The 288,358-nt window shown below is 40.2% G+C and overlaps 14 protein-coding genes, 1 long non-coding RNA gene and 2 other non-coding genes across 27 annotated transcripts; 9 read left to right on the top strand and 8 right to left on the bottom strand.

Moving 5' to 3' along the window:
- Positions 1–86,131: 86,131 nt before the first annotated feature.
- irf2 (interferon regulatory factor 2) lies at positions 86,132–96,268 on the bottom strand. Of its 2 annotated transcripts, none has more exons than XM_040119913.1 (9): positions 95,233–96,268; positions 93,574–93,666; positions 93,385–93,484; positions 92,588–92,764; positions 92,348–92,394; positions 90,996–91,131; positions 90,095–90,247; positions 88,708–88,745; positions 86,132–87,938 (listed from the first exon to the last, which is right to left on the bottom strand). In XM_040119913.1, the coding sequence occupies exons 2-9, from the start codon at positions 93,658–93,660 to the stop codon at positions 87,669–87,671; spliced, it is 1,008 nt and encodes a 335-aa protein (XP_039975847.1). In that variant the 5' UTR covers positions 93,661–93,666; positions 95,233–96,268; the 3' UTR covers positions 86,132–87,668. The 2 variants fall into 2 exon arrangements, with proteins under 2 accessions (XP_039975847.1, XP_039975848.1); XM_040119914.1 differs by lacking the exon at positions 95,233–96,268 and adding an exon at positions 95,115–95,143.
- Positions 96,269–98,165: 1,897 nt separating this feature from the next.
- On the bottom strand, positions 98,166–104,698 carry LOC120785392 (caspase-3-like). Of its 4 annotated transcripts, none has more exons than XM_040120085.1 (7): positions 104,595–104,698; positions 102,850–102,961; positions 102,130–102,299; positions 100,961–101,089; positions 100,349–100,524; positions 99,925–100,045; positions 98,166–99,766 (listed from the first exon to the last, which is right to left on the bottom strand). In XM_040120085.1, the coding sequence occupies exons 2-7, from the start codon at positions 102,936–102,938 to the stop codon at positions 99,528–99,530; spliced, it is 924 nt and encodes a 307-aa protein (XP_039976019.1). In that variant the 5' UTR covers positions 102,939–102,961; positions 104,595–104,698; the 3' UTR covers positions 98,166–99,527. The 4 variants fall into 4 exon arrangements, with proteins under 4 accessions (XP_039976019.1, XP_039976021.1, XP_039976022.1 ...); XM_040120087.1 differs by having other exon boundaries at positions 102,850–102,942; positions 104,595–104,670; XM_040120088.1 differs by lacking the exon at positions 104,595–104,698 and adding an exon at positions 103,152–104,584 and having other exon boundaries at positions 102,850–102,942.
- Positions 104,699–104,922: 224 nt separating this feature from the next.
- On the bottom strand, positions 104,923–110,431 carry cenpu (centromere protein U). The gene is made up of 14 exons (XM_040120039.1): positions 110,128–110,431; positions 109,566–109,620; positions 109,325–109,412; positions 108,705–108,939; positions 108,495–108,602; positions 108,232–108,316; positions 108,005–108,085; positions 107,825–107,885; positions 107,216–107,342; positions 107,007–107,085; positions 106,460–106,507; positions 105,913–105,974; positions 105,490–105,646; positions 104,923–105,268 (listed from the first exon to the last, which is right to left on the bottom strand). Exons 1-14 carry the CDS (start codon positions 110,130–110,132, stop codon positions 105,149–105,151), a joined length of 1,311 nt encoding a protein of 436 aa, XP_039975973.1. The 5' UTR covers positions 110,133–110,431; the 3' UTR covers positions 104,923–105,148.
- A 234-nt stretch (positions 110,432–110,665) lies between these two features.
- On the bottom strand, positions 110,666–131,169 carry LOC120785184 (long-chain-fatty-acid--CoA ligase 1-like). 3 transcript variants are annotated; one of them, XM_040119656.1, is made up of 21 exons: positions 131,073–131,169; positions 122,018–122,441; positions 120,707–120,821; positions 120,195–120,259; positions 118,856–118,957; positions 118,500–118,599; positions 118,200–118,375; positions 117,640–117,672; positions 117,478–117,529; positions 117,249–117,322; positions 116,244–116,321; positions 115,973–116,107; positions 115,589–115,723; positions 114,725–114,820; positions 114,393–114,465; positions 114,179–114,267; positions 113,976–114,092; positions 113,650–113,793; positions 113,391–113,495; positions 112,121–112,192; positions 110,666–111,969 (listed from the first exon to the last, which is right to left on the bottom strand). In XM_040119656.1, exons 2-21 carry the CDS (start codon positions 122,210–122,212, stop codon positions 111,829–111,831), a joined length of 2,097 nt encoding a protein of 698 aa, XP_039975590.1. In that variant the 5' UTR covers positions 122,213–122,441; positions 131,073–131,169; the 3' UTR covers positions 110,666–111,828. The 3 variants fall into 3 exon arrangements, with proteins under 3 accessions (XP_039975590.1, XP_039975589.1, XP_039975591.1); XM_040119655.1 differs by having other exon boundaries at positions 131,088–131,162; XM_040119657.1 differs by lacking the exon at positions 131,073–131,169 and adding an exon at positions 130,693–130,764.
- A 796-nt stretch (positions 131,170–131,965) lies between these two features.
- On the bottom strand, positions 131,966–145,879 carry st3gal5 (ST3 beta-galactoside alpha-2,3-sialyltransferase 5). Its single transcript, XM_040119962.1, has 8 exons — positions 145,741–145,879; positions 144,178–144,294; positions 140,290–140,410; positions 137,672–137,881; positions 136,244–136,380; positions 135,780–135,966; positions 134,590–134,748; positions 131,966–133,113 (listed from the first exon to the last, which is right to left on the bottom strand). The coding sequence occupies exons 1-8, from the start codon at positions 145,746–145,748 to the stop codon at positions 132,856–132,858; spliced, it is 1,197 nt and encodes a 398-aa protein (XP_039975896.1). The 5' UTR covers positions 145,749–145,879; the 3' UTR covers positions 131,966–132,855.
- Positions 145,880–146,085: 206 nt separating this feature from the next.
- Positions 146,086–176,000, bottom strand: polr1a (RNA polymerase I subunit A). Its single transcript, XM_040119961.1, has 37 exons — positions 175,614–176,000; positions 175,006–175,114; positions 174,679–174,774; positions 174,286–174,435; positions 173,836–173,946; positions 173,561–173,646; positions 173,121–173,209; positions 172,767–172,844; positions 172,091–172,208; positions 171,663–171,804; positions 171,344–171,505; positions 170,918–171,040; positions 170,533–170,760; positions 170,293–170,400; positions 169,977–170,123; positions 167,319–167,510; positions 166,906–167,055; positions 166,455–166,638; positions 166,228–166,310; positions 164,527–164,685; positions 163,827–163,925; positions 163,501–163,653; positions 163,205–163,287; positions 162,418–162,583; positions 159,815–159,938; positions 158,888–158,988; positions 158,545–158,744; positions 157,226–157,393; positions 155,245–155,380; positions 153,547–153,701; positions 153,320–153,449; positions 153,080–153,187; positions 151,029–151,307; positions 149,613–149,813; positions 148,320–148,437; positions 147,995–148,159; positions 146,086–146,574 (listed from the first exon to the last, which is right to left on the bottom strand). Exons 1-37 carry the CDS (start codon positions 175,688–175,690, stop codon positions 146,474–146,476), a joined length of 5,079 nt encoding a protein of 1,692 aa, XP_039975895.1. The 5' UTR covers positions 175,691–176,000; the 3' UTR covers positions 146,086–146,473.
- Positions 161,181–161,320, bottom strand: LOC120785851. The gene has a single exon (XR_005706645.1). It is a non-coding gene; the product is annotated as a small nucleolar RNA SNORA5 (small nucleolar RNA).
- On the bottom strand, positions 165,886–166,025 carry LOC120785850. The gene has a single exon (XR_005706644.1). It is a non-coding gene; the product is annotated as a small nucleolar RNA SNORA5 (small nucleolar RNA).
- Positions 175,758–188,935, top strand: ptcd3 (pentatricopeptide repeat domain 3). The gene is made up of 23 exons (XM_040119963.1): positions 175,758–176,122; positions 176,512–176,564; positions 177,473–177,521; positions 177,680–177,725; positions 177,829–177,897; positions 178,756–178,860; positions 179,327–179,450; positions 179,572–179,675; positions 179,875–180,036; positions 180,199–180,259; positions 180,916–180,998; positions 181,916–182,060; positions 182,248–182,315; positions 182,391–182,499; positions 184,486–184,514; positions 184,941–185,047; positions 185,387–185,465; positions 186,040–186,130; positions 186,382–186,467; positions 186,606–186,751; positions 186,890–186,931; positions 187,462–187,620; positions 188,765–188,935. The coding sequence occupies exons 1-23, from the start codon at positions 175,995–175,997 to the stop codon at positions 188,808–188,810; spliced, it is 2,091 nt and encodes a 696-aa protein (XP_039975897.1). The 5' UTR covers positions 175,758–175,994; the 3' UTR covers positions 188,811–188,935.
- Positions 188,936–196,864: 7,929 nt separating this feature from the next.
- On the top strand, positions 196,865–209,970 carry LOC120785420 (plastin-3-like). The gene is made up of 16 exons (XM_040120136.1): positions 196,865–196,976; positions 200,919–200,987; positions 202,486–202,637; positions 202,872–203,001; positions 203,162–203,294; positions 203,571–203,652; positions 203,975–204,140; positions 204,390–204,529; positions 204,848–204,943; positions 205,470–205,656; positions 205,798–205,876; positions 206,010–206,130; positions 206,519–206,652; positions 207,003–207,126; positions 207,325–207,449; positions 207,747–209,970. The coding sequence occupies exons 2-16, from the start codon at positions 200,927–200,929 to the stop codon at positions 207,877–207,879; spliced, it is 1,863 nt and encodes a 620-aa protein (XP_039976070.1). The 5' UTR covers positions 196,865–196,976; positions 200,919–200,926; the 3' UTR covers positions 207,880–209,970.
- A 9,892-nt stretch (positions 209,971–219,862) lies between these two features.
- LOC120785435 (cyclic nucleotide-gated cation channel-like) lies at positions 219,863–226,777 on the top strand. The gene is made up of 10 exons (XM_040120154.1): positions 219,863–219,951; positions 221,053–221,163; positions 221,373–221,564; positions 221,669–221,779; positions 223,219–223,325; positions 223,487–223,974; positions 224,076–224,354; positions 224,963–225,061; positions 225,988–226,365; positions 226,469–226,777. Exons 1-10 carry the CDS (start codon positions 219,863–219,865, stop codon positions 226,652–226,654), a joined length of 2,040 nt encoding a protein of 679 aa, XP_039976088.1. The 3' UTR covers positions 226,655–226,777.
- Positions 226,778–228,076: 1,299 nt separating this feature from the next.
- LOC120785610 (calnexin-like) lies at positions 228,077–232,267 on the top strand. Its single transcript, XM_040120457.1, has 6 exons — positions 228,077–228,153; positions 228,553–228,626; positions 229,416–229,535; positions 229,695–229,797; positions 229,936–230,036; positions 231,977–232,267. Exons 2-5 carry the CDS (start codon positions 228,555–228,557, stop codon positions 230,007–230,009), a joined length of 369 nt encoding a protein of 122 aa, XP_039976391.1. The 5' UTR covers positions 228,077–228,153; positions 228,553–228,554; the 3' UTR covers positions 230,010–230,036; positions 231,977–232,267.
- A 1,314-nt stretch (positions 232,268–233,581) lies between these two features.
- LOC120785497 (fibrinogen-like protein 1) lies at positions 233,582–237,829 on the top strand. The gene is made up of 7 exons (XM_040120264.1): positions 233,582–233,686; positions 235,296–235,464; positions 235,667–235,808; positions 235,891–235,988; positions 236,601–236,689; positions 237,290–237,477; positions 237,612–237,829. The coding sequence occupies exons 1-7, from the start codon at positions 233,621–233,623 to the stop codon at positions 237,808–237,810; spliced, it is 951 nt and encodes a 316-aa protein (XP_039976198.1). The 5' UTR covers positions 233,582–233,620; the 3' UTR covers positions 237,811–237,829.
- Positions 237,830–239,960: 2,131 nt separating this feature from the next.
- Positions 239,961–260,744, top strand: snx25 (sorting nexin 25). 5 transcript variants are annotated; one of them, XM_040120305.1, is made up of 22 exons: positions 239,961–240,173; positions 240,442–241,181; positions 242,008–242,092; positions 246,181–246,397; positions 246,835–247,007; positions 249,153–249,339; positions 249,779–249,849; positions 251,411–251,601; positions 251,934–252,065; positions 252,414–252,563; positions 252,809–252,934; positions 253,081–253,245; positions 253,649–253,780; positions 254,561–254,701; positions 256,104–256,217; positions 257,372–257,449; positions 258,120–258,203; positions 258,314–258,431; positions 258,683–258,749; positions 259,224–259,405; positions 259,580–259,680; positions 259,802–260,744. In XM_040120305.1, exons 2-22 carry the CDS (start codon positions 240,831–240,833, stop codon positions 259,865–259,867), a joined length of 2,931 nt encoding a protein of 976 aa, XP_039976239.1. In that variant the 5' UTR covers positions 239,961–240,173; positions 240,442–240,830; the 3' UTR covers positions 259,868–260,744. The 5 variants fall into 5 exon arrangements, with proteins under 5 accessions (XP_039976239.1, XP_039976242.1, XP_039976240.1 ...); XM_040120308.1 differs by lacking the exon at positions 240,442–241,181; XM_040120306.1 differs by having other exon boundaries at positions 239,961–241,181; positions 259,609–259,680.
- Positions 260,745–262,303: 1,559 nt separating this feature from the next.
- LOC120785365 (centrosome and spindle pole associated protein 1-like) lies at positions 262,304–279,845 on the top strand. Its single transcript, XM_040120041.1, is given in 30 exon segments — positions 262,304–262,422; positions 263,312–263,438; positions 264,190–264,262; positions 264,495–264,598; positions 265,552–265,617; positions 266,176–266,501; positions 266,631–266,731; positions 267,020–267,116; positions 267,490–267,547; positions 268,003–268,280; positions 268,541–268,659; positions 268,810–268,951; positions 269,340–269,451; positions 270,994–271,141; positions 271,262–271,438; positions 271,953–272,065; positions 272,361–272,510; positions 272,674–272,817; positions 273,695–273,808; positions 274,079–274,145; positions 274,427–274,553; positions 275,244–275,383; positions 275,474–275,602; positions 275,926–275,966; positions 276,128–276,188; positions 278,032–278,141; positions 278,331–278,418; positions 278,421–278,461; positions 278,464–278,479; positions 279,530–279,845. Coding segments are annotated over 29 exon segments (3,420 nt in total). The 5' UTR covers positions 262,304–262,422; positions 263,312–263,333; the 3' UTR covers positions 279,703–279,845.
- Positions 279,846–282,466: 2,621 nt separating this feature from the next.
- On the top strand, positions 282,467–286,450 carry LOC120785752 (homeodomain-interacting protein kinase 1-like). Its single transcript, XM_040120630.1, has 7 exons — positions 282,467–282,493; positions 284,338–284,465; positions 285,065–285,255; positions 285,379–285,570; positions 285,745–285,926; positions 286,081–286,204; positions 286,334–286,450. Exons 2-7 carry the CDS (start codon positions 284,417–284,419, stop codon positions 286,448–286,450), a joined length of 855 nt encoding a protein of 284 aa, XP_039976564.1. The 5' UTR covers positions 282,467–282,493; positions 284,338–284,416.
- Positions 286,451–286,609: 159 nt separating this feature from the next.
- On the top strand, positions 286,610–287,065 carry LOC120785367. Its single transcript, XR_005706596.1, has 3 exons — positions 286,610–286,653; positions 286,763–286,935; positions 287,049–287,065. It is a non-coding gene; the product is annotated as an uncharacterized LOC120785367 (long non-coding RNA).
- The last annotated feature ends 1,293 nt before the right edge of the window (positions 287,066–288,358 follow it).

Genomic DNA, 288,358 nt, shown 5'->3' with positions numbered 1-288,358 from the left:
AACAATTTACTGATTATACAAAATTGATTAATTTGCACAGGGATCACTTTCATTGACACTGTCGAGACCTTGTAGTTGTAATTTGAATTCCTGGTACTGTAATGCAACCTGCCTTCCACATTCTTGTTCTTTACTATTTCAGGACTACCATGGTTTCCTAGAGGAGCTTGGCGCACTTATCAGTACATCCTGCAGATATCACACCCCTCTCTTTCTCTTTCTCCCAGGAGACTAAAATCTTCCTTTAAAAGAATTTAATGCTATCTCTTCCCATCTCTCCCAGGCTGTATCTTCACCTACTCATAAAGCTGAGGACAGACTTACCGCTGTCCTCTCTAGACCTGGTTCCACTTCTCCCTCAGGTTATCATAAGTGTTCAAAGGCCTAAATAGTGTAGGTTAGATAGGTTTTTTGCAGTCTCAGAAAAGCACATCACCTCACTGAAGGGGTGATTTTAGTACTAGAATGGAGAGATTTGGCTGTTTAAAAGTGAGGATACTGGCAAATTCCTGAACAATGGACCATTCATTATGTTACTGATCTATTCTGCATCGATCAGGAAATCGATAAGGAACTCAAAAGGACTGATAAAACACTGAGTAAAAGATAAAACCGAGTTTGTCTTGACATGTTTAGTACCACAACTGTTTTTCTGTTTGATGCTGAATGATAATGATTGTTGGAAGTTCTTATTTTGAGCCTATAGTCTGTTTGTTTGCATTTTTTTTTAGCCTGCATAATGGAAAGTCCTGCTGCTTTGACTGCTAGCAGCTCCTGTTCACACTGTACCGACAGTCCCCTGGATTACCTTTGCTACTGAAAAAAAGGTCTATGACGAACGCGATCCAAGTGATAAAGGGGACCTAGGGTCTAAGGAGCTGACCGTGACCCACAATGTCTCGTGTCCAGCGGCAGATCTTTGTTGCCTTTTATTCTCCATCTCTTTCTCCCCTCATTTCCTGTCGAGTGACAGGTAAGTAAGGCGAGGATTGGACGAATATTAATGCAAAAATTCAACTTAGTTTCTGTTTAGGGCCCATTATTTCTCCATATCTGAATCATGTGTTTTTTATTTGTTTACACTCCTAGAAGAATCCTCAGTATTCATTCAGTGTAGTTACATTACAGGATAATTGGGCTGAAAAGGATAGAAGAGGACAGCCTTTGACACCTGTTTCAACCATCATGTGGGTATGTATGTCATTGGCAGCTGTAGCAGAATAATGAGATTATGTTGCTAAATTTGACTGATTCGGTGGATTATATTGCTGATCCCAAATACAGTAATAAAACACAAATTGGACCTAGAGGGTTTCAGCAGCGTACCAATGAAATGCTTAAAGCTTAGAAAGAAATGAGTGTAGGATGAAGGGGGATAAATGTGAGGGGACAAGGGGCCAGATTTTTGCTATCAGCCCACAGCTAAAAAGTCTTATCCGTGTCTCTTCATGTGGGCTATTTTTACCTTCCCCCTTAATCCCTCGCTCTGTGAAAGAGGTGTGTGTGTGCGTGGGGGGGGGTCTGTGACAGACTGAAGGACTTTAGTCATACACAGACACACACGCAAGGGCATGTGCACAAACGCACAAAGAAACAGCATTGATGCAATCACACACTGCTCCATTTGCAGTCCATTTTGTGTCTACGTGTCTGAATATGTGTGTATGTTTCCCTCTATAAGTGTCCAAGTGTCCTCACTTTATATTTATGTATGCACCCGCACTTTTATTTTTGTGCGCGTGTGTCTTTGATCAAGGCGAGCAGAGTTAGCACTAAGCCTGCTCCTGTCTGTCACAGAGGCTAATCATGGGCTTAATGGAGCAAGTGGGGATATGGGTTTGATTTCATATATAGAAAGAGTCACACACACATTTACCAATCACGCAGGCACACACACACACAAATCCCAACAGCCGCATATTACATTATGGATTACAAGTTCACTTGCTTTGGATACAGCAAGACACAAGGAAAATAATAAAGTCACTTCTTTAATCTGCATAGTGCATATCAGTAATCTGTAGACTCATTCCTGGAAGCTTAGAGATGTAATTGGCCACAATGACAGCAGAGCGCTTACTTTATGTGAAATGTATAAAACTTGCAGAATATATGTTTGCAGAGTTTGATGTTGTGGGTTGAGTCATAGGGTGAAAAACTTAAAGTGCAAGGGCAGCAGTGGGGTAGGAGTGCAGTGTAACAGAAAACTAAAAGCTGAAACATAAAAGGATTTCTGCAAGCTTAGAACTGTGCCTGTGAATCTACAGTATGTGCTCTGATTAAAGGCAACTGAGTTGAGCAGATAAAACTTTGATGGAACTCTGCACACAGAGATCCCTGCATGTTATTTGGACTAGCCTGCTGTTAGACAGCATCCCTAGTGTATTCCTAAAACAAGTTACAAAGTCAAAATGTTCAACAAGCTAAAGTGATTCCATCTTACTATAAATGGCGGAATCTCTGTCCGTCTCTCTGTCTGTCCTTTGATGTTCTGAAAAACTACTCATCCGATCGATTTCAGACTTCCTCTGTGTATTGTTGAGGACCCAAGGAAGTGTAGTGTCAATTGTGAAGTTTCTTGGATGAGCGGTTCTCGAGAAACCTAAAAAGAGAAACATTAAACAAGAGTTCTTTAGAGCTGGGGCGACGCAATTGGTCAGACAACGGTGTGTCGCAAAGATGGTTGCGTCAGTCAAAGCACTGATTCCCCCGAAACAGGCTGCAGCTATAAAACCTCGCACTGGATCATCTACAGTGCGGGAGACCCGAGCTCTGCGAACTGGTGCAAAAGCGAAATATTGGAGCGTTTCGATTGAGATGCAGTGACAGCAAGACAGCGCCGTTCTGTTTCCTTTTTTCCCCACCCAAGCACGATATATAAGGCTTATTAACAGGCAGGACAAGTCATTTATGCACCGCTGCTGTAATGACAACGTAATGTTACACCAGGCATCATCCAATGTTATTTTGCCATTGTAATTTTGGGTTTCCTTTAACGGCCATCTATGAGTGAGAAGATAGCTTGAACTGATGTTAAATCATTTCAGATATATTCCTTACTGATTCAGTACATTTGCCAGTGATTTTCTTAACTGCTCATTACTCCAATGGGTATGACATATAAATCCATTTCATACCCATTATAAGTTTCGAGACAAGTTCTTCAATCAAAATATTGATTCTCCAGTTCAGGGAGAGGGTTACGACGACACACAGTGATTGAATTAATCTACATTCGCTTGCCAATGTATTACGAACACCTAGATATAAAACTGTTCCTACTGTTTTGCCAACCTCAATTCACATGAATGGGATGGACAAGGTATTAGGAACACCGCTCAGTATAACCCAGTACAGTGGAACGGCACCACAAATTAAAGCCTCCAAAATCACCATTAAAATATATCAACACCTCTTTCAAGCAGATTCACTGAAAACTGAACGTGATAATCCTCATGAAGGGAGGATTTACTGCAGGCCTGTTGTATTAGACTGCATCAGTTTTATCTAGGTGTACCTAATAAACCTGTAGGTGAACGCATGTGCCACAGCAGACCTTTTGAATTTGTGGTCCAGTATTTTCGGATCAGGCATCTGACAAATAGGGTCTAATATTATTATGATTATTATCATAACACAGCAGTCATGTGGAAATTACATGATGATGATGATTAATGATTGAATAAAATATCTAACTGTTAATGAGATAACAAGCACATGAGGGATAGCACAGTGTGAAATTATTATAATATTAACTATTGGAAGGATTAGTAAATTTGGTATAAATTTTAATGGTCTCAAGAAGATTAATTATCCACTCTTTTTGTTCCGCTGACTTTTAACTTAGAGCTACCAATATTCAATCAGTTTCCAGCACTTATTAAAGGCCCACTACATGGGATCTACATCGCATGTGATTTAGCTGAATTTTATCAGTCATTAGTATATTGTCTAATTCTAATGGAATAAGGCCCAAGTCTGTTTCTTCCAACTTACACATGTAGCAACATCATTTCTCATTCGGCTCTGATGGCATGTGTACATAGGAGGTGTTTCAGCTGTGTCTGTCTTTATGCTTCCAGTCTATTTTCTTTCATCTCCTGTGCGTAACTGCACTCATTGTGAGTTGGGTTCTGACCACTGCCAAAATGTGGGTGACCTACACTCAGTACTGTGCCTGAACGCAACCTGTGTAGACGCAGAAGGAGCGCTGAAGCTGCTGCTGCTGCTGCTCTGCTAAACGTGCTGCTTTCACGACGCACCCTGTGTAGAGAGTGTACCTGAGTGCGGCGAAACAAATTTTCTCATCAACCTCACTACTCTCTGAATGCCAGCAGAGCAAGCTATCATGCTAATGTCTAAGGGTCCTACACCAACATGCTGTTCAATTACTCCTACGCTAGCTGTGCAACATGCTAATGGTGTTATTGATGAGCTCTACGTGAGGGTGTGCTACTCAGCCGGCGAAGATTGGCGGCTCTTGATTGGCCACCCAGGGTCTTATACACCAGCACGTTAAGGCGCGGCAACTTCATCTGCGTAAAAAGGCAATTCAGAGTGCCTAGCATAAGACACAAAAGCTGCTGTAGGTAAATGAAAATTGCTGTGGGAGTTCTGTCATTTTGCTTATCATTGCTCGTGCAAACTGCAAAGTTTTTTATGTACTGTAAACAAGTATAAAACATATCTTTCCTTGTGTGCTACATTTTTTTTTTCAGAGAAGTGCAACCAGCGGTAAAAACAGCAAATGTAAAACATAACTAACCTAAATTATTATTGTGTTAGAACAGTTATTGATGGCATAAAAAATACTGTGTATTTACAGCGCAGGGAAATTTCACAGATTATCACTTTACAGATGAATATTAGCATGTTTCCTATATTTGTTTGAGTGAAATTAAGATGAGCGGAGAGTGAGACAGTGATGGAGATGAAAAGTGGTCAGGGAAAATAATGTGTGCAGGCCCGGGACATTATATTGGGAGCAGGCGAAAGAAGTCAACAGAACAGCGCAAAGGTGATGATGATTTCATGCATCATAATAAAATATGTAGATTGAGGGTTTGTGTAATTGTAAGGACACTGTGTCCTCAGAGCAGTCAGAGTTACCTTGACCTATTTTGAGTGGGTGGGCGGTGGCATTGATTAGAATGGGGAACAGAACAAAATAACCTTCTCCCTCTTTCTATTTTATTCTGACTTTGTCTTTTTTTCTCTTTCCCTCCTTCCTACTCTACTTCCATTCTCTCTCTGTCTCTGTCTCTACACTTATTTTATAGTGTGAAATCTTTTGGAAGAAGACTCAGTAACCATGATTCTCATTTGAATTTTGATGAAGCAATCTGCATACCATAATAACATCAATTCACCTTTTTCCACGTAGTTACAGGCTTGGGTGGGAGAAGCTGCCAGGCAACCAAGAAAGCAAAGGCGCACATTTGCAGAAATGTTGAACTACTGCTTTGCTGTACTTAACTGTTCAAAACTGTTTTCAAAACTGTCTTTAAATGATTTTTAACTAAACTAAACTAAAGCCACAGTAATGTTTACTAAAACTTTATCTATTGCTTAGATTAAGAATTCTATAACAGCAGGAATAAAACCAGGTTGTCAAAACTAATGCAAAATGTGTACTCTCATATTTCTTCACGTACCAATGTGCTGTTTCTGTATCAAACTGCCACACACATTTCTACTCCAGATAATCTTTTCATACTAGACAAAAATATTTCTTTATTTTGTGTATTTTAAATGAACATAAGACATAATGCTCATTTCACTGGATTTGGAAGCAGATTAAGGTTGTGATAGACACATACTACTGTATGCATGCACAATTTTCCGCACATAATTAAATTAAAACTGATATACATACACTGATATAAGTGAGCTAAATTTGATCAATTAAGGTTACAAAGAGAAGACGCACAACAAAGAGGGAATCGTTCTCCTTCAAGATCCTTTCAGTACATCATAGATGGCTGTTAGCTTTCAACTGTTTGATATAATTAAATTTATAGATGTGTGCATCTGTAAAGGCATGAATTCTAAAAGCATGATTTGTTTTGTATCATGAGCATATTTTGTGCATAATAATGCAGTAATAAATTACACCTATTCATTTGATGGTTGCTTTTCACAGGACATTGCTAATGAAAGAGGACACATCATGTTTTGTGATTCATTATGATGATAAGTATTTATGTCCAAAACAGATTCAACCGGTCTGTGCTGAAAGCCAATTTCTGACTAAATGGTAGAGAGTCATTATGTTTGAACAATTTCACGATGGTTGAGGTGTGGAACACTGAACAATGTGTATATAGAGCTTTATAGATCTAATGAAAAGATCTAATGTCTGTCTGATTTTCAGTCCTGACTCCACACACAGATTTGTACATCTGGAACCTAGTCTCTAAAGTACAGACTGGAGGGATATGAAGTCCCAACCTTTGTCATCTAACAGCAAAGCTGTACTATTTTATATTTATTCAAACAGGGAGAATGGGAGCAGGACCGACAGATATAAGAAAGTATGGTGGGATCCGATCCTCGGTTGCCCAGGCTACAAGAGGCTTAAAAGGAGGGAAATTACATTGTCAACTTTTGACTATACTCGGACTTTGCCGATGTTGATTCATTTCAGATCTGAACTGCCAGACCAACATGACTGAGGTATGACTGCTGTCATACTGTAGCTCTACATCTATTTTACTTGAAAAACATTGGTTTAAATAAATTAAGCTGCCAGTAGGATTTTTTGAAAGCCACTGCAAGAAAAATAAGATTCTAACCAATTAGATGGCCAGGGTTTGCATGGCTTCATGAAAGGATATTGGAATCAACATTTTTACAATTAAAGCTGGCCATCATTTTCTGTGATAGAAGTGAAACACTGCGGACCAGTAGTGGTTACTTGCAGTACAAGAGAAACTCATAAGTTTATCTAGCATTAGGAAGCAAACAACTATCTGTAGAGTAACAGAAATGGATGAATCATATTTATAATTTATGAGTGAGACTAAACCTTTATTGTCTTCAATCACACTTAGAGCTGAGTGGCTGCTCACTCCCACTGATCAGAACAATTCCTCATAGTACCCATGTCCTGGCCTAGATAGTGATAGCAGCTACACCAGAACATTTTGTTATATTCCATAAAATTGTCCATTCTGTAGAGAGGCTAATTAGGCATGATTAGTGCACAATCAGCTAGTTCCAAAACTGACTTGAGTTTAACAAGAGAAAACAAGATTAGTGATTGTTCTTCCTACTTAAAACTATGTAAAATCAGTTTGCTAAATTGGATTTTTATAGGCTTAAAAGCTTACCTTGCCAAAAGGATTTAAGGGCCTTAGTTTATAGAAGAGCAATGTAGCAATGCACCTCGTACTGACAGGTTTACCCAAACGGTGAAGGGAAAATAATGGATTGGCAGCAGTGGGTTCTGACTAGAACCTTAATCCAGCACTACAGACCAATCGGCCACACTTCCTTACAAGCTAGCTGTTCAACTGCTGTAATGCCACCCCTATCAAATTCTCAAGAAAAATTGAAACAGTATTTAAAAATAGAAGAGAACAGGCAGAATAACTGAGGGGGTTTCATTGACACCAAAGTGTTGTCAAAGGCTAGTGTAAAAAATTACAGTTTCAAAAGTAGTGCAATCAGTGCCATACCCAAACACCCAAGGACAATTATTTGTTTGACAGGTGTGGAATTTGAACCCACGCCTCTGTTCCACCAATTAGGTACTTCCTAAGCATTCATTCATTCTATTTGCACCAATGCACCCCACACGCATAGCTTCTGCATTAGTCTACCCAATGACTGCAATTTGTCTCCATCTGCTTCGACAACCTCCACCTGAATTAGCATCCAGTTGTCATAAAATCTGATTGTTTTCTTTATTCATGTGTTTATCCTCTTCAACTGTCGTGTAGCTTAGTCTGGAAATTGTGATTTCAGGGACAGTCTTTGTCATATTTGCTCAGATTTATTCCACAGTATCACATGAGAAGAGTCTCATCATCAAGTATTTCATTCTGAAATAAATGTTAAAATCTGATTTAAGTGTGTGAATTCACCATCTTTGTGCATACATATAGTGGTCATACAGTATATGGAAAGAGAATATGCAGAATAACTAAAGGAGATTCATTGAAACGGAAGTGTGGTCAAAGGCTGCTAAAGCACCTAATGTATGTTAAAGCTGCTAAATGAATAACAGTGTCAACTACAGCTGCAAAACTACATCTCATTTAAGGCACTTGTTGCAGTGGGTGCCTTTTGTCTGAAAGCATGATCATGGAAGGTTAAAGTGGGGATGGCATGGAGACTTGCAAGTTGACATGGTTTACACTTAAAAGAGGATGGTTTCTATAGATGGTTTCTATTTCTAAGTAGAAAATAAATTGAATGTGGTTCAACGTTTTCTGCAATGCTTCGTGATGTTATTGGGCAATGCACTGCATTGGACAATCATGCTGAAGACACAGGAAGAATAATCTTGTTTACCATGAAGCATTGTTGGAGTCTGTTGTTTACCCAGAAACTGTGAACACGGAGGAGAAACTCATGATGTGATGACCTTACTGGATTTCTACAAACCGTGATTTGCTGCCCTGGGTTTTTTAGGTGTAAATGTGGCTTTATTGTAATAGATGGGTGTTTATCTTAATGAGTCTCAATGTGACTATGGATGGGTAAGATATAGAAGATATAGAGAAGAGAGAGAATTTGCCATTAGCAGAGGATGGTTTTGATCCATCGATTTCTGGTTTATGGGCCCTGCACAGTCTCTCAACTGTTTCTCATCTTAGACGTATAAGCTAAATCAAGTGGATTTGCAAAATGGCGGACCAGACTGGAAAACTCTTTTGCTATTTAAATCTACTGGAAAGCAATGCCTTGTTCCTCTATGGGTTAACGTTGGCTATATGCTGCTGTTCTATTTCTCTCCATCACTTCCATGTTCCCATGATTTAAAATCCCTCCATTCACTATTCTGATGTCCCTATATCTGACCAATGATCTTTCTGCCCACGTTCCTCGGGCCAATCAATCACTGGATGCCGTTCATAAAATATTCCATCAACAACCCACTGGTTCTACTCCACCACCATTACTTTGAAGGGTCCAACGTCAACAAATTTTAATACATAGAACATCCCCTAAAGGGACCGTATGCTAGTGACAGCACCAAAAGGTTTTATTGAACGGTAAAGGACAAACACCTGACGGGCAGCAGTGGGATTGAAATGTATACCCTCTGTGAGACTAGAGCCTTAATCCAGCACCTTACACCACACCACTACCAGACAGGTTGTGGACCTCAACTGTTGGGTTAGGGTTCTGTCAAATATTCACCTGTGGAAAACAGTGCACCCATAATGAAGAGAGTCTTTAAATAAAGTGCATGTAAAGAAATAAAATGGGCAGAATAGAGTTTTATTGAAACCAAAGTGTAATGAAAGGGTGCTCGCTATAGAACTAAAGTAGTAAAGGGAGCAGACATCTCAGTTACGTCATTTCTGGCAATGATGGTCATTTGTTCAACCCTCAACAATATGACTATGGGAGGATTAGGTGGAGACGGTTGAAAGGGCTTCAGGTCTACAAGCTTTTCCATTAGCAGAGGATGGTTTTGATCCATCAACTTCTGGGTTATGGGCCCAGCACGCTTCCTCTGCGCCACTCTGCTCTCAGTTGCATCTGTGATGCCATGCAAGAGCACTCTCTGATTTCAAATTACTGTCTCATCTGTAATCACCTTGGATGTATGAGCTAAATCAAGTGGAGTTGCGAAAAGGAGGACCAGATTGGCAAACTTTCTTCCTCTGTAAATCTACTAGACAGCAATGCGCCAAAGTGGAACTGTGTCGATCTAAGGCTTTCTTTGTCATAATAATCCTGGGTTTGTGTCTAAATATTCCAAATACCAGGAGATGAATACAAAAGTGGTGGAATTTGAACCCTCAACTTCACAGAGAGTGGTGCGCAAAATCTGCACCTTAGACCACTCAGTCACGCTACCACAGTTTCTGTAGAGTCATTTGCTATGACCAGTGGTGTTTCGAAGAGCAATAGCTGCTCCAAAATGACCCTGCATTGTGTAGAAAATAAACAATGTGGTTGAACTTTTTCTGCAATGCTTCGTGATGTTATTGGGCAATGCACTGCATTGGATAATCATGCTGAAGACACAGGAAGAAGAATCTTGTTTACCGTGAAGCAATGTTGCACTTTTCTGTTTACCCATACACTGTAAACACAGAGGAGAAGCTCGTCATTGACGTGATGACCTCAATGGAGTTGTAGAACCTGTGATTTGCGGTATGAATGTGGCCTTATTGTGATGGATGGGTGTTTATCTTAATAATTCCCAATGTGACTATGGATGGGTAAAATATAGAAGATATAGAGAAGAGACAGAATTTGCCATTAGCAGAGGATGGTTTTGATCCATCGACCTCTGGGTTATGGGCCCAGCACGCTTCCTCTGCGCCACTCTGCTCTCAGTTGCTGCTATGATACCATGCAAGAGCACTCTCTGATTTCAAATTACCGCCCCCTCTGTAATCACCTTGGATATATGAGCTAAATCAAGTGGAGCTGCGAAAAGGAGGACTGTGCATTGTGTAGAAAATAAACTGATGTGGTTCAACGTTTTCTGCAATGCTTCATGATGTTATTGGGCAATGCACTGCATTGGACAATCATGCTGAAGACACAGGAAGAAGAATCTTGTTTAACGGGAAGCATTGTTGCACACAGGTCATTGACATGATGACTTCAATGGAGTTATACAAGCTGTGATTTGCAGTCCTGGGGTATTTGGATGGGTGTTTATTTTAATAGTTGCCAATGTGACTATGAATGGGGAAGATATAGACAGAATTTGCCATTAGCAGAGGATGGTTTTGATCCATCGACCTCTGGGTTATGGGCCCAGCACGCTTCCTCTGCGCCACTCTGCTCTCAGTTGCTGCTACGATGCCATGCAAGAGCACTCTCTGATTTCAAATTACCGTCTCATCTGTAATCACCTTGGATGTATGAGCTAAATCAAGTGGAGTTGCGAAAAGGAGGACCAGATTGGCAAACTTTCTTCCTCTGTAAATCTACTAGACAGCAATGCGCCAAAGTGGAACTGTGTCTTCCTAAAGGCTTTCTTTGTCATAATAATCCTGGGTTTGTGTCTAAATATTCCAAATACCAGGAGATGAATACAAAAGTGGTGGAATTTGAACCCTCAACTTCATAGAGACTGGTGCGCAAAATCTGCACCTTAGACCACTCAGTCACGCTACCTCAGTTTCTGTAGAGTCATTTGCTATGACCAGTGGTGTTTCCAAGAGCAATAGCTGCTCCAAAATGACCCTACATTGTGTAGACAATAAACTGAATGTGGTTGAACTTTTTCTGCAATGCTTTGTAATGTTATTGGGCAATGCACTGCATTGGATAATCATGCTGAAGACACAGGAAGAACAATCTCGTTTACCGTGAAGCATTGTTGCACACTGAGGTCAGTGACATGATGATCTCAATGGAGTTATACAACCTGTGATTTGTGGCCCCAGGGTTTTTGGATGGGTGTTTATCTTAATAACTCCCAATGTGACTATGGATGGAGAAGATATAGAAGATGTAGAGAATAGACAGAATTTGCCATTAGCAGAGGATGGTTTTGATCCATCGACCTCTGGGGTATGGGCCCAGCACTCTCCCTCTGCACCACTCTGCTCTCAGTTACTGCTATGATGATGCTTTAAATCAGGATTTCATTGCAGTTTACAACACTCAAAGGTCAGTAAGACATACTGCAAGTACCAAGGTAGTATCTGTTTATGCGAAAGCAAGTAGCTCGAAGACACACAAGAGTTGAATGGCTGAACAGTGTCTATTGGCAGTGGTGGGATTTGAACTTTTGAGAATAGAGCCTTAATCCAGTGCTTTAGATCACTCGGCCACACTACCAGACATGGCAGGCTGTACTGCTACGATCACACCACGATCAAATTCTCAAGGTAAATCAAATTATTTAAAAATTTGGACAACAGAATAGGCAGATTAACTGACAGACTTTCATTGAAACAAAAGTGCAGTCAAAGGCTAGTGCAAATAAAAGCTGCCTGCTATGTGAGTACATTGTAAACTACAGCACCAAAGAGAGAAGACATCTCACTTGGGAAACAAAGGCTTGATTCAGAGTGACATTTGCTCTGTGTGAATGCGGCAGTGCTTCTGATTCATTTGAATGGCGGAAGTGCGTTTACACAGTGGCGGCTGGCTGCATGTGGGGCTCCTCCAAAATGACCCTGCATCATGTGGAAAACATCTTGGATGTTGTTCAACGTTTTCTGCAACGTAACGTGATGTCGTTGGGCAATGCGCTGCATTGGACAATCACACTGAAGTCACAGGAAGAAGAAGCTTGTTTAACATGAAGCATCGTTGCAGTCTGCTGTTCACCCAGAAACTGCAAATATGGAAGAGAAACTCACCACTGCTGTGATGACCTTTCTGGAATTGCACAATCCCAATGTAACTATGGAAAGGTAAGATATAGAAGAGATAGAGAACAGACAGTATTTTCCATTAGCAGAGGATGGTTTCGACCCATCGACCTCTAGGTTATGGGCCCAGTTATGGGACTTCCTCTGCGCCACTCTGCTCTAAGTTACTGCTATGATTCCATGCAAGAGCACTCTCTAATTTCAAATTATTTTCTCATCTGTAATCACCTTGGATGTATGAGCTAAATCAAGTGGAGTTGCGAAAAGGAGGACCAGATTGGCAAACTCTCTTCCTCTGTAGAGCCTAGTGCGTAAAATCTGAACCTAAGACCACTCAGTTACGCTACCCAGCTCCTGTGGAGTTATTTGCTATGACCACTGGTGTTTCCAAGAGCATTAACCAAAATACAATCAAATTCTAAACACTAAATGCCACATCAACAAGGAGCAGTGATAACAGCAACAGTTTCATAGTTGTCGCTGCTTGGACGAGCAGTAAAAGTCATGAATATGCAAACATTCACCTCTAGCCACCACTGATATAAATCTACAGTGAAAGTTCAATAGGGAAGATCTCTTCCCTCATGTTCTTCCGATTTAAAATCCCTCCGTTCACAATGCTTAAGTCAACATGTCTGACAAGTGATCTTTCTGCCAGCGTTCCTCAAGCCAATAAATAAATCAAATAAAAAGCCAATAAATCACTGGATACCATTCTTTAAGTATCATGGCAATTTCGGACTATTGTGCGACCCACCTCCTCACCATCACAACCATAACCTTCATGATGTCCAGGGACACTTGTTCAAAGGTTTCCATCTGCAACCCACTGACTTTGCTCCACCTCTACCAGCCTCTAGACTCTGGGGGATCCTATCCTGTCTCCCACCTTATTGAAATCTAATTCATGATCACTGAAACATTTAGCTGTTGTGTTTTTGGTCAGACAGTTTGGAGGGTGCAACATCAACAACTCTTAATACATAGTACATCCCCTAAAGGCACCGTTTGCTAGTGACAGGACCAAAAGGTTTTATTGAACAGTCAAGGACAAACACCTGACGGGCAGCAGTGGGATTGAAACACCTACTCTCTGAGAGCCTATAATAATGAAGCGAGTCTTTAAATAAAGTGCATGTAAAGAAGTAAAATAGACAGAATAGAGTTTTATTGAAACCAAAGTGTAATCAAAGGCTCTTTGCTAAAGAACTAAAGGAGGAAAGGAAGCAAAATTCTCAGTTACAACACTTCCAGCAATGGGTGTCATTTGTCTGAAAACTTGGCAGTGTGGGTATGGATTCATAAGGTGGAGACAGCATGGCTTGCTGCTTGACAATATTTACCCATAACAGAGGATGGTTTTGATCCATTGACCTCTGGGTCATGGGCCCAGGATGCTTCCACTGCGCTCCATAAACCCCTACTGTAACAGGGAACTGGGGTTAAACAAGTTAAGGCAACAATGAAACATGATTGTCATAGTCAGACCTACTTGGTCTAAAATAGATTATATGTGTTCAAGTTAAATCTAAGACTGTCTGTTTGTAAATCTTTACGTCTTTAATCTGACTGTTTTCTGGTAGGAGTTGACCGAGACACACCAACCTGAATGAGGTTGCCACCCTGTAAGATGGTAATAACAAATAAAAAATTAATCACTGCTCCATAAATATTTACAGCCAGATTCATTACATGTCCTTGTTATCCTGTTCCTTCCCGTGTAGTAATACCAATATCAGAATGTTAAACCATAATTTGATTGGGTTTTTTTTTTGGTTTTTTTGTGAACTCAAAATTACTGAACGTGTCAAGTTGTAATCTGAGGCATTTGTTGGCCTTAATAAGAAGGCAAGTAAGACAGCCTCCCAGCATGAGCCGGGTTCTGTTCAAAGCTTCTACCTGTTAAAAGGGAGCTTTCCCTTGCCGCTGTCACCAAGTGCTTGCTCATGGGGAGTACGGTCTAGATCTGCTCAATATAAATATATAATATAAGTGCCTGAAGTAACTTCTGTTATGATTTGGCGCTATATAAATAAAATGAATTGAATTGAATTGAATTGAATTGAATTGAATTGAATTGAATTGAATTGAACTGAATTGAACTGAATTGAATTTCTGGTTCATCACAGAATTTGCCAGATGCAATTTTGCCAATGTCAATGGTAGAGCTAAAAACTTCAAAAATAAATCATCATTTCCCTACTGGGTCGCTGTTAATTTCCACCCTCTACTTATCATCTAATGAAGTGCGATGGCCTCCTCACAACAATATTTGAATCTGTTTCAAAAAAATGCCAGCATTGGTGGTCAAATTACTATTCAAGTCTAAAGAGCATTTTCTTACAAATACTCTGAAATCTAGAAAAAAAAAAATCACTCTTCTTACAAGTCAAGACATATTTTAGCTGTCAAATGGACGAATCTACAATATGTATGAATTTTGGTTGAATTAGGGCCATGACTCCACCAAGAGACTGTAAATTACAGGCAAATGCAGGTCTCCTCAATCTTATTTTCCCGGTTGAGACAGTCAATTTTTTTGAGAATTTACCATCCCGCAGGATTATAGAGTTGTTCAATTCTGCAGTCTGACTGGTTCTTTTTCTGCCAACGTCTAATGCACAAAAATAACGAAAAAGGATAAAAACAGATGCAAAGAAAAAGAAAAAGTTAAATGTTTACTGTTAGAAAAATTCTTACCCTTTATGCTCATGACTGTGTAATCACCTCGTCTTGACCTTTGTTATTATTACTTGTGTGAGAATCTGTACAACTCGCTCATGACAACAGAGGCTGAGCCCAGGGGAGGAGGTGAATACCAGAGAGAAACAGGGCACTCTTGTTCCTCTCCTCAAGGCCATCTCCCTTTTTATTTATTCCTGTATGATAAGCAAAGAACTATCTTCACCATGTATACTGTTATATGTCAGCGAGAATACAAGCCTCTGCCCATCTGGCACATAAAAAGGATGGGAGAAGACCTAGAAAGCAGACAACTCATTGCTGCTGTACCGTCTTGTGCTGCTCTATGACTTGTCTCCTTGCTGCAAGAATAAAACACTTGCTTTGACTTCGGAGAATCCGTGTGTTATTTGGAAAGTTTCCTAACATTTACACATAACTGTATAAACATTTTTACATGATCATGGTGACTGACGTAAGACATTACTAAAAAGGGAAGACATTCTCTCTTTTTGTTTCTCCCCCTTCCTCCATTATTTCTGTCAATCCCTAAATTCTCAAGTTATTGATTCTCTGCCTTCCTCCCTCCCTTTCTCCCTCTGTTCATCCCCTGAATACACACATTATTAATTAGACAGAGACCCAGGTGGTGACAGAGGAGACATTGCTGGGCCCCAGAAACCAGCTTGCTCCCAGAGCTTGGAGCCAAACTGCGTGGCTCGAACCCGCTGCAAAGACCCCAGGCAGAAAAATCTCATCTCCTCAGATTGTTTTATTTTAATTTCCTCTTAATTTAATTGAAGTACATCTTCAATTCAGTCTTGGCTTCCCAGTGTGGTGGGGCTGGGTACATGTATGGGTGGGTGTCTGCACCAGGGATGTTTACAGAGAGAACTGAGCTGGAAAACCTTTTCTGTATCATTTCACTTTCTGTTTGATTTTGACAGAAACTTTTTTTTTTTATCTCTGTGAGGAAAGTTGGGGAAAGAGAATTCAGTACATACTGTGCAATTGAACAGTGTCATTTACTCCCTGAGTCCTGGGCTTCTTAAACATTTCACCACCTGCATCTCAGGTGGGGGTGGAAAATACACCAATTGGCCAAAAAATTACCAGTATATATATAAATATATACACCATACAGCCACAAAATTAACATTGATAACTGGTTTCAGTGTTTTGGCTGATTGGTGAAAGCTTTCTGACAATTTCTAAAACTCATCACAACTCAAACTACAGAATGAACTCCACTGTTTACCCAAATTACAGATGTAAACAAGCCCTCCACACCCTCAAAACACATGTCAAATTCATATTAAAGTATCACAGACAGTCCCTGTCTCTAAAAACTGTAGTGCGTTTCGGGATCTGTGTGGGTGTGTGAAGTTCAAGTTATCAGGCAGAGTGTGGTCTCGTCTGCTCTCACTAAAGAATAGAGGTTTAAAAACCGAGGACACACACAAGCACCTGCAAAAATGTGCCTGTTCCTCATCAATATCTTTGTATTCGTTTGAAAGGTTTAGACAGAAACAGTAACACTGACTAGAGACACACATACACACACACACAGCGATAATGACTTTCACTGTACATTTGCATCTACAGTATGTGCCAATAATGTGTGAAAATCTGCAGTTGTGAATAAATATTACTACTAATCATAAAATGATTAATTGGTCTGGATGAATAAAGAATATTAACTGAGAACCTCTCTTTCATGATGAAAACAAAACAAAAACTAAATAAAAAGTAACCTCTGAAACAAAAACTACGATGAAATGTATTACATTTTTCATCAACAAATAAAAATTACACAATAATTTTAAAGACGGTGAAATGGACATGTTTTAATGTAAAGGTCAGACACAGCCCATAGCACATAGCTCCTGATTAGATTAAAACAGACAGAGCTTGGAAATGACACCTGGATTTAGTGAGGTGAGTCAGTCTGTACCACTGCAGAGCAGAGTGACATGGACACCTTGCGAGAGGCACCTGTAACCATGGTGACTGTACACAAAGATTGGGACTGCTGCATCCTCAAAATGCACTGAAGACATACATTAAAAATGTAAGACCAACATGTCTTTAGTTTTTGTTGACTAAAATGAGACTTAAACTGACTAAAACGAATAGACATTTTCATCAAAAGACCTAGGATTAAAACTAAATCAGAACCAGCTGCCAAAATTAACCTTGTGTTCAGGTCACAGCCACATGGGTTCTGAATTTGTAAATCATGTACAGTTTAATATCTAGTAACATGTAATGTACAAATGAAATGCAAATTGTGCTGCAGATTAAGAAGGTTTGGAAGGTTGTGTCAAGGTCACAGGCCAAAGAAAGATATACTAATACTGCACCTCTACTTTTGATTTTTTGAGGAGACATTATATGAACATACATATACAAACAATATCAGCACTGGGCTGATTTAGGCTGATTTTGGTTCCGGTGTTTTACAGCAAACCTGATAATGACCCACTGGATCGTCTGGCTGTAATCTAAGCCGAACCAAAAAGCACTGATGTCATGCGCTCATGCTGTGACACATTTTCTATACACGGAACCAAAACTATTCGGCAAGAATAATTATAAAAAGTTCTACAATCCTATCTGCTACTTGAACTCACCGGTTGAAATGTCGCCCTGCACTTCAGCATGCTACTTCAATAGTACATCAAAAACTCATATGCTAATTATGTGCCTTCAAGAGAAATGTGAGGGTGTGTTCCGTCTGTTGTTTCCTTTGTAAGATGTGAAGCAAAACCCTCATGAGTGCACTACATAAGAACTACTGTCACCATTGAAAATACGTGCTGGCAAATAATGAGGTCATATTTCTTAATACACATTTCCTTATTAATACTGGCGGGACTTTCATGATCAGTCTGACAAGCTCCCTCCATGGCTGATGCTGGGAGAGCAATTCATATCATGAGGTTCCTTCCATCAGGTGGAAGAGGGCTTTTTTGTTGCCGTTGTTGTAGAGTCCTGTGGTGTTAAAAAAAAAAGAGGTTAAAACAGTCCACTGAGGGAAACATAAAACAAAGGAGAGTATAGAGGAGAATCACAGCAACAAACTGCCCCACATTGTTATTCAACAGCCCCCTGTAAGACGTTTCATTTTGTCTTTTCTTTCTTCCCTTTTGCCTACTCCCATTTTTTTGGTTCGTGTCAGTGAATGACGTGTATCTGCCCAGTTCTTTAAGGGTTTTTTTTAAGGTTTGAAGTGCTATATAGAATTGAAGTTAAGCTTAGGTTTAAATGAAGGGAAGAGTGGATATTGAAGGTTGATTACTGTCATTTGTAGTTGGTTCTACTTAAAACGGACTAATAATTGTCACCAGTCAGAGCCTTGATCTGTTCAGGTGTGACTCATTGCCTGCGGCAAGGCTTGGACTTCCATTGTTCTCAGAACCAATTAAAAAGCAGCTTGCAAAGACACTGCTGCCTTGACTGACATAATCCATCGTGGCACACAACACGTATATTGTACTTTCTACTAACATCACTTACCGTACCAGAGCTGAGAACAGATGATTGTGTGTCCCCGGCAGACATTATCCCCCACTGATGCTATTTACCTTCTTTACACCCACAAAATAACAGTGTAAGTGACACCAGTAAACATAACAACTACCTGCAACAGATGTGTTTGATGCTGTTTTGATAATGAAAATGATGGATTATATTCATTAGTGCAGGATGTTGTTTCTGCAAGAAGATTTAATGGATTTTAAAAGCAATGGGAGCCAATTACTGCAAACTTCAAAGTGGTCTGAAGTAATAATCCTTAAGATTTTCATGAAACTCATCACCCCCACTTTTTATGCTATTTATAGTCTACAGTATTCTGCAATAGCTACTCACTGTATTTTTTTAATTCAATAATTATCATTATTCAGTAATTATCTCTCTATATAGTAGGGTTTGTTTTTTTTCTTTTTTTTTTGGTTAAAGTAGGGGCAGATGTAATCCAGTCTTATTTTGTATTATTTTATCTCACTGATATTGCTGTTTACTGTTGACTCTCTTAACATCATGAGCTGTGTTAAGTTACTGCTAATACAAACCCAATCTCCTGCTACTGCTGCTTAACGTTCATCCGGTGAAACATGGAATGGCTTTTATTGTGAAGCAGCCACAGGAAGGGCTGACCACGATTGTTTGTCAAAAATGCATCTACAAAACAGATGCATTTTTCTGCATTTTTTGACAGCACATCAGTTTTAAATATTTGCAGGGTGTAATGCTACGTTAGTTTGTGTGGTTGCACTGGAAACACATACACCAGATACACCAGTTCTGTCTGCTGTTGTACTGATGACAAAGTAGCTGCTAAATGGGTTTCCTGTAGTAATTTGCAGCACACTATGTCACACTACAAAGTGACATCTGGTACCATAAAAAGTTATCGAAGAGGAAAAGTGAAACTACAAGCAAGATCGCTGGTGGACAGTTAGCAAATTCATTAGTTTGTCAGCTAAGCTTGATCAGGACAGTAAGCTCGCACAGTTAACTCAAAGGACAGGTTTTGTACCATTGACTCTTGCCTTATAACTGTCTCCATACATTGCTCTTTAGTCGATCACTCTTTACTCCGACAAAGGTGGTTTTGTTAAAGTGAATGGTGCAACACACCTAATAAGCTACAATAGCTTCATCCATTTTGGACTCTACGGCTCGCATCCCCCAAAAGGTCAGCACTGTAAAGACGGCTTGCTATTGGTCTGCGGCGTGCATTCGCAAGTCAAAGTTCACCAGAGCTGAAGTCTATGCGGAGTATTCATGCAGATTTATTTTGCCTCCTCAAGGAGAAACTCTCATCCTTCACTGGAATAAATTGAAATTTTGCCATTTCTAATCCTGGTGTATCCAGGCCTTTTGCACCGCACTTGCCGTTACCACGATAACCTCGGGGGTCGCCAAATCAACACGGACTGAAATTGTCAGTATTATAACTTTCAAGTGTGGAGTTACAAGTGTGAATGTTTTAAAGCTGGGTTGTTGAGAATGGATGAATGAATGATGCAATTAGCAAAAGTTGCACAGCAAAGGAAGCATACTGTAAATATATATACCGTGTATATACACCATTCAGCCGCCACATTAACACTGGTTTTAACGATGGGTAACTGGTTTTAACATTGTGGCTGGTTGGTGTATTGTACAGTATGTCAGTGTGCATTCTAACCTGCTGCCTCTGAGTTGTCATTGCTTAGAGAAATTCCCTCATATTTAGTATTCATGGAGATGTGCCCCTAACGCAGACCTTACTAAACCAGTGGCAGAGTGTCTGGTGTGTGTTTGTGAATGTGTGTGTATGATGGGTCGCCATGGCAACCACGTGGAGGAATGGTTCAGTTTGCCACCTGACTGTGTTGAGGCACGCCATCTGGTACCATAGTACAGTACACAAGTATGTGTGAAGGTCTCGCAAAGAGAAGAGAATGCGTGTGCAGTTTGGCTACATAATATATGGATATGAGCAAGAGAATAAGCAGTGTGCATTTACCAGTACGCAGCAGCTGTGTATCCCACATATGGCTCCTGGGATATTACCAGTGTGTCTTAGGGGAGACAGAGAGAGTGAGAGGGTAATTAGGTGTTATCCACTGACCTTGCAGAGTGGCACCAGGAGGCAAAGCAACATTGGTATTTAGGCACTCAACAGTGCCACGGGGCCAGTCATTTATTGTGTGTGCGTGTGTGTGTGTCTGTGTGTGTGTGTGTGCTCACCCATCTGTTGTGTCCACCCCGGAGACAACAGCGACAGCCAGCTCCCATTCTCACACGCACAAACGCACACACAGACACGTAGAGAAGGAAAAGGAGGGAGGGGACGGTACAAAGAAAACAAACTCACAGATTGTGTTTATGATGAAACTGTGATAATTAAACATCTTTAAAGGAACTCAAAGACGTGAGGGCAGTAAATATAAATGCAGCGACCTTGGAGCTAGTACAGAGTGTTTTGCTCCAGAACATTTCTGCAGGGCAGGTGTAGTAATGTTTCATCTTTACTACATTCATTTATTCATTAATTCAATTAACATAAGCACTGTCTAAGAAGACATTCACACATAGACATACACTGTATTTTACACTGCGTATCATCTCGTCTGTCAGATGTTTTAGGAAGGTAGTTGATTGCTTCACAGCACAGCCAGCACATCATTTCTGATAAGCGGTGACCTGTTTGGGGAGGCAGGCCAGGCAGGATGCCTGGAGGGGAGATATGTATCAGCTGGGCCACATGGTGCTTAAGACAGGATCTCCAATTTCGTCATTTCACAACAGCTCATCTGCAGGCAGTACACTACACATGCGTGTCTGTATACACAAACACATGGGTGGTCATTATATGAACCAGTACGTCCACACTGTAAGCAGCCACAACCAGCATGAACATTTAAGAAACTGAGAAAAAAATGCCTAATTTTGGTGAAATGGTGGGTGGAGATAGGAGGGCTAGCACCCCTTTACTGTAAGCTTCTAACTTGAAAGGGGAAAGAAATGCACTTAAAGCCTCCAAACACTGCCACTGTCTGGCGTAAGCAGAGGTTACACGAAACTAATTCACTTAACAAATGAATGACATTCACAAACACACACAGAGACACAGCCAAATACACCAGACAAAATGTAGCAGTGTGTTCAGTGCCACAGAGTCCGCCCTTAAAAGCCAAGGGAATGCATATGTCAACTAAGATAAGGACTTAAAATAGTCCCAGTGAAGCGAGATGAATTTAGAAGATGCATACATGCTCACACACACACAAACATCCTTCTTTTAATGCATTTGTGGGGACCCATCATTGACATAATGCATTTCCTAGCCAATTACCCTAACCCATCACAACTGAATGCATATCCCCAGTCCTTACCCTAACCCTAACCTAAACCTAATTCTAGCATTGGTCCCCATAAAGCTGGCGGACCCCAAAAGTATGGTGGGCTCCCGGCTTTTGTTAAGTATTTCAGTGAAATTAGAAATTCAGCTTTCATTAGTTTCGTTAGGACTCTCATTGACGTAACACATTCCCTAGCCTCTCACCGTAACCTTACCCATCACAATTAAATGCCTAACCCAAACCCTGACCCCAACCTGATTCTAACCCTAACCCCTAAAAGCAAGTCTTAACCCTTAAACAGGCCTTTGAAGTTGTGAGGATCCGCAAAAATGTCCTCACAGCGATGGTTTCAAACCAAAATTTGTCCAGACAACCATAGAAAGACATGTACACACACACACACACACACACACACACACACACACACACACAAACACACACACAAACACACAGACAAATAAACAAGAGAACACATTTAGTTCACAGCTGTAACTGAGTGGGACTTCTCTTGTTTATAAAATATTTACAATATTATTTTTGTCGATCCCACTGCTGCTAATCTCTAATTATTATCTTGACAAAGCTCTAGTTCAGGCAAAGCTACCTTTTAATAAGGGATGACATCATTATCTTCAGTGTCATCTTTCATTCGTTCAGTAGCCGAGATGAGAAAAAACTCACCACCTGTTCTCTCCATCCCGTTTTTCTTTCTTTATGTGTGGAATGAAAACGTATAGCTTTTATCTACTCAGTAATACACATGCTTTGTTTTCTTCACACTAAGGTTAGATTGTGTGCCCGTTTTCTTCTTAATTGCTTCTCATCAATCAGTTAATTACCCCAGTGCACTGCATGGGGTTGATATCTGTTTGGTTTTGTTGTCAGTGTGTTGTAACTGTTAGCCTGTCCCCTTGTAATGTGTACAAAGAATTTGAGGAATTTTCAGTCCTTGTATCATTGCCCATACTGTGGGAACTGCTTGTTACTGATTTCAACACATTGCAAAACAGATCTTTAGGCTCACAGATGCTTAAAGGAGCTCTCTACTCATTGTACACCCGCAAGTTAGTGTGATGGTTAGTGCTCCTCAGCCGGTGATAGGCTCAACATATTATATATAGGCTCAAAATATTTGACAAAAAACCTATGTTATAAACTTTTGGAATGTGAGGCTAACAGAGGCTAATAAAAGATGCTATCAAGTTGCATTTTTGGAAATACAGGATACAGTCTTTTTGGAGCTTGACCCTAAAAAAGCCCTGATATCCTAACTAGCTCCTGCTTTGATTTCAACCATTCTTTGTTTTTAGGCTCACAAATCCCCCAACTGTATGAAATGCAATGCTAACCTGCTGTATTGCCACTCAAACGGTGTAAATTGGAAAGTGTTGAATGTGGCTACTTAAGGCTAGTGTAGCATTATGTTAAGAAGACAGTGATCCTTGATATTGTTGATAACAACCATTGTCAATTCTCATCCCCTCAACACAAACCGTTTATATTTCCTGAGGGCCCCTAGTCTTTATTATAATTTTTATCAGATCAAATTAAGTTGCCAAAACAAAAACCTCAGGTGACTGGGCAGAAAACAGGAAGTGATGCTGTTGCCGTGACACTGATTACTGCTGGTGAACTCACTGCTGTGAGAGCTGGTGAGCCGTCATCTCATCTACATCAGAATCAATACACACCGTATGATAAAACATTCTGCTGTGTATTTGTAGTATAAACTCCAGCACTTGGGAGCTTGTTTGTGCGCCTGCGTGCACTTGCATATAAGAAACAAATCTGTGTGTTAGGACAGATCATGTATGCCATCATCAGGAGTTGGGGCAGCAGTGCAATGGGAAGCGGGTGGATGGGGAGTGGGGACTTACAGTATCAGCAGAGATGTATTACACATTGCAGGCAACAATTCTGACCTTTTCTACTCCAAGAGAGGCTATTAATGCCGAAAGATTTATCCCTTTATCCATAGGTATACAGTCGTTACAGTATTAATCACCTTGCTAATACATGTAGCACTTTGCAAAACATAGTTCCAAAGCAATTTACAGGGGATTAATTCAACACAAAGAGCAACAAAATAACACAAGAAATATAAACAGAAGCCGATATGAATTAAAAGGAAATCTAATACTTTGTTTTAACTCATGGCTATAAACAGTAGTTTAAAGTAATGAAAAAATTGCTAAGACCCATCAGGCAGTAAGTTCCAAACAACCTTTAAGCAAGGCTTTTAAACTCTAACAGCTGTAATTGAGCTAACAGAATGTATGTCAAGGCATTAAAAATGCATGCAAAACATATTAAGCAAGTAAAGATATGATAGTGTGTTGGTGATAGAGAGACTTTTTCTCTTTCTCCCTTTCTATAACTTGAATGTGTCCATCGACAGCCTGAATCCTTGAGCATGAGACACTGAATCTCAAACTGCTCCCTCCTGGAAAGAGAGTGTGTATAGATGTACCAACTAAATGCCAAAGTACCTGAAAAAAAGATACAATAGATTTGAGAGAAAACGATGTCCCACTCTCCAAAATGTCCCTCAATCAATCATCTAAAAAAATTTCCTTCAGCACCTTCAGGAAAATCACTGGCTTATTCGGCAACAGCCCTAGCTAATTTCACGATTCCCCTGGTGAGGAGGTGACCATTATTGGAATTATTCCCAGTGGCCATGATCATAAATCCCAGTTTTCACATGTGGCCTTATGAGAGGCTGTGTGATTTGAATGGAGCATTATTATCACAGCAGGTGAGCTTTTACTGTGAAAAGTCATGCTTGTGAACTCAACCTATAAATTGGCTGTCAAAATGTCACTGATGATCATTAAAGTCTATTTGTTGGCTTGAATCCCAGTCAGAGAACTGAGTTTGCAAGACAGGGTGTGTATTAATAAAAATTTGAGAGATTATATGACAATGTGTGTGTGTGTGTGTGTGTGTGTGTGTGTGTGTGTGTGTGTGTGTGTGTGTGTGTGTGTGTGTGTGTGTGTGTGTGTGTTCATCACCGTCAACTCTTCATGCACAAATAACTGCCAGTATTCCCTCGCCTCCATCACCTCAAGCAGCAGTGGAAATGGAACCTGTCGCCTGAGTTTCCCCATTGATTTACAATTTGCACCCGGTGCCAAAGATACAGACTGTAGGGAAGGCCAAGAAGAGATACACTCATCAGCAATTATCTGCTGGGAGAAAGAATTAGAAAGAAGCCATTGACATGCATTGACACAGCATGGACACTGTTAAAAAGCAAAAAAAACACTCAAGGCAATGCAGAATTATTTGACATAAAACACAGAATCATTAGAGAGATAATTAGAATATAACAGGTACAGTAAAAAGACAGAAGATTTCACGACTAATTACAATGTCTGTTTTTAATAAAATCCCTCCTTCCTTGCTCTGAATTTACCTCTTCTGTAAAAGAGAAATAATACAAGTTTGAATATTTAACCTGATTTCTGAGATTAACTTTGAAGAGGCCAATGTGATTTTAATGTTGTATTGCTCAATTACTGTATTTGTTAATATCTGCTAGGGTGTATCTGCTTGGCTTCAATGCTATTAGATTTGAAAAACATAGGTGTTTTTTCCAGTGCCACCGATATATTTCTGAAAATGCATCTCACGGTTTGGGTGTTTCATAAGAGGTCTGTTAGCGTTAAGCTAATTTTGTGTTGTAAAGGAATAATTCGACGTTTGGGGACATACGCTTTTTTTCACTCTGTCTCTGAGAGTGAGATGAGAAGATTGACATCAACCCCACACCTACCTGTGCTTTCAGGATGGAGCTGGACTCAGGAAGTGGTTAGCCTAGTCTAGCATAAGGACAGGAACCAACACCTCTAAAGCTCACTAATTAACATGTTTTTTCTGATTGGAGGAGTTACATGATGGAACTATTTTTTGACCAACAACATGTCTATCTGCCCAGTACTTATGACTACAGAGTGGGTAGCAGAAGTCTCAGCACACGCACAATGGTAATAAACCTGAAAACCTCACTGTGATTTAAAGACTCTCGGATGCTGCACCCAAAGCACCCAAGTGTTACTTGCCAAGAATTAGTTACACAAATTTTCCTCCCCTAAAACCCCAAATTGTGCTTACTTTCAACATAAACTGCTAACAAAGGTCATTTATTATGATCAAAAGCTCCAGAAGAGCTACTAAATGGAGTTTGTCTTGAGATTTCAAATGAAGCAGCAGTTGAATAAGAATTCAGCTTTTAAACCAACATGGACACAAGGTCCTTAAAGTTCTGAGAAAAAACAGAAATTTAAATTTTTTTTATGTGCTCTATCGGCTGATGAAGATCATGTAATGTGATTGAAAGCTCCAGAAAAGCTACTTAATGTACCTTGTTGTCACATTGTTATTTCAACTGCAAATTGTTTGTTTTACATTTTCTGTTTGTGCTTAGTTAGTGTGCTTTATAAGTGAGTGTCAGTGTCGTTTTTAATTATGAAGACAACTAAGCTAGCTGTTTCCCCCTGCTTCCAGTCTTTTTGCTAAGCTAACCTAAACACATCACCCCTTCAGCTCTGTTCTCAAAGGCCCTGCACGCCCATGGCAAACGCACACACGGGATTTTAAGATTTTTAGGAAGGAGGACGGAGCAGGTTTTTCTTACAGCACATGTGCTGACATGTTACAGAGCACAGGTGTAATAGCGTTCATCATGGCTGCATCCCACTCAGCCGTGCCAATTCCAGGGTCACTCTCTCATTCATGCTGGCTCACTGGTATGGCTTAACACAAACTGAATGGACCCTAATTCATGTTATTACTTACATCTGTGCTCGTCCTGCTACGACAAGTCAAAATTTCCGCTGTGGAAAAGGCCTGATTAGTGTGACACCTGAATTCTTCGATAGCGAAAAAAATTATAAACTTGTAGTTTCAGTAAACATTTCAAAATGGATCATTCAAATTCACATCCTGGCCAGTTTGTATTGTGCTTTGCTTCAGGGCACTTGGGCAGTAGCTGAAGGGTCAGCAAGCGTGTACTGATTTTCTTGATTGATTTTAGGCATTTGAGCCTAATTACTCTCCTAAAAACAAATTAGTAGCCTTACACTGAATGGGCGACAATGCTCTATATTTAGATTTACTTTTTTTTTTAACTTGCAGTGACCTGAACACAGTGTAAGCTTGTAGGCAGCTCCTATGGTTGCTCATGCCCATGGATTTGACACTATTGCTCTCCTGTGGTCGCTTTGTGTAACTGCGGCTGGTGAAGCGACAGGTATTTGATCTCAGGTATTTGCATCCCTGTGAGCTTGTATACTGCTGCATAGAACAAAGCCTGTGGATCATCCCCATTTCAGCGGGCTCAGGCAAGCGGGCTGAAGCGACTAGCGACACAACCAATCACGCTGGTTTCATTTTTAATCCAAATGGGGGATTTGACACATCCTCCCTCGATTTGGTTCACAATCTTTTCTCTCTTTTTGCAATTCTTTCCTCTCCCCTCACTCACACTCTCACTCAGTCTTCCCCTATTTTCTCCCTCACTCTGAGAAAGTCTGGTTGCACACAAACCAAGGAAGCCCCTGTCGATGCCAGTACTGCTCAGCAGAATTCCAGCTTACACACACACACACACACACACACACACACACACACACACACACACACACACAGGCCTGGAATGGTATTGTCTGATCAAATGCCTCTGAGGGAGAGAGAGGGCAAATGTGGGAAATCACTTTCAGCTTCTCTGTATGATCATAAAATTGTCTTTTTCGATCAAATGCACCACGACAGAGGAAGAAAGAGAGGGATGGAGAGAGAAGAGGAGATTGAGTGACAGAGAAAAAAAAAGAAATGTAGGAAAGGAAAGGGAAGAGGAGATGAAGGTAAGGAGAAATGGATGACTTGAGGGAGAAAGGAGGCTTTTCATTGATAGTCAAGGTAGAGTGCTGAGAAGTGTGAAAAAGACAGAGAGAGACAAGAAAGGAGGGAGAGGGTATAAGGAGGGGACATGAGATAGAAAAGGGTAGAATGCAAGGCAAGGACAGAGAGAAGGAAGAAACAGGGAAGGAAATAGGAGTCAGAGAACAGAAGTGTGAGTGAGGGAATGGAATGAAGTGAATACAGTGAAGATGAGACAGAAGAACGGAGGAAGTAGAGGGAAGAAAAGAGAATATCATGTGGTAGTTTAAGTGGTAGAGTTAGCCATTAAGTGCAGGGTCAGTGGTAAAAAATCTTCCTGGATCCCAATGACCTTATGGAAAACCTGATAACGTGTGGGGTTTTTTTTAGGGAGCTGATCCAAAGCGGGGGCCCCCGGGGCCAGACCAGATGTGATCCAAAAGAACCCAACAGAGAGAGATCAACAATGGCAGCCGGGTAATACTTGCTTTATTATATTCCTGCAGTAAAGAGCAGGCATATAATAAAAAATGCCCTGATAACAAATGTAAAGTCAAAGAATTCTTGCATAAAAAATGAATTTATAGAAATGAATGAAAGTTCTATTTTGACTTCCTGCACCAACAATAAAACATTCTGTTGCTAACTGGGAGATACACAGAATATTGTAATCTTCTAACCAATTAAATATCTAGGAATCAAATTCTAAGAAGTAATAGTGATTTAATAGCATAATGTTAATTTATTTAACACAGGTTATTAATTTCCTAACATATTTTCTCCTGATGATGAATTACCCTGGAATCAGATACAATATTGAGTACACTGGGGGCCACTTCGGTATCGGACATGCTGACACATAGATCCAAAGCCCGTGGCAGTAAAATGAGACTCAACCCACAGGATGAGAGTATTGTTTCCAACCATAATTGGTGGCTCGATGTCCTGGAACAGACCATTGAACCCAAAATTGCTCAAAAATGTGTGGGGAAAAATTTTGAGCCACTTTGGACGAATGTGCGTGCCATGATGTAACGTGATATCAACCATATCGTCACTAGTAGATACAATAGGCTGTCAGCCACACTGAAAGATTCATTTGGCCCCATCTAAGAAGATTTTCGTATTCGTAGCCTAAACCTCTCTTCATTTTTTTTCCACTAGGCTTGTCTGTATGAATGTTCAAAGCTGGAACATGTGATCATTAACATAATGAACCCCGCTATCTGTTCTGCAAGTTTTATAGGTGGAGTTTTTATTCTCAGACTCGTAAGTGCCACTCAACAACAAATCTGTTTGTCAAGTGGTTCTTGCATGAGGCCCATTGTCAGGCCCGGAGATATGAGGTTTCTACAGAAATTATGCGGTAAATTTCCTAAGGAGGTATTGTGTACTTGGTTAAAATGTATTTTGATATGTTGGCAACGCTGTTTTTGTTTGAATTACCGTGCCAATAAAGCACCTTTGAATTTGAATTTGAAAATGTGCTCAGCATGACATTTGTTTTACAGTTTTCACTGAGTTCACCGTATGACAGGGTTTGTTTATCAGCAGATCCATGAACTTCGCACATAAGCTGTAAATGCTGTGGATTTAGTCCACACAAAAAGAACTGCACAAAAGATAAAACCTGTGGACTTCTGATTCTTCCATTCATTGCATTTGTTCTTTTCAGATTCTTACTTAAGTGACTGTGTATTGTGCTCTCCTGACATTGGGCCCTTTACTTTACACTTTACTGCCTCCAAATTGCAATTCAGAACTATTTGCATCACTCTGATATTTAACCAATGTGGAGCATTCTCTAAGGATTTTGGTTTGTTGACATAAGGAAGCTGTTTTAAGGGCCAACATTGTTGCATTAGGTTGTAGCAGTTACGGATCTTTACTACGCACTCGCTTGATAACACGGTTAACAAGTGCTGTCCTTGTGAGGAAAAATGTATACACACACATACACACACACTCATACAGTATGTGCATGCATGTGCACTTTCTGTATGTGTGTGTGTGTGTGTGTGTGTGTGTGTGTGTGTGTGTGTGTGTGTGTGTGTGTGTGTACATACATACATACCACTGACAAGTGGTTTTTGGCTGTGATTCCATGTTCTTGTTTTATTTTCATTTTATAATTTTTCCTGGCATAGTTTGTGATGGAGGGGAGAAAATGCCGAAAGCTATTGTGTGGATTTGTAGTCCAGTGTTAAAGTGTTTTATTCTTTGACAAAATACAGTTAGGTTGTTAAAAGAAATGCGTCTTTTTTTCTATGCCTTATTTGTTTTGAAAATTTCACGATAGTTAATGTCGCAGTTAAGAGATTGAGCTGGATCAGGTGGAAGGATGTACAAAATGCATTTATTTAAAGTACAGAAATCAGTGTACAGAAATAAGTGTATCACGTAGAATGGATGCAGTAGCTTTATACTTAATAGTGTGAGACTTAAGTTAAAGTTAGGTTAAATTATCAGAACAGCACTGCATGTATTTTGCAAAACAAAACTCATGTTGCTTTAACAGATGATAGTGGAATATACGGAGCATAAAAAAAGTTTTAAATTAACATAAAAAAGGTGGTTCAAAAAATAAGAATTCAGTATATTGAATGTAAATAATTGTGAGTAAACATAACTTCAGTATGTGCAACCGATGTACAAATTTTTTACATGCAAATCCAACAGGCTTTTTTTTCTAGTGCAGAAGGGATCTCCCCTTTACTCCGATGTTGAGTATCTGTGCCTTTTCTATGAATTTATGTTCTTCCTTCCTCTGTATTTTCCTGAAAAGCTTGTGTGAAAGGGCAAAAGGGACATTTGTACCCCTCTTCATCTTAAAATGTAAATAAATTGTACTTCCAGCTTTGATCGTCAGACTTTCTTCTTCTATCTGTCCTTATTGCCACATAACAGGAAGTAGGCAATTCTGTCAAAGAAACTGTAATTTCTCTCTCTTGCTTGGAATCCATTCTCCTTCTGCAAGTTATACACAATATTAAAACCAGTTACTGATATTAATGTTGTTGCCTAATAGTGTACGTGTATATACACATGCTGTACTGTAACTGAACAGTAGAAACATCAGTATCTAGCACTTATTGCTCCACTGAACTTTATATCTGCATCAATATTTTATATTACAAATGGTAATAGAACTACTGTACATGTTGTGTGGAAGAGGCCACTTGTTCTGATAAACCCACAGTACACTAGCCGCCCAGCACTAAACAGGAGACAGACAAAGTAGGCGGCTCTCGGCTGAAAGGGAGCATTTAGTAGCTTAAGATGCCGATATTTCCTTCAGGAGTTGGAAGAGACCAAAACAAAGACAGCAATTTTGGGCTTAAGGTGTGTTGCAGACCAAACACATCTGAGGCAAATTGGACCCCCTGGAATGCTTTTGCAGTCCATGTTTAATTGCCCCAGACAACTAATGTTCAGACTGTGGCTAGCTGGCAATTTATGGTAGCAATTGAATGTCTAGAGTGTGAGCAATGATGGTTACCTTTATCTGCAAAGTGGTATTGTGTTGTAACCAGAGTAATATTTAGTGACACAGTGCGGGCAGTCACTTCATTTTAAAATCACAAAACTATGAATGTATGATATGATGAGATGTGTCACCAAATCTGAACAAAATTTGTGATTGCATGTAAACATTTTAGGAAGGATGTGTTTCTCTCTCTGTCCTGTGTCCATCCTGCAGTGTGCATTAACACAGAGGAGCCATGGCTCTACACAGTGGGGGAGACCTGACTCAGGCAGAGAGGCTCCATGTATTTATCGATATAATTACCACTGTCTCTTCCTCTCTGACTTTCTCTATGAGTGTCTCTGCTCATCACTATTTATCATGCAACCCACTTCCCTCTGTATTCTCCTCCCGTCTACAATCTGAACTTCCTTTATCCCTACACTCTCTTCTTTGACCCCTGCCATCATTTCTTCACTTTTCCCTCTATGCTTCAGTCTTCATTCTTCATTTTCCTCCTCTCCCTCTCCATCCACATGCATTCATATATCATCGATGCTCGTTACTAACCTTACTTCTTCTCTCTCCTTTAGTTTTGTTCTTTCTCGTCTCTGTCCTCTCTCTTCCTGTCCCTTTCTACAAGTATTTCTGCCCCTGGTGCTGCAGAGTCTGGATCTGTGACTGCAAAACACCTGCTGCCCCCATGATCCTGCTCAACACCCACTGCTACAATTATCATTATTATTGATGATGATTATTATTAATATTATTATTATTAATTAGTCTTATTATTATTATACATCTTAATGTACAGCCTGTATTGTTGTACCTTCTCTCTCTTTCTGTTATGATTTGGCGCTATATAAATAAAATTGAATTGAATTGAATTAATTTGAATTGAATTGAATTGAATTGAATTGAACTGACCTGAACTGAATTGGATTGAATTACTCTAAGTTACTAGTTGCAAGCTGCAATCAGACAGTAGGATCTGCCCCTTGTGACTCCATCTGTCTGTCTGTCTCTCTGTCTGTCTGTCTGTGTGCCTTTTAAAAAGCCCATCACCCACAGTTCAGTCTCTCTGCTTTTGTCTCCCTTTCTTCTTCTCCGTTATATCTCACTCTTTCTGCCCGCTAGCTGTCTGTAAAATGGGAAAGGTATAAAATCTAATTCACCCTGCTGAAACACGTATTAAAGTTCCCAGTAGAAGGGCTTGAATACAGTCCACAGACTGTTAGGTTAGTGAAGGGCTGGGTTAGTGTTTTAGCTGGGGTGTGTTCCGTGCTGGAGGCAACACAGAGAAACACACTTGCGAGAAAGTTTCCCTGTTCATTGTCACCTTCAGCACTTTATATCATACCAAAAATGTTTAAGTTTCTGCTTTGTTCTCTCATATCAAATAAGAGAATATATTGCTGTGGCATCATTCCATTAGTATATTAATTGATTACTTGATCTTTCAAGTCTTTTATTGAGCAAAAATGCCAACCATTCACTGCGTCAAGCTTCTTAAATGTGAAAACCTGCTGTTCCTCTCTGATATCGTCATAAAGTGAATATCTTTGGATTTTGGACTGATGTTTCAGATAAAACAATTTGAAAAGGTCACCTTGGGTTCAGGGAACTTGTAAAAACCATTTGTCGCAATTTTCAGTTGATTTTCAGTTGATTCAATTGATAATTTTAGTGAAATAAATAAATAAATAAATAATAAATGAAATAATCATTCTGTGATAGAATCTTTGCTTTTTACCTATTGACATTTTTTGCAGTGACACAAAGTGTCCATGTATATCACGAGTATGAAGATACATGGTTTTTACTGAATGTCAACAAAAGTATTAGAGATTAAGTTAAGCTATGCACAGTACAACTTCATCAGTTCAAATTGCTGTACAAATCTTGTTGAAACGTAGCAGAAAAACATCCTGACAACATGAAGTACAAGTAATGGACATGCCAAGAAATGAAACGTTTCCCATGCAAAAAACGCCCCCAAAAAGCTAAGGTAGCCGGAGATATGATTATAAGATTATGATATTCTTATTTAAGCAGCCATCACTATCATGTGCATTCCGAGAGGATCATTTCATACTGAATGACCTTCAACTCTCTATGTGGAATGGATTACATCCTTCTTCTCAGGCCTCCAATGGGAAGTCAGCACTAGCAGAAACATTTTGACAGGATTAACTTACACGCAAAAGCTTTGTACACTGACCCCCAATGCACTTTAAGACAAGAACAAGCAGGGTTCACTGAGAAGCCTCAGCAGTGGAGGAACATCTTTGTTGTCTCTGTCTGAGCTCACGCTGTATGTACAGTATGTGTTAAGCTGATACGAACACTGTCTGAGTGCTTTGCACCAATCTTTTTTTTTTCTAAACTTGTGAAAATAAGAGAAAACTCTGTATTTCCCACAGGCGATGCTGAGTTAATTGCAGAAGTTGCCAGATAGCTGGTTATCAGGGACTTAGCATATTGCTGGCTGGCTGTCTGTGACTCTGATCATGTTGTTAGAAGTCTGTTCAGTGTTGATTAAGAATAATTGTGTTAATCTCTCATAGCGGGTCGGCTAATAGATTTGCCCCAATATGACAGGTTGGGACTAGAGCCCACTCAATATGTCTGGTCATGATACAGCAGAGGAAACTTTCAAAAAATGTCTCCAAATCCTTGGCCATTTAACAGACTGAATGTCCAAGAGGCATATAGTGACTTAAGTACAATTGATAGTGGTGCTTTTTGTGATCAGATTAGATTAAACTGTAATGATCCTGGGCAAATTGGGTTGCAGCAGCAGAAGATGAAAACAAATATGGCAAACGGGAAAGCATCAAACATAATGCATTTCAGCACTACGGTGTACTATGCAATAAATAAATAAAGGCAAGGGAAAATGTTGGAAAACAGTAGATTTGCAGAGAGCAAAGTACCAACCCCTGACAGGACAAGGACGTGTTTGATCACTGTGAAGTTTAACTTGAATTTTTAGCAAATACGTATAACATTTCCAAAAAAGCATGTCTTTCTGTGGAGAATACATATCCTGCTTGAGTGGCATTACCAGGAAACTGCAGTGATTTTACACATCAAAGTATGTTTACAGGTGCTTGGGAATACTGATGTGAAAATGTGTAGTGTGTAGTCGGATAAATTGCCTCTAAGTGACATTACTTGAGTCAGTCCGTCCGTAAGGTCTGAAAACTACAAGTTTAAAATGAAAAAAATCTGGGGGTGTCGAGTTAGAAAGACGTGATCTTACCAGACCTCTGCAGATGCTCCTCATCTCTGCTTGAGTTTAGCGGCTCAAGGCTCCGTTAGCCGCTACCAGCATAACGCAATTTTAATGAGGCCCTGTGCTGCTGCATTTTACTTTGTAAATCAACACATGATGATTATGATGCTGATGATGGTCCAAGTTTAGTCATGGATCAGGAAGATCACAGTACTTGCCTGATCTCATCGTAATTTTATTCAAGGTTGCTAGCTTAAGATAAGAGTCTGTCAGGTTGGAGTGAATTTCTGAAATGTTGAGCATTTGCGATTCAATATCTCTGCAGGCGAAACAAGTATAAACAATTAAAGATGATGAATATATGGAGGACATAAGCTTGGACTGACAAGAAATCTCTGGAAAGTGGAGTGCAGATAAATAGCACCAATCACTGAAACACAACAGGAATTCTGTACATGGCCGTACCTGCAATAAATGTGAGCTGCACTGATGACTGATCTTTGAAGGGAAGCTGTGCAATCTGGAAAATGCCATTCTTTTCACTAACGTCAATTATGGACAAATAGAGAAGTCATTTTACTCCATGTAAGCAGGTTTCAATGTTCTCATTCTCATATACTGCCTGTGTAAAATTGTAGCTATTAAAGGAGGAGTAAGCAAATCTGGAGAAATTGTTGATGTTTGAACCCAGTAGCCAAACAAAGACACCCCTCCCCTCAGTGCTCCTTCAGAAGCTCCACCCCCCCAAATTCATGGGTGCTCATTGCCAAGGTAACAACCCTAACAACTGGGCAGGCTGACCAAAAGAGAAATATGGTGGAATCCTGAGCGTCTGCTGCCTGAGGGTGAATTAGTGTCAATAAGGGAAAGCAATTTTCATCGCTGACAAAATACAGGCAGCGTGTGTTTTTTGTAGTACTGCAGAAAATGTGACAATAAGCCTGTCAATATTTAAATAGGAGTTGAAGTCTGAGCCGAGGAAGAGCTTAGCCTTTGTATCAGGGACATTATCGCTGTAACAGTAACTTTGTTACTGTTAGTGACGCTATTTAGATTTTATTCTTACTATGGTGGAATTCCACGGAACATTACGAGTAACACAAGTAACACTACAAAGGAGAAGATGTTAAATTCCAAGGGAAATAATGTGAGGTCTGCCGTAGCAAGTAAAATATTTTTGTTCCCAGTTCGCAAGGTAATTTCTCCAGTGTTATTGATGTCGTTTTACTATCGTGGTGCATCTGTTCCTAGTGGGTGAGGACGTGGAGCAGGGAGAGTAATTGGCAGAAACAGAGGAAGAGACAGAGGCCGGAGTGCAACTGGGTCCAGGAGGCTGTCCTGTGCACGAGCACAAACACCCCCTGGTGCTGATTTGCTGGACTAGTGATTTGTGGCTCGGTCCTATCCACTTTGTTTGTTTCCCATTTACAGAGCCAGGGCTGTGTACAAAGTAGCGGACTGTGAGGAGATATTTGATGAATTTGACAAATAGTGTCTTTGATTAGGATCCCTTACTGTATCTTTAACAAGCTGACAGGTTCCTTTCATCTCAGGCTGTTATCACCATTATCTCCTGGCGTTCAATTGATCTGTTCTGTGGATATATCTGTATGAACCTGGTGTCTCTCAGACCTTTGGGTGCGTAACACCTCATGAAGGCAGCTTGAATTGCTTGGCCAATCTAATTTGATTAAATAACTTCCAGAAAATACGTGAGGATGGTCTTTACCAAAGCTAAATCACATTTGCTTCATTTAGCTGAATGTACGTGTATTTCTACATATATCCAGCTATACTGTACATTTTGAGACAATACACACAGCAAAGATTACATGTTGAGTGTAATACAACAGTACCTAAGTCCATCAAAGAGGGAAATTGTGACAAGCCCAATTGAACCCCAACTGAAGCCGAGGATGGCAAACACTAAATATCGGGTTCTAAACATCATGCAGTTCATTTCCAGCCAGCTCATAGCAGTCAGCAGGGTTGTCATACATTCACAGTACCGTCGTTTCCAAGTGCAGATACCATTGGAATCATTAGATGACAGACATTGGCAATAATTCAAATTTATTATCATTGCACTAACGCTGGGGTTTACAGTAGCTTCCAAAAGGCATTGGCAGTGAACATACTGACGAATGATTTCAGGCAATTTCAGCCATGTTATTAGTAACACAATGTCTCACTGTCTTTGTCTGAAATTGTGTGGGGGTTTTTTCTAAGATAAACATAGATATTTATCTTTTTTGCGCACATTAATCTGTAGCACGGTGATCACTTCATTCAACTCCAGTGGGTTCAAAGTGGAACAGAAAAAAATCTGCCCAAGTATGAGAGAAACCATGTGAACACAACCCCCTGTGACAACCAATTTACTTAATGTGCCTTTGAAAAACATTGATGCTCAAGACTTTGGTCTTTAGTTAGACACTTCAGCAAACTAAATCTTGGCTCAGTTGTTTTTCACATTGTAGTGGCTACATTTAGCTTTCCACTTCTTCCCATCACATATAAAATTATGTTCATCACAGCTGTCATTAATAAAGAATAAAGTTTTATTTTGTTGCATGATGATAGGGAATTGATCATTTTGCAGGCCAAGAATGTTGAAATGTAATTTAGTAGACATCAAGGTTGTTTTTTTTTCATCTAATATTATACGGATGTGTTTTAAATGTGTTTTTTCATTCAGCATAAGCTGCAAATTTCCTTTGTACTAATTGGAAGTACAGTCCACCAATACTAGATACAATACAATACAAGAAAAAGGTCTAATCATGCAATAATGATAACCCCTTCCCAACGTAAAATAGAATTACTTATGAAGAAATAATACATAATACAGTTTTTTCTCAGAATATTTAATTCAGGTGTCATTTACTGTTGCTGTTATCTCATGGTTTTGACAGGTTTTGAGGGTTGTGATAAGCCTGCTGTGCAAAAATCACAGTGAAAACTTGTATCAAATATTAATAGTTTTAACCTTCCCAATGCAACTATCTGTTGGAAGTTTCAGGTGTCAATACCAGCAAGTCCATGATTACTCCTATTTGTTCTACTAATCAACCAGGTCATATATTACTTAATCATGGTCTCAGCATTAAAAATATCTATGTCCAAATCCCCAAATTCATTACTGTTTCAAAATATTAATTTTGTATGACCCATCTGTAGTACCAAGACAAAAGAAAGCAGAACATTTCTAGGCAGGGGATTTCTGCTGAGGGATTCTGCCAGTAACCTCTCCTCCTTTCTTCCTTTTCTCGCCCCTTGTTTCCCTTCCTCTATTCTCTGTGGTCGAATCACAGGAGAAAAGCTAAGGCTGAGAAAATTCTGGTTAAGGGTCTCTGCCGGCCGCGTTTCCCATCGCTCTCCCTCTATGTCGCTCTCTTCTCAGCAGTCCTGCAGAATATGGAGCCAACTCTGACTAACCGGATTTTGGGAGAAAGCAGCAAGCGGCTCAGAGAGGGGTGAAGGAGAGGGAGATGGACGGAGAGACAAGGAGACAAAGTATACGTAAGGAGGGAGGGAGGAGAGAGGCAGGGGGGGTGCATGGATGGATAGATGAATAATAGAAGGATGACTTGTGAGTCCTTGTTTTTCTTGTCTAAGCTAGTGTATTTACTCATTACACTGTTATTGAAGAGGGAAAGCTCTCCCACCTTGCTATCTTGTTGTCAATTAACTTTCAGTTGGCGAGTTTTTTATCTGGGCTGCTAGCAAGATGGTAACAGTTATTCAAGAAACATTTTATCTTCAACTCCTGTCTCATAACTGTCACTAAAAGCCATGCCTCTTTTGTGGATCAGAACTCTAGCACAAGAATCACGATTCATGATTCAATTTGGAATCAGATTTATTTCACACCAGCCAGTAAATCCACTGATTATAGCGATTTCTACTGAAATTAATTGATTTTGCTGCAAAATTTACCTGTGTTAAATGTTGATTTAATTAAGCCTTATCTATTGAAAGGAAAATGAATGAGTCCATTGCTCAAAATGTTGAGAGATTCCTTTAAATTACTGATTTCCTACATTTACAAAAATGCTTACTGGCTGGCCACCAAAAAGCATTGAGCTACCTTGTGTTCCACTAGTGTCTGTAACTAATTAGGTTTTCATTCATTAGTCTTTCTGAAAAGCTGAAAAACATGGCCATAAGTGTATATCTGCTACAAAACAACTAATTCTGTATTAGCACTCAACAGAAACACTGAACGTCCCCATTAGTTTCAACCACTGTTGTAAAAGCGTCAGGCTGTATGGCTGTTTGCTTGTCCGTCTTTCTGTTTACATTCAAACGCGTGAGCAACTTGTATGCTCATGAGCTTATCTCTGTTGTCCTAGAAATGTGTCACTATATTTCCCAAACAACCAATACAGAGCTTTATTTACTTTGGCTTTAATATTCAAATACAGTATTTCCCACACTAGCAGCTGCCCAGGGGGAGCTTGACCTTAGCTGGTGACAGCTGAGGATATTAATCATTCATATTCCCTGCCCTGGTTTTCCAAGCAGGTCTGGGAATTTGAACCGGCAACTTTCCAATTATAAGGTTTCTTCTCTAACCCGTGGAGGACTACACCAGCTTTTTTTTGGAGTGTGTCCCATTGGTCAACTTACCCTGCAGAGAATAACAGAATATTGTCCAGAAGATAGCTCCATCCAGTTCACATCCTCACACTAACACAAAACATTGTGTATAAACATTGTGTTTGAACCACTTATGTCACCAGCAAGACCTGCTGGTGAAACCTTTACAATTCCAATGGGAAAACTGGGTCATAGAAGTTATGTTATGTGTAAAACGCTGTATTTAAGATGACACTTTATTTAAACTCGGAAGGGAAATATGAAAGTCCTCCCATACCAGTAGTTGAACCCAGACCACCTGGGAGAAAACCAGGAACCCTAAGCAATAGACCATATGGGAAAGACATCTAAAAGAGTTTGTCTAGATCCTCCAAAGTAACCTATATCTATTATCTGTTATTAGCTGTTTGGGAGCTTTTGATCAGATCTCACAATCTTCATCAGCGCATGGAGTTTCCTTTGTCCTAAGCACTTTTTAATGATTTCTGTCCATGTTGGCATAAAAACTTCCATCCAAAGCAAAAATCCGTTGTTGAGCAAAGAATCTCATAAGGTCCACTGAGTAGCTGTTTCGGAGCTTTTGGTCAAATCACATGGTTTTCATCATTTGGTTACCATAAAGGGAAAATGATGGTCATGGTTAGATAAACAACATTGACTGAAATCTGTCTCAACCTCTATCAGCGTGTCTGCGCAGAAAGCATTTCACTTTCATCTGTCTCACGCACATATGACTGAACAGATACGCTCCTACTTTAAGCAATCTAGCAGTCCACACAGTCCGTGTAAGAGCTTGCATTCTGTTCACAGTATCCACTCAATAAAGTGACCATAAAAGCGTATTTGTGCGCACAGTGATTGTGTGTTGGGCTCTGGGTGCATCCTACGTAGACACAGACGGGGCACCAGAGCTACCGCTGCTTTCCTGATGTGCTGCTCAAGCCACGCCTTCTGCGTAGACACGCGTATGACTTTCAGCTGCTGTATAACAACATCGCGCCAATTCAGCCTTAGCTGTTACAGAAGACATTAAAATGATAAGCAGAGATTACTTGTCATGAAAATGAAAACATTGCCTGATTTCTGACACTAGTTATGGTCAGCTTTTTTCTGCAACAGCCATTCAATGTATTTACTTTAAGTATCTCTCTCTTTAGTAGTTTTTATTGATAGTGGAGGAGTCCGCCATTCCCAATGCATGCATGAAAACCAGCACAATCTCAACCTCACCATTTACTGTTCACTAAAGCATACTAATGGAACATCCTACTGCTGCTACTTCACATTAAAGCTGGCAAATCACAAGGTGGCTTTTATTGTGAAGTAGCCACATAATGTGTTTGTCACCGAGGTTAGAACAAACCGCTACCGTTCATCAGAAATGCAGCTTCAAACCAAGACGATGGCCATTTTAAGCATCTTTTTGTCAGCTGATCGTTTTTAAAAGCATTTTTGCAAGTAATGGAACAGTGAGCAGTTAAATCAAGAGCTGCAGGTGAGAGGCTGCACACTTCCAACTCCTCGCTGAGGAAACTTTACCGTGTCCAGCTGTTGTGAGGAAAACTACTCACGTGTGCGGCGTGATATCAAATCACTTTTTCAATTATTTTTGACCAACTTCTTCAATAACCGTATTTTTTTTGTTGCACTGTAAACAAATAAACCAGCAACTCATCTGTTGTATTTCCGACAATGTAGCTGCTCAAATGTTTTCTGTAGTAGTAAAGTGCACTTGCTGTTACCATGGTAACCACTGCTGTCGACAGATCTACCAGGATTTTAAAGAGATAAGCAGCGCTGTTGTTTCTGTTTGATTCCCATCAATCGAAAAGTGCACCACCATTTCCTCTGTTCACGGTGGATTGGACTGCGTTTTGTGTCCTACGCTTTGGCTCATAAAATTGGCTTTGCTGCTGAACGTGCAGGTAGAGCAGCAAATAAAAAAGGTTGCAGGAGAGACTGGGCATCATTTGGTAATTGGCATTCTTTGAATGTGGATAGAAGCCGGGGCATTCACAAATAATTGAGTGGACACAAGTGATTTCCCCGTGTTTTGTGTCCTCCATTGAATGACTTTTAAAAACCCGCAGCAAATGTCACAGATGTACTTAGATACTTATTTGGCCCAGGAAACGAACGGGAATTGCCAAGACCACATTAAGAAGTTCTTCCATAGCTGCCGTCTTTCAGTAACTTTAATTAGAGCTGCAACTAATTATATGAGTGTGTGTATGTGCATGTGTCTGTGTGTTTCTACAGTGATTATTATAATTGGACATTAAGCAAAAAAAATAAAAGAGAAGTGATGCAGATGTTTTCCACAGTATAATGGTCCCCCTGCTCCCCATTTACAACAATCACAGGAGCACTCATGCACACACGCGACCATACACACACACTCACAGTAACATAATTTTGTAAATTAAATGTCCCATTATCTGTCTCCTTGTGTTAAATTCTGTCTGATTGCAGCATGTCACATAAGCAAACACATGCATACGAAAACACACATGTATGCCCACGGAGTAATTGCTCACACACTCGTTCATTAACAATATGTTCGCTCATAAGTCTGCACGCACAGTTTCACACAATTCACACAACGTAGACAGTGTTTGCTCAAGTGCACAGTGTAATGAACCCATTGCATAAAGTGCTTGATGATGTTAAGGAAATCAGCTGAGACCATCCCTGTTGTACAACTAGACATGACAATAAATATGATTGGTTATACGCAGCTGTTCTTATGTGCATGTGTTCATTTTGAATGTGTGTTCTCACACTTTTGGCACTGTTTTAAGGTGGATGCAGCACTTTTTCAAACTTCTGTGAGTTAAGACATTGTGTTTATTAACTGCATTTATTTACTGGCTTGCTTTAGTATCCCTGGGTCAAACTGGACTGTGAGCAGTGAAGACTCCAATTATTTCTACCCAGTGTTTTTATACAACCACATAGCTTTACACAATGTCTGTATTTTTCTGAGCATAAAGCCTTTTTTCAGCCATTAACGCTGCTATATGGCAGACACAAATTAGGAAGCATTAAGTGAAAATAAACAGAAAGAGCAAGCTTACCACTGACGCCAAAGCTTAGTCCTGAAGTATAATTAATTTATCTCTTCTTAGTTTCTTTCTTTTTTGCATTTTGTTGCACAAGAAAATATGAAACAATGAAACAATATCACGCCATTAATTAAACATGGAAGCTCAGAAATCTGCGATTGATTGCCAATGGAAACAACTTTGTTTCTCTACACATTTGCTGGTTTCATTATCTCTACACTGCTCGGAACAGTTGAGAATAGCATACATGAGCCCAGATTAAACCTCCTATCTACTAAGATTTTTCTTGATATGTGCTTTCCACAGTCACACTTGCACTTTAAAGAAATCCTTAAAGATTTCAGCATCACTCGCTTCCGTGATTACAAGGTAACTCTGGTGGAAAGCTGAGGGAGTGTTTTTGTTATGAGTGGCACTTGCACCTGCATTCATTCAGCTTGAATAAATCTGGTTCTGCTCGAGCTGTTTACCTTGGTGGACAGCTGGCTCAGTGCTTAGTTCTCCTTTAGACTGACAAATGATATTCATACAGAGTTTTAGCCAGGATAGATTTGGCTTTATGTCAGTGTCAAGCCGTATGAAGGCAGCTCTGGTCAACCACCTCTGCAGGAGATGAAAGGACATGTTGCTCGCAGTTTGAACACACTGTTATTGGGCTTTCCAGGAAGAATTGGTGCAGTTATTCAAGTAAAAAATGAAATAATCACATAAGAAAAATTGAGATGAAAATAACAATTGCTTTCTACAGAGAGAAAACTACGGTGGGAAATCCATAAAATAAAATATCTATATATTTTATTCAAGCACATGCAACTCAGAGTTGATACTTTTGTTGAAAGCAGAAAACAAAACTTAAATATCAGGCTTTCTTTCCTACTTCAGGCAGCCATTGGTCACCATTCATTGCACTGTGATATGAAAGTCAATTAGCATTCTCATGAAATCTTGCTTGAGTTGTGTAATCCATCACAGGGAACCTCAAGCCTGATTTTTTTGTCCTGGTTACATTATCATTGTGTAGTGTTGCAGTTGCAGTGCAGATTGATTTGAATGTCTATTGTATGGAAATGAATGGGAACAACTGGATACCTAGAGCAGTAGGAAAAGTACAGCGCAAGCAGCATGGGTTGCAAAATGATAAACTATGATAAATATGTATTGTAGTAATTTGGCTAAATCAGGCAAAACCACTGGCATGGTATTTTAATAATATATGTGAGAATAGAGTACTTGCAGTTGAATGAATAAACTTGTTTCCTGTGGTCCATTGCAAAAAGTTGTTTTGGCAGGATGAAAATCTATATCTGTAGGAGTTTGGAGAGCTGTTTTGGAATTTTCTGTGAGGAGCTGACATTTCTGAATATGAGGGAAACAAGGATCTTTACATGACTATGTGTATAAATGCAGTGGCAAGGAGAGGGAAGTGTGAAGGCGTTCACCTCTTTGCGGCTGCATTCTGAGTTTATGATGGTTCAGCTCTTTTTTACTTGCAGACTGTCATGTGTCATATTAATTGTGTCATTCTGCTAACAGTTTTTAATACTTTAAGCTACAACCTGCTCTGTTTAGTTATCTAATGAGCTTACGATGGGTGAATAGGATGCAGTCTGTCGTGGTCAAGCTGGTAGGACTGGCTGTAGATTCAAAACACAGAACATCACTGTGGCTGGGCAGTTGCTGCAGTGACAACCGCTCGCTGTCTGAAAGCACCTTAAGAGTCTACAGCCATGCTTGCAGCTCTGTGAGGCTGCAAATAGGCACAGTGGTGATAATGCTGACCTCAGCATGTTAACATGGTTACGCTAACAATGCGAACATTTTAGCTCACTTTAAGCAGGTACGCAATCATAGTTTAGTTTGTTAGTATGCCAACATTTCCTATGTCAGTAGGATTCAACCTCTGGGAACCATGAATGTCTGTATAAAATTTCATGACAATCCACCCAATAGCTGTTGTGATATCTCAGGCTAGTCCAGAGTGATGGATGGTCTGACCAACCAACAAAACGTCAGTCCAACAGACCGGCATAATCATCCCCAGAGCCAAGCCATTAGCATGGCTTAAGACATTGTGTAGCTCTCTGAGATGTGTGTTGCCCTAAACAGTAAACATTTATTAGCATGGTCTTAGTTGGTTGAACACTTTTAGGGCAATCCTCCTGATGGCTTCAGACACCTCTTCAGTGACCTTGCTCTTATCCACTTGGCATAAGTGGGAACTGATAGGGATGGGAATCAAGAACAAATTGTTGAAACCACCTCCAAGCTTATCAGTTCCTTTTATCAATGCCGGCATGTTTTTCTGACAGTTGCACATTGTAAAACAATGATGACAATCTCATGCGTCTACACTGCTAGAAACGTGCAACAAGAAGAAGATGGAAGATGAAAGATGACAACAGTGCTTGTTGTAATGTCTGTAAAATGGTAATTTCAGGTAAGGGTGGAAACACTGGCAATATGCTGAAAGGTAGATTAAGACCCGCCCAGGTACATAAAATCACCTGGTTTCAGTTTAGGTAAATCTTACATTAGAGTGCCTTATTTCACTCTTTTCAAACTAACTAATTTTTGGCCACACACCTGTCTTTTTCCCAACTGATGTAGCCAAATACCCACCCCTACCCTGCCGCTGATTGGCTTACCCTGATATTCTTACCCTAACCCTAACCAATCATCACTCTTCATGCCTAAACCTAATCAACAAAACCAACGAATGCATAGAGTACTTACCAATCAGAGGCAGGGTAGGGGTTGGTCTTCGCCGACCTTGGGTGGAAAAAAAAACACGTCTGAGTTGTGTAAGCTACAGTAGCTTCTTTGTGCACAGCCGCCTAGCCAGCGTCTACCAATTGCCTTCCAAAAAATCGGTAAATTGCAGCATTTACTGACAGTCTACATGTGAGGTATTTAGGGGGGATCTGTAAATTGTAGCTACAGAAAATAACCTGGGTTACACTCTCCCCCTCTGATTTGCAGGAGTCTCAGTATGTACATCTTTCACACGCCGCGCCACCCACCACCACATGTAAATTCTCAACCTGTGGGAAACACTATGTCCGTTACCAAAGGTAAATTTCCTATGTTATAATAACATTAGCACAACGCCGGTAGGTTTAGCAGATTTTTTCTATGACTACGAGAAACTAAATGAGAAGGAATGCTGTACAAATATTCTCTCATGTTATCCACACCTTATGCACATGTATTCCTTTTTACTATTATGTTTTTTACACTGTGTTCAGACTCTGAGATAATAAAACTGTTGCATTGACAATGAAAACCTTTTTTTCCACACGGAAAATTTATAAGGAATCGTTAAGGGAAACGAAAAAGAATCAGACAGATAAACAGAATCAATAATGGCACTGGTATCAATCAAATCTTATCAATTCCCATCCCGAGGAACTGAATATTTTAATGAGGAATCATGACCATATATGTAACCAGCTTTCAAACTATTTGTGGGCACGTGAGAGATTTGAAGTACGTGTAGAATTTTAGTGTTTCAAAAAGCTGTCCTGGTGGGTTTGGGCAGTCGAATACCTCATTGGGAAACTAGTGTTTGATGTTTCCTTTAGTTGAATAATTTTTTAGACCACCTTCTTACCTCTCACACACAATTTCCTTTTAGCCTTGCTCCATCATTCTCTCATTTGTTTCTGTCCCTTTATCCACCTTTCCTTATATTTTCTCTGCTGATACCTTTGCCAGTCCTTTATAATGAGCATAGAGTTTCCATGGTAACCACTGGCCCCAGGTACGATTGATTTTCTAGAGTCTGCAGACATCAGCTCCACTCTGTGTATTTGCACAGTCCCTCTTTCAAGTCAAGTTTTGGCGAGTGTATTTATAGAGTGCCTTTAACTAACAGGTGTGCCCAAATCTGCTCATCAGATAACAAAAGACACACAGGAAATCAAAGGAAGGACAATTATCTAGGTGACCTCTGACCAAAATTTCAGAAGAGAAATCAGTGGAGAATTGTGTCCGTATTATCCTGTGAGTAAAGAGTAGAGGCATATGGAAAGAAAGAAAGTCAACAATGTACTAAAACACAAAGTGGTACTTTTAAATTCAGGTGTTTATATTGAGCTCATGACAGGGGAGTATGGTGACGTTTCACCTCAGTCATGAAAGAAAAATGAGGTGCAGGAGAGTTTTTTTAGCCATGCTAGGAAATGTGTGCTTTAGGGATGGCAATATCTGTCAGTCTACAACTTTGGTCCTGCCAAAAATATCTCAACAACTACTGGATTGATTGCCATGAAAAGTGGTGCATTTCCTCCCCACTGGGTGAATTGTAATAGCTTTGGTGATCCCTTGACTCTTCATCATCAGGTCAAAATTTTAATCTGTCCAATACTTTGGTTTATGGCCAAATACGTGACAAACAACGACATTCCTGTCAGCCTCAGTTGCACGTCGTGTTAATTAGCAAATGTTAGTTTGCTGTAACTGCTAAACAACAGCCTCGTCTCATTGTGAGCACGTTACCATACTGACGACAGCTGCTAGCATGGCTATAGACTCTTAGTCTTGTTTTAATTTGTCTCTCACAAGTCGCCCAACCTTACGGAATTCCCCATTTAAGAAGGGCGAGAACTGGCAGAGCCTGTGGCTGATGGGGAGTTGTCTGCGAATTAAAGTCATTGATTTTTTACTTTCATACCTGTGGGCTGCTGCTGCGCAACTACTTTAAAAAAATTCTTTTAAGGTTCAGGTCCAAAAAGTGACTGTAAATGAAGTGCATAAGAATTGTAAGGGGGAAACCAAGTCCTTTACACATACACCTGCTAAAACTTACCTTCATCTACGGCTGATTAGACCTCTGCTCGAGGCTACGAATGGTATGTGATGTCATCAGGTTCTACGCAATAATGTCAATTAGGCAAGTTGCCCTGCCCTAATAGGTGCAGGGAAATGTCAATCAAGCACAGTTTCTACACGTCCTGTAGTGTTGAGGAGAGGTCTAATCAGGTAACATGACTGAAAAAATACGGCGTCGATGTACAGTGGGGGTGCTTCAAGTGACTTTGGATTGCTGTCCTGGATTCATCAGTTATTTGTGTATTATTTCTCTTTCCTCACCAAGGGAGGCTCACTCTCTACAGCTATGGCTAAGTCGGAAATGCCTTTATACTTGCCATGCCTGCAGCTCATAGAGGTCTGGTTGTTTCTCTAACAATAAGTTTCTCCATGTCTGTTGTGACATTTACAAGCCCACAGAGGAAGGCATTGCTCTCAACTGAGAAGAGAGGAATCTAGGTACAGTAGCTGAGATTTGCCAATCCAGGGTACACGTCTGAAAAAAAAATGCTGCTTTCCTGGAATGTTAGCCATCATCAAAGCTGGGAAATAGGACAGTGGCACATCTCCGCCAGTGTGTGGGTTTACATAGAAACTAATTGGGCTGGTTGTTTTGACATGCGTCAAATATCAAATTCTGTGTCAAGAAAAGTGTGTTTTGGCACAGAATGTGATTTGTTGAGCTTTACCAATGAAGTTTTGTTTGTGGGAAACAAGTTTGAAAACTAGATTTTCCCTGCAACTTGCCAAATTAAACTCCAGTAGACCTGGCTGCAGACTAAATTTGTTTCTCAGTGAAGAAAGCTATCCTCCCTGGCTGGTTGATGGACTTGTAGCTCAGTTGCACACCATCTGTGCTCCAATTATCAAATGGCTTGCTTAAGCATCCATGTGGAGTTTTGGTACCCTGGAGCCAGGTTTTTTGCCTGTTGCTTTACTAATTGATGTCATTTGGTTTGGTTTGGTTCCATCACTGAAGTCGCCATTGACTTTTTTTACTTTCCACCCCAGTCAAAGCACTCACACCACACTTTCTGACAGGAAAAATTAATTTTATTGTTTTTGCAAGACTAGAATGATGGTTACACTTAAAAAATGGCGCTGGTAAAGGTTGTGTTAGTTTAGTGTTTAGGGCACTGTGAGGCATGCCTCCCTAGGGGGGCACATTAGAATTGAAGGAGGGAAGTGGAGGGAGAGACATGAGGCAAAGATACTGCGGTACAACACAGTCAGCAGCAGTGGCAGCAGCACTGGCTGTGACACACAGATCATGGAGGCACCTGCCTGCAACTCATCAAGTTTTCTTCAGTGCCAAAGTAATCCAGCGTTAGTTGTCTGTACATCCATGGGTACAGTCGAAACAGGAATCGCTAATAGCTAATTTGGCATAGTTTTAATGGTGCCAATAATTTGAATAGGCTATAAAATAGGGCTCAATGTGTAGCCCACATCTAACTATCAGTTAGTAATGGCTACACCACACATCCTGTTTACACCCCCCAAAGGCCCCAAATTTTGGGAGGTGTAGGTGATCTCCAAAACGTAGAGCATTATTACCCCCCAGATAGAAGATAAAAACATATTGATAGGTGTTAAAAAAAACCCATTAATATTAACATTTTTCATGTTGCACTATTAATACTTTTTGATATTTCTAAGACTCAGTGTCTCACCAACATTCCTGAGAAACTGACACTCTCCACTATCTAAATTGCGGGGGGTCGGGGGCCCAAAGAGGTAGACTTTAAACACTCCTGTTTTAGGGTAACTGATTAGGATATATAAGATTTCTATATCACATTTCTAATGAGAGAAAAATGGTTCTATGTCCCTGTAAAATATTTATAACATCCATTATTTCAAGCATATAAACTGAACCGATATACTGACAGTGAACATATCATTTTACTAAACAGCTTGCAGACTGTCTCAACAGCTTCTGAATATTTTCTTTCTCCTCTATGCATTCATCCTGCTCTCTCACTCTCTTTTTCTCTCTCTCTCTCTCGCTCTCTGTCTTCCCTTTTCTTGCTCTTTCTGTTTCTCTGTCTCTCTCTGTCTTGTTCTCGCTCTCCAGAGCCTAGAAAATATTTTCTCTGTAGTGAGGAGGCAGAAAGCGAGTATGATTACTGATTTTCTGCTTGGTGGCATCTTATTGGAAACCAAGCAGTTGTAATTAAGATGCGGATAATGGCTTCAAATGTTGATCTATCCCCAACATGCTCTCTCTCTCTCTCTCTTACATATGCACAAACAATCCAATGCAGGACAGAAAAACACTGATCTGTGCAGCAGTTATGGCAAAAAAATATTTAAATGATGCCTGTTTCATTGTGAAACATCTTTTCATAGCAGCACAGTATTCCTTAATCATTTTATGTCACATGTTACTTCCATCCTTTATTCATTTCCTCATTCTACACTTAAAACACGTAGGGGAACTGCAGCTGGGGGGAACTGCAGAGGCTGATAATTCTCTATGTGTTCATCACCATTAACAACACATTTCACATAGTCATTCTTTTCATTTTTAAAATGAAAATATTGATATTGAAGCTTAAAGACTAATTTTAGTGAGTTTCTCACTTGCTAGAAAAGTATTATGAGATTTAAAATGAAATGATTTGCATTTGCATCCAACTGTTTAACGTAAGTTTACACTATTCTCATCAGGTATCACTTTACTCCACTATTTAGCATTTATAGGCATAATATAAATATTTTTAAACACACTATAATGTAGTTGGAAGCAAATATAAACATTTATTAATGTATTTGTCAAATACATTAATAAATGCACCAGTACAAGTCTGATGTATGAACGGATATTGAATGATGATATAGTAAAAACAGTTTTAGTTATAATTGTAGACAAAAAGTAATAAAAAACCTTGTACACTACTAATAAATGCTAAATAGGGGGGTTAGAGACAGTGTTACCCATTGTCATTTTGTTATACAATATATTTCCCATGGAACTCTGAGGCAGTGCACCTGTTAACTTTCACACTAGACTTTACAAAGTAACTACAAAGATCTTTAACTCTTGCCTAACACTTTGTGGAGTGTTTTCAATTATTTCTTTTCCATCCATTGCTGTGATGTTGTAACTGGATCAATAACAACTTTTTAACCAACATTTAGTATCTTGCAATATATATAAAGCTTTCTGGAGTCCAAAAGGAGTATAAATTAGATCTGACTTCTGGGTTGGTAATTCACCTTCTCACCTGTTGCCCCTGTAACAGCACACCAAAGCCAAGTCACTTATCTCTTCCTCCTATGAGCTCCTCTTGCTAATATTGCAGCCCTACATGCCCAGGCCTAAAGAATACACTGTAGATGAAGTACCTGGTCAAAGCCCATAGGAACAATCTGCCATTTCATGTTCATAAAAGACTTTTTTTAAGAGGGTTTTGTAAGTGGACTCATGAAACGGTATACTTCAGGTCTTCCATTTCTTCAGCACCTGCTAAAAGAGAAACACATTTTCCACATAATGTGAATTTCGGATCTCCTCTTGCCGTTTATGCCCAGCCTCTACTGAAACCTTTTCTGCAGGGAGAAAAAAAATGAATTGACCAGTAATACATCTTTATCCCCCTGGTGAGAATTGCCTTTGGTCCTCCAACCCCTCACCAAAGATCCGTGGAGACTCTATTAATCAGATTTCTCCACAGCTGCTCTCAGTCAAGATAGAACTGCTTCTGGCGATGACATCAGAGAAGAGTTTGAGAGAGCTGTGTACCCACCCACTCCAGCTGGTTGTGGTAAAGTGGGATTTGGGTGCCACTAAACCCAGACAATCCAATCATTTACTCCTGTGAGCAGCAATGCTTCTTTTAGGTCCAAGATGATTCAGCCGGATGAATCCAAATGCTCCAGGCAGTGACCCATCCAATGTCTCAGTGTCCGTTGTGTGTGTGTTGGCATGCTATACAGAACAAACAGCATTCACAGCAGTTTGCGTGTCTGCCACAGGGACAAACCAAATCAAAAACAGGCTCAGTCCCTGGTTTCGTGATGGTATTTCACAGGTTTGTGTGTCAGCAGACGGAGACTCCTCCACTAGCCACAAAGGCTATTAACATCAGCAGCCTTGCTCAGTTTTGTAAAAAAAACAGTGACATGTGAAATGTCATACCCAGTCATCATTTCATCATTTTATCTCCCTGTTGTGACATAAGAAGTGTCTTACTCTGCTGTGTCACAAGAGAGACCAATCATGGGTTAGTAATGCTTAAACGTTTAACTCTGACGTTGTGTCAGACCCTCTACTTTTAGCATTACCCCAAACTGTTATACTTGCCTGTCCAGTATCTCTAGGAATTGCCTTCATATTTGATGAATCTGCATCTTGCAATTTATATCCCAGTACCAGTGCAGGAAGCAGTGTGCCCTTTATGTAATGAGGCAGAAAAGAAAGGTGTGGAGATCAAGATTGTGGATGGTAGCCCAAGACTCATCTGACCTTAATAATATTAATAATGTTTGCATCCCATCACAGGCTGATGATCTTCCGTAACAATCTTCCCCTCTAACCTTAAAGCATGCCATAGCTGTCATGTGCAAACACTGTAAAAAGAAAACATTTTAAAGGAATACACCAGCAATTTTGCATTGAAATTCCACAACACTGTAAAAATTACAAGAAACAGAATAGAAAAAGAATGGTCAAAATGGAAGCAGCAGAAGCCGAGATATCCTGACTTTTCATCCCTAATGTGAGTCAAACTCCAAAAAAACTGGATCCTACATTTCCCATGATGCAATTCAATAGCAAATTCAGTAAGATCCTCCCTACCTGATTAATGCCCACTTCTTTCCAACCTTACAAATAGTTTGTAACACAGGCTTTCTGTTATAAATATGTATGCGTAGAGGGTTATTTTCTTAGACTGGCAAGCTCAACCCAAAGCTACAATAGACATTATGCAACTATTTTCACAGAGTGAATAGGACTCCTCATTACAATTAAATGTGTGCTTGTGTAAATTCTGTGGAGTGTCTGTGAAACAAAGTTAGCACTGCATGTCAAAAAATATTGGAATTTAACGTAATTCGGGATTTTACAAATTTGTCCATGATCAATGTTCTGTCTGGTGATGGGGTTGCTTATATACTCACTGACAGTCAGGTCAGTGGTGAGTCAGCATGCTCACAAGGTTACATAGCACCAGGCAGTGGACACGTCAAAATTACAGGCCAAGACCTGTGTGAAACAGAACAACCGAATAATAATCACATCTGAACTTTAGAAGAGTTAGTTTTTACCTTCCTGTCAATTTTAAAAAGTAGCTCTCCACTCTCAGTTGCTTTCCTATCCAATTCTTGGGGCAACATAGCCCAGTGCTGCTCCACTAGCTGCTGAGAGACAACCTTTGTTACGCCACATTACATTAATAAGAAGGGCTTATTGCACTCACAGGATTTAGCATTTACCTTAATGTGAAATGTATTATGCTAACAAGATTATTACACTGTTAGCAGAGTTTCTTACATTAGCAGTTTTAACACAACTCTGCCCTTTATTCCCTCCTGCTAAAGCTACAGTTATTGAATTTACAAAAGAGCAAACACACCCTCACCCACACACAAACACATGTAGGATATGCTAAATAGTGAATGGGGCTCGATATTGTCGCAGAGGTACAAAAGACATTTCCTCTGACCTGAGTGTCTGCTGTGTCAGCACTGTTCTTGTGAGTGTATGTGTGTATGGCAACTGACTTTAAATTAAGGCCTTAGTGGAAATGTACAGTCCTGGTTGAAATTACTGGCACCCCTGAATTTTAAGTACAGAATTTAGAATATCATCAGAAATAAATGCAAGTTGACCAATTTTGTATGATAAGAATATTTGATAATATCAAAGGTCACTGAACAGCAACCAAAAAAATGCTTATAGTGAAATAAAAAAATGCAGACATAAAATGTTCGCTTGAAAAAATGATTGGCACCTTTTGGATGAATTTAAATTAGTTCCTCAAACAAAATAAAAAACAAAAGACTCACCTGTACTTAATTTTCAGTCTTCACATGACCTGAATTAACCAATAATGATGGTTTTACTGCATAAAAAGGGGCTGATTTTCTCCAGTTTCTTTTTCACAATGGCGAAGACGAGAGAGCATCAGAAATGCTATCATCGAAAAAAACAGAACAAAGCTCACTGTTTCCCCTTGTTTTTGGTCCCTATCCCAAGCTAAGCTAATTGACCACTGGCTCTAGCTTTGTATTTCGTACACAGAAATGAGACTAGTATCAATCTTCTTATCTAATTCTCAGCGAAAAACAGAACACACATACTTCCCAAAAATGTTGAACTATTTAGTTATGGAAAAAAGAGAGGATTTACTGTAGGGATTGCATTGTTTTGCACAGGTGGAACCTAATTAAACTGGTTACTCAGAGTAGTTGGCATCAGATACTCACACATAAATCTTTGTGTGTGAGGGGCAGTTCCTGAAGCCCCACTCAGGTAGATCCTCTTCAGCCAGTACTGGTTGGGATGTAGTATAGCTGATGTTATTAGGTCTGGGTCTAGTACTTCCAGAAGAATGTGTTTACAGCCTTTCAGTCTTGTACGGAATGAAAAATTACACACAGATTCGAAAACTGCCCTGGCTCAATCATCCATCACCGTGAGCATCCAAGTGGTTTTATCAGCATTTCTACATTGTCATTATCTGACTGTGTTAGAGCTGAGTGGTTTCCTATCGCTGCTGCATTACATTACACTCTGCTAACTGTCAATCACCTGACAGGCCAGGATTAAAGCTGATATTGTGTATGTCATGGTAGAGCGTTTACTGATAAGACTGCAGTATTTGTTTAAATTTAAATTTTCATAGTTTAGAGCACGATCACTAGCTGATAGAATTGTTATATATTATCTTATCATACACCTATAGAAACCTGTGACCTCATTGTTGGATTTTATTGAATTTACTGCTCTCAAGACTAGAGGGTAAGGAGGAACAACAAATGTCAGGGTTTCTACAGGGAGTACCAGATAAAGAGGAAAGAAATAGTTACAGAGTTTGACAGTGGAAACTATCAAAAAGAAAGGAACAATCTGTCTGAAGTGAAGAGGACGAAAAAGTAGATTTGAACCATGTTCAAGGGTTCAGATGGTCTTTCCACAAATCTGTGCTATGGGAACATGAGGGTGAGAATCAGATGAGACATATTAAATAGAATGACAGGGGCGTTGGCATCTCTCCTGCCGAGAGCTTAGAGGGAGAAAGAGAGAAACACTTGGACATTCCCTTTCACAAAGGCTAGAGTGAGGGGAAAAGGGATGCTAAGAGAGATGATTTGCAACTCTTCTTGTTTTTGGAGAATAGAGGAAGGTACAAAGGCACTCACAGCTTCACCAAGGAACTGGTGTTGGATTTTCTTTCCATAGAAAGTATCTGTATCCATCATGTCCAACCTGCTCCGTGCAACAGCAAAATAGGCGCTGAAATACTTGTAATTAAACATTCACTGAGCCCCTATTCTAAACTAGTATACTAGCGTAAAGGTGCTTGTTGTGGTAAAGCCTGGCTTTCTCACACTGAGAATGCTGCACAGTGAATGTGCTAGTCATGGGCTTTTTTTATCTAACATGTATCCCACAAATGAATGTAGTTAGTGATCTGCTCCGTGGTTTTATAGGTGACCCACTGCAACTTATGCTAGAGCAGAAATAAACACACTGTTAAACACTCCTTACACTTGTGGTTTTTACTTTTGGAAAGGCTTTAAAAAAAAAAAGGCACCACCATCCAAACTGTTTAAATGCAGAGTATAACTCCTACTACAGCTCCATGCTCACTGTTTAAGTATGTGAATAAAACCCAAAGCTTTGACTGGCCCTCTGTGGCTAGTTACGGTTTCTAAGCTATTTAGCGGATGGGTCTAGCACACGGTCAATTAAGAAACAGTATAACGATCTGCTGTCTGAAACTTTTGCAATATTTGGCAATGGTTGAAAGTCTTATTGGTCCACATACTTTTAGAAGAGAAAATGTCCGTACTGCTTTTTTAGCAGCATGTCGAAGACGTTTGCATAATAACCAGAGAAATGTAATGTACCTATCATGGTTTTTCTTCCAGATAAGCATCTAATCTAAGCTAATGGCTGTTAGAATATCCCATTTTTGTACTACCAGGTTAATCTTGTGATTTCAGTAAAACAAAGACAGTGAGTAGAGGATGAAAGCACACAGAGCTGGATGCTGCTCCTCAGAGTTATAAATTGGGCGCTGCAGTGTCCCATGTTTTGGTTTGTCTCCTACATATTGTTCAGTGGTTTTGCCCTGTCCGGTTTTGTAGTAGTGAGCCACAGTGGGAATCTCTTTTTTCCCCTGTCTGATTGTTCTGTGGTTTTAATCCCCCAAAGTTATGTAGACTACCACAGTTCTGCGCTGTGCTTCAGTGATTCCCCACACATGGATGAACCGCTGATTGTGCTTCAACTTTCAGATAGCTCAAACCTAATCTAAGCACAGACGTGATGAAGGGGAAAGAGCAGGAGGGAAAGTTTTTAAAGTGCTCGGTAAGGGGTGAGCGTGACTGGGTGTCTCCATATGTGCCCTCAGACAGTCACCAGCCATTTTCTCTGTCAAACAGGCTGGTGACCTGTCCCGAGTGTACCCTGCCTCTCACTCGGTGTCAGCTGGGTTTGGCTCCAGGCCCCCCATGACCCTATAAAGGATAAGGTATAGTTAATGGATGAATGGATGTTCAGAAAAACACTTTAAGAGAGGGATATGCGCATCCCTAGTCAAAAAATCTTGTTTTTACTGGATTGCAAGTTATTTCTGGGCACTGTTGACAAGAGCAGATAAATTGCCCATATTCACAATACATTCTGTATTCAATCACAGTTTCTGCTGCTGTGGCTCATTGACACACAGGCAAAAACAAACACGTCCACAAAGGTGTGGTAGGGGTATGCTAAAAACAAACTCCCTCGTACAATGTTCTGCTCAACCACATCTGAGGGCAAAATGGTTGATAGCTGTTCTAATTCAAACATAGGGATAATGGCGCCCACTTTCTGACGATCTTTTCTTCCAGGTGGTTCACGATGGTTCACTTGTTTGTACACAGGGGAAGCGAAGGAAATAGCTCCGTCAAGAATAAAAAAAGAGAGCTTGATCAGAGAAGTTCATTTCCTACCTACTTTCCCACCTTCACACACCTAATTTCTGCATGAAGTGGGTGTGATTGTTGGATAGTCAGTTTAGGAAAGTTCAAAAAATTATGATTTTGATGTCAGAAAGGTGTGGGGAACGGAGTTTTCATATGCTGTTAGACCATCCACTAAGTGCTTCTAGTCCTATATAGACACACAAATATATGGTGAATATGGGATCATTTAATAGTCATATGTTTGGATTTGTTTCTGTCTATGGCTATTGAGGCAGTCAAATAGATTTATGGTGGAAGTGGATACATAATGTGAAAGTAAGAGGAGCATTGTGACAGTTTGAAGACTGAATATTTGAGCACTGATTTCAAAGACTGCTCTGGTGCGGTGGGGAGAATAGATGATAGCCATTGGAATCTATTGTAACTGCCGTGAAGCCCAGCTCACTACAGCTGCTGTCGTCAACGCCAAAGTAAAATACATGCTTTTCAAAGCCACGATTCAAGCTACGGGGGATGATGATGAATTTATACTCAAAAGATAGATTTTCAATCCAGTATATCTCAATATATCCACTGCAAAAGTGCCTATGAATACCAAAAATAATTACCACCGTCTCATCATTTATATTTGCGGCTAAAAGGTATCATAAACCACAAGAGAAAGCATCATCCACCTTTGACTTTCAATTGCATTTTAACAATATCACACATTGAATATGGCTTTGTCTTGCAATAGAATCTTTTCCCGTTTTTTGCACTGTAGGCATTACAACCCAACCTAAATCAAAAGTGTGTGCTGTTTTTAAAATTAAGCCAAAGTCAGTGACAGTTTAACACTTGCGGTGCACGGTGCCTTAAGCTGCAAATCTCAAGAGCAAAGCTTTAGCCCTGCCTTATCAATGCGGAGCACTGTATTACACACCAGTAGGCTCTCCCTAAGCCAGTTTCTTGTTCTTACTGCTCGGCTCACACACTACAATCAAACTTGGCTAGTTAATAGACTCCTGGTGTTTTCCCCAGGCAGCCTTATTCTTACAGCAGAGCCCCCCACACACACACACACACACACACACACACAGACAGGCCCACGGAGTCAACGTTGGAGGCCCCCCTTTCCCAAAGAAATATGTTTCAGTGAAGTTTCCTGTGAAGAGTGTTCCCTGTGGCGAGCGCAGAGGGAGGGAGTAATTACCTGGACCTCTTCAAACACTGATGCTGGGAACACACAAGACACACTAATGCACATGGACACATTCAAATACGCAAACAGGCAAGCAGACACTTTACTCCTCTACCCGGTGCTTCATGAAAGATTTATGGTTGTTGTATGTGGTCAAATAAAGGTGAACATGCGTTTTAGGACATGTTACCCATGCCGCTCTCCTCGAGGTAAATTCACAGAGACGTTTATATCTTTGGAGAAGCATAATTACCAGCCTAAGTCTTCATTCTGCAAAAGGAAAATTATTATCATCCCTCCCAACAACCCTGTTGTGCAGCGCTTGGTGTTTCCTTATTGGGAGTGATCACACATCAAATAACAATGCTGTACATATTCTACATTCACATGAAAATCTATTCCACACAGGTGGTGTTTATTCTCTAAAACTGTAAACAGTCTTATCTCTACATTACTATAGAACTTCAAATTCAACCTCATTCAATGAAGAATTCACTTCAACTTACTTCTTATCAGCCACTCTGTAACCTGTACTAGTCTAACCTTTCTGACCTCTGATCGTACTTTACTAATCAATAAAGTAGAGATCTTGGAACCATTCTTGGGCTCGATGCTGGATGTACCCAGTTAGTTTATCCTCCAAGCACTGAAAGCAGCTCTGGAGGGTATTTATTTTATCTTAAAGACGTAATTTATTTTATTCCAGTGAAGTAAATAAGGTTTTCCTCCTCTGACCATGACTTTGATGACTTGAATCTTAAGTTGTTGACTGTTAGCTTTCCTGCTATGAATTTGTAAGTGAAAGTCTGCTTATTTATTCACTTTTTATGTGTTTCTGTTTGACGATGAAAATGGAATTAACCAAATTCTCACAATAGATGTCCAGTATCAAAGCAGAAGAACCATTGGACTACAAATCAATTGTGTTTGTGTGTGTGTGTGTGTGTGTGTGTGTGTGTGTGTGTGTGTGTGTGTGTGTGTGTGTGTGTGTGTGTGTGTGTGTGTGTGTGTGTGTGTGTGTGTCTCTGTGTGCCACATGTGTGTGAGTAGCTTCTTCACTCCAAATCTACACCAATGTAGAGTGCAATGACTAAAAAGAGTCTAAAATCTTCAGTTATTCTACCGGACAGTACGTTGGCCAGTTTACATCCTCCTTTCTTCTCCACATACTCATACACACACACACGCATGCACGCACACTTGCTGTGCACAAGCCAACTGTGGCTTTGGGACAGAAAACTAAGGAGTCATGATGCTCCTTCACTTGGTTGATTTGCAATAGCAAAAGGAGACGAGTGTTCCACTGCCAATAAATCCGCTCTTTAAATCTAATGGAGATATTATTGCTTCCAGCACAAATTGTGTTTCCAATTTCACCTTGTTTTGCTCTCAGAACAGACCGTTGGTTTGGATCATGTTTGTGCTATATGGATGCATTCATTTCCTTGTAGTTGAGTGTTTTGTGAATTATAACTCTACTTAAAATATTGTATATACTACGTTACATTGTACAATAAATTAGATTCTACATGGCAACGTTTCTAGAGGAAAACGACATGGTCCCCATTCTAAGGCACATATAGAGCCTTGCCCCAGGAGCGATCCACTGATGAATGGTTAGACTAAAACACTATAAGAATAAAAAATGGCGAGCCCACAATCTAGATTATGAGCACTGACTATAATGCATTACTTCTGGCTTTTATTTAAACATAAGAAGGGTTTTCTTACTATTTTGCATTTACTTAAAGCCCTGATGTGTGTAATTTACACAGTATCTCTTTGAAATTATTCTGGTGCCATCATTTTTTTCTTGTTTGTTAGTGGAAAACCAGACATCTCCAGTGAAAATTTGCACAGTTTATGTGTTGCTTTTAGTCCATTCATCTTTGGTGTCTCCGGGCCAGATCCATGGGGGGAGGAGGTGGCACTATGCACTGCTTCCTTTTTTGATACAACCACAGGGAGTCACCAAAGTCAGAAATTTACAAATTTTACGCATTGAAGCTTTTAAGGTGTTGCATGTTTCATATTCACATGTAAGTCTTGCAAAGCCAGCCCATGTCTTGCAAGTGCAGTTTGAGCGACAAAGTAAAGCTGGATTTATACTTGACACCTAGCCAATTGTGTAGCTCCTACGCTATGCCATAATTCCCTCCTTAACCCCTTAAAACACAATAATAAATACCACTTAAGTCTAGAAAACATCGACTGGGAGTTGATTAAGCCCAGTCAGCTGCAAACTGGGCCAAACAGAAAACTAAGGGGAGTTTTTTTAGGTGGTGACTTGACTCACCACAGGGCAAAACTACAAACATCATAACAACAAAACTGGGCACTAAAATGTATCTAGCTTACCTTTTGTGCAAATACCAGTTTACGTGGAAAATGCATGACATAACCGTGTCCTAAATTGTTATTTTATGCCATGATTTCAGAGCAAAATGAGCAACTGAAATTCTATGTACCTCATGAGTCTTCGACTGGCTTTATCTGCAGTATGAGGATGTAGCAATTCAAAGGGGTTATTCATCACCTCTGAGAACAATATTTTAATCTTCATTCAGTGAAGGTCATCACAAATCAAAAGCACAAAACTTCAACCTCTCTGTGTTACTTGATTCTCATGTTTTGTGTAAACTAAATACATTTTGTCCAGAGCCTCAAAGGAAGAGAGACATTCTGCCACTGAAAGTGCAGCTTCTCCTGTGAAACGCCTCTTTTACCAAACTGCTCAACAACTCTGACAGGTTCAGCTATGAGTCATTACAATTACTAAGCATCTGCCTAGGATCTCCAGCAGGATTTCTCACTTGTGAGATAAAGATGTCTATGTCTGAAATTGTTTATCAATTTGCATGCTAAAGTGTCTTCTAGGAGACATATCATCATCTAGATAAAGAGAAAGAAAGTCCCTGCACACAGCCTTCGCCTCTGTAATCCTTTGCCTTGTGTCAGATGAGCGATGGTCTCCCTCTCTTCTTTCTCTGTCAATATTTGACATGCTGTAAACAAAGAGTTAGAATTAGATTGTTTACAAATGTTGAGACGGAGCGTGTTTTGGAGCAGATGTGACTTGTATCACTGAGGTATTAGCCAGTAGCACAGAAGTGTGCCAAGTGTCTGGCGGCTGGTGTGTGTAGTGTGTGTATGTACTCAATAGTAGGGCCATATTCTAAACGGTGGTAGTTCTGGATCTACAGGAAGAAATAGAAGCACTAACACATTACAGTCATTACATTAAATTAATTTACCAGAAGCTTTTTTTCCAATGTAACTTACAGTAAGTGTATTCAACTTCGGTACAAACAAGGGTAAGAGTTTGTTGGAAATTGTAATTGCTAGCCAACAAGTGTTCTGTGCTACAGTACAGGTCAAAAATAGCATATGTTCAGCCTGTGGTGAAAGCTTAGCAGTAACTCTACTGTCCTCACTTTGGTAGGGAATTCATTCCAGCATTGTGGGGACAGAACAGGGAAAAGGCGGCTGACCTCAGGGTTCTCAAAGTGATGGAGGCAGTTAGTCACCCAGAGGCTGAGAATCACGATGGTTTTACAAAACGTGGTAATGCTGACAAACGAAGAACAGCTGCAAACTTATCACTTCTTGGCACAGTTCAACCTTTTTCATTGAAAAATACGGCCTCCATATGATCAGTGTTAAAAGCGACCTAATTTTACCCTTGTTTGGCCCAGCAACAGTGACAACCCACTGAAAGCTGTGTGTCATGAAGCAAAGTTTGCCCCAATTGATTTTCTATAGGAAGTGAGCTATTCACTTCAGTGTGTCAACACCTATTATTCTCTATGTAAAATCCCACACAGCAGCAGCAGGTTGACAAACTTTAACTGACCATAATAGCAGCATTTCCAAATTGACACATCATGGCTACTCTGCCTTGAATGTTTCCTCCGTCTGTGTTGGATCTGTACAACAGACATCATCAAATAACATGGCTGGGGAAGAAAAAGCAGAGGAAAAAATGGGCATGGTTAAGTGGCAACAACAAGCACTTAGAAGACAAAATCAGACCAAAAGACAGAAAAATGATCAGCACTATGACTATTTTATTTAATCATTGATTAATCAATAATTTATCAGTTAAGAGTTAAAAATTAATGGCATTGATATCATGCTTTTAATCAAAAATCTGTACAAATTGCCTCTCAATGGCTACCATGCAAGCTGCTTGGCTGATCACTGAGAGCAGTTTGGGGTTCTTTGTTCTTTGTCTTTGACAGGACGGGCTGCCAACTCTGTGATTAATGGACGACTCGCTCTACCTCCTAAACCAAAGCCACTCAGTTTAGTCCAAGGTGACATCTTGAAATGACTTGGCATTTCTACTGATTAAATTAATGAAAAGAATAAGTTGATGATTAAGTTTGTTGGTGATTAATTTTTCGTCAATCAACCAACCCCTACAGCATAGGCTGTGGGACTGTCACCTTTTCATCCAACTTGAGTTTGCCAAACTGATAAATACAGAATATATTAACTTTGATAGATTACTAAAATCATGTCTCAAGTCTCTTTAAGTTTATTTTTCATACTGTGGTAGTCACCCATCTCGGATATCAGTTCTAGGTTAGATCTTCCTTTGTAATTCCATAAACCACACCTTCAGTTGTTTGAGGATCTGTTAGCGCACATATTTGAACCCAGTCCCTTAGACTCAATATTACTGTATAATGACTCAAACTAGTAATGGTGCCGAAAGGTAGTTGCGTGGAAAACCCTTCCATTATTTAGGCTAGCTGCAGGATAATAGAAGGAGTAGTGGCACTATTCTTTGTTGCAACCTCATTTCATGAATTTGATTGGATACAGTACAATCAGAAATGTATTAAATTGAAATCCAGCCTATTGAAATTGGCAGGCAACATAATGTAATGGGCTAAACTGCTGCAGAATCCTTGCTGAGGTTGAAGGAGCAGATAAAAATTTCTTTGTTGTGCTTATCACCTCAATGAGTTCTTTGAAGCAAATCTACCAGGTACCTTGGCTAAGTATTTCGCCGTCACATACGGTGATATTCATATCAGTGATAAGAGCTTATTAATGGAAGGGCACACAAGGCAAAGCATTCTGGGAGAGGGAGGAGAAAAAAGCAAATTGGAGAAACTGAGGAAGATGGAGGATCATTGGGTAGACAGACTTTTCCTAAATGATCAAATCAGTGTGGTTTTGTCACACACAGAATGCGTGTGTGTGTGTGTGTGTGTGTGTGTGTGTGTGTGTGTGTGTGTGTGTGTGTGTGTGTGTGTGTGTGTGTGTTGCGGAGTGTCCATGTTGCCAAGGTGACAACATCAGTGATCACATCAATTACTCACAGACTGGGCGGAGGAACACACCTGCATCCCGTGACTCACTGAGCTGTTTACCCATCAGTCCAACCTGACACAGGACTCCTCATCAGTGTCTGCTGGGAACTGGGCTTTTGGACTGTTTTGGGGACTTCCTGTGTGAATTTCTTTCTGAAACAGTGACTAGAGAATAAACTTTGAAAGCAGTATCATTAATGAATTAGTCAGTCAATGACTCTCCTGTGAGATGCTATGACTCACTGCTTCTTGTCTTACATCTCTGTAGGCTTCTGAACCTGTGAAGATTTCATTTTCATGAAAGGTTGAAGTTTCTTTTCCTTATTTCCCACATGAACTGACGCCTGTCTTACAAAACACAAACAAAGTATTCTAATGAATAATTAATTATAATGAATAAACATGAGTGAGTGAGAAACATCAGAACAGTGAAAGCTAAAACTGTTGAGAGGACTGCTGGAGGTAAAAGGCGGATAGTGCGATTGCTTATGTAGATCATTTTATGGCTGTGCTGATACTAAAGTAATATAATCTACCTGCTATTTGTTAAAAGTGCTTTTTATAGCAAGAGTGAGTAAATAGGGAATTCCGGTTCCACCCTTCTATGGAGCAGACATACTGGAGGTCCTGATACCTCCTGTTTCTTCTCACTTATTGTACACACTTCTACGACCATATTTGATTTATTTTAATGTGATACTGTTTAAAATTCACTGTCCACCGAACGTTGCTCAGACACAGAGCTCTGGTAGCCATAAAGAAATAAACTAGCCACAGTGGAACTTCTTGGTGAGGAACTTCAGCTCTCCAATGAGGCTATCCTGACAGACTTCAGGGCAGAGATGTCCCCCCTTTGCAAGGAGTTGAAGCAAGAAATAAAAATTGAAAGTTTTCAAGACCCTATAGCATGAGGTGGGAAAGGAGATATACAGATTCCACCAGGACCATGCCCAGTTTAAAGCTGAGCAAGCTGCCATGGCACACAGTCTCACAGACGTTCTCAACCGTATGCAACAACTGGAGCACATCGACTAATGTAAAAAGAGGTTTGTATCTACCCTGACCTACCAGCGGAGATAAACAAGTTCCGGGCTACTTTCAACATGGTGGAGGTGAAGCTTCGGGAAGCCAAGATTGACTACAGCCTCTACTATCCCACAGTCCTAGCTGTCAATCTAAACAGCGTTCAGCACTCGTCAGACTCCCCATAAGATTTCTACCCGGCTAAGATTCTGTCGTCAACTCACCAGTTATGCACCAGCGGCATGCCTACTCAAGAACGCCTAAACAAAACCTCAACAGTACCAAAGGAGGAAAGTCAGCTGGCAGACTTCCAAGGGGTGAAACAGCTGAGAGACTCTGGCAGAGCATGTCGCTTAGGCAACCCACGACGACTCCGGGGGGAATCGTCCATAGTCCGCCGTAGAAGGTTATCGACTGCAACACCAACTGCTTTGGGTTCCAGCCAAGAGACTCTCCAGAACATCAGCAGATTGAGTACGTAAGCCATCCTTTTGTTCCTTATTACTGGGTTGATGTTGCAATAAGATTGTTAGTCTTAAATTTTATTCGCAGACTGTTACTGTCACTGTTAGTGTCCATTAGTAGTATAGCCCTACAATACATAGCCTAAACATATTCTCTCCCACCATTGCCCAACTTATCACATTGCCTATTTTACCAGCTACTTGTACTGGGGTGAAACCCTTAGCTTGTTCCCTTTTCCCGTCCTACCGGGGAGCACTCTGTGAAAATAGCATAAAGGTTTGAGTCTTTCCAAAACATACAATTTTAAAAAAATCTTAAAATAGTCAAGGCATAGAGTCTCTTTAAAATGACCACCCACCAACACATCAACGTGATGGAGTCCAGGGTCCAGAAGGAAGCCTCTCCTCTAGTGTGATCAGGCCGGGCCAGGCCGTGTCCAGGAGTTAGGCGTAGCTAAGAGCCTATGTGTAGAGAGGCCAAGTGCAAAATAGTCACAGTTTTTAAAGATGGCTCCTAATGTCTCTAATATGTGCATTAAATAAACAGCCAAAGGACACAACTGGGATATTTCCCTCAAAATGCCGTGGGACGATTAATTCATAATTTAAATTGAATTTCAGCAGCTGTGTAGATTCCCTTTGGTGCCGTATTGAAGAAGACTAGCAAAATTACTTCTGGAACCACATAGAATTAAGGAGATGTACTTAGCTGGGAGGAGAGGTGAAGTGTTCCTCACCCCTCAGTGGATCCCACAGCGCCTCCTCTTCGTCTCCCTCTCTGTCAGACCACCCTCATGACAGTCTGCTGCCAAGCCCCTGTTACTGGGGTTAATTGCTCAGTCACGCTGGTCTCTCTTCGTCGTGCGTGCCCCTGCAGCGCTCTGCCACCGTATTCTGGTCACCGGGGGCTGCTTGGCTCATTTACACTGGTCTCCCTCTCCAGCTCCTCACAAACCCAAATGGCTGCTTGCCGGCTCTGTCTGTATAGTTTTCCCCCCGGCCCAGTCCTACACGCCTCTCTAAGAAGAGAACTAAACCCAGGAAAGAGCACACATCTCCCAGACAGTGCGCCAATTAACTCTCTGCTGTCCCTAGTGGACATTCTTACAGGCAATATGGGGAAAAAAGCAGACCCACAAACCACACACACACACACACACACACACACAAGGGTGATAAAGTTACACCATTGGTCGTTGCTCTTTCGAAATTAACTGGGCAAGGCAGTGTTGCCAACTTAACAGCTTTGTCAATACATTTATCAACGTTTCACACCCTTTTAGCAACTTTTCCTCACAAAAGCAACTAGCGACAAATCTAGTGACTTTTTGGACAAATCTTAGCTACTTTTCATAGAAGAGAGTTGCCAGTTTTGAGTGAGGTCAGGTTTTCTCTCCGCAGGAACACCTCTCTAGACATCTCATTCAGTTGACCCCACAGCAGCTGACCCAGATGTAAATGAGCTTCAAACTTTCTCTCTGAGTGATCATTTCTCAATTAAATATAGCTGAAATCAAAGCAAAGCCGTTGTATTTAACTTATGTGTATAATGATTTTGTCAGACGATGTTGTGGTTATAAAAAAAAGGATTTTAAAAAATAAAGAGCAGCAACTTGGAAATGGCTTGGAAGTGACTGCTGGTTAACATGTCATCTTAATGGGCTGCATTTCAGTCACAATTTCATACTTGTTCCATTCTCGGATAACAGAAAAAGAAAAACATGTAAATAACAGCAGCTTTATTGGGAATTCGGCTGCATTAAATTACTGTATATTTGAGCACAAAGAGTAAGAGAAAGCAAATAGATAAAGGGTGGTCCACCCACATACTAGGTTTTGACCTAGTCTTGTTTCCTCTACGGAGGTGGTGCCCCCAAACAAGTGCATTTCTGACCATGCCCTGCATCTACTATGATTAGCGTGTCCGTACAAATCAACAGCTGTTTCCTAGCAAATTATTAATTGATTGCTGACAGATTATTGCGTTTGTTAAATTCATTTCAGACCAGATAGAACAATATGTTTCTATAAATGATAATGGGGATGTATCAAAAGGAACACTCTGGGGGGCTCTTAAAGCTTATATTTGTGGGCAAGTACTTTCTTATACTAAATCTGCCAGCTGCTCCCGTCTTAAAAGCCTGTCTGAGATTTCAGATGAAATATTAGAAATTGATCATTAGCATTCAATAACACCTTCTCCAGACCTCTTCAGTAAGACGATCTCTCTCCAATCAGAGTTTGATTTCCTTTCCACTGATAAATCGGCTAGCGACTACTTGGGTCAAGCTGCTGTATCGGCCTGCTCTTGCTCCTGTATAGACCAACTCCTTTAGATCTCCGTATTTCCCCCTGCACCGGGTGACAAGGCAAGGCTGCCCCCTTTCCCCGCTTTTATTTTTTCTTGTTATTGAGCCTATTGCTATTGCTCTGCATTCTCTGAAGGACTATGGGAGGATTTATATAGAAGGGGTGGAAAAGATAGGCAAAAGAGATTTCTATAGATAAAAAACCCCTATGGATCCATCCCCAACATAATGTCTACTTTGAAAGAATATGGTGAGATTTCTGGTTATAAGTTAAAGTTGTCAGAGAGTGATCTGTTCCCAATCCGCAAGGCTAGCCCAAAGCCTTTCATACTAACATTTACCATTTAAAATAAAAACAAATTCATTGAAAATGTGGTTATAGCAGTAATGAGGGGTATAGCCAGCTTGATTAAAGCAAACTTTAATACACTATTTGAGCACACTATTTATGAACTTAAGAAGTGGTACCATCTCCCCATCACTTTGGCAGGCAGGATCAATACTGTAAAAATTGATATTGGTCCAAAATTTTTGCTTCTATTTCAAACTATCCCTATACTAAAATGAAAATCCTTCTTTACATCCATTAACAAAATATTTTTTATTGTCTTTTGGAACAAGAAAATATTTAAAATGATCTTATTTGCAGCAGTCAGGACCAGTTGGGGGAAACGGGATTACCTCATTTCCAGTTGTGCTATTTGGGGTGTACATACATGCTCTCTGTCCTTTAGGTCTCAATCTGATAAGCAAGCCCAAAATTCCAATTTGAGTTCCAGTGGAATATCTGATATCCCTGACTGCTCTCGTTTTCTACAATATCTCTATCATTACACTATGTTAAGAACATCCAATCGTAACACCTTCTTTGAATATATGGTTTACTACTGGATGGCAAAATGGCTCTCTTCTTGCCCCTGTTAGTCCCAGCGACCTCTTCTCTCCGTCAGTCGTAGATTACTTTTTTGGTATTTGAAAACAAATTGGCATTGGCAACATGAAGGTCCTTTTTATAGATAAAATATTTCCTACCTTTGAACCACTACAAAATAAATTTAATTTACCCCAGTCCTACTTTTTCATATTCCTCCAGTTTTGTAGTTATATTAAAGCTAATACACCTTCCTTTTCCAGTTTGCCTAAGGTACCACTAAAGGAATCTTTTTTTTTTAAGCCTTCAAAATTGGTTGCAAAATCTTTTATTTATAATTTCTTGTTTAATTTACAAAACGCAACTCTGGAGATTCTAAGGTCTGTATGGGAGGGGAATATAAGGGTGGCTTTGAGGGCGGAGCGGCGTAGAAGAGCCCTGGAAGGGATGCATACAGCCTGAGCATACAGCCGGCATGGGGACAATCAAATTCCCTCAAATGTTCCCAGATGTAGCCTGGAAACATTACAGTTATTGTCTGTGCACTAAAGAAATCATCACAGATAGGAAAAAACGTTGTCTCCCTCTGTGCACCCACATTAATAATAATAACAGGTTCTTCTAAGGATGATGATATCTAGTAATGCTGCTGTAGCTGTCTGTCTTTCCTTTTCACACTTTGTGAAAGCGGGGTTATGAAATAAACCAGTTCGCAGATGTGTTATCTGACAGTGTTTGAAGACTTGAGTTTATCACTGTTCTGGACTGCTACGCTTGAAGGCGAGGATTCATGGTGTTGCACTCCTTTGAACACAAAAACATTTGTGTGAATAAATGCGTGAGGAATGAAAAAAGAGCTTGAGAGAAATGTTTGATCCCTGTCTAGTTTCTCACCTCTACATTTCCAGCGACTCACTGTGTGAAGCAGGGGAGTGTGTTAGATTGTTGGTTTCAGTAAGGACAAAGCACCCCAGTTCTGACACTGGAGACGTGTAGGGGCAGGGAGCTTCAGAAGCTGTTTGACCATCCAACACGGATTTTATTAGAAGCTTACTGAGGCCTTTACCAATGCCAAAAATTCACCAACATTTATATTTATACTGAGTATTATTATAAAATATCATTCACCAAGGAGGTTACATTTTCAGTCATGTATGTTTTTTACTTAGCAGGATATCTTAAAAAGGCGTTTGACAGATTTTAATGAAAGTAAAGAGAAAGTTATGCCATGGGTCAAGAAGGTAATGATTATATTTTGGTGCAGATTTTGACAATTAATTTATAAAGCACAAAACTCTTACTGGCACATAACTCCTAAAGTATTATTTGCAGAAGCCGAACAACAGTTTAGGCTGAATTTTTCAAGATAGGCCATGGACACACCTGTTTTGTGTTAAACTGTTAACCTGTTTAAATTCAATCATATTCTCTGCTTAAAGTCACATCCGATTTCCGATTTCCAATTTCCGATTTCGACGGGCCAATTGCTAACCACCCAGTTTCTGGTCTGGTAACATTTCACTTGCTTTGTTTCAATCATCTGCTACAGAATCAACAGAAAATGTATTTTGCATTCTACACTGTGCTGTAATGCAAAATAAAAATAACAGTGTGGTTAAATATTGCTGCCATCAGCTATGTTTGTGAGGAGGTGTATTTATCAGTGTGGTGACTCCAAGTCGCAGCTTTGATTGGCATACATTTCTAAACCAGCTTCATTATAATTAATCATAAGGTGGTTCTACGGTTGTACATCTCATGTACATGGGAAACAGTTTCCTAAATACTGACAAAAGTTTAATGGTGCTGAACAGAGACCAATGCTGTGGACATATGAAAACACCCTTCTGATGTTATGAAGCTGGTTTATGGTGAAGGACAGGACAATGAAATAAAACTAATTTGAGTGTAAAACTCATGACAAACATTTTATGACCCTACAAAAGTAGTCATGATATGTATTCATATCCACACACACACACACACACACACATAAGTCATCCTGTGCCAGTAACATGGTATCTGAGTTAATGAGGCAACTAGGTTTACTGCCTAAGCATACAGACATCTAACACACACACACACACACGCAAGTGGGTGGGTAATGTGCCAGATGCCATTGGCTGAACACACAGTGGGCTGACTAGAATGGCACCAACTTTAGCTCAGTGGCATTAGTGTAATTGATGGCACCTGTCCTGTCCAAAACTATATTTGAACACAGGATTTTCTGATGGCCCAGCAGGCCTGGGTAAAGCCTCTGGAATTCAGTCTGCACAGGGAGTGACAAATCAATACTACAGAGCAAAATTACAGAGGTTGTTAAAGATAAATATGCTGCGAGCAGGTTATTGAAATCACATTACAGGATATGGGACTGAACTACAAGTGAGGAAAGAAGCACGTTGGAGAACCTTTCAATTTTCTGATGATGGATTATTTGATACATTCTTATATAATTTGAAGCATTTCAGCAACTGTAGGTGTGCATAATTTATTTCCTGACAGACATTCAAACTGCAATAGGACTTTAAAAATGAGGGGGAAGATGTTTTTCTTTTTTAAGCTGCTGGCTAAAGCAAGGGCATCTAAAATGTCAGTGTAAAGTTGGAGGAGCAGAAAGATAAGGAAGAAACGGATAATAAAAAAGACAAGGATGGAGAGTTTAGGACAAGTGCACAGAGGAGGGATTGAGGGAAAAAAGGCAGGAAATGGAGGGAGACATAGAGCAGGAAGAGTTCTGATTTTAAGAGAAGAGGAAAATATGAAGAGATTAATTCAGGAACTAAAAAAGGGATGAAACTACAGGCGAAGTGGAGAATAAGGAGAGAGGAAGAAAAAGAGAAAAGAAAATGAAAAGAGAGGGGAGCAGATTCTGTAAGAGAAAAAGAAAGAGGGGAAGGGGTGAATAGAATGGTTGTAGGAAAGGAAAGACAGAGACAGGATGGATGGATTGATAGATGGATGGATGGTAAACAACAGTCTGGGTCCTGATGACATGATGCAGCAGCAGGCCCTGCCCGCCTGACCTGCACACACACACACACACACACACACACACACACACACACACACACATACAGGCTTACTGCAAACCGAGAAATACACACACAAGCAGATCACAAGCGCAACGGAGTCTCTTGACCACTTCCACAGAGTAATACAAACATAAAACAAATGCAAAAAAAATATGTACAACAGCCTGTAACACACTCAGGCAAACTCAGTCTAGTTGTTTTTCTTTCTCTCATTGTTTTCCATTTTAGCAGAAAATCTCAAAAGCTCCCATTCATTTTCATATAACTATAAATATATATATTCCCCTGAATGTCAAGTGTGTTTTTTTCTCCAGTATCATAAACTATCCATTAGAATTTGGAGTACCAGATTTATGTTGGTATAAAGTTTGTCTCAGCATCCCTCAAACATTTTTCATTTAAATCAGATGCACTGCAGTTGTGGGCACAAAGCCGGTAAAGAACTTGATCTCATTCTCAACTGTGCCACTGACTGCCGAACAGTCACAGCTCTGCACCTCTCTGACCACTATTTCATTTGCTGTACTGCATGCCTCCCGGAACTGCCCTCTTTTCCACCATATTTGATTTCGTTCCACCGCATACTGTCTCCCACCCACTTTTCCTCAGCGGTCGCATCCATGCTACCTTCTCTTAGCATATTTTCCTCACTAGAGGTCAGTGATGTGACAGTCTCTCTGCCCTACACTGAGCTCATGTCTGGACAGCCTGTGTCCTCTATCTACTAAACTTTCTTGGTCTAACCTGCTTCAACCATGCCTGACTGAGAGAAAATGCATGTCCAGTGACCCTTTTTACAATAAGATCAGCAGCATCAGAGACAGTCGGAAATTTTCCGCTTTCAAAACATTACTCAATCCTCAACCAGACACAAACCTTTCAGCTGATATCTTTGCCTTCTTCTTTACCTAAAATCTGGCACATCAGTAGCCAATTCTCTGAACCCAGTCAGAGTCAGAGTCTCCCCCCAGTTAAGGGCACATCACTCTCCACGGTCAGCCCTCTCACCAAAGGTAGCATCCTATCTCACTCGGCGTTCCTTCAATGTGCAATGACAAGGACATACGTCCTTATTTCATCCCCTCCCCACAGGGGTGCCCTAAGGCTTAGTGCTGTGACCCTTCTCTTTGAAATATGCACTATCTCTTTGGGTCCAATTCTTATATCACTGCTATGCAGATGATACCCAACTATACCTGTCATTCCCCAGCTTTCCTTAGACCAGCCATCCTTCTCTTGCATCAGCCTCCAAGTCCTGCCTCTTTGCACTATACTACATAAGAAAAATCAGGCCTGACCTGACTCAGTACGCCACCCAACTCTTCGACAGGCCATGGTTATTCTCTTGCCTCGACTACTGTAATGCCCTTCTAGCAGGCTTCCCTTCACACACTGTGAAACCCTCACAGATGGTACAGAATGCAGGAGCGCACCTGGTTTTCGATCAGCCTAAAAGGTCATATGGCACTCCACTGTTCATTGACCTCCACTGCATGCCTATGCCTGCCCGAATCAAATTCAAGTCACCAATGCTTGCCTAGGTGTGACTTCTGGGTCTGCACTCATCTACTTGAACTCAATCATACAGGTTTATGCTCCTTCTTAACCCCTGCATTCCTCTAAAGAATATCATCTGGCATTGCCATCGCTGCTCAAAAGGCAAACACAGTCTAGCCTAGTCTCATTTGTGGTTCCCCGATGGTGGAACAAGCTACAAAATGGTATAAAAAGCAGGGGTATCCCTCTCTATCTTCAAGAATCTCTTGAAGACTCATCTGTTCCTAGAGCGTCTCCTCTCCTAATGTGCAATTTCGACGCACTTCTCTACCCCATCTCCTAGCACTTTGTCTTATTGAACAGATTAAGCACTTAGCACTTACTTCTAGGTCTCCTACTGCACTGAAGCTTTAGTGTTGTCCCTCACTTGTAAGTCACTGTGGATAAAAGGATCTGCCAAATAAATGTAATGTATTGTATGTCTTGAATTGAAAATATATAGAAGTATCAAGTCCTCTGTCCATGTTGAAACTCCCAACAGCAGGAAAACATCTAAATCTTTTTTTCTTCTTTTGGTCAGCTAACAACAAAATTGTGCATTACAGTCATCATGTGGAAAGGAATAAGACAGAGGCCCCATTTACACTTGTCATTTCAAGAGTCTCTGATTGTGTTAACACTTCGCTACATGCACACAGTATGTCTTGATTAGCCAGACCTTAAATCTGATTGCAATTCCTCTCAGTTTTTTTGAGCTTCATGCAAATCAGGTTTAGCCCCACTTCAGTCCAGTGGGTGGTGGTAATGCACCTGAGGCTGTTTGATAACTGCCAATGACTTCTTTTTTGTTTACTTATGACAGCAAGCTAAGCTAAGCTCTATTGTCTTCCCGGCCCTCATTCATGCTGCTCCCTCACCCATACATCAATAAGTGGTTGAACTGATCAGCGATCAGTTAAATGCTTCAACAGCTTGTTGCGCCTTCTATTTGGATGTATTCTATGTGTTGAAATCACTGGAGCAGCCTTTCCTGTCACTTTAATGAGAACAAAGGCAACTTTCACTGTAACTTTAGCTACTGTTATCACAGAGAACAGACCGGACAGACCCATAGAGACCCTGTAGTGAAGTGAATAAGTATAAAAGGGGTCAGATACAGCACAGTCACTTTATTGAGTGTGACAGCACTCAACCAAGTTTGACCAGTCATACATCACTGCTTCCAAAAAAACTCTGTATCCCTGTCCACACTAAAAGAGGTCAGCATTTTCAGACATATCCACTCTGAGGAGTGTTCAGGTTAGTGTTTTAAGTGTAAAGAATCCTGACTTTGTGTGGATTGAGGGCTTGAAAGGAGAGGAAAAGATGTGTTTTCACTGTAGACTGCTCCATTTTGACACTGAAGGAGTTTAGCACAACCTGCAGAAACTCCTGATGGTAGAAAAAGACAACCATGTTATTGACAGTTGATCTATGGGAAGTGCAGAAACGACACAGCAATCAGTGCTAAGAACCAAAGACAAAAACACAAAAACAGAAGACTGAAGCTTAAAGGGTCAGACTACAATAGAGTGATATACCGTTCTTTCTCTTTATTCTAATGTTTTGAATTTCTGCACTTTTGTGTTTTCCTCTTTATGTTTGGTGTTTCTTCTTAATCTCTTCCTCTTTCTCTCCTTTCTCTCATCCCTTGCTTTAGCTGTATCTTACTTCATAAGCTGTGGTTGCCAAGGTAACTGACATTAATTCAGTCTGCCATTGATTCAGTGCTCTACTTATTACTATTTACCTCTGCAAGCCTCAGCATGTTTGTGTGTCCAAAGCTTACTGGGAGTGCATTGTCTGTAGGTGAGTGTATGTAGGTGCTTGCAACCTTTGTCAACTTTTATTAGTGTCTGGCTCCATATTTATATCTGGAGTTGGGATTGTCTTTTTAGATTTTCCATGTAGACTTTCCAAAACAGTGCGCGCTTTTGTGTGTATGTGTGTGTGTGTGTGTGTGTGTGTGTGTGTGTGTGTGTGTGTGTGTGTGTGTGTGTGTGTGTGTGTGTGTATGGTCAAGTTATAACTCATGTTGTGGAGACCTAAATCTGTTTACACAGTCACATTATGGGGATTTGTATTTCTTATGGGGACAAAAACCAAGTCCCCATAATGTAGATCATTAAATTTTAAGTTGAAGACATGTTTTAAAGTTAGAGTTAGGCAAGTAGGGGTCATGGTTAAGGTAAGAGTATGTCTCAAGGAAATGAACATAAGTCAATGAAATGTCCTCCGAAGTCATGGAGACACGACTGTGCGTGTGTGTGTGTGTGTGTGTGTGTGTGTGTGTGTGTGTGTGTGTGTGTGTGTGTCTGTTTGGGATCCACAAGTTTTATTATTTCTGCAGACAAAAAGAAACTGCAAGAAGTGAGAAATGAAAAGAGGAACAGAGTAGGACACAGAATATTTACAACCGACAAGTACACACACACACAGAGCCACACACACCCTCACACACCTAAATGTACAGTATGTGTACACACACCTTGTAGACTTAGAGTCACACTATTTCACTGCACGATGTACATACATGGAGTGATATGATACGACACATATACACAGAGCAACATCCCTTCCTCTGCTCTCACTCCTCTCCTCACACACACACACACACCTGACTTCATTATCTGCCCTCTGCGAACGGGATGCCGAGAGCAGCAACCATGGTAACAAGTAGGGAGAGAGGGAGAATGTTGAGAATCACAGCTACTTCACACCAACGCATCATTAATGTAATTTAACTCGCCCCTCAGTGACACTTTCTATCTCTCCGTCTGTTTTCTTCTTTCAATCCCCGTCTCTCCCGCTTTCTTCTCACCCCTTCTCCCCTTCTTTCTTCCCCTCCTCTTCCCCACCTCCACCCCTCCTCCTCCTGTACTTTGCTTTCCTTTCACCCATCTGTCTCACACTATCTCCGCCTCTGAGTCAGTTTTTTTTTTATACAGGGCTTTACTGATGACTCACAATACCTGGTTGCTTCCAAATTTGAGCGTGTGTGCGTGCGCGTGCGCGTGTGTGTGTGTGTGTGTGTGTGTGTGTGTGTGTGTGTGTGTGTGTGTGTGTGTGTGTGAAATTGTTTATGCCAGGCTGTATCTTGCTGCCTCATTGCAACACAGCAGCAGTGTGCAGCTGTACCGGAGTCATTGTGAGGGCTAATCAATGGCATTTATACATTTATTTCACTTTGTGCATTAATAATCCAGTGCAGCACCATCACTGCAACACATTAGTATTAGAAATATGCGGTGGGAAAGAATCCTCTCATTAGAAATGAATTTGCTTCCATTCAGCTCTTATTCCCATATTTTATGCACTCGACTGCATTCCTGCAGAGCTTCATCACCTCTCTGACTGAATGACTTGGATTTACTTTACTACTCCGGACGTCACTTCTGTGTTATGAAATTTCATAAATGGTTGAGAAGGGAAATGGAAAGTGTGAAAGCGCAATTAATACTTTAGAGGAGTAATAATGGTCTATACATTAATTTGTCAATGAGTTGAGAATATATGACACAACGTGTGGGTCAAAAATCTGCAGGTGAGTAAGAAAACACCAATTATTTACATTATCAAATACCACATTAGTTATTAAATTTCATTCAGCTTAAGTCAACTGTACTAGTTTGAGGCTTTGCCAGCATAATACAGCCGGTAGATACATGTTTCTATATGATACTAAATAAGTTTCTCTGATGAGAGAGAAAGACAAAAAAGGGAAAGAAGAGGGGTGGACATACAACAATTGAAAAATGGAGTAACGCTGCCATCTTCTGGACAGAAGCGGTACAGCAGGTGGCGGTCAGTGTTTTCGGAACGATGTCCTTGGTGCATTCTTGACATTTTTGAAGAGAGGTGGGCAACGGAAAAAAGTATTCGACATGAGAAAGTGATTCCCTAATGTACAACTTTTCATTGAGCGGGCTGCGTAAAAGGTATAGCTCCAAAACGCTTTCCATTCAATGGTGTAACCAGTCTACATCATCTTTCATCAAGACATTCCCAGGCCCTACAACTGTGGGGCTCTATTTGTGCCAAAAATGTGTTAATGTATGCTGGATAATGCTCTTATAGCTCATCCTCATCTTTGCTTACACCTCACCTTGCTGATTGACTTTCTCTACCATTCCCGTTCTTTGATTTTGTCAGTAACTCATGTTGTTGTTTAAGTTTACAAAACTAATCTTTAGAAATAACTGAAAACCATACCATCTCACATTCACTACCTCGACACTGTGAGGTTATTTTGAAGTCAATATAGCCCAAAAGTAAATACATAAATAAATAAAGGTTTATTGGCAATAAGGGAAATTTAAAGCATAAAACATCTAAGTGACATAACAGAAGCAATGCATAAGTTCAAAAAATATGAGCAATAAAGTCCTGCCAACAGCTTATCGATCCTCCTGTCTTCATCTAGATATACTGCATCAGTTTTCACCTTTCGGAAAATACTTTAAATGCTGCCATGAGAATATAAAGAAAGCACAAAGCACTTTTTTCTAAGGTTGAAATGTATTTAAACCTCCAGCAGCCGGCACACGGAATATCCCAGTGTTTCCTTAGAGAAGAGGTGCATGCTATGAAGCCAGCCTGGTCCCTGTTAGACATAAAACTGGAGGATTTTTTTTTTTTTTTCACCGCTTAGTTCTGAAAGTTCTACAAAGCTATTTTTCTGCCAGAGCTCTGAAACCACGAGGTATTCTCCATTACGGAGCATCATGTCAGAGCAGCAACTAAGCACATTATATCTCTAATTAATGTTGGTATTTATTACCTGCAAGGGAATAAGGCAGTGCTGGAGACGACCCGAATAAAAGAGGTTACTTGACTCTTCAGTGCACAACATAGTCTCTTTTTACCTGATCATATCAATCTATACCCCTGCCTTTAACACATTATAGAACAAAAAGACAAATATGCCCATAATTTGCCTGTTATTCTTATTATATTTGATATAAACACTGTCAAAAATGCATTCAGAATATTGGTGGCACTTATGATACAATCTTTATGCTACTCTTTGAAACTCTGTGAAAACATCTCAACATGTAATATTATATGCACGTATACTGTCCACTCTGCATTAACGCATGACGTAGTTCCCTAAAACTCATTCCTATGAGGATGATAGAAAAGAATGTAGAAGCAGGGAAAAGGGAGGAGGGAATGAAGCAACAGAGAAGTACTGGCCACATCCAGGGACAGTATGATATCCTCATCTCTTGTGTCGAACTCTGTTGTCTTCATTAAGGTTTTAGCTATTCTTTCTTCATATTTGCGTCCCTATGCATTCTGAACAATAAATAAAACACAGAATCTGAGCTGTGTTAGATTTACAAAACATCTGAGAGCTGAGGCTTTTGTTGCAGTTCAGAGGAGAGCATTGGCGGCCCGGCATGTTCACTTGTTGCTAGGTTTGACAATACAATGTGTCGGAGTTTTTTATGCAAATAGGTGGAAGAAGCCAATAAGACTCAATCCAAACATCTATTTATTGATTTGGAATTGATTGTGGGTTTGATATTGGTATTTGTTTGAAGCTGCTATAATCAGTACTAACAATGGATCAAATGACTACCTGTACGTGAACGGTTTCACTCGAAATAACAGACCCACAGGGAATTATCACTCAATTCTTCCTTTCCTCTGTAGCTCTACAGAGCATTTGGGCGTCTTTTAGCCCATTGTTTTGGTTTTATGGCCCCGCAGCTTTGCTGCTTTAGATCACTCTCAGTGCTCTCATCAGAGTCATTTCCAGATGCAGCGGGAAGTTGTTTTCAACAAAAACTTTATAAAAACCCACTGCTGCCTGCCCAGCACCAAACACATTTACAAGAACTAGCTGGTCAAGAGCATTTAGCATTTAAAGAGCCAGATATTTTCCTCAGGAGTGGAGAGCAAACATAGCTCAAAGGAGAGTGAATATTGAAATTACATTCACCATATGCACAAAACATGACTCTGAATAAATGTCAATGTTACTTTGTGATAGAGGAGAGAACATTGGATTTACCTTTTGTCAGGTGGACAGAAATATGTTTCAAATGCTAATAATGCTATGTGTCTGCAGCTGCATGTGTAAATAACCAACTCTTTGCTAACATGTTCTTCATAACTATAAAACTGATAATACTGCGTGTCAGTATTTGTGTTTATACTTTGTAGGCAAATGTGTTTGGTTTGATGTTTTATGGTCATTTAAAGACTTTGAGGAAATTTCGGAAAATTTTCTAAGTCACTGATAAAGGCGGTGGCTGAGCTAAGTCGTAATTTCTCCGAAAGCTAGACACTAAAGCTTAGGGAATGATAATATTAATTCTGCAGTCGTTTGGCGTGGAAACTACCGTGCAGGAACGGCACTTCTCAGAGGAAGTGCAGATTCAGGTTTCCACTGGTAACAGATTAGCTGTAACAGGCAGTACTATTCACCATTCATTAGCTACGGAGCTACTCATGCTAACATGATGTCAGCCTGCTATGGTCAGGGTTGTTCGGGTATCACACCACAAAGTAGGTTTTACAGTTTAAATAAACTTAAAGAATAGTTGCACTGTACAAATTCTGATTTTTAAAAAAATGTAGCAGCGGGACAGAAAATAATGTAGAATAGGAAACAGCTAACTGCAGAGGACAGTAATTTAACCTTTCATTAGAGTGGAGAATACTTGTGATGCCATAGTTCACTCAGAACCGAAGAGCGGGCTTTCAGTTATTTTGACACTACTTGATATCTTTCGGGAAACAAATTTTATTACATCTTCTTGTGTGAACAGTGCTCTATCAACAAAGTTTATAGCTATTATTAATATTATTAGTCAGTGGCATGACGCAGAGATAAGGGGTAAGAGCTTCACACCTGCAAGAATCGCAGCCTTTTAGATTTATAAATCATTCATTTACACTCTTCAGACATTATATGAGGCGGTATTTTGGTATTATTTAAAATTCTAATTTTTCATACCCCCCTCCCCCAATTTTAGTTTTAGTCGCTCCCCAAGGTCGAGGAGGCGAGGGGGTGGTGTTGATACTATTTTTACAAATCCTTTTGTTTGCTCCAAACTTGACCCTGGTCTTTCCCCCTCCTTTTAATATGTAGCTGTATCACTCCGGAGGCCAAATGATACTCCAGCACTTCTTGTGATGATCTATCTGCCCCGATCGGAATTTTCAGAACTTATATCCCATATTTGTACCAATTTTGATAATTCAATTCTCAATGGAGACTTTAACCTCTATGTAGATCAACGCAATGACTCAAAGGCCCTAGAGTTTTTAAATGTCCATGACTCTGGATTTTATTCAACATGTTAAGATGCCAACACACAGACATGACCACAACCTTGACTTAGTGTTATCAGAGAGTATTGATGCTGACATAACTGATAACGGCCATAAAGAGAGGAAAAGATTAATAGTGAGACCCATGTCATGGCAAACAGTGCCATTGGTGAACTGAAAAGTGAATGTAGAAGAGCAGAACCCAAATGGTGAAAACATAAATTGACCTTCCACCAGGACATATGCAAAGAATTTATTACCAAATTAAATAAAGCAGTGCAAGATGAAAGATGAACCCATTTCTCCAACACTGTCACAGCCAACTCAAACAATCCCAGAACACTATTCCCAACAATAAATGGCATTTTAATCCCCATTAAACCTTAGACTTAGTAAACCAGGCCTCCTCCACTAAATGTGAAGAATTTGCCTTTCCTTAAAGAAAAAAAGTATAATATTAGGCTCAACATTCAAACCATCCCAGGAAACACTAGAACTAGAACTCCTAGTAATTACTGCCCCATCGCAAATCTACCTCTCTGGAGTAAGGTTTTAGAGAAGAGAACGTTTAAACAATTGAACAAACATCTTTCTATAATGGTATTCTTGAAAAAAAATTTTAATCTGGTGTCAGCGCAAACCATAGTACAGACACAGCTCTCATCAAAGTTTTAAAAGATCTCAGATTAAAACTGAGAGCGGAAATATATCTGTCCTCGTTCTCTTTAACTTTAGTGCCACCTTCGACACTATTGATCACGATCTTTTACTTGGCCATCTTGAGGAATGGGGGGGGAGGGGTCTCTCTGGTACAGTTCTAAACTGGTTTGAATAATATATTACTGGAATAAAATTCCATGTCAGAATCAGGGATCATCTGAAACAGTAAACACTTACTATGCTGTTGCCCAAGGCAGTTTCCTTGGACCTTTTCTTTTCTCAATCTACATGTTTCCAGTGGGGTCCATAATGCGTCAGCGTGGCGTGAATTTCCACAGCTGTCCTCACGACACACAGCTGTATGTGTCCATGAGGCCAGATGACCCAAATACTCAATCTAACTGACTGTGGTCGAGTCTGGCCACACAGATCCTCTGCAGCTGCACTTTTAACTATTCCCAATGTCACCACAAAAGCCTTTGAGGATGCTACTTTTAGCCAGTATGCCTCAAAAATAGGGAACATTCTGCCTTTAAACATTAGACTTACTGACTCAGTGTACAGTCTTAAATGACAACTCAACAAACATCTTTTTATTTTAACCTATAGCTGTCTGTTTTATTCTTTCTAAAGAAACTGTTTTAATGCTACTCTATAAATAGCATTTACTGTGATGAGGCTATTTTATAGATAGTACTACATACACAAAACCTCCTTCGGCATGTGTTTTTGCTGCTGATTTGTAAAGCACTCTGAGGCTGCATTGTGTGTCTGAAAGGTGCTATATAAATAAAACCCATTCATTCATGGCCCCTCGGCACAGGACCGAACGGTACAGGAGATCACCTAAAAACCCTTTCACAAAGGACCATAACATGAAACATTTTGTCAGGTTACAAAATTCTACGCGCTTGAGCTGAAAATGCGCAATAAGTAATTCGCTACCTACATTGTAGATAGCGTCATCTGTAGAGGGTGCAGCATCTTCATTTCATCCGCTTTACCTCTGCTGTCAGTACTGTGGCCGTCGTTTGATCATTTCTATATTAATATAAATTGTCACTTTCAACCTGTCACTGACAACAACGTTGTTCTATTTTGCACTACCACATCCGTGTCTATAGCTGCATTGTGTAAATATTTTTATTGTAGTTTATTTCATTTTTATTTATTGTCATTTAGGTTGTTTTACTTGTCTATTTATTGTACACAGTATTTAGATTTGACTAAGAAATGCCTTTCTCCACCCTGTGTTTCTTTGCATTGAGCATGTTGATGGTGCAAGAATTTCCTTGGGGATTAATAAAGTTCTTTCTTATCTTATCTGGGGCCAGGTAGTATTCCAACATCCAAAAACCGTACACATTGCTCAGGGAGTGGGGAAAACGAGGGGTCAGTAGAGGCCCAGTAGCTAATATTTAGCCTGTAGCCCCCTCGCAGGTTACTCCAGCCACACCTCCGTGCCTAAATGGTAAAACTACAGAATGTTTGCCCTAAAAATGGTATTTTTATCATCCAACATTTCACATGACAGCTGCAAAGGCCTGGAGAATTAGAACTGTCTGCATTCCACGGCCTCAGATTAGATGCTGAGATTGGGAGTTTTAACTGTATTATACCATTCACAAGAAAAAGGAATACCTGCATCTGTTACTCATCATACTGCAGACTGTGTAGCGATGTCTCTGACAAATTAACTTTTTCCAGATGGTTGAATCTCCTGAACTGAATCCTCCGAAGACTGAGCTGGATGTCCTCACGTAACCCTTGAAAGCAAGGTGAAGCTCACAGAAAAACCCGGGGGATCCAATCCTCTCTGGTGTCGCAGGAAGCTGTTGTGACCAAACCGAGGTGAGACTCGAGAATGAGGCGAGGCACGAGTCAGCTCTGATGACTCAGTCTGGGAAAGGCTGCTGGAGCAAAAGATGAGCTTCTGGATTCGAAAGACAGAAGAATCAATCAGCTGAGGAGTGAGCTCTCTGAAGGGAGACGCCACATGAATTACGCCGCATTCTGGACCACACCAAAGATAACGTTGGGGAAACATGTATGGACAGATCATTTTACAGTATATTTAGCTACATGATTCGACAGCCGGGGGAGGTTTGCACCAGAACTGGCCTCAGTAGGTCACACAGCGAACACCATGGAGCCATCCTTCTCCGGGTTGTCCTCACTATGAACGTTACCACTGGCGATGAAAACACAGAGGAGGGAACGCAGCCTGACCAGTCTCAGATGTCGTGGACTTCAGGCGGTATCTCCAAAGCCCCTTGTCGTGCCGCCCTGAGGAGGTGCACCCCAGCTTTGGCCTCCAGTGGCGCTACAGGAGCCGGAGCGTGTCACATCTGCAGCACCCTGAAGCAGAAGCATAGATGTGATTTTAGAGGTTTAAATGCCTCAGCCTTCCTACCACTCTGCAGGACTGATCTTTGATGACTCCAGGAACATCTTCAAGACCATAAAATTGCCCTTAGAAATAAGATTTTTATTTGAAATCAAAGTAAATGCTGGAATGTCTAATGTGGGCTCGGTATATCAATTCAGATATCAATGTGATATTGCACAGATTTTGAATCAGTGCCAGAAAGTACACTAAGTACATTTACTCAAGTACTGTACTGAAGTAGTTTTGAGGTACTTTTCCTTTACTTGAGTATTATCATTTTATGCTACTTTATACCGCTACTCCACTACACTAAGGAAGGAAATGTACTTTTTACTCCACTACAATTAATCGATAACGTTAGTTACTTTGTAAATTCAGATTCAAAATATAATCATCAAATAAACTATGATGTAATATTATGGGTAAAGATAAGACCTTGTTGATGCCCAGGGGGACATTAACCAGCCGCCCAGCAGTACATAAATTACGATTAACCCCACCTTTACCAGCTGCAACGTTAAAACGACACGCATATTAATGCACCAATAATTACACTGATCAGCCACAACATTAAACCAGTATGTATATATACATGCATATAGATATGTATATATATAAATATATCTATATAAAACTGATGTTAGGTACACTAAAGCCTTTCTGTCTCATTTTAACCAGAGAAATGAAGCTGGAATTTTGCTTTGGAACACTAGATGGCGTAAGTGAGCGATCACTAAAGAACTGACTAGAGGATCTGGGTTTCTCCAAAACAGTTTACTGAACAGTCTACCTGCCCTTTAGCACATAAATATTCTAGAAATCGTTCCCTGTTTTGTGACTATAGACTGTATTATTTAAAATAAAGTGAAACTAAATGAACTATGACCACAGTTACCTCTTTTTGTGAATATGCTGTCTGTATTTTCTTCTTTTAAGTGACAAGAGAAGATTTATTTCAGCTCTGGTGGGCATGTTAAGGTAAACTAACAGCAGGAGAGACTTTCCTTAAGTATCGTCAGTTTCATAATTTTCAGAGAGAATTGTTGCTTTTTGTTCCTTGCGATATCTGAATATCTGTTAGAGGGTATAGGAGGGACAGTAGGGACTTTTTGAGATGACTGTTGTTACTGTTTGTGGTCCACAATTGAAGCAAACAAGGAGGGAGGAACAGGAGACTTGAATACAAAAGATCTTGTGAAAGAGAGTAAAATATTAGATAAACCATACTAAGGACAGACTGTTTACTATGACTAATGGCATGCGGTTAGCAGTTATCAAGGCTGTCCGCCAAGGCCTCAGAGACAAACAGGAAGTAGAGTGAGAACTGAGAAGAGCAACTGAAACTGAAACAGCAGTTAGTGCTCTGGTTGAACCGAGTGAGCTGTGTGTGTGTGTGTGTGTGTGTGTGTGTGTGTGTGTGTGTGAATGTTTGAAACAAGGGAACATCTGCTGCTCTGACAAAAAGCTAAACCACACACATTTTCCGCTTAGCACACATAAGGCTTGATATTCTTGTGCAGTCATTACATGTACTGACTTGCATACCTCAGCACAAACCCCTTTCATTCTAATCTCGAACCCAATTGGCCTATTTTCCCGGTAAGGACGGACAACATGTCCTTACCGTGGAGGACTTTGTTTTTACTGGACATTTTTATCTCAACAGGAACAGATACACAAGTTCTCCCAGTCTCTCGTAACCCATAAAACTGGACTCTGAACTTTATGCGCGCGGGAGATAAACCCTCGGCCATCTGAATTCTTTCGGCACATTAAACACCTCTGAATAAATACAAAAACAGTCTTTATTCAGATTTACATGTTGATTCACATAGTTTTCATAATGTACATAAACAGTGGTGACACAACGCAGTTACAACTTCTTTGCTCCGATGCAATTACCAATGTTTTTTTTTCTCTCCTTGGAGCTGAATGATGATATTGTCCTTTATGGTATGTGCTAAGCGCAAGAGAGAGAGACACACCTTGGTTTTAGCAGAACAGTGATTCAGTGGCTCTTAATCACATAAGGCAAAAGCAGGTTAGACAGACAACCAACCATATGATAAATAACAGTATTACAACCCACCTTTTTGACCTTTGGCTGTAATGACATCCCTTTTATAGATGAAACAAAGCAGAGATGGACTCTAGGTATAAGTGCACTTTAGTTATTCCACGAAAACTTCTTTAAAATTCAATAGTTAGGCTTGTTGAGGCAGGAGGGTCTGGACATTTGATTAGTAGACCAGAATCTTGATGTTTTACAACTTTAGAAATCTCGGATTTCAAGTCACCTCATGCTTCGATATCGAAAACACTAGATCAAATTTTACTACAACACATGTGTGCTGGTGTAAAGGCCAAGTATGGACCATGCTGTTTACATGCAAGGGTCACAAACAACGAAGAGCTTCTGATTTGGTCATCACATCTACATGTTGTAGAAAATCGCAACGGTTCGTTCTGAACATACATGGTGTTTGTCATGGCTGTTAACAACATTAACAAAATACATTGCTTTACATATTGCCCAAACATTGCAGCCTATTGAGTAGCATTTCCACAGAGAACTATAATGAAGTGCAACCACAGAGAAGTAGAAAGATTTTCCTATCTTTCAGTATGTGATGCCAGAAAAAGACACATTGAATAAACATTTGGTGAAGCAACGTCTATTCCACATCTGCTGTCAAGTAAGGCCAAAACCCCTTTGATTCAATGAGAACCTTAAATAATTTCACCATGATAGTAATGTGCATCCAGTGTTAAAATCTCTAGGGGTTTGGATCCAAAACATGGCAGATTCCTATTTGTCCTATTGTTTTCCAGCACGAACTTCTGGAGCTGTTGCCACTAGAGCTCTGCTGAAGGCGGGCTGGGGACGAAGTCTGCCTTTTAGCCTGCTGGCTGCTAACATACAAGTAGCTTTGACTCTCAGGGGACCAAATATGAACATTTCTTTTTCGGTAAATTATATTTTGCTAAATAATACTGAAACCATTGAGCCTGCTCCAATAATGGCTTGTGAAACAAACAAAAGAGAAGAAATGTCTTCCTTTGCTGCTTGGGTTCATCATTTTGTGCATATATATTTGCATTTTATGCGATCCAAAGACTGCTTTCCTCCGTATAGGTTGAGATTTACAGATTGTGAAAATTAGTGGCTGATATCCTGATACACCAAATTTAGCCAGGAGGAAGGGAGAGCAGGATACAGTGGTGAAACAGAGGAAAGATTTGTGCTGCAACATCTGTGCACTAAAGCCAACTGGGAAATGGGAAGTTTTGGGCTAGGGAGACCAGGCCGTAAAAAACAAGTGTGAATTTAAAAACAACAGCGCTCAGCCTCTGCTGAAGACACAGTCCTATGTGATATAGCTAAAGCCCAGACAATTCCCCATTCCTAGTCATTATAGCAAGGCATTCACTTTACATGTACACAGAATTAACACCCAATTGCACTTTGCTCCTTCCTCTAACACGATGACGTTAAATTGAAATATTCTAACATAGGAGAATAACGTCTGTTATATTTTACTCAAGTAACCACATCAACAACAGTTGTGTCTGTGCAAGTGAATATAGTGAATGTTAACTACTTCTTCATTCCTCCATGATCACAGTACTACTCTGTCTCAAGCCACATACAGCTGACTAAAATTCCCAACAGCAATTCGCAGGTGTCACTGGCAGACTAAAGCATAGATAGTTTGTGTCCAGTCACACACACTATCAAAAGGCACACATTTTCCGTAAGCGCCCCCCCCCAAAACAAACAAAAAACCCACACACACACACACACACACACACACACACACTCACTCACTCACAATAGTGCTGTCCATAAGGTGCAGAAGCAATTTGCAGGCATACGTACGTATGAGCTATGTACATTATTAACACCAGGAGGCAGGAGAGAGGAGAAGCAATGAATACATTGTTCACAGTCTGTCAGTCTGTCTGTCAGTGAGTCTGTCGTTCACTCTGTCAGTTCATCTGTCTGTGTGTTGGCGGGTACATTGTCCTGAGATCTCCAGACAGACAGATACACAAACACACCTGTTTTTCCACTGCAGGGCATATTAGGGCTTAATAATGATTGTCTTTCTATTTCTCGATAACAACATGCCTTTGATTTTTTTTTTTGCAACGTCCTGCTAGTTGAGCTGGTTTGCCAAGATACGTTTTTTCCCCCATACATTATCTTTGTTCCATCCATGTGTCCTAGTAGATCTTTTTTTTTTAACAATGTGTCATGCTAACAGCTCAGCTAACACATTTTGAGATAGTAACCAATTGTTCTAATACTTTGTTTTCCCTTTACTGGTGCAATATAAAATAACTGAGAGACATAGGGAAGATAGTCGTGTCAGGACATACTCACATTAATACAGGACAGCAAAAAAGTGAAACAATTTATGACATCAAACAAGGTAATTTTGTAGTTGCTTCTTATACTTAATGGTAATTGATCTTAATTGAAATGTGGCCAAATCAGGTAGTTTTATGAAAGAGATTCAAAAAATGTTTATGAAATACTAAAACCTCATCCTGTGATAAACTGCTGGGGACTATTTCACAGTGGAAATGAATGTTTCAGCTGACTGGAGGCTGTGTACAAACTAAAATCACAACACAGTGGATGGATATGAGGACGTATTTCCAAACCTGGCTACGGGTAGACAATACCGACTCCATTAAAAAGCATTCATCTCCACATTGTGCAATAAAAAAGGACTAAGAACTTTCCACTACTAAAACGTGTCTTTCATGACATTAAAATGGAGAACTTCTTTCGGCATAGTGTATGCTAAAGTTTTAGCAAAAAGCAGCAGGGAAATGATCTACCAGTGACACATGGTTGATTAAGGCGTCTTAGAGGGCTAAATACAGTCCAAAACAGATGTGACGACGGACAACACCATATGTATACATACATGCGTGTCGGCATGTACGTTCCATGTGGTCATAAATTTTAAGCTTCACATTGGACTGTCTGCGAGTCCTCGCACACATGGGAGGATGATGAAATTTGCATCACGTAAAACCCTCGCAGCCCCACAGTTGCAGAACCTATGAATTCTGCTTCAGTGCTCACCAATTAGTGGGAAAGCCAAGCTACCGCAAATTTCATTAAACAACAGTCAGCAATTTCCCCAATTAAAAAGGGAAACTGAGGGAATTCCTGGCCAAGACAGAAGCTACAAGAAAATCACAGATTTAGAAGTTTGGCCTTTTAGGCACCACGTGGCCCTGATGGAGGAAAAACAACATTCTGTGTCGTTCTGCGAGGGCAGTGATGATACTCCCTCATCTGGGGTCACGAGGAGGTAACATCAGAGGTTTTCATGATGACACTTGCACGCATCTCGTGGGTGTGGCTGGGCGCCGGAGACACGAGAGAGTTCTGGGCGTAGGCCGGCATCCAGCCATCGTTGTGGTAGCTGATGAGTGGGGCTGGGTCTCGCGTGCTGGTGACCCTGAAGTTGGGCTTGTTCGCGTTGACAAAAGTGGCCATGCCAGGAAGAGAACATGTAGGAACCCTGAGAACCGTTGTGTTGTAGTCCCGCCTCCACACTGCACTGACACCCTGTCCGGCAAAACAATTGAAAAGGAGAGATCAAGACAAGGAAGGTAATATTTCTCTGCAATGCAAAGGCTGTGGCTAATTTCTGACGTGTTGTAGTGATACTGTGCTGGATTACACCAAGAACACCAGAGCAAAAACGATCCTATGGCCGAAACAATACTTCTGTGACCCAGACAGAATGTTTAAACATGCTTCACAGGCTGTTGCCTTGTGTTAGACTACATGTAACACATGGAATGTATTATATGTAATGTACACGTGTAATGTGCAACACTTGCTAAAAACTGCATTTTTGATGATTATTCACAATAAAATGTCAGATTATAATTTAAAGGAGAGTTCCTACATTACAACAACATAGTTAAAAACACTTTTGTATTCTTACCCCTGATAATAGTTTATATAATCGTGTGTGTGTGTGTGTGTGTGTGTGTGTGTGTGTGTGTGTGTGTGTGTGTGTAGGTATCTGCACCTGCATATGTTCACTTCAGGTACAATGTACTACAAAGGACAACCTTAAATTAAACTGTTAATGTTTGACAGCCATAGTTCCTGACAAGGCCCTCCCTTTTTTCAGTCTCGCAACATTACAGGAAGGAACACATGCGCACGCGCACACGCACACACACACACACACACACACACCCTGTTTCAGCGGTATAGCTGAAACAGGTAAAAACCTGTTTATCTCAAGATCAGAGCATTTAATTCTTCTTTAACCACTCTCTCCTCTATTTATTGGAATAAAAGTGTTTAATGGGAGACTTACCACTTTAGAGTCTTCTGTGTCACTGTCTATGTCACTGCCTGTAGAAATAAAGACATAAGCACTTAATAAAACAGTAATCAGGAGGTCAGTAAGTCATCTTTAAATCACATATATCAGAGGGGGAAAAAAAAAAAAAAAAAGACAGAGAAAGATAGAGAGCACAAAAGAAAAATAGTTCAGTTAAATCTTGATTTAAACTAGAAAACCAAATTGACAGGACTCACACCCAGCGGTGCACTTAACATTGCAGACACCTGCGCACAGTAGCACAATTAAATATGAGTGTTAAAATCAGTAAAGAAAACAAACAAACAACAACAAAAACAAAGACAGAAGGGGGAGGGGGAATGATTATAATTTGAATCTTGACTCTTGAAGCAATGGTAGAAATTGAGAAAGATCAAAAAGGGTCAAATGTACAGAGAGAAAGGAGGACACATGGAACGATTACAACTGCCAAATAAAAGCCAGCTCAGCCTGAATGGCTGGTTGGGAAAGAGAACGATGGATGCGCATGAACAGGGGAGACATCCAGATCTCAGAGTGGTGTTGAAGCCATGGGTTAAATAAATTACTACGAGGTTTAAAAGACTTCCAGTACTGACAATGTAATGACACAAAATATTTAAGCATCTCTACGTTTAGTTTCAGGTGAGCCTTTATGGTTATGGATTATTTAACAGGTGAACCAATCCTTTATATTGCAAGTGATTCTACTGTAAGAAAAAATGGACTTTTTTACTCTCCTATGTAAGTACATTGCTTAAATTTTTACTTGGAGCTTTTATTTCAATATTGCAAAAATACATTCTGCTATTCCAGCTACAAGTTCAAAAACTGCTTAAGAGAGTTTAATTAAAACATTATTAGCTGCCACAATCTTTTCTGTTTCCCACCTATCGCCTGTTATTTTTTCCACATAGAGCTGGTTTGCCCACAATTTTCCCCCACTTAAGATCAAATCTGAGGACTGCAGTACAGAAGATTATTTACTTTGGTTGGATTATGTAATAATGGGTGATGTAATGACTGATAGTAACAGTTCAAGTCACCATCTGAACCACTTTTTTTGATTGCTTATTCAACATGAACACCAATCAGACTAAACACCCAAAAAAAAAAAAAAAAAAAAAAAGATTTGAGCCAGGTGAAACCATATGTTTCAACACACAAGCACCGTTAACCATGCTCAATCTGTTCCTTTCTCAATGGCAACCATTATATTCTAAAATTGGTGCTTTATGCAACTGTGGTCAAAATTGTGGTTCTGAATAAACAAACAGCCTCACTTCTACAAGCCTGGCCCCATGTAGCTAACCTATTTGTGCTTGTTCTGGCACCAAAATGTGGCAAAATGTGGTGTGTGTTTGTGTGTATGACGTCTCACCACAGCATGAAGACACAGGAGAAATTTGGAGCGGGTACGAGTGGGAGGAGCTAACCGTCTGCTCTTCATTCTCAGTGGTTACTTCTATTGTCTGACAGACGAATGGCAGCTGCTCGCTCGTGATCACGTGGTCTTCTACTGAACTGTGAATGGCTGTGAATGGACACACAGGACATGTTATAATAAGCCGAACGCCTGCATACACTCTGATTCGGGAAATGATTTACTGATAAAAATTACTCGTGTGTGGTGCATGTAGCCACACACAGCATCTTTCCATTGTTGCAAGATAAAGAGTTATGATATTTTCATTTCATCAGCTGTTCATATTACATCTGTTTAGTTATTCAGTATTTACGGAGAAAACAGCCTGTTCAACAAATTCTTGGAGCTCATCATGGCCTCATGTTCCACAGGGGGCAAAGAGGACTAAATAAGTCAAGAACCAAATTCCTGATTATCTTAAATTCCTCAATTTTGGGCACTTTAAAATGTTGATTAAAAATGTGTACCCCTATGCCTTTGAGTGCATTTTTATTTCCTTTATTTAATTTGTGGCAACTTATATCTTATCAGTGCACTGTACCGGCACAATAACTGTATTTCTGGTCTTACTTGTGTATTTATATTTCATTTCATTGTATAGAATTTTTTTATGTATTCTATTCTATTTATTTAAAGTTACTTTTCTTTCAATTATGTTTATAAATGTTATTCTGATCCATTTGTACGTCTGATCTAAAGCACTTTGAACTGCCCTGCGTCTGAAAGGAGCAATGTCTTTCACAATAACACACTGAAGCAGAAACCTTGTGTTCTTAAACCACTGGGCCAAAATCCCGGACCAGGTTGCAGACAAAACAACCACAAAGCAGAAACAAAGAAGACACTGGTGTAGTACCTGAGGCACTGTCTGTCACTGTTAGCTCTACTGCTTCCTGCTTGACCACTTCCTGTTTGATCAGTTCCTGTTTGGAATAGTCAATAGGCCCAGCATTAGCTTCGAGAAGAGTCCTGTCTGGAGATGGAGAAGCTACCTGATGGGGAGAAGGGCAAAGAGACAGAACAAGATCGATAATGATGGAAGATTAATATGGTCAAGTGTACATGCAGATTATGTGTGACTTCTATGTTACAGGGGAGGATCTGTGCCTCGTTTTCAACACGCTGTGATGAACAATTGTATCAACGCTACATAAAGACCAGGAAACAATGAATTCAAACTTCTAAAACACAGAAGTTCATTCAAACTGGTTATATGCACGCCAATACTCACACGCCAATTTAAACATAGTATCCTCAATATAATACGGTAAATTCATTACATTGTAACTGTGATAATGAGAAACTCTAGTGAGACCGCTGGGATGTAGTGACCCAGTGCAGAGACATTAGTACACTTTACTGTATGTCAATGGCTTTGCTCGGGTATTTAGCTTTAAAAATGTACTTGGAAGTCAGGTTTATAAACAGCCTATTCCAAGTAAGACCAGGATGCAACCTGATCTCCGGAGCATCTCAGACATGTAAACACATAAATTAAACTGAGCATAATATACTCAACCAAACCAGCCTTATACTAAGCCAGCATGCTTGTTCACTCCACCTTATAAAAACAAGTCCATGTCTTTTCTGTTCATTTCTATTCAGAATTCCCCTAGAAATAAAGAAGCCAATTCCATCATTTCATTATTACTTTCAGGATGGGACTAGCAGCTACTGCTTTTACTTTGCATTGCTTAGAGAGACAGAACCAAATGGAGGAGGAGCACTTGGTTACTATCCCTATGCTCTGGCAAATTTCTCGGTCATGTGGGAACCGGAGCTAGAGCTGATTGTTCACGTTAGACACTCTGGCATTTTGCCTGCTCGAGACTGAGTAAGACTTCGAGCAATCGTTTTCTTCTTCTCTGGAACAAAGGCAACATATTTCAGGAAAGTAAATATTCCTATGGTTGCCTGATGTCACCAAACAGGCCAGGAGGTGAGGCAGTTACTCATCAGCAAGTTAAAAGTTTAAGTGCACAACCTGGGTGTGAAATCAGAAACTCACTCTTCTTCTGTATTATTCCCCATCATGCTGGTGCTTTTGGTGAGCCCAAATAAAATATTTAATGTATCTGAAAGGGCTATGGTAGGTGTGGACAGACTTGATAAAGAGATTTCTGTGTTATGTGCCCATAGAAGACACTACCCTATACTGCGAATGTTATTGGTTCCATGTGTGAGAAGAGCTTTTATATGTTTATTTACCTCTTTATTTCCCTTGGGCCTCCCCTCTTTGTCTGTCTTCTTTTTTCCTAAATGGACATGCGGACAGAGAAAAAACATGTTTTAGAAACCGATTTAAAAGCCACAATATATCTAGCAAGTGTCTTCATTCAGTGACTATGGAGTTAAGAGTAAGTACTTTTTCAACAGAGAATGATAAAAATCAATCTAAGTGACAGAGTTTTTAACCGAATCAAGCCGAGGAGCAGCAAGAGAACTCACCTTTTTTCAAGCTTCTCTCTGTGGAGGAGAGCATCTTATAAACTCTGAAGGCATTAGTTCCCTTTTTGTTGCTTTTGTCCTTCACTTCTTCGATGTCTGGCAGGCTGTTCATGGCACAGCGGAAATTAGCCTTCCACGTCTTTGGATCTGGACGGTCTATGCCTGGCTGGTATTTACCTACACAGACCCAAAAACAGAAAATAACACAAGATTGAAAAAAAGAGATCATTTACTGGTACAGATGGCTAATCACAAAGTATAACTATTACTGATACAAACTATTACTATTCAGCTAAATATTAGACAAGATGATAAAACTATGCTTTTCTAGTAAGTGCTTTTGCTGGGTTATGACACATCATTTCAAAAAAAAAAAAAATCTAGGTTTAGTTCTTTGGAAGAAAAATAAGCCACTTTTCATTTCTTAAATAGAGTTTATACTGTGCAATCAGTTCATTTGTTGTCATCAAACTAAGCATGTGCTGATTTCAGAAACATGATGTAGGGAACTGAAAATAAAATAACATTTCCTACTGCTGATTTCCATATTAAAAAATGCATTTAAAATAGGTCTGTTATCATTTCTTTGTTTAATCGCGTTTTGGGAGTCTTTTTCTGAACCTGGGGGCATCCTCTTGGCAAGAATTTAGCAGATTTCTATTACATTTTCCTTTTTCTGACAAGGAGCCGTGGGATTTCCTGCACTTACAGAATCACAGAAATAGTATGGCGTCTGGCAGACCTGAAAACAGAAGCCAGTGAAAAGGAGAACCAGCGGGTGTACAGTTGTTTATTACCAGTGTGTATGGCCCATCTCATGAAGAGTGGAGCATCTTTCTCAAGGTCCCAGCCATGGCGTGCAGCATGCATCCATGGGATCTGAAAGATTCTCTTTTCCTACAAACATTTACACTTAGTCAGCTCATGAATTACAGTATTAAGTTAGTGTCTGTGTGTGTGTGCGTGTGTGTGTAGCGTACACTTACTTTATTTACCCATTTGAGTCCAGGTATCTGACAGGAGTTGATTTGTTCCTCTAACCACGGTCGCATCCTCATTCTTTCTACTGGCATTGTGGCCTTTGAACACACAAAAAGTTATGTAAAATTATTACATAGCAACGTATGTACGTACGTGTGTTGACACATGGTCTACTCTGCCGAGCACTGGGAGAAAAAGCACGGAAACTGTTGAATTCCTCTTGTCTGTGGTTGTAAAGATAAAAATGCCTGCCCAGGTTCAATGCTTACTTTGTGCTGTAAAGGACGTGTCTTGTAAAATACTGAAAAATTGTGTAATCGTTGTCTGTAACTGCAGCCGTATCGCCCACTCCTATCCACAACCCAATATTGACTGTCAACATTTTAAATAAAACACTTAAGGAGAAAGGCAAGCGCGGGGACTACAGAACGAACGAGGAGAAGATAATGATTACGGCATGTTTATTTAAATACAGTGAGGGAAAACTTTACACCCACCCCACCCACAGTGGGGTGGGTGTACACACACACTGCCTCCTCCACTGCCAACACACTGCCTGCTAACCTGAGCGCGAGCTCCCTAACAAGTCAAACAGGGTGACATGGCACAACATCAATTACAAAAATATTATCCCTTTTCTATGAGCTACAGGGTTGAAACTCCCAGCTGCATCCGGCTGGCTACGGCCTGCATACAGCCGGACTCCAGCAACAGCAACTATACGACCATGGCCAACATCAGTTTACAAAGATTTGCGTGTTGTTAGGTTTGTATGGTGGAGCAGGGAACACACTGTAAAGTCATTGCAGGGTTACCATGAAATAAAGGCATGGAAATCATGTAGCTATGCCATTAACTCGGCCTGAACTAGTTTCAGACCAAAACTGCAAATTATAAGAAAGAGTGTTTTGTTTTTTTTTTCTGATTGCACAACAAGGAAGGATTTATTTATTTTTTTTTTTAAAGGGGGGGGGGGGTAGGTAAACTGCACTAGGGGCCAGGCCAGTTTCGTGAAACCACTTTTAGAGTTGAAAATTAGCATAAATAATCACAGCATGTCGTCTTCTAGCTAAACCCTGCAGTTCTAAAACGGGATAAGACACCTGTAAGACAGTTCAGCCAGAAGTCGGTACCTCGATTTTCAAAAACATGCACGACGACCTGAAAGCAACACGAAGATTGTTAACGAGCCAGTTCCTTTCTCCTCGCATGACAAACACGTACCTTTAAAGCCACAATAGTTTGTTTGTTTTTAAGTATCAAAAACGGTCCTTCTGATACGACTTTTTTTTTTTTTTAATGAAATAAGAATAAAAGCCAGGTTCTAGCCATGTTACGTTTACCATTCGGTCCGCGTCGGTAACAGGTTTGCGTTGGATTAAAGTTTGATTTAGCAACGGGGGTCAGGTCAAAAGTTAACCGCGGCGTGTTTGCCTGCTGCCCTGCCAGCGTGCCGATCGAAAAACCGCCGAGCCAAAAGTGAAAATAGATGCCATACCGAGTCAACAAACGCAGAGAAAAAACCTACAGTCCTACTTTCACTTACACAGCGAGCGAGGGACCCGTCATGTCGTCCTGCAGGGAGCCCGTACGGTGTGTGTGTGTGTGTGTGTGTGTGTGTGCGTTCAAGTCAACAGCGTTAATATGCGGAAATCAAACGTTACCTGTTCAGTTTGGAGGGCCTGCCGCCTCACGGTCCTGCTGTCGGGAACAACGGGCACGGCCCGAGTTAGGCAAGTTGCTTTAGTAGCGGTTTGAAGCGGAGAGACAGAAAGAGCGTGTCCGTCGCTTATTTCTGTTTCTGTGCCGAGACCGAAAGCAAAACAACGGCTGGCTCGGGAAGTGGGTTTGCTCGAGCTGGAAATCCCCCTCCTGCTCTCGTGCTCTCGCTTCGGGTCGCTCTCGAGCGGCGTCGCGGAAGTCCAGCGGCCGCGTGCGCGCTCCCCAGACAAATCCCACAAACACACACACACACACACACACACGAGAAGAGGACTCACTCTGTTCCCATTTCTTGTTGCCGCGAAAGTCCAGACGAGCGTCCTCTCGAGCTTTATTGGTTTATGGGGTTATTTCGCGGGGAGGGCAGTGCACATTAATGGACGTGTATGTAAAGGCGCCGGCGTGAGCAAAAAAAATAAATAAATAAAAAAATAAAAAGGCTGGGCTTCATTTGTAGTCCCCGCGCACAATGTTACGTTGTCACCCCAAAAAGAGAACCGGAGTCAGAACGAATGACCTCGTGTATCCGCTGACTAGCTATAGATGATGTAAATGCTGCGGTTCGGACGAGCGCGTCCCGCCACACCAGCGCCAGACGTGGGGCCTAAACATACCGTGCTGCTCCACCAACGTAGCAGCCACTGTGCCACTGCACGTATGTGAGAAAGTTGGGCTGATCCTTTGGTTTTGCTTCAGCACCTAGTGGGAGGTTTGAGTTTGTTATTGGTGTTTTGTGATTTCCTTTGCTGCTCCTGTCCTCCGGTTGTTTGTTCTGGGATTTACATGTGACCCGGCGGCTGTGGCAGCACGACTTCCCGTCAGGTCCAATAAACGATGCCTGAACCTGGGTGCGTTTCGTTTATTTGATTTTTTTTTTTTTTTTTTGTTCTCAAGCTGCCCCGGTCACGCAGCCGCGAGACGCAGCTCACATTCCCGCTGACGTCCGGGCGAGGCGGCTCGAAGCGGGCGAACTCGCGGAGAATGTGGCCGCGGACGCCGAGTTTCCAGTCGTGCTCCGCGAAGGAGACATAGAAGATCTTTGAGCTGGGTTTTCATTTTCACTTCCTCTATCTCCTCACCCCCCACCCGCCCCTTTCTGCGCGGCTGATGCTGGAAACGAAACTAGAAACTTGAAGCAACCGTGTGTGTGAGACAGATTGCGACCCACCTGCAGTTATTTGGAAAGAGCAGATTTTTCACTTCATATTCCGACACTGAATTGATGCCTTATAGTTAGAGACGTGTGGTCTAAAACTGACCAAAGTGCATTTCATATTGAAAACTAAAGTTTACTTTTATTTTTTATTTTTTGGACACAGGTTCAACAAAACTGCAGGGTTGCAGTTTCTGGTGAAAACGCGTACTTGACTAAAAAAATGCATTTTTGGTAACATATTACCAGTGATGCAAATGTATGGATTCCTTGTGATCTGGTGGTGTTAAAGCCAAAGTTGTATTGGACTGATTTCCAAAAGGTTTAAACAAGGGAATTTATATCTATTTATAACTTTAATTGAATAACTTTACTTCACTTCCGGTGCCCTCTTTAAAATAAGTACACATCAAAGCATGAATAAGCAACTATCCAAGCTTTAAGATGCGGGTTGTAGGCTTTTGAAAAATGCTGCGACAGAAAATATGATGTTTGACAAGGACTGTTATTTACTACCTGCAAATTAAAGTCAGGTAAACTGTGTCAGGAGGTGGTTTTGAACAGTCATCCGGGGTCATGTCACAGGCCTCTGGACCAGCAGAGATCCGCATAAAGTCAGGGTTATCTCTTTCTGACACACACACACACACACACACTGCGGCTGAGACTGGGAGAGGTCTGGTAAACTAACGGTGTTAAGTTTATAGTTTAACAGCAAGACTGATGGGCCAAAAACAAAAGCAGCAATGTAGACAAGAGAGAAATAGAGACAGTTAAAAGCACAAAGCCATATGGTACATCCTATATATCATGTATAATAAACCTTCGGGGAGTTTAACCTGAGATACAGTGAAATATGAGTGACAGATGGAAACAAACGTGGCGCCCGATTGTCTCAACAGACACAAGCCGTGGAGAAAACCTTATTCATCTGCATTTTAACAGTACCGGAGCGATCTGATCTGTGGCATCAAGGGTTAAGTTTAGCTAAAATTTCAGTTCCTGGAACAGTGCACCTTTGAAGGACTGCTGATTCATTTAAGGCCCACGGAACAACACTGAATGTTTCTCTGGCTCCCTCTAGTGGCTGCATGTTTATATTACAAAACCCTCCTCATAAACTGTTCTTTCATATAAACTAGTGCAGTGCCTGTTCAAAACGTGCTTGTTATTTCATTAACAGATACATATTTTATTCAATCATTAATCATCATCATCATGTAATTTCCACATGACTTGCTGTGTTATGATAATAATCATAATAATATCATATTAACATTACGTTGTCATTACAGCAGCGGTGCATAAATGACTTGTCCTGCCTGTTAATAAGCCTTATATATCGTGCTTGGGTGGGGAAAAAAGGAAACAGAACGGCGCTGTCTTGCTGTCACTGCATCTCAATCGAAACGCTCCAATATTTCGCTTTTGCACCAGTTTGCAGAGCTCGGGTCTCCCGCACTGTAGATGATCCAGTGCGAGGTTTTATAGCCGCAGCCTGTTTCGGGGGAATCAGTGCTTTGACTGACGCAACCATCTTTGCGACACACCGTTGTCTGACCAATGGCGTCGCCCCAGCTCTAAACAACTCTCGTTTTATGTTTCTCTTTTTAGGTTTCTCGAAGAAACTTCACAGTTGACACTGCACTTCTTTGGGTCCTCAACAATACACACATGAAGTCTGACAATCGATGGGATGATCAGTTGTTCAGAACATCAAAGGACAGACAGAGATTACTCCATTTATTAGCAGGTAGTATTAGTCTTTGACAATGCCATTAACCAAAGTACAAAACAGGGTCAAAAACAAGCCCATTATCTGTATCATTTCTAAAGTACAAACAGAAACTCCAGTTAGTGTGTTCTTATTCATAAGACCAAGGTACAAAACACTAAAATAATGATCAGAATACTCAAATGGTCAAGTCCTGATCGTGGAATTGACCCTTCACCAAGTCCCGCCCCGTCATAGCAAATCATCAGCCAGCTGCTACCAGGGTCCGATAACTATACGGCCCTGCTCCATAGACTCTCATGCAATTGTTTCGGATTTTCGTCATCCTTCTGTCTGCATCTCTCTGAAACTGTTTGTTCCTTCCAAAGATCTGATAATATTTCTTCACGGAGTGCAGTTAGTGACAGTGTGTTTGCCATGCTAGCTCTGACAGCCTGATACACTGAGACCCCTTTTGTTGTTGACAGCTAACAAAAAAGGGACAGGACTTAGCGAAGGGTCAATTTTACCATCCAATTTTTTTTTCTTAAAAAACATTTGGGATTAACTATTTAAAAAGACAGAATATATCAAATATAGGACATGTCAAATCTTTGATGCACCTATTCTTTGAGTGGTAACCTACTTAAGACTCTTTAGATTCCAGGCCTTCGCTTGTCATACACTAAATTCTTGGCCAGGAAAGCAGCCCTGCAACATAGAGCAACATTACAAAATCTTGCTGGGAAACTAGTTCAACGCCACTTTGATTACCTCCTGGTAGAGCAGTTCACCACAGCTCATTAAAAACAAGCTTCGGATTGCTCAATGTACAGTAAAGGTATGAGGACTGTATCTAAATGCCCTCTCTGAACCCGCGTGGACTTGGCACGATTCAAAGAATTTCATACAGTGGGAAGAAGAATTACTCAAGTGAAGTAAGGTATCACTCAGAGAACTGTGTTGAACGCAGATCCTGGTTACTTAACCAGCTATTTCCGCCAGCGATTGTCGTAATTATGCAATAACTACAACAGATGTTATTTGTTTTAGATTTAGCAATTCCATGGACAAAAATGCATTTTTACACACTGCAGCAAAAACTGCTTCTAGGACCCCTGAAGCAACAGCACTCTAAGATGGGTTTAAAACGTTTGGCAAAGAGGAGGTTGTGACATTGTAAATGATAAGTGTGTTATGTTTGTTCCCTTTTATCCTTATGTTGATGGTGCATTTGGGTTCTCCCTGAACTGACCTTAAAACTAGTGGTATCCCGTTTGCACATCCTACATAATGCTAATACCAGCACAGTCACATTTGACCCAGTTTCCTACAGGTAGGTAGTTTTTCTTGCAGGTTAAACAAAAAGTCTATTTTAAATAGTTCGGAAAATAGAAGTCTTTGGTCAACATTGAGACGATACAGGGGATCTGCTTCTTGCCACTAAATCCGGGTAGGCTGGAGGACGACGCAAAGTGTAGCGCCACCTTGCGGTTGACTCGGGTCATGATCTGCATCAGCTCCATCTCTCCGCTATAACGCTGCAACATCTCACACAGTGACTGCATGAACCAGGATCCGGTGTATGTATTTCTCCATGAGTAGTAGCCTGCAGGACAAGGGACGGTGTTACTGCTCTTAGAAAAGGTGCATACTTAACAAACTGAGTATCAGGTTTATGCCGATATCAGCCAGTAAATGTGTCATTGACTGAATATAATGCAGTGTTTTGAATGGATAAATGCCTTTTCTGCTGCTGTCATTTACCTGGAGCAGTGGAAAAAGCATATAAGAAATCTGCCTCCACGGGAATCCTCTCCGATGCTTGCTCATCCTGGCTGTCGGTCTCGAGAGAGGTTCCGTCATCCAAGTCTGAGCCACGGCACGCCTAAAAGGGCCAGGAGATCCACGCATTTCTCGTCAACTGTCGCAGTGTTAATCCCACCCACTATGGTAATTGTAATTTAGATATTTAGATTTGATTGTAGTCTATACCATTTTATTACCTTTGACTCATAAGTAGTTAAAAAAGCACAATATATTAATACTGAGAGTCATTTTGAGAAATTAAATACGAATAAAAAAACATTACTATATAAACCTTTCACTACAACACAAGCATGTCAAGATACACAGCAATGGCTGAAACACAAGAGCATTTGTGTGGGAAGGGGGGGTATATTTAACTGACCTGTATGATGAAGAACTTTGGTTTCCCCAACAGACTTCTGCAGTTATCTCCTTTAAAGTATTTTGTCAGGTTTTCGAGCCTTTCAAAGCCGTCTGTGCCATATATCACCCCCTCATCTCCATGACTTAGCAACACACATGCAAACGATGCACTAGCACTGTGGTCCTGCTTGGACACTAGAGACAGACACGAGAATAGATAGAAAACAGAGTCACACTATTCGTCCAGATACTTTTTCCTTTCTCATTTTAAATGTTGGGTGACGCAACACCTGTTCTCGAGAAGCTGTTGCAGTTCTCAGGGGACAGGAATCTACAAGTCTGGATGGATGCATGGATGGTTACTTAAGAGTTCCCAGGAAACCATCATTAAGTTTTTGACAATGTTTGGGAATTAAAGAGTAACGACACACAGACTATTAAACCCGCTTAAACTGCCATCTAGTGGTTGCTGCATGCTCCAGTGGTAATGTCCACAATCTACAGGATATGCAGCAAAAAGTATGCAGCAATTCAATTCACTTTTATTTATGTAGAGTGGGTCTAGACCGTACTCTTTATCTTACATTATTATGTAAATTTGGAATGTAGGAATACTTGGAGTTCCTATTACCACTTGACAGCAGTTCTTTCATCTGCTCCACAGTCTGGTCATTGGCCACCCGAGTGTTATAACCCAGGCCAGAGAAGGTCTTCATAGCATGAGCGGCATCAACATCCGTCCCATTACGAGCACTCATCTCTGGAGAAACAAAACACACAAGCAGAAATGCAGTACACTCTCAATGCCAGCATCTACAACATAGTTAAAAGAGCCCAGACTCATGGTCTGACTACAATCATATGCACTGTGACTAAAAGCTGCAGGGGTGTGAAACAGATGTTAATGGGAGGAGGGTGATTTTTTTTGTAAGCCATGTGTCTTACTGCTGTGTAGGAGTTGAGGGGAATTCTGCCCCCTTCAATATCACCACTGAGTAAACTGAGTATAGGCACAAAGTGGAAAATTAGTCCTACATTAGGAGTTCTGCAGTATACACGTTGTCCCATGTGGTGGGAGGTCAATAAACGGGCAACAGAAAAAAAAAAACAGTTTTGTATTTAAATTCAACACACAAGTATGTAGAAAAAATTTCCAAAGCTTGTAGTTGCACGAGTTTAATTAAAAAAGGCAGAAAAAGTCCAGCTATCAGATCAGGCCTTTCTCACAGCAGACATTATGACTCGTCAGACCATCAAATCCAATATTGTTACTTATAACACTGATGATGGCTCTGTTCCATTCAGCTGGCCCCGTAAGTCATGACAGTGGTTCAGCATGCAGAATACCAGGACCCTGAAACTGAGGCAGCTAAATGGAATTCAGCCAGCGTTCCTTTCATGATTTACACCTGTTCTTTTCCTACTGCAACATGTCGAAATGTCTTTGGATAAAAAGGCCTCCTTTATCTGTCAGGACGATTTCCCAACTCAATTTCAGTCACACTCCTCCCATCTCTTTATCTGTAAACACATTACCCCTCCGTCAGTGTATGTAAGCAGGGGCGTAAAAAATGTGGAGAGCAGGATTTGCTTGGAGCTCTGACTGGTTTTACATGTGTGGACAGCTGGCCAGTTGCCGTATAAATCATGCATAACTCATGGTTTTAGAAAGCTCCTAAGATTAGGAATCGTTTGTTGTCTACATTATTGAATTGACAGAACTTGTGTTCAAGTGCCCATGAAATGAACTAGATACGTGTGTGCATCAGTGCATATGATTTGTTGAATGAGTGTATTTACTTGTGCTACTGTGGAAGTTCTTATTGTTTATAATCACACAGGTTCCAATGCTGGGGTAGTCTGTCTTGTAGCGGTAGGGGTCAGAGCCTGCTGCTTTACTGCTTCCGCCGCTTGCGACAGAGTCCCCCTCCTCAGAAGTCTTACGACCGCCTGTGCCCACTGGAGCCGGCCTGAAAATTCACACACACACACACACACACACACACACACACACACACACACACACACACACACTTTGAAATAATTTCAAACCTTAGAAACTTGTTTGGCGCCATCCTACTAAAACACACTTTTTAACACGTTTTGAAAACTCTGAAGTAAACTCGAGAGGCTTGTTTAACCACATCCAAGTGTGTTGCAGATTTTTCTTTTGTAGCTTAGCATTTGTGGGCGTTTAGCACTCTGAAAATTAGCTTCTACTTTATAAAAACAATGCATGCGAATGGTTTATAGCCTACACTGGGACAAACTGAATAATGGGCAAAGAAGTAAAACTGTTACTACATGTCCTTTGTGGACAGCTATAAGATGATGGAAAATATTTATGCTAATTGAATTAATAAAAGCAGTTAAGAACATCAACATGGTGGTCATCAGTCCTTCTGGATTAATCGTTATGAGCTTGGCCAGCCAATACAAGATGTATGAACACTGCTCCATATTTAAACCCTCACTAACCGGCCAGGACAAGTCAAAACATGTGCACAGGTGTGCAATTACCGTGGTATTTTCAGTGGATCGAGCAATCTGATGGCATCCATGGTGTCCCCACCGCTCTGCTGGTCACCATCGTCACGAACCTCAGCCATGTTCCTACACACAGGAATAGAAACTAGACAGTGTTTTAGAAAATCAGAAAATCTGCCACACCAGTAAGATAAAAAATAACAAAACTAAATACCCAAGCTGAAAAGTCATTAAAAAAAAATCATAAATACATTACTTAAACAACAATCACAACACAGATCTCCTAGATTTGATTTGATTTTCTTTTTAAATAATTTTTACAGTTTAAAAATTACCTTGTCACAGCTCTCTAGTGTACAGCACAGCTAGTTTGGCATCTCTGTACTACAATTTCTTGTGACTTACTGGGCCGACATATACCCCGATCGCCATATATCTGCGATAAGCTAATTTCTCGAAAGACAAATGTACAAAACGGGATATGAAAGTAAACAAATGGAGTCTTTGCAACACCTAGGTTATTGTTTGCTAAAGCTTCGCGTGAAAACCTACTACTCGGCGCAACAAAGAGCGGAGGAGCTACAAAGCAGTATACACCGTACAAGAATGTAAAAAGAAGAGAAGCCCTCAGAGAAAAGAGAAGTCTGAACTGGCTACACAGGTTCTCCCCTTGGAAACACGTGCACTTTGACCGAAGTGGTAAGCCACCAGTGACAGGACACGTCTGGTCTCATGGTACATAGTGGAGCCAGTGGAGGATGGCCTTCGAGACGGTCCCACTCATGAAATATGGCTGACGTGAGGTATGAGAGAGCACCTCCGCTCTGCTTTCACCTGAGGGTTAATGCTTTATTACATAAAAGCGTGAAAAGTGTTATTTGGTAAACAGGGGAGAGGTCACCTTCGTTTCGGCTGAGGTGGCCCACTTCTGCCATAAAAACACCGCAGGGAACCCTGTTCTATCTCTTTTCTCTTAGCTGTTATCTTTGGAGTTCGTAGAGTTGGCTCACCCTTTTTTTTTCCCCACCCCCCACAAGCTGTATTTTTGACTCAGGTCTCGCTGTCAACAGGATTCCTCCCACACAGGGACCATTTCTTCAGTAAAAAAAACCTGCAGTTTCTGACGGTGAGGTCTGTAGTTTACCAAGAGTAACCAACACAGTTTTCTGACTTTCTCGGTGTTTTGAGCTGCTGAAACAAAAGATATATAAATTTACCCCATTTGAAGTGGGGTATTTTCAGGACAGAATGAACCAGCCCCTTTAAATCCACTGCACGGGTCATTTATCAAATATATTTAATGCATCGTTATCAATCTCATAATACATCAATGGGCTAGCTAGGAGCATCCAGTCCTGTTAGGACCTCACTCATAGCGAAACTCCCGTTTGCAAAGCAGGAAATGCTACACAGCCCCGTTTCCAGGATCAAAGGTATGTCGCTGTAAAGCGAGAACGATTCTGCCGAGGTTTGAATGGCCCGGGTCACAGGGGAAGGTTACTACTAACTTAGCTACTGTTACCGAAGGGAGTTCCTGGCTAACCGTGATATGACAGCACCGAAGGGGTCGCTGCTAAACGTACCACATCAGACACTGGGGTTACCTGCGCATTAAGCACAGAATGGACTTGGAACCATTACCTCCGCTTTCCTATCAGAAAGAAAAAAAAAACTCATAGGGACGCCAGCTTTACCAGTCCTGCGTTAGCTGGGGCGGACACAACAACGGTGTCTGCATTCTCTGATGATTTACGGGTCTAACGGCAAAACGGACGTACCTTTTCCGCGAGACGGCCGGAGAATGACGGCTCGGCGGGTCGCCTCCCTCCGTGTCCGTGCGAGGAAACGTCGGTAACTGTTCGAAACTTTCCGCCAATCAGGGACGCCGGGCCCCTGCGTGGGCGGTGGGCGGGGAAAGCAGCTCGGGAGTACGGGTTGATGGACTCGGACAACCCCCCGGGCGCGACCGGTCAGCGAAGGTTGGCTTTACGGGACACAAACGCGGAGAAACCGGTTGGCGGTGCGCGTCAGGCCGAGTCCTCTGACGTTCGAGCACGGGCGCTCAGCATCGCGGCTCAAGACACACACACACACACACACACAGACGAAGGAAAGGTGCTTTTATTACTTGAATTTATGAGACAGGGGATATCCACAGCTCCACCCGTGGTCTGAGAAAGGCAGGAAGTTGAAGAAATCTGAACCACAACACACAGCGCATCCAAAATGTCAAGCCGCCTTAGTATTGCTCATAATGTTATCTACTCTCTTACATATCTGCTTATATTTCACTTTTGTGCGTGTGTGTGTGTGTGTTTAGGCAGTTATGCCATTAAGTCCCAGTCTCCTTCGGTCTCTTTTTCATTTGGTTATTGATTCCTCTCAGCTGATGCTCTGCCGACTGAAGATGCTTTGTCTCCAACAGCAAGGCAGGTAGGCTGGATGCCCCGTACTGGACGGGAGGAAGAGGAGGAGAGGAAAGGAGAGGGTCAGTTGTTCGCTGAAAATCTTGAAAAAGCATCAGCCGCTCACTGAAACACCAGTTAGAAAAAGATAGCTTGTATTTGTTAAGCTGGGCCTGTGAGCAAGACACACAAATAGTCAAACGGTATCCGGGTGATTATTTCTAGCATTTCTAAAGTCAATATCCACATGGTCGTTGTGAGTCTGTACCGTCTCTCTCTCTTTGGGGTGTTTGTGTCGGTAGTCCAGGTACTGTTGGCCGAGCTCTCTGAAGTCACGGAGGAAGGCATGGCTTCGTCTCAGATCAGTCAATCGGAGTTGAAGTTCGGCTTTCTCCTTTTGTAGCAGCCACACCTGTCTCTCTGCCCTGTGGAACCGACCACACGGTGTAAAGGGATGTAAACCACCTCTACGGGAAGTTTTACTTTGGCTTTTCTAGGGAAAGTACTGTAGGTTAACGATGAATCTCTTTAACACTGAAAAGACTTTTTGTGCCAGGTATACATCCAGGTGACGACACCGTGCGATGTTTCAAACCTTATTATTTTGAAAGGCGTTACTTTTAGATTAAAATCATCTGTGTTTGCGAAAACGGTGACGTTTGTGTCTGTGTGTCTGGGCTTGTCTTCTCACCTCATCAGCTCCTGCTTGGCATCCAACAGTCTCTGTGTCTTTGTACGAATCAAAGAGCCCACCTGCACACACACACACACACACACACGCAACACAGAGGACACAGTGAATACAGGCTGCCATCAACACCAATGTTACACGTAACAAGACCGCGAACCTACAGCCATGCTAGCAGCTCCCTGAGGCTGCACTGAGGCACAGCAGCGCTTCGAGCTCAACGCCGATGTTTAGCAGGTATAATGTTCCCCGCCTTGACCGTCGTAGTTTAGCGTGTCACCATGCTAACAACTGCTTGTCAGCACTGAGCACAAAGTACAGCCGGGGCCGAAGGGAATGACATTGGATTTGAAGGTATTTGGTCAGATACCAGTAAGTAGCAGACACATGACAATTTTGACGCGACGATGGCGCCGGACGAAAAGTCGCCACAGTGATGACAATGCATCCTGGGGGGAACATACTGTAACATACTCACCAGCAGGTGATGAAATATTTTGCATTTTTAGCCTTGCCACTAGTATGGCTAAAAACCGGTTGCCATAGTTACCTTGGCATTTTCTCTTTTTAGAACCCTGAGCTCCTTGTACGAAGAGATCTAAAAAAAAAAAGCAGAAACACAATATACATGTAACTGATTAAAATCATTGCATTAATCAGTATCATTCATTTCCAGTTTCGTTGATATGACACAGTATATAGGTTTACATTATACCATACCTAATTGGCCCTTTAGATCAAAAACACACTACTGGCATTCATGCACATTAGCCTGAAGGTAATCACTGACATGGTTTTCCAGTCTTACAAGTATTTCAAAATCTCTCATGTGAACAATAAAATGCTTAAATACTTTAGAAATTTGGTTGTAATTCTGTACTAGACTCTCTAATCAAGAGCCTTTTCGCTTTACACCCTGGTACATATGATTTGAGTAGGTGGCAGGGTAATATACAGTTTTTTTCCCGGTTGACAAAAATAAGTCTAAACCTTTAAATGTCAACCCCGAAACATCTTAAACTAAAACACAGAGTTCAGTTGCTCTTTTCCTTCGACTCCTCAGTAAAACGAACTCAGCAGAATTTGGAAAGTCTGACCTTTTCCAGGAGCTGCTCTTTCACATTGGAGGAGAAAGAATCAATGGACTGTTTGACGGCTTTCGACTCCACAGACTCCCTGAAAAACAAAACACACACACGTACACAAAGAATGCATCTATCTCTAACTGCAACATGAAAGAACAAAACAAAACAAAACATAAAAACCTCAGAGATATTTGTGAAGGGTAATTGCTGGTACAATTTACCTGTACTGGTCACAGAAATCAAGGAAGGCATCCAGCACCACCTCTAAATCTGTTCCCCCCTGATGACCACGTGTCTTCCTCCTCTGTTTATCGGCGTTGGCCTTTGCTGGTTCTGCAGATGCATGGCCTTCAAGGGGGGAAATTACGTTTCGTGACTCAAGTTTAATGAAGAATAGTAAAAATAAAAAACTGTTTTTAGACCCTGTGAAAAACACATCGCACTGAACAGAAGACCTATCACAATATTTCCAAAAATATTTCCTAAACCCGTCATTTTTGCACTTCAGTTTCTGTACAAATTAAATAAAAACCAATCATTAGTTGATTAGTCAGCTTTAGAGGTGCTGGTAGGCGGACGGTGTTACTCGACAGACCTAAGCCTCCTCCAGTCTTCATGGTGAGCTAACTGTCTCCAACTCCTTCATACTGAACACCTGACATGTTAGGTGTTATCAAACGTCTTATCTGACTCTCAGCAAGAAGCAAATACGCGTCGTTCCCAACATTTCGAGCAATTCTTTTAAACAGGGACGAAAGAGAAAATCTGAGCCTAGATTTTGAGGTATACAGTCATAACTGATGCTGGCCTCTTGTGCTCTTTTCCCTTACCTGATGCAGACTTTCTGGTTCTGCCAAAACTATACACTTTTGCCTTCTTTGGACTTGGGTTCTGAATGAAGGGGATAAAGAAAAAGATGAAAACAAACTAAACAGTAAGTCATAACGTTGGCCACATTTTTGTGGCTGCTAGATTCCCTGTTACAGCCGTCTGCTGAAGTTAGTCCGCACCCAACTCGCATCGTCGTCCACCTCCTCATCAGAGGACAGGACTCTCTTACGGCTCTGCTGGGCGGTGCCAGTGTCAGATTCCTTATGAAGAAAGAAAGAAGAAAAAAAAAAGATCCATTATGAAAATTCATTTATCTTCACAAGAAGTTCCTTTCCTAATTTTTGTTCTAATATTTCTTTCATCATGAAAATTTTACGACAACTTCTTAGATATACTGTGGACTTACCTGTGACTGAGGGCCACTGGACTCTCCACTTCCTGATTCACTCTCTCTCTTCGTGTCCTTCTTCATCCGCTGATTTTTCAGTGGCCTTGTTGTGACACAGAGACGGATAAAGAAATTGACAGGAAGACAGGCAGACAGGCAGATCAGCATGTCATTACACAGGACAGACAACCAAGTAGACTGTCCTTATTTGCTGAGACTTTTTCTGTTTAATGGTAAAATATCACCTTAGAGCTGAAAGGAACGTCTCTGTGTGACCTCACCTCGCTGCAGATGTCTTCCCAGTCTGGGGGATGGCGCCAGCGTCTGACTCTGCTCTTTCCCCTTCAGGTTCTCCCTTCTTTTTCTTTCTTTCTCCTCCCCCCTTAGGTCTTTCCGGTGCAGAAGGAAGAGACAAAGCGCTGCATTCACATCATAATACAGTAGTATCATAGTGGAAAGTAACCGCAGCGAACAAATTCCTTTGACCTTACCTGGCTTTGACCTTCTCTCCAGTACTTCTACGACTCCTCCTCCTCTTCTTCTCCTCTTCCTTTACATTCTCTTCATCCGTCTCTCTCTCCTTCCTCCTCACCGCCGCTCCACGCTGCTTAGCAGTGGTCTTCAACATCCGAGGAATGCCCTCTCTTCCTGCTTTTCCTTTGTCCACCCGTCTCTCCTCTGAGACACTTAAATCTTCCTCCATGGCGGTACTGTGCAGAGGGTTACCTAGGCAACACAACAGTTCTGCAGTCAGCACAAGACTGGCGGTTCGACATTATGCTAGACTCTGGAAGCGAGGGGGCCTAAGTGAACTTAGAAGAGAAAAAAAGGGAAAAATGCAGGAAGATACACGGGCACACGCGCCCCTGTTAACGTCAAATTTTATGGATTGAGCCCTGCAGTAACTTCATTTGTCAAAACTGTAACACAAGATTTGGAGTAGAACAAAAAAATGGAACACATTATCGATCCACTTGAAATAGTATGAGGACACTTTGGAAATGGTATATAGTTTTACAGAGCTTTTAAGCATGGATACTCTGTGGAGGGGGGAGACATAAAGCCACTGGTGTGGATAAGGCTCAGGATAGTCCTGCAGTCTAAGACTCACCATAATTTTGCTGCAGGCCCTCCAGGAAGCTGGCTCTGTCTATGGCAGACAGGTCGGGAGAATCCATACGCTCGAAAGACGAAGCTCTCTGGATTTGAAGGCAAAGGAGAAGGATAAAATGTCACTGACATGAGAGCGCATCACGCAGCTGACGTTTCAGAATGAGACTATCAACGGCAGCTTTCACAATATCACGATGCACTTCATCAAACCCTGCCACAGTGACCAATGACCGACTCACTTGACCCTCCTCCGGTGGCACGGTGAGCGCCTTGGCTCCTCTGCCCTTTCTGGCGCTGTGGAAAAACAGAAAATGAGGGGCCCTTAGTCATCATCATCATCTTCAATATTTGTGCCGACACCGCCACCGGTTCCTGGGCCGTTGAGCATTTTCCCCCTGCTCAAGTGACAATGAATCCCCCTCGACTCCAGGCTAGTCTTCGGTACTGATCCCAAATCTCACCGGGAGTTCCGTTTAGCCGTTATGCGGCTAACCTCTAGCCAAACTCCATTCGGTAACGTAGCACATTCACATGTTGGTCTTTACTGACCGAGTACTTATTTGAGTCATAATTCCTTTATCAATTGTGATGCTTATATCACCAACATTAAGCACAGCACTGAAAACAAACAAAGCCCTTTTTTTCAGCTCGTTTGACTACCACACCGGCGGAGCAACGACAAATCGTCAGATTCTTGAGTGAAATATGTGTTTGCTTGTCCAGCAAACAAGAGAGCAGCGTGTATCAGAACAATAGGTTCGGGTGTTGGTTAGATTCTGGCCCATAATTCACATCTCTCACCTCATTTGGAACAACTACAGCTTGGATAACAGGTTTGTTTTGTAAACACTCCGTAGCGCGAACTGGAACGGCTACCCGCAAAATGTTTGAAGTTCCGGATTGTACCACTTCAGATACACAGGGGTCGGAGGTGGAACAACTTCGACAAAACGAGAAAGTTACAGCTCAAAATGAGAGTTTTTGCAAAAATCTCAATTTAACTTTAAAGCAGTATGGTATGGATAGAGTTTATTTAATGCACGTTTACACTGAAACTTTGTTTGAAGAGAAGAAAAACACGAATCTAACCCAGAGTAGATTCGCTTAAATTTCGGTCCTACGGAGAAAGAAAGGGTTCATTGCCCTCTGTGATTGTTGAAACTTTTATTTCATTGGAATGTTTTGTTTTTTTTAAGTAAATATACTTTAGTTTGTAAAAGTGTGGTGAAAATAATAAGAAAACATTATAATAATCCAATTCCCTTAGAGTAAAGATAACAGGACTCAATAAAACTGAACTAGATGTAGTCTAATTGGTTTCCACACCCACAATGAAGCTGTAGACATGAGATCAAACAGGTCTTAATGATTTTTAATTACATTTTTACAAAACAAATCTGAGATGACGGTATAAACAGTTATAGCAAGACCAGTGTTAAAAGTACTTCCATGAAATTAAAACCATAAAGATTCAAGAGGATTTCATTCAGGTTGCAAACAATGTTATTCTGAAATGTATCTTTTCACCCTAATATAGCAAAAAATTAAAATAAACCGTTTCCCTCAACAAGTCTCTTCTGTTCCTGTTCCCATCATAAATAAATTAAAACATTGATACAGTTTCCCTATGTCCTGAGTGTTCTTTAGTACCTGAAGTCCCTGTGTACAGCTAGCTTTGGTTGTGTAATCTTCAATATGGCTCTTTCTGCTTGTTCCCAGGTCCTAATTGGACGCAAGCTTATTCGTGAAAAGATTGAAGGACCTGACAGAAACAATCCTGCTACCCACTGTGGATTTCAACTTCAATTGAACTAACTCAACAAACATGGTAAAATAAAATCATGACATCTGACAAAAAAAAAAAAAATCTCATCAAATACACTAAAATGTTCAAGTTGTGATGTGTGAGGGTGTTTGGGTTACAAAAGTCGTCAATATGGCCCTCAGTGAACCAGTTCCACTGTTTTCAGTTTCAAGTTAAGTAGTTTGTGAGTGTGTGTGTGTAGCAGCAGCTATTGTATGTGGTTCATGATGCAGAATTCCTGAGATATGTGATGCTACAGAGGAGAACTGCTTCCCTTTAAAATGCCTTTAAACGAGATAATGGAACAAAATAGCTGATTAGAATCAACATATAATCACAGTGTATAGTTTGCATAGCTTTGGCAAAACTATTTCATTAACGGACACATTTATTCTAAGCATAAAATCTACTCTGAACCCTCAGAGGCTTTATATTCTGTGCCATAGATCCTACAGTTCATTTCATTTTGTTCTAAATGCTATGAATCAAGTTCATTTAAAAGCTATATCACTTCCCGTTCCTTTTGTTTCTAGTGTTACTGGTCACGAAGCAGTCTGGTTAGAATAGGTCTGAGGGGACCTCTTCATTTGCTTCCCAATGCTTGCTTTAGCGCTGCTTCTTCCTTTTGTCCTTCATCTGAAGACACTTTTGGTAGAGCTCTCGTGTCTTATCTTGCACTTTACTCTCCCCCTCTCCCTCTACATTTTGATCCCAGCATACAGCTCATCTATCTGGGGTCTGAAGTACTGTCGCATTTCGTTCCTCTTGGCCTTCATTGTTGGAGTGAGCAGGCCGTTCTCGATTGAGAACAGCTCGGTGTGGATGTAGATGGCCTTCACCTAAAGGACGCACAGAAGTTGGCAGGTTGTTTTAGAGAATAATAATGTTTCACTTCCAGAAAAAGAGCCCCTCATGTCTGAATAGACCTACTTAGTGGTATAAGGAAAAGATATTTCAAATCGTGGTTTAATTATGATTTAAGTGTTGTACCTGCTCAAAGGACTTGAGGCCTCCTTCCTTGCCCAGCCGCAACATGTCCTCCAAGATGGCTGCTTCGACGTCCTGCGCAGACAGAAAAAGAGAGACACCTCAGAATGATGACGCCACGAGTTCTTTCATTTAACACGGGCTGTAGTTTAAAATCGGCATTTGGCCCAACTCACAACCCTCATTCAGTTCTAAGCTCTTAGTTTCTCGTTCTAGGCAACTCTTGCAGTCAGTTCCGACATGTTCCTTTCGGTAAAGAAAAAGCTCTCACAACAGCAATAAAAACAGAACTCCAGTTCTGTATGCAGTCATTTTGTACACACATACACACTATGTACATGTGCAACAGGAAGACCTTCCAAAACAGTGCGATCCATTACAATACCACAACCGGTGGCAGTTTGTGCCATAGAATTGAATTTTCACCTTTCTGTCTTAATTTAAAAAATACGTTTCACAAAGTAGTATTTGTGGCAGACTTATTATATATTAGATAGAATTTTATTGATCAAGTGTAACTGTTATTGTGTATCCCCTTTGTATAGCAGTAGTTCCCAACCTTTTTCTCTCATGTATTCCGAAAGCCCTATCAGAATAGGTGAAGTAATCCTTCACTGACACCACCTCTCTAAACCATGTCACCGTGTTCTACATGTGTACTTTTGAATGGATTTTAAAATTGATGTTTAATATTATTAATTATATAGATGTAAATGTCTTACAATAATTTATTTCATACATGACATAGTGAACCTACCGCTGCCACTTGGATTGGTGGAAGGCCGTTCTTTTCAGCCGTTCATCTGTTCCTTTTAACTTTCTGTTTTTGGCTTCTCTGCGTGCCTTCGACTTATTTTTACACACTCTCAATTACAGAATGTGGCATTAACGTGTTATGCTGCATTCAGACCGACATTTGCCCTTTGTTAAAACAACGTAAGGGGCTGTGTCAGCGGGGGTGTTTTGTTTCATGTACCAGGGCAGTATAACACGATCCGGGAGGTTCAGTTGGAGGAACGGGCTAACATGCATGTGATTGGCCAATGCAGGGTCTTACTGAATGACCGCATATTGCCTTGCAGCATAAGTCGACCCCGATTTTTGCCGCACGATGCAAGTTCGTTTTGGACCCTTGTTGGAAATCCCTGCTGTATATGAATAGATTGATTGATTAACTTTATTATCCTACAGGGAAACTGATTTATAGTGTGGAAACTGTATGTATACAGTCTGAATCCACTGTATACTGTAATTAAACTCTACAAAGTTTTACCGCTCTGCCACATAGCTCCTCGTAGCTGCCCTCCTGTCCCAAGGTCCTCTTGGTCCAGCCAGGCAGGAAGTCAGGGTCAGGGACCACCACTGCTACCAGACACGCCTGGAGATAAACACAATACATACAAGTTAAACACAGTAGGACTTTTCAGAATGACTGAACCTATGTGGGCCTAGCATTTTGCCTAGTGGCAGTTAGACAGTGACTAATTCCAGATACCCTCAACACACACACATTGAGAATTTCCTCCACCTACCTGCAGGCTGTCTCCATGCACAAAGACCTGCGCCACTGCATCGCTCCTTATGTAGACATTCTCTATCTTCTCCGGAGCAATGTACTCGCCTTGTGCCAGCTTAAAGATGTGCTTCTTCCTGTCCACGATCTTCAGTGTTCCATTCTGAGTACACACATGCACACAGAATTACAAAATGTCTGCGGGCTGTCAGAGATACACATTTTTTATGAATCTAGCTAAATGTGATGGACTTTAGTTGAAATTAATGCGTGTGAAGTTGAGTTGAACAAAGCTAGGTTGATATAAATAATGTATGAGGGTGAACCTAAGCTACATGGACCTACTGGAAGCCATTTTCCAATGTCTCCGGTGTGAACCCATCCATCTGCATCAATAGTCTCTGCTGTCTTCTCTGGGTCCTTCAGATAGCCCTGGAACACGTTAGTACCCTTCACGCACACCTAAAAAACCAACATACACGCAGTTATGAATGACATGAATTATCGTAACTATATAAAAAGACCGTGACTCTGTCCTTGTGTTTCACCTCTCCCTCTCCGTTTACAGCCAAATAGTTCATCTCAGGCACATCAACCAGTCTAACTGAGTTACAGGGCAGAGGAGCTCCAACGTGACCTGGCGACATGAGGTCGAGTTTAGTTCTTGTAAAGCCGAGTCACCAGTCAGTTCCTCACTTTTACAGGGACACATGCAGAAAGAAAGTAAGAAAAAAAAAAAAAAAAAAAAAAAAAAACTCTTACCAGCACTCCAGTCCCCTGGCATGGACAGTGTGCACCCAGCAGTACACTCTGTCTGTCCATAGCCTTCATAGAACTGAGACAGAGAACAAATTATTATTATTATTATTATTATTATTATTACTGCTACTTCAAACACACGATCATGCAAAGTAGAACTGATTAGGAACAGCGAAAGAGTGTGGATGAGGAAATGTCATGATTACAGATCAGATGGCAGAATTTCTACAGATTACCTGCTGTAATACATTGCAGAATTCCAGAAAAGGGACAGAAAGAGACAAGATAACATGTGAAACAAGGGCTAAACTGAACTTTGAATGTGTCTACGTCACCTGACAGCCTACTGCAGCTCTGAGGAAATTGAGAACAGTAGGAGAGATGGGAGCAGCTCCGGTTATCATGAGGCGAACGCGACCTCCGAGGCTGGCCTGTAGAGGGCAGCACACTACTTTAATACTCTCAAACAATTTAAAGTGAGCCATCAGCCAACCAGATATTTTTCAACCCTAAGATGCAAAGATGAGAGCAGAGGCTTGTCGTCAGCTTGCATCATCCATCTGCGCCGCTTTTATGGTTTGAAAAGCTCCAAATTGGCTGTCGGTTGACATCCTCACAAGGCTATCCAGGACCACCGTTTTGGATTGACAGCAAAACATTTTGCCACTTTTTTCACACAACAGTCCAAAACCGCACAGTATAAAAGGGCCTTGAGCAGAGAACAGACATCCACCGTAATAATCGGGTTTGGCACAGAACAGAAACGTCCTCCCTAATTCCAAGTAACTCAACTGATTCATCTGCTCCTGCTGCTTGTGCTTCTTGACAAGATATCAGCCTGATATGTGCTTACAGCTGCTAGCTAGCAAACAAAGTAGAATCTGCACTCTTCTGTCAACTGCCAGGGCTTCACCGCTCTTTAATATCTTGTCAACAAACACAAACAGAGATTGCAGATCGGTGCGCTGAGTCGTTTTTCAGTCTGTTTCTTTTGTAAATTATGCAACAATTAATTTTTGAGCAAATTTTAATAAACTGATTTTCACATTTTTGACATTTTACGAATGGTGCAAAAAACGAAAATTCTTAATAAATTCATTATATCAACCACGCCTTGTAAAAGCCATTCCTGGACATGTAGCACTCCGGTAATAGTAGAGTGCCATAACAAGAGTATTAACTGTGCTGGTTTTGTGTACCTGGACCTTCCTGAAGATAAGTCGATCCCAGATACTGTCTCTCCTCACGATGCCTTTCAGCATCTCTGCCTCCTTCCTCCTGTAGGCAAATCCCAGCAGCCAGCGCTTCAAAGGGGTGTCGGCCTGCCCAAAGATCTACCAAAAAACATGCAGACACACACCTTAGCTATAAGGAACAGCATCAGCATCGTCATCATCATCATCCTTTACTGTAGGTCTATGCTGCATTCATGCAAAATCGAGGTAAAGTGACCCAGACATCTCTAGTTTAAAACGTTGATATGATCAGGGTCAGAGATTGAGCATGTGCACATTAGCATGTGCACTGCACTGCCTCAACTCTGACCTAACACTCCTGCTTATTATATCATGGTTCCCACCTACCTTATCATACATTCTGTTAAGGAGTCGGGGCACCACAGGGAACACAGTAGGTTTCAGTGTGGACAGGTCATCTGTCAGCCGACGGATATCTCCTTGGAAAAAGCCGATCCTGGCTCCATGCACTATCATCACTCCCTGTCAGCAATGTTAGAGAAAGATGCAGGAGGGAAAAGTCAGGTGTGTGTAAATAAAGAAAGGTTGACACACGAGGTTTATAGGGATACTGATTTACCTTTAACAAAGGGTGACAGAGGGAACTAAGGGAACATACCTGTACAACTCTCTCAAACATATGAGCCAAGGGCAGGTAAGAAATCTGGACATCACTGGGACTAAATTGACAGCAAAACTAAAACACGTCGACACGCAGAAACACACACACAAACACACAAACGGACAAGAATACGTGGACACAAAGGTATACAAACACACATGAATGGATACAACCCACACAAATAGACAGGGAAACACACATATACACAGACAGGGAGAGAAAGCCGTCAGTGTTAATGTCGGTACCTCCACCACCCTCTCAAACATGTGGGCCAGAGGCAGAAAAGACAGCATGACATCTTCTGAGGTGGTCTGAGAGTATGACTGGAGCAAAGAGGAAAGAGTTTATCACTTGTCTTCTTAAAATATGGTGGGACTTGTGGATGTGTTGATACAACAGAATGGATACAAGGCATCAGACTAATGATTAAGAGGTATCTCTCTCTCTTTTCCTTTCTGTCCTTGCTTTTCCCTCTTTCCATCACCCCTTCTGCCTTTCCTTCTCTCTGCTCCACTATGCATTACTCAGTTTTGTCTCTTTTTTGTTTTAAACCATTGAAAACCATTTTCTTACTTTCCGGCCTATCCCGTGCTTTCATTTTATTTCACCATATTCCTGGTGGCCATTCTGAGTTTCTCCTGGCAATGATGTTAATTCAACCAGTACCCACCACCCGTCATATAAAACTGTGCCCAACTGTAACCTCATGGGTTGCAGTAGCTAGCAGAGCAGTACCACAGCAGAAGCTGTGGGTTCAGATTTCAATCCGCACGAATGTTATTTACAGTATATTTCAAAAACAATGTGGTTTCTCCCTCAGCCTCCCCCTCCTAACAAAGCAAGTGGGGAAAGAGAGAAAGGGGGAGGTAGAGAAGGACAGAAGGAGGTAGAGAAAGGAACGTACCTCCTCCTTTGAATTAAGTTGTCCTAAAAATGCTAAAGACGCTGTAACTGTTGTTTCACTGTGACTTTAACGGCGGACATATTATATCAGCCCCTCACCTCTGTCATTTTGATGAAGGCTGAGCAGTTGGACACAATATTCCCATGTGTCAACAGAGCTCCCTTTGGATTTCCTGAAAGTGCGCACACACACACGCACGCGCACAAACACACACACACACACACACACACAAACACACCTTTAGAGGGAAAGCATATACATAGTATATATCTCAGATACTGATGGAAATTATATTGGGTACAGTTTTATTGTGTATGTGTGTCACACCTGTTGTTCCGCTGGTGAAGCAGATGACTGCCAAGTCCTCAGGTTGCGGAGGCTAGAGTGATGGTTGGGTCAAGGGTCAAACAGTGCCATATTACACACAACATAATCGTCTTTTAAATATTGACTGTTGAGAGGTAATTTAACAGGCCACTGTTCACTTACCACTGGTTGGTGATGGTTGACCTTCCCGATAGCCTATAAAACAAGAAACGCTCATTAATGAATCCATTATGGATGGAATAAAGGGACAAAAAAAGCAAAAAACAGAGCAATAAAGAAAATCCAAATAAAAACCGAGACAACCGGAATGAAGCCAACACAACAAGCAAACTAGCAAGAACAAAAGAAAGAACATACGTAACAATAATAATGACAGCAAAGCAAAAATCAAAATGAAGTACACACAACAGAAGGTGGCAAAAGAGGAAAACTAAATCCCAAAAAGAGGAAAAACAAATCCTAAACAAGAATGCCATGACAGAAAAAAAACGAGGAGAAACAAAACAAAAAAGAAAGAAAGAGTCAGATACAAAAAATGGAAGGTCAGAACAAAATAACTAAAGGAAGAAAACAACAAATGTTGAGCAAACAACAATACAGAATATTTCCAAATGAAAAACAGAGGAAACAAACAAAAAAATTACTGAACATAAAAGAAAGGCGAAGAACTGATTTAGGAATACAAGAAAGACATAGGGTGTTGACAAAAGTTGCCTGCTGACCTCCATCTCCTGCAGGCTGAGGATGTGGATTCCCGCCAGTTTCCCCCTGTGGACCAGGTCAGCACTAGGGGTTTCCATTAGAACAATGGTTTTCACAGAGTGTTTCCTGTCCTTAAAACAGTCCAGTACCAGGCTGACTTTATCTACCGTGTCACATACTATAGTGGAGATGGAAGCTGCAGAAACAACAAACCAACCCATGCAGACCCATCAGGTCACCAGCAGTACTTTACCAACACATGCACTGATACAGAGAGAAACTGAAGTGTATGTATTTAGGTTGCTGTTGCCGCAGTTTACCTTTGTCTATAATGTAGGCGATGGCGTCTGTGCCAAGGGTGTCATACAAGGGCACTGACACAAGGGAATAGGTGTAACATGCCAGCTCGCTGATGGTCCACTAAAACCACACACACAAACAAACAAGAATTATAGGATGATACATTTACTCCTTAACAATAGGTAAAACACTGATATGATGATCAATAGGCTGAATATGCAATTCTATGGAAAAATAATGCAATTATTACCAGATAAATGTCAGTACTGATGTTATTTTTTTTTTTTTTTTGGATAAATGTCTATTGAGATTATAGGTACTGGTTCAATAAGTGACTGAAAATCCCTTTTAAGCTTTAAAGCGTGTGTGTCTGCACCTCAGGTCTGTTCTGAGAGAAGATGCCGATGTGGGGTTCAGTGGTCTTGGAGTGTCCTTTGTGAAGAAATGCTGAACCCAGATTTTCTGTTCGCTCCATTACCTAACACATACACACACAAACACACGCACACATGCATGTCCACAGACCAACTGTTAACGCGACATTAACTGAGCTTTGTTTGACTTCCTTATCTCATTATAAATCAAAGGTAAAGGCACGGGGGGTATAAAATGTTTTTTGATTTTAAGTATTCTAGCAATAGTAAGCGATCACATTTGCTGTTTCTATCACAGATTAAAAGTTTTTGACTAGTAGTTTCACAGCAGCTAAGTGGTGTAATCAGCCAATAACACCTCAGCGCAAAGTTTTCACTAGTGGTGCTGGAATGTTTCCTTAATGTTTCACAAACAATGTTCAAGCTGAATCAAGGTTTTTTTTCTATCAGTGACAGTCAAGCAAACAAATCTTTTTCATGTTAAATTACTACGGTGGCGTTATTGATTCAAAAAAAAATTTAAAATAAGTTCTGGTCCTTGTCAAGTCACTAAAACCTCATAGGAAGTCTTTATAGAAACATTAAAGGAGTATTATGCAGGTCTTAAAATGATTAACCAAGTGAGCGTCATGGCCCGCACTTTTTTTTCCAATACATGATAGCATTTACCACCAGCATGATTAACTTTACTTTATCAACACATATCAAGTGTGGCCTCCTTATTTTGTTTGTTTAAAAACCTCTTTTATAAATCAAAGCAATGGAGAAATCAAGTTACTGGCAGTAGAAGATTCATTTTCATACACTCCCGTTGTATTACATAAAAAGTCCTACATAACACAAAAGTAGCAGCTAATGTAAGGAATTTCACTTCACTTAAAAGGTGTAATGTATCATGTAAGTAATGCTCTTCAAAAAAGAAAGGTCAAACTCAGTGGAGCAGAGCCAAGATATCCTGGGTCCCACATTTTTTGCTAGACGCTGCCTTGCAAATGTCCATGTGTTTTTTAAACCCATGGTTTGTAATACAGGTTTTCCTTTATAAATTTGTAGTTTCCAAGGTTAAGTCGAGATTTTTCTAAGACTTGACTGATCCTGGAGGGGGGGGGGACATGCCTCTTTCATTAGTATTTCCATTCAGGAGGAACACACTTCATCAAACAAGCCACCTTAGGAACAAAATCCATATATATATCTCCCACCTTTCCACTGGCTTTACCAATACCACCACTATGTGTTAACAACTAGTTGCGCTGCCTGCAACTTGCAGTTCTACTGCTGTCCAGCTGGACGCTATTGTTTGTTGTTTTTATAAGGTGAGCTGTTGATGTTGAGTCTTACCTCTCTGTACGACATCCATTCATAGGGCTGTTTCGGTTTCCTGGAGCCCAGACATGGACCGTTATCTGGAGGATGAAAGGAGAATGACAGAGGGGGGAGTGACAATAGGAGAAAGACGACAGAAAAATAAAAACATTGAGAATTTTAAGAAAACAGGGCTGTTTATATCTTTATACACCTTCTTATCACATATACATACTGTACCTTCCTACTGTGTATATTCAGCTGCTGACTCAAAAGGCTAAGGTTCAATGTTCGGGCTAACATGATATAGCACAAAATGTGTACTAAACAAAATACTAAAGAAATGTACTGTAAAGTAAACATCTTACTAAGCAGAGGGTGATCTAGTTTACTGTAATGGCAGGTTATCAAACACATAAAGTTTAAACCCCTGGTATGAGGAAAAGTCTGCACACTTTCTGGCCAGTAGCAAGGCTGACAGGCTCCTGAGTAACTCTACAGCTAAAAATATATGCACTGATAATCATAGCATATTATTTGTGACCTACTGGAGACTCGGACCCCTCTGAGGAAGAACTCATACATTGTCCTGGCGTCATCGAATAAATGTGTCAAGTAACCGTCTCCGTTCTGAAGAACCGATCTGCGTGCCAAATCTCCACCCTGATTAAAGAAACAAATGAATGGGTTTATTTAAGCTATGAATGATCCCACAGTAATTCCAACATCAGATTCAGTCTCTTGATCTTTGCTTAGATAATTACTTTATATACAGTTACAGTTTGGTCGATAGTGAATGAAGAACCTTGATTTTCTACTTTATTTCATATGTGTATTATTTCCTAACTTTAGGATGCCATTATGATTTAACAAATATAAAGAAAATACAGCATGATATTTATGAATGGGAAATGGAAAACCCTGCTGTTACAGAACGGAGCTCTTAAATGGAGAATTACCTGTTCTGTTAACTGCCAACTATGACAGTCTCTTTCCCTGTGACCCCTCAATGCCCCCTTGTGTTTTTCTTTTGCAGGTTATTTACAGGTTGAGATGGAAGGGGCCATCTGACCTGATGGTCTTGTACCTGGGCTAGCAGAGCCCAGGCAATTTAAGCTGGCTTTGCAGAATACAGATTCATTCATTGTGTTAATTTTGCCTTATTTGCGATTAAAATATTAGTTACAATATTTTAAATCCTGTGTGATTTGCGTCTCTGTAGCCAACTGAGCATGGGCTGTGACAAAATTGGGGCTCATCCAGCTTTCAGAGGTGAATTCTGATAAATACCTGGTAGTTTTAAGTCTAAGTGATATTAAACCAGTTTGATTGTAGTGCTGCGCTTGGAGGTTTTGTATGTTCAGTGGAAAGTACTCATATTACCTCTTTGACTTTTGCAATTGTTAAGACTGTACACCCCACCCTTTTTTCAGAGGCACATCGAGAGCCTAATCATTCAGGTCAGGGTTGTGCCTGTCAATGCATTTGTTGCTAAATCAAGTCATAAACTGTTTGCTTGAGCACTGCTGACATAAAATTGAAATCTAAAAGTTGAAATTTGAAAGGTGTCCTTTCCTGGAGGCCACCGGATGTACCCAGTTATTTTAGTAAAAGACTGTCGTAATATTGGAATCATAATTTATGGCATACAGAATGAAAAGCATCAACATAACTATCCTGCATAAAGTCTATTTTAAGCAATCAATTTTCTTAGCAACAGGACAGATATGTAGAATTAATCATGTCTGCATCTGCACAGTTTAACCTTTACAGTGACTGTTGCTTTTATGAGTTTAGAGCTCTAAACCAGCAAACTTTCTGATACTCAACTCTGACAGGTACTTGCACTTAAAACTCACCGGAACCTCAACTGACTGCATGTGGAGGTCACAGACTGATGGGAAGGCCTTGGGTCTTGTTGCCAGGTAGTAGGTCGTCGCGACAGCCACTGCTCCCATGCTAACTATCACCGGGGGTGAGACACTCCTGATGTACTGAATAACATCCTCCAGATCTGGCAACCTCAGCTTCTGTAAGAACTCCTGGCTCAACATGATGCCGCTGATGAGGCAAAAGGCGAGTGTGTGTATGTGGCGAGAGGACCTGCTTGTGTGAGCGGCTAGAGTTGTAAATTTGTGTGTATGTTAGATGAATATCAGGCTGTGTTTGTGGCTGTAGGGTGCGGGTGATAACAATGGGCACTCTCTGCAGGCCCTGAGGTGAAGTTAAGAGTGTGTATGTTATGGGAAGCGGTGTTTGGAGTGATGCAAGCCTGGAGACGGCCTAGAGTGGAGCAAGAGAAGACAGGTCATTCATTTGTTCAACAACAAGACTAAGAGTCCTCAGGCATGCTAGCAGCTCTACGAAGCTGTAGTTACACATGCTTTGAGCTAAATGCTAACATGCGGATGTTTACCATGTAATATTTACCAGGATTACTATCTTTATTGGGCCTATTGCTAGGTGCATTCTACATTGTGTTAATCCGCACTAAACACATCGTACAGCTCAGGCTGACGGGAATGTCATCAGTTTTGCTGGTATTCAGTCATAAACCTAAGTACTGGCAAACTGCATGTGAATCTCTGTAGCAAATGTCACAGCAAACCATCCATTCGTTGTCAAGATATTTCATGCAGACCCACAATAAGTCAGCTTCACGGTGGCGCTAAATGTCGGTACAAAATTTCATGGCATTTCATTAACTAGTTATTGAGATATTTCAGTCTGGACCAAAGTGTGGACCAACAGACCATCACTGCCATGCTAGCATGGCTCTAGGGAGACCAGTTGTCTCTTCCGCTAGTCCCCCTGGTATCTGGCCATGCAAATAGCTTCGGGTCGGTCTCCAGTGGTTTTGAGATGTCTGACTTTGAGATTTCTGTTGCCAAAGCAATACAATGGCTAAATACAGGTAACAAAGGAATTATCCCCGACAGAAGAGCTATGTTAAGTGTTTTCTCTATAACATTAAACGGTCACAACTAAACAAACAACAATCAAATTTAGAGTCGGTTAAAAACACATCCTCAGGTATTTGTAAAAGTTTAACAGCGTAAAAGTCAGTTAAGTCTCTTCCAAAGGACTGTTTGGGTGTAGTTTGATTAGATTTGAATTACAGTGGCATCTCCCTCAGGCAACATTAGCAAGAGTCCCATAACTATCATCACAGTTTGATGGACATCACCTTTTTCCAAATGCACGCAACTCCTTGAGAGACAGTGAGAAGAGCAAAGGCAAAAACAGACACGTAGAAATCTGTCATTAAAATAAACAAAACTATTCCAACCTTGGCAGAAAGTTTTGTGAAACCCCACCTCTCATTGTAAAAAGCGGATTGTGATTGAGAAAATAAGTTTTCAGGGGCCTTATGGACGGTTGAAGCAGAAACCAAAATGATCAGCCTCAGGTGTAAACGACAAGAGGCTAGGCCGTGTGTCTGTGGTTTGACATGGAATACTATTCATGGTTTTGGCAGGTGCAGGGAGCCATGACAAGCCTGTTACTGACTCGTGCAATGCAGCAGACACCCAGGGTGGTACAATATACAAGTTTATTTTATTTACAATAGCTAATATTTCATTGTGTCAAAACAAAGCTAAGGCACAGTACAACAGAACTCTTGGAGTATCAATGCGTTAGTACTTTCTGTCATTACTTGACACAAAAAGCATTTTCAAAGCTTTTCAAAATTCTTGAATCCATTGCTCACTCAAGGTCAACCACCACAAAAACTGCTTCTGAGGCAAAACCTGCCTGGGTATTAAGTACAGAGACCCCAGGCACTTTGCACTGCTGCTACTACTGCAGAATAATCGGAGGGGAACATGCTCTGCTGTGGCTCATATTGCAGTATAATTAGATCATATATCATATATTTAACTGATTCTCTCTAGACAAATTTAGCAGGTATCAAGTTTTAGGTTCCCATGGAGTGTGCGTTCATCTGTGTCGAAGAGGTAGGGAATAAGGTTCTCAGAGTTGTGACAAACACACATGGGTGAGGTGACTGACTAAAAGAGCTGTTTAAGAATAAACAGATTAGAAACAGAGTCTGAGGTCTTAAGGTGAGAACACAGGGACAGGTCCGACTCTGTGTGAACCTTGAGTGTAGACAATGACCTTAGGCCCAGATTCCAAGCCAGAGATACAAACTGAGGGCCAACACTGATCACATCAAGACCAATTTGTACTGATGGTCTTGATTTGATACAAAATTTCAGAAAATCAAACGAGTCAGTCTTGCATTAGCAAATAGGGCCAACGGCCACATGGAAGCACTGGTTTGTTACTATCATTCCCCACTTCAGTGGAACGAAGACTGACTGATGACAAATGTTTGCATGTGAAAAGCATCGGGGGACCACTTAGATTCACATAAACCTTCTCTGTTTACATTAAAAATATTGATTGTTAGCAATGATATATCTTCATAAAGAGTTTTTGGTGCTTCAGTCTTATTTTTCAAATGGTTACACATAGTGAGTGTTACATTTTCCTTATTTCTTTATTAAATATTTCATTCTTTTTAAATCAGTAACAGTATTAAAGTGAGCCTGTGTAACTTTTGCAGAATAGCAGCAACTGTGGCCACAAGTGACAATTACTGAATAGTGATAAATGCTAAAATGTAGTTTAACAGTAGCAAAAGTAGAGAGTCATATCACTATTGAACTAGCTTAGTAATGTCAGTTTAAAGCTGTGAAGTTTGCTAACATTACCAAACATACCAATATTGGTCGTACCAGACCGGGTAAGGCTTTACGTAGCAGCAAAACCCCTGAGTGTGGTGAATTGGGCAGAGGTGTGTTTTTCGCTTGTGCATAACTTTTGACTTCTCATAGGAAGGTTGTGTTTATTACTTCTTTAGTTACAAAGTCTCACTTTAAGGTCTTTAATTTCTTCATATTTTGCCGTTTGGGATTATAATAAAGGTTGACTCACCTTAAAATACTGCTGTCTAGCTTCTAATCCCAATCATAATTTTTTCATTGTTTCCAATTTCACTTTTAAAAAGGTTACATGTAAAAAACAAACAAACAAACAAACAAAAAACAGCATACCTTACATGCAACACATCACAATGCAACTCACAAGTGTTGTATTTCATAGCACAGGATTCAAGAAATGTAACTACATTTCATGACTTTCACAAATCAGCCTGTTCTTGAAGCCATGTCGGGCTTTGGAGAATTAGGAAGATGAATCACAGTCAGATGGGTATTTGTTCGATTGTCTGTATTAGCCTCAAATCCCCTCTTCGATCACTGAGGGAATCTCAACAGATAACTACAAGTTTAGCATAAATATGCTTGAAAAGTTCCCGTCAAGTAACAGTGCCAACCTCTAAGCTGGAAAAACCTGTACAAGATGAGCCCTAGCACCTATAGCTTTCAACAACCTGTACACAGAGGAATGAAAGGATAACAACTTGGCCAATCTCCACTTTCTATAAGCACAACACAGAGCCACTTCTATTTGCCACCGGATGTTTCTCAATATTTTTTTCCTTCGCCACTAACCTGTAACAAATAGCAGCCAGTGGAGACAATGGCTTTCCTGTGGCAGCTGACCATCCAATAACAGCAGCACTGGGATTGCTGTGTTCACTGCAGCTACAGCAACCGCCACACACTCCGCTCTCACGAGGAGGATACACTGATATAATACTTGCGCAGATTCTGTTACAAGGTGATGTGTAACCTCAGCTAATCTACCAATCAAAGGTCAGACTGGCTACAAGGAGGACTCACATTGGCTAGTTGAGGCAAGACGGTGAGCCTGATTGACTCACAGACTTGATATAAACACTCAATAAACTTCTCCATAGACAAGATCAATGAGGTAGTAGAGGTTGGGGAAGTACATTATTCTGACTCTGGGAGTTTTCTAATTACTGTTACAAAATACATTCAAATATATTGCGTCTTTAAAAGCACACACTGCAGTATGCATCAACACACCCTGTCTATCTTATTACACATGAGCTTCATCTGTCTTAGATTCTATTATAAATTAACGGAAATGCAACCTCCCTAGCCAAGTGCTTTGCAAAAGCCAATAGGTCCGGTCCCCTTACCTTTCCCCCAGTGACCTGTGACCCCTGTGTGGTCAGCTGAGATGATTAGACAGAGTGAGATAAAAGCTGATCAAAAGGAAAACCTGCAGAATAGAGAGGGAGTTCTCCTGTTGACTTACTGAGTTATGTCAAGTAATGTTGCATCTTTCATATTGGGTCTGTATTTCACCATAAGAATCATTAAATTAATAGCTTCATTTATAAAATGTCCCAAAATACTGAAAAATGCCCATTACAATTTCCTATATCCTAAGGTAGCATTTCAAATTGCTTGCTTTGTCTGACCAACAGTCCAGAACCCAAAGATATTCAGTTTATTGTCACAAAAGCCAAGAAAAAATAGCAAATGCTCAAATCTGTGAAGCTAGAAGCAGGTAATGTTAAGCGTTTTTGTTTGAGAAATTGATTAATTAATCAATTATCAAAAAAGATGCAGATTCCTTTTTTTTCAATTGACAAATCCAGTGTTGGCCTTATTGTTTTAGAACTGCATACATTAGCATGTAAAATCACATCAAGACTCTGTCAAGGATTACTGAGGAACTTCAGATATGCGTCTAACCAAATGTGGATGTAATTGTATGACACAGATATGTTACTATTTCCTGTAGAATCATATTCATAACCCAACTCGATGAGCTACTGACAGAGTACCTTAACACAGCCACAACACAGTTGAGCGAGTGAGTGAGTGAGGGTGAGAGACAAAAGGAAAAAATACGATTAAATTCCCTTTTGCTCTTATCTTATACTAGGCTGAATTATCAACTGGGAAAAAGGGGAAACTGCCCCAGGGGCCCCAAACCCTCAGGGGCACTGTAGACTCTGGGTTAAATGTCTCAAAAATGTCACATCAGTTAGATGAATTGAAAATTTGTTTGGTAATATTCACAACTAAAGCAATATTAAAACTAAAATGATGAAGGTTATATTGAATATTTACAGCCCTGTCTTGTAGTTGGGCTCTTTGTCAAAATATAATGTTAAAACTTTTAATTCTTCAGTTAATATTATGCTATCATGGTACATATTCTTAAATAAATGTGCGTTAAATTCTCGTAAATTAAATGGTGTGCAGAAAACCTAAGGTGGAGTAATGTTCCAGCACAGCATCGGAATACTGTTTGGTGTCTGGGACTTACACGAGGCACTTCTCTTTTCTTTTGTATCTTGCTTTTTCAATATTTACATATTTGTATGTACAGTATAATTTGAATAGTGTTCTGAATAGACTTTCATTTCCATGTCAATATTCATTCGGTGCTTTGGCGTGGCTGTATCTCAATATGGTCAGGCCAATGAAGAACTTTGAACTTCCTTTCGTACTCCAACAACAAAAGAGACTACTACATAATAGTGGAACGTAACTAAGTACATTTACTCAGATATTGTAATTAACTTTGAGGTACAGTTAGTTTGAGTATTTTCATTTTATGCTACTTATTCATTCTGCATACTATTTCCACTCCATTTCAAAGAGACTGTGAATTTTAGTACACTACATTTATTTGACAGCTGTAGTTACGTTACAGATTAACATTTTACTCAAAAAAAACAAAAAAAACAAAAAAAACAGATTATAAATATTAAATGTGCAGTTGAAAATTGAACCAGGAGTTTTCAACATTTTTGGTTTGTGACCCATTACAAAAATGCAATGTCTACCTGGGATCCCTACTGACATTTCAGATATTAGTTGTTAGCAGTTCCACCAAAGAGATATTTGACCTCTAAACTGTTCAGTTTCTAAATAACTGTTTGAGGCCCATAGACCTAAAATGATCCACTATTTCAAAAAGAAAATTAATAATACAGAAACATTCAAAGAATTGACACAAATTTCAGTAGCAGAAATTTGTTTTTTTCTTCTGTCCGCTCCCATTTCACATCTCACAGCCCCTCAGATTTATCTTGTGACCCTTTGGAGGAGGCTGACCCCTAGGCTGCAAACCACCGGACTAAATTACCTAAGTGTAAAGAGAACTAGCTGCAACAGTAAAATGTTGTTTACACATTGATGCGTCAGTATTATAAATATAATAATGCAACAGATTAAATAACACACTCACTGAGCACTTTGTTAGGAACACATTTACAGCTGCTAATTAATGCCATTATCCAATCAGCCAATCATGTGGCAGCAGTGCGGCGCATAAAATCCTGCAGATACAGGTCAGAAGCTTCAGTTAACGTTCACATCAAACATCAGAATGGGGACAAAATGTGATCTCAGTGACTTTGACTGTGGCAGGATTGTTGGTGCCAGACGGGCCGGTTTTAGTATTTCTGAAACTGCTGCTGATCTCCTGGGATTTTCACACACAACAGTCTCTAGAGTTTACTCAGAATGGTGTGAAAAACAAAAAATGTCCAGTGAGCAGCAGTTCTGTGGACAGAAACAGCCTGTTGATCAGAGAGGTCAGAGGAGAATGGCCAGACTGGTTGGAACTGACAGAAAGGCTGCGGTAACTCAGATAACCACTCTTTACAACTGTGGTGAGCAGAAAAGCATCTCAGAATGCACAACATGTCCAACCTTGAGGCGGACAGGCTACAACAGCAGAAGACCAGGTCAGGTTCCACTCCTGTTGGCCAAGAACGGAAATCTGAGGCTGCAGTGGGCACAGGCTCACGGAACACTGGAGAAATGTACCTGGTCTGATGAATCTGGCGTTAACAGCATCAATCAATGGACCCAACCTGCCTTGTGTCAACAGTCCAGGCTGGTGGTGGTTGTGTGATGGTTTGGGGAATGTATTCTTGGCCCCTTAATACCAATCAATCATGGTTTAATGCCACAGCCTCTCTGAGTATTGTTGCTGACCATGTGCTTCTCTTTGTGGCCACAACTGACCATCTTCTAATGGCTACTTCCTGCATGATAATGTCACAAAGCAAAAGTCGTCTCAAACTGGTTTCATGAACATGACAACGAGTTCAGTGAACTTCAGTGGCCTCCCCAGTCACCAGATCTGAATCCAGTACAGGAGCCTGGCAGCATGAATGTGCAGCTGACAAATCTGCAGAAATGATGTTACGCAATCATGTCAACGTGGACCAGAGTCTCAAAGGAAAGTTTACAACATCTTGTGGAGTCCGTGTCACGAAGAACTGAGGCTGTTTTTAGGGCAAAGGGGGGAACTACCCAGTGTTAGTGTGAGGCTCATTATGAAGTGATGGCTGAGTGTATATCAGTTACTGTTAGTAGCACTTGACAAGTACATTTTACTGATAATACTTCTGTACTTTTACTCAAGTATGATTTTGAATACAGGTTTTTACTTGTAATGGAGTATTTCTACATTAATATACTGGTACTTCTACTTCAGAAAACGGGCTGAATGCTTCTTCCATCAGTGAAACTGCATGAAAAAAAAAAGCATATACAAGTACCACACTCAATACAGCAATTTTAACCGAGACAAGGGCTCCCTTGGACGTCAGGCTTATGTATGTCAAGATTCGCTCGGGTGGGCAGACGCCCACGCATCTACATCTCCTTGCACCGGCGGACCTGCCCCACACTGAAGGTCAAGTGAGCTTCCTACCCCCACTGATCCCCAGAGAGACAGACACCAACGTGTTATAGGAAAACCGAACACACACATTAGGATTGCTGCAAAAATGAAGTCCAACTAAGTATTATTCAGCTATGTTGTCCACGTATGTTTTCCTATTTGACGCGCGACTTCCTGCATGCCTGTTGTTGTTCTTGTTCTTGTTGTTGTTGTGAAGCACGTGATCCGCTTGAATCTAGCGCCGACGCTGAAGGTGGCCGGGCGCCCCCGGCATGCATGACGAACGCCGCCAGAGAAAGGGGGCAGAGCTTTCCCGGGGGGGGGGGGCGATGGAAGTAGGGCGGGTTTTAACGGATGTCAGTCAATCAGAGCCCGGTCACCTTTCACCTCAAAACCTGCGGCGTGCTCCATACACACATGCCTAGATCCCTAAAGGCAATTTTTTTTTTTTTTTTTTTAACACTCTGCGATCACCTGCCTGACGTCTGCCACACGCACGGTGACTGCGTTTCTGAAGAAAATGAATCAGATTTTTTTTTTTTTTATCTAAGTAGCTGCTTCGACGCACACCGCAACACACATAAGCCCACAACGGCCGACTAACCACAACGTAGGTCTGGGCGAAGCTGGCGATTAACCTGTAACACCCCACTAACAGACACGGCAACTTAACCGGCCAGAAATGTTATTTCCATTCGCTCCAGCGCAACCGTCTGACGGCAGCGGCCGGACCTAAAGGTCATTTATGGAGCCGTTCCAACCCCCCTACCCGCGGGGGAAAGTAACGTTGATGGCTAACTCCATTCAAAAAAACAGTTTCCCACCAGTGTGTCCAGCAGGCAAACTCATCCACGGGAATACTTTAACCTCCCCGGAGGCGCTTTCACGTAAAGCCAGTCGACCGGCACTTATTATCAATTCAATGTCAACTACTCACGATCACAGCTAGTTGAACCATCCAGACTCCACGGTGCACTGTAGGGAAAGAAGACTGTGCGTGCGAGAAACAGTATTTGTGGCAGTTTTCGATAACCGGTGAATCAATGTTGGCACAGAATTTGAAAAGTGCGGACAAAACTTTCGAGTAAATGTCGCAGTTTTGTTTCTGTCACGCATGTTTTCGCATTAACAAGATACCATTAAACTGCCAGAGCTTTGAATGGAGTTTCGCCTGACCTTTCTCTCAATACCACTTAGCATTATTTTTTTAAGCTACATTTGTACATTCTTGGTTAGCATGCATAAAAAGCATAAAAAAAACAAACTACTAAACCGACTACTGTTTGGTTCAGTATTAATAAACCAAAAATAACTCACTTGTAAACTTCCCACCTGTTAGCTGCAGTTCTCCCTTTCTTGCTGCTGACCACGCGCACCTAATTGTTAAGTTGTATTGTTAAAAAATACAACTTCCGCATTGACGGTTTCAAAATAAAACCCATGCTATATAAGTTACGTAAATTTCTCCGGAGTCAACGATGCTAGAGCTAAGTAGTAAGTAAGTAAGTGCATTAAAAGGTTTTTTTGGAAGAATCTTAATTAAATTAAAACACAAGTCTAGTCTTCCCAGATTGTCTTTTGAAGGTGTAAAGACTTTAGGGTATTTCTGCACTTAATTTTGAAGGCAAAATTGTCTGCTTTCCGGTGATCATATGGCTAGTAGACTGCAATGCACGAGAAAGGCGATAGTAAGATTAGAGAAAGATTAAAGTGTAACTGATAATGTGAAAGACTTCCAAGCCACCAAACGTTGGTAGCTTCATTAAGGACTAAATGTAATCACGTCTATCTGAAAACTATACATGAACTTCAGCAATCAACTCATGTATGAGTGCAAGACAGGATGCTGTTATACAATAGGCAAATCAAGTTGTCTTTTGGTCAGCGGTTTTACTTGTCAGACTATGGTCAATGTGGTTAGTACTTGCACAAAGTGCAGTGTATGAGCTGTTTCCTCATGTTTCTGAGCCAGAGAGTCCGTCTCTGATTTGCTGAGAAGGCAAGTAAATTGGTAATATTTAACCTAGAGTGACTTGACCCGTGTGCACTCTCTTTGACATGCTGAAATTAAACTTCAGATTTACAGAATAAACTGATGTCATTGATGTGAATTGTTGGTCTATCTAAATGGTACATTAGTGGACATAAACAAGAGATTTAAATCCTTAAATCCTACTTTTTTTTAAACAATGTTTTGCTGAGTTATATCTTTTATTAAGACATAACAAATAATACATGACAAGCAAAAAGAAACAATTTTCAAATGATTAATGAAAAACCCTTCACATGCAAGTAAACTGCTCACATACTGTATAATAATGTATTCATTTCCAGTGTATGTACATATCAGTAACAATTTCTTAATAACTTAAGACTAAAAACAGTAGAAAAGAAATGTGCATCATGAAACTTCAGTTTCTCTCTGAGTTTTTACATCGTCTCTTAAACTCATAATAAGAGTCAAGCATGAAGATGAATTCATCTCATTCTGCTGGTCACGTAGACAAACTGGTATCCATTTAAAAATGGAAACAGAACCTCCTTGGCCAAGTTGCAGATGTAGAAACGGAAAAAGAAAAAGAAAAAAAAAAAAAAAGATACCAACAGGACAATATTGTATTACCAATTGAAGCAGCCCTAAATTCAGAGGTGGATAAGTTATCTATGTTTTAATATTATCAGCACAAGGTACTGTTTGGGGTCCATAATTGTTGGTGTTTAAAATACCTGTAATACACTGAATATATGGAGAACTTCAAGTCTCTAATGCTGATACTGAATAAAATAATTCAAAATTAGATATGAAGATATGAAAGACAGGTAGTCCAGTAGGTGCTGATATTACTAGTTACTTTCTTTTTGTTTTCTATGTCCTTTGTTCTTCAAGAAGCACTTTGTGACAAAAACTACAATTAGACTAGATTTAAGTCTTTAGGCCAAGTTTTTCTCTTGTCCGTTTCTTTTTTTCTTTCTTCACGTTTTCAAATCCCTCAGCCTTGCCATTGCTTTTCTGTTTTTCCAAACAGGATGTACTTTGTTCTTAAAAAGCCAGCACTTTACAACAAAAAAGGTAAGTGCTTTACACTCAAATGTCTGGAGGTCAGCTAGGGCAGAAGGAGCAGTGAATCCCCCCTGTTAGGTCAGTAACGGTCCCTCCTCTGACAAGGCTTTGCAGGAGTTCAGTCTCTCTGTCCACATCGTGCATCTTCTGCTGCAGCATGGAGCTCATGGGCAGGTGGTCGTAGTAGTGCAACGGCGCCCCCTGCTGGGAGAGGTTGTAGCCAAAGCCTGCCAGGCTGACCTCATCACACAGCAGACTGGCTAAATTCAGCGCAGAGACACCCAGGGTAGGCACATTCTGCAGACAAAAACCAAGACCCAAAATGAATATTAAAGAGAAAAACATTACCTTCATAATTTTTTATTAACTCGTTTTTTTTTTCCATTCTTGAACTTTATCTGTGTATTTACTCCTCTTTCAACAGAAAACCACCAGTAATGATCTTATTTTCTGAAACCTTATTGTTTTTTTTTGTGTGTTTTACTATATTCCTGTATTTTCCAAGTGAAAAGCTTTTGTAGTCACAATTAGAAACTACCTAAATAATTAATTTCCGGCTTCAATTTGATATTTTTCTATACCTACATAGATCATTAGTCCAGATCCTTCACAACAATAATTTAGCATACATTGTACTGAGAGACTGTTACTGTTTGAAATAAATACTCATTTCAGCTCTATAGTTTATATGAAAGGTAAGAAATTTCAAATGGCATATTTTTGGCAGTTTAGTTTATAAAGTAAAGCTGGTAAAATTTTGAAAAATGTGATACTACAACAATGTACCGTGCACAATGTATATATATGTGGTTGCTCGGTAAAAATATGCACAAGTCGTAAGAGACACATATTCGGTATTAGACACACAAGTATGATCTTAATGTCATTATTCTCATCTGCTCCCCTGAGCTCTGCCTTCAATACAGATAATGTGAGGTAGGGAAAGGACTCTTACTGATAATAGTTTATAATTATAATAAGGACTTGAAATGGTAACACTGGTTTGATTAATGTCAGTTTTTCAACATCCAAAACTAGTCACAGGGGGAGCCTCTCCTACACAGCTAACTGTGGGCACAGCTACAGTACATGTGATGGGAAACTCTAAACATTTTTGGTTTGGTACAGCTTAAAAAAAAAAAAAAAAAAAAAGGCAAAGACTTCATGATGTCTTTGTGACCACCACACACACTAACTTTGTTATATATTTCACATTGTCAAAACAGCACTGTATGATGAGATGGATCTGGCCAAGATACTCATCACTATGACATTTCCATATCAGCACGTCTGCAGTAACGGAAGAACAAAGGCAGAGTACCTCATTAGGTGAGAATATAATGTATGTGGTATAATCCAATATTTAATACAGTTTCTGTTTCTTACATATCAAACACGGTTTCTTTTATTTGGACATGAAAAGGGGACATTACAAGACATTACGTAGCTGCTTGTCTTCCTCATGATTTGAGCAGGCAAAGCACAACAATTGCATACGCAACTACTGCACAAAGATATTGCTTATACAAAGAATTCAAAGTGTGTTTTGCATTTTCAATTAAATTCAAATAACCGAAAAACAAATTCAACTTCAAAAAAGTTAAAAAATGAACTTTAATTTTTGGCTATAAATTTGCAGGACAGGACAGGATGACCCAGTTAAAAAAAGAAACTATAAATAGCTTTAGAGGTTAATTAATATTTGTCATTTGTGACAACAGACAGACGGACAGAGAGATAGATTTAATTCCTGGTTTGGGAAATGTGTATTACCTTGTCCCAGCTCCACAGACGTGGTCTGGGTGGAGGGTATTTCAGTAGGTCTATTGCAGTCTGTCTAATGACATGTGGGTTGAGAAGTCTGAACCTGTGGGGCTCAAGAGGGATTTGATGTGGAACCTTCTGCCAGAAGAAGAGCCTGTCCCACAGAGGCTGCAACACGAAGCACAGATGTGTTATAGCTAGGCTCTTAGAAAGTGCAACCTTTGTTTATATAAACATTCTTTCTTAAGAGTACAGATCAGCTTTCAATCTCGATCAGACAAAGACTATGTTCTGAGATGGAATTAAGATTTTAAAAAAATAGGAGGAACAGGCCAACATGAAAGGAAATTCATGTTATAATAAAGACAACTAAAGGAAATAAAGATTTACGTAGCTCCGCATGAAGACTCATTCAAAGAAGAAGATCTTCCACATTATTGTGTAAGAGAAAACCAAAAATGAGTGAAAGTCTTAAATCATATAAAGGCTCTGATGGGGACTGAATAGAGGTGGTGAGTGCAGTCACTGCTGTCAACCACTTGCAGCTTTTCTTTCAGGGTTACTGTCAACACTTTGTTATGTACATTATGCTTCGAGACAGTTTAAATTTGAGCTATATTTATATGATTTGCTCAATGTTTTTTCCTTCCGGTTCATCTTTAGGTGCATGCAATAGTTTCTCTCAGTTCCATTTTTTTTTTATCATTTCACACATTTTTCAAAATTCAGATTAGAGTTTAAATTCGTATTCTTGAACATCCTTATTTCATGAGACTGATAAACTAATTTGAATTCAGAAAAAAATCAATTTACTTCTCAGATGATTTGAATTGTTTTGCTTCTTGACCATGTTTTGACTGTCTTCTACTGTAAATGTGTGAAAACCGAAAACTGAAGATCACCCCAGCTATTGTTGCTTTAACTGGATTTTTCTCCATCTTTCACTGACACCATCAGAAGTTTTTTTCTTTTACTTTTTAATGCAACACACTGTCGTTGTAAAACAGCTGCTGAACCCCACTTCATGCAAGGGACCAAGCAATTTACTGTAGGTTTCTGATGCTCAAAATCAGTAGAACTCATGTTTAAATGAACTGCATTATAATTGGATATCCACTATTGAATATTTAATAAGGACTAGTTTTATCAAACTAGTAATAAACAGACACACACACCGACACACCACCACCACTACTTACCACAGCAAGCTTGTTGATCATAGCAGACGTCCAGCTAATGTCTACACTTTTATATACCACAGCGACAAACAGAGTGTGTGGGTCTGTGTCGACCCAGTGGAGTGGCGTGCCTTCTGGGTAACTCATCCTTATGCTGGTTCGATTTCCAACGTCAACACTGAACTCCCCCAGAGGACCACTGTTTAACCTGAAAGAGGAGGGCACAGAGTCAAAACACTGGTTTTTAATGTAATAAACTGACTCATGGCTTTACTGATTCTAAACATAGGGAAGTGTCAATGGGGGTGACGATGATGATGATGATGATGATGACCATGATAACCAGAAGACGAGGAACTTGATTCAAACTGAAATCTACACTCCTCTCGTCTTTGTTTCTAGTCACAACCATAAGCAACGCTGCCAAGGACCATTATGTGTGTAGTGGATTAATACAGTCATATCATTGCATTTGTGTTTCTAACCTGATAATGGTGTCAAAACGGTCTATCAGTGGACCTAGCTCCAGGCCTCTGAGAATGCCTCCGTTTCCCATGACCACACAGCGCTGACATTTATCTGATGTCTTTTCCATTTGGGGTGCGAAGTCAGAGTCTGGCAGCTTTTCAAAAAAGTCCATGGATAGAATCATTAGATTTATGCCCCAAAAAGTTCTGTACTGACAGGAACATAAAGATACACTTTTGTTTTGTTTTATTTTTAGCCCAAATGAAAGCTGCTGCGACTGCTGCTGTCATCCAGCAGATGTTGCTAGAAAGCGTTACAATGAAGAAGCAGATTGTACTTTTAACAGGAGAAGAACGGGAGATAGGCAGCATTAATGTGCAGCTGACAAATCTGCAGTATAACCCAGTACAGTGGAACGGCACTACAAATTAAAGCCTCCAAAATCTCCATTAAAATATATCAACACCTCTTTCAAGCAGATTCACTGAAAACTGAACGTGATAATCCTCATGAAGGGAGGATTTACTGCAGGCCTGTTGTATTAGACTGCATCAGTTTTATCTAGTGTACCTAATAAACCTGTAGGTGAGTGTATGTGCCACAGCAGACCTTTTGAATTTGTGGTCCAGTATTTTCTGATCAGGCATCTGACAAATAGGGTCTAATATTATTATGATTAATATCATAACACAGCAGTGACGTGGAAATTAGATGATGGTGATTAATGATTGAATAAAATATGTAACTGTTAATGAGATAAAACTAAATTGAAGACATCTTAAATTTAAGGTTAAGATTAGCTTGTCTGTAGAACAATGGCAAAAGTAAAATGTGCCCTTTTAGTCAGAATGTAATCAGAGATATCATACATTTTTGTTTTGATTAGTCACACATGAAATATATCTATAATGTGAATCCAGTCAAGCTATTGTATTACTGAATCATAAAATATTTTCAAGATATCGATAATGCCATTACAGAAATACGGAGAACTAATAACGAGTAATAAATTAGTATTTGTATATTGTACTAGTCAAAACGGATCATGCATCTAAATAACGTTATCATTGTTGTTATCAAATATCTTACATCATCATTCTGAGGAAGATATTGTCACAAATGATATTATATTGGTGGATGTTTAAATATGATTATTGTTAGTTAGGTGTCAAGCCTCTTTTAGGCTCAACAGCTGTACCAACAATTGTGGTGTACCAACGTGCTATATTTGCAAGTACTATGTAGCAGACGCAGCTTCCAATCAAGGTAAGACACCTGCATATGACACACAGAGCCTTGGATTTGTTTCAGCATTTCCATTTGTCAGATGTCAGGAACATTCAAGGTGCCATTAAATAAATATGGCTACCCTGTATATAATTGTCCAATACTAAATAAATAAGTAAGACACAATAGAATGACAGAGAGAAAGAAGTTGCACTCACCAGCTTTAGCAGATCCTCCACTTTGCCCTGAAGGCCTCTGAATCCAAATGGCGGTGGATAAAGGAAAAGGTCCTCAGGGAGTTGCAAGTCCTTAGACAAGAAGGGCTGGGCCACATAACCAGGGGCAGGGAGTTGAGTTAACAAGCTCCGCCTAGTGCTGCCAGGATGACACTGCCCCTCCAGAACTCGGAGCACATGCTCATGCACCAGCTGCACGCAAAACAGAGGTTATGAAGACAAAATGTAATTACAGTGTGACTAACAGCGCCAAATTCCAGAACCGTTTCCTCTGCAGCAGGCCTTCAGGGTATAAATCGTAAATAAGTTCCCTGTAAAATCTCAAACGTGATTTAAGTTCATAGACATGTGGTGCTGGATTTTATCAACCATGTTAGTCAAAGTACAGCACGTCCTACGTGATCTCTGATGTCCTGCAGCAGCAGGCAAACAAGTGGTAGTGTGTAAATACTGATGTTTAAGGTTTTTTGTTATACGTCAGTGTCACAAATAACTGTCAGCAGTCCTCAGTCCTGGAAAACAGGGCATGGTGACTGACTGTTGGTTGTTTAACAATGCGTGGAAGAACTGTAATGAGCTTGAAACAAGGTGGGATAGTAAGAGCCTTTTTAGGTGCATATTGGTTGGTCTTGAGTTTGAATTTGAGTAGTTTACAACTTAAATTCCTACTGCATTTGATTAAGTAACTTCTTAAATGGATCAGTATTTCATGTCTTAAATAGTCATAAGAGTAAGTCAACAAAAGTACCTAAAAAGCTGAACAGTTGTTGGCAAATAATCATTCTCACAATTAAATAAATATTTCACCTCCTCATGCAAAATTGTAATTCATATGCTCAGATCATTTAATTTGTCCCCTCAGATCAATAATTTAGATCTTGAAAATATGTGCTTATAGCCCCCTTTGCAACCATCGGTAGCTGTTGAAGACACCAGAAATTTGAAGCTGAATTTGAGTTCATTACAATAACAATATCATCACAGTTGTAACAAGAAGAATCTGTTATCCCATTAAATCTGTTATAAATCCAACTGAAATCCCAAACACCACCCCCCTTTGCAATCAAAAATTGTATCAAAGTGCTTATTCAAATTAAATATACTTTTTTTTGGTTTACTGTTAATATGTTTATGCATCTGTTGAGAGGCAAAATTCTCAATCTGCAAAACCTCCCAGCGACATCAGACATAACATAAGACACAAGACATAAATAACAAAAATGCATCTAAAGTGCAAGAAAAATATATGTTGACCTTCATTAAGACAAGAGTGTGTTCAACTGAAGTGAATGTGCGTAGAGTGTGCAAAGGACATGTAAATGTCTGTGTAAAGTCGGCAGAGCTAGGTTGTCAGTGGTGGTTTGTGTTAAGGGCAGTGGCTGAGTATCATTCACAAGCCTGGTGGCCTGTGGGTCTTGTTGTCCTTGCTGTGGCACTGTAGCACCTTCCTGACAGTAGGAGTGTGAATAGGTCATGTTGTGGCTGGCTACTCGCCTTAATGATGTTGCAGCCCCTCCTAACCACCCTGGTCTGTAAGATGCTCTCCTACGTTGGTAATGCTGTTCCAGTGATGGTTTGGGCTGCTATCACCACCTGACATAGAGTCTTGCGGTACCCTGCTTCGCACCTCCCAAACCGGACTGTGATGGAGCTGGTCAGGATGCTCTCGATTGTGCATCTGCAGAAGCTGCTGAGGATCTTGCTAGGCAGGCCAAAGTTTCTCAGCCTTCTCCAATAATATACACACTGTTGGGATTTCCTCACCAGGTGTGTGATGTTGTGAACATGAATTTCTGTGCCAAATTTCATGGAAATCCATCCAATAGTTGTCGAGATATTTTACCAAACCCTATTGTGGTGCTAGAGAAGCAGGATTCAACGTCTGGGAATCATGAATGTCTGCACAAAATTTAATATGTCTAATGTCTGTCTGGCAATCCGTCTAATAGTTGTTGAAATCTTTCAGTCTGGACAAAAGTGGCGGACTGAGCAAACAGACAGACTGACTGACTGACAAACCGACCATTTTTAGCCACTGGCATGACTAAAAATGTATTACATTCAGGCAAGTGTCAAAGGAACACGGTCAAATATTACATGGTTACTATAATTTAATGTTATGGAGTCATTAAAGCCTGGAGGCCTGTTGTGGGCAGAGTGACTGACTATAGAGACTGCTCACCTCAGTCCCTTTATTACACTGTATTACACGGTGTAACACAGTTGTTAGCGTGCTGCTAAACTCTGGGTGTTTGTCCCAAACAGACCCCACGAGACAAAACTGCCTATCATTCTGTTCCTACTCCAACAATATTCATTTAAGGGAACATTTAGTTTGAATGTATGAATTAAGTCAAGGCAACAATCAATCTTGGTGAAAGCGACTCAGGTCATTTGGTTTCTCCAGCTCCATTTTGAATTCTGTGTTCTATACTGTTTCCTTTTTCTTTACCGTATTGTAAGCATCTGGGTAAAAATGATGGTTTTACTCCATTAGAGATATTCTGTACCACTCTGTCAACTTAACTCTCACTCCCGAACCTTTAACTACTGTTAACTTTCAGTTTACAGTAAACGTGAAAGCTCTACCTCACTCTCACCTTTTTATGTGCAGGGTTGACGTGCCAGTCCAGAGGTTTGTTTGTCCCTGTTTCCATCACTGGCAAGTAGACCATGACCAAAACCAGCAAACCTAAAACCACACCCAATACCAACACACGCCTGGAGACACACACACAGAGGGAAAGACGGAGAGAGGGGAAGGAGAGATAAAGTTCAGCACAAGAGGAGACAAGCTGACAAACAGAAGTAAATGATAAGATCACCATTAGGGCTGGGTGATTTGGACCAAAGATCCTATCTCGGTATTTTTAGGCTGAATGGCGATACACAATATATATCTGGGTTATAAATAAAGTGTTTGTGACATCTCAAGTGTGGCTTTGTCTTACAACTGAACATTTAGCCCACTTCGTAGAAAACGGGGCTAAATGTTCACAGACTGTCATCCAAATAAAATGCAAAGACAGGTTTTCTTTCCGTTTGAAAATATACAGCTGAAAAAGAAGTAAATTGAAAAATTATATAAAATAAGTGGCCTATATTAAATAACAATAGGCCTATCTCTGAGAATTCTCCTTCAGTTGTTTTCAGTAACAATAACAGCAATAATTAAGTAATTAGTTAATAATTACAATCACACTGATTAAAAAAGAGTATGATTAAAGGATTTCCTCTCCTGCTTAACAAAAACACAGCTGTACAAAAAACAATAACAATCTTTTCAATCCAAACCATCTCCAAATAATTGTTAGTTGCAGATGAGCCTATGAGCCAGTGGGGCCAGGTCTGCACACAGATGCAGATGCAGATTGGGGGCAGGGTTGTGAGGAGAGAGTGAGGGAGGAGAGACAGTGGCATGGCTTTAGAGAAGCAACGGGTCATGTAGCGCAACATCAAACTGTAGACATAAACATTACTACCTCATCCTGGATCACGTTTGCAACTATACTGATATACCTCAAAACATCGGTATACCGCCCAGCCCTACATGATTGGCATTTTCAGAACAGATGGCAGACTGTACTATCAGAGAACGGAAAGTTTTGCATATTATAGGCAGGACTCAGAAAGCCACATGTAAAGCATGTCTACTTTAATGCTACCAGTTCAAACAGCCTGATGTCAAGCTCACATGGAGGAATATCCAAATGCAACTAATAAAAGGGTTGGAACCGTGAATGAAAAGTCTTCTATGAGGAAATACTTGCGTGACTACCTATTTGAGGGCAGAGAGCATTGTTTTGTAAGCTGTATTGTTATTCTGCACTGGTAAAATCACAACCACATACTTCAGAGGTTTCAGAGAGGCCCACTGTTTTCAGAGACGCAGGTTTACTGCTGTCAAAGGTTATACAGATGTGCAGTAGAGAGTTCCTGCATAGCAATTTATCTCATGAGGGAACATGATTTGCCAGCTTTCCTATGAAGGGGTTAATAATAGCAACTGAAAGATTCTCGATTCTATCAATATCAAGTTACATCCTGTTCAAAACCCCAAAATTTCCTCATAGCTCACTTTTAATGTTTTGAGACTCAGCTGTGAGGTAGTGGCCTGGATTTCAAAGCAGTAACATCTCTTTGATGGTAATGACAGTTTGTCTGGTTGTCATTTTCCCAAAAAAAAATGCAGCCTGATACAGCTCATTTCTATCTAGTAAACTGACTGCTTTCCTGGGAGTGAGCAGCACTGTGAGTTATATTACGTTGTTGAATGAAGAGCATGACATGTAATATAGTATGCCCTGAGGCTGGGCTGAGTAATATCACCAATGCACTGCTCAAGAAATTTACACAGATGAATCACAGGTTGAACTTAGCAGCTTGAGACTTTAGCCATGCAAAAGGTTTTACAAACACAGAAGTGGAAACATTCAGACATTCATGGGGATATTTGACAAATGCTAGAGTTAGCTACATTTTAAGAAAAATTAAGTATCACTGAATCTTTCAGATTCATGCCATCCTTTTGGGTTTAAAGTTATATGGAAGGGGTTTTTATTTTCCAGCAGGTCACACATACTAACCCTGCCAAAACTTACTGTTGCAAAATGATATCTCACTAGAAAAGGCTGGTCTGTTTTTAGTGCTATTTGTATTTATTTATTAATCTATTTAGTATGGATTATGGTTATTTTCTAATGTTGACTTAACTTGACAAGAAACAGCCTGCAGAAGCAATGGAGCAAGGAGAAGGATGTGCACTGCACATCCTGCACCATGCTTACAGGATGTACGAAAGTTCAGCCAACCAGTCTGTACATTGAACGTTAAAAACCATGGCAAAGTTTTTTCAAACTTAACATACCCCTGAAAGACATCATTCTCCCTGACCTGGGCTAAAAAAATACAGGGAATACAAACATGAATCCTGCAAATGGCTGCTCTAAAACTATGGCACATGAGTCTAGTTCATTGCAATGTTCTCTAAATGTAGAGCAATCAGTCATAAACAAAGATCCTGTACTCAAGCATAACCGTGCAAATGAACAGCTTAAACTCAGGGAGTAGGAGGGAAACGACAAGAAACCACAAGTTAAAAAAAACAAGATTGTGAATGTGACTTAAATATAACTTACCTATTTGCATTTTGTTCTGCTTAAACTGTGACCCTTCCAAGCTACTCAGCTTCGTTCAGGACTCAAGGACTATCCAAACTCACCAGGGCTGATAGTAACTCCCATATCCTGCCTCCATTAGTAAAACCAAAGCCTTTCTTTCTGTGGTGCAAATTCTATTACCCCATTTGAGTGAAAAGCATTCTGTTCAGTGAAAACTCTGTTTAGGATTTGGGTTTAAGCCAATCAGTTAAACCAGGAGCCATTTTAGCTAATCAGGCTGGATATTCAAGTCTTTACATACAAATTATTTATTCATCTGCACTAGTCTCTCTGTCTATTCCTAACCACATTTACTGCATTAAAACCTGGGAAGGGAGGCCTACCTTTTAACAAAACTGTCTACATCCTATTGTTGCTGACTACAAGAAGAAATGGAAGCTTCTGCTAATAAATATTTCCTTAGAGACTTATTTATACTGTAGATTTATAGCATCTCTGTTCACTTCAAGTGAATTATTTTAAATGTTAAAATTGCCTTTAAAAAGTAACTGAAAGACACCTGCACTATAAAAAAATTAAGGCATAAAGTATATGTGACACTGGTTTTTTCCTATAAGACCTTAAGAACAGATGAGAGCAAGTTAGCTGTGTCTATCTGAACACTAGAGGTCCTGTTCATACCTGGGATTAACATTCCTCTCGGGTGATCTGTTCACAAGTGGACAACTCTAAACGTCAACTTCTACACGTCAGGTCAAACCTGACATTAAATTGCGTCTCAACTGACCACTTGCAATCGGGTCTCACGTCCCCGCTCTAAATGCAAATAAACGTACATCTTTTCTGTTTGCAAAGATCAAATGCCTTGTTGTTATTAGCCAGTCCAACTGTGACAGACAAGCCATTGTCAATGTGTTTGTGTGAGAGTGTGAGAGAGAGAGAGAGAGAGAGAGAGAGAGAGAGAGAGAGAGAGAGAGGGGAGCAAGGAGGGGCTGAGCGATTAAGGTGCTAAAACGAAATAAGATTTTACTCAATTGAAAAACTAAAAAAAAAAAATAGAAAATCAATATGTGGCGGTCAATGATGGTATTGTAGCGGGCTGCCTCAAATAAGTCAATGCATGGGAAACTGTGAGAATTGTAATAATATTTTCAGTTCATGATGAAACTGGTGGGACTAAGATTTCGGTTGACTAGGCGGTCCTTCAATATGACCCAGGACACATTTGCAACACACGTCCACACTTGTTCTTAGAGCTGTCTACTCGTGATCGTATCACCCGAGACGCATGTTGATGCCAGGTATGAACAGGGCCTGTGGCTCACAGAGAACAACAGGAGTCATTGTGTTGTGTTGTGTGAACATCACCTGTGTGCTGCCCAGCGTAAAGGAAGCCTCATGTTGTTCTCATTCACAATGGAATCTGGGAACTCTATTAGTTTCACCGCTGAAGCCTGAAGTCCCCTGGCTCTCAGGAGTCTTTTCCTGACCACACAGTGATAGTCAGATACAGTCAATAGAGTTAATCATTTGCCACATTAATGAACAATGCAAGCTGGGATACTAAAAAAACGGCAGTACTTCTATGAATAACCATGTTGTGGTTTTGTGATACTATAAAGCTCAACAATATGTAATATTAGTAGTTATGTTGGAGAAGTCCAAATACAAATGATGGGACTGGTGTTACTGGGGAATCTCCTGTACAGTTAACTACTATATTGTCATTGGAGTGTAGCCACATTATAACTAGTGCCTGCACATCATCATAAGGATTAACACATGGGCAGCTGTGAAAAGGGCATTCTAATAGATTACTTAAACAAATGTCCCAATACCCACAATGTAAAAATACGTTGTGGGTATTGGGTATGAACATTTTATTTATGAAAACTTATAAATGTATTAAAATAGCAAAATTCAACTCATTCTTTCAGGGTGTTAAAAAATTGTTATATGACTGAATTATTATGTTTGACAAATTAACATGCATGCAGCCACTTAATGTTGAAAGAAGAAGAGGACATCGCTGTATGCGGAGCGAATGCGTGTTGAATATCCAACTTAAAACTAATTTCCCAGCGGTCGGACAATAACTTCCCTCTGGGATATGGTGGACTACAAATAAAAAGTGGCATTAAAGTCAAATACTCAGTACAGTTCAGTAACGTTACTTCAGTTCTTCAGGTCGATGACCAGCTTTGACTACCGTTAATGTTGGTTTTCACAAGACAGACACGCCGCCATCTCTTCAAAATGATTTCGATTTGGTTAAGTATGTTCATAGCTGCTGGGACGTGAAAGGTGCTACTGCAAAATCTTGCTAGTTCTGGCACAAAAGAGGTCAAGTAAAAGAAACCTTAAGGGACTACATATCCATAAAAGAATTACTGCAGACCCCTTCGCTACTGTCCCCCGCAGTGTGGACTTACAGGCAAATGATTCAGGATGACGACTTACAATGTGCATTTTAAGGTTTAACTGCATTCCTGGTTAAAATGTATGGTTTTCTGTCATGTTTCTGCTTTGGTCGATTAGCAAGACGTCACTAGCGTGTTGCATTTTTTTTTTTTTTTTTTTTAAATTACGTGGCCTATGAATATAAAAGAAAGTCACGCATCGGGGCTTGAGTGTTACCTCAAACAACGTTGCCGAACTAAACGGTCCCAAATCGGTGCACCGACAACGTCGGGTAACTGAACAGCTTCAACAACGGAATATAAAAAGGTGCGGCTCAAGTGGCTTAGACCGTTACTTGTTCGTTCATTGACATTCCTGCTAAGGAGGGTGACCGTTAGCCGCTTGTCTGCTTTAGCGAACTGAACGGTAAGCTACGTTAACTGCAAGTTAGCCCGTTTACGCCGTTTTGCACTCAATTTTATCATTTAAACTACCATTACTTCTTTATCATTTACTGACTTATGTACTTACCCTTCCATGGAGACGGGCGTCGCGCCATTGTGAAATCCTCTGCTAGAGTAAATGATGAGCTATTCCCCAGCTACTTATCTCAGCTCTACTTCTTCCATCCTTACTTCAGATAACCAGCCAATCAGTAACCGGTACACCAACCATCATTTCCGCCCTACGTAATAAGATCCCTCAACCTTGCCTTGATATCTGACCCTTGGGCAGATAATGACTGTGTCACAGCCCAGTTGACATTAAGCGCAAAGAATAGAAAACCGTTTATACAACTTTGAGGGTGAAAAAAAAGACCTAACGAAACAGGTCTAACACTGGTAAACAAAAACAGTAAGACAATTTTATACACATTCTAAATTTTATTATTAAATACAAGGAGAAAAATAACATTTTTTTGTAAATTCTCTGTCTACCAGATTTGATGCTTCTAGGAATGACACCAATGTGTGTATACTGTGTTGGAGTTTTGTGGCAAAAACTCCCACAATGCATCCTTTTACATTATGATACAGTGACAGCTCAGTGACTTCATTCATTTCCAAAACGAAAAACTTAAGTCGTTTGACCATGGATGGGTTACATTCCTTTTCAAATCACATAATTCAAGAATTTCTTCATAAAACAAACATTGAAGAACATTTGGTGTGAACGTGACTGTCAATTTTGACCAGGGAACTGAAGTGTGTTATAGGGGTTTGAGAAACTAGAAATCAAAGGCCACATGATGGTTTTCCCCTTACTACTGCAGAGGTTGTTTCAGTTCAAACAGTCCCGTTCCCCCTTTGACTACCTTCCCCACCACCAGGCAGGCTGAGGGTGACACCAGCTGATCATGTGACCCTGAAAATGGAAGAAAAACAGTCAAATAAAAAACACATTCAGCAGAATCAAAACATTTGGGCAGCCCTGATCAAAATTTCTAAAGCTACTGTGAATATTTAAGTGAGTAAAAGATGAACGGATCTCTAAAAGGCATAAAGTTAAAACTGACACATTTCTTTAATACTTTAAACAGGATTATTTACTTTGTTTCCATCTTTTGCAGTTTCAAAATAACAAAAAAGAGCCCAAAACAAAAGTTTGGGCACCCTGCATGTTCAGTAGTTAGTAACACCCCCTTTGTCAAGTATCACAGCTTGTAAACGCTTTTTGTGCAGCTTAGAGTCTTTCGGTTCTTGTTTTGGGGGATTTCCACCCATGCTTCCTGCAAAAGGCTGTCCCTTTTCTCTCCAAACATACTTTTACTCATTGTGGCCGAAAAGTTCTATTTTAACTTCATCAGTCCACAGGACTTGTTTCAAAAATGCATCAGACTTGTTTAGATGTTTCTTTGCAAACTTCTGACAGAATTTTGTGGTGAGGACGCAGGAAGGGTTTTCTTCTGACGCCTCTTCCATGAAAGGTCATATTAGTGCAGGTGTCGCTGCACCACCACTCCAGAGTCTGTTCAACCTTCCTGAAGGTCTTCTGCAGTCAAACAGGGATTTGGATTTGCCTTTCTAACAAACCTACGAGCAGTTCTCTCTGAAAGTTTTCTCGGTCTTCCAGACCTCAACTTGACCTCCACCGTTCCTGTTAACTGCCATTTCTTTATTACATTATGAACCGAGGAAACAGCTACCTGTAAACACTTGGCTATCTTCTTATAGCCTTCTCTTGCTTTGTGGGCATCAGTTATTCTAATTTTCAGATAACTAGGCAGCTGCTTAGAGGAGCCCACGGCTGCTTATTGTTGGGACATGGTTTGATGAGTCAGAGTATAAAGCTTTGAAACATGCATCACCTGGTCTTTCCTAATGGTGATTGTGAACAAGCCCTAACAAGCTAATGAAGATCTGAAACCTTGGTAAAAGCTATATGAGAGCTCAAATCTCTCGGTGGGCCCAAACTTTTGTATGGTGCTCCTTTAGTTATAGGAAATCAGGCTGAGTGGAACAAAGGCAGAACGTGAGAGAAGGGCTGCATTTCCTGCAGTGGAAATGAGGCGCACAGTATAGTCAAGTTTACTGTTGTCCTGTTGAGCACAAACTAATCATCAAACCTGAATAAAAAAATCCACTGGTACACTATCTGACTCTAGAAAACAACATGCTCACACTCTCAAAGCATATCCAATCTCCACATACAGTGGGATTTCTTATCTGCTGTGTAGTGTCAGATGTCTCTTCTCATCCTCAGTCATGGCAAAACTATAAAAATCAATATGTAGAAACCCCTGTTTAGTATTATTGTTTCGTTATTATTGTCACCCTTTTCTCACCCAGCATGGTAGCCTGTTTGAGGAATTTGTAACTGGTCTCAAAGGTCATCTGCTGCAGGGGGGAGGAGTTGGACCGGATGGCGTGCCGGTTTAAGGGCTTATAAACGCCTTCAAAACACATGTAGTCCGCTACCAGAGACAGATGTCTGGGGTCAACCTCGATACCTGGAGATAGACAGAGAAATTCAGATACAGACCAAATGGAAGTGGTTTTGAAAGCCTTTTTGTCTGAGTTTTAAGTGTGTGTGTGTGTGTGTGTGTGTGTGTGTGTGTGTGTGTGTGTGTGTGTGTGTGTGTGTGTGCGCGTGTGTGTGTGTGTGTGTACCATAGACAGCAAAGACATCTTTGATCTCCTTCTCTATGACCTTCAGAGCCACTTCAATACCATAGGTGTTAGCCATGGCATGGACTTCATTGGAGTACAGCCGGTTGATGTCCAAGATCTGGAGAAAAAAACAGTCTCAATGTTGGGATCATCACTAAACAATGATCGAAATGTACAGTCTCATAATATGCAATAACGTTTCTTCAGCGCTTAACCTTAACCATAAACTCCTTGATTATGAAATTACTGTATTTTTTTTAGTATTTAAATGGTATTGTAATCCAAATTTACAGTAATCTCTGCTTTGCAAAGCTTGAAATCACCCAAAAGACTGGCATAAGTCAGACATCTGAAAAAATCTTAAACAGTTTAAACTGAATTAGGTATCTACAACGGTCATATATAATAGAATACAAATATATATATTTCATTTGAAATTATGACTACTCCAAAACAAAGTGGAAATATCTTGACTGATCAGCATTCAAATATTTGAAATTCACATTTCAGATTCCAGGGCTTCTGGAGGTTCACGCAGAAGATAAGTAAAGGCTTTTTAAGACCCTTTTAATACCACATTTGATTTAACACCTGTTTCACCATCATACCTGCCAAAGTATGCAAGGATGATGGTAAACCAGGGGGGACGATATGGACTACATTTATATATTATTATATCACTTTTTTTTGGATTATATAACAAGAAAATGATAACAGAATTATTTAATTATTTAATTTAATCAAAATAAGGCATTCTTTTTGGATCTGCCACGATTAGCCGCTTAATCGAAAAGAAACGCAGGCAAGAGAAAATATTTAAGATTTTTTAAAATGAAATAAGACTTTTTGATACCTTCTAAGGCTTTTTTTCAGGAAATTAATTCAATAGTTGGAGATAAAATTAACTTAGAGGCATCTTAAATTGACATTTTGACAATTTAAAATGTAATTGGAGAAATCTGACATTCATACTTGGCCTGGGCATTAATGACGTGCAGGTATCTGATTCCTGCCAGGAAATGTTAAAAAGCCTTGAAAACAAGCCCAGAAACAGCTATCGCAAGCCAAAAAACAAAGAACAAACCACTATTATTGAATTAGTAATCCAGTATATTCACTAGAGATATCTGTAGGATGTCTTACTGTGTATATCCTTTACAGGTCTGTTTCAAGAGAGACAAATAGTAAGGCAAGTAAAATCGGAAAAGTTGACACTACTGCAAATCTAAGAAAAGAGAGTATACACATGGTGAATTTCTTAATAAAAATGTCTTAGTAACACTGCCTACGTACATTACTGTACTTGAACATTTCATGCATGTTGATGCCCTCTGTGTTGAGAATTGTCTCTTTTTCTCCGGTCTTTGTTGTAGTTTCACTCAGCAGGCCGCGAGTCAGGCCCTTGGTTTCCATGATGACAGCATTCTGGGCCAGTGTGGACAGGACTGAGGTCAGGTCAAAGTGCACCTTGCTGACCGGCAAGACCAGGTCAACCTATAAACAGGGACATAAGAGGTGGATGAGAGAATGGCTAAATGAATGGCAGAATTAAACTGAGGTTGACATATTTTGAAAAGAAACCTTTTTAAAAAGATATGTCAACGATAACTTCATGACATTATCTGGCACTTTTTAGACATTAAGGCAGCTATCAGCCAATGTAGACAACAAGTATAATGCTGCCATGGAGTCATTAGTTTACAATTTGGCAAACTGGCCTATTTTAAAGTATGCTGAATCAGCTATTAGCAGTTCCTGTTGGCAATGTACCCCTGGATGTGCAGACACCCATCAGTGGACTACTTTGATACTGAGGAAAACTTAAAAATGAGATGACTGAGTTAAGTTCTGGAGTTAAAAGTACTTTCTTTTTTGTGTAATTTTTAAATGTAATCATGGACATTTATTTGTAATGACATCTTTGGAAAGTGCAAGCTGAATCTAAAAGTATGCGTATCGCATCTGTGTGTTCAGATTTGACTGAGTTCTGACTCAGAAGTAGAGCGAATTCTGATAAAAACAGTGGCATGAAGGGTTTTGAAGTAGCTTAAACACCTACTTGAGCTCATTGGTAAGAGCGTGTGTATGTGTAAGAGAGACAGAACGTGCAAGGGGATTCACATCTCTGAAGGAAACGTGGTCTCATCATGTAACATCATGTAGCCGGATGTAGGGCTTTATTCTCTATTTCAGTAGTGTGACTGGGGTCAAAGTATGAGCGAAATAAGGCCCTACAACTTGTACTTTCCACAACCGAAGGGGATGGACTTGTATTGTAAGTAAGATTATAGGACTCTTAATATGTTATTAAAGGCATGATTACAGGAAAATGTCAGGGAAAGTAAAACTTCTAGGAAATCATCCATTACGTAAATAAAGCAGTGACTCTAAACGAGAGTAAAACATGACCAGGCATATTTAGTGTAAGACCCATTGCTAATTTTGAGCTCCACGCTGCAACATTTATGTTGTCGAGCTCAATTCCTGGGCTAAAATGAATGGTTTTAATGCATGCTTTTCAAATTCTACAATTAAATCAATTTCACGTGTTTTTAATAGGATGACGGTGGGGTTCTGCGGCATAGAGGAATTAGGTGCATAAGGCTGTGGCTACACAGACTATAGCTGTTAGCAGGATGTGTCATTGTTGGGTCAAGAGATGTCATCTAAACTTTCTGCAGTCTGCTTGTATAACACATATGAACTCACCTCACACCAGAGTTCATGCTGGTGATCATAGCGGTATCTCTGTATTGCCGGGTTGGACTCCAGAACAGAATTGACTCTCATCTGACTAATGGTATCGTCTCCTTTTGCTCCCCTTCTTTTTGCTCCTGTCTTCTTCCGCTCCAGTCTCACTCCTGCAGACTCTGGCGGGGACTCTTCCTGGGTGGTGTTCTCCTCACTCTCCTCCTCCTCTTCCTCGCCCTGGTCTTCTTTGTCTTCGGCGTCATCACCTCCCTCCTCCTCCTCGCTCTCATAGTCCACCTGCCGAGGAAAACCAAGATGGGTATTAACTGTATTATAATGATGGAAACTTGGTGAGTGCAATACTAATTACAACTTCACCCAGCTGTTGTTCTATATATCCACACAAAGTAGCACAAGAAACCGTCACCTCCTGTGTGAAGAGGACGGATATTGACAGTGTCCAGACTGACAAATGTTAAACACTAGCGAGGGGGGAATCTTCAGATAGAAACAAGTCAGAAAAGTGGATTGCATGGTTGTCACACTATTTCAAATACAAATCAGTTGATTAATCCATTAATTGATCAAAAGAAAATGAATTGGCAATTATTTGATAAATTGTCATTTTTCAAGCTAAAATAGCAAACACTTGATGGTTCTAGGTTCTCAAATGTGAATACTTTTGGACAAAACAATACATTCAATGGTGTCACCTTGGGCCTTTTCACTGCTCTCTGATGTTTTACAAACCGCACATCATCAATTAATAATCAATCAAAAAAAACAATCAGCAGATACATAGATCATTTCAAGTATCATTCCGGTTTTATAGCAAGGCAGGACAAAAACCTCACTAAAAATACTTAGCGTGAATGAATTTATATTCTTGACCCTAGAAACAGAAGTTTGATTGGAAGCCTACTAGCTTTTTCTGAAGCTTTCAATCCCATCTTTTCTGTCTTCCTTAGCAAAAGATAAGTTTTCTCAGCTGAGTAAACTGACCTATGTCCATTACGCGTGAGCAAATTAACTGATCAAAACCCTGAGATACATTTGAAAGCTTTGGAAAAAGCTTCAAAGCGGACCGTCAGTCAAGTCTTTTTTTGGCCAATCTGCAAATATAAACCTTGTTTTCTTCTTCATTTTCATGGTTAAATGCACAGAATTTACCCTGAAAATTATTAATCTGAAATAATAATTTATTTTCATTTAAAATGTAGTTAATATTTGTGTTTCATAGTGGTCTGATTTTTGGGCTAGTTTAAAAAAAAAAAAATCTACAAGAAATCAATTAATTTTGGCTTACCCAACTGGCAGATTGATTTTATTGATAGAAACAAATTATATACATAACTTTTACTACATTTTACAATATTTGTCTTGTTTGTGGAAAGGGTTTTTTTTTTGGCAGTAAAATAACTGTAGAATAAAGACCAACAAGACCAACGTTTTATATAAATTAGAGACAAGTGACAGCAGCACAGACAGACAGTCATTTCTACTGCATAAACTCGTGTTTTTAATTATGTTTGGGTTTTTTTTGGTTATTTAAATACCTGCAAAACTAATGACAATCCCATCAGCCTCACCTGATCTAAGTGCTAATTAGCAAACGTTAGCATGCTAACATGCTAAACTAAGATGGCAAATTTGTAAACATTATACCTGCTAACCATTACCATTGTCTTTGCAAGCCTGTTGGAACCACTGAGCCTAAGTACTGCCTCACTAGCATGGCTGTACACTCTTAGACTTATTAAATTTCTATAATAAAATTATGGTGTGCAGGGATTAGATCAGTAGCTAATTGCACCACCATCACCATAACTTCAATACAAGATTTACAGAGGATAAAAGCATTTGTAGATCTCATTCTTAAACCTAGTCAGTTGTAATGCCTTAGCAATCATCCGTAATGCAGATCAGACGGAAATGTTCAGACAAGTCCAAAGCCTCTAACTGGAAGTACAGGAGAAACATTCCTGAGTGTTCCAGGAACAGCCAGGGATTCAGCTTTAATCACATGCCACCACGTTAATCAAAATGATTTATTTTATTTCTCTTCATACCTCCTCTTCCTGTTTGCCTTTTCTCTTGGCGTCTGAAGCATCAGCATCTCCTTCGTTCCCCTGGTCATCAACAATCTCTCTCCCCTCTTCTCCCTCGCCGTCATCTAACTGAAGAATGTCAACGTGACAAAGATACTTCAGATTTGTTTGGTTTTCCAGGAAAAAAAAGAAAACCTCAAACACAAACATTCAAAAGTGGGTGACAGCACTAATCCTAAAAATGCTCAAGTGAAGACAGACCCCTGCTGTGTCAGTCGTTCCATCGCCATCGAGGTCTTTATCTCTGGGAGTGGCCTTTCTCGTTTCCACGGCAATGGAGGCCAGTTTGGCGCTGCGCTTCTTAATGGCTTCGAGGAGCAGACGGAAAAACCTGGGAGGGCAGAGTGTGAAGGAGAGTAGATGACAGTTTGATACCTGATTATTTCTTACTGGATTCTGGTAGGGGGATTAAGGGTGTTTACACGCACCTCGTTTCCATGTAGTGGAGGATCTGTTGGGGCGACAGCAGCTTATCATCACAGTAACGGTCAGGAGGCAGGAAGTGGAAGGCGACTTTGAACAACCGCAGCTTTTGGTGATTGTCGATCTGTAGTGACTCTACTACATCCACTTTCTGCAGGACCTGCTCACACACACACACACACATTTGTGGTGAGTTGTAGTTTTTATTTCACAAACTTTCCACAACACTTCCCTTATGCAAAAGTTTATGGTGAGCGCATACAGTGGCATGAAAAAGTTTGGGCAAGCTTTCAGTTCTTGTTTGGGGGATTTCCACCCATGCTTCCTGCAAAAGGCTGCATCCTTTTCTCTCCAAACATACCTTTACTCATTGTGGCCGAAAAGTTCTATTTTAACTTCATCAGTCCACAGGACTTGTTTCAAAAATGCATCAGACTTGTTTAGATGTTTCTTTGAAAACTTCTGACAGAATTTTGTGGTGAGGACGCAGGAAGGGTTTTCTTCTGACGCCTCTTCCATGAAAGGTCATATTAGTGCAGGTGTCGCTGCACCACCACTCCAGAGTCTGTTCAACCTTCCTGAAGGTCTTCTGCAGTTAAACAGGGATTTGGATTTGCCTTTCTAACAAACCTACGAGCAGTTCTCTCTGAAAGTTTTCTCGGTCTTCCAGACCTCAACTTGACCTCCACCGTTCCTGTTAATTGCCATTTCTTTATTACATTATGAACTGAGGAAACAGCTACCTGTAAACACTTGGCTATCTTCTTATAGCCTTCTCTTGCTTTGTGGGCATCAGTTATTCTAATTTTCAGATAACTAGCAAGCTGCTTAGAGGAGCCCATGGCTGCTTATTGTTGGGACAAGGTTTGAGGAGTCAGAGTATTTATAAAGCTTTGAAACATGCATCACCTGGTCTTTCCTAATGGTGATTGTGAACAAGCCCTAACAAGCTACTGAAGATCTGAAACCTTGGTAAAAGTTATATGAGAGCTCAAATCTCTCGGTGGGCCCAAACTTTTGTATGGTGCTCCTTTCCTTTTTTCACTTTATTATTTTTGTTTTGCACAATTTTAAACTAATCTTGCTTTAAATCTTAATTTTATGCCTTTTGGAGATCAGTTCATCTTCTACTCACTTAACTATTCACAGTAAGAGATTTTGACCAGGGGTGCTCAAACTTTGTCATGCCCCTGTAGATAAGTGCAGCAGTGGCTGTAGGTGAGGACTTGTGACAGGAATCCAAAAAGGCTCCAACAGGTTCCCTGAAGCACTGTCATCCACTTTCACTGAAGACATAATTGTTAAAAGAAACTGTATTTACTAATGCCCTGAAATATGAATCTTGTTCAAATTGGATTTTTTTAACTTTCATTTTATTTCAACCTGATTTGCCTCTTCTACCTTGTTAAAAGTTATATGACAGCTCATATCTCTTGATGGGCCCAAACTTTTGTATAGGGCTCCTTTCCCTTTTTCCCCCACTCTAAAATTGTTAAATAAATAAGGACATCTCCAAACACATGGCGAGAAATGAAAGAAGACTCAAAAAAGGGAGGACAGTGGCAAGTACTGGCATGAGAAAACAAGAAAAGAAAGACAGCAAACATGCCACACAATGAAAATGAAAGACACAGGACGATAAGTCAAACAAACAGATGACAGAAGTCAAAAAAATAGAAAACACAAGTGGAGCTTATCCCTACCTCAGCCAGACACACCCTTGTGAGTTTCTTACGGAGAATCTTGGCCCTCTTCAAGGCTTTCTTGTTGTTCAGTACCGGAACACTCATCATGGGAGTTTTAATGTTGGAGCTGGCCACCATTAGGATCTCTCTTAGTCTGTGAGACAAACCGACATATACAGAGAGAGTGAGAAATAGAGGAAAGTATGGTAGAGGTGTTGGATGGATGAAGCAGGAAGAGGGTGAGGTAAAAGGAAATGAATTGAGAGGTTGGCAGATAGAAGTGGTAATTGGTTTGTAATCACACACGTTCATACCACATCTCGTATTTCTCAGACTTTAAAAGACTGCTGATGAAATTTTTGTTATCCTTTGCAAGCTGAGACACACACAAGTCGAGAGCTGTTTAATGTGACATAAATGTTGGTGTTAAATGCTGATACCAGCAAAGTGTATTATCACAAAATAACCACAAGATTAAGCCCAAAAAAAAAAAAAAAAAAAACATGCAACCCATTAAAAAAAATAATATTAATAATTTCACCACCACCACCACAATAACAATAATCATCACCATTGTAAACAATCTGAAACAGAGAACCAATGTCTGGGCACTAATCAGTGAGCATCATCAAGAACTGCTCTGAACTGTGTGTAGATAAGGAGTTCTAGTCAGTGGTAACCTCGTGTATCACTGTGCGATGTACAAAACGATAGCACGGGACAGGCCACAGCTGAAGAAAATAATAATGCATATTGCTGCATCCTCTCGTTTCCTCGACCTTTCATTCCTGCATTCAATCCTCTCAACCTGCAGTCAGACATATTTTCTATGCTAAATCTTTTGAAAAGCCTGTGCTAGCTAGTATAATGCACTGTATATACTATTTTGCCTTATTGAGGTTTCACTTTGCACTTCACAGATGCTTTTTTTTAACACGCATGTGCCAAGTCTGGTAAGGTGTTAGAGTCGTGGCGAACTACTAAAGGACTAAAAATAACATTACACACAATAAAGACTGTGCCTTTCAGGCTCTCTTTCATTCCAACTCCGGGATGACTGGGTATACACAATAGCTCTGTTCGAGGAAACATTTTTTAAAAACACTTCAGTGTGTCCTCTGGAAACGGCACTGAAAATGTGTAATCCTTCTATCAGCCCTTTAAACTGCAGGAAATGTCCCGCTCAATTGAGATTCTTAAAGTTTTTTAAAGTTGAACTGCTAACTTCAATTTGATTTGTCCTCTCTTTTTGTGTAAAAGACATATTAACGGCCACTACTCTGCATATTTTTCAATAGTGGATAACATTAAACTGTACTGAAGGAAAACCGAAGCAAGCTAAACCAGTAGAGCCAAGCTATTTAGCCTAGCTTGCTAGCGTTAGCACAGTTTCTCACTAAATCTTACTTTATTTCAACACCCGCTAAGTCACTGGCTGATACTGCTCACTAAGTGTTTGTCATAAGTAATAAGTACACAGGTCTAAAACTCCAAGGATATGGATACTGGTGTCTTGTCAAAAAAATCATTTTAATTTCACTTTAACTTTAAACATTTTTGTGGAGGAAGACATTTAGAGGGAATTCGAGACAGTAGCGCACAATAAAAAGAGGTATCAAAAAATTTCCTTTGAGTTAAGTGACTTAAACATTTACCAAAACTACAAACAATGCGGAGAAGTAAAAGGAAAAATTACATTTGTTAAGCTATAACACTATATCAACGCTACGTTGTATATGCTAAGTTAGGCTGGTTTGAGAGCTATATGCTAATGCCAATGGGTTAGAAAGGTGCTTTGTGTTTGTAATGGTATTTACATTAACTTTGTAAGATAATTGAGTCGTGTAAAGGACATACAGGCTGAACTACGTCTGATAACTAAGGCTGAAACTGAGACATTTAGAATATTGTACATGGTTGTGCAGGCCCTGTGTATGCCCCGGATAATGTGTTAATATGTACAGAAAAAGGTAGATAAAGATTGAGGAGGTGACATTACCGAGGTATTCCCAAAGTGACATTCATCTCTCCTCTGCCAGCAAAGTGGAAGGTGTTGAGGGTCATCTGGGTGGAGGGCTCGCCTATGGACTGAGCCGCCAGCAGACCCACCGCTTCACCTGGATCACACAGTGAACGCTGCCATTTATAGTGCAACAGCTGGCGGAGGCTGAAGACACACACACACACACACACACACACACACACACACACACACACACACACACACACAGAGAAGGAGGATGCCCGTTTTACCTCACAACAAGACAGAACAGCTAGAGATGATGTCAAGTATCAAGAGGAGAAACCCTAGCAGAAAAAGCGACACATAGATGAAATCCAGTCTCAGGTTTATTCAGGGATTATCATTGTATTGTGATGTGCTCTACTGTATTGTGTCATACTGGCCAATATATTGAAAAACACCTCTCAGCACAAAGCAATTCATGTAGCATCATATGCTACAATCTCCAAAGTGACTATGAAATTGAATCAACACTTTTTTAAAATCAGTTACATAACACCATCTTTTGGGAAGTAATGCACTTCTCAAAGTTATTGATCAGAAAAAAGGAATTTTTTTTATTATATTATATATAATATTTATATTTATATATATATATATATATATATATATATATATATATATATATATATATATATATATATATATATATAGAGAGAGAGAGAGAGAGAGAGAGAGAGAGAGAGAGAGAGAGAGAGAGAAATTTACTAAATGAGGAAAGAAACATTCATTTTCTTCCTTAATCACATTATTTCAGCTTTGGGAGTTATTGGCCAGTTTTCATACTCAGATTGAGATGTTTATTATTGTATTTATCGTATGCTTTGACCACTAAATGAAGCTAAAGGATTGTATCAGACTGTAGTAATATCCCCTGTTGTATCCTAAAAACAAGCACACCTGCAGTGTCCAACACTACGCGCTACAGCGAGGAACCTTTGCCACAAATCTAAGTTGTTTACATTTAAAATGAGTCACTTTAAAGTGCTGCACTGTGCACAGCATGTAATCAAACCCAATAAAAGCCTGAAGCCCTTTTAATATTTTAATTGGGGAATTTGTATTCTTCCATTGATCCTTATTATGACCTTATTCTCTTGCTGAGGACCAGAAGGGCTCACAAAAGCAAAATACTAAAAACTCCTCATATGCTTGCATATTTGTCTAATGAATACAAAGCTAAAGTATGTTCAAACACTGTTTCAACACTTTAGATTTTCTGGCCTCATAAAATTGCATTATAATTTATAGTATAGACATTTTTTACCCATTTGAAAAATTCTCACATTCAGTACCTGTGGGTGTCGAGTGTTGCTTGACTCATCCTGCCTCTGTTCTGCAGATATTTCTCTGTGATGTCGTGGAAGTTTTCAGACACTGACCCAAAGCAGACGTCTGGCCTAAACAAGCCCAGCGAGGGCTCAGGGCAGCGGGAGGACTTCCTGCTGTATTTGGATCTGCTAGCTTCATCCAGAGTGTACCACTGCTGTGCCAGCTGCGGAGGGAGCAGGGTTCAAATTATAGTTTGGTTACACTAGGTTGGAGGTCGTACTGTATGCACTGAGGCCTGGAAGAACAGAGTGTGGCACCAGGTCTGACAAATCCTATGTTCATTTTAATTTTGTTGGGCATGAATACCTGCAGTGTAGCAGCATTTCTGCCACTGGCAGCTGGCTCTGTTGGTTGCTCAGTCTGTTTTAGTTTGGCTAACTTCTTCTGGGAAAACAACAGGAAGGCTCCTAACACAGATTAAAACAAAAATACACAAACATTACATGGCATATATTCACAAAAGCAATGCTTATATTTGTCATGAACATTTCACTGCACATTCCCTGAATTCTCCTGATCCAATGATCCACTTGTGCAGTCAACAGTGATGTCCTACCAATCTACTTTCTTCTGATGACAACCAAGTGCATATTCTCCACTTGGAAGTGGAGGGACATGCCTCCCTAACTTTAAAAAGCATAATTTTGTCCCCCCAAATTTCAGTTTGATTTACTTGCCATAATCTCTCTTGACAGTGGTCCTTTCACTATCCAACCGCCACAGTAATATTATGAGAAGGTCATCCATTAAAATATGTATCACTGAAACCTAATGTGAATTTATGTAATTCAAAATTTTAAAATCCAAATCCTATTTTTTTTTTAGATTACATTTATTATGGAAAGCAGAATAACCAATTTCATCTTGCTGTTTTATTTGCTCCTCCTTCCATTATCATGTCATGTATCATAGAGCGGTTTTTCTAACCTTTGAGTCAAAATATTTCATGGGCTGTTCATTTCCTGCTCGGCGAGGTACTTGTGTATTTCTTACACCACTTCAAAGTTAGAGAAAACCCGAAGTCTAAGTAACACTCTGGCTCAGTGCTGAAATATGACAAGAGGTTTAACGATGAAAATTTGCAGCAAACTTAGGTGAAGAGTTAAGAGAAAAATATGAAAAATAACTTTAAATATTGACTTGAGTTACCAAATGATGACGGTGTCTCAGAGGTTTTAGCACTGATGGGAGGCGTGAGATCATTTTACTGCCTAGACACACGTTTTTATGTACCTCTCCGTGGACTTGCCACATCTCTCTTTGCTTTCCAGCGCTGAATGGCTGCAAAGTGCTGACTGGCAGTCTGAGGGTCCAAACGTGCCAAAACCTTGTCCAGGCCCTGGGACCTCTGGATGACCTAATAGGAAGAGGAAATATACGGTTGGTCCTTTTCAACGGTTCAGTGTAATGAGCCTCCAATTCTGTGGGGAGCTGTGCTGCGATCCATGTTTTATTCAAACACTAGAGAGGGCAACCTTGTTCAAAGTTGAAAGAGCTTCCCGACTATGTGCTAAAAGAAAAGACTCAACTGTGAGTGAACCTGAGGTGAGAAGTTTCATTATCATCAAAAACAAAGTGTTGGTCAGGAAGGAAGTTTGCTTGTCTAACAAGTGATACACTGACTCACTGACCTACAAAAACAAGATTTAATTGACTTATTTTTCTTACTCATACTATAAGTAACTTCTGACTGAAAAATAAAAATAAAACTTCAGCTACTACATACAAATATTTTTGTAATTATAGGATATAAAGGGCTTTTCTGAATAGGAAGTTACAGTAAAATGTGCGTTATCAAGAAGGGGAAATTCAGCTGAGCAAAATGTTTTGAAATAAATTGTCAAGATGTATTATATTAAAGTTCAACATTTTAAGAAATATACTTATTTAGCATAGAGATTTTGATGAGAAGATTGATATCACCTTCACGTCGATGAAAATCTGACATGCAGACGTTCATGTGTGCATGGTAAGTACGGGGCAACAGCCAGGAATAGCCTGGTTTACATAAAGCCTAGAAGCAGGGCAACTGTCAAGCGTGACTGTGTCCAAGGTTTAAAAACCGGCCTGCCAACACCTCGGATGCAGACTAATCATCGTGTTTGCTTAATCCTTACACAATCCGAAATGTAGAAAAAGATTATTTGTAGATTTTGAGGGAGTTACCCTTACGAGATAGATCCAGTTAATTAGTGTGCTTTAAACTCTCTGGTAGGTGTGTTTTTTTAACTTTGGCCAGGGCTCGGCTAGCTGTTTCCCCCCTGCTTCCACTCTTTATGCTAAGCTAGGCAAATTGCTACATGGCTCGAGCTCCATACTTAACACAGAGACATGAGAGTGGTATCAGTCTTCTCATCTAACTATCGGAGAAAAAGAGAAGTAGCACATTTTTCCATAAATCTTTATTTAAAAAGGATTTATTTGAGGGAAAATACTGAGATTATTTACGCAGTTACAAAACAAAGATTCATTTCGCTGAACCTAAATCTTCAAAGTGATGAAGAACTGATTGAGCTTATCAGTCAGTTAAGACACCTAACAGTTGGGCATTCTTTGTGGCAACTGCAGTGTAGTACTTACTCAGATCATGATATTTAACGTTTGTGTGTAGTACATATTATTTATCCCCAGCAGCCACGTCGGAGCACAGTGGGGCCCATGAACTACACCTTCACTGTGGCAGCCATTTTGGCCAGTGGCATCCACTGAGGAGGAAGCACTGAATTTGACAAGGCTGCGATCTTCTAAATATTAATTTACTTTTAGCTATGGACTAGTCCTCATAGGGCTGTAGCTGTCACTAGCTTAGCCGTGGTTTAGGATTTAAGTCAGGTTTAAACCTGTGTTGTCTAAATCATTTGTTAAAGCAAATTGCTTTGTTTCCTGAAGCGGTGTGGTTGAAACTAACCCTGCGGTTCAGCCACAATCCAGTTTTGAGTTATGTCACTAAATATCACTGGTTGTAAGAATGAAATTACAAAAGTACATTTCTACAGCTCATTTTTAGATCAATCTTTCACAATGTTATCACCTTGTGAAGGAAACATATTTGTGTCAAACCAATGTAATTATGTATATATAGTCAAAAGGTGTCACATCTGCCCCAGTTACAGGTTATAGGTTACCTGACAAACTGAAGAGGTCAATTCAGTGTGACTTGCGCATCCAGAGGACATCCTTATCTCAGATGTCTTTCATGGATGAACATCCATAAATTCGCTTGGAAATCATACAAAAAAGATTCTCGTAACTCCAGAGCTCACGTTCACATTTTGAAGTTTTCTTCAGTATCAATGTCATTCAGTGATACTTGTCTGGACGTCTATGGATGCGTTGCATATTGGATCTGTTAATAGCTAATTCGGAATACCTTTAATGATGCCAATTTTCCAAAATGTCAGTAAATACAGTATAAAAAACACATGGATCAGATTAGCCTCCAAATTATGGGAAGTCTAGTTCCAAAACTTAGAGCGTGCTTACCCCCAAATCAATAGTTAAAAAAAGCGGGGTCAGGGCTGGGGCAGTAGTCTCAATTCTTCCTGAATCTACATCGGGGGGACCACATTGTCAGACTTTGAAAACCACTTCTAGAAATTTAGCATGCAGCTGTGTTTTAAAACACTGTTCGAACTTCAGGTTTAGCTGAACCTGGTCTAACCCTCAACTAAAATAATCCCTATATGTTCTCCTTTTGACTGTCTGTTTGAATGACAAGTGGTGGACCTGTCAAGGCGCTCTCAAAAAAGCCAAAAAAAAAAAAAAAAAAACCCACCATCAGACCAAAACTCCATTATTTATGATGTGTTCACAACAACACTGTGTTTCTGTTTTACCTCATAGTTTTCCTCTATGAACGGGAACTGTCTTGGCTGCAGAAACTGAGTCTTGGGGATATCCAGCCCATCTTCACCGTACAGGAACTGGACCACAGATCCATCACTGTCCCTCACCGTTAGATCGTACTGCACTACCAAACCCTCCAGATGCTTTATGACACATCTGCAGAAGAGAAGATGTGAGGTAGGATAGAAAAAAAGAGGAAGAAGATAGGTGGCGGAAAGGGGAAGTGACATTTTGCTTCTGGTTGAAATCAGGGACAACTTGTTACTTTGCTCCACTGGTTCAGATGTATTTCACGCTCCTAAAGTTTAAATGAACTACTGCACATTTGCAGGACCCATGTGGGAACAGCGTTTCCCTCCCAAATCATCCTAAATTTGGTACAAAATATCTTTTTGATGAAACTCATCCTTAAATTTTCAGTGTTGGAGACTTTGCGTTTTATACCAGTGTTCGTGCCGCTTGTTACCAAGAAGCTCACCGCACATTTCTATTTCCCTCTCAATTTTATTCCCCTCATGCAGCAGACCTGATAGGGACTTGTTAAACTGAAAATGTTCTATATGTAAAAAGATGCATACTTGTGAATCGGGCCTACACAAGACGTGGATGTGCAGTGATGTCAGTGCTTTTCTGTATCTAAGATGCATTTTCTGAGACAGACAGGAAAAAAAAATGGATCACACTAAATGTGAAGTAAATGCCTCTGAACGCTCGTGTGACCATGTTTTAAGATGACTGCCCTCTCTTCGGTCTATCAAGCAGTGAAGTTTAAATTACCTTTGCAGGTATCCGGATCTCGAGGTTTTCACAGCTGTGTCGACCAGTCCTTCTCTGCCAGCCATACAGTGGAAGAAAAACTCCTGAACACAACCGGATAGCACAGGGACAAGACAGGAAATGTATCATGAAGTAAGAGGAGTCTTCATAAATGTCTGAAAGAGCTCAAGTTACCAAGTCATTGCAGTGGTACTCTTTTAAAGGACTCGCAAGAGCTACAGAGGTCTGTCCTTGTCCCAGCTTTTAAAACAAGTCGTCCACATATCACAAACACACTCACAGCTCTCTTTACCTACCTGTGGTTTGATGCCTGTGAGGAATCTTCCTGAGACAAAGCCCCCAGCACCAGGTGCAGGGTCATATGGTTGGAAGCATGGCAAGAATTTCCCAGAGGGCATTAGTGGAGGCCTACGGCCCTCCAACTCGATCTGGCCTAGTAGACACGAAATCTGAAACACGCGCACACACACAGACAAACAGACAAGACACACACACACACACACACACACACACACACACACACACACACACACACACAGATAGGTCAGGCTATTTTTGGATTAAGAGCCTAAAATGATGGAGATATGAGAAAAAGTTATGGTGAAGTTTGGGGGGGGTCTACCTGCATGGTGTTAACAGTAGATCCTTTGGCTCCTGATTGGACCATCAATTGAAGGTTGTTGTCTGGGAAAGAAGTGTGTAGTCCAACTGGCATACACACCTACAAACACACAAGACAGTATTTTCATCATCTGTCTGACCGCATGCACTATTTTTTTTTTTTTAAATATGTATTTCAGGATGATCTTGTTCATTTTTTGGATAGAGAACGGCAGAAAGGTGACAGGAAATGCACCTTGAAACTGAAAAGATTTCAGCGCGGGAGTCAACAGGATGTTAAAGTACATGGAAGCAACTGACACTAACTGGTAGCCTTTTTCTACAAGGAAGTTGCAGGAATTAAACTTTTGAGCTAGACTAGGACCTATGGAGGCCTTTTGCTTGCATTTCCACAACATCTGAGAAAGCACAAACTGAAATGCCACCCCTTTTGAAGTACATCTTCTGAAGTGACAACATTTTTATTATCGAAAGTAACATACAGGAACTAAATGTAACAGAAATAAAGTTGCTGAGTTCTTCAAAAGATCTTGGTTTCCTATGACAGTTCCTGTGGTGAAGTTAACTTTCTGTTCCATGTCATCTTGCGGGTATTATGTGTGCCAATAGGACTAATAAGAGGTCGTGTACCAGTCATTGTTCACTGTATGACAGTCAGCATCGCAGTAGCGTTGGTACTAATATTGGGGGTGACGGGTTACCTTGTTGATATCATTGTTCACTTGGTTGGCCACTTCTTTGAACTTGTGGTCAGCCATGCTGAAGTCTCTCTGGTCTGGGTTGAGGTGAGCGTCCTGCCAGCGGCTCTGAGCCTCAGCTTGATCCACGTTGGAGGGCAGGTTGAAGGCTGCCTGAAGAGCCTGAAAAACAGAAAGGACAAGAAAATTCCTTTTTTACTATCTATCCCTTTCCACTAAAAAGTAACTCATTTAAGTTTGTATTTAAAGCCACTATGTGTGGAATTTGAAACAATTACTGGTAGTTTCGAGAAAGACAATGGGCCTACTGCAAGAACCACTTGTAGATTATATTGTCGTTATTCAAATTAATTTGGAAGGATTTTAAATATGATATCAAAAACAACTAAAATAATATACATGCCCAAAACAAACTTAATGCAAAATTTATATTCTGTTCAACATATTATCATAATGGCTCCCAAATGTATTGAAAGGCTTAGATTTTATGATCTTTATTGGCATATTTAGGTCCAACATCGTTTCTTACCCCAAACAGTGGTAAGTGTCCCCTCCTTAGGCTTTAATATTATCTTGTGTAATATCTCTGCGGCTGTCACATATCCTGTCAAGTGCTGTTGCATATCACGTCCTTTGCTTTGGAAAAGACGTTTTTCTACAAAATTATTCATGGCCGTGGCTTCTCCCCATCTCAGTTGCTTTGTTAGGCAATGAGTAAACACACATCGGATTACGAGAGGAGTCACAAGAGGAAAGTGCATTCTTCCACTAAGAAAATCTGCTCTCAGTCAATCTGCCTTTTTAATTCAAGCAGCAGATGAATGGAATGCTGTACCAGCTAACTTACCACTTACAGGTCCTTTTCTGAACAGTTAAGAACAAGGCTTACAAGCCACCAAGACTGTCAGCCCTAGTCTGAATGAATCCATCATCTGTCAAATTGCTGTCAATATATAACTTGTATGCTGCTAAAGTGCCCCGTTGCTTGACTTGGCAAATTCTGGCATATTTACGGTAATGTGTATTAACGTGCACTGTCCCTGAGAAATAAACAAATAAACAAATAAACTAAAACTAAAACTCTTAGTGTCTAATTTCATGTCACACCGTTCTTTATTTTCGTCACCGTACAGCTCTGCTCTATTGAAACGTCACTGGCAGCTGTAGCCTAATATTAATTACCTCCGCCAAGGAGATCCTGCTTTCATAACCTCCTTGTTTGTTGGCTTATCTGTTTGTTTATTTGTCAGCAGGATTACGCACAAAGTAGTCATTTTACTTGATAGGCTGTAGGTAATAAAGTTAAGACAACAACAATCATTCCAGACAGCATAATAGTGCTCATTGGCTGTACCAGTTAACGTTTGTGTGTAGTACATATTATTTATCCCCAGCAGCCACGTCGGAGCACAGTGGGGCCCATGAACTACACCTTCACTGTGGCAGCCATTTTGGCCAGTGGCATCCACTGAGGAGGAAGCACTGAATTTGACAAGGCTGCGATCTTTCTAAACACTAATTTACTGTGGGCAAGTCCTCTTGTCATTTCTCTATTTATTTGATTGATGTAAAAAACAAAAAAGTGCATTTATGAAGGTGCTCTACGTATGTGCCCCTAGGACCGTATACCGTATTATGTTCAACATCAATGAACACGCTATCAGACTGTTCATTTCAGCAGAACACACTGGTGCTGAAACTTACTTTGGTGCCAATCTTTAGTGATTCTTTAATGATTTTTTTCCTCTGCCTATTGGCGCCCGGTTTCACTAGGATGTCCTCCACACCTAAACGAGAAGACAAAAAAAAAAAAAAAAAAAGACTTAAACATTACACACATCTTTTATCTTCCATTAACAACAACCAACAAATACAGACTGATTGTGCAGTCTGTCATATTTAAGTGTCAGGAACTGTATCCGGCTTCTTACCCAGAGTAAAGCCTCTGTATAGCTGCAGGTAGGCAGTGAAGAGTTGAGCCAGGCAGCTGAGCAGTTTGCCACTGGTCGCCCCTCCGTACAGCTCATAGCAGCAGTGGACCAGACCATAGGCTGAGGAGCCGTAGTGAGCCTTGTCCAGAACCCCCACCAACAGCTCGCCCTGACGAATCACCACCTGGAGAAAAAAGAGAAAGGGAAGAAACGAGGCTTGATAAATTAAAACATTCAACTGTCAAATAATGTCTCACTTTGGACTTTGCCCCAAATATGAATAATTAAACACCTTGCTTTACCATGCTTGATCCAAACATCATGAGTCATTTTTTAAATTCTTCTGGAGATAAGTTTCAGTATCCCAAACAAAAGCAAAATAACGAGTTTGTATCAACCTGTATCATTGTTGATATATTGACTTGGACTGAAAAGTAAAATCTTTGGGTACCTGTGAGTCACACATGCTGTCCGGCCTATATCCCGGAGCAGCACGTGGTGGGACTTGGATCCACGCCTTGCTTGGGATTTTTGATTTTCCAACCAGGTTGAGAGGCACAGCTTTCTGTGGGATTACATTCAGCAGGAGCGTAGACACCACCTACAGGATACACCACATAATGACAGTAGTACGACTGATCATGCAGAGGCATAAAATTCAGTAAGTGCATAATGGACAAAGTTATGTTTTGTCTTGTATAAAGTACAAACAATAACTGAACAAAGTGAAATTTTAACTTCAACACTTATACCTATACTGATGTACCATTGCTTTTGTTTTTTCTTTAAGCTTTGACTGTCATGAAGCACCCCCAAAAGAGTACCTACTCAGGCAGAGGCTAAAAAGGTGTCTAGTCCATTTACCTGCTTTCCTGTCCATAGCTGCTGTGGTCTGAGTATGGCCGGCGGCAGCAGTTTAACTCTGCCGTGTTTGTCAGTCAGTCCTCTGTACACCAACTCGGTGTACTGGTCTCGGGTGAAGAAACAGCCTCGTATCGTCATTCTCGTTCCTGACACCATGTGGTCCTGGATCAGACCTGCTAAAGGTTTACCATCCTTGAGAGAGCGAGAGAGAGAGAAAGGGGAAAAAATTGTTGAGTGCTGCCCTGTGCTTGTAAGTGGATGAATATACTGTCTAAGCTACAAAACTCGAGGATGGCTTCCCAGTGGGAACCAGGCCAGTACTCAACACGCTAGAGTACCGGTACTTACAATTTTTGATCACCTGTGCACTGCTCCTCATGTGTAATGTCATTTACTGGTGAATTTGAGCTCTGACACAACATTTAATCTACCCTATAGCTAAACACTAATATACAGCTCTGGAAAAAATTGAGACCACTGCAAAATTATCAGTTTCTCTGATTTTACTATTTATAGGGATGTGTTTGAGTAAAATGAACATTTTCTTTTTATTCTATAAACTACGGACAACATTTCTCCCAAATTCCAGAAAAAAAATATTGTCCTTTAGAGCATTTATTTGCAGAAAATGACAAATGGTCAAAATAACAAAAGCGATGCAGTGTTTTCAGAGCTCAAATAATGCAAAGAAAAGAAGTTCATATTCATTTTTAAACAAACAGCTTGCATGCGTCTTGGCATGCTCTCCACCAGTCTTTCGCATTGCTGTTGGGTGACTTTATGCCACTCCTGGTGCAAAAATTCAAGCAGCTCAGCTTTGTTTGATGGCTTGTGACCATCCACCTTCCTCTTGATCTCCAGAGATTTTCAATGGGGTGCAGGTCTGGAGATTTGGCTTGGCCATGACAGGGTCTTGATCTGGTGGTCCTTCATCCACACCTTGATTGACCTAGCTGTTTGACATGGAGCATTGTCCTGGTGGAAACCAATCCTCACAGTTGGGGAACATTGTCAGAGCAGAAGGAAGCAAATTTTCTTCCAGGATAACCTTGTACGTGGCTTGATTCATGCGTCCTTCGCAAAGACGCATCTGCCAGATTCCAGCCTTGCTGAAGAACCCCCAGATCATCACCGATCCTCCACCAAATTTCACAGTGGGTGCGAGACACTGTGGCTTGTAGGCCTCTCCAGGTCTCTGTTTAACCATTACACAACCAGGTGTTGGGCAAAGCTGAAAATTGGACTCATCAGAAGATGACCCTACTCCAGTCCTCTATGCTCCAATCCTTACGGTCTTTTGCAAACCTCAGCTTGGCTCTTCTTTGCTTCTCATTGATGAAGGGCTTTTTTCTAGCTTTACACGACTTGAGCCCTGCCCCTAGGAGCCTGTTTCGAACCGTTCTCGCCGTGCACTTCACCCCAGTTGCCATTTGCCATTATTTTTGTAGGTCACTTGATGTCATCCTACGGTTGCTGAGTGACATTCGGACGAGTTGACGGTCATCCCAGTCAGGGGAGAGTCGTTTTCGCCCTTTTCCTTTGTTGTCCCCAATGTCTGCTGCTTGACCTTGTTCTTAGGAACCCCCATCTTAGAAATTTTAAGGATGGAAGCAACCTGACGCTCACTGTATCCCTCTGCCAGTAAAGCCAGAATTGAACCCTTCTTTTCCTCACTCAAAACTTTTGGCATGGTGAATAGTTATTTTTTTGATTCCAATTACTTTTGAGGTACTACTAGCACTGTTTTGCCATCCAGCTGGTCCTATTGCAAGAGGATAGTGATGACCACAGCAGTGGTTTTTATACTTTTCCTCGTTAAATAAGATTTGGTTCAGGTGATCACCTAATCAGTAGCTCATTAATTAGAATGAGGTGTGATTGTGTGGGAATTCAACAGACACTGGAGTGGAATGGCTGTCATACATGTAGAGATGCTGATTTTAGAACAATTTGCAGTGGTCTTTTAATTTTTTCCAGAGCTGTATATATCTGCCTTTACGCGAATAGTCTAAATGTTACAGAAGATGGAACAGTGCAGTACGCAGGAGGGAGGAAAGAGAACATAGCACAATACAGGTACCACATAAAGATTTTTTTTTTTTTCCTTCCTTTTCTAGATTAGAAAACTTAAAACTCAACCAACACATTTTGGAAAAAACAAAATTATAAAAAAAAAAACAACAAAATAAAACAATAAATCCCCAGTTTCTAGCATTGTATGACAGCTAACCAATTACATTAGAAAATGTTGACACTAACATGAAACTCCTAGCCAGCTCTAGTTACTGTTATGTAAAGTTACCTATGATTTCCCAAATCAGGACTGCTAAAACCTGAAATAAGCCTTTTTGTCCATATTAGAAATATCGAAAGGGCTCCAGATTTTACTCACCAGATTTATCCAGATGACTATGTGACACAGGCCTCAAGGCCAACGAGAGTAGATAGACTGACTATAAGCAATGATGGCTTAGTAATGAAAGAGCTGAGACTCACTCAAGACTTAACATTCACAGCTCTCAGGGATACAATACGTCCATGATCAGTCCCTTTTATGAACGAAATGGGGCAGTTTCAGCCATTTTGCCGTAAGAGTTGAAAAACTGTGGTGAGCAGTGTCACTTGAAAGTCCAGCCTCTGCAGTGTGTATATACCCACCTTGGGGACGAGGTACTGCTGGTCAGTGCTGACTAACGTGTAGGCCTCCGCTCTGCCCAGCTCACTCTGAGGGAAGTGAGCATTCATCTCGTCTCCATCAAAGTCAGCATTGTACGCCTTGCAGTTGGCATAGTGGAGCCTTAATACCTGTAACATCAAGTTGAGATAAAGTAACATTTGTTAGATCTCATATGTCTAAGAAAAACAGCTGTTAAAGTCCAGTAAACACTTATTTCCAAACACAACGGCGTGATTCCACCCTGGTTCTATAATAAATCACAATAAAACAAATTTCCCTGAACTGATTAGATCTTACCTTCTCTCCTGGTAGGATGCGGGCAGAGTGGGCTTGTATGGAGGGTCTGTGCAGAGTTGGTTGTCTGTTTAGTAACAAAACGTCTCCGTTCTTTATATGACGATTCACCTAGAGACACAAAAAAAAAAAAGAGGGTGAGAAGAGTGGAGAGTTATGACGTTGCCAGTACAAAGTTAACTTACACTACAAGGTAAACAAGGGTTTATGTCTGTAAGTGTACAACCAGAGTATTTAACTCACTATCTTCATTGGCATCTTATGTGGACCAGGACAGGGCGTCAGCAGTTGTTTGGCAACCGCTTCTCTCTGAACAAGGCTGGTAGCTGATAAGATGGTTCTCCTGCCATCCTCGTTTATCACCATGGAAGCGCCGGGGTGGACGTTAGGCCCGTTAAGGACGGCCTGACGAAGCTCCTTCACATTCCATGGAGTGACGGGCTGAGGGTAGGTCAGCTTGGTGGCAAACACCTGCACAAAACATACAAAAGAGACTGAGAGTTTGTTTATTTTTCTGGATCAAACTTTGAGCTCTGGTGATCAATCCTGATAATATTTATGTTCCCCCTCACGCAAGAAAGTTAGCTACTCTTTCTTTCAGGGAAAAATGAATCAGAGTCAGACGTACCGTAGGTATTCCTATCTCGTTGGTCCCTATGTACATGTCTGGACAGATGACAGATCGTGCAGCGTAGTCCACTCGTTTGCCCATCATATGTTTCCGGAACAATCCCTCCTTCTTCTCCAAGATCTGGCAGGGGAGAGGAGACAATCAGGCGCCTGGAATTTCTTCATCAGTCACCAAAAAACGGAAAGCTTATTACATTGTTAAATGCTGATCAGCTACACTGTACCATTTAACAGATTGTTATACCATGTCTTAGACTTATCATATTAGAGTTTTAATGATCACTGTGGTGATTTGTTGAAGCAACAGGTAAAAGGCTGCTGGAGCAACATAGTCATCTGTAATCTGACATTAACCTGGACAAAACATGTTACGTTACACCGTGCTATTGTGTGTTACCCGCAATATCTGTGTATGATGTGATACCTGTCTGATTCCAGGGTATTTCTCTGTCATCATTTTGTCCATGTCACTGTCAAAGACGATGTTGACGTGGGTCTGTAGTCGGATCCAGATATTGTAGAGTTTGTCTGTTAATGTCTGTCCAGGGATCCCGGCCAGAAACGACTGGTCTGTCTGTTCAGGAGCCTGGAAGAGACGAGAGGACAGGTTGACATGCTCTGTTCACAAACACAGTTTGGATGACGGTACCACACAAATAAAATGCTTTAACAGGATCTGTGCAGCTTAGCCTTTTTATACGCTAACATGAATTACAGCTCATCACACGCACACACTATCTTACCTCTTCTTCCTGAGTATTTTTTTCCCCGCCTATGAGAGCCAGAAGTTTCCTTATGATTCCACAGTCCTTCATGACAGCCTGCATGTTGACTGTCTGGCCGTTGGTGAACATCTGGTCACCCAGTCGATTGATTGGACGATACCTGACAGGTAGAGGATGAGGTGTGAGGATAAGATAAGGAAACATAATCATGGTCATTAGCTCCATTATCACACAAAATAAATACTATTTACATAATATTATAAACCATGGCAAATTATGTTGTACGTGTTATTTTTTTTAAAGTCCTAGTGTTTTTTCCTACTTTGCATTCCTTACTAGCATTCACACACGTTTTATTGCTGATTCCAAACTAAGTTCTAGTTGAAGCCGTGAGTGTCGTATGGACTGTTGCTGTGAAATTTTAAATTTTACATTAAGTACTGTACCTGCAAGGTGGGACCACCAGCAGCTCCAGGAAGAAGAGGTCAGGATGGAAGGCTTTCTCTCCCTCCTTTGATCCCGTGCCCTCCTCCAGCCCAGAGAACAGACACTTCAGGAAGAAACCTGGAAACAAAAGAGGGGAGAAGGTTTAGATTTTGGAAACTATTCTTTCTCAGGTTTTAGCTTTTTTATTGCAACTCTGCTATTATGAATCCATAAATATGACAGGGAAACGAAAAGGTGATTATTAAGTGGTTCAGTGATATTTATGTATACAGCACTTTTATTTATGGTTTAGAGCACTTCAACTGAAAGTAAATCAGTAAAAACAATGCAAGACACAAAAATAAGCAAAAGTAGAAGGAAGTATAGAAAGTACAGTATATCATCCATTACAAATGATTCCATACAAAATCTTTATTATTCCATCTTTAGACATTTAAAACCTACGATTCAGTTTTTATAGATTTTTAAAATGTTACCGTTTCATCATATGCTGCTTTTCAGATGAGATTCTAGTCAAGTCATGTGGACCCTCTAATGAGACCACACTTTACTAAGATGTTCAGCTTGAAGTTCTTAAATATGATATAATCTGGCACTCACAAAGAAACCCTCAAATACTAGTTTTAAACACAGTGTAGCGGGCCCTAAAGGGGGACAGATGCTCTGTTAACCTACCTTCTTTCTCCCACAGTTTGTTGGTGTGTTCTCTGGCAGTACTAGCGGTCAGGTAGACTCTCTTTCCAGCCATCAGATCTTGTGCAAGGAGACATAAACCAGAACTAAGTAAGATCCATTTCCTGTATGTACACGTATAACAAGTGTATTGGCAGGTGTTGCCCAGGATGTAAAATGGGCACCATGTTGGTGTAGAGTTACAGGTAACAGATCACCTCCACAAAAGCAAAGACAGAAAAAGGCTCTTTCCCACAAATTACTCCATCACTCAGCAATTAACCATATGTGATACAACGAACAACAGCATATGTACAAAATATACTCACTTTTTTTTTTTTTTCAAATATTACTCACCATCAGTATTGTCACTGGTCTGTGCTCCTGACGGCATCGTGACAATCAGCTTGCTGTTGTGCTCACGACGCACTGTGAACCTGCCACTCCTACACACACACACACACACACACACACACACACACACACACACACACACACACACACACACACACACACACACACACACACACAGAAAACATGGCATTGTCAGAATAGTTCACCTTGGTCATAGACACCAACCACCTATGTGGGACATTAGTCTCTTTTTTTTGTTTTCCATATTTAAACCAAGATCACCACATTTGATATACAGTTGTGTATATACATCTGTAAGTACTGTATGACTGGCTCCACAGGCGCAATAATAAGGTGTTGGATTAAGGTTTGATAAAGAAAGTTTTTCAGACCAAAATTAAATGAGAATTAAGTTCATTGTTTTGTCATTTCTATTAAGTTACCTGCACAATGGACATTTCCTAGTTTTCATGTGGATCTTCCAGAAGTCATTTATCAGACTGCTCTTCTTTTCAATGAGGTGTTTAATCTGAAAAACACACGCAAACGCAAAATTAAGCAAAGTCTGGCTGAAATCAGTGTATATTACAATCTGGTTTACATATTTTAAATCATATTAAACAGTCCTCAATTGATTTTAGTTGTGTGTATCTGTTTTTACGAGTTGAGTGTCAATGTATCTACATGTCTTTGTACTTGTGTGTAAGTTTGTACTCACTGGTTTGGTGTCCTCTGAACCTTCGGCGTTCACTCCAAGTACTGTGTCAGTAAACTCCTTAAGCACCTGCTCAATCTCATCTCCCGCTGCTTTGGGATTCTCCTCCAGGTGCTAACACACACAGTTCATATAAATTCATTGACAAAGTATAAAGAAAGAACTGATTTACATAATTACACAACACCACTGAGCTACATTAGGCACCAGAGCAACCTTCCTCTAAACTATCAGGTGAAATACAATTACTTTAACATTCACTATACATAAATGCCTAATCCTATTTAACAAATCCACACAACACCCAAAATAAGAACATCACAATTCTCTCATCCTGCAGATCAATTGGTCAATATTGTAATGATAAATATTAGTTGCTTTAGTTTTGGATAAAGAGTGTTTTACTCTGTAAGATCCGGCCAAAATGAGTTTCTACAGCAAGCATAAACGCACCTGGCTGAGAACCTGCTCTATTTGGTAGACCCCCTGCATGGCTCCATGGTCCACTAACTTCAGCTGGTTCAGCAGCAGGTGGATGGCAGCTCGGGGACACGTTAACATGTGGCACGCCATGCAGGAACCACGAATCAACAGGTAGAGTTTCTGATGAAGGAGAGAGGGTAGAAAAAGGGGGGGGGGGTACTGATAAAAAAATTGCTAGAAAGCAGGTACGTTGGAGCAAGTTTTAGAAAGCGATTTAAATATCAATACTAATTTATCAGACCTTAACACTTCAGGTTGGTCCGTGAATATCAGTATTACACCCGGTAATAGTCAGTTGTAAAATGTGTAATGTTTGTATAGTATGGGTATGTACGTGTATAGTGTATTTGTGGACATGCTTACATCAAAGAACAGTGGGTTGTACACAGGTAGAGGCAGCTCCACGTGTCCCAGGTGCCCCGGACACTTGTTGAAGTCCTGACAGCAGGTTGAACACACCTGGAAAAAAAACAATAACAGACAGTACCATGAAAAAAAAAAAAAAATAGTTAGGTAATTTCTATTACTTGCTGAAACTTAATGCTTAACCTCCACACAAAGGGAATGGCAAACCACTGAGGTACAAGCACAAGCCAGGAACAGACTGAGCTATGGCAATGTTACAGATTTGTCACTACTGTATTTTACAAGACGCAGAATGTATGTACTATGATTTCCGTAGGGATGTACCTCTTTGTTGTCTGCTGGTCCCAGGGCCAGATCGTACAGACTGTTTGGGGCCACATTCCCAACTCCATCGAGGAACCTGAAGTTAGTGATCGCCTTCACGCTCAATTTCCTGAACAGGAGATAAGAGGAAAGCACTATTTTATCAACTGCTTTACATTATACTGGATCCTTAGCAGCTCTTTGATCAATTTACCACTCCACAGAATAACTGGTATCTTTTTCTTAACCGTGTATTCAGGATTTAGTCTGTTTAGTATCATGTTGATGGGTCACTGGAGGGTCAATCCAGGGTCTTCTGACAAGTGAACTACAGTTCTTACGGGCTCTCAGGAAGAATAAATATGACACAGAGAGATTAGTATGATTTCTACCCCTATCTAAAGGACATTCCCTATATTCTAACACCCTGGTGTGGCTGGATTTGGTGCCAGATAAGTAAATATGACAGTTATCATGAACATTTACACAGCAAATCCTAGCTAAAATACGCGTGTAGTCTAAGAGAAGACCAACGGAATTTAACGTTATAGCATGCTATCATGAGCAGGCATGTTGTTTTGAGCTCATGTTGAGCGCATTAATCCAAAGGCTAACAAGCTATCTCTCACCTTATCTCTTCAGCGGAGTACATGCCGAACGACATGCCCTCCAAACGCCGCCATGGCACTTCTTTTCCAAACAACATGTTGGAGAAATTACCCTGACTTTTGGAATTTAGTGATATAAATTCATGGCGTACAGTACGCGACGCAGAGTTGCTCCTGTCTCACACGTGGGACCGTCGGAGGTCACACCAAACTTAAGTTCAGAGGGGAGACACAAATACAGATGACTAGGCTTTTCTCTGAACTCAATGAACATTTACCTTTTAAAATATCATACTTAATGAAAATCAATGGAAGTTCATCAAGGCGTATTGTGTGAAAATCGTAGTGTTTATTCAAAGGACAAATTGTTATTATTTTCTTCCCCCCTTTCTTTTGGCCCGCATGGTTTCTCTCTCCCAGAAGCCTTCATTTTGTAACAACATGGCGGCGTCCGGGAGGCAAGTAGGGCATTACATCCAGAGAAACGGACGATTTGTGATAAATAACTTCGAGCAGTTGTGGGGTCACAGGTAAGAAAATATATACAGCTGTGTTTTGAACCGGACAGTTATTCAGTTGGCTTTCATATGATTTTATTTGTTTGCTATACGAGTCTGACAGCTGCAGCTAGCATCATTTGACAGGAGGTCATGTCTTCATGAAGCTAACTCACATCACTACAGCAAATGTTGCCAAACTGTTTGTTATGTAGGCATGTAGGCATGTAGGCATGTATACTTGTATACTGTACTTTACCTCAAATGTCCATACCGTTTGTCTTTATCAGTGGGTTGAACACTTTTTTTTTTTTAGCAAAGGACAAATGCTGTCTGTCATCGTTCTGCTTTTCGACTGCATTGACCTCATACATTGAATATTCGTCTGACTTTTTGTCTTTGTCTTCTCTTTGTTTTCCCAGGAGTTTTGGTTGGACTCCAGCTCTGCGACAACAAGCTGCCGAGGCTAATAAAGGTGAAATGGACAGAGGGTTGTGTCATTATTAAACCATTTGGCAGTACAGACAATGCCAATGTGAGAAAAGTGTAACTGCTTTAAGATATACGCATAGGCTAGTCATCCTCCTTTCAAGGGCTCATTTAAGAAATGTATTCAGGATATAACAGGACGTTAAGCCTGGCAATATTCTGTATTTTCTTACTGTGAAATAATCCCACAAAAAGACCAAAACCTAGAATGAACATGTCCTACTAACGACAATGTCTGCGTAGCCAAAGACTGATTATAGCTATAGTGCTTCATTGTTGTCCAGAAAAACATCAGTGAGCCGCACCCTTGCACTGGGTGACATGTTCCTTCATTACCATGAATATGATCACTGTAGTTCATCATGAGTTAATCCCACTTACACTGTTCTGCTGTCTCTAGGCCATCAAATGTATATTTCTCACAGCTGACAATAGTCTCCAACAAATGCACCCTTAATTCCTGTTGAGTAATGTATAATTTGAAATTATTTCAACTTAAAAAAAATAAAATAAAACTGTGTATTTGTCCCTTATTTTTTATTTATTTTAATTTTTTTAAAAAAGATTTTTCCTCAGGGACAAATGGGCTTGGGACTGAGAGCCAGTGAGACAGGCTGAAAGCCCAAGAAAGGGTGGGGAAGTCAGAACGTATTAAGAGACGAGTGTCATTGGTTTTGGTCTGTTATGGTATTTGTTGACAATAAGAAAAATACAGGATAAAACCAGCCTTACTGTTTAACTGAGTTTATCGGAGCAGGAGAGAATACTGCCCATTTCCTTAGTCTTGACCAAATCACCTTCTAGCAACAAAGGATATCCATTTAATTAGAGGCAGGGTGTTATTTATAATGATTATAATGTCATTTACATTAAAGTCATACCTCTTCCTCCAAGGTGTTGCAGAATCTACAGAGACTATTATCATCCCCAGGAAGAAAACATGGTACGTGCCATATCACTATTACATGAAGTTTTAGGTGTCATACACTGCAGGCAGCCAGGTGGCAGTCAAACTCCCGTTCAAATCAAGTTAGTGAGTATTTATCTCTGCGTAATGTGTCCTTAAAACAAGACAATGAATTAATGTCTCTTATTAAACAGGAGCAAAGAGGCGGTGCTGGAGGCTCTAGCTTCGACTGTCAGCAGGGTGAGAGCGCTCCCACTTCTTTCAGATGTCTTTTTTTCTCTGTGGATATAAACTAGTGTATTAGTTTATCTGTTTGCTTACTGTCTCTTCTTTTCATCATTAGGATCCTACAGCATATCACTACCAGTTCCAGGATGACCCTTACCTCTCTCCCAGGACCTCTGCTGAGTTTGTACGTCAAAACACACTACCCTTTACTTCGACATTACTCTGCTGCCTTTTTTTTTTGTTGTTGTTGTTGTTTTTTATTTTCATTCTTAAATCCGTCATTTGTCATTTATATTGACTTATTTAGGGACCACTGGGTTGTTACAGCTTAAACCACCAGTTTGAAAGGTTTTATTTGATTTTTATTTTGATTTAGTCATATTGAAATAGCTGTTTTATTTGGGTGGTACTATATAAAGACGGAGTCTCAGATCTGGTGTTCTGTATGATAGATATTATGTGATGCATAAAACAAAATTTTTCCTACATTTTTCAGTATTTTCTTAATTAACGGGATGTTTTAACTGCTTCAAAATCCTTTACATCTGAATGTAATGCTCATTTTTACCCTGTATGCACAGTAAACAAAAAGATGAGAGGTAAATAGGCCCTTTTCATTGTAGACACAGCAAGAAAAACACAGGTGTAATTAATAACATTTCGTTAAACTGTTGTGATATTAGTTCCCCCTGTGGCTTCAGACACGTCACTATGTCTGCTGTGAGAAATATATTTCTAGTTTAGTTATGTTTACAAGTAGCTAAAATGGTTTTGGTTTTTAAAAAAATGAAGTTTATAACATTATTTTAACACCCACTATTTATTAATGATAATAGCCCTGTTGAGAACATATAATGATGTAGTCAAACACAATATTAACAACTTTGATGACATAAAGCAGTACAGACAACAATGAATCAGATCACTGATGTATTTATAATTAAAGTAAAGACTGCCCTCTGTGGTATAGTCGCTGTAATAAAGAAGAGATGCAGTCTGTCATTTTGTAACTGATGTATCGTTCTCTCTCTTCTCCCTGCAGAAGTTATATTTTCTCTCCCAGGAGTCCGGCAGGTCTGCGGCCAAATACTTTGTCAACAGCAATCCCAAGTTCTTCACGAAAGACTTTGCTGAACCACATGTACCAGTAAGAAACCCCCTATACCTGCTAGGGAATGCACAGGTGTCTGGATTGAGGGGACTAAAGATCAGAGCTCAAATGTAGTGACACAGCAGGCTTGAACAGCTTAATTCAGCACAGTCTGAGCAGCATAAATTGTAGCTATAGTCTGATAGAAAAAATGTCTTGTTTGGCTTCACTTTGATGCTTTAGCAAAATGCTGATGTAAGGAGACTGGACAGAGTTAATGTATCCATGTAAATCCAATCCATCTAAGCAGCCTAAAGTGAGACCTTCAGTCAGAACTGTAGTGACGGTTTGGGTCTCTATTTGAGGTTGGCACTCATTGCATATTTTATGAACATTATTTTACAACACTCATCGCTTATGTGATTAAATGGTTGTTTTACAACAATATTATTAATTTTTTCTCTGTGTATTTTTCTTGTGTGTGTGCGTGTGTGTGTGTGTGCGCGCGTGTGTGTATGTGTAGTGTCTGATGCCGGAGACAGTGTCACTGCGTCTTGAGGAGGTGAGCGAAGAGGCACTGAAGGAACGAATCAGCTTGAGGAAAGTTACAGCTGCTGTTGACATGTATGACCAGCTACTACAAGCTGGTGAGATCACACACACACACACACACACACACACACAAGTGCAGTATGTAGTCTGTTATGGTCTGTATGTTACTATAATGCTACTACATGAACTGTGTCATCAATTTATTTATTTTTCCAGGCACAGCAGTCTCCATGGAAACGACCCATGATCTGTTAAACCTGATCTGTCTCTACTGTGACAGAGACCCTGTCCAGGAGGAGGGACCAAAGACAGAGGACGCAGTGAGTCATTCATGATCCAAACCTCAGAGGGATGTTCAGTGTAAAGAAAAGAGTGGAATAATAAACTTCAAGTTGGGTTTCTGCTGCAGCGTAAAATGATACGTTGGCCCCGTTCAGCTGGAGACTTCAGATATCATATTTATACTACAGTATACAATATATGTCTGTTTACTTTTGTATATCCCTGTGTGTTGAGCAGGAATCAGGACAGGAGGTGAGAAGGAGGAAAATCAGGTTCCGTCAGGCTTTAGACTTCCTGAAGTCCACTTGGAAAGAGAACAACAACGCCGAAAGAATCTTTAACCTGCTGCCAGAGAGAGACACACAGTGTTACTCTGCTCTGATCAGAGGCATGGTGAAGGTATGGGCAGATCCATTACTGCTGTTCGTAGTGGTGGTATGGCCTGTTCATTCTGGTGTGTGAGAGAGGCTCACATCAACTACAATTCAGCTGCAGGTAGTAGGTGAGAACAGTTTGGGTGCATCCCAGATTAATTGCTTATCTGCGTCTCTCTGTTCCCAGCATGGAGCCTATGCAAAGGCCTTCAGCATGTACACCGACATGCTTAACAACAGACTGACAGGTGAGTGGTAAAAGAAAATAGGAGAAGAAATGAGCACATTAGTTGCAGTATACAAACACCATTTTAAAGGCAATATTTCAAGTAGGAATTGTAGCTTTAAATGATAACTTTGACATGTCCCATTTTAATAATTAATTTTGAAATGTTTTTTCTACATTGCTTTAAAGCTCTGGTTAGGATAAACTCATTCCATTTGAGTCTAAAAATCGAAAATGATCAAAATTTGATTTAAATTTTAATGACAAAAGAATAGTGATTGATCTGTGTTTTAATCAAGTGTCATTTTAATTTAATTGTAAAGGTAGATATTGGGTTTGACATTTTATTTCATCAGGCGTTATTATGTTGTACTAACGTCTCATATAGTGTAGCTTCACCACAAGATGAAGTGCTGAAGTGTCACAGTTAAACATCATGTGTGCGCACTCTTGTCTTTGTCATCATAGTCTTAGAAACTTGATTTAATTTGAAAAAAAATCGTACTGCCGTGTGCCCAGGTGTCCTTCTTAATACTACCGTGATTGAATCTAACCAAAAAAAAAAAACATGATTTAACGTAATCTGACCTACAGTTGATTGTGAGCATTGTTGTCGATCCCTGTTGAATTTTGAAATACTGGAAGCAGATGACTAATAACCCAACCCTCTGTCTCCAGCTGACGTCCACACCTTCAACGCGCTGATCTCAGCAGCTCCAGATGTGAGAGAAAAATACAACGAGAGATGGGACCTGATCTCTGTAAGACCCTTTACACTGCTCTACTCAATGTTACAGAGCGTTTGTGCCGATCTTAAGAACATATCACCAGGATTCCTTGTTAAAAGACCTTTTCATGTCATTAAAAAATGTCATTGCATATGATTTACACTGTTTATGTAAAGTGCCATATTTTTGTATCAGTTAGTTACGTTTATTCAGATGAATAATATATGCTTATGGATCCACAAAGTGTTCAATATTACATAAATGGAAAAAGACATTATGAAATAAATAATTTTAAGAATAAATTGTGTAAAAATAAATCAATAAAGTAAGTGCATGATAATTTAAGAAGTTATTAAAATTTATATTCTCATTCTCACTGTTTTCTATGACAGAAATAGAGACTTGTTGAGATAAAAATATCTCTTAACTTTATTTAAAAAAAATTCTAAAACTCGGTTTCATATGTGATGAAATAACTTTTCCCAGTAATTGTTGAGTGATAACAATTTCAAAAATAATTTCACAAATTGTTTCATTCATCTATTTTATACATTTTTCGTTTAAATAATAATTTCACAGTTAGTAATGTATTTAATCTTGATCACTTTGGGGCTCCATATACTGTTTATTGACAAATACAATCTAAAGTTTGAAGTATGAAGGCTTAAGATGAGATGTTATGTCATTATTTAGACATCATTTGATGCAATGTGCATTTTTAATAAACTGTAGGGTGAAATGTTCAACCATCTGAAAATCTTTTTTTTTTGCCATGTATGGCAGTAAAAGTCACTAATGTGGCACGACAGCATTTTGCTTGACTGAATTCAGAAGTGATAACTCAGACCAGAACTTGATAGCAATCCCAGCTGTATGTGCATCAAGTGAAATTCTTTTACACACCGTCACCCTGTTAAGACCCTTAGTTGTATGTCTCTCTTTGTCTGCAGGAGCTGTTGACCCAGATGAGTGGACAGAAGGTTCAGCCCAACCTGCTGACCTTCAACAGCGTTCTTAAAGCTCTGAGACGCTGCGGCTCTTTGGCCCGAACGAAAGCTCTACAAACTCTGAATGAGATGAAGGCTGTGGGAATAGGTAACTATTAGCGCACACACACGCACTCTGTTACAGTAGGAGGCTGTTAACCCAAACGGATGCTAGTTTGACTAGTATTGAAATCCTTCATTATAAGTTTACGTTTCATTCATGAGTTTTATGGGTAGCTTTTTCCTGTTTATCTCTACGCTAACAGCTTTGTTTGTGTCTGTGTGTGTTTTGTCAGATCCCAGCTTGGCCTCCTTCGACCACATCCTGGCAGTTTTTTATAAAGCAGGTAAACACAGCAGTGGTGTTTGATATTAGATTACACGTGAACATTACGGTACAATCTTTGGTGCTGTTGTCTGTACGATGAGTTGCACTTAGTGGTTTTGTTTCTTTCCAGCCTCCTCTGGCCAGAACAGTACTGACATTTTACATGAAGTAGTGTCCGAGCTGACTGGAAGAAGCTTCACCTGCCAGGACCCTGATGATGGTATGTTGAAGTGTATGTGTATGAGCTGTGTGTGTTTGATACAAATTTAGGATATACGTTACCGGTCAAAGTTTTAGAACACACTTTAATGTGTGAATGTACTCTGAAATTAAAGCATAGAAGAAATCGACAATTTTTTAAAAAGGGAATCATGGAATCTTTTTTTTTTTTGCCATGTATGGCAGTAAAAGTCACCAATGTGGCACGACAGCATTTTGCTTGACTGAATTCAGAAGTGATAACTCAGACCAGCACTTGATAGCAATCCCAGCTGTATGTGCATCAAGTGAAATTCTTTTACACACCGTCACCCTGTTAAGACCCTTAGTTGTATGTCTCTCTTTGTCTGCAGGAGCTGTTGACCCAGATGAGTGGACAGAAGGTTCAGCCCAACCTGCTGACCTTCAACAGCGTTCTTAAAGCTCTGAGACGCTGCGGCTCTTTGGCCCGAACGAAAGCTCTACAAACTCTGAATGAGATGAAGGCTGTGGGAATAGGTAACTATTAGCGCACACACACGCACTCTGTTACAGTAGGAGGCTGTTAACCCAAACGGATGCTAGTTTGACATTTAAATGCAATTCCACACTAGTATTGAAATCCTTCATTATAAGTTTACGTTTCATTCATGAGTTTTATGGGTAGCTTTTTCCTGTTTATCTCTACGCTAACAGCTTTGTGTGTGTCTGTGTGTGTTTTGTCAGATCCCAGCTTGGCCTCCTTCGACCACATCCTGGCAGTTTTTTACAAAGCAGGTAAACACAGCAGTGGTGTTTGATATTAGATTACACGTGAACATTACGGTACAATCTTTGGTGCTGTTGTCTGTACGATGAGTTGCACTTAGTGGTTTTGTTTCTTTCCAGCCTCCTCTGGCCAGAACAGTACTGACATTTTACATGAAGTAGTGTCCGAGCTGACTGGAAGAAGCTTCACCTGCCAGGACCCTGATGATGGTATGTTGAAGTGTATGTGTATGAGCTGTGTGTGTTTTGATACAAATTTAGGATATACGTTACCGGTCAAAGTTTTAGAACACCTCGGTTTTTCCAGTTTTTACTGAAATTTACACACTTTAATGTGTGAGTGTACTCTGAAATTAAAGCATAGAAGAAATCGACAATTTTTTAAGAAGGGAATCATGGAATCTTTTTTTTTTTGGGGGGGGGGGTAAAATTTAGTCTAAATATTTGACTCATTCAGCAGCCGAACACGTTCCTGATGTTCTTTCTACAATAGAAATGAAACATGGTTTGGAAAAATTTGTCCCAACGCTACTGCAGCAACTCCCACAAATGTGTTGCACCTGTAGTTTGCTTTTCTTTAAACTTCTGTCCAGCTCATCCCGAACCAGCTCCCTGTGTTTTAAGTCTGGAGACTGTGCTGGTCTTCCATCCTGTGAAGCCACCGTCTAGTTCTTCTCTTCTAATGTTTTGGGTCATTATCTTGCTGTAGGATAAACCCCTGACTGACTAGTTTGTCTCCCTTTCTTACCCTTCTGATACCAATAGTACTGTTAAAACAATGCATCGGAGGGTGTAGGAACATAGTTTGTTCCAACGCTGCCTATGTTCAGACAGAGGGTTTGTAAGTCATCAATAAAAGTCGGGGCACCTGCAGGAATTGTTTGATTCAACTTTCAAGGCTTCATTTACTTCCATTGCTGCAGAAAAGCTGCTGTAAGTTCATCAGTTTCTTCATCCCTGAAAAAGGTGTGTTTTATAGATATTTTCATTATTTTCCAGTTTTTTGTTGTTTTTTTTTTAACCACTTACCCTTTGTACCATTTAAGGTTATTCTCTGGACTTGAACTGCTGAAATTTCAATATAAACTGGGGAAAATGAGGCTGTTCAAAAATGTTTGATTGATGGTGCTGTTTAGAGTGGATATAAAAACACATTAACAGTTATATTTGCCATAAATGTATCCATTAGCAATGTTTTTTTTTTTTTAATACTGACTTATTCTCTCTCTTCTCTTTCCAGTTCTATTCTTCACTAGTGCAATGAAAATAGTAAGTCTTTTTTATTACTTGTTTTATATGAATATTTATTTCCAATGTGTTTCTGCAGAATGCAAGTCTTTTTTTCAGTCTCAAATGAAGATCGTATTATCGTATTATTAACGCTCATGTGTCTTTGCCTATTTTTAGGTTTATAGAAGGGTTACTGTTAAAACGTTATATATTTTTTGACTATATTTAGCTATATTACATTAGATATAGGCTGGTTTTGATGGCTTTTGTTTATTTCACTTGTTACATGAACCTAAAATTTAATTTTCACCAGCATTTAAGTGCGGTTTTAAAAGTCTTAAATGTGTCTTAAAACATGCAGATACCCTCAACCTCTCCATCTATCCATTGTTAATGTGGAGCAGGTGAACATTTATTCATTTATCCGACCTGTTACTCTCTCTCTGCCCCTCTTTGTCCAAACAGTGTCTGGATAGTAAAGATCTGGAGCTGGGTTATAAAGTACAGAGTCTAGTAGAAGTTGGGGAGAACTGGAGGATGCTGGGGGATCCCTACCAACAGAGTATCTACTAGTGAGTAAAAATCTTCCACCAACCTAAAAGACATAACCCGTACCCTTATGTCGAGGCCTCGGGGTGGCAGGAAATAATAATAGAGGTTCTGGGAGTTTTTCGTCATTTAATGAACTACATGTAAGTCAGAGAGCATATATTTGTGAGCCTCAGCTTAAAATGAGGCCTGATATCTAGTGATTATGTACAGTAAATAAGGAATATTGCACATTACTAAGCCACATCATCATATCCCCAATATAACTGCGTCCTCCAGGTCAAAATGTCTGTTACAAATACATTATATGAATTTCCACACTTTTGTCCAATGTAACTGGACCTCTCCTCTCTCCTCTCCAGTGGTCGCTTCTTCAACCTGCTGTGTATGATGGAGCACATTGACATAGTACTAAAGTGGTACAAACAGCTCATTCCCTCGGTCAGTACAACACTGTCTCTCTTTCCCTGTTCAGTTTTACTACTCTACACCGTATCGTATATTAAATGATGAATCAGTAATACCCTTTTAAGAGTGACTAAACTTCCTATTATCACAACAGGGGGTTCATGTTTTATTTAGTGGGGTCACATCAAACTGATCTAGTTTCTGTCTACAATCTAAGGTCACCACTGCTGGCCTTAGGGGCTTGCCATTTGGGGCAGCGGAACAAGCCAAAAACACAATACTGGACATTGGAAAGTTGTTATGACAAGCATGTTAGCAAGCAGTTGCTCATATTTACACACCCAGCAGGCATGAAGCAACATCAGCATTCATTTGTATGCTTTTTTTTCTGACCATTGGACAAATTTAAGTCCAGGAATCATTCTCCTTTTAGCTCTGGTTTTGTCCTCGAGCAGCTCAGAAGAAAAATATCAGGCTCTTTAGCTGCTAAATGCTTCACTGTGTTCGCCAGCTAGAAATTAAAAGAACCTAAAAAGCTTGTCTGATGAATAATTAACATTGTTTTTTGGAAATGAATATTTCTTTCCAAAATTTTCTCTGTTTCTAGTTGTACTACCCGAACACTCAGGGACTAAAAGACCTAATGCAGGCTCTGGACACAGACAGTCGCCTTGATTTGCTGCCTCATATATGGAAAGGTGAGTTTAAAGATGATGTTTCAGTTACAGGAATCTAATATCACTCAGTACATGTCTTGAGATGTTAATCACTTGTGAATCTGAACTCCAGTTGATGACTCACACCATACTAACACTGATAGAAACCTGCCATCTCTGGCTCGACTCAGCTGGCATAAACTGGGTCAACCATGAGAAGTCACAAAGTCAGATCATCATTATGGGATTCCATCTCTCTTTTCTGCATCTGGTGTTCTCTACTTGTTCTGCAGATATCCGGTCTCTGGGTCATGATAATAAGTCAGATCTGGTGGAGGAGCTGCTCACCCTGATGGCCAGAGAGAAACACAGTCCCGAGGTCAGTGAGGGGAACAGGCAGCGTGGACGTGGTTGCCTAATTTATTGTTGTGCTCAAAGCAGACTATTATGACAGTTTTTAGCACAGCATGATCTTCCCTTTGGGGGACTCTGAAAATAAATCTGCGCGTGTCTGCAGGTTCAGGAGTCTTTTGCAGCGTGTGCTCTGGATATAAAGAGCGTGTTTGATGGTGACAGAGGGAGGCCCAGTCTTGAGTGGAGCACCCCCTCTCTCTCACACATCACCACCCTGCTGCTGCGAGCCAACATGACCCAACAGGCCTGGTGAGAGAGACAGCTGTCTGTCTGTGTGTCCATTTACAGGAGAGTTTTTACTTTAATCTGACTCTACTAATGCTCTCAGTCAAAATGTTGTTAAAGTGAAAAATATCCAACTTGTTCAGTCTGTCCTTCTCTCTGCAGGGAGATGCTGCAGCTCTTCAAATCTAAGAACAGGGTTCCTTCGTAAGTCTCCACCCAAATTACAACCATACAGAAATCCATTTTGACTGTGAAAAACTCTGTATTTAGACATGGAAAGTCTTCAAGTGACCACAGAGCTCTGATTTATGACATGTTTATTAAACAGAAAATACTGCTGGTATTTCACTTAAGAAAAAAGACCATCTTGAGAAGTTCTATAATGACACTCTCCACCTGGTAATTAGACATAGTAAAGCTGGAATCCTTTTCTTTTCTTGGCTCCAATATCTCCAACTTGTCATCACCGCATACTGGAGGTGTCAACACCAACAGTAAACATGTTACAAGTACAAGGTAATAAAGATGTAATTAGAAATGTTCGTACAAAGACTCAGGCCTTAGATTCATTAATGCAGGTGTTTCTGGATGTAACTGTTTCAACAAGTTAAACAAGTTGTGGGAATGAAACGTAATCCATTTTAGGACTTCTTCTGATGACAAAAATTCACCACAAATGTTCATTTTGGCTGAGCAGTTTGTGAGCTTGCATTTCCTGTTGTGCTGTTCTCCAGTGAGGGGCTGTTCAACGACTTCCTGTCCATGTGTCACAGCGATGGCTCCCCCCAGAGAGCAGTGGAACTCGTCCAACTGTCTGCAGCCTTCTGTCTGCCAGCAACACCAAAGCTGGCCAATCAAACGCTGGCTGAGTTTGATCTGACAGAGGAGCAAAGGTGAGGGTGAGAGAATTGTAGTATTACAGCAGGAAGAATGTCTGAGACGATCACAAACAAATATGTCATGTGTGACACAAAAAGGGGAAAAGGAAGTTTTCAGATCAATGTCCAAATTCGTCAATTGCACACAGCTGTCCACTTCTTCGCTATCGTAAGTGGGACTAAATTGCCATGAATTCTGGGTAAATCAAGACTAAAAAACATGACTGACGGAGCAACCACATCAGCTCCTTTCGCGACAGCAGAAAATTGGTCGCGATCTGGAAAGTGTTCGTCAATTGCAGGACATTTTACTGTGAAAATTCAGCGAATAGGGTAGCAATACAACAGACTTAAGTAGCATAAAATGTCAACACAGTGCAGGCTTGTAGAAGAGCTGAGATGCTTTGGTTTATGCAGGTTGCAGGGCTCAGTACCTCTGCTAAACAATCAGTCAGGCTCTGGGTAGATTCATGGGACAAAGGAAAACAGCTGATGTTGTCTCCTGTAGATTTCCAAAAGGTTACTGCGCTCTCTAAAAATACTCCCCTTTTTTTTGTAAGAAGGTGTCACTGATTATTACCACAGAAATATGAGTCTTAGTTCTGAGTTAGCCTGGGGGTGGCTAACTTAAAATGAGTGTATTTGACAGTTGTTCTTTTTGTGAAACTTGTCTGACTGGCAGGAATCTAATCCGAAAGCAAAATTAAGACTGGATCAACACTACAGACTAGTCTCAAATATCTCTGTGAAAGTGACCCCAGCTTTGGTGCAGTGTTTTCACCTCCACGCGATTCATCAAAGTCCCATCTGTGGTGACCTGAGATGAAAGATGTGATGGATGATCAAATTAAAAAGCGAAAAATGAACATGGACCAATTCACAGTTTTTGATTTGGCTCTTGGGAAAAAATGAGGGAGCAGTTCTTCTTTTAAGAAATTTCCAGAGCTTTGAATAGTATCTCGTCTGTTTAGACACAGAAGAGAAGCATCTTAGATACTGTAAGTGAATTAGTTGTTTAGTTTTTAGTTTAATTCCATTGCTGGGAAACACAAATTTAAAAAAATTCTTGTAGCCTTTGATCCTAATGTGATGTATTGTGTACATATTTTACTGAAACCTCTTTTTCACACAGTGTCTTGTTTCTCTACCCTACTTCCAGGGCCATTTTATCTGAACTGGAGTCTGCAGGAGAGTCCTCAGACTGAGGGATACAACACTAGGATGCCAATAACTCTCTTAACTCAATATAACATTCACTGATAAGAAAATCTGATAACTCCATAGACTGTACCTATTTCTGTATCTGTGTAATAAAATATATGTGAAATTAATACAAACTAAACCTCTCCTAATGTTTTCTTTTGTGTGTCAGCTAGAGGCCGCTATTCCTCTCCTTCGGGGCAGGATTATACCATAAGGTCTCATATTTTACAGTTTCTTTCCCACTTTTTATGCATTAGATGCCTTTTTCCAGCTCAGCTTCTGTGGAAACCAGACTGTTAATCACTATAATAAAAAGCACAATTTAAAAAAAAAGAGAGAAAAAAAAAAGCCAGGAGAGAAGAGAAAAACTCGATTCTGATTCTGAAAACATGAGTGGGAACTTTGCTATCTGAGCCACACACGGTGATTAGTATTTGCTGCTGACCATAAACTATTTGGCCTGGAGGAAAAATTCTAAATGAAAATTTCTCTCACTGATAACTGACCAACTTCCTGAAATTACTGATAAGCTACTTCCTCAAAATGCTGCATGTGTGTGACATTTAGGGGGTCTGGAATGCTGCCTCGGACTTTTCACTTTCTTACTTTGTCCTCATTGCAGGTTTTAGAGAAACATACAGATATCAAGGTAGCGGTGTGTCTGCAGATGCAAGTATGCGCGGTGTGTCTTTTTTGCAGAGTGACGATTTTATGGACTGCATGTCTAGACACGAGAGTGCCTGGTGTCTGAGTTTGTGTGTGTGTGTGTCCTTAACCAAATAAACCCTTTAGTATAGTATTGTGTCTATAGCCTGAGTTTAATGGCAATATTTTTAGCAGCAGTCACACTAAATACATTTAGAGGAAACATTGGTTTCATGTGTGAACAGTAAATGTTTGTGTGTGTGTGCACATGAGAGATATTGAGAACAAGTTTGGGTGGGTGTGTGTGCGCAAGCCTGCACAGGTGTGTGCCTACATTAAAATGTTTTTTTTTTCCTCAACCAATCACCAGCCGAGCTGGCAGTATGACCAAATAAGGACAAGTGTGCTAAAGTGAGTGGAGTTGGGGGGGGGGGACTTTAAGATGGGTGTGGTCTGGGGACGGAGTGTATTGTTCTCTAGAGGACCTACCTAAAACAACACACACTCACACACAACTATTCTCCCCGATACACACTGATACACACCAGTGTCGCCTTTCAAACCACACATAACTGCTTAATCTGCTACTGCTACTTTGACCTGCCCAAGACTGCATGGAAAAAAAACACACCCAGCCCTTCCCTCATATACATTTATAAAGTCTTACATGCTCTCACACACACCAATCTTATCCCATATCCTACATTTTTTGTACTATTGTTACTTAGTTTTTCGAAGACTTGCAAGTTACTCATATATTGTGTGATCACACGCAGTTTTACCTTTATGAGACGTACTGTAGGTTGGGTAGTTAAGGAGTAGAAGTGCCCTGAGTGGACAGCCCGAGAGACCCAGAATAATGGGAAAAGTGTGAAGTTACCAACAACAGCGGGGAGTTTTCTTTTGCCTGGGTGAAAGGCAAACACACAAAATCACAAAATAGTTTGTGTTCAGCAAGATTGCAACAAAAAAAAACACTGGATGTGGCCGGTCACAGGCATTCCTTTCTCCCACTCCTTTATGCAACGTGAGTCTACTCTACTGGAGTGCAGTTCAGAAGTCAAACCCCTTCACATTCACAGGATGTGATGGAACATCCTCTAATGTTTTCAATACCTCTCCCACAAGGTGCCTTTTAACTTTTCTTTCTTCATGTAAGGTTTAGATAAACTGCAGTTCGTTGGAGTTTTCGGCCAAATTAGTGATTTCCTCTTTAATGTCGCCTCGTGAAAGGAAAGGAAGAGAGGTAGGACGGGGGAAGAAGATAAACTTGTGGTAGTATTGGAAGGAAAGGGCAGAGGGAGATGGCAGTGAAAGAAGAGGAAGTGGGCATTAATGCAAGTCCCTGTTGAATTTAGTGCGCTGTGAAAACAAGAGGTTGACAAACTATATGCAGTAGCATTGCCCACAACCGACTGACAGCTTAATAACTGGCATCCAGCACTGCCAATCCCACACAGCTGGAAAGAGCAAAAGATGAAAATATCCAGACCACCAGTCATATTGGCTTGAGGTCTGGCCTCACAACATTATTTCATCCCTGACAGGAGCTTTCAGTCTAAATAACCACTTAAATGCCACTGTCATTAACCTTTAATACCCCAGTGCTTTTACACCTACCAACGTTATGTCACATCCAGTCCAGCAGACAGGTTACACTCAAGATTTCGGTCAGAAACACGTAAAACTTAGGTTTCCTGCTAAAGGATACCCTGGCAAATGCACGAGGGACTGAAGCCTAGTGCTCTGATTAGGGTAATGGGGATGACTTCACTAACCACCAGGCCATCTTGCCATCACTCTATGAGTTTGGTTAAATCGGCCAAGAAATAGTTCCAAATATAGGCTTGTTCAACAAGCATGGGGTGAGGTTTGACTGAAGGATTCCCCCGCGGTAGCTTCTTGGATCTCAGTTTGGGGCTGAAGCAGTGAGAGACGTATCATTTGAACATAACTGGGATGGATGAAGCTGGAGTCACCACCACTGCCTCAGCACAACAACCCAACCACATACCAACCACACTTTCAAGTGGTGTAAGATTTACTGTACGGTCTACGCTGAAAAAAAAGAGGACCACATGAGAACCAACACTGAATGACTAAACTGAAGCCGATATTAATTTTCTTCACACAACCCATAACATACACTTTATAAATATTTTCCATATGATACCCTTTTTTTTTTTTTTTTTTAAATAACTGTAACCAAGAACTGTACTGGGCAGGACATTTCACAGATGAAAAATAAACTTGGGACAAATTATCGAGCGGTTACACTTTCAGAACATCTTTGGGATTTCTGTACTTCGATGTCTTGTCACTTATTGGCTGGCGTATATACACCGATACCCATATACCTCCAATGAGCTAGCGTCCCCTGATATATCAGTCAGGCTCTAGTTGTGTTGATGTAAATGCTCCTGCCGACATTCTCACAGCGACACAAGCGTACTATTGCTGATATCTTTTTGATGTACTGCCCCATTCAAATTAAAATTACTTAAAATATATATATATACATATATATATATATATATATAAAGAACATTTATATTGATTTACAGTATCACATGTAAATAAGGCAAACTATATCATCTCAAGGAGAATCACACAGTGGATCAGTATAGTAATTAAAAAATGTGAGGAACTGTTATAATGTGTCAAAAAAATCAGCGTCCTCTGTTTTTTGATTTTCAAACAAGAGGGCATGTGCACGCAAAACAGTCAGTTAGTCAAACTGTGACATATCGCAGACTCAGAGAAAACTCATCTGTATAATTAGCAGACATTTTGACTTGTCAAACACAGGTGTAATTAATAAGGTCAGTGATGTCTGCATTCCACTCCGGTGTCTGAGTTTTAGGACCCTGGTATTGTGTGTACTGCTGTTTCCGCACAACTTACACGGACGCCTGACTGGAGCGGAGTCTTCGTTATTGTTATTAATTGATATGTGACAATCGAAAATGTCTGCTGTGCAGAATAACCCGAAACTGTTCATTAACGTCACCTCGATTTCTGGGTATTTGAAGTGCGAACGAATTGGACCAGTCCAACCACTCGCTAGGACTAAATTCCCATCATTCATGGAAGTCTAATGTAGCTTAATGGTTAACTAATGTTTACCTTGGTAAACACACACCACAAACAAACATGTAGTCATACACTAATCAGCCGCAACATTAAAACCAGTTATTGGCATTACTGTATATATAATGTAGTATACAGTTCTATAAAATATTCAAAGAGATGGGAGTCACACTTTGCAAACAGTATCAGCTCCCGTTCTGTGATTCTGTATGTGTGTTTGGTATATGAGTCAGAGAGGCATGTGTTTAAAGCATTCACCACATCCTGCCAGAACAGCACAATGGTCAGTCTTTCAGTCAGTCTGTCTAACTTTCCCTGCCGGCCCGTCTCTCTCCCTCATTAGTGCCTGTCCTGTCTGTCTCCATCTCTTCCTATCAATGTCTTCCTCACACACATCCCCAAGAGGCAGAGGAGCAGCCAACAATAGTGAATTGACCAACTTAATTTATTTGGCTTGCTTATCTACTATCAGTGTTATCACATGAGCCAGTTGTCAGCTTGCAGCCCCATTTCGGCGACAACAGACACAATCCAAGGTCCTGGTGTCACTGTATACACATGGGAACACAAATCTTCAACTGTGGTCTGAGTTTCAATTTAACACGTGCTCACATTCCATTAGTCATTTAATTATAGTGTATGTATGGCTTTTTTTTTTATTATTTTAATTGTAGCCTACTTGAAGCGATTTCATATAAATAAATAAATATTTTTCTATTCTGGTGGCCATATATGACAATGGACATATTTTTTATGCTGGTATTATTATATTTTAATTGTATTATTTGTATTTACTATTATTCATTCCTGTTGCAAACCCCTGGTGTCCAAGGATGATTGCCTCTTGACTTAACTTGTCTTGACTTAGGTAAGCAAAGACTCCCATGAGAACCTGTACACCAAGGGTCCACCCACATAGGTGTCCTAACTTGTTGCCTGGTTACACTTCTTCCAGAAAGTGACGCACTGGAATTTATTCCCTAGCAACCTGGCTAGCTAGTTTGCTTGCTAGCTAGCTAGTACAGTGTTGGTACAATACCCTGAAAAACTTTGTTAACTTTATTAGCAAGCTAGTTAGCTCATTTGACTCCTGTCTCACAGCTGACTGCAAACTAGGTTGTGTGTCTGTTGTGGAGCAGTTTACATTCTGAAATGGCAAGGTTACATAAAACTGGATGGTGTGACAAAGCTAATACATCTTCCTCTTGACCGTCCAGCTCTCTATATACGTATTGCCAAAGCACACATTTTGACTTGTCATAGCAGGAAAAGCACAGGTGTTAGTAGCTCTGCTCTATTCAAGTGCCCGTGCAAGTCATGGCAGCGCGACAGGGAGTCAGCATCCACAATACCAGGTCTTTGAGACTGAAGCAGCTAAATGGAATTCAGCCATACACCTGTGCTTCCTATACTGTAACATGTCACAATGGCTTCCATGAAAAAGACCTATGTCCGCAAAGGGAAGCACTGTATGGACAGTTTACTATTGGCTAATGTCTCAAATTCACACCAAAGTTGTGAAAGCTCTGATGGGATTTACTTTGCTTCCACAGGTAAATCCACTCATCATACAATTCCACTGAAATTAACTGAATTTGGTGTAAAAGGTTGCTAGTATTCTATAAATGCAGGTGTGACTGGGACTTTAGGTGACCCTTACATAGTTCCAGTCATAATGCCAAACTTAACTTCAGTGGGTATATAATGAACCAGAATAATTACCCAGCAAACATGTCCTTTTGGGGCTTGTGTGGTGCCACTGCAGGCAGAAAATTGGGCCCCATGAGGGCCCCAATACCAGCGTGAAATGTGGGGTACATGTAGGCCTCACACAGTGGGGCCAAATTAGGCCCCCATTGGGGCAGCACACACTTGGCGCAGTTTTTCCCCAGTGAGGCCATACCTATGGAGCCCGTAGCATGGCCCCTGGTGCCCACTGTGGGTCCACTGAATGCCCACTGGGGGCCAATGTGGGTTCCCCTGTGAGCCAACTGAGGGCATGGGTACACTGGGCACAGGCAATGTGGTTATACTGTTGGTACACAGTGCCTGTTTGGTTGTTTATTGCCAATTTTACTTATTTAAAGTAAAAAAAACAAATTATGCCAACATATGCAGAGCTGTAAAACTGATCAACAGAATAATTATACTCCTACACCTACTATTCTGCTACTAAATTAACAGAATGAATCCCAATTTTAATACTCAGTTAATGGTTGTTTAATCAAGGAAAATGCCAAATATTTGCTGGCTCCAGGTTCTTAAATATCAGGACTTTTTGCTTTGTTTTTTTAAATTTCGGAATTTTGGAATGTTGGTCAGACAAAACAAGACCAGATGTCACCATGGGATTTTTTTCCCCAACACTTAATAAAAAAAAAAAAGATGAATCCAAAAAATGATCAACAGATTAAAACATAATTTGATATAACATTTTGTTGCAACCCTAAATGAATTGCTGTTAGTTTATTATTGTGGCTTTTTTGGGGGATGTCAATGTGTTAATAAGAACTTCTGTTCTTTCATCTATTTCTGCTTTTTGACTAACAACAGATGTGGAAGACATTTCGCTTGTCTGTCAGCACGTAATCTCTGTGCCATTCGGTGACATCATTGTCTAGTCCTCTTTTTAACAGTCAAAGACAAATTCACATCTTGGCTGTAAAGGAAAACTTTATGTACCCAGGGTAGGTTAACAGAGAACACTCGCATTTACAATTGAGCTCAATCATTTTCCACCCACAGGCTTTTACTGTTTGAATGGAGCACTGTTAAATGTTAAATGTTAAATGTGCCCGAATAAATAAAGGTTAGAAAAGTTTTGCATTTTGATAAACATTAAAAGTGAGGAAACCCGCACTCGTCAGTCATAAGATACTGTTGTTTTGTTGAGTTGACTGTTTTTTAAAGCTGCAGCTCCCCTGACTAGCTGAAGTATTATCTTATCTTATGCCTCACCCTTTTGGGGTGAAGTGTCTTTATTCATCAAAGTAAGTAGAATCAACCTTGTGTAAATTATGACAGGGTCTTTAAGGGTGTGGGTGAATTCATAATTTAAGTAAATATTTTTCTATTCTGGTGGCCATTTACTGTAACTTTGATTAGAGGTCTAATGTGACAATATCAGACGCAAGCGGTGTGAAAAAATTAAAATGAGGAGATGACAGCAAGGACGTTCATGCAGCAGGACACGAACTATACAGCCCTGAATGAAAAGCCACCACTGTGTTTCCCAGAAAAATGGGTGGCAAACAGAGAAGTCAAGGCTGTCTGGAAAGTTTTTCCTGAGTTTCTGCCACAGAGGAGGAATTTACTCTGACAAGATTCAGCACATCACTCCAGAGAGCGGGACAGAGAGGAGAGAGAGAGAGAGAGAGAGAGAGAGAGAGAGAGATACAAGTGCAGAGGGAAGAGAAAAAAGGAGGGAGGGATAGGAAGGAAAGGTATGAGATGAGTAAGAATGAGAGGAGGAGGAGGGAGAAAGGAGGAATTCCTGCGTGTAGGGACTGGTAGCAGCAGAAGAACTCTTGACAGTTCACGCACAAAGTTATACTCAGATGTAGCATGTCTGCAGAATGAATAATGGGCAGTCTGCTGCAGATTAGTCTGAACACACATCTACCTGACCATGCTTGGTAGTGATACATTTTGTAACCTTAGATTGACATGTGCTCAGCATCTCACTGTAAAGGGCTTTTGTGTCAAATGTCCAGGTAATACACAATTATTTTGCATCTGAACTGGTCCTATTAAACTAGGCACTGCAGTGGCATGGTTGACTACACAGTATGTCAGTAGATACGTTACAGGCTTCAGCTGACCCTTCTCAGGATTATCAACAGGTGTGAGTCAAACAGTATTGGCCAGTAATGGCGGATGGGTGAGGCTGACCCTGAGGAACCGTGGAATATTTTCACTGAATGAAACACTGCTCAAAGAGTTGATAGGGCAGATGTAGCTACCTGACATACATCTCCATCTAGCCATTTAGCTAATTAAGCTAGTGTTTTTGCGTTTAAATTGGTTAGCATTAGCATAACAACTGGCCATAGAGAGAGCAATTTTGGTAAACTGTTTCCATTTTTCTCTTTTATTAGTGTATGTACAAATATATATATATATATATATATATATTTTTTTTTTTTTTAAAGGGTTGAAACATAAGCTATTGTTCCCCCTCGCCGAGACACTATCAAATGCCAGACGCCATCGAAGGTGTTTACGCTCCTCTTGCTAAGTGGACAAACATGATGCTGATGGGAAAGGGGGCGGGGGAGGCTTGGGTAGCGAAGGAGTGGCGCGGAGGGGCGGAGCGGTTCTCCCTACCGGGCGGTGTCAGCTGCAGCAAAACGGGACAGAGGAGCGAAGAGAGGCCGACACAGGGTTCCACTTCCCGCTGGGTGATTTTGCTGAATAGCGCCAGCGGTCTTCAGGTAAGAGGAAGGAGCATTTTAGGGCGTTTTCTTCATATCAAAGCAAGGGGAAGCCTTGTGTTACGGTTGCTGAGGAGCAGAACATAAGAGTTGTAACTCACTGCGGCACAACTGCTGTGCTTTCCATTCAGCAGAATACATTTTATTGCCTACCTCGAGATATGTTGAGAGATGTAAAATATGCGAACAGTAGCTAAAAATGCGCAGTATTTGTTGGTGGTGTAGCTTATGATATACACACAAAAGGCAGTGTGGACATTGAAAATACGTTTTCCTTCTTAGACTAAATTTCCAGTGAATATTATTAATGTTAGTCACTTGTACAAATGCACTTTTAAACCATTTTGTGAATGTATCTCCATATATTGTGAACAATAACATGACTTTTTAAAATCTGCTGTGTGCTAGCTGATATATCATGGAGAATATATAGCTAATGAACCGTTAAAATTTAAACATTTGTCTTATCTAATTAGCTATCGAATAGGTCTGTACTTCGCAAGACAATGCTTTCCCTCCAGTTATCGTTTACAGAGTCTAATATCAGATTCTACATGGTCACTTAGCACGTTTTACGGACGTTTCCCAATACATACAGTATAACCGAGGATCGCTTTTTTTTTTGAGTGAATGTTAGAAACAAATCTTAGTGGAGAGTGACTGGCTGACGGCGCAGCAGCAGCAGCCGCGGCCATGTGTCAGGATGAGTGGGGATATGAAGTGCGTTGTCATTCTGAACACAGACGTGTGTGCGTGCGTGCGTGTGTGTGTGTGTGTGTGTGTGTGTGTGTGTGTGTGTGTGTGTGTGTGTGTGTGTGTGTGGTTCCATCAGGACTACGGTAGGTTTTCAAACCCACTCCTCCAGTCATGTGCAGCGCGGCTGGTGTGACCGGATGAATGCTTCCTCAGAGTCTAAATCTGGAGGACACACACCATCCAGACAAAACAGCACAGTGTCTCTGAATCAGTGTTAGACCAACCGGGAATTATTTGCCTTTAACTGAAGGCGCGACTGATGATTGATCTATCATCCTTTCACCACAATTTGATGTTGCAAATATGTCTGATTAATGGCAAAAAGGGATATTGAATCAGCGTCAGACCTCAGAGTTGAATAACTGTGCTATTTTGATACCGTGTCATGTTAATTAGAACAAAAGGTAAATTGAGTTTTTTTAGTTTGGTTTAATTCTTTATTTTATTATTTGATCACTGTTTCCCAAGCATGTTGTGTGCAACTATTTAATGTAATTTAATATGTCTGTAATTTAATGACAATACTGGCATAACTGACCTCTAATCTACCTCTACTTTAAGAAAACCAGCCAGAATACCTTAAATGCCATGAAAATGGTCTGTTCTTCCTGGAGTAAGGACATCTTTTTTTATTTTTTCCTGTATTCCAGCAAATCTACATGACAGTTACTTTAATTCTGAGAACATTTCAGTTATCATGAGGGTATTTGCAAAAAAATCGAACAAAATCACGTGTTTAAAGATAATAAACATAGCTTGAGTATAATGTATTTCTCATGCAAAGGAAATACATTTAAAAAATGCTTGCATAATACCTCCACACTATTGTCTCCAGTTTGGTAAATCAGTAATCATGGTTTTAAGGTTATCAGATGTACACTGCTGTTTGTCATGAGGATGATACTATCTATGTTGTGTATACAGGCCGGTTTTGCATTAAGAAGAATGCATCTCGTTCATTATTCAAACAACCTTGGGAATAGATAACTGACTTTAAGCAATGTGTCATCTAAACACTGGGGTTATTTTCTTAGCAGTCTAAAACAGTGTTTTTGGAGACATTAACAGCCCAGTGATCTGTGTGTTTGTGTGTGTCAGCCTGACTACGCAACAACTGTGTTTGAATTGCCTGTTTCTTTATTTGCTGTTTATCATGTTGATAATGATCGTAGCACACATTAAAAAATGGAGAGAGATGGAGGTCTGATTCAAATTTAGTGCTATGGATATGGAAACGTGATTTGAATTGAAACAGATAGTCTGAAGTAGAAGTTTAAGATGATTTTCTCACCAGAATGTTTTGTGTAATGTCTTAAAAGTCACAAGTGGAATACTAAAAAATGGTAGAAAAAACATCATTTATTTCTTTAAGTCAGATCTGAATGTCTTATTAGGGAAAATAGGATTTTCTCACATCTCAGAGGATCAGATCTCTTTTCCTATATGATGTTTGGAGATAGATGCCATTGATATCTGAGGTTAATACTGTTTGATTTGTCTGAATGGCTTTGGCTTCCTTGGCTTGTATTGATTGTCTGTGAAAGTAATTCATCAAGCTGTCATATCTTATAGTTCCAGCTAGCAGGGCTCTGCTCTCTCTGGAGCAGAAAGCTTTTTCTTTGGTTTAACCATATACAGTAAAGGCCAATCATACTATCTCTTATTACTGGGCCTGTATATCTAGGCTAATATTTTATAACATTGTCTGACGTAAAGCTTCTTCAGAGCTCTGCTTCTTACTTCGTAAAATGCAATCCCAGTTTAAGATCTAATCACATTTATCGTTACTGTTACGCCCCACCCTTGGGCGGCCCTATGGGGTGTACAACACTACACCACTGACCCAAATCAACCACAGAAAACTCCTTTAAAACAACCAAATCTATGGACTTTATTGACACTGGTATACAAAACAACCAGGACAAATAATTAACTCTCCATAGAGAGGTCTGTGGATTGCCTGAGTACCCAGGACGTTGTTTCCGGAAAAATGCATTGCTGTTGATGTTTGTGGATACTTTGAGTGGCCCAATGCCATTCACCTGCATTGTATTTGGATGGTAGAAGGAGTCTCAATGACACCAGTCTCAAAACGTAAACAAAAAACCCCCAAAACTGTCTTCATAGCTAGAAGCCACTATGGGTGTATCCACAGTTAGTTATTATGGATAAAAGTATAGGGATCATCATTTGGATGAGGGAAGGTAAGATTTTTTTGTTGTTTAGGTGAACTGACTCTATAACATTCCTCTGTAGATGTAAATACGCAGGTCCACGATTCTATACACAATAAGCTTATGTGGATCGTATCGTATCTGTTTCGGTTCTAGAGAGAGCTATTATATATCTAAATACAGTAGTTGTAATATAAATAGCTGTCTACAGAAGCTATGAAACAAACCTGCTATGCCCTCCATTACAGAATCACATTTCAACACAGGCAATCTGCATAAAACTATTAGATGTTGTAAGGGCTTATGCAACTGTAATGCTAAGTGGCTCTTTGTTTAATAGATCAAGCTACTGTCTTCTTCATGGCTGAGTTAACAGAGCTGTGCTGTTTGAGAGCTGCAGTATGGCTCTAGGCTGACCCAAGCAAATAGAGGAATAATGAACACTCCAAACTATCGTATCTCAAAGACCAAGCATATAGAGCCTGGAGCCATCCCATTTAACAAATCTGTGTTTGTCTTGTTCTAAGATGTTTATACCGCAAAGGAGTGACTATGAATCAGTATGCTCAGCTCCACTATGTTTAGCAGGGTGCTGATTATCAAAAACAAATAAATCATCTGTAGGACTTAACTCTTATAAAATGATTAATTAAAACAGAGACCATGTAACATCTTTAAACCATATCATCTTGATGACTGGGATGAGTCTACACAGACAAAGAGATTGTTTTGACAAAGGATTTATGAGAAATTATTTATTTATATGAGTAATGCAGACTTTAAGTTTAGACTGAGATCAGGCTAGCAGTCATCTCAGCCGTAGTTTCATTTGTTTGCATCAATTAGATGAAGGAATTACACATAATCTGCTGATAACGTATGTTATGAGTGAGTTATCAGTGTTTACAAATGGTAGAAAAAAACTTTCCACAGCTAATGAGATATGGACTCTTTTTGCTAAAATTGTATTTCAGTACCTAAATGCCGCATTTGCCTATGTTCTATTTTATAGGTGTCAGTATGTCAAAAACAGTAAGCGCTGAGGAGATGGAGGAGATCAGGGAGGGCTTCCAGAAAGTGGGTGAGTAAACGTGTGTGTCTGTGTGTGTGTGTGTGTGTGTGTGTGTGTGTGTGTGTGTGTGTGTGTGTGTGGATGGATGTTGCAGAGATCCATCAGACAATGATAAAGTAGTCAAATCATATTTGAAGGGGGGTAAAGCAGCTGACCCACACATGTTCTTATATACCGTGTGTTCTCATGTGTGCACATCTTAGAGACAGATTTTTTTCTTGGGATTTTGGGAGAGAAATGAAACCTCTGATACACCCACACCTCAGTTATTGCTTAAAGGAATAGTATGAGAAATTTGGAAAATACACGTATTGGTTTTCTTTAGTTAACAACAAGTTAGATGAGAAGATTGGTACATTCTCATGTGTCTCTTAAATATGAAGCTGGAGCCAGCAGACGGTTAACTTAGCTTAGCATAAAGACTGGAAGCAAATAGCTTGGCACTCTCCAAAGGTAAAAAAATATATCTAATGCCCATAAAACTGCAAATTGACATTTTTTTTATTTCGGGATTTTGAACAGTTTACCAAAATTAGATGTATTGTATTAATTAGTGAGTGTTAGAGGTGCTGGTAGGCGGATTTTGTTACCTAGATTTTGTTGAGCCAAGCTACCTGTTTCCCCCTGTTTTCAGTCTTTATGCTAAGCTATGCTAACCATCTCCTGTTTCTAGCTTCATATTTAACTGACAAACATGAAGGTAGTATTGATCTAACCCTTTGCAAGAGAGTGAATAAACGTATTTTCCCAAATCTCGGACTATTCCTTTAAGATATAAAAATAATTGTTTGGACACCGAGTATCATTTATTGAATATCTCTCCCATAATCTGTCTGGACAGCATATCACTCTTATCAGTGTATTTTTATTGTTACAACAAAAAGTAACTTCTTTCTATGCAAAGTATGCTGTAAGTCAAGATACTGTTCTGCTTTAGAGGTAGTGGCTCTTGTCCTTCCTTTAAAGTACCACGAGGCCAAGGTGTTGACCCTAACCTGCCTCATCTTAATCAGTCTATTATTAAAGAGGTACTCTAGTGATTCAAATCATTGCAGCACTTCCCATAATGCAACTCAATAGTTAGATCATCCTGATTACATCATCAGGGTTACTTTTTCAGTATTTAGGAAGCTCCTCCAGAGACACAAAGGACGTCATACTATTTTCAGACTGAGAGTAGTGTTCCATGACACAAAAAAAAAAACGTGTGTGTAAAATGTGTGAAGTGACCCTAATCACAGTTATTCCTCTTTTGTAAACATTCGTGAACACATGTAAATATGAAAAGCGGATGAGCAAATGTTGACTATTTCCAGACTAGACACCTTGCGTTTAGAACAACAAATGTACAACTTGTCATGAGGATACTGACTGAATCCCGATTGTGTTGTGTTAGTCGGAAAAAGAGAAGAGCAACATGGGCTCTTAGTAATATATTGCTTAAACTGGGCTGTTTTCCTTCCTTGTCCCTGTCCCTGTCCCTCCTGCATCCTCACCACCTCCCTAGATGTGGACGGTAATGGGTACATCTGCGCCTCTGAACTCAGTGATCTCTTCCGCGAGGTGGGCTGTCCTTTGCCTGGATACCAGATCCGAGAACTCCTTCAGAAGCTGGACCGAGACAAAGACAGCCGCATCAATATTGAAGAATTCACGGCTGTAGGTAACACTCACTAACTAACTAACTAACTTGATTACTAATGTATTGTCTGTGATACTTTTTGATTTTTAAACTTACTGAACGGATGAGTGTTTAACTTGGAAAAGGACAAACTAACATACTAAGTGTGAAATCTACAACTACAGTGTATTGATCAGTATCTTGACAAAAATACAGTAACCACAGTGTGTTTGACTCTAAAACTTGGTGTGTGTTTTTGTGTGCATGTTCAGATTTTCCAGGAAATGAAGGATGACCGCATGGCCCAGGGTTTCAGGAAAGCTCTCAACAAGAAAGAAGGCATCGTAGCCATCGGGGGCACCAGTGAGATCTCTAGTGAAGGAACTCAACACTCCATCTCTGGTTAGCAAAGCTAAATAACTTGTCTAATCACCGAGTAACACTACTACTAATAGAGTGCGATATAAGGGTTCACTGGCCTCTGTATTCAAGACAACCATATCTACAGTATGCCAGATTTTCACTAGCAAGGGAAGCAAAACTTGACTTCACTGTATTTCAGAGCAGGAGCGCTTTGCCTTTGCCAACTACATCAACTCATCTTTGGAGAAGGATCCAGACTGTAAACATGTTCTGCCCATCAACCCCGAGACTGGAGCTCTGTTTAAAGCAGTGGCAGACGGCATCGTGCTCTGGTAAACCCCTAAACTTTTCATTTATTATAGGAGACAAATCTGACAAAAATCCTTCACATCAAATCACTCAACTCATATGTTTTTCAGTATACTGATCCCCCACTACGTAATTATCTGTATTAGTTTATCTGTAACTTAAATCTGTCCTGAATTTAACCTTCAACTTCACTGGTCCTTTTACTTCTCTGTAAACTTTGCCCATTGTTCAGTCTTTTTTTGGCATTATATCAGTTCAGTGTGGTGTGTGCTATTTTTTTCTCGTTTTTGTTGTTTCAGTAAACTTATCAACCTCTCTGTCCCTGACACCATTGATGAGAGAACCATCAATAAAAAGAAACTCACTGCTTTCACCACACAGGTTGGTTAGCTGTTTAACTAGTTATTCACTTGTGTACTTTATGTGATATACCTTCATTACATAAATCATGAATATAAAATGTATATACCCTAGAGTTATATGCAAGAACTTTTAAAACAAATAAGCATCCATGAAATCCATTTAAAAATATAGTTTGTGTTTTAATGGTGATGATTGGAGATCACATTTCATCCATCTTCGTGTTTAAAACTGCAAAACTAAATATGTTAATATACACTATATTGCAATATATGACCTTAACTTTTTCCTCATGGACAGTTTCCTCCTGACTTTGTGTCTTCAACTACATTTTTCCTAACAGGAGAATCTGAACTTGGCTTTGAATTCAGCCTCGGCCATCGGCTGCCAGGTTGTCAATATCGGAGCTCAAGATCTGAAGGAGGGAAAACCTCACCTGGTTCTCGGGCTCCTCTGGCAGATTATCAAGATAGGATTGTTTGCTGACATAGAGCTGAGCCGCAATGAAGGTATGTACAAACACACACACACATATCCCGACTTGGATATGTGAAAAAAGTAATTGGTGCTAGTAGTAAAAGTAATGTACTGACACAGACCAACTTCAACTGCTAGTATGACCTAGGTAGAACAAAGAATTATACACTTGTATCTACATACATACACATTATCAAGTTAACATTTTGCTTTCATTAAACTTTTTTCACCAGCAATTTTACCCCCACAAACCAGAGTCATGCTTTTCTTTGTGTGTACAGCTATCGCAGCATTGCTAGAGGAAGGGGAGAGCCTGGAAGAATTGATGAAACTCAGTCCTGAGGAGCTACTGCTGCGCTGGGCCAATTTCCATTTAAAGAAAGTTGGCATGTCCATATCAAACTTTTCTGGAGATATTAAGGTGAGAACATTTTCCTGTGATGCCTACCCCTCCTCCTGTTTGTACTGTGTGTACTGTTGAGAGCTGCAGTTAAAACTGGCAGAGCAATATGTCCAATTAACTTTTTATTTTGCAAAAAAAATTATGTCCAGTTATATATCGCATTAATGCAATACTTGATGTAGCATGTGAATGTGTTTGACCCCCGTAAAAATACAAAACATCAGCCCACAGGAGAAAACGCCACATCTGTGGTGGGGAGTAATAATCGGTGTGGTCTCGTGTCTCTCTGTGAGTGTTCACTTGTGTCTGTGCTTGTGCATCTCTGTCTCCGTGCAGGACTCCAAGGCATATTTCCACCTGCTCGAGCAGATCGCTCCAGACGGCAGCAAAGAGGACGTTCCTCGGGTTGAGATCGATATGACTGGTCTATATGTGAGTTGATAGAGAGAGAGAGAGAGCGATATATATATACATATATATATATATATATATATGTATTTTTTTTTTTTTTCTTAGGATCATGATATCATCCTGCAGCTCCTCCTCTTGTAATCAGGATTTTAATCCCATCTCCCTCTAGTGCTTTTCATATAATGGACAAAGGTTGTACACTGTGAAATAGCAAAACACACAGTAAGCTGCCTTTACAATATGACAACTTAATCTTACAGGAACCTCGTGCATTCCTCATCTTGGCACCTGCCAATTTCCAAATTCCAGTAACCTGCTTGTGAAACTCACATGCCAAATAGAGTGTTTACTGTATCTTGTACACATACAGTATTTTGTTTGGATTTTTGGGTTTATAGTTTGATTTTTCTGTAGATGCCGTTCTTGTCTTTGTCTCTTCAGCCATGGTAATATTTATCAGTAACACTGACATCTATATGGAAATGAGGACGTTTGATTTCCCCAGCAAGATGTAAATCTGTGTTTACTGGACTATGTGTGCCACCAGGAGAAGGATCTCACGAAGAGAGCCGAGTGTATGCTCGTTCAGGCTGATCGCCTCGGCTGCCGACAGTTCGTAACTGCTACAGATGTCGTGTGTGGCAATGCAAAGCTCAACATGGCCTTTGTGGCAACGCTCTTCAACAAACACCCGGCTCTCACCAAACCAGAGAACCAAGAGTGGAATCTTGAGAGTAAGCATGGATGAATAATTCCTTTGTCCCACAGACCTTCACCCATGTCCATGCATGTAGGAGGTAGCTTTCTTCACAAGTCAAAACCTCCTAGTCCTGTGTCTGTGAGGCTTACCGCTCTCTCTTTTTGTCTCTCTGAAGGTGAGACCAGGGAGGAGAGAACTTTCAGGAACTGGATGAACTCTCTCGGAGTCAGTCCACATGTTCATCATATCTATGGGTCAGTATCTTTTTGTCTGAAATGACTCGCTGTAGTTATCACTCTTCTTGTTTATTGCCACATTGATGCACAATTCACTGTTTAAATGCATAGATTTGTATATTCACATCGCTGTACATGTGTGTTAATGCAGTGATCTGCAGGATGCCATGGTGATTCTCCAGCTATATGAGAGGATTAAGGTGCCAGTGGACTGGGACAACAGAGTCAACCCCCCTCCATTCAAAGGGATAGGAGGAGGGCATTTAAAAAAGGTACATACACAAACTACTTTCCAAAATGCTCTAGTACGTATCCTTTAAAGTTGGGGAATTCAATCGGAAATGAACAAGGAAGAAATGAAATGAAATAAAAATCATTCTGTCCTCAAAAAATAACAGAATTTAATTAGCAAATTACGTCATTTGACACAAAGACATTCCTCATGTATAAAGTATATGAACATACTGTATACATTATGCCTACAGTTACTATGGTTACAGTTAAGTTATAATCTATATTCTATACACACTATAAAGTATATGTATATGTAAGAGCTATGATGAATGCGGAAACATATATCTGTTTATACTTGTTTTATTTTCAAAAACTAGGGCTAAAAACATACTAACTTTGTTTGTATGTGCCGTGTGTGTTCAACAGATAGAAAACTGTAACTATGCTGTGGAGCTGGGTAAGAATAAGGCAGGTTTTTCTCTGGTGGGAATCGGTGGACAGGACCTCTACGATGGAAATGCAACTCTGACCCTTGCACTGGTGTGGCAGCTGATGAGGAGGTGATTTACTCCTAATAGTCAAATTTTCATTTATTACATGATTGTTATTATTGTTATTACATGAACAAACCAAAGCACCACTGGAAAGACAGGGGTCAACGAGAAACAACAGTCCCCTGCGTGACTGAAAACAAGAGGGTTTATAGTAAATGTAGTGTTAATTTTGCCAAATCTTCTCACTTATTTTGGACATATTAGAAGTTACAGTATTGTGAGACAGAGGTGACCAGGGATCACTGGCTTACAGTAAATTACGGAAAGGTATTGCAGTCAGAAGGTGTATACATGATTTGATATGATTTACTTGTTGATATTCTTACATTTGGTTGTAACGTCTACTGTGTATCCAGGTACACTTTAAATGTTCTTGAAGACCTTGGACATGGAGAAGTTGCGGGGGATGATTTGATAGTTTCATGGGTCAACAAGACTTTGACTGAGGCTGGCAAGAGTTCCCGTATCAAAAGCTTTAAGGTAAGCCAGTTTCACTTCCGTGCGTTTTTTACTTCGTAATTGTCGTAACAGAAAGCATGTATTGAATTAGCTAAATCAACTCAGGTACACTAATAGATATATGTTTTTTATTAATTTTATCTCATTACTACAGGTAAATGCCAGCTGTGGAATGCTACAGTGTATAGATGTGTGATGTGTGTGTATCCCTCTGTTTAGGACAAAGCAATTGGTACCAGTCTTCCAGTTCTGGACCTGATTGACTCCATCCAGCCAAACAGTGTGAACTTTGAGCTTGTTAAAACGGAAACGCTGTCAGACGAAGACAAACTGGACAATGCCAAGTAATCACCTACTTGCTTCTCTGTGACTGTGGCTTCATTTGTAGATGCTGGGCCATAGTATGTCATTATATTTGTGTCTGAAACCCAAACCCACTACGAGCTACTTCAGGCAGCCAAGCTCGAGTCCACTGCTATCCGCCAGTGATATAGAAAAGTCTGCCATTGATATAGATAAATCAATGATCATCAAAGAAAATGTCAAACAGAAATAAATGTGGAGGCTACATAATGAGAAACAAAGTGTCATAGATCTACCCCTTTGCCATAGTGATCCTAACCGAGCCTTTCCTGCACCAGGTATGCCATTTCCATGGCGAGGAAGATCGGAGCGAAGGTCTACGCCCTGCCTGAGGACTTGGTAGAGGTCAACCCCAAAATGGTGATGACCATCTTCGCCTGCCTGATGGGAAGAGGCATGAAGAGGGCTTAAAGGAGACAAACATCCACTCACACACACCTGGCGACCGACTGTCTGCCTCTTTGGATGGATGACACATGACCGGAGCGAACATAGATATGTTGTCTTGTTCTTTTAAGTGATTGTTCTGGGTTAGCCAAAATAGAAGTAACACTTTATTCATCTGTTCTGCATGAAACTGTTATAATACAGTAAAGAACATTTGTGTACACTGACACAAACAATAGTGATCCTCTGAGGGTTCAAAGGGAATTTGAATTTCTAATTGGTCAGACAGTTTGCAGTAAAGTGGGACTTCTGTAACGGCTTCATGAATAATATTTGGGGTTTTGTTTTGTTTTTTCTACGTCTCAGTTTTGTTTTTGGGCAGCTGAGTGATTAGCAGAGTCACATTAAGAAAGACTCAACTTCCCAAAATGCCCATAGATATGAATATCGGTGCGAATGTCTTTGTCTAGACTGGCGACCGGTCCAGGTTCTGCCCAGTGTATGCTGGGATAGACTCCTGCCCGAATGAATGAATAAAGGTTTTGTCTCTTTAAATGTAAAGGCTTTGATTAGATGGGAAACATTTAAAGACAGTGATCACTTAACATCTGTCAGCCCTGTTGAAAGCAAAAATTCAAGGTAGTGATTTTTCTTTTCTTACCTCTGCATTCCTGCTTTTTTGTCCCCTACATAGCTGCATTGCCTCAAGGGCTCCCATGTGTCACTGCCTCAGAGCCCTGCTGTATCTTCCAATGTGCCAGCTCAATGACAGTACGAGCATTTATTGTGCTTAAGCCATAATATTCTTTACCGAAGACCTTTTGGCCTTTTTTATATATGACCAAAGCTGTGCTAGATTATAGGCAGTTATTATCAAACTGAATACCTTAATGTTTTTTACCTTTAAAGTTCATTAAGTTATCCATTAATACTGATGTAATTAAGGTATTAAGGGCATGATCAGACAGATTCATGGGTGTATTATACTTTTTTGTACTTTTTAAGGCACAGATTTAGGTATTTATAATGGATTATCTATAAGGGCATTTTAAGGGGTAAAAAAACCCTTTTGATGGACCAAATAACATGAAAAACAACCCCTTAATGTGAACCTCCAAGAGGGTCTTTTTCAATCATGGTGAATATTTCATGCTATTTGGTAAATGGTAAAAGTGCGTTTTTTTTTACCCCATCAACTTATTACAGTGTACCACGCAGATAATCCATTAAAAAATCATTAATATAATACAAGTATTTGTTAATTGACCTCAAATATAGAATGTATACTTAAATTTGCAACCTAATTGAAAAGTTAAGGTCCTTTTAAGGTACAAATTAAGGGTTAGCTGTAAAATTAAAAATTAAAAACCCCTTAATATATTACAATCTATTATAGTATACTTCATGCCACCACAAGTCTGGGGTTTTAAATACCCGAATCCTGAAAAAGAACCCTTCAAACTGTCATTTATTTGCACCGGAAAATATTTTAGAACCCAAACGTAAACAAAAACCCCAACCTTAACCTTAAATGGATAAGTACTCACAGATCCTTTTTTTAAAAATAAAAAAAGTTTATTTTGTTGGTCTGTGCATTCGTTTATTTTCTAAATTGTGGACATCTGAAATTTAACATGTCAAAGCTGCTACTGCTTACGTATAACCTCAGCAACACAGAAGGTGATATACACATGTATTGTGAAAAAAAAAAAGACGTCACCACTAGTCGGTGCACTGCTTTCCCCTCGATCATCAAAATGCTGTCTGGAGATGATTCCCAGACTGTTCATACAGGAACAGAACATCTGAATTTAATGACTCCACTGCTGCTGATAACACAGCCATGATCAGAATATGAGTTCAGCTGTCAAAAAACATCCTATGGCAGATTTCTAGTTCTGCTTTTATCTAAAATATGTCTTAATGCTGCAGTTGTATATGTGGATATGTTCGAAATGTTATCAGATTTCTTGCTGCTGATGATAACATTCCACAGTCATTATATTTTATCCAAAGTGTCTCTCAGTAAAGGACTCTCCAGTCCAGTCCAGACACGCTAGCAATACAAAAGTGTACAATCAGATCAGTAATGTTGAATAAAAGCATTTTTCCATAGATTGTTTGATTTCTGATTTCTCTCCTTTAAGGAGTCTTGAGTGTTCCGCTGGGATAATTACAGGCCTGGTCAATATTTAATTCTAATCCATTAATGGACTGGAATTGGGTTTGTAGAGAGATTCATTTGCATTTCGGTTATGCATTATTACAAACTCAAAGCGAAATACAATTATGAAAAAATTCCAATTTCTTTGTTATTCTATGTACTATTGTGTCTGCCTCATTTTCCGTCTTCCCTTTTTTTTTCTGCTTACCATATGGTGCTTCATCGGTTTTTATGTGCGCGGGTTTTGAGACTAATTAAAAGCCTTAGCAGACAATGCACCAAACAGGTCTTGAGGTGTTGAAAGTAAATTAGAATTATTTACATTTTTTTTTCAATACAATACAAAAGACACAAAGTAAGCAAAACAACAAAAAATTATCAAAAATAATGGCTGGTGATGGGGGATGATGATGATGATGATGTTTTCCTCTTGGTCAGGAGCAAGAAAGCGACAAGGTGACCTTCAGCATGTAGACCGGGATCAGCCGCCGCATAGTCCTTTCCAAGATTAAGGATTAACAAACCCTTTATTGCATTTTCAGTCTTTAGTGTAAATGAACCAATTCTATTATCGACAAATTCCAGTGCAGACAAAAAAACAAAATCAAAAAACAGCTCCTAACAGTTGGAAGACTTTGCCAAATGCATTATACCAAATTCCTGCAAGAAAGAACTGACACAGACACACACCCCAGCAAGTCTGTCCGCCATGACACTTCTCCCCCACCATTCCGGTCAGATCGCCCCCGTCCAGCGGGCCTCCTCTGATCTCAGACAGCACTTTCCTATCAACGCCCTGTCATCTCACAACGTGGCATCCTCCCCTTTGAGGGTGCGGGAGCGTCGCTGCGGTGGCTCAGATGTGAAACTCTAGCTTTCATCATCCTGTTTCGGGCAAGGAGGAGAGGAGCGGGAGATAAAGGCGGAACTAGTCTGTCGACAGGTGTGTGAAAAGGAGCGCTGCTGGGGCGACTGGGGAACATCAGAGACCAGTTTAGAAGGCTTCACGAAGTCCCTCTGAAGAGAGGGTGTGATAGGCTCACTGGCAGCAAAGCGACTATCAACATGTGCACAAATCGGGAGTTAGCAGTGTGACATTCCTCCCAAGGCGTTGTGATACTCAAATCTTAAGTATGCTTGTTATTGTCCTCATCATCTAAAAAGGCCTAAAATCAACCAGCGATCAGTAACGAGGGATGATTGTTTCTCCGTCATGAATTGCAGTTAATCACAAGCATCAGTCTGCAAAGAGCTCGCAGAGGTCAAGTGACACAACATTATCCCCTGGGCGCAGCACTTTCAGGAAAATGATCTACAACACCAAAAAAATCAGCACATTCAGATGCAAAACGCGGCATTCCAAACGGTCAGGCTCTTCCCTTGAGGGCCCAGACATTTGCAGAGATTAGTGAAGGTAAAGGTCATTAACCGGCAGCAGCAGGGTTTGCTGTCGCCAGGTCGCCTGGTCTTTGGACAGCGTGTCTGTGGTTTGAGGACGAGGGCGGTCGAGAGGCTGCCCTCACTGCCCTCTTGTGGCGAATGACGTGAGCTTCGCCCAGCTCCATCAGGCTACCTTGCAGCGGGCCTTCGGTGGATCTCAGCGTGTGTGCTGTGTGCGTCCTGTGTGTCACGTGGAGGACATGACAAGGAAGGCGAGGGTAGAGGCACGTAGCCGCAGGGAACTAAGGAGAGGTTTCTGTACCTGATGAGCTGTAGTTTGATGGCTGACATCTTTATGTGAAATATGAAGCTATACACATAATGCTGAACTATTCCTTAAAAATGACAATCCTAACGTTTAAGATATGTTCACATGAGAGTCCCGTCATCAACACAGCATGAGACTGAGGCCAGCCTTTCCTCTTTGTGCCTGGCTGGCACACGCTGGCGGCATGTGTGTGGCTCGGGCGGCGCTCGGGCACAGATTCGATGGCTCGCTGCAGGCTTCAGTTTCGGACCGAAAACCCTTTTGCGTTTGCCATCAAGCGTCTCCCGGCTGAGACCTTCGCTCTTCACATAAGCGGCTGGTATGGTCATCCCCTCTTCATGGATCTTACAGCTCTCTGCCTGGCTGTAGACTGCAACAGCACAAAACAAAGATATGACTCATGATTTTGCACAACAAGAAAAAAGAAGAAAAAATCTACTAGTAACAGTGAAGGACAGGAGGTCAGAGGTCAGGTCTATTTTCTTATTTTTCAGTTTTTAAACCCGTCTGTGTTCAAGACAAGTCCAAACAGCCACATTGTGCTCACTCCGTCTCTGAAATAGAAATACGGGCCATTAAGTTGACAAAGTACAACACCTGACTGCCAAAAATAAGAAGAAAGCTTTGATGCTTTCTCAGCGCAAACTGAGAGTAAATATATGGCATAGAAAGACAAACAGGAACGAGTTCAAATATAACCATAAAATCAGGTCCTTACTTGTTATTGGCCGTCCTGGGTCCAGTAGGACTGCACGTTAACATGGGCCAGGGACACGTGCACATTTCTCTCCAGACTGCCCGGCAGGATTCTGATTTCAGACGCCGGCAGGAGTGAGCAAACCATCGTTTTCAGAAAGAGGAAAGCACCCGAGCAGCTGGGAAGATGATATTTAAATTGCTCTCTCTCCCAAAGAGAAGCAAAGGCCTGAATAAGACAATCTGAATAAGACCGTTGACAAAATGTCTCCATTCCTTCCAGTTTTACTTCAGCTGGACTCCTCGTTCTCTTTATCCGGTGTACTCACCATCCAACACGCTGCTTCCCTGTAGCTGTTGCTGCTCGCAGCAGAATGCAATGGCTCTTTTACCAACAAAGACGGTTGTGAATTCATTTCTGATCACTATATTCACAGCCGGTCAAGTTCCACAACGAGTAACGTCACTACACAGGATACTAGTCTTCATCATGTCTTTCATAAACACAACGAGTCTGACTATTTTAAAGGATAAAACCTGCGCTGTTCTAAAGTGGGAGTGATCTGCGTTGCTGTATTTAAAGCCGAAACTCAACACAGTTTTAAAAATGAACATCAAACGCTGCACACAGCTGCTCACTCTGCCCATCGGCTCTTCCACGAGATAATAACTGTATCAATGGCCATATCGAGGACACTGCCTGACATTCAGAATGCCTTAAATCCACACAGAGACAAAAGGGATGATCCACTTCCTCTGAAATTACTTTTCAACTCATAACAGCAAACAGCGAACACTTCTCCGCACAGCCATTAAAAACTGGAACAAATGTAAGTCTGCAGCAGACCTCTAGTGCACAATGTTACCTAACGACAACCTGCTCTAATTTGCTACACCCCGCAGCCAATTGGGGGTTTTCAAAGTAAGAATCCAATAATGGATGCCTGTATTTTATTTCCCATTAGCGCTGCTTCCTACGGCTATTCCCAAACTTTCCATTTTTGCCCTAAAAGTATGTAAAATTGGGTAAAAGATATGCGCAGATGTTGTGATCACTCTACATGTAGTTATGTAAACCTGTGGATTGTTTAGTTCTGCCAAATAGAGACTGGGCTGTGGTTTGCCTGGTGTTAAACAACAACAACGACATTAGCAACATATCCATGGCAACAGGAGACCCTGAAAAACATGAGCCCCGGTGAAGAAAAGAGAAGGATGACTGTGTCCACAATCAGCTCCTCGCACTTTCTCTTATTATTCCCTACACTTCGCTTCATAGTGAACGATAAACCGAGATTGAAGTTATCATTTTGCTCCACTGACTAGAAAGAGATTTTGGATACAGTCAAAGACATGTAATCCTGTTTTGAATGAAGCCCAACACAGGCCCCTTAGGCACTGGTTGTTTAATCGTGTAATTATCATGTAAGGGGACAAGTCCACCTATTCACAGTCTCTTTGAGGGACTAACAAGCTTAACTAGTTCTGTGTAGTTCGACTCACGCTCGGCCCACAGCCCGAGGGCTCTCAAAGCACGCCTGAAGTTAAAAACCTTAGGCACCAGACCGAGGATTTCCTCTGTGGCTCTGTAGCCTATGAACACAGCATGCACACAAAGATTAATACAGAAAGAGTCACGGCAAGAACAGGGCAAAGCGCAAACAAACAAACCGGTACGGCTACAGCTGTCAGCTAATACAGCAGGACCTCCGAGCAGCTGCGTACTTTAATCTGGTGCTTTACCACTGAGACTCGTGACGCAGGGTTTGTCCATGTTCTTCTTGGCAAAGACCAAGTCAATCAAGATTAATTAAAGAAACACAAAAACAATGATTAAGGCACATGCAAAAAAAAAAAAAGAAATTGAGGATACTGCAGACAGTTGAGTTTTTAGTCGTTTCTCTTGACAAATGACCTCAATTCCGAACGCCTCTTCAATGGACAAAAATACTGTCAGTCACTTGTACTGGGGAGAAAAATGATCTTTGACTCGTATAAATGACCTATATGACCGACCCGTATGTCTTTGGCCTCCTCCTGGGCCTTCAGCCTCCCACAGAAGGAGGTGAAGAAGTCCTTTCTCTCCAGAAATCCAGGTCCCACGCGAAGGGCATCAATAGCAGCACCTGTCAAAGCAACACAGATTCATAAGAGAGGAGAGTCCACGCTTCAACAGACCCTCATCTTCTCCGTCTACTCTGAGAGACGGTAACATATACTGACCTGCGGCGAATCCACAAAGTTTACTCGCATATTTTAAATCACATGCGCCGCTGTAAAATACAAGTTGCCTCAGTCCTAACGTGCTCTTACAGTTGAAGAAAGAATCTCTCGATTTCCTTTTGAGTGAGCCGAATGGAAGGACCTTGCCTCCGACGTTCTCGGTCGCAGATTCGGGTACGTTCTAAAATCAAAAAGCAATACAATGAAATTGTATTATCAATGCAATGTCATTTTTTTCAGTGTCATATTTGGAGACACTTTTTGAGACAGCAGTACAGATAAAAAGGATTTAACCAACAGTTTGTTGCCATTTCTATGCACATTTCTTTGAGCCACTCCTTCTAGAGTGACTCCAGTTTTTTAAAACATAAAGAGCATTTTCAAATATGGCAAAGCACGCCACGGTCCTTTTCACCTGTGGTCTACCACTGGCATGAACGTCACCCACTGAGGATGTTGTCGTTAACTGATTCCCTCTTCTCACAGTAAAAACCAGCCCAGGTAAGAGGTCTCAGTACTAAAAAATCATCGTTTTTCAGTTCTACATTATCCAGGCTATACTAATTAAACAAGGAGGAAATAATGAAATAGAAAAAGATGTGTCTTAACTGTGCTGCAGCTCAAAGTCGTCCTCAAACACACCATATATGAACTCAGACTTTGGATAAGTTTTCAGGTCCGGATCAGGTCAGTCTCTTCGGGCAGATCCTCACTGACAGGCCCAGTATTCCCATACCGCTTTGGTATGACTGCGGATGGTGGAGCCCGGCTCTTCATGGGTCCATAGAGGGATATTTACGTGTTGGTCCACTATTCATAAAAAAATTGTGAAACAAAGAGTATATACAGCACATAAAACCTTAGTAGGAAAGAGAGGGTTTAAGTGTGTTACATATACGATGACTTAAGCCTATCACTGTGCTCAGAAAGCTGAAATAAACGGTGTCAACCACGTACATCGCTCCCATCGTAAGGCAGGTATCAACACCAATCCAAAACACCTATAAAATCACAAGTTAAGCTTCAGCAGATTCAACAAGACGTGTTAACTGCTCATTTACCTGTTTGACCTTAGCTAAGTCTCTGAGTAAACAAGTAGCGAGATTGATATTGTCACACTTTCTAATAATAAAATGCATAGATGTTATTTTGATTCTACGTTATTTGATTCTACATGTTCTATATTTGTAAAATATATGAATAAATATTAATCTATTATATTTAAAAGGATACTATAAAATGTTTTCGAAAGACAAACTATATCTGCTTTAAATATATTTAGTGTAAAAAGGGATGATTTTCAAAGACATTCATACCAAAAGATTTCAATCCAAAATCCAGAAGAAGCACATTTATACCTGTGGTTTAGTCTAAACTCAGTTGCTGTATAAATCACCTGCCAGATGTTTTCAAGTTTAAGCTAAACTGTCTGCACAGCTGGTTTTTAAGAAAAAAAAAAAAATCCTAATTGTAACTCCGGTTTCCAAAACATTTTTAAGCAATTGCTTAAGGTGTAGGTGTCACATCTGCCTCATTTTCAAGACCAGAGAGAGGATACTGGATTATCTGACAAACTGAAGGAGTTATTTCACATCAACCTTGTATTAAGTAATGCACAGCCACTTTAATGTCAGTCAGCTGACGCTATAAAAAACAGCATACAAAGCAAAAAAAAAACAAAAAAAAAAAGAGAGAAAATATGGCCCAATTTCAAGGCAATTGGACTTAGAAATTGACTTGATTTTAATTTTTTATATTTGTAATTTTCAAGCAGTTGCTCGGAAAAATTGGACTTTGTACTGCCAAGAAAATAATCTTTAGTTTTCTCAAAATAATTAAGCCGTTAACGGACGAAAACAACTTTGTTATCCTGAGATAATTCAACTGTTAACTTGTAATTTGATATAACAGGATGATCACAATTAATACAACGCTGCTAACCAGTAAAATAGTAAGGAAGCTGCTCTTGGCTAGAACCAGAAAAGGTAGATCCAAACTATATTATTTTCCTCATTCCTATTTCCTCACTCTGACTGGATGTATGAAGTGACTCCCAGATAACTAGAGAAAATTGAAAATGTGGCAAAGACCACTGTTTTTAAAAAAAAAAAAAATGTAATGTACTTCCTTGGGTTGTCTTGAAATAAACATTGCAATAGTTTGTCAGTGTTTTTCCTGTGCCCCAAGAAGAATCACAGATCTCCAAAGCTGATATAGATTTGAGTTGAGTGGTGATCCAGTGACCAGAGCCAGTGCAATAACACAAACTCTAAGGATACACCTCTACTTGATTAATATGATTAACGCATCTGTGGTGTATGATTTTGAGATCATTTCCCCCAAACCATCCAAATGTATGCTATTATATGAAATCAAATGGGCATTTCTAAGAGAGTCGAAGCCAAGGTTAGTTATTGTTGTGATAATCTCCATTCAACCAATAAACCTTTGTAATATGAAGATGTGTAACAACTTTACTATGCAGTATCGCAAATTGGATTTCTTAGACTTCGGAAGAGGAGGAGCATCAGTGCTTTTCAGGTTTTTAGTCCACTGTCTCCCTCTCCGTCTTGGGTAGTCGGATTGCATACGGCTGTCCTGACCCCAGGATCAGAAAGTAGGGCTCATACAAGATGTCCATGGGGGACTGTTGTTTTCTGTTTTGTTTAATTGCGTGATTTATTACATTTATTTATTTATTATACAGTGTTGTTCTGTTTTTTTCTCTATACATTTGTTTTCTGTAATAAAGGTGTATTTTGCACTGAACAGCCACCAGACAGAGTCCAAATACTGTCGTAAGAACAATGTTGGTCACTTGATTCAAGTAAAAAATGTGTGTGTGTGAATGTTACTTATTATAATCTTATTATATGGTGTTTAGTTTATCTCAATACCAGCACCCATAAAAACCAGGCTCGAGATACGGTCGCACAGAACAGTATCTGCCAGCAGAAAACCCTCCTCCCGAGGCTAATTAAACACCAGATTACTGTTACCATCTCATGACTGCTTTCCAGTCATTTAGTGATGTCTCTGTTGGACATAAATACATGTAAGCATTGTCAAAAACGAAATGCGGCCCAACACATAACAGCTGACGAATCCATTTTATCTATCAATTTCTTAAACACTTACTGAAGACTCAATCAGTCAAGACTCCGTAGTCCCAAACTATAATGCTTTCAATGTCAACATTTTGAGAATACACTTTCTCACTTAATTTCCAAGAATTGTTGAGTTTTGTGTTTCTCTTTGTGTACTGACTAAACAAATTAAATACAGCATGTTAGTGAGCTTTAGAGTTGCTGGTAAGCCTAATTTTTCATTTGGGTTTAGAGCCAGACTAGCTGTTTCTCCCTGTTTTCAGTTTCTATGCTATACTCTTCTCAGCTCCCTCTTGGAAAGATAGCAAAGCAGAAGCATTTTTTCCCCCCAAAATGCTGAATTATTCATTTCACAGTCCACATTTATAGCATTCACCATCAGTACAAGAGTGCAATGCCGAGTGCATTTTGAAAGCAAAGTGCCTCACAAATTCCGACCAGTATCTTTAAACCTGGATTTTCTATCCATTTTGGGGGCTGATCAAAAAGCTAACGCAACACTGATATATTAACACCTTATAAGGTTGACATGGCAAACGTGTTAGCAAACAGTTGCTTACTGACACATCCAGCAGATATGCAGCAGCATTAGCAGGCATTTGGGGTTGTGCCTGGTCTGGCCTCCTGACTAATGCAAGTCCAATATTAACCCTCCTTCTAGCTCAGTTTTGGTCCCCACTAACTCCTGAGTGAGGTATGTATAGTGGGTCTATCCTAGCCTTTTTGTTGAAAACAACCGCCTGCTGTGGCTGGGAATGGAGTTGATGAGAGCGGTAAGAGTGAACTGAGCCAAAAGAGCTACATTATGTTGTGGGCCATATGCCAAAACAATAAGCTGAAAGATGCTAGAACGCTCAGTGGAGCTGAGGGAACAAACTGGGAGATAACTCTTTTTGAGATTGTAACTACAAACAACAACCTTAACAATAAACACAGTCATCTTTGCCAACATATAATATAAAAATATTGCTTATTGCATTACTCCATTATGTAACAGTAAATGCATAAAGGTTAGTTGCATTAACAAAACAGTGCTGTTGTTAGAGTGTTACCATATCAAGAGTGTGGTTGACATGACATCATGATAGCAGTATGGATAGTTGTAATCCGTGTTGAGAGGTAGCCGTTGGGCTTTCATTCGGCTTTTCATTGGTCTCATTCGACCAATTATAAGACATTCAGTGCCAAAGAAATACTTGATGTTATGTGTGTTCCCACCATGATTTGGGGTAAATTATGTGCCAGAATATTTGTATCTAAATAAAGCTGAAATAAAATTACGTCTCAGTTCACATGTGCAGGTGTGTGCATGAAAACACTTCTCTCTCAGTAATCAAGAGAATGTATGCCCACAAAGACACACTTGGAGTTCAGAGGCCACTTCAAACAAGGTTCTTGAATTCAGATGAGCTTGCTGGCGAAAAGCAATACAGGCACACATACAATTTGCAATTTAAACGATGCCTTTTGTCGAGTACCATGTGATCTTTCCTTTTGTCGGTTACATTTGTTCACTCCATCCATCCATCCAATCCCTTCATATGAGTATTTGTCAGTCTTACGTGATAAATGTGTTGTGCATTTAAATAAATAGATGGATAGATAGTAGATACATAGATAAATAGATGGGATGCAACTGAACTAAAGACGTGAACTGAACTGATGGATTGATGACCTTGAACTAGGGCAGCAGGAAATTTATCAGGTTTGTTGACTTCGAACATGTCATGTCTATCTTTCTGTCTCTCCCTCATATGATCTGTTGTCATAACTACTATACAGCTTGTTGCTATGCCATCTGGTTTCCGTGGTGATGCTTGATACGGGATAACCTCGCACTGGATGACCTTCCTTTTCTGACTGTGGGTCTATCATTGCATGTGTGTGTCCTGGTTAGTGAGTTGTGTGTCTGTTTGGGAGTCTGCATGAGGCTCGCTATCTCTTCAATGTGTGTGTGTGTGTGTGTGTGTGTGTGTGTGTGTGTGTGTGTGTGTGTGTGTGTGGTAGCTTGCATTTTATTGTGTGTATGTGTGTATGTATTAGTGTATATTGTGACTGTGTGTGTATCTTAAGTTGGGCATGCTGGTATGTCCATGGTGTGTGTGTAGTATGACAGGTCCAGTGCAGGATTCGCACAGGCTGTCTGTGAAAACATGGACAGAGGAGGAGAGCGACCGAGCTGACAGCACACTCAGCAGGTAAACACACGTGCACACACACACACACACACACACACACACACACACACACACACACACACACACACACACACACTCAAACACACACAGACACACTTTCATGATCGTAAATTTGGGGATGGTATCTGTACTTAAACTGACTTAGCTGACTTGTTCAGGACTATATTGGATACTGGTGTATTGTATTCTACTGCTGCTGTAGGAAAATACATGTAACTTTGAAACCAAATAAATGAACACATCTTTTTACATGTTAAGATTATAGTATTGTGTTGTTTTTTTAATGTTGACAAAGATACATATTTCTTCATACATACTGTATAATTTATATTTTGTATTTAAAGCCGCACCAATCAAAATTTTTATATCTCGAGAAATATAGAGAAATATCAACTGACTTTGCAACTTTCCATCAGGTCTACAGGACGTCTGAGCGTCTTTCAGCTTAATGTGTTGGTTTTATGGCCTGCAACATTATTGTTTAGATTCAGTCTCACATCTCTCATCGAACCCCGCAGCCAAAAGCAGCTGTTTTTCAGTGAAGAAGCTCAGATAAACCCATGGTGTATTACCTGCCCAGTACCAGATAGACAAAGTTATCAACGCGCTAATGATGATAGTGGAGAATATAGGAGCTAACAAGCCAGATATTTTCCTCAGGGACGGGCGGTAACTAAAACAGAACTAAAAGAAGTGAATATTAGACTTACTGTATATTTGCCAGGTGTTTAGAAAACCCCAGTCCAAATGAATGCTAATATTAATGATTGTCTACTTAATGTGTAAATATACTAAGTGTTTGGTAATATGTCAGGGCTTAGATAATGTCACTGTTTTGTTTACAGCTTGTTGCAGTGCTTCAAGTTGCCAAAAAAATAATGGAGGTATAATAGTAAATATCTTCAGCATTATAGTTACCTTGTCAAGAATATGCTGTTCATACTCGCTGCTTCTCTGGCAGCTCTGTTCAATCCCAGTTTTACTTTTTATAATCCGAGGAAGAATTTGAGTGCCCTCCTCTGTGAATGAGTTTAGAGCTGTTGTTGTAGATGGTAGTCACTGAATTTTTCTTTTAAATATCTGTGGTATGTGCATGTGTAGAGGACAGTCAATGTTTGACGACACTTCCTCAGAGCTACAGAGAATGGCGGCCATCGACAGGAGAGATATTAATTCCCAGAACTCTTTTCGTGGACGAGGTGCTCTCTCAAGGTATGACAGCTGGGCATTAACTTAATATTCAAAAGTATTTATTCACATCCATTTATTGCCATAAGAATGATTGTGTTAACTAGGTGCCCTCTGTTATGAATTTTTTTGGATCTTACAAAAAAAATATAATGATCAATAGTAGAATACATAGATTATACTGTACAGATCTTGGGTGTTAAAGTGCTTCTTGTCTGTCTACTTCTCTTCAGGATAGTTAGTATGGTGATGACTTTGAGAGAATGGGCTCAGAAGAGTCTGGCTGAAGAGACAGAGCGACCAGATTCCTTCTTGGAACGTTTCCGAGGCCCTGCCCACATGGACATACAGGCCCCACCCAGCAGATTTAGCCACAGCCACACTGGCTCCGATGCAGATAACGAAATCAGACGTACCAGACGCACGTAAACCACCAAAAACTCAGACAAAATGCACACATATTAAAATGTCATCTGACACTTGCATATAAATCTCTTTGTCTTTCTGTCTTTTTGTCTCTGTCTGTCAGGAAAAGGAAGTGTAATGTTGTGGTCTTATCCCAATCTGATGATGCATATTACCATTGGCTGATGGTGATTGGTGCTGCAGTTTTTTATAACTGGACCATACAAGTTGTCAGGTTAGTAACTAGTACTGTGACTAACAGTACTAGTGGCAGTTCTAGTACTACCTCTTACACCACTATGGATCCCATACGTCTACCACCGATACTACTACTACTATTACTACAGTGACTACTACAGCTCCAACACTGTAGTAAGAAAAAATGGCAAAAATGTGAATGTGATGTCACCTATGCAGTATTACTCTCTGAATGTTCAGAAATGTGGCATAGATTTACCACTCGCCATGTTTACTGGTTTTTAGAGCCAGGAATTCAATAATTGCTTCTGGGAGGCCCTGCTGGCGCAAGTGGGAAAGCTGAGTAACCTGCCAGTTAAGTAGACATGTCACCAAAACATGCTTATTTTTAAAGCTGCACTAATCAATAATTTTATATCAGCAATGGATATAAATGACACTACGTACATGTAAAGTGAAAGGGGTTGCTCATAGTGATAAACCCACAGAGAATTATAACCAGCTCTGAAGTTAACCCCAGCTCTAAGGAGCATTTTATTGTCTTTCAGCTCATTGTTTTGGTTTTATGGCCCAAAACTTCATTGTTTTGGTTCACCTTGGTTCTGTCAACTCTCATCAGCTTCATTTCCAGCTGCAGAAGGCAGTAGTTTTCAGCAAAAAAAGCTTAGATAAATCCACTGCATGCTACCTGCCCATCACCAAATGGCAGACAAAGTTAGCTACTAACTAGCTACTGAACATTGTGGAGTAGTTAGCTGCTAAAGAGCCAAACATACTTCTCAAGGGTTGGTGGAGACCGAAACAGAACAAAAGGAGCATGAATTTCATACTTAAATTTGCCATGTGTCTAGAAGCATGACTCAAAATGAATACTCTGTATCTGCTGGATGTGTAAGTAGGAAACTTTTACATTTGCCCAATGTCAATGTTGTGTTTACATGACCCCCAAGTGGTAAAAAATACCTAGCAGGGCTGGTTAATGGAACACATATTTTCAAAAGTGCCAGCAGTAACAAATTATCAGTTGACATGTCCAGTTTCCTTGTACTTCAGTTCTCGTGACTGCCAACTACACAAATCACTGGAGAGGGATGTAGTTATCTGCTTCCTCTGATACACATGGTGTTGCTAGCCACATAAACTTCAGCAGCTTTTTTGTGGGAAAAAATCTTTGACTTGTATATGAAAAGGACATTGGACTTTCTAGTCCAGGAGCTTTGACATTATCTAAAGCCTTCGGCAATAGGGTTAAACTCTTTTTAAAGATACTACTATTGGTACAGCAACTGCTATTACGACAACAACATCAAGTGCTACCTCTACTACTTTGTCAATTTTTAAAAATTCACTGGCCAAAGGGGGACACTGTTTTTGCTCAAGAGAATATTTATTGCTGGTGCTTAATCAATTGTTCGGTACAGCATGTTGCTTCATTTTTCTTCATCTGCTAGAGAGTCTTTGTATCTGTTTCTGTAGGGCCTGTTTTGATGAGCTCCAGATGCGGAATGTGTTAGTGTGGCTGGTGCTGGACTATGTCTGTGATGGAGTCTATATCCTGGATATTGCTGTTCGCCTCCACACAGGTGCTGAAAAAATGAAATCAGGGAAAGGAAACTCAAATTTCCATTACCACATGAAAATATTTGATAGGAAAATTTAACCTGAATCTTTGCTTTAACTAACACATTTGCTATTTGAGACACCAACATTCATTCATTTATCTGTGTTTATATTGTATGGGAAGGTTTCTTGGATCAAGGCTTGATGGTGAAAGATGTGCGGCGCATGAGAGAAACCTACATTCGGACCTTACAGTGCAAACTTGACCTCTGCTCCATCCTTCCAACTGACCTCCTGTACCTGGCTGTTGGAATCAGCTACACTCCTCTTCTCCGATTCAACCGTCTCCTGCGTCTGCCACGTCTGTTTGAATTCTTTGAACGTACAGAAACTCGAACAGGCTACCCCAACGCCTTCCGTATTTGGAAACTGGTTCTGTACATCCTGGTGATTATCCACTGGAATGCCTGTGGATACTACAGCTTCTCCAAGGTCCTGGGCCTGGGCTCCGATTCTTGGGTTTACCCCAATGCCTCAGACCCAGAGTTTGGCTCCCTGACCAGGAGTTACATTTACTGTCTGTACTGGTCAACCCTGACGCTGACCACTATTGGAGAGACACCACCTCCTGTTAGAGATGAAGAATATCTGTTCTTGATATTTGACTTTCTGGTAAGTCTATAACAATGGTCTTGTATGTCCATGAAAGTCAGATTCTGGTTGTTTAAGTCCATCAAAGCAGCTAATACTGTTTGTTCTAATTTCTGTTCTAGGTTGGTGTCCTGATTTTTGCCTCCATCGTGGGAAATGTTGGATCCATGATCTCCAATATGAATGCCACAAGAACAACCTTTCAGAGCCGTGTTGATGCACTGAAACACTATATGCACTTCAGACATGTCAGCAAAGTGCTTGAGCAGCGCGTCATTCGCTGGTTTGACTACCTCTGGACCAATCAGAAGACAATAGATGAACAGGAAGTGCTGAGGAGCCTGCCCAATAAACTGAGAGCAGAGATTGCTATTAATGTTCACCTGGACACATTGAAGAAGGTAAAGACAAATATGACCTAGCCTCAATCTCTTCTACACTTGTCATGTTATTTGAATGCAGAGTATGTTTTTGTATATATTATTATCAAATTTACATATTTTAATTACTTTATGCTACATAAAGACATCAATCTAAAGGTATAGTCATACTACCCTTCCATCTGATGAAACTTCCCCACACACAGCGCCATAAAAGGAATGAATGTCACATTTCTGATGCAGGTAATGAATAAATAATGTTCAGAGGGATCACAAACTATAAAGAGTGTCTGAGAGCAGCGTTACAGTTTGCAGACTGATTTGAAAAATGTACCAAACATGGTATATACACCTTGTCAGTGTTTCTATTGGCTGATCAAGCACATCTGCTTAGAAAAAGTTTAACAGAGGTAAACTCTGACCTGTGAGTCCACTGGAGCTGGCTGGAGATCACAGCAAAACAGGAAATACATGCCTTAATTTGTCCATCATTGGGGCTTCAATAGGGGGCCGCAGTAAAAGTAAAAGAAACACTGAGCCAATATGGAAGGATAATGTGACCATAATTTAAGTTGCCAGAATTGCTGCTCATGCTCATATTTATGTCTGTCCCCTGTGTCTGGGCATAGGTTCGTATTTTCCAGGACTGTGAAGCAGGCCTCTTGGTAGAGTTGGTGTTAAAACTTCGACCACAGGTCTTTAGTCCTGGTGACTACATCTGTAGAAAGGTCAGTTATACTGCTTCTGTTGCTGTAAGTACTGTTCCAGTACACTTACTGTCATGTCTGTATTGAGTTTTTCATGGGGTATGCAGACACTGTAGTCCATATATTCCAGTTAAAGCTGGTCAGTCAGCACACGCACTGAAAAATGTTCCCCTGCTTCCTACTCGGGGGGGCCCATAATTCAAATGCATTACTGTTTTTCTCTGGTTTCACTGGGGCAACTGCTTGCATGAACGACACAACATTATTATCTTGGCTGCTGGTGACTTTTAATGTTTTTGTTGGTTTTTTTTGTCTTTATTAAATATTAGACAGTAGGACAACGACAGTAAAAGAGGGGGGGTGACATGCAAAAAAGGTCCCCAGCCCGACTCAATAACAAGATCATCATCCATTAGGCCACCAGGACACCCTTGTTTTCTTTTAGACACGTACATATTACACCTTACGTTCAAAAAGTCATGTGCCACTTTTGTAAAGGTTGTGTAAGGTCAATTTTCTGTGATGTGTGTCCATTACATCAAAACTGCTGCACAGCCTTGAACCTCAAATTTGGATGAGGACCTTTCCTTTTTTTCCACATTTCAACATTTTAACAGTAGTTCTGTTATTAAAATTTTACCAGTGTGAGAAACTAAAAAAATTTTAGCTAAATGTGTGCTTGAATGGCAATACGGTGTTCTGATTTTGTACTGTAAAGCTATTCTTTGAGGTTCAACTCACCAGTAAAATATCTAGCAATATCTACCGTACATGAGTTCATATAGAGGCCAAGAGTGGCCGTGGTTTAGTTCATTAAAAGTTCATTATAGTTAAGTCAAAGTTAAAAGTACTGACATAAATATTGTTATGTCCTCCTTTACTAATGATATACAACAGTATCCACTTTCCCTACCGACTGTATAGATTCTGTCTTTTTTTTTTCCAAGGGAGATGTGGGTAAGGAGATGTACATAATCAAAGATGGCCGCCTAGCGGTTGTGGGCGAGGATGGAGTCACCCAGTTAGCTGTTCTAACTGCAGGGAGCTGCTTCGGTGAAATCAGTATCCTGAACATCAGCGGCAGCAAGATGGGTAACAGACGCACAGCTAATATTCGGAGTCTGGGATACTCAGACCTGTTCTGCCTCTCCAAACAAGATCTCATGGAGGCACTTCACGAGTTCCCCCATGCCAGGGCCCAGCTGGAGCAGAGGGGGCGGGACATCCTGCAGAAGGAGGGGCTTCTGGAGGAGGTGAACGTGTCTGCAGGGGAGGAGCTCGAGGAGAAAATGGTGAGGCTGGAAACCAGTCTGGATCGGCTACAGGTCAGTACAATTAGTTCACTACTACTGCTGCTGCTGGTACTGTCGCTACGTTTCACAAAGCCATTGCTATAATCATAATAACTAATGATAACGTTGTTTTCAGACGGGCCTGGCCCGTCTGCAGAGTGAGTTCAGCTCTTCCCAGCTGCGACTGAAACAGCGAATCACAGCCCTCGAACACAACATCACCACAGTAGCCACAGGCAGCGGCTTCCTGTCAGACGCCGACGGCAACGAGAGCGTCTCTGGCGGTGATGATGTGCGCAGTGAAATCAACATCCGGCTCTGATGGACGTACTCCAGCTATGGAAATATACAGAAATAGCACACAGCATCTTTATTGTCACAAAATTCGTGGTGTGTTACTTTTATTCATTCCTATAAATTGAAATACAAAAGAAAATACCATAAATCTCTCATTTTGTTTGATATTGATTGACCAGTATTGGACAGAAATGCATTGTATTTTATTTTGAAGCTACCTTATTGTGTGTTTGTGTGCTTCAGTGTGTGTGTGTGTGTGTGTGTGTGTGTGTGTGTGTGTGTGTGTGTGTGTGTGTTTTTAACTTTTTAAAACATTCTGCGTCTTGTATTTACAAGAATAGTAATAAACTTTATGTGTATAGCACCTTTCATGATTAAAATGCAGCTCAAAGTACTTAAAAACATTGCAACGTGCATCTTAGAAAAACATTTACAGATAAACAAATTCAAAGGTTCCAGACAGATAATTAAAAAACAATAAAACATCAACTCACACAGTAAAACGATCACCAGTACTAAGACCTTGAGAAAGTTTTACTCAGGAATAGAGTAATGGCTTGCACACGTTAACCAATACACTGCTACTGACACATTATTAGGTAAAATAAATAAAAATGATTTAACTTGACTTGTGCCTGAACAGGCGTCCTCAGTTATGTCATAATCCACTAGGGGATCTCTACCTGCCTGCTATGAGAACTGATGGAGACATTCAGTTAAACCAAAGCCTCTTTAACTTCTCAACTCTAGACCAGTGGATTGGTCTGTTTATCTACGGGAACATCTTACGCTACCTGATCGATATTGTCATCAGATCCAAGGGGAATAAAACTTGTGCTCATGCACTCGATGTCGCTCATTTTCTGCTTCAAAGTATCACAAAGCAAATAAAGCTTTTTTGATTTTAAATGAACAATTTGACATTTTGGGAAAGTCAAACTGCCAAAATTTGAAACTATAACTCTAAGAGCATTTCTGTCACAGGTTTGGTGTTGTCTGTAATGTTGTCCTTTTAAACTCTGTCCAGCTGTTTCCCTTTCTTTTCACAACTCATCTACTCTAATTGAAAAGAATAATGTAGAGAATGTTTTACTTTTGTGTTGACAAGAGTACTGACTACTGGTGATTATATACCTTCTGAAGTGAAGAAGATTTTAAAAAATGGAAGCAGTTTCTTCTTTGAAAAACTCTCCTTACTCTGAAAATGTCACTATTTCATAGAGAAAAAATCCCTTTACTTCATCATATGTGAACAGCTTTATTATTAAAATACTATTAAAAACTGTGTTAACCCTAACGCTGACCCTTTATTGTAAACATGATAAATAGACTTGTTCGAACACAACTGCATTATAACTGTGAAAGGCTGTGTGCATGTGTTTGTATATACTATGTTAATAACCATGTCAGACGACTATGTCAGCAAGTCACTACGACCAAAGTCCAACACCACATGACTGGGAGATTTCAGGAAGTGACTTTTAAGGAACCTGTGGAGACTGTGAGAAATCACTGTATAAAAAGGTAGAAACACATTATTTGGTTCTCTGTAGCTTCCCCTGTGCTCTATTTACTTTTACTCTCACTTCTTTCTTTTCTTGATCCTTTCTCTCCTTTGGTCCCACTCCGCTCCCCCTTTTGCTCTGTTTCTTTTCTTGCGTCCAATTTTTATTTTCCTTTCTCAGAGGACTGTCTGGCTTTCACCCCCTCCTTCTCTTTCTTTTTGTCTTTTATCTCTGATCAAAGGCCTGATCATTATATAATAGACCCAGAAAGATCCCAACAGAAAACATTCCTTCTCTCATTTGTCACTCTGGGTCTTTGAGTTTGGTCTCATCAGTTATCTTATCTGAGTTTGTGGACATTTTGTGTTTGGATGTAAATGTATGCACAAATGTGTGCGCATGTTACTGTGTGTTTCAGACATGGAGATCAGCTTTGTGTTGCTGTGTGTGACGCTGGTAGCCAGTGTGACACCAATGGCTGCTGCAGCAGAGGTATCACCGAGTTTTATTGCACTTTTCATTTTGAATAAACTAAATCTGATAAACACTGTTTTAGATAGATAAAAAAGATAATATATTTTGCATATATATTTTTTCTTTTTAAAATCTTCATTGATGTCCTACACAGTGAACATGCATACAACAAACAATAAAAAAGGGAAAAGAGTCAATTAATTGTAAAACAATTAACAAAGAGACACTGTGTAAGAACAATATTATACCAATAAATTGATGGACATACATTAAAGCAAAGGTAAATACTGACTATCTTTCAGACAAATGCTTGAAAAAACAGTGTCAAAATCAGCCATTAGAGTTCAAAACGTAGGTGAAGTCTAAACTCCCAGATATTGCTCCATAATCCCATATTCAGGGTCCTACAAGACCAGACCAGAACAGGATACATTTCTTTACTGTTCCCCAGCACGGACTTACAGTCATACAACGCATATAGCAGAGTAATTCAAGATGTTGCTTGTGAACGGACGTTACACACTGAGCAAGAGGGAGATCAAAAACTATGCTTCCCCAAGCAACAACACCTGTTTCTAGTTTCTTCAGTCTCCACGCATGCAATACTCATACACCACCTAGTGCTTGGATATATAAATGTACATAAATACATGACAGCATGATCAAGCGTGCTGCCTGTAGCTTTTATGGTCTCCCTCCTGAATGCTTTTCCTTCTCAATTCCTTTTTTTTTTTTTTTTGGAAAAACAAAAAAACTCCAGTATATTCCCTTCTGAAAAGTATTTGCACTTCTATTTATGTATTGTAGCCGGGTATTATAGAGAGCCTCCTTTTGGCCACCCACCAGCGTCCCTGGCTCTGGAGTGTCTATGTCTTCACTGTTGGACTTCCCATCATTCTCTTCATTAGCTTCATGTGGCCTGACAAGGTACAGTAGGCTTGTGTGTGATGTGTGTGTGTGTGTGTGTGTGTGTGTGTGTGTGTGTGTGTGTGTGTGTGTGTGTGTGTGTGTGTGTGTGTGTGTGTGTGTGTGTGTGTGTGTGTGCACAGCCACAAAAAGACCAATTGTGTGTTTGTTTGTGTGTAGCGGTTCGGGCCTCCTGATCAACAGTATTACTACAAGAAGTCTGATGATGCTCAACCAGATGATCCTGAGTCCTCGCAGCAGACACAGTCACTGGATACCAAAGGTGATGTTTTATTTTTAGACTATCACAAGGAGGTACAAAATCAGTCGTATCCTATTTGTGGTAGTAATGATGAGGATAAAGACGGCAGTAACGGTATTACTTACTCAGCACCACTCTTCTCTTCTCTTCTTTGCGCAGGAAAGGCCGATAAAGCCGTAACCAGGAGGAGAGACGCTCAGAGCAAGCAGGGGAAGTCTGACTTAGACGCCTGAAGTCGGGTCTCAACAGACAATGTGGAGGTGATAATGAGTGATAATGTGATAATGTTGATTCTGAAGGCACAAAAGCTCATTTGGAAGTATTAATGTTTCACAGAGAGGCTGAAAGTAGCAGGCAGCATCTGACATTTAATTAACATATTGGTGCAGATATCAAGCATTAACTGGTCTCTGAAACACATTATGCATGATGGAAGTGAACAGGTTTAAGTGTGGGCAGTTCTTTGTATAAATAACCTATCACCACATTCTGAGAAATGTTCCGGTACTACGTTATCGAGACAAACCATGGAATCCAGTCACAGTTACAGCACTGGTCCAAGTGAGATGTCTGGTAAAGATGGTAAAGTCATACACCATCTTGCAAAAATACTTGAATACTTTTGCCCTATTTGGTTAGAACTAATGTGTTTTAGCATCTGTAGCTGAAATGTCAGGTCGACTTTCTCACGTTGTATTTGCTGCTTTGCCAAATGTGTAAATATGAAGACCTTTTGGGAAAGTGCTGATTTAATTGCCACAGCTCTTTTAATAAAATATGAATAAATATGGCTGCTGGCAGTCTGTTGAACCTTTGCTGCCTGAATGCATGAATGTCAGTGAATTCAACTCTAGTTGTAGTGGGTTGAGAAGGTCAGTGACACAGTGGGTGACAAAAACTGATTTTGAATGCTTTTGTCTATGTGTGTGTGTGTGTGTGTGTGTGTGTGTGTGTGTGTGTGTGTGTGTGTGTGTGTGTGTGTGTGTGTGTGTGTGTGTGTGTGTGTGTGTGTGTGTGTGTGTGTGTGTGTGTGTGTGTGTGTGTGCACAGCCACAAAAAGACCAATTGTGTGTTTGTTTGTGTGTAGCGGTTCGGGCCTCCTGATCAACAGTATTACTACAAGAAGTCTGATGATGCTCAACCAGATGATCCTGAGTCCTCGCAGCAGACACAGTCACTGGATACCAAAGGTGATGTTTTATTTTTAGACTATCACAAGGAGGTACAAAATCAGTCGTATCCTATTTGTGGTAGTAATGATGAGGATAAAGACGGCAGTAACGGTATTACTTACTCAGCACCACTCTTCTCTTCTCTTCTTTGCGCAGGAAAGGCCGATAAAGCCGTAACCAGGAGGAGAGACGCTCAGAGCAAGCAGGGGAAGTCTGACTTAGACGCCTGAAGTCGGGTCTCGACAGACAATGTGGAGGTGATAATGAGTGATAATGTGATAATGTTGATTCTGAAGGCACAAAAGCTCATTTGGAAGTATTAACGTTTCACAGAGAGGCTGAAAGTAGCAGGCAGCATCTGACATTTAATTAACATATTGGTGCAGATATCAAGCATTAACTGGTCTCTGAAACACATTATGCATGATGGAAGTGAACAGGCTAAGTATGGGCAGTTCTTTGTATAAATAACCTATCACCACATTGTGAGAAATGTTCCGGTACTACGTTATCGCGACAAACCATGGAATCCAGTCACAGTTACAGCACTGGTCCAAGTGAGATGTCTGGTAAAGATGGTAAAGTCATACACCATCTTGCAAAAATACTTGAATACTTTTGCCCTATTTGGTTAGAACTAATGTGTTTTAGCATCTGTAGCTGAAATGTCAGGTCGACTTTCTCACGTTGTATTTGCTGCTTTGCCAAATGTGTAAATATGAAGACCTTTTGGGAAAGTGCTGATTTAATTGCCACAGCTCTTTTAATAAAATATGAATAAATATGGCTGCTGGCAGTCTGTTGAACCTTTGCTGCCTGAATGCATGAATGTCAGTGAATTCAACTCTAGTTGTAGTGGGTTGAGAAGGTCAGTGACACAGTGGGTGACAAAAACTGATTTTGAATGCTTTTGTCTATGTGTGTGTGTGTGTGTGTGTGTGTGTGTGTGTGTGTGTGTGTGTGTGTGTGTGTGTGTGTGTGTGTGTGTGTGTGTGTGTGTGTGTGTGTGTGTGTGTGTGTGTGTTTAGGATCATCGGTCAGGTCAAGGCCCCCAGGAGAGGAAGCCCTGCCAGCTCACGTGAGGATGCTGAGTAATCATATCTTTGGCCAATCGTACTGATTGATTGGATAAAACTAAACAGTTTTGAATACAACAAAGACTCAGGACTAACTAATTAAATATATTGCATTATGGCATTGCTTCACTAGAATTATCAGTCTAGTCAGGTTTCAAGGATTTATTAAGCTGAAATAAGAATTTCCAGCCGGGTATATTACACTATTTTAGTGGAATGTTATTCAGTCTTTTTTTGGCTAATAAAAAACTTTTGACACAAAAGGATTTTGTTTTTATCATTAATGGGTTCAGGATCTGATAGTGACCCCCACATATACATCATATACTACATCTCTGCACTATTTAAGTAGGATTTGTTTATTCTTGTCCTTATTGATTGTAACTGATTTGGATGTTATCCTGGCATAACTTATACGACACATCTGGAGTCATCATATTTTGTTAAAGGAATATTTCAGTATTTGGGGAAATCCATATTTTTGCTTTTCTTATCACATAAAACCTGCAGTTACATTTTCTAAAACCGTGTCCACATTGCTGCTAAAACCAGTCTTCCTTTCCTAGACGGAAAACTCGTGTCTTCTCCATTTTGACTAATCAGTAACAGCCACATTATTCACTCCAGTTACCTTGTGATTCTTGGAGATAAAATATCTCCTTTTGCTCTGCCTCTTCCTGCGCTGCTCAGAGCTGACCTTCAGTGGGATTAAGCTACTAACAGGATTTATTTGAAATGGAACAGTACAGCTCATCAACTAGAAGGACAATCAGTAGAGTGCAGACCTCTGCCAAGGAAAGTGTCAAACAACATACACCAGACTTTAGATAAAAAAATTCAAATTCATAGTAAATGATCCAGATCTGCCTCAAAATGTAATGGGTTCTTACTTGGCCCACGCCCCATTCCTCCAACAAATTTGGTGGAAAACGGTTCAGTACATTTTGCACAATGCTGCTGACAAAAAAACAGACGTGGATGAAAACATGTCCTCCTTAGTGGAGGTAATAAAATGACTAAACGACTTTTTATTGATAGCGAGATGGGTGGGCATGCAGTTATAGGAAAATTCAAAGAGCTGGCAAGTGGAGAACATAACAGAGTGGTGAAAAAAGAGAGGACAAGACAGATGGCAGAACACAGACAGAAGGAGAGAGATTTGGGGATGTTGAGCAACATCCCCAAATCTGCACGCTGCACTTTTGGCATTGTCTCCTCTGATCAAAATCTGTTTGTAGAGGAATGTGGTTAGAGCATTTTTCACATGACATTCTGTTAACATGGCAAAGTAATACTTCTGTTCTATTACATAGGACCAAAACACAAGTTTTCCCAAAAGTGCAGCCAGTTTTGGCCAGTGCGCATCTGTTCTAGACACTCCCTACATATTTTTTATATTTTATGACTGTAGAGAATCAGGTATTTTGTCAGTTTCTGGTTCTCCTTGGCCACACCTTGGTTCTGCCCCAGGTGTGGGTAAAATCTAACATACTGTTGGGGAAAAAATCACACAGATAAAACTAAACTCCGAGAAGAAGAAGTCTCCTTTTCTTGACTTCTGGTCTTTCAGTTTTGTGCTTTCAAAACAAGAAGAGGATGAAGGACCCACTGCAGCTGCTCACAGGACTGATAGTCATCATAGCTTGCTCTCAATCTCTCTGTGTAAGTACTCTGCAAAGAAGCAGTTAGCCTTGCTGTTTTGCATTTAATTTGGAGATATTTCAATTCGAAGCCACAAATTCCCTCAACCTTATTTTGTGTGTGTTTATGCCAGTCCAAATGTGCTTGTCATTGTAGCTGATCTACATGTGTAGAATTGCTGAATTTAGGTAGGCCCAACTAGCACTAAAACACAATATATTTAGAGGGACAGAGGGATGTAGTTGAGAGGTACATTAATTGTCTTTAGAGTCTGTTCAAAGTTGCAGGACTAATGCCAGCAAAAGTGCCATTTTACTTTGGACACTTACAAATGTCCAAGTTTAGTTTCTTTTGAAGTAGGCTACTCACTCTGATTTAACAGTTTGGACGAAAGGAAGATTGATACCACTCTCATATATGTACGTTAAATAACAAACTACAGCCAGCTGTTGGCTAGCTTATCTTAGCATATATAGACTGGAAACAGGGGAAAACGGCTAGCCTGGCTCTGCCCAAAGATGGCAAAAGTCACCTACTGGCATGGCTAAAGCTCACTATTTCATATGTTGTATCTTGTTTGTTTGTGTTGCCACCGTAAAGTTGCCAGACAGCAACCAGCAAAGACTGCCTACGGCCAAGAAATGGTTTTGTGCAATACCTTTAGTATACTTTCTTGTATGGATTAAACAAACAAGTTATCACGAGGTAATTGGTGAGCTTCAGATGAGCTGGGAGGTGGATTTTGTTACCTTTGGACAGAGCCAGGCTGGCCGTTTCCATTCTTTATGCTAAGCAAAGCTAGCTGGCTGCTGGTTGTCGGCTTATATCCACCAGACCGATACTGCATGAGAGTGGTATCGATCTTTTCATCTAACTCTTTGCAAGAAAGCAAATAAGTATATTTCCAAACATGTCAAAATATTCTTTTAAAGTTAGGTCGAGGGTTAGATCTTGGGTTTAAGGTTAGATCAGTGCTGGGGTCTGCTAGTTTTAAGTTACTGTTACAAAGATGAAACTTTGGCTTGCTGCTGTGAGGGTAAAAGTAATGATCTATGAAACATTCTGTAGTGTAACAGTTTCAATAATCTGTTGCTGACTGATAGCATACAACACTGATCCAACTTGCTGTATCCAAATTTTCCACAATTCCTTGGAAAAAGTATCAGTACTTTACAGATGAAATAAATAACTAGAAATTTTGTTGTTTTCTTCTATGTTTTCAGACCGCTATGTTTCTTTATTATCTCCGCCAAGAAGGTTCTGTTTTTCACCCGCGTCTGTTTGTTTATCAGGAGGATTATGCAAAAAGTACTGAACCGCTTTGCACTGAACTTGTTGGAGGAATGGGGCGTGGGCCAAGAAAGAACCCATTACATTTTGGGGCAGATCTGGATCATTTACTATGAATTTAAATTTTTTTATCTAAAGTCTGGTGTATGTTGTATGACATTGGTCTTGTCAGAGGTATGTGTCGCCTAAGTGCCAATCTAGTTATTACTGTATGCATTTGTTTCATTCTATACAATTTTATCTCAGAATGAGTTAATGAACATGAATGAAGATCCTCACAAATATAGCAATACAAATTGTGCGTGTACAATGTGTGGTGTGTGTGTGTGTGTGTGTCCAGGCGTCAGACATTTGCCGTGAGGCGGTGGCTCATCTGCGGGAACAGAGGAAGCTTCTGATGGGCCAGCTTCAGAAACAGGAACTCGTCTTACAAAGATTAAAATTGTTGAACCAACCTGCCATTGAGAATACGGCAAGAGTTGAACAGACCCAGGACACCGAGTACACAGGTCAGCTAGGTCCTCGGTCCCAGAACTGGGAAACAGCATTTGAAAACTAAGCTCAAAGTGTTGCATTTCAGGTCTCATACTGCAGTAGCAGGAATCAGATAATGTACCAAACATAGAGTGCATATATGTGTGTGTGTGTGTGTGTGTGTGTGTGTGTGTGTGTGTGTGTGTGTGTGTGTGTGTGTGTGTGTGTGTGTGTCAGACTGCTCCCAGCTCTTCGCCTCTGGCTTCAAATCCAGTGGTTTCTACAGAATCAAAACCATCCGCGTCTACTGTGATATGAGTGAGGGAGGTGGTTGGACTGTCATACAGAGACGGATCAATGGAACAGAGACATTTAACAGGTGTGTATGAAGTCTGTTAACTATTACTGTAAAATGATCAAATCACGGGAGAAGTAATGCATCTTATCTATCTATCTATTAGGTCATGGGCGGAGTATAAGGATGGTTTTGGAGACATGAATGCAGAAATAGGAGAGTTTTGGCTTGGAAATGACAACCTGCATTACATCACAGCACAAGGTCAACAGCACTTCTAAAAACCATTAGTCAATTTTCTTATGCTGACAAGGGATCAAAGGGCTATATGAAAAATGATGCTCACAGTAATGAGCCCACAGAGAATGATCGATAGACTTTTAAAGTCTTTTGCTCATTGTTTTGGTTTTCAGGCGCACAGCTATTCTGTTTTGGTCCGCTCTGGCCGCTCTTATTTCTGGCTGGAGCAGGAAGTTGTTTTTGGCAAAAATCACAGAGAAACCTGCTGTATGCCACCTGCTCAGTAGACCAAAACAGGCAGACAAAGGTATCGGCTAGCTAGTGAACATAATGGAGCAGTTAGCGGCTTAATATAGAGATATTTTTCTCAGGAGTTAGGGGAACTAAGGGCTAAGGGCTGTTTTTAGGAAATTCTGCTCTGAGTAATGCCCAAAAATGCCCCATAGCTCTTTTAAAATCACTGTGAAAAAAACAGTAAAAAAAAAAGCAGAAACAAACAAAGAAACAAGAAAAAAAATATATATATAAAACTGAGAGAAAGGTGGTTTTAAATATCCTTCTTGTTGTGTTGATATGGATTGATTTTTGTTTTCTCTTTTTCAGAAGGCTTTTATTGATTAAATCTGTCTGTTCCAGGGAATTATTCTCTGAGGATTAACCTTGAAGACTTTGATGGTAACCAGCGCTATGCTGAGTACAAGAACTTCAAAGTGGCTGATGAAAAGGTGTTGATGTTGACTGATCACTAAAATGTAGAAAAACCATATACACTGTATTAAAATTAATGTTTTTTGGGGGGTAAAAATACAAATATTTGATTATGCTGAGGAAAGTAACTAACATATAGCTATATAAACTACTTGGTGGATATAATCATCTTGTTTTCATGTGTTTACGTTTACATTTTCCATCTTTGTCCTTATGTACAGGCTTAAAGGAATAGTTCTGAGAGTTACGCGAGAGGATTGGCACCACTTTCCCCAAACTAAAACTGATTGCTGGTTTGGTTAGTTTAGCTTAGCTTAAAGACCGGTAGTAGGGAGAAGAAGCTAGACTGGCACTGTCCAAAGATAAAAAATTATGTTTATCAACGCGCATAAAACTTAGTAATGAACAGATTCTACTTGTTTTATACTATGTAAAAACAAAAAGTTGTGGTTTTCAGGGGACTTGTGTGCTGAAAGGACTTCTTCATATTTAGTCTGTGATTGAAGGGTATTGATCTTCTCATCTTGAAATCTGCAAGAAAATGAGTTTTCCAATAAGTTTCCTTTCATTTTTAGCTTATGCAAGTTGTCCATCTCTTCTCATATCTCTCTCTGCAGGATCACTACCGCCTTAGCTTTGGAGCCTATGTAGGAACAGCTGGAGATGCTCTGTCTGGAAGTCATCATTTTGGTGTGTCAGAGTGGGCCAGTCACCAGGGCATGAAATTCAGCACCTACGACCAGGACAATGATAACTACGAAAAAAACTGCGCCAAGGAAGACAAAGGAGGCTGGTGGTTCAACAAGTACGGTTTCATGGTCAGATAGTATAACCCTTACACCAAAATGCACATAGATGCAAACATATACAGCATGACGTGCACAGCCATTCATTACTGTAAAAAATACCTAAGTATTATTCCCTCTTCTCTCTCTCGAGGTGTCACTCAGCCCATCTTAATGGCATATACTACCCCAATGGCCACTACAGTGCAGTGACGGATGATGGTGTAGTTTGGTACACCTGGAGAGGATGGTGGTATTCCCTGAAGACCAGCATCATGAAGTTGCGACCCACTGACTTCAAAATTGACCACACTGGCGACCCCAGTGCTGTTAATCACGGTCCACCGTCCTAGATCAGACACGAGCAGATATCAAAGCTTTGTTTTTGGGCAAAAACAGCTTGGCAAGCAGTACTGTTTTAGTGCAAAAATCCCATGTTACATTTAAAAGCACACTAAATCATACGGTATATCCCTTCTTATGATCCTCTTAAATCTCATGTGGATTTATTGTCAGATTGCCTCCGGGTGGAAAGGGTAGCAGTAACTGAGCAGAGCAAATACAGCCAAGATGAACCAACGATTCAATCACCCAAACCTCTGAAGTGGTAAATCAAACTGGACACTTTAATAATATAGTGAAAATTTAAGTGGCTAGCAACATATGCGTAAGAGGTAATGAAATGTTTTGCCTGGCTTAGAATCATGAATGTCGCGAGGGGAAGTGGGATGCACACACAGCTGTCTGTGTGTGATGGTGTGTGCGACAGAGCCAGACAGAAACAATAGACTGAAGATGGTGAAAAGAGCCATTATCGTGTCATTGAAAATGACTGTAACAAGAGCTGGAAGGGCTTTTAAATATATGTTTGATTAAAAGCAGAATGTCATCTTACTCTCCAACCTAAAATAGCATGGATTGAACTGAGCTCAGCACTGGCAATTTTCCTATATGTTATTAAGATGAACATAAACTGTCTACGTATCATGTACAATTGAAATAAAGGAAATGTATTACATTCTTGAACACAAAGAACAGTTCACAAAAGCCAGATATTTCTTTGGATGCTACAAGTAGCTTGAAATAAAGAAAAGAAAATCAAGGATTCCTTTTGGGGTTTTAATGTACTCTGTGCTTCATCTCACTCATACAGGTTATTATTATACTCAGCTTGTGCACTTTAATTCAGCTCTGTCTCTCTGCCATTTGCATTATAAACATGATTCAAGAAATAAACCAAGGAAACACTTTCTTTTGACCGCTGAATTATTTCATATTGATGTCTTAACTGGCAACATTATCATAACCTCTGTATTTATGGCCCACTCTTTAAGCAACACTTTTCAATGTCAGTGTTCATAAGAGAGTTCGTTCAAGAGCAAGGGCTTATATAGGCAGTGGACATTTTGCTGTTGTAGTGAGGCATTCTTGCAATTGGACGTGGTGTATAAAGTCAAACGACTCTGCTATTTTGACTTTCATTGTTTCCCTTGGAAGAGCACCATGAAGGAGTTTATGCCAAACCACTGTCAGAAACGGAGACAGAAAACTGGCCAACAGTAAATATCACCCACACTTTATGTATTACTGATCGTTATTTTTGAAATCTCACATAGAGACTATGGACATAATGGTTCAATAATTTTGGTAATTTAAATCTGCTAAATGAAGAGGAAAACCTCACCATATCATCCACCATTTGTTGACGACAGACATCTAATTTCCCACATCTTTTGAATTGATGATCTTGTTTGTTGCAAATATTTCATGCCACATCCAGGCAAGACTGGATTTAACATAAACACCACGTGCCAAGAGGCATTGCTTACATGAGCCTAATCACAAGAAGGAAATGGGGAAATTTTTTGGACTCTGTTATCTCCCACTTGTTGTGTGGAAAGCAAGTATTTGCATGTTGCTGCGGCAAAATCCGCGCATTTGTGAGTAGTCCAAAATGACAAAAATCAATAATTTATCAGTCATATTGCTATATCCATTGATGAAGAGCAGTCTGCTGCCATTCATTTGTTTGTTTATGAAACCATTGATTTAAACTGGTTTATTATTCTCCAAGAGTTGCATATAGTTATCTGTATGAATATAAGGCATTTGGGGATTATCAATAGTCCATACTTTGTGTCAGCCATTCCAAATATTACAGTTAGCGTGTGACAAGATAGGCTGCAGATGTTTTCTACCTAAGTTATTTATTTATTACTATTATCTACAAAATAGACATCGGAAAAGCAAGAAATAATATTCAGTAGATGTCCAGAGTAATGTGTGTGAATTACATGAGGTGGATATGGATGAAATATGATTTGTGATTACTGTCCAAAGATAATTTTGTATTTACGAATAATGACGCCTTTGTGTTTCCAAACATCGATCCTTTATCAGCCCCGCCCGCCCACTCGACTCTCTCAGTTCGTAAAAGAAGCGCACCCTCAGTGGTTAAAACCACGTGCTTGTCTGTCCGATTTAACAGATTGGGTGAGAGGGCTTCAGCCAACAGAGGGATTGGCAGTCAGCTGGAGCTCGAAGAAAAATAACAGTTGCTTGTTTTTATCTTTCGGAGATTTTGGACCGGACGTAATTTTTGTCGCCGCGTTTGTGACACTTTTTAATCGCCACTGCAAAGCTTCCGATACATTCTTTTACACAGAGGGAGAGTGAAAATGTAGTGTTGTCATTGTACACCTCTTTTTAACGATAGGTATGTAAGCCAACATTAACTCATTTGAATTGGTTACTTAGCGAGCAAGCTAGTTAGCTAGCTGTCGTTACTGCAGTTAGCTTTACTTTTAGCCAAAGCATACTGCAGTTCGACATTATATGCTGGCGCTTACTTTTATCTTCTGTTTTTTTTTTTTTTCGTTTTAAATGGTAGCTTAACAGTGAATTGGCTTCCTGGTTTAGCCTCCTGCTAGCCCAGTTGGTTAGCAACAGTCACTAAGCTACCCTTCCACCTATTTGTCTCCAAGGTGACGGTGGTTGTTGCTCTATCCATCCCGTCACCCCGGGTCTCTCGCCACCTGCTTTCCGGGCGACTCTCAGCTCCCGTCGCCTATTCCCAGTCAAGCCTGGTGCCCTGTTCCGCTGTCTGGGGTACCGAGTTGTGGATGTTTAAGCTGACGGGGCTCCGTTCCTGTGGCCGACGGGTGGGCCGATGCTAGGAGCGCGGAAAACATAGCGCTGTGGGTCGGTGAGGAAATGTCAAAGCGGGGATGCCTCTTCTTGGAGACAGTGTTGTAGTCGAGGGTATACACGAGTGTTCGCAGTATACCTACCCCTGTGACTTGCCATACAGACTAGCGGAGCAACTTTTCAGCCCAAATAGCAGTGACACATATATGGATGGTGGGGTCGCAGTATGCCCACCCCCTCAACTACCATTACACCACTGGCTGGAGGGAGTAGCAGTACCGGAGGAGAAGGGGGGCCCATGTCTGCCACCTCCACCTCTTCTGTCGGCTCCTCTTTCCGGTTCGTCCCGGCTTTCTGCCTGGGCGTGGTGGCAGCAGTAGTGTTTCAGCTGGCCTGGGGAGGCCTGACCCTTACCTCGTTCTTCTTGAAGCTGTTCATCTATGTGTCATTCGCCCTACTGTGTTTCCTGGCTGGGAGCTTTGTTCTGCTAGTCAGGAAGAGTCCTCTCAAAGTCAGCTGCTTTGACAGAAACACAAGGCAGTCAGCTGCATGGCTGGAGTTCTTCAACAAGCTCATGGTAAGATATTGGTGTTTCCCAGTTCAAAGTCATTACTCACACACAGCACACCTGTGGTAAGACTCACACTCTCTACCAACTCCCCATGATCAAACAATGGGGAAATAATGCTGTCATTAGGAAGCAATCTCCTGCACTACTGGAATTCACTGATAGGCAGAAGAAATGGTCAGTTCTACTGTTATCTAATGGTACCTCTGTCATATCTAACCTTAGACAGACTGGAGCAGATAATGTTGACCCAAATTTCAAACAGTGTTGAACATAAAAATCCAAGTTCTTCATGTTTGCACCCCTAACTGTCCTTCTTTGTTCCTCTCTACTGCTTCATCGTTTTCCCCTCCCCTCCCCATCCTTCTCCCCTCTCCCGTCTTTCCTCCCCGCCCCCAGATCCTCACTGTGTTGTTCTATAATAAATGAGGCAGAGTCATGCTGCTGGATTTAGACACATTTTAACATCTACACAAACATGTACACACACATTTATATCTTCAAGGATAATTATTCTGTCTTTGCATCTGGCTGGTGTCTTACCATAACAGCTCAGCGGCTGCCTTTCAGTGGCTGCTGCTGTCTGTCTGACTTATTGATGTTGAAAAGTGGAGGACTATTGTCAAAAGCATTTGTCTGGTCGACATGTTGTATGAACTATGACAAATTTGGGCTGCTTTGTTCGTCAGGATTTAGGCTTATTAGACACACAGCTCTCAATCTTCTCTTCCTTCCCTTCCTGTTGTTGCCCAATATTTCCTGATTTTCTGCTGTCGTCCCCTTTTGTGATTGTAGTGAAGCAAAGTGATCTGATGCTCTTGTTTTTTTTTTTTAGGCTCATTTTTTGGTGCCAGTTCAGGAGTCAAGCCAAAGCAGGAGGGTGGTGGTATCACACAATGTGGACAAAGCTCTTAAAGAAGGTAATGGATCACCATAGTGTTATGACTAGCTTATGACCACATTAATGGGAATACATGTGGAAACTCTGTTTACATGAGACATTTGGCTCATTGTATAAACATTACACTGAGCTGTTGTGGACATTGAAATGAACATTTTCAACAAATAGAAAAACATACATTTTCCACTGATGACATAGAAGCCACTTCAGCCAGCAGTTCCACTGTTACTGCAAAGCCACTTTTTGCCATTTTTGAAGTGTTTCTTTTTCTTTACAGAGCAAGTGCAAAGAAAAAAGAGCATCGGCAAGTCAGGATTCTGAAATTGAATCACATGACACTCAGATGCCTTAGATCACTTGAGATTTAAATGTGACAGTTATTTAAAGCTTTACATTAACTGCTTACAGTAAAATGCAAGAAGGACATTTTCAAATGTGTAAGACAAAATGAGGCATTTTCACATCTATGTTCTTTAGTGTTTAAAATGATTTTAAACATTTTAAACACTAACACTAAATATGCATCTGAATTTACTTCTTTTATACTATCTAGTACGCTGTTGTTCCTTTCTGCCATTTAATGCGAGTGTCTGAAGTGCAAATGTAAAATTTCTATGATATGTAACGCCTTAAAAATCCCTTCAATGGATTTTGCCTGAAAATAATATAATATTGCAGGTATTTTGGGATCAATGCAATGTCATATACAGTATGCTGCTGGTAGCGGCGTGATTTTTGCTTTCAGCTATGCTTGTTGCAGCTGTGTGCAGTAATGAGATTCTTCAACAGGTCAGAACATTGTTAAGATCATGTTATGTTCAGTCTTTATCGCTTTAAAAAATACACCAGTATTATCGTGTACAGTATGACATGGCACATCCTCACATTTTTCTTTCTAAAAAATCCACAATGCGAAGCTTGCCTTTGCCAAGTTAATAAATGTGTAAATTATTGTTATAAACCACTATATTTGACAGTGGTGATGCCAGTTAGACGTCCAAAATCTCAATTTACTCAAGTACCCCATTCAGGGAATAATGTTTTCTTCGCTTTGAATGAAAAATTCAAAATAGTTTTTTAACATCCAGTCAGTGAGTGTCTTCACTGTTTGGTTTGTAACATTAGAAGACCATTCATTTTCAAACCTTAGCCTGAAATGTCTCTGAAACTATTGGAAAAATGTTCAGCTTCTGCTTTGAGAAAACTGCTGACTGATGGAGCTTTGTCTCTGTCAGTCATCATGACCTGTCACTGATCCCTCCCACCCATAGTTGATTACAACAGTTGAATTTCCTGGTCATAAAACACACACACACACACACACACACACACACACACACACACACACACACACACACACACACACACACACACACACACACACAGAGTCAGTGGAGCAGTATGTCTGGCTGCCAAGTAACAGATGGCTCCAGGATTTACACCGAGGGTGTGTATTTGCACATGCTCCTGTGTGTGTTTTTAAAAAGGTCCTTTGGTTGTATTGTGATATGCGGTTAGGATGTCATCATTAGGTTCATAGTCAAGCCTTGCTGTGTTAATTATTTTGGTTATTAGTGTTTTTGTAACAGCTTTGTGTTAATGTTCATTTCTAGGATTTAAGATCAAGCACTTAAGTTCAGGGCATTGGCACATGACGAAATACATAAAATCACTTGTTAAAAAGTATTTTTATTACAGTTTTGTCCTTGTGTAGCAGTGACATCCAAGTCAAGATTCTTAAATGTGGTTTTCAAAGCAAAACACAACGGTTTCCAAAGTAAAGGACAATGATACTGATCTAATGTGGTAGGTGATATTTTTAGTAATATTTAATATTATTTGGACTGATCTACTGAAATTTTTTGGATAGTGATCTACTAATGTAAAATTTGCATATTGTCTACTATCAGAGCACTCACCTTTCTGAACATCCACTCATTTCTCCATCATATTTCTAAACCATCGATCCTTTTCAGGGTCACGGTGACTGGAGGCTACACACAGGAGTTTATCACAGGACTAACTTGTACAGACAGATAAACACATTCACACCTACAGGCAGTTGAGTCACCATTTAAGCCTAGCCTGCCTGTCTTTGGACTGTGGGAGGAGGGGTAAAACCCAAGCAGACAAATGTAGAATGTACAGAATAGTATCCTATTGTATGGTAAACAGAAAAAGGGTGCAGATATTCCTGCCAAAGCTGACTGTTTTTTAAATTGTATGTGAGAAGAGAAGGCTAGGCTTGCTACATGGAGCAGTGGCGATGTACATCGTAACAATGTATATACCAGTAGTCACAGTAAACTGTGAGATTTGGCAGGAAATCTCGTAAAATCAGATCAGATTTATTGAACAGATCGTTAAATCTCCCTAGACTTGCCATGACCCTAGTATCATGTGCAATACCACTGTCTGCTCCTCGGCTATCTTTGTAAAGATGTCAAGATCCCTTGAACTGCATACAGTTCAAAGGCTGAAAGCATTTCCAGTAGTTAACAGATCAGAAAAGAAAAGACTGACTAGAGTTGCATCTTTCTGGAATTTCACTTCAGTGATGATTCAAAGAGGGGAAGTACTGCATTCTCTCCTTCAAAAAATAATCTCAATCAGCAAAATCAATATGTAGTTATTATAATGTTAATATGAATTGAAATGTCACTGTTTCCTTGTTAATGCATATATCATGATGTTTAGAATATTTGCTTATGATAGTTGCTGAGCCCATTATAGTAACATCCAAGTAGCAATTTTGCCTCTTATCTTTGTATATATGCTGATGGTGCTGTTAGTAAGGTACGACTCAGCTGTGTGGACCTCCATTTGCAAAGTTTTGTCTTTGTCCCCCAGTGTTTTTTGAAAACAGATTCAATGTTGAGATTTTGCTCACAAATTTCAAACTTACAACCTGCACTGATGCAGAGTGCCACACTGTTTTAACAGGCATTAAAAGCTGACGTTTGATGCCTCACATTCAAATGTTCATGTACAGCAGTGTCCCAACATTTTTTCCTTGAGACCCTTTAACATGAAGTAGTGTACTAATGACCACTTATCACACATTGAATGTCTATGAGTTGTGAGCAATTCATTCAAATAGTGTATGTCACCTTCTCAGACTTTTACATTCATAATTTTTAGAGACTTGAAGAGATAAAACTATGCAATATTTTGCAAGAAAAGAGGAAAGATTATTTCTGTGGGTTTTACCCAGGTGCTGTCATTTCCTCCCACAGTCTGATGAAATTCAGATCAGGTGAATTGGTGACTTTAACTTGCCCGTTGGATGCTGGGTTAAGCTTCAGCCCCTCAGGGTGGGTGGCAGCCCTGTGCAGAATAAGTGAGTATAGAAAATAGATGGATGGATGGGTGGATGGAACTTCTTCCACTTTTCAGATGTTGCACCAGTGTACACCTGGGTTTTGGGGAAACGAAACCAGGGCGGGTAGTTCAGGAGGCCTGGGAGATTCGAACATCCGCAATAAAACAGAGCTGGGACAACTCCTCTTGCGAAGAAAGCTTGATATCTCAAAATTATGGTCCATGGTCACTTTTGCAAAGAGACAGTAAAATAGTACTGATTGCGTCTTTAACATGTTAAAAGTATATTTTCTCTGTTTTTGAAGGATTCAATTTGTGATGTTAGGAACTATTCAGCTTTATGAAATCTAATTCTTATCCTTGTCTGCTGCATCTCTCTGTCTCTTTACACCTAGTCTACACAGAAGGCATAGCGTGAGCAGCATGTTAGCCGAGCAGCAGCAGCTTCGGTGCTTTGTGTGTGTCTACACAGGAAACATCAGGCTGTATTGAGTTGTAGGTCACCCACATTATGGGAGTGTTCAGAGCCCAATACAGAGTCTCTGTGGTTACACAAGTAAAACGCAGGAAAGAGATTTGGAGCTAAAAAACATTCTGAGGGCCATGTTTACGAGCGTGTAGCACAAGTAAAAATGAGAGTCGTTAGACTGCCTGTGCTGGATTGATTAAAAATAGGAGCACATCTTTCAAACGTACGTGAGAATGCTTTCTGTGTGGACATGCCGTTAGTATGCATCTTTTGACAAAATTCATATTCCAATTCTCTGTGTGTGTGCTTCTCCCCAGTGTTTGACTATGCCTACAGAGACTACATCCTGTCATGGTACATCCCTTTGAGTCGTGATGAGGGCCAGTTGTACTCCATGCTGTCAGAGGACTGGTGGCAGATGATCAGACACTTGAGATCAAGGCTTGCTGACATAGACCTTGTCAATGTGGTGTGTTATGACAGCATCCGAATCCTTCACACACACTTCACTGACCTCAAGGCTGCATCTGCAAGGTACACACACACACACACACACACACACACACACAGATTAAAACACAGATGTACACAAATCATCTGGTTTCATTATCCTGGCAAGTCAGGCGAGAGATGTTTGGCCTCCCACATCTTCAATAGTTCAGGAACAATGTAGCTGCAGGGTGTCTTGTTCAGTCAAGTTTTAGAAGCAAAGACAGAGAAATGCAACCCAGCGTAAGTATGAATAACAATGGTAGCGTTAGGTATGACATTGTACCTCATTATGTGATCTGACATCTAGCTCTGGCAAAAAAAATTGCTTAGTCTCTTTGTGTGTAAATCTGTCTTTTAATCTGTGTGTGTGTCTGTGTGTGTCTGTGTGTGTGTGTGTGTGTGTGTGTGTGTGTGTGTGTGTGTGTGTGTGTGTGTGTGTGTGTGTGTGTGTGTGTGTGTGTGTGTGTGTGTGTGCTCAGACCAGAGGAGTGTGCTCGGCCGTTTCCTCTCCATCCCTGTTTGGTTAGTCCGGATTCAGAGCTGGCCTTCCTCCGCTGTGTAGCCAGAATACTGCTGCTATGTCTGCTGCCACAAAAGGATGCCAAGTCGCATACACTACGCTGCTGCCTCACAGAAGTCATCACTACTAAAGGTACTTTGATTGTGTGTGTTTCCCAGCACTGTATATGACACTGGACTGTGGCTGTATTTAGGTCAGATGGTGAAACGAACTCTCAAGTCGGACATTGATTTTGTCTCATTAAAGTCATCAGAACATAAGGAGATAAAACACCATGGTAGTTTATTTCCACCAGTTATTAGCCATTGCTGTTCTACTTTAGGAATTATTGGCATTACCTGAATGGGTGTCCCAGAGTGTCATCTTTATTTTGGCTTTGCTGGATGGAGGGTAACTGCTTTATTCCACACAGACTTTTTGTTGCTGCTGTGTGGGAAATTAAAGAAATAAACTGAACTTGATCTAAAATCATTCAAAATTTAGTAGACCTGTTTCATGGCAGATATTTTGATATTACAGCAGGAAAAGCAGAGGTTTAATTGATAATATTAATAATGGCTGTATTCCATTTAGATGTTCCGGTTATAAGGCCCGGGTACTGTGCATGTTTGCCTTCTGGGTAGGCTTTTGTGATTAATTGAATTAGTTTAGTTTGTGAAAAAGGTCTGTTGTGACCATTTAATCGCTGACAAGGATGGATGTAAAATTGACAACATCATAATGCCTGCAGAGCCTCCAGGTATAGTATGTCCTTTGTAGGGCCGTAGTCTCCTAGTCGACTGGCTGACTGGTTGGTTGGTTGATATGCTCTTGTCCGACCAAATTCGTCGGACAATCACTGGTGATACTTTCATAAGGAGAAAAGTGCTATATCAGTAGCCTTCCAGGATTAATCCATTATTTATTGCGGCAGCAGGAGGAACAGACTACCTGTAAAAACATCTGTTTTCACAACTTTATGACTCACCCAACCTGATGGAGACTGCTAGGTCTAACTTTTTTAACGTTTACTGATTGTTTACTTAACGTTTACTTGGAGTCGACCCCAAACGTATTGACAGCATGTCAAAGAAGTTGTCGGTGTGGCTGCATTTTGTTAAAACGGAGTGTAAACTTTGCAAACAGCAGTTTGCATATCACAGCTCAACAACCAACATGGCACATAATCTAAAAACGTTAGAAAGATGAGAATACAGAAAGTGTACTTAAGAAATGAGACAGAATATATATGCACTTTTTAAACTTGTGCTTTCGATGTGTTTGTTATTTGTTTTTGTATCTGTGTCTCAGTCTGTCTGTTTGTCTGTGTCTGTCTTTTCTTCCTGTATGGTAGTATTGTGTCAGTGTTGTGTTAACAGAGCTTTTTCACAGCGGACGTTTTGACATTTTGAATTTGTCAGTGCAGGAGGACCACAGTTGTAACTAATAACGCCAGTGATAGCTCTGTTTAATCTACATTTCCCAGTAAGCCATGCTAGCTCAATAGCATGTTTATTATTTTGGCCCTGGAAGTAAATTTTCCCACCACCAACTGTGAATGCAGCTATTATAATTATTGACATAATATCTACTACTCTGGCTTTTATTCTGTCTCTAGAACTGCATTTCCCACAAATTTGGCAGCGGGTACTCTGGCTAAAATTGGAAAAAACAGAGGAATGGTAAATGCTAAAATGTAAAGCAGTATCAGTTGCATAATTAGATAAGAGTCATAAAGTCAGTCAGTTGAATCCGAAAAGTGTGGCTCCACAACTCTGTATGTCCAAAATATTTCATATTTTGCATTAGCATGTCTTCAATGGCTCACAGAAATATTAAATTTTTAGGCTATATTATGAAATACTTTTGTCAATCTGTGAACTACTGAAAATAAAAACCCATGGAAGACAGGATATAAGTCTGACTCAAACAATAATTCTGGTTCAGTGGGGCACATATGCATTTCACTGTACTGTATTTATTCCATTGTGGCTTGAAAGGTAGTGGTGTGGGCTGAAAGGCAGGGTGACTTCTATTATCTGTCTGTACCTGTTGCTATACATCTCATACACCGGTGTTTGTGTGTAACCCAGACTTCATGATACTACTGTTATTATCTGTGTATACTTTTTTTTATAGTGTATGTTTTTTTCAAATTGGTAATTTAACCACATTTCAGAGAGGTTGTTATTGACTTCGACTTGATTAACAGAATTTGGTCAATTTCTACAGTACATCTATATGCACAATATCTTTTTATATCTTATGTCTGCGCTGGTTTGTGTCTGTGTACTCCAGTGTTGAAGCCTTTGGTAGAAGTCCTCAGTGATCCTGACTCCATAAACAGGATGCTGTTGTCTCAGCTGGAACAGAGGGAACAGCAGGCTGAGCAGCAGAAGAAAGCCTACAGCTACGCTGCCTCCTATGAAGACTTCATCAAACTGATATCAACTTCTGCTGATGTCAATTTCCTCAAACAACTCAGGCATGATGGCAGACACACCCACTGTGCACACCTGCACTGCCCTATTAAACTGAGACTGGCCTATACATACATTTCCTCAAATTAACCATACTGTATAGACAAACATTTTAACCAGACAGTGCTAACCACTAGTCTGTTGCTGCTGTGGGGTTACCATGGGAACAGACATTGTCTCTGCAGAAAAATACTAGATCCAAATGCAGGGTAGACATGATACTGCTATATTGTCATGTTAGTTTGAGAAATATTGGCTCAGTTACTGATATACTGTATTTTATCAATTCTGAAAACATAGACTCAATTTTCTATTACTGTGCATGAAATATTTTTATACCATTGTGATATGTCAGTTTATTAATCCAAAACAGCCTATTCTGATTTTATCAGTTGATCACAACACCCGATGTATTTGTTTCTCCTTTATGTCTCTATGTTGTAGGTATCAGATAGTGGTAGAGATTATTCATGCCACCACCATCAGCAGCCTGCCTCAGCTCAAGAAACAGAAAGGTACAGAAACAATGCATTTCACTGTATGACTTAAAGACTGCATTTATCAAAAAATGATTACTCTAAACCTTGGAAAATGTGAGAATTTAAGCATAGTGGTGTCATCCAAAACAATTTCAAATCCACTGCAGCTAAACAGCTAGCTGATCTGCTGTTATCACGTCCTGTAAGGAAGCGACAAAACAGGGATTGCAATATTTGTAGAATTCTCCGCTTTTCTTATTGCTGCAACAACCCTTGTAGAGAGCTGCATGGTCAGCTGTGAAGTGACATTTGATCTCTGTCAATAACAGGCTATATGCCTGTAGGCACTGAGTTCACCCTTATGTCAAAGTAGGTTAAAGACCAAGAACTGAAAATGAAAACTGAACCTTAGAGTCATGGTTCAGGGCTGTACTTAGGAACTTAGACAGTGGTTTCAGCGAAATGTTAATTGTCATAATGACAATGTTATCTTGCTGATGTTTAGCAGGTAATGTTAAACATGTTCACAATCTTAATATTAATGTTTTAGCCTGCTAACCATTGCTAATTAGCACTAAACACAAAGTATAGCTGAGGCTGATGGAAATGTTAGTTTTGCAGGTACTTGGTCATAAACCAAAGCATTGGCAAATAAATATTTTGACCTGTTGATGGTGCTTGAAGAAAGAAGTCAGAGAATCATCAAAGTTATTAGAATTCATCTTGAGGGAGACATGAATATCTGTTCAAATTTTGTTGCGATCCATCGAGTAGACTTTGAGATATTTCACAGGATAAGTAAAAACATTATTTATTTAATGGCGGCGCTACAGGAATACTCAGAGGATTGACAAGGTCATCAGAATTCATCAAGAGAATTTTTAAGTTGGTCTGAAAGTAATTGACCAACCCATGAAATGACCTGAGAGCCATGGTTTAAAACAAACAATGAGTTGAAAGTGAAAATCTGTTGTTTTTTTTAGATGGATTAATAGAGCCAGGACAGTTTAATCCATGCCTTTACACTTGGCCACACTTTTCTTGTTTCTTGTTCACAAATTATGAATTACAGTATAGCTTTTTTTGCTTGCAGTGTTGGGTTTGAATTCATTGTATAATTCTGTGGTAATTTTGTTCATTCATACAAGTTATGCTTTTATGTATTAATATTGACTTTTAGTTTTCCTTTAAGTAATGAGCTGAATTTGACACCATAGCCAAAAGGACTGACAGTAGCTTGATTAATAATGAAGCCACTTAAACCAGACAGAGAAAATGCATTACTTTTCTCTATATAATATTACCTGAAGCTTATTATTCCTAGTTAGAATTGGAACTAGTTTATAATATGCAGTAAATGTACTCATTTTACATGAAAACCAAAATCAGTATTTTTTTCGAATTACAAAATTATTGTCATATGTAAAAATCAACAACATATAATGAAATTGGCTTTCACTAGCCTGTGTGCTTGGCTGGAAGTGTCTATGTGTAACACAAGGTTAGCAGTGTCTTGCAACTTTATCTTGGTGGTTCAGTGGCTCCACACCAAGTAATTGTATTTCTGTGACCAAAGCTGGCTCCCACTTTCTCTCAGAGCGAAAAGGTAAAGAGTCTGCAGCCATGAAGGCAGACCTGCTGAGGACCAGAGATATGAAACGATATATCAATCAGCTGACAGTTGCTAAGAAACAATGTGAGAAACGGATCCGCCTACTCGGTGGGCCAAACTATGAAAACAATGAGGAAGGAGGGGCTGATGACAGCGATGAGCCTCAAAGTCAAAAGGTAAGACTCTTGTCATGTAGATTTGCGATACATGTCTTGGGTCTTTGCTTGGAAAAAACTTGACCATGAGATGTGTCAAGATGCCCAATGATTTGAAAATATATATTTTTTTTTTTAGAATATTCTGTCCAATATTGAAAGTTTTAAAGAACTGGTTAGGACTTAGCAAACCATGCACCATTTTTCTGATGCCTTTTTTTTATATTGAATGACATATTCTTGTTTAAAGAGCGAAGCATTAACATGATATTGGTTGAGGGTTTGTACTTTGGATAACAGCATGTGCCATGTAGTTTATATTTAATCTTTTTTTCTCTTCCCCCCACATCCAGATTCTCCAGTTTGATGACATCTTGTGTAATCCAGGTTACAGGGAACATTTCAGAGTTTACATGGAGAGAGTTGATAAAAGAGCTCTGATTAGCTTCTGGGAACTGGTGGAAACATTGAAAACTGCCAACAAGGTGAGCTGCACACACATTCCAGAGGGTTTAGCCCCAAACTGCTACTAGTATTCAGTATTAGAGGAAAAGTAATATAGTAATGAGAGGCATATTCTTCTACTACAGAAGTAGCGTGCTTGACCTGTGCTGGGCTTGGCTGTTGTTTTCACGCAATAATGTGAAATAATGGTACTGGTTTTCCTTGAACACACATTATGTCAGCAAATGTTATTCACACTTGTAGTATTGCCAGTGAAATGTTCAGTGGATATTCTGTATTGTGACATCAGGTGTATAGCACAGGATATTAATGCAGTGGAAAAAGTACATGAGTAAGTATTAATTTGTTTGTTAATATGTGTTTGACAGAATGAGGTGCCCCAAATCGTTGGGGAACTCTACCAGAAATTCTTTGTGGAGAGCAGAGAGATTCCAGTGGAAAAGGTTCTTCTCAAGGAGATCCAACAGAGTCTGGTGGGGAACAGAGGAACTCAAGTCTTTGTTAGAATACAGGAACAGGTAACTGCTCCTTTTGTTACTAACTAACTGTGACTATCTCTAGCTATAGTGGATGGGAATGAACTTCTTCCTCAGAAATGTCAAAGAACTCGTGGCAAAACAGGTACTAAACCAAGAAAAGCGATGTGGAGCTTTTCTTATTAAAGGTGCAAGTAACAATTGTAACAATTATACTTATGTTTCACAGTGTCAAGATGTTCTACAATGGCAATGAAGCATTTCTGTTACTCTCATACATCCTCTAGGTTGCTGAGACGATGAGAGAACGCTATTACCCCTCCTTCCTGGTTTCTGACCTCTACGATAGGCTGATCAGACGAGACGAGCAGCACAGCCAGTCACAGTGTAGCACTGAGGAAAAGGACGAAGGGGTCAGAAATGCAAGCACTTCTGAAAGCTCATCTGTTTGAAATCTCAGATTTGTCATATTTCTTCACTTCTTTTTGTAGGTTTATACACGTCTGCAATTACGTCTTTATTGTCCTTATAAATATAATTTGTTTCCCTCTGTATGTAGTGCCAGGGTCTAGATGGAGGAGAGGAAGTGTGTGATGAAGGCAGTAAAGGAATCAATGAGCAGGCCAACTATGCTGCTACTAAACTCAGCCAACTCTACGACAAACTTGAGTACAAGCGACAGGCCCTGGGCTCTATCCAGAATGCACCGAAACCAGACAAAAAGGTAGAATTCACTCCAGAAGTTGACTGCAGGCAGCAGGTATTAAAATTAGTGAATTTGCACATCCAAACCCGTCTAGCATGATGCCCTCAATTTGTCTCCAGTGTCAAAGTGTCAAGTGAAATGTAACAAAATCTTCCGATAAAATAAACAAAACAAAACAATGACAGCATGTCTGATTTGCTTAAAAGCCCATATACCTGCTCTTGTATATTTGTAAACTTTGTGTTTTTGAATCTGGGTAACATGAAAGAATATCTTCAACACTCATGACAATTTTGTGATCAGGTTTAAAAGTATCTTCTGAAGTGAAAGCCACCTTACATGGCATTCATCTTCAAGTCATTTCTTCATTTAACTATGATTTGCAGGCTGGTTAAAATGTGTCTCTTGTGTGTTTTTGTAGATAGTCAGCAAACTAAAGGAAGAGATTGGAGCCATGGAGAGAGAACACAGTGAACTCCAGCAACATATCTCCAGGACAGATTTGTGGTGTGAAAATCTGGGTCACTGGAGGGCTTCTATTACTACTGCTGAGGTAACTATAACTTAATTCCGTATATGAAAACAGTAGATGGCTCATTATTCTAATGCTGAAGAAACTAGCTGGCCATAACAAACCGAGGAGCGGATTTCCAGAGGGGAACCTAAGGCACAGGAGGGCTCTGATGACCCTTCTTTTCCAATTGGCATCGACATGCTTTTAGGAGCATCAGACTGCTATCAGACCAAGCAGAGAATACATTAAAGCATTTAAGATGCAGAAGTGTAGAATGATGCATTTGACCTTATTAATGGCAAAGCATAGTGTGCCTCCAGTTAACATGGCACAGCTATGCAAACAAAATGTATTCTTGTATTGCATATGGATAAAATCCGGTTGTGCAAGCAAATCAGACATGGTCATGCATCTGAGATAGTAAAATGAGTGTGCCAAACACTGGTTGGCTTCTTATGAGGTGATTCATTTTCCCACCATCATGTGACTGGCTAACTAAAGATTATTTCATGGCCCCAGCAAAAGTATATGAATGCTGAATAATGTAAACCAACACGTGCAAACGCACAGCTGAATAGACTGTTATCGAATGTTATCGGAAAGTCTGAGGACATTACTCAAATCAGTGTTTTGTGGGGGGGACAGATAAACAGATAAATGTAAATTTAAAAACATCTAATTTTAATATTGTTATACCTCATGTGCCAGGCCTTATATAGGTATGTATTCATGGTGGATATTGGTGTATGAAACTATTATTAACTGGTAGTCACTAAGACACTTGTGTGTATAACTGTGTGTGTCTGGTGTGTATTTCAGGCTACAGAGGAAGGTGGTGAGACTTTAGCTTGTTACAGTGTGTGTGTTAGCCTGGTAGAAGGAGAGGAGACAGCCAACAGTCGCTGGAGTGTCCAGAGGAAACTCACTGAATTCCAGATGCTCCACCGCAAACTCACTGAGGTAACACGACCCCAAAACCTGCACATGTATGGATATGTTTTCTTCCTAAACATCGGTAATTAGTTATCACCGTCCTTTATGCTTATACTGCATCACCACTAGTTGAAAAATAACTAACTGTTGCATCGCTGTTCTAATGCTTCACCCCTCTTCCACATCAGGGCAAAACTCTTTATGTCGCTGCATCATTTGGGAAGAAACTACCTATATGACACTTGCAGGAGGAAGACTGTTTACAGTCTGTATTGTTTGATGATTTTATTGTAGATGACACACCATACAAAGCAGACAATGGTGTCTGTTTCAAGCCTTTCCAGTCCCCCTCTATGAATAAATGAATAAATTATTTCACTGTATCACCATAAATTGGTTTACATTTAATCTGATAACAGTGAGATCTGTAGTGTTGCAGTCAGTAAATGTACTGTATGTTCTGTAGGGCTGTAGCCAACCAAAGAAACACTGAAATCATTCTTACTCTCTAACCAATCAGTTGGTCGCAGGGAAAAAAAAATCTGAAACCTTATCTCTAGATTGACTAAATCGGCCCCAGTGCACTGAATGCACTCTACCTGGTAGCCTTATTAGCCTAAATGAAATATTAATAAACATAACAAGCTAATATTTGCGGAATATTAAATCATTTTAACCTAATTATTTTACGCCGATATTATAACAACAGACACAGAGCCGACCAGCGTGCGCCTGCCCATATTCATATGATTTCTGAAAAGAGAACTATATCAACTGGTGATCCCAGCACAAGAACTATTGAGGAATATACACTCAAAGCCTCAAGCGTTAAACACAGAAGTTGATGGAGCATCCTAACACAGACATGGTAGCCTACCGTTTTTAGACGATGTGCCATGTTGGTTGTTGAGCTGTGATATGCAAACTGCTGTTTGCAAAGTTTACACTCCGTTTTAACAAAATGCAGCCACACCGACGACTTCTTTGACATGCTGTCAGTACGTTTGGAGTCGACTCCAAGTAAACGTTAAGTAAACAATCAGTAATCGTTAAAGTTAGACCTAGCAGTCTCCATCAGGTTGGGTGAGTCATAAAGTTGTGAAAACAGATGTTTTTACAGGCAGTCTGTTCCTCCTGCTGCCGCAATAAATAATGGATTAATCCTGGAAGGCTACTGATATAGCACTTTTCTCCTTATGAAAGTATCACCAGTGATTGTCCGATGAATTTGGTCGGACAAGAGCATATCAACCAACCAGTCAGCCAGTCGACTAGGAGACTACAGCCCTGATGTTCTGTAAATTTCTTCATGCAAAATAATAGAGTTGAAAAAAAAAAAAAAAAAACTGTAAACAAGTTTTAGCAGTAATGTGGTATATCTCTCATTATTGTAAAATAAGATTTCAAATGGTGTGTTTCTCTTCCTCAGTGTTTTCCATCATTGAAGAAACTCCAGTTACCATCACTAAGTAAACTTCCGTTCAAATCCATTGACCAGAAGTTCCTAGACAAGAGCAAAACTCAGCTCAATGCCTTTCTCCAGGTAAACATGTCAATTTTTCATACCGTAAAGCTACAGTAGAGCCGTTTTCTACTGTAGCTTGCCCTTGCACACATACAGCACACAACAGGAGATTGTCTGTGTGAGACGCATTCTCACCTACTGGAAATACTCCGTTTGGTTTAGGCGAGGACTGGCGCCGTGGTAGTGCGTGCAGGATGCAGGATACACGCGTCATCAACATGCCAACTCGCTCGCTGCGAATTCTGTGGTTACCTGCTCTATTCACACATGGGCTAAATCGGACATTACATGGACTTTGTACGAGGGTGGTGGAAGAGTAAAGTCTGTTTATGTCCGGTCCAACTGATGTGGACATTTGTGTTCTCACATACAGCTCCTCCGGGTGATGTCTAGAAAAGTTACAGGGTTCAGAGCATGATTGAAAGCACCTTATGTTACAGTTGACTAATATGCTACTAAACTGACAAGGGGATTACTTTGGAGCTTTTTATTGCCTTTTTCGTTGGATGTCATAATAGTTAGATTTACAAGTGCTTCTCTTTACATCAGTTTTCAGATTGGTTTGACCAAGCTTACATTTGTACTACCATACTACCGCTTAGAGTGGCAGAAGCTGGACGTTTCAACCATTTACCCAGTATTTCTAGCTATTTCAACATTTTATCAGTTACTTTTATGTATTTGAACAATGTATCTGTGACTTTTACCTTGTTTTCATCATTTATCCATTTCCTTTTAGCTAACTCTTTCAACTGTTTATCATTTACTGTTTAGCCGTTTATTCTTACCATTTATCCATTAGTTATACCAAAGCTTTTGAACTTTTCATTCATTACTTGGAGCTTTCTATTTCAACCATTTATATGTTCCTCCTAGCCAGCTGTTTAGACCTCTCTGTTTGGCTGCTAACTAGTTTTCATGCCCCCTCAACGCAATAGTCAACATTTTCAGGTGTTACTGACGCCTCCGTTTGATTTTTAAAATCAAATAGTAATATCTCGTTATTTAAATTAGTTGAACTATTCCACATACCCCTTGGTGACTGCACTATTAGGGTACAAGACTGAAGAAGACCACTCAGCTCTATGCTCACTCTGCTTCTTTTCTGGCTTAGAATCACAGCTAAACAATGCTGAATATGACTTAAGCTGGCTGTGTGTGTGTCTTTGTAGCGTCTGCTGACAGATGAGCGATTGTGCCAGTCAGAGGCTCTCTATGCGTTCCTCAGCCCATCCCCAGAGCATCTCAAGGTAACAAGTTTCTCATACTTGCATCTCAAATAAGACGGGGCTAGTAATATATTATTGTCATAATGTCAAACATACAAATATGTATAATGTATGTGATTTGTCGTCATGTTCTAATTATATAAAATTTTTATGCTTGATGTATTACAATGCAGACTGCATTGATAAGCTTTGTTTGTTCATTCTGGTCAGTTTTAGTAGTTGAGTTTTAAAATTCCTTCCAGTAGACTGAATGATTAAAATTTCCTGCATGTAAAGTAGCAGCTAAGGGAATTTCAGTCTCATTATTCATTATTATATTGAGCTCCTTTCAACTCAGTACCTGATGAGGCGTTAAAATTTGATTATTTGTTCCCTAGCAAACCCTCTTGACAAATATCTAAACTACTGCATCAGACTACCAGATAAACCTTTAGAACTGAGTGTTTATTTTTACTTAAGGCTGAAATTAAAAACCTGTGAACTTAGTGATTGAGTGGTAATGAGCCACACCATATAAAAACCACTGCTTATGTTTTATGGTGTGGATATATTGGTGTATTGTAGATTTAGTGATGATACAATATTTCAGAGCTTCCTGCAGGTTGTATTTTTCCAGATGAGGTCATTTTAGCATTGGTATGGTTCCCTACAGTATATAGTAAAGCGATGATATCTTGTTCAATGTTCATAGGTGATGTCAATCCAGAAGAAATCATCTTTCTCTCTGGCCTCCTTCCTGGAGAAGCTACCGGGAGACTTCTTCTCTCATACTGAGGTACACACTCATGCATGACTGCTGAAGAAACACTACGGTGCGGACAGTCTTAGCTCTCTAACCATCTTGCATCATCATTTGGATTTTTTTTTTTTTTTTGCTGTTTATAGGAGGACGCTGATGATGACAGTGATCTGTCAGACTATGGCGATGAGGCAGATGGGAGGAAAGACGCACTGGCTGAACCCTGCTTCATGCTCATAGGAGAGATCTTTGAACTCAGAGGAAGTGAGTAGTACGCTGTTGTCATTTAATCGCAGTTGCATTTTACATTTTTATAAACAATATACAAATACAAAAGAATAACATGAAACAGAGGCCTACGTGAAGAAAATGGAAAATGTATCTCTGGTTAACAATGAGGTTACACCTTTACCGTGTTTTGTTTTAGGTGCAGTAATCTAGGTCCTGTCTTTCTGGAACCATATCATGAATTCTAACTGGGTGGATCTGTCTGTCTGTCTGTGTCTGTCTGTCAGTGTTTAAGTGGGTGAGGAAGACTCTAATTGCACTAGTCCAGGTGACATTTGGACGAACTATCAACAAGTAAGTTGTTGCCAGTTACGTTTGAATTAATTGTCACTTTAAAAAAAAAAATTAAAAAATCAAAGTGTAACAAATAACAACTTACATGTAATTTATTTGAACTCATTTGAATGCAACCTATGTAGTGTAATCATAAAATACTGTACGTTGTAGAGTTGACTTTCTTGCACTCGTTCACTCTGCTTCTGCTAGCTTATTTGGTGACTATGATAGTTGACCTCAGATTTGTTGTTGTGGTAATGTTACTGCAGGCAGGTGCATTTTTAAAAGGCAACAAACAGCCAACCAGCTACTAATAAAAGACCTCCTGGGATTTGTTGAGAGATTTTAAACTGGATCTCCAGCTAGCATGTTGGTGTGTTTTGTTAACCTGTTCTATCATGCTAGAGATTGCTCCTACGTGAACACTCGTACTTCACTCTATATTTTTCTGAGATCACCTATGAGGCTAACATCTTCTGTGCTTTGTTTTAGACAGATCCGGGATACAGTAAACTGGATCTTCTGTGAACAGATGTTAGTGTGTTACATCAGTGTGTTCAGGGACACCTTCTGGCCCAATGGGAAGTTGGCACCACATGTCAAGGCCCGAACTGACTCTGAACGCAGTGAAACTAAGGAACGGGCACAACAGAAGCTACTTGACAATATCCCAGGTATATAAACCCGTGTAAACATGACTTCTAACTTCAGAGTACCTGGCTCTAATTCAGGGGTGTGTTGTATAATGATCACAAACATTTGCAATTCATTTACCACTTCAAAAACATGTGAAATGCATGTGTTCTGACCTCTTTTATATGATTTTTTTTTTTTTTTTTTTCTATCAGATGCACTAACAAATTTAGTTGGCCAGCAGAATGCACGCTATGGAATCATCAAGATCTTCAATGCCCTGCAGGAGGCTAGTGCCAACAAACATCTTCTCTATGTAAGAACAATACATCATATATCAAATATTTTCATTGTCATAAAACCAGATTTCATAGAATTCATTACAAAATATGTAACTGCAGCTGAGAACTAAATAATTATTTTACTGTCTCTGTTAGGTGTTAATGGAAATGTTACTCAAGGAACTGTCTCCTGAACTCAGCGCAGAGGTGGACAACATCTGAACACACACATAAACTCGACACACCAAGTTTGGATGAAACTAAGGATCTGCTGGTTCATCTTTTAGGCCTTTCTGTAGCTGACCAATCATAAACTGCCCACAGATAGCCTTTCTGTTAAACCTCAGACAGAAAGCAGCTGTGTTGGTCAGAAGTGAGACACATTCTGATTCTGTTGGTAGAACTTTGCTGTGAAAGGATGAAAAGCTGGGCTGACACCAGACTGAAAGGGGCTGATGTTTGACTTTGTTGTGGTACAGATCTAAATTTATCTGTCTGAACAGGGAGAAACCACATGGAGTCTGACTTCTTCCTATTTAGACACCAGTCCAACTAGACAGATCACATTTTGTACCAGAAAGCCCACAATCACACAAGAACAAATTGTATAGTTGAGATTATGTGACCTACATCTTTGTTTTTTTTTTCTTCCTATTTCAATAGCACTGAAACATCAGATCTGTACCACACCAAATTAAATCTTGTGTTCCTGTGTAAATCATGATGGTCTATAAATTACAAGGCAGAGTAGCAGTTTGTGAAAGTAAACAACTTGATTGTTTGGTCATCAGTTTTTAGAGCTGATAATCTACAGACCTTAATTACTTGCAGCAAACAAAGACAGTTGAAGTTCAGATTCTTTCTGTTGCCCACTAAAGGCAAACAGTGTGTGTCATTGCCCACGGACCTCTGAACATTCCTCCTACACACAATCTGAGCAACAACACTTGTGTTTTGTGATTCTTGTTAAGGCTTATAATTGTGCAATATAATGTCATGTAAAAGTCATTGTGATGATTTTATTTATGATTATTATTGATAGATTTTATTTTTACCAAAAATTGTTTAGAGAGCGTTTATATAAGCAATAAATTGCAAACAAAAAGTTGATGTGGCATTTTTTTCAATGAAAAATGTTCAGAGACTAAAATATTATCCATAATTATTAGAAATATAATACTATTAAAACTGAGAGTTCCCACCGATTCAATATCCTAAGGCAGAAAACAGCAGCACTGAACAGCACAAGATCTAGTCTGGATGTATTTAAATTTAAAATTCATTTATTATATCTCACAGCAGTCTGAGGATAATGTGTGAAATTAGACAATTTTGAATTTTTTTTGAGTTTGAATATTAAATTCAAGAAATTGATATACATATAAGGGACTGTATGAAAATTAGTGGGAAACTTTTAATTGCAAGTGATGAAAGCATTAAAATAAATCTAGGATGAGAAAAAGTATGATACACATATAAGGGACTGTATGAAAATTAGTGGGAAACTTTTAATTGCAAGTGATGAAAGCATTAAAATAAATCTAGGATGAGAAAAAGTAAGAAAAGAGTGAGTAAAATCAGCAGCAGCGATGACATAATTGCGTTTACAGCTATTTCCTTTTTTTTCTTTCATGGGATGAACTTCGTTTTTCAGTTTAAATCCTCTAAAAAGCACAAAAAAAAAAAACTTGCTAAGAGCGTTAGCGACTAAATTGATAGAAAAGACTAATCCATGACCCAGTTTTTTAAGCTGCATCTGAAAGTGGCCAAGGCTTCATTTCTATTTTTCCCCACAAACAACATATTGGTGTGACTGCAAAGGGTTTAGGCTTTAACATGGTGATTTTCCCCAGGACATGAATGCAACATGTGTTCCCCAAAGGATGGGTTGAGTCTAAAGGGGAGTGGGCGTGATCAGTTGCCCTAGTAGTTACCATCTGGACAACCTTATAACAAGCGATGCTGCACTGCTGAGCCGCGATCTTTCAAGTTAGAGAGACTACAAGGCAGAGGACGAGAAGTGTAGGACTTTGCTTTCAAAATAAGGGCATAAAAATGTGACAACATTTCTCCTTTGACCCTGAGAAAGATATTAGTTGGTTTGTGGTTTTTATTACTTGTAACTTTTTTAGGGGGGGCTGTGCAGTCCTCTGGTGCCCTGTTAGAGAAATCTGGCAATTGGAATAACAACTAAGCTTTCATCAGCTTCATCAAAAGCCTTTGATTTGTACTGGCTCTGAACTATGGATGGGAATCAAAGGTTCAGTTGCCACATGATACAGCATTGCCCATGAAATTGTCATAATGAAGGGGATGCTGCAGGAGGTCAAATATTTCCTGACAGTCATCCACACTAAACATCACAATATCTGTGAAAGTGAAAAATTCTAATAGGCAGGGTGCATTATTAAGAGCAGAAGCTAATCACATATTTAGTCCATTATGAAATACCTCTGGTTTTGCTTAATTTCAGAAAACAGACATTAAAAAGTGTAAGTGCATTAAGCTGATTTAAGACTCACAGACACATAAAAATGCTTTGAATTGTATAAACAGTATGAACTTAGGTATAAAACATGGTTATAAAGGGAGGACCAAAGGAGACCGCTGTTGCAGCGTTTTCTCCCACGGGGTTTTGTTTTGACACTTGAAACCGGAAGCACTGCAACATTGTGATGTACTTGTTTGCGGTCGTAGGCTCAAAAGGCACCGCCAACATTTGCAAGCTAGCAAACACTGCCTTCTTCGGTATCGCCAGCTTCAAATCTCGCTCAATGGTAGGTTTTGCTTAGCCATACCGACAGTAAAACCCATAGTTACCTTAGGTAGCTAACGCTAGATGGGCGCGGGGGTAGTCACTAGCTAAGGTGAGCTTTACTAGTTTTGGTGCCGTTCTTATTGCCTTTAGTTTGTGTTTACCTTTCCTTTATCAAAGCTAACAGGCTAGCTAATGTAAGCTATAGGTTACTCTCGACTAACTAAAGAAGCATATCCCTTGCCATGTGTTAAATCTTTTATTAGTTGTCAGACGAATAATGATGGTATCGATATTGTGATAGCGCTAACCCGTTAACTTAGCGGTTATCAGTAAGGAAAGTGACGCTGTCGTGTTCATCGTGGTTGCCTGACAACGGCAAATTAAAGAGACAGGATCGTTACCAACTTGGCCGTGAGTCAGTGTGTTCCTGGAGAAAGTGCTAGAGTTAATATCAGATGTGGAGCCGACTGACATGTATCCGACCCTTTGCAGTAATATTGTGTTGGCGTCGGCTGAATAGGGTCCTGCTAGCACCTCTGGTGTATGTGTTTTAGAAAACCATAAAATGGAGAGGCACCTAGGGACAGTGCTGAACGGCTCAGTGCTGATGTTTTCTTGGATTTATCAGCCCCACGGATAACTCGCCCCTGAAGCGGGCTGCAAAGTGTCTCACACCAGTACAAAACGGATAACGCGTTTTCACTCCAGCGCTCAGGGGATCGAGTCGATTAGCACTCATCACACCGGCACTAATTAAGTATCGGTCCTTGACTTCTCTGAATAAAAGTATCAGTGTTGCCGCGTGGAACCCTTTTTTTTTTTTTTTTTTCAACATTTACACAGTTTAGAGTTAAGCTATCTTTGCAGTGGTGATGGATGTGACCAAGCATGGCGTTTTGTGTTCTCAGCTGGGTTGTATAGCCCTGCCAAATGGAGATGGACGATGAGCTGGAGAACTTCATCAGGGAGCGGAAGGCAAGAGTGGCTCAGGATAAAGCAAGTCTAGAACAAGACCCTCCTTACATGGAAATAAAGGTGTGTTTTTAATGATGCTAGGTTATTAGTTATGAACTGGTGCACTTCTTACAGACATTTATTTTGATACATTCTTAGGTCAATCCAGTAATATTTCTTTAGTTATTCATGCCAAACACCAAAACGGTAAAAAAACAAACTATAAAACATACACAAGACATACAACATTAAACAAAGTGTACAGCAAGTGAGAACTTTGTACTTTCTTTCTTCTCCATCCTTCTCTCATTCTCTTGTATGCTGTCCTCCGGTCCCTTTCCTTTTCCTTCTCACCTCTTTGTAGTAGTCTTTGAGTCATTTCAATATATGCAGAATGTGCATGGGGCATGGGGGGGGGTTGTTCTGTGTGGATACCGATGGGTTCGGGATGAATGCGGGTGGAGAGTAGAGATTGTCTCAGTTGCGATGGCACAGTTGTTGTGTTTATATGCAGGTGCATCCAATAATAAATAAAACATAAAATACAGATAGTGGCATTCAGCGTCAGAAGTCACCATTTTGAGGATGTCTCTTTCACCACTATGGGGTCAAAATAAGGCATCCCTCCATTTTCTTTGGAAAAAAAAAAGCTGAGACGAATGACAGCCCACAAAAGTTTTAAATTGCAACTGATAAAAAGAATTGAGTATTTGGCCCCTATCAGTATTTTTTTGGGAATGTAAAGTTACAGAGTACTGGGATGACCCTTTTGCAGTGATCATATTGTATATATCTTTTAATGCATGATGTACCACTATTTTTTTACTCTCAGGCAAAACCCCACAGAGCCTATGAGTCTACTGTTAAGGAGAACATCCCTCCCAAGTCTGTTGCACAGGGGAAAGGTACAGTACATGAGCACATTTCCCTCCTTTTTAAGTATAATGTTTTTTTTACAGAGTACTTTCTGTAAAAGAATGAGAAAATGCCCCAAGTCTATCACTAATAGCAACCTATGAAGTTTCTTGCTGTCAAGTGTACCATTTTTATCAGGTGAGATGTTGCTTTAAAGTGGCAGCTGTCTTGCTTTGGCATGAAATGTTTCTTTATTAAATATTTATGGGTGTGTTTGGTCAGAGGAGAGTTGCAGTGTGGGTCTTCCCCTTGGTGTGGAGTACGAAAGGAAGAAACAGAGGCTGCAGCATGAGCTCCGTTTGGACTACAGGCGCTACATGGCTCAGGTGACTGTCACAGACTGTGTTTGGCTGTAGCGGACAAGCATGTCAGTTAATTTTTTAAATTTTCATTCCAGTTTTACATTGGGCTAAATTGATCTACCCTATAGATATTTATTAGTAGTAAAATTCAACATATTAGGGCGAAAGTACATTTGTTTTAGGCAAAATTGTATTATAAGCTATATACTGTATCTCTTGTACAGAGGTCTGCAGAAAACGTGGTGACTGTAGTAAGACTTTGTGTGGTGTTTGCAGTTAATTACTTAAACATAAACAAAAGATGTGATCCAGGGCTGGATCATAGTGACCCAGTGTTTCTAGTCTGAGAGTGTGTTGTTTTTGGCTAGAAGTACTCGTTTCTCATTACAAAGACCTCTCCAAACGAGGTCATCAAATATAGCAGCCTCTTGTCAGTATTTTAGGACACGGTATATCCTTTACAGCTCTCAGTATCCCATAATCCATATAGTCTTCAGGTATCCTCGGCAACTTGTACAGTCTGTAAGTACCACGTCACCAAGTTGTGTCTACTAGGTATTTGACTTCGAGTGAGTATCAATTGTGAAAGAGCTAATACAGGATGAAATTAATCTGGAAAGCCAGCACAAACTCCCCTTCATGTTCTGGATATGTTGTCAATCGCACAGCGGTTTGGAAAAAATACAGTATATTAATATAATATATTTACCTTTTTAACCTGGTATACTGAATGTGTTAAAGTTAAATAACACAAATTGCACAGTAAAGTTGGGTATCATTTACACTAGTGTTTTTTACAGGGGGGTACAATTGAGGGCCAGTCTTGGGGTTGGGGTCCAGCTATTGGCTCCTTTCGGCTTTAGATTCCAGCTATAGCTTGGTCCTTGGGTTAACACTACATTTTTGTTGAATCAGTGATGTAGGAAGAGGAAAAATTCACAATGTTTGAGTCATGATAGTAACATTTTATGTTACAGAAAAAACACTTTAACCCTGGAGAGCCTGGACCATTAATTCACCTCGAAACCAGGAGGTCTGTCAAGGTAAATACCTCTCTTTAATGACTTATTGATCACATTTTGTTTGAAAATTATGTCTTCTTCAGCCAGACAGGATAATTGTTCTTCCAAAAAGCCATCATTACTGGATGGCTGCCAAAATCTAAGGAGGAGCAGACTAACTTGAAAGGAATAAGTAATACAGAAACATAGGGCAGACTTTCTCATTCATTCTTTATAGATTAAGATTTAATCAAAGGTCTGAAAGGCCTCTCTTTGTTTCCCAAAATGAATACAAAATGCAGTAAAGGAACACTGTGGAAAAAAGGCAGTGATAGATATTGTTTGGAGCGGTGACTCCCAACTAGGGGTACTTGATGCCCAGAAGGTACTTCTGCAGTTCCCAGGGGAAACATGTAAAGATAGTGGAGTAGTGATAGAGAAATAGTGGACGGATTTAGATCAAACAAAATAAATTGTAGTTTGATTGCACCCAACTACATATTCATGCTTAAAATGGTCAATGTGAACCTGATGATGGTGATGAAGAGGATTTATTTACTTATTTATTTACTTACTTACTTACAATCATGTTTCCCGTAGCAACACCTGCTTGAAGACCGGACAGGTGTTCTTCCTAAACAGCGGGCCTCCTCACGGAGGGATGCAGCCACTCTCACAGAGGACAATAAGGGATGGCACAGGGCTCTGCACCTCGCTGAGGTTAAGACCCTCTGTCCCGAGGAGGAAGAAGAGCAGTTATCCATGGCTCCTAGGCATCATGAGAGGTTGGGGAGGCCAGTGGACCAAGAATCAGACGAAGAGGAGTATTTCAAGGAGGAGCTAGACCTGGTGGAAGGCAGAAGGCGCAGACATACGGAGATTGAGGCCGGTTATGAGAAGAGACGAACCAATAAGACTGATGGCAGGTACCTTGGGTAACATTATCCATTGTTTCTTTGTGTGTATGTTAAACGCATGTCATAAAATAGCATCACAGCCTTTGTTGTCTGTATTCATCCATTTCTTTCGGTCTGTTTTTATCTGGCATTTCCCAGGGAGAGGAGGGAGAATCCAGCAGCTTTTGCCAGAGAAGGCAGGAGATGGGGAGCACTGCCAAAAAATGAGGATGCTGAGTTTGCCACTGGCCTTCTAATAGGTTAGACGTTTTTTATTTTGTAACTGAACATTTTTTAACAAAAATCGAAGTCCAGCATTTGAACATGTACGTGTAAGAAATGACTGTGCACTAAATCAATTTGAAGTGTTGTTACTTCTTAAAGGATAGTGCATTAAATTATCGATTTGGTAAAGTTTTTTTGAAAATTAGTTTTCTGAAATGATGTATCACCAATTTAAAATCTTTTTAAAGACTATGAACATATCTAGCTTTTGCCAAATGGTCCAGAGACATGATGGCCTCTTTGTAAACATCCCATCCTCTCAGGAGCAGCTGATACAGATGAGGCTTTGCGGAGGAGGAAGGAGCGTTACAGACAGGAACTGCAGGAGCAGATAGCTGAACAACACAGGAACAAGAAGAGGTACTCCGTCAGTAGTCTTTGTCTTTTCTTTTACAATGTAACACCTAAATAATGTTAGCATTTTATGTAGGTAGATGACTCACATTCAGAGAGACGTGCAATATCTACAACTGTAGATGAAGCTTAATTTTCTAGTACTATAATCAGTTATCTTGTATTTTAATAAGCACATATGATAGACAAGCCTCCAGTAGGCTGAATGCCCTCTAATAAGATATTGGAAGCTACCATCCTGGCAACACCTAATGTGGGTCCAGAGCTTTGTATCTTCATGAAGTGTTGTTGAGCAAAAGACTGAGTCTGTACTTGCTCACTTCCTCAGCATCTATAACTCTATAAACAACTGTATACAGTATGTGTGTCCTTGTTGCAGGGAGAGAGATTTGGAGCTGAGAGTTGCTGCGACGGGGGTGAATGATCCTGAGAAACAGGTCAGCTGACACCTGACAAGCAACTCTCATTTAGTTGGGCTCAAATGATTACTTGTGAGATCACAGTGGGTGGATCCAAAATTCCCAAATTCACCACCCACTTTGACTATCTTACCCTCCAGCCATATTTGAGGAATATAATCTGTGTATCATGGTTGTGTCTTTGCCAGCATGGATGATGATGATATTTTTATTTATAGCAAACTCATTGTGAGTGCAAATGCAGAACAATCGTATTTCTTTGATCACTGAAAGAAGGCCAAAGGTAGTAATAATGCCTAGATAATATTAATCTAAGTAACCTAATGGTTTTCAGAAAATAGAATTAAAATGTAATTGGAGTTCATTCTTAGTATACACTGTTGTTATGCTGCTAATGCTGCTTCACTTGATCCTTGCATATTAGTAAATTATGTTTTTCCTCTCTTTCAATTTTTTCTCGATCCACAAACCAGCCGGACCGAATCAGACAGTTTGGACTGAGCAGGAGAAAAGATCCTCAGGTTTTGGAGCCTTCAGTAACATCAGAGCGTGAATCATCATCCAGAGGTCTGCCCAATGATGAGAAGATTAGTGTTAGGGAAAGAGTAACGCCGCCTCCTGAGCAGCCTCACGTGGCTTTCCAGTCCCCCATGTTGGAGTACAGCTCTGCCCTGGGCCTGGGAGGAGGAGGATTGTCTCCCAACAGTCAGCCTGCTGCCCTTTCCTTCCCCAGAGCCACAGTGACTCCCAGGTATGCCTTCAGCTTTTAACACTTGCATATCTTTAGTTGTGTGGACAGTGTGAGGCAGTTTTGATTTGATAATTAGTTTTTGTCAAGTTGTTGGAACACCATCAGACATATTGTAATTTTTATTAGTTTGAAAAATAAACTTCACAATAAATTGATGTTCAGCTCAAGATTAGCTCTTGCCTGCGTAAATAACCACTGAAACCAGCCAGAAATATAACGTCTGCAGGAAGTTGTGGATTTGCAAATAACTTTGTCTCTAGAATTCCTTTGTTCCCTCCACATCCTCCTGCAACACTCAGTGAAACCTACAGGAGCCCGTATGGAGAGCCCCATCACTGCTATGGCACCAGAAACCTGCTTGACCCAAACATGGCCTACTGTAAGCACAGGTTTCCTTTGTTAAAAGGGATTAAAACCGCATTCTTTTTATGGTATACGTCAGATTTAGTGAATATATTGGTAGCACAAAATACACTACATTCAGCAGCATCATCATAATTTTAATGTGTTTCTTTATTTTTTTGTCCAGATGGTCATTTGTCTGTCCCTGGTGCTGGGCTTCCCATGTCCTATTTCAACGTACCACCGGGGGGAGCTGTGTCCAGCCAGTTTGGTAACCACAGCCCTCGCAGCCAGCACAGTGGAAGCAGCTTCCCTGAGCCACCAATACAGTAAATGTCTCCCCTTCAATTTTAGTATGTTGGCTTGGAGAGGAGGCTCAGAAGATTATTAACAGCCATCATCCACGTGTCTTGCTCGCATATGTTTGCTAGCAAAGTAAAAGGGGACAGTTGTGTACCCTCTTGTAATTCGTCTTATAATTTCTAACCCAACAAAGTGGACATGACATTAACACACACTTGTGTTTCTAAGGGAGAAATAATGCCCCATAAATTGGCCATAATGGACCTGCTAAATGGTTTTGTTTTTTGTGTTTTTTTTTTTTTCAGTGAGAGAGAGTGATGTAGTAAGACACGGTAACAGGACACTTTCATTAAAACAGTGAAGCAGAAATCATGGTCAGATGTGAGCTATGTGATTCTGCAACTCTCCTGACAGGCCCAGCAGTGAGGCTGCTACTATGGATTCGCAAGTCAGGGCTTTCCCTTCAGAGAGATCCAGGTCTACCAGGGAGAGGATTTTTAGCTACAGAGATGCTCTCAAAGAACAGGTAGGTTAACTCATTGTGAATCTACATTTTAAAAAAACATTTTTTTTTTTTTCCCTTTACATTGGGTTAATCCCCCTACTACCATCATCATCCAATAGAATCACAATTTTTTCTTTAAAACACAAGGAACCTAATGTTTAGATCTAATGAATGTATTATGGCAACATATCCAACAAGTTTTTTATCAATGAGTAAATCCAAACAGTTATCTTTGTCAAGCAGAGACTAAAGCAGAGCAAAATGTAAAATGTATGTGGACTTAAATGCCAGACAAGAACCTCTTTGTTCTTTCCTAGCATTTCGGAGGTGTACTGTTGTGTGACGACTGAGTCTTGTCTACGTTTAAAGTTGATTTTAAATTGAGGATAACGCATACACACAAAGATGAGGCTTTTGGACATTGATAGTTAAAAACAGTGACAGATTTGTGATTTAGGTTGCCAGATCACTTTTTAACGCATTGCAACCTCTTATTGTAGAGTAGGGTGTGTATGACCAGTATCATCTTGGCACAGGTCCTAGGATGGAAACAGCAGTAGCAGGGAGTACAAAGCAAAATAGGGGCAGATAACTTTGAGTAGGAGATTAATTCACTGCATCCTAGTATGTGATATGTTGACAGGAAGCTTGCAGGAGAGGCAGCAGCGGGCTTTACAACAAGGTAAAATGGATATAGTTCAGTCTAAAAGATTTAGTTTAAGTTAAGTTATGCTCTTAGATCCTCAGTAATGTGTTGATAGAAACGGCAGTAGTGTTGTGAAATCTCCCCATATTAAAGTGTCGCTTAATGTCAGTGCCACCTCAATCCCATCCCAATCTCTCCTCTTTACCCTCTAAATAAAGCAACAAAAACCCCTCTCTACTTTTCTCCTTTTAGCTTCTAAGCTTTTGCCAGGCAACGCACACGATCATTGCAGGCTAACACAAATCTTTACCAGCTACACACTGTTTACTTTGGTTGCTTGTCGTGTGCTGTGGGAACATAATTCTACCGTTATTTGAAAAGTCGCTCCAGATAAACAGCCGGCTTTTCTGTATTTGAGATTCCTGATCCGTAGTCAGGAATTGTGTTACCGTGATACCTTATTTCAGCCATGTAGTAGGCGTAAATATATTTTAGAAATGACAGCTCATGAGTTGCACTTGCAGACTTCCTTTTACAACATGTGATAGTTGAACCAAAAAGTTAAAATGAACTCGCTATAGTAAATATCAAAATTTATCAGTTGTTTTTGGCATCAAGATTGAAAGTCTATGACTGTGGACTAGTTTTTTAATACTTTTGGATTTACACAATATGCATCTTGAAAAAGTTGTCTGACAGTAAAACAGTTCATTAAAAAGCAATGTAATATTTTTAATCAACGCTTACTTACTGCATCAGTGGTTGAGCTGCAGATAAACGTATTTACACAAAGCAATGGGAAATGCAGATACTGCTGCGAGGATAATTATCTCCTGATAAATCAAGTTTCACAGAGTGCTTTAAGAATTTTTGTCATTTGAGGATTTTGATGTAACCTTGAAAATACTGTTCTGTAGATCCAGGAGCAACAGGAAAGGAGGCGTCTGGAAAGGGAGGAGAGGGAGCGTTATGAGGCCCAGCTGGAGGCTGACATGAAGAACCACCAGCCCTGGGGTCGAGGTGGAGGAGGGGCCCCTCTTAGAGACAGCACTGGAAATCTCATTGGTAGGTGTGTGTGTGTGTGTGTGTGTGTGTGTGTGTGTGTGTGTGTGTGTGTGTGCGCGTGCACTGTACAATTTCTTTACAAAGGATTTATGTTTCTAACTTGCTGTTCCTGTTGCCCAGCTGACCTCAACCAGATGCACAAGCTGAATGAGGAGGCCTACAGCAACCCAGAGCAGTGGCAGAGAAGAGCCACGGCTGCCAGGACGGCACGAAAGGCAGAGCACCCTGACCCCAATGAGAGGGTCTCTGGTACTGTAGCAGAGTGCAGTCTCCATGACACTAGCGACAAGCCCTCTGGTACCCTAACCAGCTGTGTTCTTGATTTATTTAGCAGTGTTTCACCATTACAACAATTTTAGCATCACATTTTAGCATTTAGCAACTGGGAAAATAAAGGTCTTATGGATGGAGCTCACACTTAATATTTTATTGTTATGGTGGCCTCCGAGACACCAATGTGGTGTGAAAATAACATTGATATTTTAATCATGCTGTCCACACAGTCGCGCAGCACTGTGAAGGACAAAGAAACAGATACTCAGTGCTATCTCCGTAAATGTCTATAGCTCATTCAGGTCTAAATACAAAAACTTCATATTTACTTCTCAACTGAGAAATTAACACTAGCACCTCAACGTGATAATTAAGATCTGTGCTACTGTACATTTTCTAACAGTCACATCCATCATTAGCTACTAGTCAGTGAGTTTTCTCATAGACTTGAAGGACCATTATTTAGTAAAGAAGGTTCTTTGGCCCAACTCACAGTTGAATTTCTTCTTCTTTTTTTTTTTTTTTCATCTTTCTGCAGGTTTCACCCATGTCCAAACCCCCAAGTTTGCTAGAGGCAATGTTTTTGCCAACCAGCCCACCCAGCACCAGCTCCAGGAGCAGGACAAGTACAAAGCTTACCTCAAACAGCAGGTACTGCTTCAGAGAGCTGGTGGTACTTCTGCTGGCTGTGTTTTTGTGGTAGGCTGCCGTGTGCAGCAACACTTCTGCTGGCAGCTGACCACCCTTAGCTCAATTTCTTGAGAACAGAATCTCCTAGGTGCCTGTGGAATAGTGCAGTTAAATTTGAGTATATCAGGACAACCTGAAAAGAGTTTGTTTCCTGCCTTGGTAGAAATGTGCCCCAGCCTTCCAGACTGCAAATAAAAGTTGTTTGAGGTCATGTTAATGGGTTTATGTTGCCTCGTTAATCTCTATTTGTTAACAGATTGAGGAAAAAACGCGTAAAAAGGCAGAGGAGAGGGAACAGACCAGACTGGAAGAGGAGAAAGAGGAGAAGAGACTGGCGGAGCAGAGGGCTCGCATCCAGAGGGAGTACGAGGAAGAACAAGAGAGGAAAAAACGAAAGGAAATGGAGGTGAATAGCTGAAGTACAGCATCATGGGAAGGGTTTGCACCTGCTTTTTTTTTTTTTTTTTTAAGTAAAAAATACTGATCTTTTTATTTATTTTGAGAATACTACACTACAGGAAAATTGTCTAAATCTATTACTGCCTTCTTTTCTTTCTTCCGTCTCTCAGCAAAAGGCCAAGAATGAAGAGCTAATCCAGCTGGCTGAACAGAGGAAGAAGGAAGCTGAGAGGAAGAAGACGGAAGTGGAAGAGAAGGAGAATGCAGCACTGAGGAGGCAGTATGAGAGGGAGAGGCAGGCTCGGGTGGACGAGGTCTGTTGACTCTCTCACAGCCACACGAAGAAATAACACCATCACACTGCAATTTAGGAACATTAAAAGTTAGCCTGAATATCGTTTGAATAATGTAATTATTATTATTAATTTTTTCTTTTTTTTTTTTTTTCTAGTTTATTTTATTGTACAGTTATCATAAAATAATGTAACCAATGAATTTCCAATACTAGCTGTGTAATTTTAGTGAGCATGTACCTGTTAAGGAATTGTCAGTGGTTACAGAGACATGCCAGTGACAATGAAATTAGAGACCGGAACATTATCGTCTCCTCCCTTACTGTAAGCAACCAGTGATCCATCTGATCAAATGTTGCCTCAGGTTCTACTGTTCTGTTTCAAGTTGCAACAACACAGTACAAAGACTAGAGCCCTTAGGAAGAAGGAAGAACTAAATCTGCTCTGACCTTCTCTATTGAAGGGAAATTAACCCAGACAAGTAATTTTGGTAAGGACAATATGTCAGGTGTAATCATCTGTCCCTGGTCTCGTGATTGCTCCCTCACCAATCACGAGACCAGGGATGGATTATGTAAAATGGAGTTCCATTAATTAATGGATTTTTAATGTTCAATCAAACAGTTACACTACATTTTACAGTTGACTTTTTTTCCCTTCTTGGTTGAATATGTCCTACAATCAGTCTTTGGAGTAGCTTTGTTTGAAATAAAACCTTCAGACTGTTGGTAGATTGCCCCTCGTTACCATTTGCAGCCAGTCTTTATACTCCCTCTTTGACAGTCTTAAATTGCACCAAAACACAGACGGAGGGTGACAGCCATCAAGTAATCAGGCTGTATTTAATCTAACCATGGTTAACTATAATGTAGTGAATGGATGGCTGTGTTTTCCCTAGGTCTGCAGGGAGCCTTCGCCTCCAATACCCACCCTGCAAAAGAAACATGGGCTACACCAGTACACCCCCAGACCCCCAACTGTTGACAGCCAGCGCTCTACTGCCCCCCTGTCTGTGAGTTGTACACATGCACACAAAGCACACGAACAGTATAAAAACAAAATCCACAGGATTCCTACATGTCTGCATTGCCTTCAAAGAAATGTTAATTTTTGGTCCAATTTTGTTACTTATTCTTGATAACACATTTGACAGAAACTTTCTCTCTCTGTATAAGAGAGGATGTTTTCTCAGCAACTTCTTCCTTGGATAAATAAAGGTTAATAATTTGTTCTCTCCCCCCTCGGGTATCTCTCTCTCTCTCTCTCTCTCTTTGTGTTTCAGGAGCGCTCTTTGTCTGGTCTCCAGTCCCCTCCTGTCCCTGCTTGTAGGAACCAGCTCCGAGCTGCAGGTGCTATATGCATGCACACAAATACACATTTTACCTGGATCAATATGTGTCAGTTAAGCTAGGCAGTTAAAAATAATCATTTGAGCAAACAACCCAAATCTGCAGTGTCTTATTTCCACAGTTCCTTGACCATTGACTTAATGGCTCACATCTGTATTATCTAGTTGATGAACTCTATAACTAAGAATTGGTAGTGAAATCACTTTATCAGATGTAATGTGTGTGGGTTTTTTTTTTTGTTTGTTTTTTTTGTTTTGGGTTTTTTTTTTTTTTTTTTCCAGGTGACCAGCGCGAGGTGTTCAGTGAGCTTTCAGCTCTGCGTCGGCAGCTTCGCAGTGAACAGAAACGGCTGGAGGGCTGTCTGCAGCAGGGCGACTGGGAGGAATTAGACTCTCCTCTGAGTGACAGGTCAGACCTGGCAGATGCATCACTCTAACTGAAACTTTTTAATATTTGATCATGTTAGTTGCAGCATTTTGTGATCATATTTATACATTTATAGGTCCCCCACCTTCATTGCTAATACATGGTTCTGACTATAAATTGGATATGGTCATGGATCCATCTCTTGTACATTACATGCTTACACATTTTATTCCAGTAATTCCCAAACAGGAATACTTGTACCCCAAACTAATTTGGAACTAATTTGGACTAGTTAGCAAGTGAGCAGAGAAATTGAAACAGCTAAAATTGATGGATAAATGGTTGAAATAGTTAGTTAGCTAAAAGCAATGGATAAACAATTCAAATAGTTTAAGGTAATGGATTAACAATTGAAATGGATAAATGTAAGGGATAAATGATTAAATGGCTGAAAATAATTGTTAAACATTTAAAGTAGTCAAAAGTAATAGTGCTTGAAATGAATGGTTATTTCAATGAGGCCTTGGTAAGCCTTGTGTTGCCCTTTGCTCTCAGGTTTTATGGTTAAAATTAAGTTTAAGTACTCTGCTCTGTCATAAAAGTGACCTACTCAGTTTTGTGTGTAAGCATTTGTGTGTGTGTGTGTGTGTGTGTGTGTGTGTGTGTGTGTGTGTGTGTGTGTGTGTGTGTGTGTGTGTGTGTGTGTGTGTGCACTTGTCTTTATTTGTCCAGACATGGGGAGCATCCCATGGTGGATGTGTTTGATATGGCCAGGCTGCGGCTCCAAGCTCCAGTCCGAAGGCCCAACTCCAGAAACATGGATCCCAGAAACCTGCTGCGAATCCACGACTCCCTTCAGCTTAAATACGCAGGTAACACACCGGTTTTAGAATTTTAACTGCACTCCACTGCAAATCAATAATATCAGCCATAAATTGTTGGTATCTGTATTTGCGAGTCAGATGGGAAGTCCAGGCTGGGCTCCAGTGAGGTTCCAAAGCTGGAGGAAGTGGGTGTGACCAGCAGGAGAAGGCATGACTACAGGGATCCAAATCGCCAGTTCAGCAGCCCGAGGTCTACAGTTCAGGACGGTTAGCGCTCCTTACATGTTAAAATTAAAAAAAACAAACCTATTTATCCCGTTGCAGTTGTTTCAGTTGGAGAGTTGCCTGGAAAGACAGTTTATTTTTTGTTCGTGTATATTTTACCAGGTTGACAGATGGAGATTTTCTTTGGTTAATGTGGATGTTGAGGATAAAATGTCTTCTCTATGGCCCCATTTCTACTTGGTGATCTGTATCTGGGCACATTATCAGGACAGTGACATCCACGGGTCTTTGCATTTACTCCTTTTTTTCACAACCATTTTGCATTTGCAGCAAAGAGAGTAAACAATGTTCTTCTTGTGTCACAGATTATCTTGACCTGTCTCCACCACAGCAAAATGATTATCTGGTGAGTTGAAAAGAGATAATGTTTTGATAGATCAAGCACCTATGCTTGAGAGATTCTACCATAATCTGCTTCAGAAATTCTCTACATGGAATATATATACTATATTAACTGACTGTAACTATCAGAGTTGAATTATGAAAAGAGTTGTGTGTATGTTGCAGAAGAGTGTGATGGGGGGATCTGCAAGAGGTTCTCTGCTGGAGTCAGAGAGTGCATTCATTGGTAAGACCACCATGAAATCAAGATGTGCAACTCTTTTCTTTTGTATCACGGTCACTAAAATTACACAGCTAGTGCAAATTAGGGCTGGATGAAAAAAACATTTCCGATTAATCTGATTTTTCATTTGAATGATCCGGTATTGATTCTTAACATCCCAACACTGATCTTTGCATTTGCAGCTTTCTCCAGTAACGTGCATCTGTGCTAAGTGTTCTGTGTATGCAGTGGTTACTTGTAAGTGGTTCAGTTAGGGCTGCACCATATGTTAAATGTCTACTTTGTTGCAATCAAATTATTCCAACGTGTGGATGTGAATGTGGACGTGAATAGTTAGTCCATGTAGACCCGCTGCCGTTTACAGGACGGTCACGCATTAGGATGGTTAGCTGACTTTGGCTTTCTCGAATCTAGAGATCGTATCCACGGGAGGGATAGACTGCAAGAAAAACTCAATGATATGATGTCTGTTTGTGTTTGTTGAAGAGATATTATTTCTGACTATGAGATGCGAGGCCGTGGATGCCGAATGAGCAGTGTGTGGATTGTACTTATTGAGTCTGGCCCTGCCAACGAGCTAACTACAGAAATGTACGGGCTTAAATTAGTTTCAATAAGATTTGAGCTTGTAAAGGGATGTTTGAAAATCCACCTTAGTAAACCTGTAAAATAAATTGACATGAGACATTCAAGTTTGATCGTGTGTAGAAAACATTTGAATTTGTTTTTTGTCTTTTTTTAAAAAGTGAATAAAATCTTGGAGGAAATGGAATCGGGGTTGAGGTTACACAGAGACACTGTGGGGAGGGGGAGTGCTTTTGTTGAACATCTGTATACAGATACGAAGCAATAAGCTGTGTGTAAAACTCAGCTCAAAGTTCCACACTGTGTGTGACGCTGAAGTTACAAGTAAAAGGTTTTTTCCGTCTTCACACCTGAATCTGATAGGACAGTGACAATCCAATCACAAGGTAGAGTCTACTTGTCCAATCGAACGTGTAGTAGACTTTCAAGATGGCTGACCAAGTGAGTTCTTGTGTGATCCAGGTGGGTTTAATTATATTTGATGATGCTGTAGAAAATAATGGTAAACGTTTCATGTGCTGTGTGTGTATGCAGAGGTGTCTTTGCTTAACCTAATATCATTTGTTCAGTTTTTTAAACAAATACAAGAATTGAAATCAAACGATTCTGGACTTTGTGAATCAAAATCAAATTGAATTGGGAGACAATGCCCATATCCAGCCCTAGTACAGACTTGACAGTGAATTGGGTTTCGGGGGGGTCACTCAAGATCTGAATTTTCACAGCACACATCCATCCAAAACTCCTGGGGCTACTACAACACTGATGGATGGTTTTTTCCCCTCTCCTTCTCTGGAGTACAAACCTCACTTTACCGTCACCAGTCTTGTCACCATGTACACCTATCAAACATTTAAAATGTTGCCTGTGGTCTAGAGGCAGGAAGTTAATATTTTGATACTTTGAACACAATGCGATCTTCTGTTAGACCATCCTAAACCAATACTGGTCTCTGCTGTCAGTGGTAAAGCTCAAATCATGCTTGTTTATCTTGAAGAACTTACTTACTACTTACTTAACCTACTTACTACTAAATGTACCATAAAACAAATTTACATCTATAACATGTGTTGCTCAATGAAGGACAAATAATTGAACTTGTCGATAGTTATTTAAGGATCTAGTATCACCAGGATGATATAACTATAAAGGAATGGAACCATACTTTGAAACTAACTATAGTGTAATACATCCCCAAAGTTTATGTAGAGATGCCTGGGACTAAGTTTGCTTTTTTGTGGGTGTGTGTATGTTTGTTGAGACCCCCTAGGTGATGCCTTTCCAGTCCCCCGCACCCCAGAGTTTGAGAAGACCCCCCCGCTGTCGGCCAGGGAGAGGAGGAGGCTGGCCAAACAGTCACAGCACCCTCTGGTACACTTTTTCTTTTTTTTTTTTACCCACCAATACACACCTGGCAGGTTACTTATGTGTTATGGTGTATCCTGTGAGCTCTAAAGCTACAGTTAAGTGAGCTACAACCTTTATTATTATTATTATTATTATTATTATTATTATTTTTAAATCATGAAGTCTTATTGTTATGTCCGGTGGTTGGTTCAGGAACGAGCTGCTTCCAGCCAGTCCACTGGCCAAGATGACTACTCCACTCACACAGGTAACAGGCTGCAGCAGGAGCAAGGAGGTGAAGGAAGGAGCGGTACAGGACAGGTCGTCTGATGGCTCTCAGTAAATGCGTGGATACACTGCCGGTGCGACTTGAAAGACTAATTTCTGTTGGTCCTTATGTTTTGTATACATATAGTGCATTCCTAAAGTATTCAGACTCTTTCACTTCCTTCACATTTTGTTATATGTTGCATCCTTATGCTAAAATCGTCCCTCATCAATCTACACTCAGTACCCCATAGTGACAGGAAGAGTCCTGGTTGTTCCAAACGTCTTTTATTGAAGAATTATGGAGGCCACTCTGCTCTTGGTAACCTTTTCGATGCAGCAGAATTATTATTATTATTATTATTATTATTATTATTATTATTATTTTATTTATGTATTTATTTATTTATTTATTTGGGTAGCCATTCAGCTGTGCCTCAAAACAATCCTGTCTCGGAGCTCTGCAGACAGTTTCTTCATCCGCATGGTTTGGTTTGCTCTGATGTACGTTGTCAGCTGTGAGGCCTTATATAGACAGGCGTGGTTCTTTCCAAATCACGTCCAGTCAATTGACTTTACCACAGGTGGACTCCAATCAAGGTGTAGAAACATGATCAAGAGAAATGGGAGGCAACTGAGCTAAATTTCAAGTGGCATAGCAAAGGGTCTGAGTACTTATTTCAGTGTTTATTTTTCCATTTTGACTTTTTTAATAAATTTGCAGACATTTCAAAAATTCTGTTTTCACTTTGTCATTATGGGGTATTGAGTGGAGATTGATAAAATGTGAAGATAGTGAAGGGGTATGAGTACTTTCTGAATGCAAGGTGTTTCAGTTTTGTTGTATTAAAAGAAATATCAGGAGTGTTTTTCATAGATGTCTGATTAAATGTCTACATTAGAGCTTTAATGGGTTTCAAAAGCCCAAAAGTCATTATATTCAGCCAGTATTCAAATAACCATGGAAACGGTTTATTCTAGTTGGATAAAGAATTAGTCACCATTTTTACGCAACAAATATTTATGTACATACCAAACACTGAGTTCTGCAGTAGTCCATGCAGGGTGATGCTCTAATGAAAGGCTTGGTTTTAAGATGTAATACTATTAGTGTTTGACTCTGACTCCTTGCTCCTGTTCTTCAGGACCAGTGGATCGGTCTGATGACGACTCCTTCCCTCCTCAATTTTCTCTCCACAATCTTAACCATCCGAGCTCAGTAGAAACTGTCGCCACAGATCCCTGGATGCGGCCAGGAACATCGGACACACACAAATGTTTGGACCGTCCATCAAGGAGGGAGTGGTTGGCAACATAGGACCGACCCTGTTGCTCAAACCTGAGAGGTTCCTCGTACTTTTGGAAGTCAGTTGTACCACAGACTTCCCTGTCTTTGAATTATGAGACTAGGACGGGTTTTAACTCGTTGCTTTTGTGACAAATGGATGCAAGTATGAATGACAAATGATACCTGTTATGTACTTTTATTTGACCAATGACTAAATTATGTTTTAAATAAATGTATGATTATAAACTGTAGGGTGATACTTTGCATCCTTTGACAAGCCATCACAGCCTCAACTCTACAAAAGTTTAACGGGATGTTTTCCAACACATTACTTTTATAATATTTAAGATCATACATAGTTTGATGATCTCTGCAATATCTTTCTGGTCAGCAGCCAAATTAGCTTAGCTTAGCTTAGACTGGAAATTGGGGAGGGACTGTTAGCCTGTCTCTTTCAAAGGTAACAAAATCAGCCTACCAGCACCTCTAAAGCCGACTAATTTACATGTCATCACTGTTTTACATGTTTATGTCACTTTTGTTTTAGTCCATACACAAATGTCAGGCTGTGGTTGGTGACTATGTGCTGGACTGTTTCTTCGCTAGACACAGTGACTTCCTGTCAAGATATAGTAAATTGTATATTTTCCAAAATGTCCAACTATTCCTCTAACTCATTAATGACTAAAAATTATATTTAGTATGTTGAGGAGAAGCCCCATTGATTTGATTTTAATTAATGAATTTTCCGTAAGAGGTGGAGACACAGAATTTGCTGTGGAAACTGTCGACATTTTGCTACACATGGCAAAATCAACATTTTCGACAACACACGTTTATCATGCCTTAATTGGTAGACAAATTAGATTTTCTCTCGGTAGGTTCTCTGAATTTTCGCGAATTCAGCGGCGAAGGGTGCTGGGGGAAGGTTGCGAAAGGTGTGAATTTAATCACAGCACAGGACGTGGCCCTCAAGATCTTGAAAACCGAAGAAACCGCTAAAAGAGAGGTAATTTATTTAATGCGGGATAAATTTTACCAATTTATCCCGTGACGATTTGGATGACATATACTGTTACATTTTTAACTTAAGTATATTTTTTGTGACTACTTTGAAGGACGTTGAATACAAGACTTTTTGAACTGGATTCTTTTTACATTATTGTATTAGTACAGTAGTTCTGTTCAAGGTTTCTACCTGTTAAAAGGGAGTTTTTACTGGCTGCTGTCGCCAATTGCTTGCTCATGGGGCAATGTCGGGTCTCTGTAAATATAACTATAAAGAGTACGGTCTAGACCTGCTCTATATGAAAAGTGCCCTGAGATAACCTCTGTTATGATTTGGCGCTATATAAACAAAATTGATTTGAATTGAATTGCATTGAATTACCCTGACTTCAGTATCTTAAAACACCTGCTACCACTGATTATATCCAGGTGTCAAATCACTGAGGCAGCTGTGACAGTGAAGGCAGTTCAGAAATCCAACAAATCTGAGGCTGCAAAGTACAAAAAGCATTTATTTTGGAATCAATAGACATCTTAATTGGTTCAGCAAGGAAACATTTGAAGGACAGTGGATTTTGTTATGGACAGCCATTCCTACCTAAATACATAATACTTAGTTATTTATCTATAAGGTCATTAAACACCTTGAAATCATGCTAATTTCAGCATGAATGACTCAATATATTCAAACTAATTGTGGTGTTTATTTCACTCATGAAGAGAGCTGTGAACTGTTAAAAAAATTAGATTACAAAAAGGCTGAATTTTTTTTTGCCTATCCCACAATAAAAATATATTTTTGGGACATAATATGGACTTGTGATTCTGCCAAGAAACAACTGGATTATATCTCTTTCCTCTCAACAGAGAGAGAGATTATGACCAATCATAGTAAAATCATTCACAATTGGGCACAAGTCTGTCAGCTCTAAACATAAGCACACACTACTACTACTACTCTAGAGGAAAGTTTAAGCTAATCTGTCAGTGGTCAACCTATCCCCCGAGATAATTCCCGATAGTAAGCCCCCATTTGTCGTAGCAATGCAGCTGTTGGCCAGTTTGTTCTTACAAAATACTTTTTTGGTTAAAACAATCAACATTTCAGACTAGAGTTTCAATGCAAAGCCACAAGTGGTGCAAGTTAGAAGAACAACTGGTGAGAGAGAGGTGCTGGGCAGCCATATAACAACCAGACTGACAGTTTACAGATAACCACCATTTTAACACCACAAGCCGCACCATGCAGATTGTTTTGCGAGACATTTAGTCTGAATAAAAATAAAGACATTTACATGTGCACCCAACACCCTGACAGCAGTTAAAACTCAGGTCAGCTACTTTGTTGTATTTTAAAGGAGGAGCTCAACTTTCTGGGAAAATCAGCTTGTTCACGTTCTCGTTGAGAGTGAGATGAGAAGATTAATACCAATCTCATGTCTGTATGCTAAATATGAAGTTACAGCCAGCAGATGACTGGCTTATCTGAGCATAAATGCACCACCTCCTCAAAAATAGTCTAACACATAGCCCTTTGTAAAACTGTGGTCTAAAATAATATTTATGTCCAGACTTCATAAATTGATGCAGGTAGCAGTTATGACTACAAGCTTTAGCTCAGCTTTCATTTTGGTGCCCTAGTTACACAGACTTTCAAATGTTAAAAGGAATATTTTGATATTTTGGGAAAAACGCTTATTGCCCTTCTTGCTTAGAGACTCTCACATCTGTTCAAAATGAAGCTGGAACCAGCAGCTGGTTAGCCTAGCTTAGTGTAAACAGGTGGAAACAGCTACCCTGGTTCTTTCCAAAGGTAAAAAAATCACCTACCAGCACCACTAAAGCTCACTAATTAAGACATTATATCTGTTTTGGTTTAAATTATTCAAAATCCAAAGTGTTAAAACCTGAATTTGTGGATTTATGGAGGATTACAGCTGGACCTATTTCTTGACAGGAAGTGGTGGCATCCTGGAGTCTCCACTGGTTTGCCCTGCAAGAGTCTTGTCATCCCTAAGTTAGCTCAAATAAGCTAACCTGCTGCTAGCTGTAGCTTCATAGTGAACAGACAAGAGTGGTATTAATCTTCTCAACTAACTCTTAGCAAGAAAATGGAAACTTTAAATTACATATTTTTTTTCTGATGTCAGTTCAAACCAGTTTCCAGAACTGTAAATTTTTACTTTTAGTTACCGGTCAATGATATCTCATTTGAAAAATGTAGTCCTGCAGGTCGATACTGAACCTGCACTTCATGTAAATCTGAGTTGACTCAGTTTCCTCCAGCATGGCACATTACATTAAACACTGCTTTGTGACAACCAGGTCCAACAGTCAACACCGTATTTTGACAGCCAATTAACGTCAGCCAGTAGCTAGAAACATTGTAATGCAGGTGGCTCTACTGTATTGCTGATGATTGAAAACAAAGGGCTCTTGTGTTATTTATTCCAAAGTCACCCGGGGTTCAGGGAATATTCTTCCCTCTGGAAACATTGCTGCCACTAACACGCCCTCGAAGGTTCCTGGGCTCGATTCATTTATGCCATTAATACAATCTGGCTGCTGGCACCAGGACGAGCTGAGGGGTTGAAGCTCTCTTGCTCCCGTACGCTCAATACACACACACACACACACACTTAATGACCAGATAGACTGAAGTGAGAATTAATTATAAAAAAAGTTTTCCAATACACTTTTGGGGAAAAAAGATGAAAAATGTAGCTCGATGACCATGAGTTTCCATGCATTTCTATGGGAATGGCTTAACTCTGATGAACGAATGAACCCTGTCCCTTTTTGTGTTGTCTCAACAACACACACACACACACACACACACACACATACACTAAAAAAGCACACGCACGCACACACTATGACTACGAATACGGCCAGCAATTCTGTTTATTATTATATTACATAAACATCTTGAAATCTGTACAAAAGATAGCTGATATTCAACTGAATTTCAAAATATCTGACTTTAAAATTCAAAAGCAGTGAATTTCAAATGTTATGCATAAAATATTTCACAATTCAGTAGTTCACCAACAGTATTCCATAAACTCATGCACAGTGTAATTATGAGGACTATTTAACGTCAAAACCTTAACTTGCACAATTTTAAAGCAGTTTGATTGATCATCCACAACAGTGTTCAGCAATTCTTTGCTTGGTGACAGCTCCTTATCTGGGGGTGGAAGCCTCTCTTGCCTTTCTTCATGACAGCATGTGAACTGAATTTATGAAGCCAGAATTCTCTGGAGCAAAAGGTGTAAAGTCTGAACAAAAGAAATGACTGACCTACTGTACATATGCTCTGTGTGTGTGTGTGTGTGTGTGTGTGTGTGTGTGTGTGTGAGAGAGAACTACTGCATTCTGCTATAAACAGGTAAACAAAGGTAACTATGGCTAAAACAGACCATTAAACGTGGCGACAGCCATAGCTTTAAAAGACTTATAATTAGAATGCTTATACTTGAAATACACATTGGATAGAAAGTGATCAACTGCATAAATCAGAAATGAACAATTTGTCTGTAAACCAAGTGATTGTCCTTCATTCTTCAGATAAAGGATTAGAATGGAATCTTCCTCTAATAGAATAGAATCTTGTTCTATTGTGGTGTCATCAAGAGCTGGTCTGTTTACCTTCAGGTGAGAACACAGACCAGAGTTAGTTGAAGAAGTTACACTGAAGAAGTAGCACATCTGGAAAAACATTTGTTGCAGCAAAATGTCTTCACGTTCTGATTCAGCCAGCTGTTTGACAGCAGATAAAACTGGTAAGTAAGACTCAACACATACACACACACACACACACACACACACACAGTGATGAGAAGTAACTAAATACATTTACTCAAGCACAGTGCTTAGGATGCTTGTACTATAAGTATCTAATTTTCATTCTGAAGCTAGAGGTCACTTTGCAGGTTAAGAGTTTGAAACATTTCTAACTTTTTATACTTTAAGTAAATGTTTCGATAATACCTACCTAATGCGTAACATTTTCAATTCAAGACTTCAAACTTAAATGAGCATTTTTTACGGCAGAGTAACTTCTTCTTGAGAAAATGATCTGAATGCTGAAGATCAGTGTAGCATTTGATCACGTTCTTTCTCATTCGGTATATGTTGCTCTTCTCATTCTTTGGGAATATCACTGAAGAAGTCATTGGCCATTTTCAGTATATCGGACGTAATATTCTTCTTCAATTGGTCGTAGAATGACAACCAAATGTTATTTACATGACTATACTGAATGCTTCAGCTACATTTGTGCATGTTCTGTTGACTGAATGACCCCTGCCGACTCCATGTTGTAACCTTCGCATGTTCTCCTCCTCTCCCTCATGTACTGCTTCTCTGTCCGCGGTAACAGATGAGAAGAAGAAATCAGAGAGCTCTGAGGTGCAAATAAGCGACACACTGTGCAGCAGCACAAGTCGCTACCTCATTAAAGAATTCAGCGGCGAAGGGTGCTTTGGCAAAGTTGCTAAAGGTGTGAATTTAATCACAGCACAGGACGTGGCCCTCAAGATCCTGAAAACCGAAAAGACCGCTAAAAGAGAGGTAATTTATTTAATGCGTTTTGATAATTAGGTTTTTCATGTTTTCTTGCTTATGTTTTGCTTATTAAATGAACTTCATCTAGAATGCTAAGTACCTATGTCATTTTTCCTATTTTCCCCACAGATCAAAATGCTTGAAGCAGTGAGCGTGCTTGACCCAGCCATGAAAAATGTGGTTCATTTCTTTGAGCAGTTTCAACACAAAGGACATACCTGTCTAGTGTTTGAAATGCTGGACAGGAGTCTTTTACAACTGCTCAGCGAACAGCAAGGGACGCCACTCTCTCTCCATGAGATACGGCCAATAACCCACCAGGTAAAGACTGTGGCTTTGATCAATCTATCAACAAGTAACGGCAAGATACTCAGCCAGCTGGGAAAGAAGTTACATACTGAAGTAACATAACTGTATTTCTTCTTGATCTGTTTAAGCCTGCACCCTGGTCAATGGTAACTTTAACCGTCTACATTGTGTCCTTTGTCTCTGCAGTTGCTGATGGCCTTGGATGCTCTGAAGGGCATTGGTGTGGTTCACTCAGACCTGAAGCCAGACAATATAATGCTGGCAAACCATCTGAGTGAGCCCTTCAGAATAAAACTGATAGATTTTGGCGTGTCATTCGGTGTCCGAGAAGAGGTATTTGGGAAGACAATTCAGCCTCTGGGTTACAGGTAGGTTCAATTTGCAAAGCTCATCTTTTAACATGTTTGCAATTGTGTGTTTATGCTGTAAATGATCCAGCAGAGGCTGTGTCAGTCGTCAGTACATATGCTGAATTTGACAGTGTACTTAATAGCTCTTGTGACTCTTGTACGATACACACAGGGCACCTGAAGTCACCCTGGGCCTCCCCTTCTCCGAGGCCATAGACGCTTGGAGTCTAGGCTGTGTGCTCGGGGTCTTGTACCTCTGCAAACACCTGTTTGCGATAGACTGCGAGTACCAGTCAGTAAGTAACCAAACCGATCTAGATTCAAATGCAAAGACTGTTACATTGTGCCCCAGATACATGTCCAAACCCGAGAGGGGGCTTGTTGTAGGATGTTGGCTGATGTGATTCTTTATGTTCTCTCTCCAGATGAGGGGCATTGTAGACGTCCTGGGCCAGCCAGCTGACCACCTTCTCTGTGCTGGGAAATGCACACAAATTTTTTCAAGGTGGAAAAGCACTTGGACAGCCCAAGATGGTGGATGAAGGTATTTTAACCTTGCTCAGCAGTTCACAATTTTACATCTCCCAGTTAGGCAACAGCTCTTTTATAATATTTAACACATTCAGGAAGAAGTATCTGACCTGCATGTTTCGTTCCTCTAGACCCCAAGGGAATACCAGCTTGACACTGGAATTGAGCGAAAACATGGGACACAACAATCAGAAGTCTGGATGACCTGATAACAGTAAGTGGTCCATTTCATGACTACACAATGAATTAATACCAATATCCTCTGTCACTGAGAGACAGGAAGCAGTTAAAACTGAACTGTCACCTACTTTGTTTTCAATCAGCACAACCCAGACACACGGGAATCCATTGAGCTGGAGGATCAGAGAGCCTTTGTCAGCCTGCTGACATGCCTTCTAGATACAGACCCAGAGAAGAGAATCACTCCGGGGAAGGCTCTCGATCACCCCTTTGTAACAATGGTCCATCTGGAAGATGAAATAGACACCAGCTTTTAGTGAGTGCCTGTGTTTTGTTTTCAGTAGGGTTGGATAGATACATGATTGGATTAATTGACAGATTTGTTTATTGATTGAGTGATCCATTCATTTATTGTCATGTTTTATTCAGTGTTGAAGATTCTTTAGCTAAAATGAGGATCTTACCAATGGACAACATGGACCTATTTCTTGACTGTGCGGCTGAGGAAGAGCCCAAGAGGAAGAGCCTTCGGCCATACCTCGTCATACAGACGCAGGCTCAGTCCTTCCTGGCTCCTGTGATGGCATTAAAAACATGCCTCAGTCTTCTGAAGGAGCAGAAGCTGCTGCAGGAATAGACACTACTGGCTCGGCTATAAAGGAACCAACTGTTAGCCAAGGTGCAACCAGTCCAGCTGAGGATGCATCGGCCAGTGGCGGGTCACCCGATGAAAGTCTGCCTGCTAAAGTCAAGAAGAGCCCGCTGAAGAGAGTCCGAAAATTCTTTGGCAGGGCAATAAGGACCATTTTACGACTGAAAAAAGTCAATAAATAAATGCTGGATGTCATATTCATATCAGTCATACTTTTTGGAGGAGGCCAAGTGTGAATGGTTGTTAAACCTCCTGGGAAGGGATGAAAGGATGGCATTATCCCTCTCTCTCTCTCTCTTTTTCTCTTCCCCTCCTCTCTTTCTCTCCAACCCAACCGGTCAAGGCAGATGGCCAGCCACCCAGAGTCTGGTTCTGCTCAAGGTTTCTTCCCGTTATGAGGGAATTTTTCCTCGCCACTGTCGCCAAGTGCTTGCTCATGGGGGAATGTTGGGTCTCTCTGAATAATATTGTAAAGGGTACGGGTTAGACCTGCTCCATATGAAAAGAGCCCTGAGATTACTTTTGTTATGATCCCTTCTTAACAACCATTCACACTTGGCCTCATGTGATTCAAAAAAACTCAGTCATTTACACTTCGACTCAATATTTGCAGCAAATTATCACAACTACACAATTCTTTAATCCTTTAAAGAATTCTACATGAAATAACTTAAAATGGTTACTTTCAAATGTGTTTGTGTGTTTTGGAAGGATGAGATACCTTAAAAGATTACACTTCAGTCTAACCATCAGGCTACTACTACCTCTTACCTGATTTCCATTCAATTTGCTATGAAATTCATGTCCCTGCAGAGGACTAATCTGCATTTCTTAGTAACTATGAAACCTTTTCATTAACAACATCACGTCAAATTTTCCCATTGACAAGACATGACATAATCACGTCTCGATGTTTATCTTGTTTTGATTACCAAGCACTGAAGCTGTCTTACATTCTTATTTTAAGCTGGTAAATTTGTATTGCTTTTCCCCTGCAATGTGTCCGACATGTTTCTTGATCACTCATGTGCTCTCCTAATTTCTTAATTTTTCATTTTTATATATTTTTTTCAAATAATTGTTTAAA

This window comes from Xiphias gladius, chromosome 23 (assembly GCF_016859285.1).
Source record: "Xiphias gladius isolate SHS-SW01 ecotype Sanya breed wild chromosome 23, ASM1685928v1, whole genome shotgun sequence".
Lineage (NCBI taxonomy): Eukaryota > Metazoa > Chordata > Actinopteri > Istiophoriformes > Xiphiidae > Xiphias > Xiphias gladius.
This window is presented reverse-complemented; position numbering and strand designations above follow the sequence as displayed.

Coding starts and splice junctions, on each gene's coding strand:
- LOC120785184 (XM_040119656.1), bottom strand. CDS start 122,212: ATGTTGAGCCAGGAGTTCTTACAGAAGCTGAGGTTGCCAGATCTGGAG. Junction 120,822..122,017: donor TGCAGTCAGTTGAGGTTCCG/GTGAGTTTTAAG, acceptor TTCTTTAATCAG/GGTGGAGATTTGGCACGCAG. Junction 118,600..118,855: donor TCTCTCAGAACAGACCTGAG/GTGCAGACACAC, acceptor GTGTGGTTTTAG/TGGACCATCAGCGAGCTGGC.
- ptcd3 (XM_040119963.1), top strand. CDS start 175,995: ATGGTTTCTCTCTCCCAGAAGCCTTCATTTTGTAACAACATGGCGGCG. Junction 182,316..182,390: donor CAGGTAAACACAGCAGTGGT/GTTTGATATTAG, acceptor AGTTGCACTTAG/TGGTTTTGTTTCTTTCCAGC. Junction 185,048..185,386: donor TACCAACAGAGTATCTACTA/GTGAGTAAAAAT, acceptor TCTCCTCTCCAG/TGGTCGCTTCTTCAACCTGC.
- LOC120785752 (XM_040120630.1), top strand. CDS start 284,417: ATGTCTTCACGTTCTGATTCAGCCAGCTGTTTGACAGCAGATAAAACT. Junction 285,256..285,378: donor AAAAGACCGCTAAAAGAGAG/GTAATTTATTTA, acceptor TTTTCCCCACAG/ATCAAAATGCTTGAAGCAGT. Junction 285,927..286,080: donor ATTCAGCCTCTGGGTTACAG/GTAGGTTCAATT, acceptor CGATACACACAG/GGCACCTGAAGTCACCCTGG.
- irf2 (XM_040119913.1), bottom strand. CDS start 93,660: ATGCCAGTAGAAAGAATGAGGATGCGACCGTGGTTAGAGGAACAAATC. Junction 92,765..93,384: donor GAGATGGGCCATACACACTG/GTAATAAACAAC, acceptor GGGTCTGTGTAG/GTAAATACCAGCCAGGCATA. Junction 87,939..88,707: donor ACACAGAAGACTCTAAAGTG/GTAAGTCTCCCA, acceptor TTTGCCGGACAG/GGTGTCAGTGCAGTGTGGAG.
- LOC120785392 (XM_040120085.1), bottom strand. CDS start 102,938: ATGGCTGAGGTTCGTGACGATGGTGACCAGCAGAGCGGTGGGGACACC. Junction 101,090..102,129: donor GAACTTCCACAGTAGCACAA/GTAAATACACTC, acceptor TTGTTTCTCCAG/AGATGAGTGCTCGTAATGGG. Junction 99,767..99,924: donor TGCTTTTTCCACTGCTCCAG/GTAAATGACAGC, acceptor CTTGTCCTGCAG/GCTACTACTCATGGAGAAAT.
- cenpu (XM_040120039.1), bottom strand. Junction 108,317..108,494: donor GGGAAGACATCTGCAGCGAG/GTGAGGTCACAC, acceptor TGTCACAACAAG/GCCACTGAAAAATCAGCGGA. Junction 108,086..108,231: donor CCAGTGGCCCTCAGTCACAG/GTAAGTCCACAG, acceptor TTTCTTCATAAG/GAATCTGACACTGGCACCGC.
- st3gal5 (XM_040119962.1), bottom strand. Junction 137,882..140,289: donor TCAACCCTGCACATAAAAAG/GTGAGAGTGAGG, acceptor TTTTGCGTGCAG/CTGGTGCATGAGCATGTGCT. Junction 136,381..137,671: donor TGGAGGATCTGCTAAAGCTG/GTGAGTGCAACT, acceptor TTTTTTGAAAAG/CTGCCAGACTCTGACTTCGC.
- LOC120785497 (XM_040120264.1), top strand. CDS start 233,621: ATGAAGGACCCACTGCAGCTGCTCACAGGACTGATAGTCATCATAGCT. Junction 235,809..235,890: donor GGAACAGAGACATTTAACAG/GTGTGTATGAAG, acceptor TCTATCTATTAG/GTCATGGGCGGAGTATAAGG. Junction 236,690..237,289: donor TCAAAGTGGCTGATGAAAAG/GTGTTGATGTTG, acceptor CTCTCTCTGCAG/GATCACTACCGCCTTAGCTT.
- LOC120785420 (XM_040120136.1), top strand. CDS start 200,927: ATGTCAAAAACAGTAAGCGCTGAGGAGATGGAGGAGATCAGGGAGGGC. Junction 202,638..202,871: donor ATATTGAAGAATTCACGGCT/GTAGGTAACACT, acceptor GTGCATGTTCAG/ATTTTCCAGGAAATGAAGGA. Junction 204,530..204,847: donor ACTTTTCTGGAGATATTAAG/GTGAGAACATTT, acceptor GTCTCCGTGCAG/GACTCCAAGGCATATTTCCA.
- LOC120785610 (XM_040120457.1), top strand. CDS start 228,555: ATGGAGATCAGCTTTGTGTTGCTGTGTGTGACGCTGGTAGCCAGTGTG. Junction 229,536..229,694: donor GCTTCATGTGGCCTGACAAG/GTACAGTAGGCT, acceptor GTTTGTGTGTAG/CGGTTCGGGCCTCCTGATCA. Junction 229,798..229,935: donor ACAGTCACTGGATACCAAAG/GTGATGTTTTAT, acceptor TTCTTTGCGCAG/GAAAGGCCGATAAAGCCGTA.
- polr1a (XM_040119961.1), bottom strand. CDS start 175,690: ATGTTGTTTGGAAAAGAAGTGCCATGGCGGCGTTTGGAGGGCATGTCG. Junction 171,506..171,662: donor AAAATACTCAGGAAGAAGAG/GTAAGATAGTGT, acceptor CGTCTCTTCCAG/GCTCCTGAACAGACAGACCA. Junction 153,450..153,546: donor CTCCACTACATGGAAACGAG/GTGCGTGTAAAC, acceptor CTGCCCTCCCAG/GTTTTTCCGTCTGCTCCTCG.
- snx25 (XM_040120305.1), top strand. CDS start 240,831: ATGCCCACCCCCTCAACTACCATTACACCACTGGCTGGAGGGAGTAGC. Junction 257,450..258,119: donor CATCCCCAGAGCATCTCAAG/GTAACAAGTTTC, acceptor CAATGTTCATAG/GTGATGTCAATCCAGAAGAA. Junction 258,204..258,313: donor ACTTCTTCTCTCATACTGAG/GTACACACTCAT, acceptor TGCTGTTTATAG/GAGGACGCTGATGATGACAG.
- LOC120785435 (XM_040120154.1), top strand. CDS start 219,863: ATGACAGGTCCAGTGCAGGATTCGCACAGGCTGTCTGTGAAAACATGG. Junction 221,780..223,218: donor TGGACCATACAAGTTGTCAG/GTTAGTAACTAG, acceptor CTGTTTCTGTAG/GGCCTGTTTTGATGAGCTCC. Junction 223,326..223,486: donor TGCTGTTCGCCTCCACACAG/GTGCTGAAAAAA, acceptor TTGTATGGGAAG/GTTTCTTGGATCAAGGCTTG.